Here is a 288358-nt window from a genome sequence, read left to right as displayed (position 1 = left end):
CCAAACGAAGAAAAGCTAAAAGCCATCTTGCAATTTCCCAAAAGCGAAAACATCAAAAGCCTCCAGCAATTTCAAGGTATGGTCGGTTTTTACCGGCATTTTATTCCAAATTGTGCTGATCTGACGAGGCCCCTTTACCAGGTTCTAAGGAAAAAAGCTACCTGGTCTTGGGCTGCCTCGGAAGAGCACGCCTTTCAGGCACTCTCCTGGGCCATCGCCGACACCGAACGCCTGGGGTTACCAGACCTAAACCGTCCGTGCTTTGTTCTAACAGACGCGAGCGAGTATTGAATAGGGCCAGTTTTGTTGGAGGAGCACATCGACGAGGTGTACCACATTACATTCACTAGTCGCACTCTCTCTCTCTCTTTCTGCAGTGGAAGAAAACTATACAACCACGGAGAAAGAGTGCATTGCCTTTGCCTTTGCTTTTAAACAATTCAACATGTACCTGGATGGAGCTGAGTTTAAAATACAGGCCGACCACCACACTCTCCTGGCGGTCACGATTGCAGAACCAGGCTGGTCGCCTCGCCCGGTGAGCACTGCAATTGCAGACGTACCATTACAGGGCAGAGTACAAAAAAAGGACCGCCAGCAAGGCCACGGACTCCTTGTCTCGTTCTCCCCTGCCGACACACAGTCACCCGACCCACCGATCCTCGCTGTTACAAACGTTGAGGAAACCTGGGGAACACTTATCAGTCGCCAGCATATGCTAGACGCACAGCTTGCAGACGAGTAGTGCAGTTGCGTCAGCGAATGCATAACGGCCGCACAGCAGAATGAGCCTGCGACAGCACCAGAACCCGTCTACGACTGCTACGTGAAAAGCCAGGATGACTTGCTCGTGCGGTACATTCCAAGCTCAGACGCCGAAAGTAGTGAGTACCCCTTGCGTGCCTTCATTCCTAAGGGCCTCAGGAGGGAGTTTCTCGAGTACCGCCAAGACACCGCCCTCGCGGGTCATTGTGACGGACACCTTTGTCAACCAGAAATACATGAAATCACCAACCAAACTCTTTACCACTACATTTTGCAAAAAAAGATACATAAACTACCTTTTTTTCTGTACAGAGGGTCTGAGTGGAAGTACCTTTCACAGCATGATTGCCTTGCATAACATGTATATTCGTCGCGTTGTATTCATTTCTCTATGTAGCTCTGTATTTATTTCCTCGTTGGACTCACATTGTTATTTATTGCATTAGTGATGAAGCGTAGTTCACCGGTTTGCTCATTGTGATTCGTGATTTCTCGTCCTGCTTGGACCACGTGTTGAGGTCTGCAGTATGTAATAAATAAATAAATAAAATGGTCTACCTGTTCACAATTTAATACGAAACGTAACTTTGTTTGAAATGAAGGTGAGTTAGCGCACGAAATATATGGTGAGAGTCGAATATTACCTGTAAAAATGAGTGCTATGCCGAAGTTCAATTTTATCACCGGAAATATAGATAGAAGGGATGGCGGAAATTTTCCTTTGAGGGGAACTAAAAAGCGGAAAGCAAGTTTTAAGTGTGTTAATATATATCTTGTTGATTAGACACCATTGTTCGAGGGAAAACATGACAGCTTCCAGCATATGGATTAAGCTACACATATTTTTATGCAAGGTAAATATGGTGCGTCTTGTGCATACAGTATGAAATGTGAAGATGTTAAAGAAAGAGGAAGATCATTACAGTAAATTAAAAAGAGGAATGAACCCAAGATCAAGCCTTGCGGAACGCCTCTGTTTCTTATGACCAGGGTTGGTGTTGCGGCAGAAACTGAAACTATTTGTGGCCTATTTTAAAGAAAGCTGCGTAACAAAGTAATAGCATGACCTTTAATGCCACGTCGCTCAACTTTTATGAAACGGATGTCATGGTCAATGGTGTCGAATGCTTTTGAGAAGCCTTTGAAACAGCGACAGCACCATCGCCGCGATCAATTAAAGAATAAATTGTGTCTGTTAGGCATGCAGTCGAAATTTTAGTAGACAGGAGAGCACGAAAAGAAAACTGAGAAGGGGGCGAATAAGTTGTATTTTTCGAGGTAGCGCGAAAGCCGTATCTCAATAAGCTTTTATAGAACGTTTTCTAATGCGGAAACAATAGATATGGGCCGATAAATATTCATTAGGTACGCGTCGCCTTTTTTTTAGTACAGGAATAATTTTTGCTATTTTCAACGCCCGTGGAAATGATCCAGATTTAAAAATTAGGTTGAACATACAATAAAGCAATGGTGCAAAAACCCGTGTACAAGTTTCATATGAAACCGATGAATACGTCTAAGCCAGGCCCGGTAGCCTTTAATGCTGCAAGTGTATCTTCGACTTCCCCACAACAAGCAGGATACAGAAAAAGATTGGGGAAACCGCAAAAGTTCAGAACGATATGGGCACGAGGGAATGTTGTGAGCAAATAGCCGGAAAATATTTCCTAAAAGCATTAGCAATATCTGTTGGTTCAGTCAATGATGAGCGGCCTTGAGCAATGGATTTAATGGGCTTAAGCTGGATACCGTTATTCAGGCATTCCTTAACTAATTTCCATTTTTGTTGGTTGTTACCACACCTATCGAATTCCTTATTGTAGTAGCGGCGCTTGGCTGCTTTAAGATGCGAATACAGAACTTGAGAGTAGCGTTTATAATGTGCTCCAAGATTACAATTTAAACGTTTACACTTCATCTTTTTATATAGCTGATCTTTTTTACGAAAGCTAAGAATAATGGAGTTTGTACGCTAAGGGCACCGAGGGGCGGTATAACCCATAATGGAAGTTATTACTGTTGTGCAGTCATGAACACACTTAATCATTGCATAGATTAATCGGTGCAAAGCGATATCAGGATTCGAGACTTTTAATATGCTGGACCAGTCTTTTTTGATACAAGGTTAAGGATTTTTTCACTATCAAAGACAGAATGCTTGTAGCTTTCTGTCTTGTTTTTTCCTGCTTGTGCAAGTAAAAACATAGAGTAAAGTGATCAGTAATATCCCAATCGGCAGTGCCTTCTTGCATTGAAGAAACGTGATTAGAAAAAAATATGGCCAACAAGGGAATGGGGGAATGATCTACAACACGTGTAGGCGTATGAACCAGTGACTCATAACCGTAGCTACAAAAGCCACTGGTATCGGTCGTAGTGATAGGACCGACATAATCAAAAAGATTCATGGTAAACTAACCCAAAATGAGCACATTTTGGTGTTCGAAAGACAGCTTATCAAGCACAAAAAAGCGCAATACATACATAAGCTGGAATAAATTAAGGTTACCGGTAAACGGCGCCAAACCCTGCCCATTTTACATCTGAAGAACAAATTGAATTGAGTTCAACCCACACTGCTTCGCACTCGATAAATTAGAGATACAGAGACAATGGTGTAAATACAGGATAAACAATAAGAGATAAAGCAATTAGCCCTGGCCTATCAGTCAGACACTGCAGTCCGGGCTACAGCCGCTGCATGAGGCTGGTCGTCTGCAGGTAATGGAGCCGAAAGACGAAGACTTTCCCGTGGGTTGCTGCAAACCCCTTCGTGAAAAGAAGGTTCTCCAGGCCGGCGCTGGAGCGCTCGGTAGAGCTCTGCTCTTTGCGCCGCGCTGGGGTACCGGGGGTGGCAGAAGCAGAGTTAATGCTGTAAAGTCTTCGGTTTTCAACAGTCCGCACATGCAGGGGAGTCCTTGCGCCCGTGTCGCTACAGGCGCTCCGCCACCTTGCAGCAGTCGAGCCGCATGCGGAGGAGCAGGCGTCGGGCGTCCCTGCTGATGCCTACCGGCAGCAGCCGCTGCGCCAGGCCACTCACAACCCGAGGGTCGGGGTGCATCCTCTGCACCATGCGGGCCAAGACGTCGCGGGCCTCGTCGAAGGCGGTGACGTCCCGGGAAACTGGGTGATCTAATGTGGGGCCTCCCTGTCTCGGGCTTCGGCGTCCTCGTTCACCCGGATGCCACCACCACCAACACGACATCAAATTACTAAGTCAAAATAAAAAACTTTAACTGCGACTCCGGTAATGCCGTCAACCTTCTCGAATGCACTATTTGAAGGCAGGAATGTATCGGCCAAACTGAAACGACCTTTCTAATGCGGTTAAATAGTTACCGCTCTCGTGTAAAAGTAGCCTCTATCAAGACATGTAAACGATCCCGGTCATGCATTAAAACCTCTTATTCAACAATTTCTGAATCTGCTTTTAAAGCTCCCCATGACCCCGAGGCTCAGAAATCTTATCGCATTTGTATGTTCAGGTAACCGACGGTTGGTACCAATAAAGGTTACGGAGAACTAACGTACTTATTCCTAAATAAAAATGGTAATCACCTTATTTAGATCGCGTTGTTCATTACTCCTACGACTGAGTTTCCCATCAGAACTCGCGTAAACTCTATTTCACCACAAAAAAGCTTCTGTCCTCAATTGACTTGCAGCTCATTCGGGTGTTGTCACGAAGTACAGCAGCGTTATTATTCTTATCCGGCTCGACAATGCAATTTCTCTATATTTCTCTAAGGGAAGGAGGACGCGTTCCAACCACTTTTTTGCAACCTTTACCCGTCCTAATTGGTCCACGCTGTCGTTTTTTCTCGCATACGTCAAGAAGGGTATGGAGAAAGGTGCGAACCGCCAAAACCCGTTTTGAAGAGCGCTTTATTAGAACATTCTTAGTATGATGGTTATAACGATTGGCACGAGGGAGACGAGGCGTCCTCTTTTTCAACATCCTCAGCCAACCTAAGATGGCTTTCAAATTTGACAGTGCACGAGCGCCCCTGGCCGTAAAGCACTCCAGTTGACAGCCATCAAGGATTTATGTCCGTGGAAGAAAGCAGAGTAGGGTACCTCCACGCTTCTCCTTCCACCGCTGAAAACGAAGCTTGTTAGAGTGCCGAAGTGTAGCCCTGTTTACTTGCTTAGAAGCCGCTGAACTGTGGAAAGAAGTCCGCGAACCGATTTTATCCCTACATCTTCTGAATAGAAACTTCGTTCGCCAGCCGGCAGTCATTTTGTCCACCATAGAAGCTCGCCTTACTGGTATCCCCTTGAAGGGCCTTGCAGGCTCGAATAAAATGATAGACACTATTTTCCTTCGTCTTTTCTAGCTTTATTTTCTCCGTCTTCCGCAGGCTATTCGCGACTCGGATTTCTCGCTTCCCCTTCCTATTCTGTGTCCAATGTTGCCGCGTGCATCTTGAACGTCTCACGTGTCGAAAGAAACCTGTCTCAAATTCCTTCCTTTTCAGGGTGGCTGTTTCTTCCCTGCCATTATCTTGACATTTCAGAGATTTGTTGTGTTCGGGTTATTCCGGGATTTTAAACATGTGCCGGAGATCCAGAAGCCTGCTTCTTTATCCCCGTATCTCTTCCGAAATCCAATTGATTTATTTATGTCTGTTAAAAATATTAGAAGAGGAAGAGGTGGCTATTAGCAGCTGCCCTTAACTATCACCATCATTGAAAAGTCCCATCCGCCATTAAAACGAATCACCCACGTCCCGCGGTCCCCGCCTCGGTTCTTCAACAAAATGGTGCCGTGACCAGGATTAATGAATAATACAGTTGAAGACCTGAGTGCGCACCGCCCCACAACGATGACGTGAGTGACTACAACGATGGGACTAGATTGTGACCGCTGACCACGGACCGCAGGCCGGCGCGACTACTCTAGGATCAGTTGAGGCCTCGCCAAGCGACCAACGATCAGACTGCCTCAACAACGCCACCGACTCTTAACGGACGCCTGCCGGGACCAACGAAAGAAACGGGTTAGGTTTCTCGCCTACCATGACTCGCCTACCGAGCATCGACATGGAGGCCTTTCGCGAACGAAGAAACCTAATCCGCAACGACGCCACTACCCTGATCAAGGACATAAAATCACGGATGAATGCCGAGACACCATCAATCGGTGAGCTTCTTTTGCTCAAGAAAAGCCTAATGACAAAACATAGGATACTAAAGAAACTGGACAGTGAAATTGAAGAGTATGTCGAACTGGATGATTTAGAAAAAGAATATGAAGCCGCCTTTGAATTCGAAGATCTCATCCTGTTGACAAAATTTAGAATGGACCGGTTGTTCCCGGAATTGGAAAAGTATTCTACAGATGACATTGTTGCAATAGCCCTAAAAAAGCAGGATGAAATTGTAAACATTAACGAAACGACTTTCGAAAACAGTCACCTCCTAAACAAAAACAGTGATTTTACGACGCCTCTGAAAGAACCTCATCATGAACCGGAACACAGTCAAGAAGTTGTTTCCTTCAAAAAAGAGATTAATTCATGGAATAAGGAAATGGAGTCACCCGTTCTTGTTGCTCGCTTAGATGACTGCAACCCCAACGACGGAAGTTTTCGATTACCGGCAACAAGAATGACGGATACTCATACTAATGATAACGCTGTGCAAGAACCTGCAGAGCCAACTTGTTTGCAAGGTTTTACTGGGAAGAAAACACGATCAATGCGCAATAAACGACGTAATGAAGGCCCACAAAAACCACAGATTAATGAAGCTCAGCAGAGTTATCGGAACCACTCACCCATGGAGACGCCGGAGAGATGGCGCCTTTGCTGCAGCAAAGGTTTGAAAAGAATTTTACTGGCCCAGGTGAAACGTACAAATGTGAAGACGCCGACGTTCAAACGAAGACCACAAAAACGGCGAAATGCAGGGGCCCCACTATGCGCACACGCAACTACCAGAAATAAGGTTGCCCCAAAGCACCAGACCAACTGGCGTCTGATTGAAAAAACGAGAAATGAAAGGTGTGCGATGAACATCCGTACGAAAGGACCCAACCGGCACAGTAATTCCTCCAACACACGACAGGCTGTCCGATGCGCATTCAGCAATATGCTTCCGCGGGAATCGCTACGTGGTTATCGAGGACGACCGACGCTCAAGACGCACCGCTTACGACGGTCTGATTCCACAGAACGGCTGTGCCACCGATGCTGGAAACACAGGTGGAAACAAAAGTATGGACTGCTCCGGTGCAGCTACCACGGAAACTACATCGATTTGAATTATGGACTGATTAACGAACTTTAATGAACTTTGCTGTTCGGTGCAACGAAGGGAGCGACGCTAAATAGCCACTGAAAACTTGTTTTAGCATCTTCCTATGCTAATCGCACGGCCGGAGGATGTCAAAAATATTAGAAGAGGAAGAGGTGGCTATTAGCAGCTGCCCTTAACTATCACCTTCATTGAAAAGTCCCATCCGCCATTAAAACGAATCACCCACGTCCCGCGGTCCCCGCCTCGGTTCTTCAACAATGTCAGTTGTCGCGGCCGGGCAACTTCAAGTGTCATTTTAACCGCGCAACTGAAGCCTGTAGTTGTTGCCTTCTATAGGCGAACACTCAAATTAAACTAGTCAACATCGTTTGCTGCTAATGCATGCCTAGTTATAGTCATGGTCACAGCAGCATCTTCTGAGCAGTCAATGTGCGTCCGACAGCACGTCCTGTCATCGACACAGACACCAAGACAGCTGTTTTTTTTAGGAATCTTGCCAATTCATTTGCATCTACACTGGTCTTTGTGTTGTTCGGTTTTTAGGTTATTCCTTTCCCATTATGAGTATGTATTTCCTATTATGTATTTCCTAAGTATTTTCCAATTGTATTTCCCAATTTCCCCATAAATATGTATTTCCCAATTTCCCCATTATGAGTATGTATATGATTTTTTCGGTGTTGCCCTGCCTCTGACCGAAGTCGGGCTTTGATGGACGCACTTTTGAGCTTGCCGGTTAGTTCTCGTCTCGTTAATTTTCAATTCGAGCTTCACTGGTGCAGATGCCACCGAGCATTCAAATTGAAATGAGTCGAACATCTCAGATTCTATATTCTCAATATTCCAAGCGTGGCTGACCCAAACTTATAAATGAGATAAGATTCCCGAACCTCGCGGTCGTGGTGCGTTTTGAAGGCGGATTCTAAAATCGTTGCTTTAAGGTGCTCAAATGCATGCCCGGGACTGTTCACATGTCTTGACAGGGGCAAATAAGGGCAGCTTTTTGCATGAGAGCGGTGATTATTGAACCGTATTCGGAAGGGCGTTTCAGTTTGGCCGATATATTGTTGCCTACAAACAGTGCACTCTAGAAGAAGAAGAACGTCTAGAAGAAGACGTTGACCCGTCATGGTGCAACCTTGAACGCTGCATTGTTAACACGACCCCTTTTTCTCTCTCTCGCTCCCCCCCCCCTTTTCATTTTTCTTGTTTGTTTGTTGATGTTGTAATATAGGCGTAGCCTGACTGTATACACACTCCCCATTTCCGAAACATTTTCCGCTCTTTCTCACAGTTTTATGCAAACCTATATAAGAAATGTGTTCAAAATGTTTGCGACAGCAAAATCATGTAACTTTACTCTGATGAAGGCAAGTCCCGTTGCCGCTACGTAAGTAAACATTGTTTGTTATTGTTCTTGCTGTGTATCCGACTTTTTACTTATACTATTTCTGCGCGCTTTGTGAGTTTATCTTTCTCTAGATTTATATATATATATATATATATATATATATATATATATACACACATATAGGAAGGACGCTGAGGAAATACAGAAAGATAGGTCGGCAGTCTACAACGCCAAAGGAGGCATAGGGGTGTGGTTAGGCACTTTTTTTTGTTTACTATGGTTAATGAAGCCAACTTTTTTTTTAATATACGGAAGAAAGAAAGAAAAACACGCGCCCAGAGGGGGGACCGAACCCACGCCTTTCGATTAGATCTCGAATGCCGTTCTAATTCGGTGTGCCTAACCACACCCCTATGCCTCCTTTGGCGTTGTAGACTGCCGATCTATCTTTCTGTATGTTTAAATATATATATATATATATATATACATATATATTGGAGGGGAAAATCACCAGTAATCTGGAGGTCGTGGGTTCGGATCCCACCTGGAGGGCATTTTTTCTACACTTTGTTTCGAAATTTTTTATCTATTTCAATGACCTACCACATCCTTTCCTTTGCTTTCCGAGGTTTTCTTGACCGCCAAATCTTATTTTTGTGTTAGCTTCAACGAGCCCCTCATTTCCTATTCTGATTTGCTACATGTATAGCGAGGGCCTCTGTTCTGGCAGTCTTGGTGCCATAGGAAGCTTAAGAGGGTTCAACGCTGGTCGACCACTCTCGACATGTCGCAGACACTCGAGTCATGGCCGGGGGGGGCTAAAAAAAAGGTCCCCTTCACCCCGAGTAGTCCTAGCGGTGCTCACTACCACCCCCAAACACAGGAAACAAACCACTCCAAAACACAAATACCCCACAAACTGGAGGGGAAAATCGCCCCACCGGTAGCGTAGTGGTTATCGCACAAGACCGGTAATCTGGAGCTCGTGGGTTCGAATCCCACCTGGCGGGCATTTTTTCTCCACTTTCTTTCTTTCCAAATTTTTTATCTATTTGAATGACCTACCACATCTTCCCCTTTGCTTTCCGAGGTTTTCTTGACTGCCAACTCTTATTTCTGTGTTATTTTCAACGAGCCCCTCATTTCCTATTCTGATTCTCTACATGCATAGCGAGGGCCTCTGTTGTGGCAGTCTTGGTGCCATAGGAAGCTGAAGAGGGTTCCCCTCTGGTCGACCACTCTCGACATATCGTAGACACTCCATTCATGGCCCGGGGCTAAAAAGAAGGTCCCCTTCACCCCTAGTAGTCCGAGTGGCGCGGGCTACCACCCCCAAGCACAGGAAACAAAAACCCCTAAAACACAAATACCCCAGAAAGTGGAGGGGAAAATCGCCCCGCTGGTAGCATAGTGGCTATCGCACCAGACCGGTATTGTGGAGGTCGTGGGTTCGGATCCCACCGGGCGGCATTTTTTCTCCACTTTCTTTCTTTCCTAATTCTTTATCTATTTCAATGACCTACCACATCCTCCCCTTTGCTTCCCGAGGTTTTCGTGACTGCCAGCTCTTATTTCTGTGTTTTTTAACGAGCCCCTCATTTCCTATTCTGATTCGCTACATTCATAGCGAGGGCCTCTGTTTTGGCAGTCTTGGTGCCATAGGAAGCTTAAGAGGATTCAGCGCTGGTCGACCACTCTCGACATGTCGTAGACACTCGAGTCACAGCCCGGGGGCTAAAAAGAAGGTCCCCTTCACCCCTAGTAGTCCGAGTGGCGCTGGCTACCACCCCCAAGCACAGGAAACAAAAACCCCTAAAACACAAATACCCCAGAAAGTTGAGGGGAAAATCGTCCCGCCGGTAGCGTAGTGGTTATCGCACCAGACCGGTATTCTGGAGGTCGTGGGTTCGGATCCCCCCTGGCGGGCATTTTTTCTTCACTTTCTTTCTCTCCGAATTCTTTACCTATTTCAATGACCTACCACATCCTCCCCTTGACTTTACGGGGTTTTCTTGACTGCCAACTCTTATTTCTGTGGTATTTTCAACGGGCCCCTTATTTCCTATTCTGATTTGCTACACACATACACACACACATATATATATATATTGTAAGGCGGACTGTCGCCAACGCCATACTCATTTAAATATTGTAGCAACGTGGACAGCACTTGTCATTCGCAATGAGTTGGTGTGTAACACAGAAGCTACACAGGAAGGGGCACCAACTCATGGATGTCGCATCGCCATCGCTGGGACGGAGAAGTATCGTCTCGTTGGCTCTCCGTCTCGACTTGTTGGACAGCGCGACTTGTTGCTTTGGCGCTACTGCTGCTGCTGGTGCTGCTGAAGAATAAAGCCCGAAAACCCTCTTATCTTTTTGGTGTTGGTGCAACGATCTTCGTTCTCTTACGCTAGAGCTCCGCAATCGGACACTCGACCCTCCCAGCATGTCTTGCAACAGTGACCCCCGACTTGCTCCAACACCCATCGTCTGCGCGGGTGCAGTTCGTGAGCGGGACCCTCCCTCATTCAACGGCACCGGCGAGCAAGACGCGGAGGACTGGCTTGTTACTTTTGAAATAGTGAGTACCCATAACCACTGGGACGACCGCCTCAAGCTGAATAACGTCGACTTTTCCTTGACTGGGCTCGCAGAGCAATGGTTCTGGAACAACGCGGCACGTCTTAAAACGTGGCCTGAGTTTAAAGACGACTTCAGAAAAGCATTTGGCCGCCCCGCTGCTCGAAAACTCCTCTCAGAGCAGCGTTTGCGTGAGTGGGCACAGAAAAGGGGTGAAAATTTCACTTCTTACATTGACGATGTTGTCGCCCTGTGCCGTAAGATTGACAGTGTCATGCCCGAACCAGAAAGGATAAAACACATTCTGAAAGGCATAGACGACGATGCCTTTCATATGCTGCTGGCGAAAAACCCCCAAACTGTTGCCGACGGCGTTACTATTTGCCAGAGTTACGACGAGTTGCGGAAGCAGAGGGCTCTCACTCGGCGACCCTCGCAGAAAACCAGTTTGTCTCCAGCTTAGCCCCTGATGACGGTGACGGTACCTTGTTGCAACGGATCCAGCAGTTTGTGCGCGAGGACGTGCCTCGGCAGTTGTACATCATGCACTTTGTGCCCGAGCAAAAATCTTCTCTCAGCCCTGAACTCAGGACCGTCATCCAGCAGCAAGTCGCTGACTCCCTCCAAGCTGCACTGCCATCAAACCCCGTTGTTGCCCCTGTGAGCTATACCGCCACCATACCCCAAGCTCCAGCGACTGCAACCCTGCCTTATGCAGACTCTATGCACCCCGAGACGATGTCCGATCCATTATACTTTGCTGACTCTATCCCTCAACGACCTTACGTTGAATTCGCTGCCAGGTACATACTTCGGAGCCCCGTCGTTTTCCACACCACCCGGCCTTTACGTTCACCGGTGTTGTCGGGTCCCACGCTCATCAACCTTTGGAGGACACTGGACAATCGCCTAATTTGCTTTGCCTCTAGGGCCCCTGGACACGTGGCACGCAATTGCCACCGCGCCACTGTGACAGGACGCATCCCTGTCGCAGCTTCTTCCTACGCCCATTCTCCACTCATGCAGGAGGCCACCGCGTATCCGATGATGACATCTATGCCGCCCGAGAGTCGTAACTGCGGAAGCCTACGGTCTTAATCTCCGCGCTGCCGTTCGCTATCTCCCATGCGTCGTCGTCCTGTTCCAACGGAAGCGGAAAACTAGGCACCGCCGTTCCGGAGGCAAGAACTGCGTCGTCGTCGATCTGCTCACGGCCTCCTCCCTCTCCTGCAAACGTCATTCGTGTTACCATAGATGGCGCTGAAATCTTAGCTCTTTTCGATACTGGAGCCGCCGATTCAGTCATGGACGCCAAACCTTGCCGCCGCATGAAGACGTTTAGGACGCCGCATCATGGATTCTCATTACGGACTGCTACGGCTCACCACATTGATCCAACTGGCGTGTGCTCTGCCCGTGTCGTTATTCTAAACATCATGTACGCTGTTCAGTTCGTTGTCCTGCCTTCATGTTCCCATGATGTCATACTGGGGTCGGACTTCCTTTCTGGACATGCAGCTGTCATCGACTGTGGCCGTGCCGAAGTAGAGCTCTTCCCGTTGATTGATCATACCGCTGATGAACCGCCCGCTCCTTCTGCCATAAAATTGGTCCTCACGGAAGAAGTTACCATTCCTCCTCATTCTGCCGTGCTAGCTTCTTTATCCTGCCCATTTCTGTCCAACGCGACACTACTATTTACGCCTTCTGGCCCGTTTCACCAGCGACGTTGTCTTCGTCTTCCTTTCTCCCTGCTTCCCATCCGTAACAGCCAAACTACACATCTTTTTTCCAACTACGGCTCGTGTCCGTGCACATTGCAACGCACAGAGTGCGTCGGCCATGTCGAGACCGTTGATTTAGTTGTCGCTGTGGCTGTGCCCGACGATTCAACGCCGCTTAAAATCAGTGGACTGTGTGCTCCTTCAGTCCGTCTGTCCGTCTCGGGTTGCTGGAAAGCGCGACTTCGTGCTTTTATATATATATATATATATATATATATATATTTAAATATATATATATATATATATATATATATATATATATATATATATATATATATATATATATATATATATATATATATATATATATATATATATATATATATATATATATATATATATATATATATATATATATATATATATACATATTATAAGATGGTTTTCAAGCTTTATTCTTCAGCAGCACCAGGAGCAGGATCGTCACTGTTTGTTCAAGAAGTAGAGCACAGTGGCTGCCGATTTCTCTCTGGTTTTGGGATCTTGTCCCTTTCAACTTTGTATGATAGTATCTTATATATATCTTCGTAGCATCTGCCTTATAGCTTTATATCTTTTAAATAAACCCCCCAAATTTCAGCAGGAAGGGATTCGGGGCCATCTATTTTGGGCACATAAAACATGCGCAGGCGCTTGAGCCAGCGATCGGAAACGCCGCACCTGGGAGATATTCTGAAGGGGTCACTGATGGGTCACTAAGCACGCAACACGAGTCTTTAAAAAAGCATGCTGCACCGGGCGTGTAAACCAGCCTTTTACGGGTACAAAAAGTTGGCAGTAAATAGTCCTGCTGTCAAGTGCTGTCAAGTGCGCTTATTCGCTCGAGAAATCACCAGTGGACTCCTCAGCTCATTACTACCCTTAACAGACGAGAAGCAATTCCTTGAAATATTGCAGGAACGTTTTGAGCTCCATTCCACATTGTTGCCTACATAAAGCCCAGAACTTCTTCATGGACACACGTCTCCTATGGAAGGACATGCTAATGCGTATTGATATTACAAATGCGCTGCAGACAACATGTAAAGTAACCCCGGTTTTTCCTGAACGCAGTCGGAAAAATCTCCCTCTTTATTCAGCATCGTTTTGAGGTCACGTCTACTATATACTTAAGGTGAGAGCGAATGAGGTCGACTCCTTCAATCCGCATATAATAGCGCATTTTTTCTGGAATGAATATAGTTGTGACATTGGTTGCACCATTGCTCTTAAAATACAATTACAATAGAGATTGGCAGGCAAATACGGAGCTTGTTTGCTAGACTCCTGTAGGCTGCCACCATCATCATGAAAGAAGCATTTAGAAATGTTCGCTAATATTGTATCTATTTGCTCGGTGCAAGCAAGATTTAAAATATTTACGATTTTTTGTGGCTTTTTTTCTCCAGTTCAACTAAACATAAGCGTTGACTCTAACAACGGCCACCGACGATATTCTTAATGGTTTTCCAATGTACCGGTTCAGAACAAATTGGGAAACTCCATACTTGCTGACTCTAAATTTTAGATTTACTAGCAGAAAAAAATTCTTGCCTTACCAGTTATGTTTACGAATAAGTAAACAACCTGTTTCAGTCTTTTTACTTGGAGGTAAACTTCAAAATATCTGGAAAAAAAAGCGTAGGAATAAAATATTTATTTTATTTTTAGGTACGCATAGGTTTTCGTAAAACGCAAAATATTTACTCTTACAATTTTTTCTGAAGCGGGCGCTTCCAAGAACAAGGAACATGTGACTTTCCAAGTGATCTTTGATTCGGTGTCATTACTTATGATAACGTATTGGCAAAAAAAAACCATTGCAACAATAACAATTTTTCCAGCTCTCAATTTCGTAATAATTTTCTTTGCTCATAAATATTTTGAAATGTTACTACCGTTAAAGCACACGATTGTAGAATAGTGACTCACCCCACTGTCCTAAGCATTTGAGCTGCATGACAATAACCAAAATTGCACCTAGTGTTCTCAGTCTTCCTTCAACATTGAATGCCATACTTTGTACGCTTCTTCTCCCGGCCAAATACCCTTACTCGGTAGAGACGTTTTACAACGAGAAGTTAGGCCCACATTAATCTGATGGCGCTACCGCTGCAGTCGCCACTACTGGCCTTATAGAGTTTCGGTTTCACAGTAGACCTCCATTTTCCCCTCGATGTGCGTCCTTAGCAGAATGGCTCACGTACAGAGAAAAGTCATCATAATTTATTATTGTGGGCCCAGTCGGAGATCATGCTGGATGACGCGAAATAGAATCGAATATTCGCGAAAGCGCTCCGATGTACGGAACCATGTGAAGTCTGCGGCGGGCACCTGCAGGCGTGATCTAGTCGTTCGCTTCCATCTGTTAAGTTTCCTCGCATGGGCGTCATGTGTCTCGTGCATTGCGATGCCACAGACATAACAGATGGAGTGTGGAAAAGCTGAGAAAAAATGTTATCGATTACAACTGTGACTCGGAACGCATGCTCACTCGGCGCCTCCAGGGGTCATCGCAAACCTTTCAAAATTCACTCTGGATGCAACCAGTAACTGAAATCTTAAGCGATACATTTTGCTGCGGAAGTCATTGAAGCAGAATATTCTAACGGTTCATTTTCAGCGTAGCAAACATGCAGAGCCACGAATAAGGTGGCAGAAAATGGAACTTCGCCACTTCAACTCTCTGTAAAGGAATCGTATTATTCGTTCCAATCGGCAGCACGCATTGTTATCCGTCTGAAGACATCTACCCTCAAATACATAGCATGTTGCGGCAGGTCTGAAAGACACCAATGAGTGAACTCATAATAAAAAATTAAAACCTGCGGACATATAGAAAAATTCTCATGTCGAATATGCCATCAAACCAAATATGTAATGCATAAATGAAAAATACAAAACATGCTCACATCCCCAGCCTCACGGACCAACTAGGCAAATATACGTCGTCATCATCATCCACATCAGCCTATCTACGTCCACTGCGGGGCAAAGGCATTTCCCATATATTTCCAAATATCTCTCTCCTTTGCTGACTGGGACCAATTTATTCCCACAAACTTCTTGATCTCCTCTACCTATGTAACTTCCTGCCTCAACCTCCCACGCTTGCCTTCTCTAGAGATACACTCTGTTACCCTTAATGGCCAACGGCTATCTTGCGTTCTTGTTACATGCCCTGCTCACACCCATTTGTTCTTCGTATTCTTTTTATTTACATAGTGTAAAATAGTACTCCGAGTGGCTCTCGCTACCACCCACTAGTGCAGGAAACAAAAAATACATTCCCATAAATACCGGAGAAAGTGGTGGGGAACCAGCCCCGCCGGTAGCGTAGTGGTCATCGCACCAGACCGGTATTCTGGAGGACGGGGGTACGGATCCCACCCGGCGGGCATTCTTTCACCATTTTCTTTCTGTTTCAAAAAAATTCTTCATTTGTTTCTATGAACTACCGCACCCTCCCCTTTGCTTTCTGAGGTTTTCTTGACTGCCAAGCCCTATTTCTGTCTTAATTCAACGAGCCCCTCATTTCCTATTCTGATTCGCTATATGCATAAAGAGGGCCTCTGTTCTGGCAGTCTTTGCGCCATAGGGAGCTTAAGAGCGTTCAGCGCTGGTCGACAACTCTCGACATGTCGTAGACACTCGCGTCACGTCCCGGGCATTAAAAAGAATGTCTCCTTCACCCTGATTAGTCCGAGTGGCGCTGGCTACCACCCCGAAGTGCAGGAAACAAAATATACCTTCACATAAATACCCGAGAAAGTGGGGGAGAAACAGCCCCGCCAGTAGCGTAGTGGTCATCGCACCAGACCGGTATTCTGGAAGTCGTGGGTTCAGATCCTACCGGACGGGCATTTTTTCACCACTTTCTGTCTCAAAAATTCTTCATCTGTTTCTATGACCTGCCGCATTCTCCCCTTTGCTTCCCAAGGTTTCCTTGACTGCCAACCCATATTTCTGTCTTAATTCAACGAGCCCCTCATTTCCAATTTTGATTCGCTACATGCATAGTGAGGGCCTCTGTTCTGGCAGTCTTGGTGTCATAGGATGCTTACGTGCGTTCAACGCTGATCCACCAATCTCGACATGTCGTGGACACTCGAGTCACGGCCTGGGTTTAAAAAGAAGGTCCCCTTCACCTCGTGTAGTGCGAGTGGCACTAGCTACAACACCCAAGTGCAGGAAAGAAAAAATACCTTTACATAAATACCCGAGAAAGTGGTTGAGAAACAGCCCCGCCGTTAGAGCAGTGTTCATCGCTTCAGACCGGTATTCTGGAGGACGTGGGTTTGGATCCCACCCGGTGGCCATTCTTTCACCACTTTTTTTCTGTCTCAAAAAGTTCTTCAGCTGTTTCGATGACCTACCGCATTGGCCTTTTCGCGTTTCGAGGCTTTCTTGACTGCACTGGCAACCCCTATATATATATATATATATATATATATATATATATATATATATATATATATATATATATATATATTGTAAGTCTAGAGAAAGATAAAACTCACAAAGCACGCAAAAATAGTATAAGTAAAGAGTCGGATACACAGCAAGAACAGTAACAAACAAGGTTTACTTACGTAGCGGCAACGGTACTTCCCTTCATCAGAGTACCGTTACATGATTTTGCGACTCTTTACTTATACTATATATATACATATATATATATATATATATATATATATATATATATATATATAGTCGTGAAGTGGAGTCCTTAGTTGCTGCAGGAATACGCACAAAGTAGAAGCACGCTCTTCGGAGACTTTATTTCCAACGTTTCGACCTGAGACAGGTCTTCCTCAGGAATGAAGGTAAAATCGTACGGACTCAGAGTGAGGGTGGCGCCCCGAAACACGAGCCACATGGGAAACAAACACACAAACGACCACACACAGCATACAGAGCTTATTCTGCCAAAGGCAGGCGAAAAAGAGCCTTCAAAAAAAGGCGAAAGGAAGAGGGAGGAACAAGGTGGCAAGGAGGAGGCAAGAAAGAGGCAAGGAGGAACACACTGCATGAACGCGGGTGGTGGGGATAACAGAAAATGCGACGAGTTCACGGGTGGCGAAAGGCCCAAAAACATCCGGTGTCTCCGGGAGGGAAAAACTACAAAGCACACGCCGCCACGAGCAGTGAGTTTACATGCGCGTCACCGGTAACAAGGATTAACTACTGACCGTCTTCAGCGGCATAGTCAAGAATGCAAGCGGGGCCAATTACTGCATCTGAAGCGCAGGCAGCCTCCACGACTTTGGGGGGTCCCACAAAAGCCAATGTGGGAGCCCATTTGAGGCGTCCCCTTCTCCGCCTAAGCCTCCATTTGTACGCGGCGTCGCGTCGTGTCGCGCCAGGTCAATGTACGGCCTGTTAACTGTTAGTACTCGGCTGTCGCCGGCACGCGTGGAGCCCTGGGCCCAATCCACGAAAATATGTCGGAGCGCGGCAATTAAAAGAAAAAACACATGAAAACAAGAAGAGAGAGGCGACCGTCGGTATGTGCCGTGCCTCTGGGGCAACCAAAGAGAAAAAAAAAGAAAAAGAAAAAGAGGGGAACAACGAAAAAGAGAAACGAAGCAAAACATAAGTGGAAAGACAGGAAGGACGCGTGCACTCCGTGAACACCAGCATTGGGGATAACAATGTGATTACAAAACACCCGAGGCGTAAGCCACAACAGGCACCAAAATAAAATACTTCTTACACGCTCGGTTGGAACTAAAAGCTTCAACATTCCGTTTCACATTTCTCAATAATAAAATGGGTATGACATATGGTGACATAAACAGGCAATGGGTACCATCTGGTTATTAATTAGGCATGTTGGTAGGGGGTCGGGAGCGGACGAGATAATTGTAGTGACTGCGGAACATAATGTTAGGTTGTTGGTGTTACAATGTACAACCTCACACCTGGAGCAACAGGCTCCCTGTAAACATCAGACCGTGCAATGCCCTGCGCGGGAAGGGCCGATAGCAAAAGGACAACAAAACTACAAGGTCTCGTATGTCCCGGCGTCACTATGCTTCAATGGTCATGCAGCGTACGAATTACAGTCATAGTCCCAGGACTCTCATTAAGACCCCCCTTCAGGGTATTAAATTTGTAGATTAAGTAAGACTCACATTGTTCTCGCTCCCTACAGCTAGAAAAACTGCTCTGTAGAAGCGTGACTTTAATGTCATCGAAAGAGTGATTTTGCATCGCTAGGTGTCTTGACAAGGGAAGGTTTGGGAGTGCCTTGGTGTGATAGCGGTGATTGTTAAACCGCATTCGAAAAGGTCCATCCGTCTGTCCTATGTACTGCATATTACATCCGCCACACTCCAATAGGTAAACCAAATTTGACGAGTCACAATCGAATGACCCACGTATAGAATATCGGAAGTCCGAATGTGTGCTAATTGCCACCCTCGCGGTCTGCACGTGTTTACACACCAAACATCTGTTTTTTCCACACGGTCGGCAGCCTAATTGCTGGGCGTCCCTGTCTTTGGCGTGGACAAGATAGTCCCCGATGCTTTTTGCGCGCCTGTATATTACACGCGGAGGATCACTGAAAATTTCGGAAAGTCGCTCGGTCTGCTTGAGAATGTTGAAGTGCTTTTTTAAAATTTTATTCACGTTTGGCGGGCTAGTAGTAAAAGTTAAGACTAAATTAGCGCGGGAATTATTCCCATCATTCACGTGCGACCCCTGTAGCAGTGTGTTACGATTTAAACTTGCCGCCCTAGAAATGGCATCGTGAACAATGGCCGGCGGGTAACGCTGTTTGACGAGGACGCCCCGCATTCGGCTGGCGTTCGAACGAAAGTCTTCATCCCTGGAGCAAATTCTTCTAACTCTATGTGGCTGGGAATAAGGGATAGCCGTTCTGCAATGGCATGGGTGGAAGCTGTTGAAGTGCAGGTACTGTTGGCGGTCTGTAGGTTTCCTGTACACACTCGTCTCCAGTGACCCCGCCCGCACATGAACCTGAACGTCCAAGAAACTAATTTCGGTGCGAGAGTACTCGTATGTGAATGAGATATTAGGATGAACTGGGTTGAATTCTTCTATAAAGGCAATAAGTCGTTGCTCAGTGTCTGTCCAGATCATGAAAATGTCGTCAAGGAATCGCTCGTACAGTGCAGGTGAACTGTCTGAAGTAGAGAGGAATTTGGTTTCAATATTGTGCATGAATATGGTGGCATTATTAAGGGCCATTTTTGATCCCATCGCAGTACCACTTGTTTGGAGAAAGTATTTGTTTTCAAATTCAAAACTTTTGAGTTCTAATACGAGACGCGTTAATACCTCAACAACCCTCGGGCTGGGAGAGTCTTCTTTGCGGTGTTCGTTGTACGACTGAATGAGGGCACTGATGCCATCGCTGTGCGGAATGTTGGTATAAAGGGAGGTCACGTCCAATGTTACGAGAAATGCACCGTCCGGCAGAACCATTCCCTCGATTTCTTGGAGAAAATGGTTTGTGTCCCGTAAGTATGATGGAAATTGAGGGGGTATATCGCGAATGAGGTAATCTATATAACCTGAAATTGGCTCTGTGATGGTGCCTATTTCCGATATAATTGGGCGGCCGGGATTTCTAATTTTGTGTAATTTTGGACGCATGCAAAAGCGGCCAACCACTGGGTGGGCCGATGTTAGTGCCCTGGCAAGTTTTCTATCAATTTCTCGGGCCCCCACTAGTTGCTCCAGCACGTTATTTACAATTTTTTGGTGTTCTTTAGTAGGGTCTGATAGAAGGGGCTTATAGAATTTCCGGTCGCCTAATTGCCGATCCCCTTCTTTGACGTAATTATTCCGGTCGAGAATAACAATCCCCCCTCCCTTGTCAGCTGGTTTTATTACAATGTCCTGTGGGTTACTCAATGCATTGAGAGCATCCTGTTCGTTTTTTGTGATGTTGTGATCACGGGTTCGGCGTGATTGGTATGCTTGGAAAACGTCTCTCTGGACGGCACGAATATACAAGTCGAGATTTTCCTTCTTTGTGCACTGGGGGTCCAGTGGTGCTTGGCGACGAAAGAAGGTTCGGCGTTCTCCCCATCACTTCTACCCAAGAAGTACTCTCGTAAACGCAGAGTACGGGCAAAATTATCTAAATCTTTCAGGAGTGTTAATTTTGAGTACTTCCCGTTGCTCGGGCAAAATGTGAGACCCCGGGACAGAACAGATATCTCAGTGGCGCTTAATTTAATCTTCGATAAATTAACGATTTGCCCGCCCCCGTCGCCGCATTCAACCCCCAGCGGCGGTTCCCCCGGCATGCTGTCAACACCCTCCTCGCGGTCAACCGCATCCACAAGAGGCAGACATGGTTGTTGTCTGACGCCCCTCGCATACGACCCGCCATGCCCCGGGACGTTATCCCTTTCGAGTTTTTTTAACTTTGTTTTTGAACCTCCAGGGTTTTTTTGGCCTCAAATAAATTCAGCTCCTCGAGTTCCCGTGCTGAAAGTAAGGCACTTTCCCGAACTCGACGTTCCTCTCCCAGAAGTGACGTTAACATTACTTCAGAGTGCTCTATTGTGACCTGGAGTAATTCTAGAGAAGCAGTATTTAGTATTCGATTCCATTTTTCTACATTCTCATTAGATAGGTTCTTCATTGATGGAGGCAGTGAAATACGGAGCCCTTTGGGTACAATACCTTCTAGCTTATATGTTTGAAGGGTACGAACATGAAGGTCATGGCGTACGCGCTTGTCTACAATTTTCCTGACTTTTAAGAATTCTTTGGATTTTAAGGTTACGGCACCTGAGGAAGAGGAAGTCGGCTTGGGCTCGGGGCCAACACGTCAATCACTCTGCACTCGGCGGGCCGATCCAGGGCATTTCCTAAGGTTGTACCTTGGAGCTGGAGTTTTGACAGCGTCCTCACTGTCCCCCGTGGAAAGTGTGTGCAGCGCTGCGCGATCTTGTGGTGCTATCCTTGACAGGGGTTGCTTCGGTGTTGTCTTTTCAATTTTAAAAAAGCACTTCAACATTCTTCAGCAGAGCGAACGACTTTCCCAAATTTTCAGTGATCCTCCGCGTGTAATATACAGGCTAGCAAAAAGCATAGGGGACTATCTTGTCCACGCCAAAGACAGGGACGCCCAGCAATTAGGCTGCCGACCATGTGGCAAAAACAGATGTTTGGTGTGTAAACACGTGCAGACCGCGAGGGTGGCAATTAGCACACATTCGGACTTCCGATATTCTATACGTGGGTCATTCGATTGTGACTCGTCAAATTTGGTTTACCTATTGAAGTGTGGCGGATGTAATATGCAGTACATAGGACAGACGGATGGACCTTTTCGAATGCGGTTTAACAATCACCGCTATCACACCAAGGCACTCCCAAACCTTCCCTTGTCCAGACACCTAGCGATGCAAAATCACTCTTTCGATGACATTAATGTCACGCTTCTACAGAGCAGTTTTTCTAGCTGTAGGGAGCGAGAACAATGTGAGTCTTACTTAATCTACAAATTTAATACCCTGAAGGGGGGTCTTAATGAGAGTCCTGGGACTATGACTGTAATTCGTACGCTGCATGACCATTGAAGCATAGTGACCCCGGGACATACGAGACCTTGTAGTTTTGTTGTCCTGTTGCTATCGGCCCTTCCCGCGCAGGGCATTGCACGGTCTGATGTTTACAGGCAGCCTGTTGCTCCAGGTGTGAGGTTGTACATTGTAACACCAACAACCTACCATTATGTTCCGCAGTCACTACAATTATCTCGTCCGCTCCCGACCCCCTACCAACACTTCCCTTCCCGTCCCCGCTATTTTTATTTTTTATATTTTTTCTCTCATTTCCTTGTCTCAACGCTCAGCAAGCATAACATGCCTCATTAATAACCAGATGGTACCCATTGCCTGTTTATGTCACCATATGTCATACCCATTTTATCCTTGAGAAATGTGAAACGGAATGTTGAAGTTTTTAGTTCCAACCGAGCGTGTAAGAAGTATTTTATTTTTGTGCGTGTTGTGGCTTATGCCTCGGGTGTTTTGTAATCACATTGGGGTTCCCAATGCTGGTGTTCACGGAGTGCACGCGTCCTTCCTGTCTTTCCACTGATGTGTTGCTTTGTTTCTCTTTTTCATTGTTTCCCTCTTTTTCTTTTTCTTTATTTTTCCTTTGCTTTGGTTGCCCCAGAGGCACGGCACATACCGACGGTCGCCTCGCTCTTCTTGTTTTCATGTTTTTTTTTTAATTGCCGCGCTCCGACATATTTTCGTGGATTGGGCCCAGGGCTCCACGCGTGCCGGCGACAGCCGAGTACTAACAGTTAACAGGCCGTACATTGACCTGGCGCGACACGACGCGACGCCGTGTACAAATGGAGGCTTAGGCGGAGAAGGGGACGCATCAAATGGGCTCCCCCATTGGCTTTTGTGGGACCCCCCAAAGTCGTGGAGGCTGCCTGCGCTTCAGATGCAGTAATTGGCCCCGCTTGCATTCTTGACCATGCCGCTGAAGACGGTCAGTAGATAATCCTTGTTACCGGTGACGCGCATGTAAACTCACTGCTCGTGGCGGCGTGTGCTTTGTAGTTTTTCCCTCCCGGAGACACCAAATGTTTTTGGGCCTTTCGCCACCCGTGAACTCGTCGCATTTTCTGTTATCCCCACCACCCGCGTTCATGCAGTGTGTTCCTCCTTGCCTCTTTCTTGCCTCCTCCTTGCCACCTTGTTCCTCCCTCTTCCTTTCGCCTTTTTTAAGGCTTTTTTTCGCCTGCCTTTGGCAGAATAAGCTCTGTATGCTGTGTGTGGTCGTTTGTGTGTTTGTTTCCCATGTGGCTTGTGTTTCGGGGCGCCGCCCCCACTCTGAGTCCGTACGATTTTACCTTCATTCCTGAGGAAGACCTGTCTCAGGTCGAAACGTAGGAAATAAAGTCTCGGAAGAGCGTACTTCTACTTTGTGCGTATTCCTGCAGCAACCAAGGGCTCCACTTCACGACTATATATATATATATATATATATATATATATATATATATATATATATCGCGCAAATGTCTGTCTTTACCCTCTGCTGTCATTGACGTCCAGTCCGGTTGCAGCTTAAACGTCATCTGAACCCACCTTCTTGCCCGACTACCTTGTTCCATGGGGAATGCATAGGGTGCGTGGAAGCCGTTGACCCTTCTCACGTGAACGCTGTGCCCGACGAACCATCGCTGCTCACTGTTGGCACACTTGGTCCAGTGCGTGCGTCAAGCTCGCATGCGTTCCTGCAGTCCGTCGACAATGGCCTTTGCCTTGAGCAACGCGACAAGCTCATCGCCCTCCTTCAGAGCTTTCGCGACTCCTTTGATTACGTACAAACCACCCTGGAACGCACGTCGGCAGTTTCACATGAAATAGACATCGGCTCCCACGCCCTGCTGCGGCAGAGACCATATCGCGTGTCTCCTACGGAGCGCCGAGTGATCGCCGAGCAAGTGTCCGATGTGCTTACCCGTAATGTCTTCCGACCCTGTACCAGCCCGTTGGCCTCTCCTGTTCTGGTCACACAAAAGGACGGGTCGATCCGGTTCTGCGTGTATTATCGCCGCCACAGTAAGATTACCCGCAAGGACGTTTATCCGCTGCCCCGTATCGACAACGCTCTTGACGGCCTCCAGGGTGCCGGGTTTCTCTCCTCCTTGGACCTGCGGTCTGGTTACTGGCAAGTGTCCATGGCTGATTCCGACCGCTCCAAAAACAGCGTTCGTTACACCTGACGGTCTTTACTAATTTAACGTGATGCCGTTCTGGCTTTTCAATGTGCAAGCCACTTTCGAACGAATGATGAACAACGTTTCACGGGGCCTTAAGTGGCAAACCTGTCTTTGTTATTTGGATGACATTGTTGTGTTTTCATTGGAGTTTGACACGCACCTTGAGCGCCTTAAGCAAGTGTTGACCTGCCTCAGGTCAGCCGCCTTGCAACTGAATCTGAAGAAGTGCCGCTTCGCAGCAACCAAGGTAACAATTTTGGGCCATGTTGTGCCCACATACTGCATCCTTCCAGATCCGGACAAGCTTCGTGCCGTGGCAGAGTTTCCCAAACCGGCCACTCTGAAAGACCTCCGAACCTTTGTCGGCTTATGCTCCTATTTTCGCCGATTCATCCGAAACTTTGCCAAAATCATCGCCCCTTTAACGCAGCTCTTCAGCGGACACAACCAATGGTTCCAGTGGTCGCCTGCTTGTGGCAACTTATTTGTGACCATGCGGCGCCTACTTACGACGACCTCATTACTGTGCCATGCTGACCCGCTTGCACCTACTAAAGTGCACACTGACGCGAGTGGTGGCGGTCTTGGCGCCGTGCTCGCTCAGCGCAAAGCTGGCTTCCATGAATACGACGTCGCATACGCCAGCCGCACTCTGACGAAGGCGGAACGGAATTATTCCATAACCGAGAAAGAATGCTTGGCGATCGTTTGGGCAATCAACAAGTTTCGCCCTTACCTCTGCGGTCGTCCATTCAACGTCGTCACGGACCACCACGCCCTCTGCTGGCTGTCTTCACTCAAAGACCATTCCGGCAGACTCGGTCGTTCGGCTCTTCGCCTGCAGGAGCACGACATTCGCGTCGTATACCGGTCCGGACGCAGACACACGGATGCTGATGCCCTGTTCAGATCACTTGTTGAGTGGGACGATCACAGTTCATATATGCCAGATAGTACCGTGGCGTCTCTAGACTCCGTTGACATGGCTGCAGAACAGCGTAAAGATTCGTGGATCACCACTGTTCGTCAATATTTGTCAAATCCGTCAACAGTTGCCGCCTCTCGGGCGCTGCGCCACCAGGCTTCGCACTGTGCCCTTCAGGACGACCTTCTTTACCGCCGCAACTATTGATCTGAGGGCCGGATGGCGTTACTCGTCGTCCCTGGCCATCTGCGCTCTGATTTTTGCTCCCATTACCACGCTGACGCAACGTGCGCGCACGCTGGTGTGCTCAAAACGTACCAGCGCTTGCGTTTGCGCTATTACTGGCGTGGAATATACACGTTAGCAACCAAGTACATTCCATTGTGTACAGATTGCCAGCGTCGCAAGTCTCCCCCTCAACACCAAACCGGCCCGCTGCAGCCGCTACCATGTCCGGCTCGCCCTTTCGACCGTGTCGCATTGACACATATGGTCCGCTCCCCACCACGACTGCAGGCAATTGATGGATAATCGTCGCGGTTGACCACCTCACGAGGTATGCAGAAACAGCCGCACTACACGCTGTTACTGCCCGCAACATCGCATCTTTCCTCCTTCAACGTTTTTTACTTCGCCATGGAGCGCCGAGCGAGTTATTGAGTGACAGGGGACGCGTCTTCTTGCCAGATGTTGTGGAGGCACTGCTGACCGAATGCCGAGTCGTTCATAGAAAGATCTCCTATCGCCCGCAAACTAACGGACTGACTGAGCGCTTCAACCGTACATTAGGTGACATGATTTCGATGTACGTTTCTCCCGACCATTCCAACTGGGGTTTAGTTCTGCCTTTCGTCACTCACGCCCACAATACGGCGACGCAGACAACTACGGGGTTCTCGCCGTTCTGTTTATTATACGGACGTGAGCCATCGTGTACATTGGGCACTATCCTTCCATACCACCCAGATGCGTCAGAGTCTGCACCAGTCTCGGAAATCACCAAGCATGCAGAAGAGTGCCGCCAACTGGCGAGATCATTCACAACCGCAGACCAAGGCCGTCAGAAGGCGTGCCACGACGCTTCCAGCGGAGCTCCTACATACGCTGCTGGTTTATTAGTTTGGCTTTGGACACCGTCCAATACCCCAGGCCTTTCGAGTAAACTCCAAGCTAAATACGAGGGACCCTACCGAGTCGTCGAGCGAACTTCACCCGTGAATTACGTCGTTGAGCCGATCACTCTTCCTACAGATCGTCGTGGCCGTGGCCGCGAGACTGTTCATATTCAGCGCCTTAAGCCGTATTACCACCCGCTCGTCCTCACCTCACCTTGAATCGCCAAGGATGGCTCTTTTTTTTCCCGGGGGGTAATTGTAACAGAGATAGTGGCCGTTAGAAGACGCGCCAGTGTGGCCAAAGGGGTGTTTGCTCAACTGAGACCGAGGCTGACTGTCAGGTGGCGTCAATCCCCAACTGGGTCTATGTGTAAGGCTCAGTCAACGGAGCAGCCCCATCGAGAACGATCTTGTTTAGAGACCTGCGCGTGGACTCCCGAGCTAGCTTCGCCCCTGGTACAACCAGCCCACGTTACCACGCTCTAGCCGTTGGCTTACAAATACATATACATATATATATATATTGATATATATGTAGATATATATATATATATATATATATATATATATATATATATATATATATATATATATATATATATATATATATATATATATATATATATATATATATATATATATATATATATGTATATATATATATATAAATATATATATATATATATATATATATATATATATATATATATATATATATATATATATATATATATATATATATATATATATATATATATTGTCACAGAGAAATGGTATAATGCGGGGGAAATTAAATAATTAAATATGCCACACGGTGTTGAACACAGCAGCACACAGTCTCAAGTGGGTGCAGCTAGAGATCAAGATGTTTCGTCCTCTTCCTCCTTGTCGGTCAACCGTCCACCACACCAGCTGGCCGGGCTGGGGCCGATCCCTCGGTGTCCATATTCCTTTCAACGGTGCATACCCATCCCGTGACATAACTCCCGCCCGTAGAAGCACCATCTCGGTGCTCATAAGCCTAGTGGGGAAGTTTGGCGATAGGGCTTGAGACGGGAGACTTGCACGATAAGGCTAAGCCGGGACGTGTCAGGTTTAACTGGAGCAATTTCGTATGTTACCAGGGTAACTTCACGGAGTATCCGATAACATCCAAAATACCGGAACAAGAGCTTTTCACAAATCCCACACGGCGTGAGGGCAAACAAATAAGTACTAGTGACCCCGGTGCAAAATGGCGATCTTGGTTCGGGCTGTCCTAATGTGTCTTCTGGGACTGTTGGGATGAGCAGAGGTGGATACGAGCAACTTGGCGGGCGTGATCAGCAAGAGCTATGGCGGTGCGGGCATAGTTGGACGTGTTTACAGTAGACGGCAAGACTGTGTCCAGGGGCAATGCTGGTTCGCGGCCGAAAACAGATAGAAGGGGGAGTAGCCAGGAGTGTCGTGACGCGGCGAATTGTAGGCAAAAGTAATGTAGGGCAAAGCCACGTCCCAGTCCTGGTGGTCTGCAGAGACAAACATGGACAGCATGTCGGTAGTTGTTCGGTTAAATATTTCGGTCAGGCCATTAGTTTGAGGATGGCAAGTAGTGCTTATCTTGTGGTGGGTAGAGCAGGAGCGAAGGAGGTCGGCAATCCCTTGCCGTAGAAAGGAGCGATCACGATCTGTAAGGAGCTGTCGAGAGGCCCCGTGAAGAAGGATAATGACACGAAGCAGAAAATGGGCAACGTCAGTAGCGCAGCGCGTAGGAAGGGCCCGTGTTACTCCATAACGCGTGGCATAGTCGGTGGCGACGGCTATCCATTTATTGCCGGATGCGCACTGGGGAAACGGACCGAGCATGTCTAACACAACGCGGAAGAATGATTCGCTTGGTATGTTAATGGTTGAAGAAGCCCAGCTGGAGGAGCATTGGGAGTTTTCCGCCGTTGGCAGAGGTCACAGGAGCGCACATACTGCCGGACAAATCGGTAAAAGACGGGCCAGGAGAAGAGGCGTCTGATGCGATCGTAGGTGCGGGAAACATCCAGTTGGCCAGCAGTTGAGAGGTCATGAAGCTGTTGGAGAACGTCCAGACGAAGGTTCTCAGGAATGGCAAGTAATAATTCGGAGCCGTCAGGAGGAAGGTTCCGATGATACAGAATTCTGTCTTTCAGTTCGAACATGTGAACTGAAGGCGTCGAAGGTGTAGAAATAAGGCTCTCGATAATGGAGCGCAGCCGAGGATCCCGTCCTTGTTCGTCGCCGATGTTGGTGAGGGTCGAAAGAGATATTGTGGTGGGCGCAGTAGCAGGAGCTGGGTCAGGTGGATCTACTGGATACCGCGATAAGCACTCAGCATCCTGATACAGGCGGCCAGACTTGAATATGACAGAATAGGAGAACTCCTGAAGGCGCAATGCCCAGCGACCCAGGCGCCTCGTTGGGTCTGAGCGAAGACAACCAGCACAGAACGTGGTGGTCCGTAATTACTGAGAAATTGCGGCCATACAAGTAGGGACGAAACTTAGCCACGGCCGAAACCAGAGCAAGGCATTTTCTCTCAGAGATGGAGTAATTGCGTACAGATGGTGAAAGAAGTTGACTCGCGTATGCAATGACGCGGACGCATCCGGCTTGTCTTTGGCTGAGAATGGCTCCAATGCCATGCCCACTGGCGTAAGTGCGAAACTCGGTGGGAACGGTCACAACGAAGTGGGCAAACACCAGGGCAGATGTAAGCCGGGAGATTAATGCATCAAATGCCTCAGCTTGCTCACGGGCCCACAAAAACATGGCGTCCTTCTTCAGTAGATCAGTGAGAGGTTGGCCGATATTAGCAAAGCATTTTATAAACCTACGGGTGTTGGAACAAATAAAAAAAAGCTGCGAACGTCGGCCGTAGAGCGAGGCACAAGAAACTGCTTCACGGCTTTGACTTTATCAGGGCCAGGCTGAACACCTAGAGCGTCAACAAGAGGTCCCAGAATGTTTATGCGGCGCTGGCTGAAGTGACATTTGGCAGAGTTTAACTGAAGGCTTGCTTTGCGGAAAAGCGCGAGTATATCAGACAGTGGGTAAGATGGGAAGGAAATGAGGGCAAAAGACAATAACGTCGTCCAAGTAGCACCATCACGTGTACCATCTTAATCATCGAAGAAGAGAGTCCATCATGCGCTCGAATGTTGCAGGCCCATTGCATAAACCGAAAGGCATTAGCTCGAACTGGTACATGCTATCGGGGGTGACAAAAGCGCTTTTTTTTGTCCAAGTCATCTACAGAAATCTGCAAATAACCGAAACGGAGGTCAATGGAAGACAAGTATTGGGAACAATGGAGACAGTCAATGGCATCGTCGAAACGGGGCAGGGGATATACATCCTTCTTCGTGATTTTGTTGAGGTGGCGGTAGTCGACGCAAAAGCGCCAAGTGCCGTCTTTTTTCTTCACTAACACCACTGGCGAGGCCCAGGGACTGCACGATGGTTCAATTAAGTCCTTTTTTAACATTTTATCGACTTCTCTTTGGATGATGGTGTGCTCGGCATGCGACACGCGGTATGATCGTCGGTGAATGGGACTAGAGTCACCAGTGTCTATACGGTGCTTTACAGCTGTTATCCGTCCCAAAGGACGATCGGGGAAGTAAAAAAAATGTCGGAGTAAGAAAGCAGCAGGCGGCGAAAGTCATGGGCTTGCTCTTGTGAAAGGTCCGGGCTCAGCATTGTCAGCATCTTGTCAGTGGACGCAGGGGCAGCCGGATGAGTGAAGTCAAAGTCAGGGAGAGTGGTGGCCAAAGTTTAGACTTTGTAGTCGTGTAAGGGGCACACTGACGCAAGCGAGATTCTTTTAAGTAATACTTGTGCGTGAAAACAGAAGTTTAGGATAGGTAGAGACAGTCTGCTGCCGGTTATGGAAGCGACTGAGTGAGGCAGCGTTGCATTTTGCGTCAGTAGAACGTGAATCATTGGAGTAATAACATACTCCCATCAGCCAGAGGGCCCGGGGCTGCCAACAAAACATACATGATGGCCTGAGGCTGGAGACGTATGTTCGTTGTTGAACAGAAGCGGGTGGGGTGAGTGTCATGGGCCACCGGCGCACTAGGTAGCTCCAGACTCAGGAATCCTGTGGCACAGTCTATGAGCGCCGAATGGTCGGCTAAGTCAAGGCCTAAGATCATGTCATTGGCGCAGTTTTCTAATACGGCAATCAAACCAGGTACAGTGCAGCCAGCAATCGTATCACGAGCAGTACACATTCCAGCTATTATGGGCGTTCCACCATCACCTACTTGGGACATGAGAGAGGGCAGGCGTCAGGACCTTATAAAGGCGAGAGCGTACGTAGAGAGCGTAGGCCCTGGGGCGACAATATCACCGATATTGTCGCCCCTGTGTCTACAAGTGCACGAACAGGAATGCATCAACTTCAATTTCTAGTAAATTGTCTGTGGTAGGGGGGTCAGAAAAATATTTGCGGGCCAAGTCGAGAATGCAGCTTGAGCTCAGGGAGCTGCACGCATTTTTTTCCGGTGAGTAGCGGTTGGAGGCAATCGGAGATTATGGTCTCCAAGACTGCAGCGAGTAAGACGGACGTCGGTGCGGTGTTGGCGAGCGGGCAGATCGGGATGTCGAAGGGGCTGTGGAGTCAGCTGGTTGCTGTTCGTTTCGAGATGCAAAGCGGCGGGACGTACTGTCGAAGTGGTCAGGGGAGACGTTTTCACGAGGAAACTGGAACCAGCGGCGCTGACAGTAGCGAGTAACATGTCCCACACGCCTAGTTGAAGCAAATGGCCGGTCTTCTGGTGTTCTGCACTCAGCTGGATTGTGATACCGGGAAGAAACATAGTCGCGGCGGAAAAACGGCTCGGGGAGATGCTTGTCGCAGCGGCTGGTGGCTCACTGAACAGACTGGATGCATGCCCATGTTTGCAAATTCCTTCCGAACAACCACTTGAATAAGGCAATGGTGGGAATGTTGCTCTCCGTCGTGCGTGGTGGAATGGTCGCTGGAGCCTAGGCTTCAAGTTCGCGGGGTAAAATCCTGGTCACAACATTTTCAGAAGGCCCAGTATCCATGCTGCACGTGACCGGGAGTGGAGGCGATGGCAGGAAAGATGACATAAACGATGTATTTACAGCCTATTTACAAGGCGGACAAGCTGGGCGCACGGCGATAGATTCTTTCCGTCGGAGGCTTGGATGACAAAGCCACGCTGCAGAGTCCTCTTCATCGTCTTCTGGTAACACGGCCCCTCGGTTGAAAGAGACTATCCAGGTCGACGCCGCGGTAGAATATTATGAGGTAAGGACGAAAGATGCGGTCACAATGTACAGTAAAGTCCTTGCCGCCACACAGGATGATGATGTCATCAGTGATGCCTGGTCCCGCGACACTATCTAGTCAAAGCACCGACGAAACGTCTGCGGTAGCCGGAACAACGTCAGACTTCTGGGCTGGGGACAAGGCATCTGGTGTTGGTCACGCCTCGTCTCGTCTGGTCCACGAGGTGGGGCACGTGGTCGAGTTGAGGTCGCGTAAGGGCTGGGGCTGTCCGGCGCAGCCCACTTACCCTCGACGAGTGCGCTTGTGCCAGGACGTTGCGAATGGATGAGCAGGATGGCGATGAATCGACCCGCACACTCCATCAAAAGACGTTGGGGGGAAAATGGTATATTGCAGGGGTAATTAAATATGCCATACGGTGTTGAACACAGCAGCACACAGTCTCAAGTGGGTGCAGCCACAGAGCGAGATGTTCCGTCCTCTTCCTAAGGAGAGCAGTAAAATACCTATAAGGAAGGGTGTCAGACAAGGAGACACAATCTCTCCAATGTTATTCACAGCATCCTTACAAGAAGCATTCAGAACATTGGATTGGGAACAGGTGGGAGTAAGGGTTAATGAAGAATACCTCAGCAACCTCAGATTTGCTGATGACGTTGCCTTGCTAAGTAACTCGGGGGACGAATTGCAAAGCATGGTTTCCGCACTGGGCGAACAGAGTACAACCGTGGGCCTGAAAATTAATATGCAGAAAGCTAAAGTAATGATCAAACACCTCGGGACAGCACAGCAGTTTGAGATAGGTGGCGAGGCAGTGGAAGTGGTAAGCGAATATATCTACTTAGGTCAAGTTGTGACCCCAGATCCCAACCATGAGGCAGAGATAATTAGAAGGATAAGAATGGGGTGGGGTGCATATGGCAGACATTCTCAGATAATGAATAGCAGCCTACCATTGTCGCTGAAGAAGAAAGTGTATGACAGCTGCATCTTATCAGTACTCACCTACGGGGCAGAAACTTGGAGGCTCACTAAGAGGGTTCAACTTAAATTGAGAACGACTCAGCGGGCAATGGAGCGGAAAATGATAGGTGTAACATTAAGGGACAAGAAGAGAGCGGATTGGGTCAGGGAGCAAACTGGTGTAAAAGACACATTAGTAGAGATTAAGAAAAAGAAATGGACGTGGGCAGGGCATGTATTGCGAAGGCAAGATAACCGCTGGTCATTAAGAGTAACAGAGTGGATCCCTAGAAAAGGCAAGCGTTGCAGGGGGCGGCAGAAAGGTACATGGGCAGATGAGATCAAGAAGTTTGCGGGGATAAATTGGTCACAGTTGGCACAGGACCGAGGTAATTGGAGAATAATGGGAGATGCCTTTGCCCTGCAGTGGGTGTAGATAGGCTGGTGATGATGATGATACTCAGCGCACTTCTCTATCACCTGATTGATCGTGTGAATATGGTTCATTGTCGAATAACCTATACGGAACCCTGCTTGTTCTTTAGGTTGACTGAAATCTAAGGTTGAAGAGATTCGGTTAGCGATTACCTTGGTAAATATCTTGTAGACGACTGACAGTAAGCTGATCGGCCTGTAGTTTTTCAAGTCCTTCATGTCGCCTTTCTTATGGATTAGGATGATGTTCGCGTTCTTCCAAGATCCCGGTACCATTGCGGTCATTAGGCATTGTGTATACAGGTTTGCCAGTTTTTCAAGTACAATTTCTCCACCATCCTTCAAGAGGTCTTCTGTTATCTGATCCTCACCAGGTGCTTTGCCCCCTTTCATTTCTTTCAAAGCCTTAATGACTTCTTCAGTCGTTACTGGTGGGATGTCTATCTCCGCTGAACTACTGTCTCATTTGGCATTATCATGTATGTCCCGGCTACTGTACAGATCCTTATTAAACTCCTCGGCCACTGTGACTATTTTATCCCTATTTGTGATGACATTGCCTTGCTTATCCTTAAGTGCATACATCTGATTTTTCCCCACGCCAAGACGTCTCTTTACTGCTTTCAGGCTACCTCTGTTCTTTATAGCGTATTCGATCCTCTCCCTATTATACTTCCGTATGTCAGATGTCTTGCGCTTATTGATTAACTTCGAGAGCTCTGTTAGTTCTATTCTGTCAGCTGCGGTAGAGATTCTCATGGTTTGCCGTTTTCTGATTAGATCTTTCGTCTCCTGTGAAAGTTTACCAGTATCCTGTCTAGCCATAGTGCCCCCTACTTCTACTGCACACTCCGTAAGAATGCGTGTAAGGTTGTCGCTGGCTTCCTGTGTCGTAAGCTCGGCTTCCTCGTTAAGGGCGGAATATCGGTTCTGCAGCGCGATCTTGAATTCTTCTACTTTACGTCTTACTGTTTGCTCATTTATCGGCTTCTTTCGTACTAGCTTGTTGCGGTCCCTCCTCAAATCTAGCCTAATTCGAGATCTTACCATACGGTGGTCACTACACCTTACCCTTCCACATCCTGCAGGACGCCAGGGTTATCGCATCATCATCATCATCATCACCAGCCTATCTACGCCCACTGCAGGGCAAAGGCCTCTCCCATTATTCCCGAATTACCTCGGTCCTGTGCCAACTGTGACCAATTTATCCCCGCAAACTTCTTGATCTCATCTGCCCATCTAACTTTCTGCCGCCCCCTGCAACGCTTGCCTTCTCTAGGGATCCACTCTGTTACCCTTAATGACCAGCGGTTATCTTGCCTTCGCATTACATGCCCTGCCCACGTCCATTTCTTCTTCTTAATTTCTACTAATATGTCTTTAACACCAGTTTGCTCTCTGACCGACTCCGCTATCTTCTTGTCCCTAATGTTACACTTATCATTTACGGCTCCATTGCCCGCTGAGTCGTTCTCAATTTAAGTTGAACCCTCTTAGTGAGCCTCCAAGTTTCTGACCCGTAGGTGAGTACCGGTAAGATGCAGCTGTCATACACTTTCTTCTTCAGCGACAATGGTAGGCTGCTATTCATTATCTGAGAATGTCTGCCATATGCACCCCACCCCATTCTGATCCTTCTAATTATCTCTGCCTCATGGTTGGGATCCGGGGTCACAACTTGGCTTAAGTAGATATATTCGCTTACCACTTCCACTGCCTCGCCACCTATCTCAAACTGCTTTACTGTCCCGAGGTTATTGATCATTACTTTAGTTTTCTGCATATATGAAGTCCGCATAATACATCGGTCCGCATAAGACTTGGTCCGCATATTACATCGCATAATATGAAGTCTATTTCAATTTTGTGCTCCCCATTCGGGCTCCTCCAGGTCCACTTCCGACTCTCCCGTTTACAGAAGAAGGTATTCATTATGCGTAGGTTATTCCCTTCTGCAAACTATATTCTAGGTCCCCCCTGCTATTTCTACAGCCCAGACCATAGTTCCCAACTGCCTTGTCTCCAGCCTGATTCTTGCCTACTTTAGCATTGAAGTCCCCATAACTACAGTATATATATATATATATATTTATACATATATATATATATGTATATACATATACATATACATATATGTATATATATATATATATATATATATATATATATATATATATATATATATATATATATATATATATATATATATATATATATATATATATATATATATATATATATATATATATATATATATATATATATATAAATATATATATTTATATTGTGAGCGATGTTTTCATACCGATAACTACAGTGGTCATTCTCCCCATTCATAGCGTCAAGAAACACTCCCATCATCAGCATCATCTTCATTCACGTGCCACCGGCTGCCACCCTGATATCCCGACCCTCGTGCGACCGTCATCTTCGTGGGAGTCTCTGCGAGTTATTCCTTTCGCCAAGCCGGAATAAACGGTCTGTGCTTCTCCGTGACTTTGCCTTTCAAGTGGTGGAGGTGGATCCGGACAAGCTCAACGCGGTTCTTAACTCCTCTCGGCCGCTCCGTAAAAAGGAACTTCGCAGTTTTCTTGGATTGGCTTCTTAATTCCGTCGGTTCATTCGCGATTTTGCAACAATAGCCTCGCCCCTGAACAAACTATTGACATCCGGAATACCATTCCTCTGTACCGAAGACTGCGAAACAGCTTTCAAACCCTCAAACAAGCTCTCACATCTGGACCTGCCCTCGGCCATTTCGATTAGTCGGCACCGACAATTCTCCACACTGATGCCAGTAAGCATGGTCTTGGTGCGGTCCTTCTGCAGCGCAATGATTCGTCATTTGAACGCGTCATCGCCTACGCCAGCCGCACTTTGACACCCGCTGAGCAGAACTACACAATAACTGAGAAAGAATGCCTCGCGGTTGTCTGGGCCGTGCAAAAATTTCGTAATTATTTGTACGGGCACCACTTCTCCGTAGTGGCAGACCACCATGCGTTTTGTTGGTTATCCTCGCTCAAACATGTATCGGGACGCCTTGGCCGCTGGGTTCTCCGTTTACAGGAGTACTATTTTACGGTGACTTACAAGTCGGGCAAGACTCACAATGATGCTGACGCCCTGTCCCATTGCCCACCGCCGTCCCCCGAGAATACCACGTTCCCTGCCATCTCTTCACCCACGCTGACAATGGCGCCTTTGCGCACAGCAGAACAAGATATTCCATCAAACCTTGCATCTCTTCAACGAACCAACTCGTACTGCCGACACATCATGGAACAACTTAATGGTTCTGAATCACCACCTATTGGCCGCTCCTGACCCCAACTAAACAAATTTCGCCTCTTAAATAGTGGAGCGCTTTACCGTCACAATTATCACCCTACCAGCTACAGGTGAGTTCCAGTCATCCCTCGCTGTCTTCGGAACCAAATCCTAGACGTCTTTAACGATGACGCCATGGCTGGGCATCTTGCGTTCAACAAAACTTACGACCGCACTAGGAGCCGGTTCTATTGGCCAGGCCTTTCCACCAGCGTCGTAAAATATGTTGCATCAAGTCCTGCCTGTCAGCGTCGTAAACATTCAACCTCAGCCCCTGCAGGGATGCTACAGCCCCTGCCTTGTCCTCTCTCCATTCGAAGTCATTGGCATCTACCTATGTAGACCTTTGCCTTCAACTTCGACTGGCTATTGCTGGATTCTGACTGCTGTACATCATTTGAGTCGATTTGCCGAAACTGCTCCTCTGCGTACTGGCCATGCTTCTGAAGTCGCAGATTTTTTTCTGCAAGCCATCTTTTTACTTCAGGGACCACCTCGCACTCGTTTAAGTGACCGCGGACGCACATTCCTCTCAGCAGTCCTTGCGGAAGTTCTTCGGGCTGCCGGCATCATTCACAAGACCACGTCAAGCTATCATCCTCAGACAAATGGCCTCACAGAACGCTTTCATCCTACTCTGTCTGATATGATTTCTGCTTATATCAACCCCGACCACAGAAACTGCGCCGCCATTCTTACCTTTGTAACATACGCCTACAACACTGCTGTTCAAAGTACCACTGGATTTTTACCGTTTTTCTTCGTGTATGGCCGGCATCCACCATCTGTTCTGGACGCATCTTTATTTTCCTGTTCGGTTTCTCCAACAGTTACCATGACAGATCAATTTGTTTCTCGTGTCGCGCATTGCCGGAACCTCGCCCGATTGAACACCGAGTCCTGCCAGAATGACCCGAAGTCTCGATACGATACTGATGCCGGGACGTCACCTTCGAGCCAGGGGACGAAGTGTTGCTTTCCACACCTCTACGTGCTCCAGGACTATGTGAAACGTTTATGCCACGATTCATTGGCCCGTACACAGTTCTTCTCTCCAGTGAACTTCTTAGTCACTCCTACGTGTGGTGTCACTGACCGTCGGTGCCGTGGCGTTGACACTGTGCATGTTTCGCTTCTAAAACGCTTTCTTCCCCGATCGCCATCCCTCTGACTTGCGGCCAGGTTGGCCGCTTCGAAAGCCGGGGAAGTTAGTATGAGCGATGTTTTCATACCGATCGTTACAGTGGTCATTCTCCCCATTGATAGCATCTAGAAACACTCCCATCACCAGCATCATCTTCATTCGCGCGCCACCGGCTGCCACCCTGATAGCCCGACCCTCGTGCGACCATCATCTTCGTCGAAGTCTCTGCGGGTTGTTCCTTTCGCGAAGCCGGAATAAACGGCCTGTGCTTCCCTGTGACTTTGCCTTTCCATATATATATCTATATCTATATCTATATATATATATATATATATATATATATATATATATATATATATATAGATATAGATATATATAAATATATATATACATTATATATATTTATATATTTAAATATATATATATATATATATGTGTGTGTATATAATTATATATATCCCAAAGTGGAGTGCGACGCACGTCTCAAAAAACAAAAACGAAAAGATTTACTATCGTTTCTACTGGAGGACCAGTTTTCATCGGAGTAACGTTTAGAGTACACTGCAGCACAGTTTTAAACATGTGTGTAGAGAGGAAGTTGCGCCATGGTGCAGCCTCTTTAAAAGAAATTATACATCATCATTCAGCCAAAGAAGAACAACAGATGACACACACATTAGAGGGAATCCACTGCCCCCCTCTTTTTTGGGAGAAAAGCTCTGCTACAATGCGCCCAGCTTAGAAGTAATTATCGGCACATGGTACAACACAAAGACAAAAAAAAATCAAAGAGACATCTACGAAGGACGTAAATTGGCCCCCTCCTCATGGGAGTTAATAGAAAAGGGTGGGGGAAGAAAGAAATGCGACAGAAAGAGATAAAGAACCTGGTACGCTCGTCAGCACAACCCTCCCTGGTTATGTCGGGGTGAGGCGGTGCCAGCACCCTCCTACAATTTCTATAATAATTGGTGATACCCTAAAAGGTATCGTACCTGTCTTTCGTCTCGGTCCACCACTCTGCAGACGATTCAACTGCTGCCGCGCGGCCACCTAATCCTCGCGCGACTGCGTTCGCCGTCTCGTTGTGGTTGGGGGCGAGTTCTGATACCTCGTTCCCCGCATGGGCGGGAAACCACTTGATTGTCACCTTGCGTTCATTGATGTTCACCCGCTCGAGCACCCGCACCACTTCATAGTACAGCCAAGCCTTGGCGAAATTGCGCACTGCACTCTTTTAGTCACTAAGCACCGTCGTCGTCTCAGGGTCCGCGATGGCCAGGGTAATGGCCAGCTCTTCTGCTCGCTGCGCGTCTCTCGTGACGATGCTCGCGGCGTTCACCGTGAGGGAGGAAGCGTACACGTTCAGGCAGCTGCAGACGAATTCACTGATGACCCCTGTCGTCATGAAGCACATACAGCCAGAACTCTATACGGACGACACGTGCGTGTTATGTAACGATGCTAGGGCCTCGACCGCCCACTTACTCTGGGACTGTGAAGGGCGACCTAACGAGGCGGCAACTAGGACGGACCTACCGCCGTGGATCCAAGAAGCAGTGCACAGTTGTAGCAAGGACACTCAGCTATCAGCCGTCCAGCAGGTCCTGGCGGCCCTCGAAAAGCAGCACCGGAGCGAAAGCTGCGGGGCGACGCCCTCCCTTATGGGGCAGCGCATCCAACCCCGTAGGGAGTAGCGAAGGTGTGGTCCGAGTAGGGGTCACGTCGGGATCGACGAGTGGCTACGTCCGGGCGCAGTGTACACACTGTGTCTGTTGCAGGCACTCAACAAGGTCTTTCTTGCTTCCTTCCTTCAGCACAACCCTGCTTTTGGTCTTACGAATGTGTCAAGCTTTGGTCGGCAAAAACGAATCGCCCCTTCACCAGCCGCCACATAGTGTCAACGCGGGTAGTGCGTCGTGCCAGCGGGAGACATCGCCAGTCTAGCATTCCCTGAAACCCTGACAGACAGACGGGCAGCCGAACAAGAGATGCGTGGAGGAGTGGGATTTTGATTACGTGTGTAAATGGTTATAGTTCTGAAGAAGTAAATGGAAAGTGTCTTTGCGGGTTAACCGGTGAGCACAAATATCCTTTCCCAGCCCGGAGGAAGCACTTTAGAAAAATGACGCGAAGTGCAATTCACTAACAACCCGGAAAGTGTTTCCGGAAAGACTGGATTCAAGTATTGTTATCTAGAAGGGGCTAACTGAATGAACCTGGAAGGATTAAGCCGACGCTGGTATGCTTAAAAAGAGAATTGGTCACGCAAGAAGCGAACGAAAGAAAGGGGAGTAGTTACTCTGTCCAAAATGTTAGCGCGCCATGCTTTCGTTCAAACCAGACGATGTGGTTTTGAACCTAAACATGAGATATGATTCACGGCCTTCGCGCACATGGTTCCTGTTGAAATTGGATTCAATTATTGTTACATTGAAATTACTAAATAGATTACCCGAGCTTCTGACGTGACTGGGCAAAGAAATGTTAAGAAGAGACTTAGCGTGTGCCCTATGATTGTTAAACCCACATCTAAAAGCGTACACCCTTTGACCAATACATTGCAGGTGTCAGGTATTGCACTCGATCCCGTTAACTACGTTGGCACTGTCGCAGTTAAAATTTCTCTTCAGTTCTACAGAGAAGTGCGAGGCGGTGCTAAAGGTAGTTTTTGTTCTCGTCATGCTGGGGCATACCTGACAACGAGGCTTGTTGCAGGGCCCACAACCGGTCACTGGTGAATGGCTGAGTCTCGAAGATGTCAGAATGTCCCGCAGGATTTTGTTTCGCCTGTAGACCACACGTGGTGGTTCGGAAATATAGATGCTAGTCGAGGACTTTGATTTAATATGTTGTGATGCTTTCGAAGTTTGCCAAAAACATTCGGCAAAGATGAGGAGTCAGTGAGAACTAGGTTACTTGAAGGGCGTCGGTCGGCTGGCTTCCTGGAGTTCAAGAGTTCATTGCGGCTCAGCGCTCCTGCTCAACGAATGGAATCGTCAAATAATTGGAGCCGGTACTTTTGTTTAAGCAGTTCATTTTTCGGTTCCTCGCAATTGGAAAGAAAATCTGTTTCCTTGGAGCATATCCGGCAGAAGCGATGCGCTTGACTATAGGGTATGCTCGTCTTCCAGTGCCTAATTGACGACATTGAAAATGCAAAAACTGATGGAAGTCTGCCGATTTGCTGTAAATCTTGGTCTCTAACCTGTTCTGCGAGACAGAAACCGTCACGTCGAGGAAGTTGATACTGGTAGCAGAAAATTGGTTTGAGAAAGAAATTTTAGGGTGGACCGCGTTAACTCGGCCATAAATCTTAGGAGACTAGATTCTCCGTGTGCCCGAATCAAAAAGACATCGTCGATCAAGCGCTTGTAAAAAATTGGCTTCAATTCGACGCTTGCAAGAAGCAGCCCCTTGAGAATTGCCATCAAATATTTGCACAATTTGGCCCTAACCTTGCACCCATGGATGTACCACTGAATTATTAAACAAGGTGTTTGCCATTGAATTCGAAATTATTTAGCTCAAGAAATAATCTTAGTAATGAGGCTAATGTAGAATTCTCGACTGACTTAGGCTACCGCGATTCACTCTAAGCGTGGATCACCGCTTGTATTTCAACAGAGTGTGGAATATTGTTATACAGTGAGGTAACGTCCATGGTGACCAGCAGACAGCCACTGGGAATCTCAAGGTCTAATATTTCAGAGAGGAAGTGGTTGGTATCTCGATATGTATGAACAAAAGGTAGGGGGAATTTTGTTGGTTAGGTTTTCGAAATAGAGGGAAATATTTTCAGTAACCGTGCTTAAGCGAGATACGATTGGGCGACCAGAGACGTGTGGCTTGTGAATCTCGGGCAAAAGGTAGAACCTGCCTGCTATTTGGTAGAGTGGTATTAGAGAATGCACCGTCGTTTTGTCTATTTCTTTGGCCTACAGTAGTAATTTAAGGTTTTCCTTGACAATTTCTTTATATCAAAAACTGGGACCAGATTGAAGAATTTTGTAAAAGGATGTATCGGATAATTGTCGGTCTTATTCTTTGATGTAATCCTCTCGATTCATTATCAGTATTGCTCCACGTTTATCAGCCCGCTTGATTTCAATTTCGTGGCGACATGCCAAGATCTCAACTGTTTCTTTCTCTTTGATTGAAAGGTTGGGTCGAAACGACGTGTGATTTTTATATGCTTCAAGCAAGTCATATTGAACTTCTTTTGTATATAGATCAAGATATTTATCTCGTTGACGCGTTGTCGTCCAGTGCTTGGAGCTGGGTAACAAGCCGCTATTGTCCGTATTAGGGCGCCCATGAAAGAATTCACGCAGTATCACGTTGCGAGCGAAATGATCTAAGTCTTTAGGAAGTTGGAATTCGCGGAAACCTCCCATTGCTGGACGAAAATTCAGGCCCCTGGATAGTGTGCGAACTTCAATGTCTGTCAGCTCAACACTTGACAAGTTCCCTAAGTTGCTAATGGGGAAATCACACTTCTAGGTCATTTTGGAGGAGAACATCATAAGAGCCGGTAATATAAATTGCTTCGGAGAAGGGACCAGGTCGCAAGACATTTTTTTTAGACTTTATCGGTGCTATTGAAGAGTTTTTCTTGAGTTCAAAGACTGCTGGAGAATCAGATTCATGTTTGGTGAGAACAGGTACAAAATTCGCTTCTTGCTGATGGACAGATCTAACTTTCGATTTGTAGTTATCTAAAACAATACTTTTTAATGCAAGGGATGCAGAAGCTCGGACATTTTTTTATCTGGCTTGGTTATGAGGAGACAATTCAGACGTACGGGTTCTAAATTTAACATAAGAACTTTCAGAACAGCCAATTCATTCAAGTAGTGGGTGAGTGAGGTGACGTGCAATTCAAAGCGAATGCGTTTTTCTCCCGTTTTTCGAGCTCTTCGGAACTTCCTAGACACGGTTGGGGGAGCTGCTCCTTCAAACGTGCCAGATTCCTAAGACGAAAAGCGGTGGCGTGCTGACACGCATTCCCCAGTTGTTTGTCTTTTGCTGTGGCCTTTATTTCTTTCTCCCCCCTCCTTCTGTTTATTCCCATGAGGAGGTGTGCCACATTAGTTCCTTCCTAGATGTCCCTTTGCATTATTCTTTTCTCTTTTTGTTGTACCACGTGCCAATAATTACTTCTAAGCAGGGCGCATTCTAGCGCCCCTTTTCTTCCAAAAAAGAGGCAGGGCAGTGCAATCCCTCTCATGTATATGTCTTCCGTTTTTCTGTTTTTGCTGAATGATTACGTATAATTTCTATAAAAAAGGGGCGAACTGTAGCGCAGCTTCCTCTCTCTACACGCACCTTACACAGTATGCTGCAGTGTACTGATAATCTCACTCCGATGAAGACTGGTCCTCCAGTCAAAACGTTATGAAGTATTCGGTTGGCCACCACGTTCCTCTGGCTCGGAGTCGCCAGATGCCCAGGCGGCTCGCAATCAGAGCACGAGAGGCAGCGTACCAACCGAATGGGTCGGCGATCTCGGAGCAGCGCCTCTGTAGCGCCACCGTGCAGCCAGCGCCTGAAGCCGCCGGGTAAACCGCGGCGTTTTGTGACACGTGACCCGTCCTCCCGGCCAGATCGCGCCATGCTCTCACTTCGAAGTTAGAGTTAAAGTTACAGTTAAAGAATTGGTTAAAGTTTAAGAACCAATCGAAGGTAGTTTGAGCGCTCTAATTCTACCAACCGAAGGCGGGGCCGCTTTTCAGAGCACTCCAGAGCGCTCGTAAACGCCATGCCGAATACGCCATTAGTAAACTTTTTTTTTGTTTTTTGAGGGGTGCATCGGACTCTACTTTTTGATATTTCTTCTGTACCATTGGAAACTTTTCTTCTTCTACCATATGTATGTATAGATATTGTTGGCTGTGACTAAGGCGGACATTAGCAGCCGTGTGAGGACATTTTCCTCAGTGGCTATGCGCCAGATGCTATATGCGACCAGCCTCGCTCCCCGCGCACATCGTCGTCCTCACTATCATCATCGGTGTGTTTTAGAATCTCCGCGCTCGACGTCAGATCGCTAGGCTGCCACACTCTGCGGGATTAGTTTAATAAACCGGTGCCCGACGACTCCTGGCCTGTGCCTCACATGTGGTGGAGGTAACGCGGTCTGATCCTTCGTACCGCGACCCCCGACTTGCCCCTGGGGCTCCCTTCAGGTAGTCGCCTACCCCAAAAAGCCACGCCGATGACAGCTGAACCAGCCAACGCGGCGGGTTCTCTTGTTCCACCGTGCTTCGTAACCAGCCGCGAGCGGGACCCTCCATTTTTCGCTGGGCTTCCCGGCGATGACGTCGAGGAATAGCTGGATGAATACAACCGAATCAGCTCCTTCAATTGGAGGGACGACGTCTGCAAGCCCTGTAACGTCTCCCTTTCTCTCAGAAAAGAAGCGAAGACGTGGTTCTACAACAACGAGTGCGACTTCACTGACTGGCAGCGATTTACTTTCGAGCTGCGCCTAGCCTTCGGCACGTCCTCTACGCGTACGGAACCCTCCAAAAAGAAATTGCACGAGCGCATACAAAGACCTGGTGAGTTGTACACATCCTACATTGAGGACGTTCTCGCATTATGCCACCATGCCAACACAGACATAACAAAGAACATCCGAGTTCGTCATGTCCTGAAAGGAATTTCTCCATTTGCATTTAACCCTCTCGTCGCACAGAACCCCACCAGCATTAACAAGGTCGTAACGATGTGTCAGCGCCTCGATGATCTGCAGTCCCTCCGTGTGCAGCCAACCCAGTGTGACATCCGCGTCTCTATGGACGAAGCGGACTTGCGCTGTATGTTAAGATCGATTATGCGGAAGTAACTGGGAGCGCAGACACCGCTCAGCTTTTCAGAATCACTACGCGAGACATCTCCTCCGGATCTGCGCGATATATTCAAGCAAGAGCTGGCCTACAATATGCCGGCCTCTCCGTCAGCAACAGATATTCATCCCGGCTCAACTCAAGCCGCATTGTCTTCGCTGCCTTATGCTTCCAATGCCCCGATTTTGACACCTCTACCCGACTCGGTATGTTCGACTTTGGCACCTGTGTCTGCCCCTGTCCCTCGACCACCCATGTGCACCCTCACCCAGTGCCGACTGCTGGTCCCGTTAAGTTTCTGCCAGGTCCTCCGCAGTTCGTGTATGGCTACCCTTCTTGGCGTCCGTCCCGCCCAACCTGCTTCTATTGTGGCATCCATGGAAATATCTCTCGTTCCTGTCGAAGACGCCAACAAGATGAAAGGCTCACGTACTCCCCCGTTCCACAAAGCGGGAGTCAACCATGTTATGACTACTATTCGGAAAGTTTCCCGTACGCACTACGTTAGCCGTCACCCACAGAATAACAGAACCAGCACCGCAGCTCCCGCCCGCCGAGACGATCTTCCCCAACGGCCTTCTGCCGCCGCTCTACGTCCCCGCTTCGCCCTCCCTCCCGGAACACGGAAAACTAGAGGCGGCTGTTTCTAGGGGCGAAACTGCGTCACTTCAAAATTCTGAAAATCCTCCTCATCGACCGTCGAACAAGTTATCAGTTTTAGTTGAAGGAATTAGTGTTGAAGCTCTTGTGGACACTGGTGCGAGCATTTTCATAACTCACGAAGGTTTACGTTCTCGACTGCGAAAGGTAAAAACTCCCTATTCTGGCCCGGCTCTACGAGGGGCGAACTCCGCTACTATAGGACCATCTGGACTGTGTACAGCTCGTGCTTTTATCGACGGCATTCGACACCACACTGAGTTCGCAGTACTGGCATCATGCGTTCGCCAAATGATATTAGGCTGGGATTTTCTAAAATTGGGGTCTGCTGCGTTTTCTTGTGGTGAACAGATGATTCCTATGAATGATACAGACCTGACCAGTGTTTCGGATACTGCAGACCTGCGATTTGTGGTGTCCTGCGGCTTCACTCTTCTCCTTCCTCAAAAAACTATACTCTCGGTTATTTCGGACAAAATTCTCGATGGTGATGCACTCATTGTTCCGACAGGAAAACTCCCCTTTCATGGCGCAGTTATATCCCCCTGCCTCATTCATTTTTCTGTGGAAACTGCTCTTCTGGCCGCACCGGATACTACAGCCGAAACGGTTTTCTTACCCCGAGGGACGACCGTTGCTTGTGCTCCGCGCAACGATTCCGTGAATGTCGTCTCATTGGGATCTGTTACGTCGGACGATTATTCGGTGAGCACTAAGCCTTGATCCTTTCCCATTAATGCAACAATCAGTTCAATTCTCACCCAGAGCAACCGGAAATGCTATAGGCTCTTCTGGGGAAACACTAAATTTTATTTCATTCTTCTTCTACCCTCTTACAGCAGACCTCCGCAGCCACCCACCGAATCGACACTGATGGCTCGTGTGTCTATCGACGTCGGCCGTATCGCGTCTCACTGAAGGAGCGTCAAATCATTCAGGAACGTGTCGACGACATGCTGCAGATAAACATGGTTCGCCATTCAACCAGCTCCTGATCATCGCCCGTTGTTCTAGTCCATAAGAAGGACGGATCTGTACGATTTTGTGTGGTTTACCGGGCGCTTAACAACATAACTCTCAAAGATGTCTATCCGATGCCTAGAATTGATGATGCTTTGGATACCTTGCAAGGAGCCGGATACTTCTCCAGTCTAGATTTGAGATCGGGATACTGGCAAATTTCTATGCACGAGCAAGACAAGGGAAAAACAGCTTTCACCAACCCCGATGGTCTTTACGAATCTAACGTAATGCCGTTCGGGTTGTGTAACGCTCCGGCCACATTTAAACGCATGATCGATATGGTTTTGCGCTCCTTAAAGTGGAAGACGTGCCTCTGTTACCTAGACGACATAGTCGTATTTTCTTGTACTTTTCCCGAACATCTCCGTCAGCCTAATGAAGTGTTAACTTGCCTTTCAAACGCCAGCCTGATCCTTAACACCAAGAAATGCCACTTTCCAAGCAAGTCAATGAAGGTATTGGGTCACCTGGTGAGCAAAGAAGGAATCCGGCCCGACCCTGACAAAATCAATGTCGTGCTAAATTTTTCTCGCCCAAAAAGTAAAAAAAAACTTCGCAGCTTCCTAGTATTGGCTTCCTACTCCCCCCTTCATTCGAAACTTCGTTTCAATCGCTTCCCCTCTACATAAACTGCTGCCTTCTCCCACACCATTTCTATGGTCCGACAACTGCGAAGCTGCCTTTCAGAAACTGAAGTGTGCCCTAACCTCTGATCCCCTACTCAGCCATTTTGATGAAACAGCACCCACTATAGTGCACACCGAGGCCAGTGGACACGGCATTCGGGCTCTTCTGTTACAGCGGAGGACATCTTCTGTTGAGCAGGTAACTGCCTGCCGAGAAAAAAATCACGCCATATCCACGGAATGAATGATGATAAGTGGGGCGAAGCTCGAGAGGGGGAGATATCGGTAACCGTAACTCTCCCGTGAAAGTTCGCCCATTACATCATTCAGAAAGACGCAAGACTATGTGCGTACATTGTACAAATCACGTTTTATTTTGTTCTTTTATTTTGTTCTTGTTCGTTTGTTGTTGTTGTTGTAGGGTTCGTGAGGCTGCAAGCAAGCGTTCGTATCGGCAGGAAAACCCCGATGCAGTGAGAGCTCGCGAGGCGGCTGCAAAACGCATCAAGCGAGCTCAGGCCGAAGCTGCCGACGCGCGGTTTAAGCGCGACTTTCTAATCGAGATGCTTCGGCATCTCTTTCGCGCACGGCGGGATCCTGTCGGCGAGCGCGCGCTGCCGCCGCCCTGCGCGCCCTCCGCTCCGCAGCCTTGTCAACAACCACCTCCTCCATCCGGTGACTCGTTGCGAAAGAGGAAACGCGTCAACAGCGATTGCATTTTATAATGTCAATCACGTGCGAGTGACGTCATCATGACGTCACTCACACCAGCGCCACCTGCGAGTGAGTCATCGAACTAGGCGGTCACGTACCACGAGACCCAAGGGATGGACATATCATGGCTTTAGGAGCTTCGCCCCTTAAATTACACAGTAACAGAGCAGGAGTGCCGCGATGTAGTTTGGCCAGTTGAAATGTTTTTTTCCATATCTGTACGGGCGTCACTTCCCTGTGGTCACGGACCATCACGCCCTTTGCTGAATATCTTCCCTAAACAACCCGACAAGGTGGCTAGGCCGTTGGGTACTCCGTTTACAAGAGTACAGCTTCACCGTCGTCTACAAGACTGGCAAAAAGCACGGGGATGCAGAAGCTCTTTGGGGATGCAGCCGCTCAAGATGACCTTCAAGCGTTTTCTGCATCGACAGCAGCCTTAGGATTGCCGCTGTGGACACTTGCACGGAAGCACTTCCTGAATTGTCCTCTCAACAAAGGTACGACACTTTCTTCCGTAACCTCATTGACCTGTTAGACGGTTCCGCTCAACCGCGCAATAGTCGTTCACGCTACCAGCTCCGCAAATTTCGACTCAATATTGGAGCCCTTTACCGGTACAACTACCACCGAACAGTCGACCTTCCCCGTGCCCTCCAACGCAAACTTTAGACACATTTCACGACGATGCTACCGCGGCCCACCTTGCCTTTCACAAAACTTATGATCGTATCAAGAGCCGTTTCTTCTGGCCCGGCCTATCCACTTGTTGCCAAACATGTTGCATCGTGCGTATTGTGTCAGCACCGCAAACGTCCGACTTCGGGAAGTGCACGCACACTCCAACCACTACCGTGCCCCTCCTCTCCTTTCGAAGTTATTGGCATCAAGACTGGGCATGGCGAGGCAGCGAGAACCATGTCGCTCATCCAGAAATATTTGTTCACCACACAGGTCTGCCTTTTCGTCGCAAGTATCGGCGCCAAACCGGTATTTGGAGCGGATGAATACGGCTGCGCAACTCAAGTAGGCGTGCGCACGGGTCCAACGTTTCGAGAGGATTACCACATCGGAGACATCGGCTATCAACCATTGCTGCTGCCCCAGCAACCACAGCTGCGCAGCCTCAGTGTTCTGCACTGGGGTCTTCCAGCGACTGTGACGTCATCGGTACAACCTATAAAGGATCGCCCGTGGCTGCAGTTCACCAGTGGGCACGGCGAGGCAGCGGGGACCATGTCGCTCATCCAGAAATATTTGTTCAGAACACAGGTTAGTGAAACCGTGTCGACACATCACTGCGATGATCCAATGCTGATTATTTTGCCGTGCCCAGGGTCCTGTGTCTTGTATGTTCACAACTGCTTGCGTATATGTGTGCTTCTTCTCTGTGGGGACGTGGAAGAGAACCCCGGTCCTACTGTTGAGGAAATGTTCGCGAAAATTCAGAGGGGCCAGGAAACCATTTTAAAGGAACTTACTGATATTCGAGAACGACTAACAACGACTGAAAATACTGTTGCGAATTTGGGCACTCGATGGAATGATCTCGGCAAACTGCTCCTTGAAATTCGGGACAAAACTTCACAAATTGACACACTACAGACAAAGGTATCAAATCTCGAACGGGTCATTGAGCAACAGTCTCAGAAACTTGTCGATTTGGAAGACCGAAGCCGCCGTTCCAACCTTGTAGTTTTTGGCGTTGAAGAAGACAGCGAAGAAAACGATTAAAGCTTAAGAAGAAAAGTTATAGACGGCTTTTTCGAACAGAAGCTTAAACAGAAGTGCAACTCAGTCGCTAGAATCCATCGCATTGGAAGGCCTGGTGCCACTAACAGAGCAGTTATTGTTTACTTTCAAGATTGTCTTGAGAAGGAGGCAATTTTGCGCCGTGCGAAGAACTTGAAGGCCACAGACATATTTGTACAAAGCTATTTTAGCAAAGCTACTTTGCGCAAGCGTAAGCTTTTGTGGGAAACAGCGAAGGACGATGAAGCTAACGGCAAGGAAGCGTATCTTATTCATGATAAGCTGAAACTTGATGGGACCCTTTATGCCTGGGATGATTCCAAGAACTGCCGCGTCGTCATTAATGCTCCTAGGTCAGCAAAAACAGATTGACAGCAGCGTGACTCCAGGCAGCTGCGTGTCCTAAATGCAAATTTCCGCAGTGTACTAAATAAAATTGATAAGCTGGAAGATCTGCTTTTAAAATACGACTCGCATGTAGCAATCATAACTGAAACTTGGCTTCACGAGGGGATCACGGATGATATGCTAATTGGTCCCTCGCACCAGATATTTCGCTGCGATCGCGTTTCCCGCGGAGGTGGGGTGGCGATAATATTGAAGAGCACGTTTTCTGCCACATTGTTGCCCCAAATTGCTGATCATGAAAGTTTATATTTGAAAATCAACTGCTGGGGCCACATTTTTACAGTGTGCGCAGCGTATCCATCGCCCTCATCGCCACCTCAGTACTTATCTTCTCTGTACAGATACATGTCTTCCCTGGTGCATGAAAAAATTATAATGGGAGGTGACTTTTTTTACCGTCAATCGACTGGTCACGCAAAAATGTTATTGATTTGCTCGATTGCCCATTGGTAGATATAATGTTAGCATGCGATGTGCAACAAGTAGTACGCACCATCACGCATGAACATGGTGACGGCGGCTCAATATTAGACCTTGTTTTCTTAAGCAACGCATTTACCGAATATGAATTAAGTTTGGAGACGGGAGTATCGGACCATGAAATAGTACTTCTTACATGCGATTTTGATAAGTGTGTAGCTAATAGGCCTGTACTTAAAATAATGAAAGACTTTACGCGTGGTGATGATCATTCCGTACTTGACAGACTGTGGGAGCTTGTTGACAATATTTCTGATACTGATATACGAACGCTTTTGGAAACATTCAAGAAAACTGTGAAGGACTGTATTAACAAGCACGTTCCCTTACGCCGCATTAAGTCAAAGCGCAAAAGTCCCTGGATGGATCGGAACGTAATATACCTAAAAAGAAGACTAAAACGCGCAAGAAACAAACAGGTCGTAAGTGTTCAGCTGATACAGACGCTGCAGACAGCTCTCCGCAGCGCTGGCGACTTCTAGAAATAAATATTTTGGAATAACCCTGCCAAACGTCATGAAAGAAAGCCCGGAAAGGTTTTGGCGTTATCTAGCCTCCAAGAGCGGTAAGCTAGAACAAATCCAGCAAAACGGTTCTCTTATCACTGACGCCCGTTCAGTGGCCGACAAGGCAAACGACTACTTCCATTCAGTATTTTCCGCACCGCACGATGAGTTATCCCTTGGTTCCTACAGCATGCCCTCCTGAAGATTTTATATGTCAGAATGGCGTGCTATCATTGCTGGTCAGTGTACGAGACAAGTCATTTAGTGGACCAGATGGCATACCCAACGCATTCTTGCGCCGATACGCCGAACCAATGTCTCACATTTTAACTGAAATTTTGCGCTTGTCCTTAGCGTCTGCCATTTTGCCTGATGACTGGCTAGTTGCTCGCATATTGGCAGCACACAAGAGAGGGTGATCGTTTACGGATAGAAAACTACCGCCCGATCTCATTAACGTCTACATGCTGTAAATTGATGGAGCACATTGTTGCCCACTACATAACAGACTTCCTCGAACGTAACGGCTTACTTTCCGAATTTCAGCACTGTTTTCGTAAAGGGCTATCGACGCACACACAGCTGATAGCTACGGTGCACGAAATTGCCTCTGCCCTTGATTCGGCCAGACAAATTGACTTGGTGTTCCTCGACTTCCGCAAAGCGTTCGATCGTGTTCCTCGTGGTAAACGTTTAGGCAAGCTACTAAACATTAGTATACCCGATTTTCTTGTTAACTGGATTAAATCTTACCTTTCCAACAGCACTCAATATGTGGAGATCTGTGGGTGTTCGTCAGGCGCATTACCTGTCTTATCAGGTGTTCCAGGGGGAAGCGTCTTGGGCCCAATTCTCTTTTTAATTTAGGTAAATGATATTACTTCAATTGTCTCGTCTGATGTTCAAATACGATTATTTGCAGATGATTGCATAATTTTCAAAAATATTACAAGTCCTGAGGATCAAATAATCTTAAATGACAGCCTGACACGTATTGGCTAATGGTGCGCGTCGTGGTCCATGAAGTTAAACTCGGATAAGACTGTTCTACTGCGAATCACAAATAAAAGAGAGCCGTTTAAATTTTCTTATTGTATTAATGGGGTGACTGTTAAAGAAAACCCGGAACACAAATATCTATGGGTGACATTTACTAATACGTAATCATGGTCTAAGCACATTGAAAATAACTGCGCAGCTGCCATGCGCAAGCTTGGGTTCATAAGGCACAAACTTAAAGCTGCCCCTACAGAAGCAAAACTGTTCGCTTATAAGACCTTAGTGTTACCTAAGCTTGAATACGCCAACATTGTATGGGACCCCTTTTCTAAGAAAGACAAGCAAACGCTAGAAATGGTGTAGCGCCGGGCAGTGCGTTTTATTTTCAGCAAGTACAGATCCACTGATTCCCCGTCTTCGTTAATGGTGCAAAATGGAATTTCAACTTTAGAGCAGCGACGTAAATTACCCCGCCTAAAATTTTTGTGTTCGCTTTTTCATGGCCACCGGAAGCTCAAAGAAAACCCCTACGTCAAGCCGTTCTTACCTCGAACGTCGAGACATCGCACCTCACACAATTTTCTTTCTTACAGAGCTCGCACAAATCTATTGAAATACTCTTTCTTCCCGCGGACAATTGCGGAGTGGAATGCATTACCGAGTTTGGGTTTCTGTGCGCGAACTGCAGCCGATTTTTCAGCGAAGGTGTTGCTGCCCTTGAATAAATATCATCTTTGTGTCAGAGGTTTGCCCACTGATTGCTGATGCTTTTCTAGTTTCTATGTAGCTCTTGAATGGTTGAGGATGTTTTATTAGTGAGTTTCATTGCTTGTTGGGAACACTGCGTATTTGTTTGATTCTTTTGTTTCTTTGACGTTGAAACTTTTAGGGTGGTCTCTTACTGTACGAGCTCTATTGTACAATGGTTTTGTTTTGCTTGACCTAGAGACATTGAGTGATCGTTGCAACTTTTTAGTTTACAAAGAGTTTTGCACTGAGCAACGGTTTTTGCTTAAAATGGTTTTGCCGTTACTTCCTACCTGAAAATGTGTGTATAAATGTATGTATGATTGTGTATTTGCTTATATATTTATACTTTTCGTGTGTGTGACCAAAGAATGGTAATTGATATGTATTCACCGCTACCATGCGATACATGTAACTTTCCCTTCTGCCTTCCTGCTTGGTCCTTAGAAGACGGCAGTATGTACTAAATTAAAAAAACAAACAATCTCTACGGTCCTCTACCCGTCACTTCGGCTGGACATCGGTGCATCATTACCCCAGTGGACCACTTGATACGATACGCGGAAACAGCTGTCTATTCGCACGCGCTGCGCTTTAGAGGTGGCTGAATTCTTTTTGAAGACGATATTCCTGCGACATGACCGCCCAAAGTGCTTCTTAGTGACCGAGGCCGGGTATTTCTTTCGGCCGTGCTTCCAGACGTTCTGCGCGTCACGAAAACTCTACAAAGAACCACGTCCAGCTATCACACTGAAACTAATGATTTGACCAACGTTTTCATCGCACGCTCTCGGATATGATTTCCTGTTACATTCAGCTAGACCTTAAAAACTGGGACTTTATTCTCCCTTCGTCACCTACGCTTATATTACAGCGGTTCAACGAACCACGGGATTTTCGCCATTTTTTCTTGTCCATGCGCACCCACCTTCAACTGTTCTCGATAAATCTTTCTTGACTGCACCTGTGGCCTCTGCATCCAACAGTATCGATGACTCTATTTATCTCCTGTCTTATAGCCCCCATTTCGCTCGTCTCAGGACGACAGCCTCACAGGAAGACCGCAAGTCAAACTACGATGCTTCTCACCGCGTTGTCTCGTTTAGAGCTGGCGACAGGTCTTACTTTCGACTCCGCTCTGGACACCAGGACTGTGCGAGAAGTTTCTTCCCCATTTCGTAGGCCCTTAAACTATCCAGGAGCAGACTTCATCAGTAAATTACCGCGTTAAGCCCGCCTCTACCGTCACCGACCGCCGTTGTCGCACCACTGAAGTTGTACACGTTTCACGGCTGAAGCATTTCAACTCCCGGAAACCGCCTTAAGCGCCCGAGTCGGCCGCTTCAGCCCCGAGGGAAATGTTGTATGCTATGACTAAGGCAGAGATTAGCAGCCGTATGCGGACATTCTCCTCATCAATGGCTATGCGCAAGATGCTATGTGCCACCAACCTCGCTCGCCGCGCACATCGTCGTCCTCGCTATCATCATCGGTGTGTTCTGGAATAGCTGCGCTCGACCTGACCTCGCTAGCCTATCGCTCTCTGCGGGATTAGTTTGAAAAATCGGTGCCCGACGACTCCTGGCTGTGCCTCACAATATATATATATATATATATATATATATATATATATATATATATATATATATATATATATATATATATATAAATCTAGAAAAAGATAAACTCACAAAGCGCGCAGAAATAGTATAAGTAAAGAGTCGGATACACAGCAAGAACAATAACAAACAATGTTTACTTACGTAGCGGCAACGGGACTTGCCTTCATCAGAGTAAAGTTAGTAAAGTTCATCAGAGTAAAGTTAAAGGACAGCAAAATCATGTAACTTTACTCTGATGAAGGCAAGTCCCGTTGCCGCTACGTAAGTAAACATTGTTTGTTATTGTTCTTGCTGTGTATCCGACTCTTTACTTATACTATATATATATATATATATATATATATATATATATATTTAGCGAATTAGAATAGTAAATGAGGGGCTCGTAGAAATAACACAGAAATAAGGGTTGGTAGCCAGCGCCACTATGACTTCTCGGGGTGAAGGGGACCTTCATCTTAATCCCCGCGCCGTGCTCGAGTGTCTACGACATGTCAAGAGTGGTCAACCAGCGTTGAACCCTCTTAAGCTCCCTTTGGCACCATGACTGTCAGAACAGAACCCTCGTTATGCATATAGCAAATTAGAATAGGAAATGAGGGGCTCGTAGAAATAACACAGAAATAAGGGTTGGCAGCCAAGAACACCTCGGAAAGCAAAGGGGAGGTTGTGGTAGGTCATTGAAACAGATCAAGAATTTGTAAAGAAAGAAAGTCCCTCCCACTAGAACTAATGCCGGCGCAAACATTGTGTCACATGACTAAAAGCAGAGACACACGGAATGCCTAGGTTAGGACCAGAAATTGACTAAAATGTCTCGTAATAATACATAACATGGCAATTACAGGGTGTACTTAGCAAATTTCAAAGTTGCTATTCAACGGCTGCAAGTTCTGCGCAGAAACCTCTGGATGGGGCCACGCGGAAATTTAAAAAATCACCCACAAAAGTGTCGATATGTCGCCAGAGAGGACGGTCACAAAGATATCCTCGGCATGGCCGTTGTTACGATTCAGCCTGCCGCTTCCCTGTTAGTGCCTTCGGTAAGTTTCGTGTTGTGCACCTGGGCCTTGCAGAAAGCCCGCGTTCCTCGAAACCTGTTGAGACAAGCCCCGCCAGCGATGTCTCGAGGCGCGCAGTTACAAAATGCAAGACAAACTTTTTGGCATCCAGAGGCATGCGTCTGCGAATTGGATGCCGCTCGCCGAGATCTAAGTTCCCTGTTCCTCAGGGTCAACGTGCGCCGCTAGTGCTGGTCCTCACCAACTCTAGAAAAAGTCTTTTTGTGTGTCTGTTCTGCACGTGTGCAAAAAGGATTGATTGATTGATTGATTGATTGATTGATTGATTGATTGATTGATTGATTGATTGATTGATTGATTGATTGATTGATTGATTGATTGATTGATTGATTGATTGATTGTAGGGTTTTAACGCGCCGATACAACGCAGTATATGAAGCGTCCTGCAGTGGAGGGCCCCAGATTACTTTTGACCACCTGGGGAACTTTACGTGCGCCAAAATCTCGTACACACAGGCGTTTTCTCTTTTCCCGTCTATAAGAAAAGCGTGCAATAAGGACTAAGAGAACTGTTTGACCTTTATAGATTATTTGATGAATACGCCATGGCTCCGAGAAAGAACGCAATCTTTTGACAGCATCGGACCTCGCTGTCGCTTTGTTCAAGCCGTGCTATAAACCTCGCCCAAACGTATGACGTTCCTATATACTGTCTGATCATATCTCGCTATGCAGTTACCCAGATAAGTCTACCCTTCGGCCTTCCTCGTCAGTACCAAGGCAGCTGCTTCTGCTCGCAACTCGTCACCACGCTATCACGACATTTATTTTTTTATTTATTTATTTATTTAGTTAGTAATTTTTATTTACTTGTTTATTTGAAAATATCCTCAAGGACCATACGGCATAACAGAAAGGATTGATGAGATACATACATTAGGCGCAGATGTTCTACAACGTCAGCATACCAACTGAAACCAATAACAAATAACAAAAGAGTGATACAGCAAGGAGCATTAGGAATTGCTGCTTTAATGAGAGTGGCATCAATGATGGCAGCGATGGTGGGACGGGGCTGTTCCGCTCTACGCTGGCTTTTGGGATAAAAAATTGATTGTACATATCAGTACTGTTGTGACTTCCTCTTTGTCATCCCCTGCAGCAGACGACGCTAATCATCATCATGTTATTAAGCCTGTCACCAGCTGCCACACGCTCTTGTGGCTGCGCTGGCTCACGCCCTCTTTCTAGAAGTTTCTATTTATCTCTCATCTTATCAAGAGGTGTCGCTTCGCTTTCTGAGCATCCCGCCGCAGCTGGAAGACCCAGCGGTTCAACAAATGGTACCTAGATTCCAGGACATTTAGACGACGCCAAGCCCATCGACACAAGGAGCCGCGAAAGCTGAGGAAAAGACGCGGAGTCGGCGATCTTGGCGAGTTCTCAGTTGCGTGCGACTGAATGGAGCGAAAGCGTCGACAGCGCTGCAGCCTACTGGCGCAACTGGATGGCCTTCTAGCGGAAGCGGAAGATCACATAAGGGGAAGTCGAGAGGCGACAGCATGTGCGGTTAGTGCACTGATAGAGCAAATCGGTTCACTTTATGGTTAGATAGAGAAGTTGGACGAGGCGAGCTTTCATGAGATGCCAGATGACCTAGTGCACAGCGAGGCGTTAGACGCTGGACAATACAGCGACATAGTTGTCAACAATACCGAGAATTTTCATCTGAAGCTACAAGAATTACTGTCTTGAGCACAACGACTGACGACCAATCACGGACTGGTAAGTGCTCGCGTCCCGAACTGGAGTCCCTCAACAAGAGCCCCTCAATTCCGCAACCGTCCACAACAAAGACCACTTCATCACGGCTGACAAGTTCAACTACTTCAGCAGCATCGTGACTGGAGCAGCTGCATCAGCTATATCCGGACTGGGCGCTACCGATGACTGCTAGAAGGATGCCATCCAGATACTGAACAATAACTTCGAGATGGCCGCTTCCTCGTGAAAGATAATCTGCGGGGCCTCCTCGACTTGAAGCCGTTGTAATCATCAGCCGATATCCGACAACTGATGCAACTTTATGATTGTGTGCAGTTCACATCCGAAGCTTCAGGGCGCTTCGAACGAGCTCTACGACCTACTGCCCCATGCTGCGCTAAATCCTGCTAAGGTTCCTACCAAGAGGCATGGTCCTGCGATTCCATGAGGTGCTGAAGGTGCTACTTTCCTCGGCTGGCTCTTCGTTAAACGCGCTCAGCAACACAACCGGTCACACGAGCCAGCCCGGCCAGGAGGTTCAAATGCTCTTGGAATTCTTCTAAAATCAGCTGATGTGTCTACAAGGTGTTGCTGAACCCACACAAGAGAAACTCCATCGCAACCACAGAAAAAACATGAAAACCCAATTACTCGTGTGATGTTCCGACGGCAGCATCTCTGCAAGTATCAGCGAGTAAGCCACAGCTATGATTTTTTTTTGACACTCCGTAGCACTCTGCCAAAGCCTGTGATACCAAAGAACTTAGCCATTTGCGCAAAAAGGAAATGATAGCCAAAGCTGGGGGATGTCTAGTTGCCTCAAGCAGGGCCACTTGGCAAAAGAATGCAGGAGCCAGTTAAAGTGCGGAAAATGCGCGACAAGGCAGCCAACATCACCTTGCGCCTCAGATAGCAGTGAAAACGACACGGAGCCCGTGACTTTTACACGGGCCAACGTAGACTCCAAAGAAGCAGGCTCCGTCATGCTGCTGCGGATTCAGAAAACAGCTACACACAGACAACCCCACTGCCGGAAGACTCCTAGATAATCCACTCATTGGAGCCGCATCCACTAGTGAAGAAGCGATCGAGATGTATAGTGACAGCTTTCGCGAAGCTGTCATTAATATTTGTAAACCTTTCAGCAGCAATCCTTTTGTAGTTTCAACTATCGAACGAGAATATACTTCGCTGGAAGAATGCCTCTACTTCCGTCCTGGAACCCTAAAAATGCTAGGCTTTCTTCCGACCCAGTGCTCGGACGCCTTTTCGTTCAAGCCCAGATCATGGTGCCCTCCATAGAGGAGACGTCGAAGCATACAGGAAATCTTCGCGAGCGGGCGTGTACAAAGTCGTCCGAGTCGAAAAGGCAAAGCAGAAAGAAAGCACGTACCAGCAGACGGGGAAAGCCGCTAGGAGGCGCGAGCATGCACATGCTTTCCATAACGGCTCCCAGTACTTTTGGCCACAAACTGGATTATCAATAACCACGACACCGTGGGTTGCACCCGGCAAACCAGCAAACCTTCTGGTTCAACAGGGTACTAGCTACAAGGCCGTCGGAGCATCCAGCAGCCAAATAACAACGGCTGAAGACTTTGCCACGTCCGCCCAGTAGCTAGGACTATCCAGGCCTGGCGCGCCACCGATGCATTCGCCATCGCACGCCGGCGGGCCAGCTGGGGATTGCCACAGCTTCTGCGCCAGTACTATGAAAAATATCGTGGACGGTGAAGACATCGACCCGGCGCACCATACCCAGCCTGGCTGGATAGCAGTACGGCGGAGGCAACAAGCCCACCAGACAGCTCAGCGGAGGGCCATGCAAGCAAGTGCAGAGCAAGGCACATCGCGCACACTGCGAAAAGGCAAGAAACGCCAGGCCCGGCACAGCCTCCGGGGGAACATCTTCCGGCTACTGACATCAAAATAATCCGGCGTCCGCGTGGCGGCCTGACACTTACATCGGTTGCTCTAGCCACGCAAGTAGATACAATTCAAGCGCAGGCAGAACAGGGCCCCAACGATGAAGACCAAGTCCGAATACAGCAGGTATCCAGCTTTATAATCATAAGCTCTCCAACCGAAGAACGCGCTATGAAGCTTCTCGGTAATTGTTCTACAGGAGGCAGGCCCAAACGTTACTCTTCTCGGATACCAATCGTTCAAATGTTGAAATAACCTATACACGGCTACCCTGGTCCAAAGAAACATCCCGGCAGACAGGTTTCAGTTCGTTAGCGTTGACATACCACATAATCTGCTGGTTCTTTACCCCCAAAAGCGCACTCCCTCTCGACTATACGTCCTCAATGTTTATAGCGGACCCGGGGCTCACACCTACACCTTTACGAATGTCTTTAGCTTGCCTGTACAAAGTGCTCAACAATGCGCACTACTAAGAGTAGGTGATTTTAATGCGCCCCACATAACGAGCAGCATAAAAGGCCAGGGACAGCATAATAACAGGGACACCATAAAAGGCCGTCTTCTCTGGGAACATGTGCAGTCCCTCCGGTTAACAGTTGAATCGGACCCCTCCATACCGACTCGAATTGGTAACAGCATGCAGAAAGATACTGCACCAGACCTCCCTCTCACTATCAGGGTAAGAAAGGCACAGTGGAGCTGCACGGACCACTCGTTAAAAAGTGACCAGTATCTCCCTTTCCTCCAACCTCAAACCGCGCTTGAGACACCAGCATCTAACAAAGTAGGATGAATTTAGGCAAGCCCGCACTCACTGAGACCCTCTAGAAATTAACGCGAATAGACTACACAGCTGGGGGGACCAACTATAGAGGATAAACATAAGCACGACGAACCACTAGAACCCGAGATACCCGCAGAAATAGTAGACACCCCCCCTGCACCATATGTGGGCTGCATACAAGAGTATACAGCGCAGATGGAAATGCAATAAACGTAACCGCCGCCTGAGACGAAAACTATCGGAACTTGAACAAGCAATCGAAACACAAGCCCCAGAGCTTTCCCAAGCCCATTGTGGACAACTCTCTGACCAAATGAAAGGGAACCTTAGTATGCGGCGAGCGTGGACCTTACTAAGACCCTTGCTGGACCCTGTAAAATCCGAAACTGGGCAAAAAAATCGTCTCACAAATATAATTCACAGCTACCAGGTAACGAACCAATAGCTCCTCGAGCGAACAAAATGCTTTCCATAGCGAATGGTACCACAGTCACTCAACCTCCTTAACAGGGAAAAGAAAACACAGGATTAAAGAATGATGTAACAGAAGCGGAGATTCGAGCTGCCCTTTTTCACCTGGGCTAACGGTCGGCACCCGGCATTGATGGCATAAATAACGAAATGCTTCGCAATTTAAATTGCCTATCGATTTAAACCCTCACTCAGTGTTTCAACTATTTTCGGACCAACGACACCTTACCCGCATCATGAAAGCACGCGACAATTTCTCTTATTCCAAAACAGGGCAAGCCTCTTTCTCTCGACCATCTCCGTCCAATTTTTCTTACGTGGTGTATGGGCAAAGTAATGGAGCATGTCATGCATGCACGATTGGTCAAGTACCTGGCCCACACAGACGCCCTCCCTCGTACCATGATAGGCTTCCGAGCGGGATTGTGTACTCAAGATGTTCACCTGCAGTTATTTTATGATATTATCACTGGGCGGCCTCTGTAGCATCCACCGTGGTCCCGCATAATTCGCAACAACAGCGCTAAATCCTCCCCTAGTGGTACGTGGCGTCTGCAAAATGTTGCACTTATCGTCATGGCAACGGGTGGCGTGGGTAGAAAGGAGGTTGGTGACGTCGCGGATGCTGCTGACGTCATTTTTCCCGGGACAGCAAAGCCGGGCCGCCGCGCGCCGGCCCCTGAAACCTACGCCGTGGCCTGCGCGATGGGCTGCCGGCGGCGCGGAGGCCATGCCTACGCTTGCCCAACTTTCGCGCCTACCGCCGGTCGCTGCCTCATGGGCCGCTCGGCAATGGCACCAGGCGCGAAAGTTGGACGAGCGGCGGCGATGACTCGAAATGGCCTCCGCCCGTCATTTGTTATGTGTGCAGTGATGTGTTTATTAATTGAACAAAAAACCTTTTGATAATAGTGTGTTTTTTGGTGTGGAATTGTTGTCTTTGTGGCGTTATTAATTGGAGTGTTACAGAAATATTATTTTTGCTTTGCGTTTATTCAAAATTCATATGAGGACGTCTTTGATTCGAAGTCATGAAAGCACATGTACTACACTCATATATTGCACATACATTTTATGTACACAGTATTGGACTAAGCAAAAATATTACATATGCAAATTTAGGCATACAATATTGTACAATAGGGAAAAAACGTGCTACATACACATTTACAATCACACGGCTAGGTGGGCTAGTTGGTATTTTGAATTCATGCCTGTAACTTTAGCGCAACTTTAGATGAAGACAGATAGAGGTCTTCGTGTCTCTTTTTGTATCTGCCTCCGTCTAAAGTTGCGCAAAAGTTTCAGCCATGAATATACATTTAGGTACACAATATTTGATGACGAAAGAAGAACTTCGAAAGTTCTAGTCCCTACACAGATTTTTTTCGCGCACACCTCGGCGGCAGAAGAAAAGAACTTAAAAGTTCTACTCAATTTATACTTACTTCTTCAGCTCACCTCGAAACAGGAACGTTCCTTAGACATTACAAAAATTCGTTTCAGTTCAGAGACACAATAATTAACAGTCTGCTTACCGGGGTTGGAGGGATGGCGAGGGGGAGAAGACACCCAGAAAAAAAAAGCTGTCCTGTATTGTAAGCCGCAGATATCGGCCAGGTTTTTACAAGCTACCCTCTAGCTCGTGTCTGGGCAGCGCCTCTTATCTCATCCTGTCCGATGCGGCATGACCATTCTACCTTCAGAACTATGGAACACCAAACCCACTCACGATAAGATGACAAGGCGCAGGCGCGCAATTTAGATTGAACAGACAAGCTGGCAATGCTACATGGTTTTATTTATTTTTTTTAATGAGCGAAACGCTTGCAATGCCGGCCGCAGACAACGTATGTACTTCGGTTCGGCCTTCCACTGCCTCATGTGAAAACGACTTTCATTTAACACCGGGGTGTTACGTCAGATTCTTCTGAGCACTGAAGCAACGCTTGGCAGTAGTTTCGCCGCAAATATACGTTTTGGAGCAAGGCAGCGGAGGAAAAAATGCTTAGGGCGCAGCACCTCCACGCCACCAATCGCTGTAGTAGTAGGTACGCCGTGAAAAGCAAAAAGCGCGTACAGTTCAGCTTGCCTTCTTTGTGAGCAGGTGTGTCGTGATGACATTGGATGGATTCAGGAGAGTCACAGGAGGAAACGTCCAAGGAATTCGCAAACCATCCTCGACTTTGGGCCCAAACCTAGACTGATACCTGCTGAGCGAAACAACAAAAAATACCGTGATAACTATACTTAATCGACGTTCCAGCAGTTACTAAAGCAATCAAAAAACGGCAATACCACCACAAACTGATCTTGCGAGCAAGAGTGTGCGTGCCAAAGACGCGTTTACTTCTACTAAAACTTTGCGTACCTGTACAGCTGGTATATATTTGCACATTAGTTTCCACTCCAAGACGAGTGACATGTCTCATTAACTTCACGTTACATGCGCGAATTATTTTGAAAACAGAAGAGTGCAATCGGTCGGCTTTTAAGGAATTCACTATAATTTGTACAAAGCTAATTTGCTTACCTGTCGTCTTTTGAGAAGAAGAGAAACTTGGCCGAACTGTACCGCCCTGTGTTGCTGCACCACAGAGCTGCGGAGGAGTGGTAACGCTCCTTCCTCCGCTGCCCCATATTTAGAATACATTTTAATGTATTTTATAATGCAGCGAAACTTTCAGCTCGTGGTGGCGTTTAGGCAACCCGCGCAACCCTTCGCCCGCCGGCTCGCTCACGCACGTACCGAACTGGCCCGCCGAAAGAAAAAAAAATGGTGCCGGTGAGTTGTTGCGCATGCGTGATGAGGCGCGGAAGCGTTGACGGTGTGGAAAGAAAGAAACGCTGAGGGAAAGGGAAGGGCCACGCCGCAGCACCATGCCGCTAGGATCGCCACAATTTCGGAAACCGAAACTAGCCAAAGTCGCCGACCAGTGATATTATTACGCGAGCCTCAAAGATAGACGCGGCAGCCATTATTACACTAGACCTTACCAAGTCATTCGATAGAGTGTCCGATACGGCCATACTGAATGGCTCGGAATCTATAGCTCCCTGCCAACGTTCATATAACTACATTTCAAGTTTGTTAAGGTCCCGTACGGCCATACTGCAGATAGGTGACATCACGTCGGACGTCATTGAGTTACGTTCAATAGGCAGCACACCCCAGTGAGCAGTCCTCTCCCTGCTGCTATTTATTCTCGCTATGCTTAATATCCCAAGCAAACTGGATAAGGTCGCAAACATGCGATATAGCCTCTACACCGATAACATAACCCTTTGTACGTCGAGAGGCAGTGACGCTCAAAAAAAAAGTACCCTGCAGAGCGGAGCCCAAGTTGTCATTGATGAGGCAACAATGGCAGGTTTAGAATGCTCCCCAGCTAAATCAGAACTTCTCGTGCTCCCAGCCCAGCGAGTCTCCCAGCCACCCTCAAACATTAAAATCCCTATTTGCGAAACCAATGTACCAAAGGTAACCAGCATAAAGATATTGGGGTTAATAATTCAGAGTAATCGCTCCAACACTCGCTCCATGGCGCAACTCACGACTCAAGTGAACCAAACAATTGGAATAATACAGCGTGTAGCAGCCTGGATTAAAGGACTCAAAGAATATGAAAGAATCCGACTAATCCAAACATTTTTATTCAGCAGTATTACATACCCGCTACCACAGCTTAACCCATTCCCGATCGAACTGAACCAAGTAAATTGCCTCATTGATAAAGTCTACAAGACACCTTACAAATACCCCACAGCACTTCCACTGCCTGGTTGGAACAGTAGGGCGTCTACAATACAGCCGAGGAACTTATAGAGGCCGACAGGGTCAATCAGCTATCGCGATAGTCGGCGTCCCCCACCGGCCAACAAATCATGCACAGTGAATCTGCGAGCCCCACTTACTGCCGATACCGGAGTCCCCATCCGCAATGAAATTCACGCACAACTTCTCAGTTGCCCTCTCACGCGAAGCAGACACCCGGTACACAATAAAATGCGCAGGAAACAACGTGCCCGAACTCTAACCGAGAAATACCTAGTAAACTCAAGACGGTATACGTGGATGCGGCCGAATACAGGCATCACGACGCTTATGCTTTGACGGCTCTGTATGACCCCAACACCCCACCCATCAATTCCCTTACTGTACGCACCCGAAATCCGGCATCGGCAGAATAGGCGGCTATTGCGCTGGCACTAGCTTACCGGCCGACCCCTGAAATCATAATTTCAGATTCTAAAACGGCCATCAAAACCTTCGAGAAAGGGACTATTTCCCCTCAGGCACTCAAAATTCTCGTACAAAATCCTCCTAACACCGGAGTGCAATTGATCTGGACTCCTGCCCATACAGGGTTGGGTGGTAACGAGGTGGTCAACCAAGCAGCTCCAGAGCTCACGACCCGAGCAAGGCCAAGCCTCATCCCCTTGCATGGAGCCCGATCAGCCCGAGACAGCCTACTAAGCTATCAAGAAATCACCGCACAGTACCGCTTCTTCCGCCGAATGTATTCGCCCACCCACCGGGATCTTACTAATGCCGATGAACGTCTGTGGCGCCTACTGCAGACGAACAAGCTGCCATGTCGCTCCATAATGCACGATATTCACCCGAATTTATATGTCACGTAATTGCCCTGCGTATGGTGCGAAGAACACAGTCGCCCATCTCATATGGGCATGCTCTGAAAACCCCTTTTTCTTGATCCCGTCAAAGAGCTTGGGGAGAAGGCGCTGTGCAGCTGGGACTTGCAGACCCAGAAGACTCTCGCGGAAAGAGCTGCCATGGTCACCGGCAGGCTGTGGCTGTCGGCCACTGAACGGAGTTAACGGGGCTTTTAAATAAAGTGTTCTCTCTCTTTCTCTCTCTCTCTTTCTCTCTCTCTCTCTCTCTCTCTCTCTCTCTCTCCCGGGAGACGCCATGCCAAGCACAAAGGGACGCGTCAATAGACAATTGACGTGTTGCAGACACAGAACAGATATCAAGACTCCAAGATGTCCAGGCAGGAAAACACGCAGAAAAGGCAGACAAAGCACGACATCTGCAAAGGTATGACACCTGCAAGAAACGTTTTCCGCTTACAGCAACTTTGTCTGGTTCAGATACCGTTCCTGCTCCTACCTTCGCAATATGACTCTCGCTTGCAAAACACCGTTGACAAGTTGTAAGAAGCAAGAGGTTAGGCGGTATCAACACTGATGGCGGATAAAGCAGACAAGGGTTTTAGAGCACCAATGCTCGAAAATTCACCTGGAATGAAAACACGTCCACGGACCTACTAAAGCACAGTTTGCTACTCCGAAAACGTAGCGTCCAAGACATATGTACACGTTAACAAGAATAGAATAATCGATCAGCGTACGGGAAGGAGCCGTTATATCCATCAGTCTACGTTTTCTTTTAGGCCCTACAGTCAAGTGTCCCATACTGCTTCTCAGCCCTTGGGAGGCCGCTTAGCGTCATCAGTCGGTGGTGGAGACTGTTGTGACTTCCTCTTTGAAATCCCTTGTAGCAGAAGACGCTAATCATCATCATTACGTTACGCTTGTCACGAGCTGCCACATACTCAAGAGGCTGCGCCGGCTCGCACCCACTCTCCAGTAGTTTCCATTACACCCTCATTCTATCAAGAGGTCTCGCTCCGCTTTGTTAGCATCGTGCCGCAGCTGGAGGACCCATAGGTTCAACACTATGACAATAATGTTCACCAACTTTGCTAAAATAGTTCATTCGAGATGACACATAAGGGGGGGATAAGTATCCTTTAAAGTAGGGTTGTCATGATAAACTTTGTGGAGCAAAGACGAGAGCATTTGTGACGGTGCGCAAGGCTGGTCAGATTAAGAGTATTTTTCATGGATGCGACACTGGCATGGCACAAATAGGATGATAATATGTTACGAGCGCCACCAGCGCACGGAGGAGATGGAGCAGGTTAGGAGATGTCGTCTCGTATGTTACACCCATTGAAGCGGAAGAGCAGCTCTCGCACTCAGCAAAAAATACAGTCTTTACCTGTTTTTTTCGCAATTTAATGCACCTATCTAGTAGAGGAGTTAGAGAGAGGTAAAAAGAAACGACGACGAGACATTGCAAGTATCCATCGATTAGCATATCGTGTACCCTCCTGTTCCAAAACTTTACCGTCGCTGAATAAAACAAAATAAACGTAATCATAATGGCAGTACATTACGCAGCGTTCTGTCATACAGTTGGCAAGATCACCAGACACGTTGGCGATCCGCCTGTACAAACTACCAATATCAGCTTAACCATAATTACTTACTCTAAACAGGCCATCAGACCTCTGCCTGCAAGAAGAATGTCTTAATGATAAAAAAGAGTATTCCATCTACAATGATGGCAGCTTATATAACGTTCCCACCAACACACGACCTTTTGAACAGCTAAGCCGTCTCGAACCAAAAACCACAAAAATTCGCATACCATTGCGTTTTGTTCCCGCGAGCACGGTGCTACGCTCCCAGAAAAATGTGAAGAACGTCTCCTTATCCTTTTCACAGGAACACCATCCTTCCCCTGCCAACTGCGAATCTCAGCGCCGATGAATACCAAACTTTGTGCAGGAAAGAAACCAACAAATATATGCACAAATTCATATGGGCGAAGATGTTTTGTAGGGAACGCCCGACATTACCATAAAACTTCAACATGAGGGAAGCGCTTCCCTCAAAGTGGTCATTTTTATTGATATGCTCATGCAATAACACTTGAAGTTTTACTTGTTCCACTTCCGTAAAACAGAGAAGGTATGCCTGTCAGCATCGTCACTGGTTCAGCGCGAGCTTATGGACGGCAAGGACAAGAGCTGATACATCTGCATCCCTCTAGTCCGGATTCCGCCTTTCATCTCCAGGCCTTCTGCACACGCCCTTTTCTGGAGCTCATACTAAACCTTCCGCAATAAATGTATACTCACTATCTCCCACTCTCCAGAAAACCGAAAAAGTTCAGGCTGGCCGCTTATGACCCTTCAGAAGGAAAATTTCAAATACTGCCACTGTGGCCTTGGCGATGAACACCCCGCAGCTGCAACCTTTTACACCGGCACCTTCGCCTACACAAGTGCAAAAGGCCTCTACCTATTCGATTGCCGCTAGTTTTTCTATCTTCACTGGTGTTCGCGTGAAAGTCGCGATTTGAACATCACTCCCTCCTACATTCCTTGCTTACGCCGGTGAGAGATGACTACAGGACTAGAGGAGACAGAAAGTTCATTCGTAAATTAAATCGTTAGTCACTGCATCGTGTTGCCCACGCCGGCATGCGCTCGTCTAATTCCCCCGCTGGTGGTGTACCAGCAGGTCCGGACACCACCCGCTGATGTTGCAGGCAGGAAGATCCGGGAGGAATCGCACCAGCCAGTCCAAGCAAGCGTTGCTCAAGAGGCGGTAAATCCGTGATGGCCAATGGCCGCAAAGCGACCAGAGACTGCCGACTCCGTCGGCCAGGCTGGCGGTGGCATACTGACCCACGCGGCTTCAGCAGGCTCACCAGCGGCAGACGAACTGTCGTGCGGAAGAGTACTCAGCAGCATAAACACGCCCCGTCTTGTAGTTCACGCAGCTTTAGTTTTAGCCGTTTTTAGGGAGCAGAGTGGCTTCAGTTTTCGCTTTACGCAGCAGAGTGGCTTCAGGCGGCATTACTGCACTGCTGACGCACTGGGGGACATCGCCTCAACACCTCCATCCTGTAATCCTTGGACCGCGTGAGCATGGTGGCGCGCCTGAGAAGCTATGCAGAGGCGTTTCTGGCTGGCCGGACCCTTCGGGTAAAGGTCGCCGGGCGACCAGTAGCCCTTGAGACGTCAGCTCTCGGGTGCCCCCGGGTTGCCTGCTGAGCCCGTTCCTGTTCAACTTGGTGCTGGCTCCCCTGCCAGACTGGATTCCCGCTGGGCTCTGGTATCTAGTGTGAGTTGCACGCTACGCGACCGACATCTCCATCTGGACGCACGGGCCAAAAAGAAGCGTTCGCATTAGGCAAACAAGCCCAATGTGAAGGCGTTCCTTCAGGAGGTGCTCGGAGCGGTCGCAGACTCCCTGAGAATACATGGCCTGCAGCTGTTCGAGGCCAAGACAATTGCCATGATGTACCACGCACGCGTCTACTACGCACGCAGGACAACACCGCCCCTCACACTAAGCGGCCAGCCTCTCCCATGGTGCCTCATGGTCAAATACCAAGGGCTCCCAATTGAATGCCGGCTGACCTGCATACCAGCGGTGAGGGCGCTCCAGCAACGCACTGTGGAAGTCCAGCGGAAGACGCGGAGGCTGCTGGCACAAGGCCAGGGCCCTCGCACTCTGTGGCCCTGTGAGTGTTTCATGGAACGGCTTCCTCGGTAGCTCTGTATACTCTGTCACTGGTACACCTCCAGCGACTGAGGTGGAAGGAGTTGGAGATGGACCAGCGCCGGACCTTACTCCTTTGTGTGGGCCTACCGATAATGTCTCCGGCTGCGGCGACATACAGAGGCCGGCAGCTGGACCATCCTGATGTGAGCCTGCAGAAGGGCTACACCACATCCACCAGCTCCATAGCACACCGGACGGGGCAGCCGTTCTGCAGCGCTACCGCAACCCCCCCCCCCTAGTCGCAGATGGGCATGCTGGCGTCCATCTACTTGAGTCACATTAAGTTGTCGCAGCGTTCCCCACACGAGACACCACCACCTGGCACCGGGCGAGCTCTTCGCATCAGCACCACGCTCCCGGGGATTTGCAGCAAGTGGTCAACAACAAACCGTGGCTATCCAGCTGGAGGTTGCTGCCCTGTGGCAGGACGAGATGGCCGGCATCCTGCAGCTTTACACCGACGGCTCCGTGCAACTGTCCAGGGGCAGAGCTGGAACCACCTGCACGGCCATAAAGCTTGGCACGAGTCGTGTGTGCTGCCTGCCCTTTCCGCCTCCTCCACCCATTCAGAGCTGCCCTGGTTGCACGTTGCTGCAGACGTGTTCCTGGAGAATGCCAACCAGATTGAGGGGGCCGTCATCTTCACCAACTCCCGGCCCGCTAATTTGCGACTCCGAGCGGCGGACCAGCCAACGAGCTCCAGCGGCCTCGCGGAGCGGTCGCTAGCGGCGAAGCTTCACTTGGTGGAGACACGCAGTTGGGACCTGCGGCTCCACTGGTTGCCACCTAATGTCGGAATAACGCCCTTGCCAGAGGTACTGCTCGCCAGGGTGGGACCCTCTCTCTACCGACCGCACGTCCTTGGACGCCGCACAACCCATCCTGGCGCGGGAGGTGGAGACGATGCACCCAGACCACAGAGTCATCAGCGGCCACGCGATATAGGACTTGCCTGGCCGCATCAGCAGGGAAGCCCGCTTTATACTCCTCCGCATGCGGCTCGATTGCTGCAACGTGGAAGCCCGCTGCCACCGACAAGGCCGCCAGTCGTCGCTCACATGTGCTGACTGTCCGGAACTCGAGACCCTGGAGCACCTGCTCTGCTCCTGCCGCCAGCACGATGTCCCACGAGCAGAGCTTCGGGCCACAATCCAGCGTCTCGGGCTGCCCAGCCACACCCTGATGGACCTACTTTCCTCTACGGGCACTAACTCTATACGGCGGGAAGCATTCCGACTTGTCCCGGCCTTCCTCCAAGAGACAAACTTTATACCACGGCTGTAGCAAAATGCCTGCTGGCCAGCCTTGCGCACTCGTTATATTTTTCTTGCTCTCCCTCTTCCTCTGTGCCCCTTTGTTCTCACCTATCCCCATTCATTCCCTCTCTTCCCTTCCCCCTGACTCGTGAACTCCCAACTGCGTTCAAAATATCCCCAGTCCAACTCTTTTCAACTGTGTGTATCGATAAAGCACTCGCTGAGGGGAATGGCGCTGAATTTTTTTGTCTTCATCCTCATGTGCCCCCATTTTTAAAGTTTACTTTCTTGCAGTGCGTTCTGGTTGCGACAGCGTTGTCTTGACGACACGATAAGTCCTCGCTAGAAAAGCACTGTTTAGGTGCTTGCTACAATAAACCTGTTTGGTGCAGCTGATACGTGTTCAGAAGGATCATGTGTAAAATAGCGGTGGATGGGCAAGCAGACGATGAGGATGTTAAAGTTAAGGTAGCGGTGTTATCGCAGGTCACTGTTGTGACGTACGACACCAATATGGTACGAAACTCTGTCGTACGAAACTCTGTACTACAACAATATGGTGGCAGTAGTATTTTGTTCTGGCGGGTATTGCGAACATTAGGCCAGGGCAGGACCGGTGAGTCCAACGGAAAGTGAAGCCGGCGATGACGTTCTGAGGGCGTATTCCGTGAGACCTCCAATGCCACGAGACGGCCACGACCCCGTTGACGACGTCGATCGGCCCGATGAATACCATCGCTAAATTTTTCGGAAGCAGGGACAAAATTTCAAAGTTCACGCCGGGATACGACAAACAGTTGATAAAACGAAGAAAAAACCAGACGTGTTGTAGCAGGAGTTTTAGGCGAAAGTGTGCAATGATAATTCCAGCTCCCAATCGCTGTGGCCAGCATGTGCATTAAAGAGAATATTTATGTGACCGTACTGTTCAGGAGTTCTTTAAGCACACACGTTTGTGCGTGATAGCTTATATTTCGTCCTGCAAGACGCAGAATGATTTCAGTAAATTTCGGTGAGAATATTACAAACTGTCGACAACTACTCCAAGTAAAACTTTTGCGGCCATTATGGAGCGAAGCTTTTTAGCACGCAGTAGTAGAATGTCACTGCACCGCTTTAGGAATGTGAAGAATGTGACTGTGTGTGAGCAGGCTTCTGACACACAGACGTTCTTGTTTTCGCCCTTTACTGGAATTATGGCCGTGGGAGTCTGCATTGACAGTGGCTGTTTTCACGTTTTAGTACTAGTGTGATGTCATCAGGTCATGGGGACTCATCGCGAGGTACTTCGAAGCACACGTCAGAAATTCCAACACTGAGTTTTTGTTATTTACGTGAAAATACATTTATACGAGACGATGGAGATTGAGAGAGGCACAACAAAAACGAACACAGTAGAGAGATGAAACGTTCGGTTCGTGGTAATGATGTGGACAGCTCGGAAATACGGGGGAATCCATCGTAAATTCAATTATGCGAATGAAAGCTGGTTCAGTCTTACGGATTCCAAGTATCGCTCTCTTCACAGAGGCACGGAAGGGAAGGCACGCTGAAGGCAAGTTGAAGGCCTGTTGGACGTATCAGCGTTCTCACGTCATGGCCATGGTTAGGCAAGTAGCGGACGCAAACAACGGTGGCTCGATGGTGTAATCTCGGCCCGTTGCAGAGAATGGAAATGTGGTGCCTGACCGTTCGGCCGACCGCCACAGGAAATTGTGCTTCTAGCCATTACATACGACAGGCTCCCAAAGTAAAAAGCACTCGCCAACTGCGAGTGCGCTTACCAGCCCTCTTGAGACCATCCTTATCCTCTAATGCCTTCCACGGCATCCTGATCCGCATGCGCGGTGGATTGACTTTTGATTTGATGTGAGTCTTGATTTTTCCATCCTACCACATAACAAATATATTACCCATTGGTCAACCGTGGTGATTCAGTACGAGGTGTTGAGTGCGACCGTATAACAAATCTGAAGCAGGCGGAGTTGTTGACGGTGCTCGATAACATGGCATCGGCGAAAATTTTTTTCAACAATCTATATGAAAGCAGGTGTCGGTTTCGGGGGGTTTGTATATATAAAACTAGGAGTATGTGCGGCACTGTAATTCGATTGAATGCATTTAATAATTGTACAAACATTCTCGTTGACTTTTCTGAATCACAAATGTTTTATTGTGTTTTGACATAGGCAAATAGGTAATCAAACTATGTGCCCATCAAGTAGCCACTCTAATTTGAACTTATTTCTCCGGCCGCTGGCAAACAGGTCGGTCGTACGCTCCTGAATTATAATTATAATACCCGCACTTCTCGTAGTATATAAAAAGGCAACACTTCGGTGGCTTGTCTTTGTGCATTTCTCTCACCCAAAGTCCGCAGCCTATAGAGGTGGTACCTAAAGATATGCACATGGGTAAAAGCGAGTAATAATTACGTGTAAATGGATAATAGGAGCACATACCACTACAACGATTGTATAAGCTTGGGGTATATATTTTTTAAATGGTTACAGTAGGCGACCGCTTTTTTGAACTACAAGAGTTCGGACTTGCTTGAGATTCCGGCATTTCCCGAGGAACCGGAAGTTGTCACATACGAGTAATGTATATCGACGATGGATATTTAGGACAAAATAAAGCTAAAAGTTGGATTTCCCAGATAAAATGATCCGCGACAGATTCGCGCGGCGACTCCAGAACGGCGCCATTTTTAATACTAAGCCACGTGGCTAGCTTCGAATTGGATGGGAACTGGCTAGAATCCCGCCGGGGCAACATACTGGGAATTTGAAGCCAATAATTTTGCAATTACAATATGCAGTGGACTCACCCTCGAAACATGGAAATGGTTCATGCGTGGCCACTAATTTTTTAAATGCAGAGCATTTCAGTAACTCACGATGCACCCGCGCTGACGTCCGTAAACCGCATCGCTCCCCCTACACTATATAAAAAATAATACTTACCGGCGCCAGGTTTCGATCCCACGACTCCGCGGGCGGAACGCAAGGTACATGGTGCTGTAACCACTGCGCCACAAAGCCGACACAGAATGGATCGTTACGAACGCGCCTTATATCCTTGACTCATTCAACCGTCGGCTACAGGTGCGCCCTCTCCCCCGCGTCCTCTTCGCCTCCTCTCCGCTCGCAACACCCTCTCTCGCCGCGTTCGGTTCGGGCGCACAACAGGTGGGGACGTGCGCAACACCCTCTCTCGCCGCGTTGGGTTCGCGCTTAAACCACATATGTCGTTCGCTCGCGCTCCGGTCGCTAACATCTGTGACGTGATCATGACGTCAACATCACGTGTTCGTGTGGGGGCGCGATTTCGGCGCTATAACACTCTCTCGCGAGGGGCATTGGATTGGATTCGATTGGATTGGCTTGGCTTGGCTTGGCTTGGCTTGGCTTGGATTGGATTGGTTTGGATTTGGATTGGAATAAAGTGGATTGTGTTGGATTGTGTTGCGTCATAGCCGCACCACGTTGCGTCATAGCCGCTCCACGTTGCGTCATAGCCGCGGCAGGGGGTTCACGGCACGTTTCACGTTTCACCATCGACTTCATCGACAATGTCTACGCTGGAAGACAACAATTACAACAACAACCAATACGTAATCCATACGACTTGCAGGCGCGCCCCCCGCGGAAATGCTCTGCATTTGATCGTGCCCCTCGCGAGGGGGATGTTTTCTTTGCGCCATAACAAGTGTGTTTGTAAAGGTTAATAACTGCCAAACATTCAAACAACGACAGACATAACTACTGCCGATCTCCTGGAGTACAGTGACTGCCGCGGCGGCACCTCTCGATGATGATGATGATGATGATTAAAGGCCCCCTCTTTGAATCGGGGTAACGGCGTACGCCGTTTAGCCTATCTTAGTAGTTTGAATTTAAATTTATTCCCTCAACTCGGATTTTTTTTTCGGATAATTTTTAGTTGATTCATTTCGCACCAGTTGCCAATATTATTTAGATAATTGTTTCAAGGTAAATTAGTTTGTTAATATTATTGCTTCACTTAAAGATAGATGTTTTGTTGACAGCACTTTTCTTTAGGCAACAGAGAACACTTACTAATAGCAACATCATCATCAGTCCGGTGTCGCGCGTTGCGCAAGGTCTTCGTTTTCGCGACTCCCAAAGTTGGTTTTTGCTACTCTCGGATTTCTCGGACTGCTCTTTTACTCTATTTTTCCTTCCCCTCCAAATTGAAAGAATCGATCGGCTACAGTATTTCCAAAAACGCTGTCTTTTCAGGAAACGACTACATTGCTCCTAAGTGACTGCTTTTTATAAAAAATACCTATGAGACTCATTTGCCAAACTAGGCAGAGTTACCAACTCTGCACATGTTAACACTTTCCTTAGATTAAAAACATCCCTTGTTTTGCTATAGTAAAGGAAGAAGGCAATGGTCGTTTAGGGTGTGGAGCACAGCCAGAAGATTTGCACTTGTCCTTGAAACAGTTTCACTTAAAGCTTTACAGGCGTGCAAAAGCACGCCTTCTAGTCCCTGTCAAGTGGTTTCTCCTCTGGCGTTTTCTAAGAAGTAGTAGTTTCGTCACATAAACATGTGGTATCACTTCCAGCAAAATTGCTTCATTTCTGTAAGGCAACAGTCCCATTGGCGCACTGCAGGCTGCGCCGTTCCACTTCACACGGAGGAGTGAAGAGGCACGCCGCACCCTGATGGAGCCTGTTGCATTTGCAGGAAAAAGTGAGGTACCGCCCTCCTGTTAACAGACCAGCTGCTTTAGCGTGGGCTTGGTCCAGCGGTGTGAGCAAAAAATACCGATAAAAATATTCCTTTAGCATGAGTTGGCCGGCAAGAACGCCGCGCTGATCCTCGCATAATTTCGCGCTGCTGAGTAGGCGGAGACAAGCCTTGCCTAGCTATGACACCACTGCACCGACGCGGAGCCATGGTGTCTCCGCCCCGGCGAGACACAGCGCCTCGTGACACCGCGCCGACAACATCTTTTAGGCTCCGGCAAAAAATGGGTCGGCCTAAAAAGTATGTAATTCCAGAGGAAGAAGAAGAGCAGCGCGAACGCCGTGTTGTTTCTGCTCTAGAAAATGTGAGGCGGCTTGGATCCAATCCCAAGTATCGCGGTGAAGCCGCCACTCCTAAAGTAACCCAAGTACCACGCTCGTGATGTTTTACTGATTTTGCGCTTTTCTTAAGTTTTGCGATGTACTTGCTAGGCTAGGCTAAGTGTTGAGGGGTGAGGCAAAGCTTAGGGGGATTTTACAAGGCTGTTCAAATCGGTACGCCACACTGAATGCGGTTCCCAGCGAGGGATGAAGCCAGGTGAACCCCCTGCTTCGCTTGTTTCTCGAGCATTGTACCACGAGTTCAAGCTGCCATAACTAGTTTCTCTCGTTTCTCCTGCTGAGACGTTTGGTGTTCCCCAGAAATTATATTGAAAATTTTTCGCAGTTTATTTTGATACCTTTCCAAGCAGGAAATGACGACAGACGAAATTTATTGCATTCTTGTTCAATTGGTGGGTTTGATCAAGGCCTCGGCCGGCGCTTTTTAGTGAGCTTCAAAAGTGAAAGCCACCGTGTGTCGTGAGTTCGCTGCACGTTAGATGTTACCAGTACGCCAAAACTAACACGGAGTACTGCACTACAGCGCGTACCATAGCTTCGTTGTGGCTTTGGCACCCGAAACGTTCATAATTTGTATCTCTGGGGAAAAACGCGCGGCTATCTAGATTTCGGAGCAGGGCCCATACGGAACTGGGCAAAATAAATGTGGAGCATTCCGCTGAGGGAGCCTGTTATCCCAGGTGAGCTTTTGACGCGTAGAGGACTATCCCCCCACCCCACTATTTGCAAACACATTTATCAAGTTTTATGATCCAGCTTTAGAAATCATAACGTCACTGCTGTCTTCGTCTTATGGACTATAAAACTGCCTGCGAAGTCACCACAGACCATGCGGTGCGACGAGCATAACTCCGAAAATACTGAATGTTTCTGGCTTTCCAGTGGCCATTTTTGTCTCAAATTCAAGAGTTATTTATTTATATTTATGTGGGAAGCGCTGTAGCTTAACCGCAAATATTTATAGTCTTTATTTATTCATTTATTATACTATGCGATTCTTGAATGACTTTAAAAGGTTGGTAAGCTGAATATTTTATCAAGTAGGGACTCGCCAAAAAATAAAAATATAAATTTCCACAATAACATAACTTCTTCCACTGCCGGCTTTGTGAAGATTACGTAAACGCAAAAGCGTACAACGCTCGTAATAAATCTGACGTTGAAAGCAAATTACGGCAAGCATTGCTTAGCGACTCCATTAAGGTCGGCATATCGGGCATATGAAATTTGTTGCACGTGCGCTTGAGGCCCGTGTACTGCCGACACAATCTGAGCACCAAATATTAAGCAAATGACTTGTGTAGAAGAAATATTTTCTATAGTGTGTTTGCTTCAGATGAGTTATTGTTAAGAAAGTAAACCGATATTTTCCCTAAGTAATACGTTCTCACACATGTTAATCCAGAGCTGTTTTAGTAAGCGAATGAGTTTTTGTATTGTAACACCTAACGCTAACTACGTCATAATTTCAGCATAATACTGCTTGACAGGAATAAATATCTTTATCTACGTAGGTGACAGAACTAAGTGTAAAGCCTAACGCCCTTTAGCGAAAGAATGGTGTCAAACTACATGCTATAACACAGTTTCACAGAAAAGCGGAGACACACTCTAAGCGCTTCAAAACTAGTTTAACGGTTTTTAACCAGTAAAAGAAAGGTGGCATCGTTCTTTTTGCTATCCACTACTCCAGATATCTTGGAAATTAGACTTTACATGCACAAATATTATCGGCGAAGTATAACGAACGGTGCACCATACAGTCGTAGCAGTTGTTTCCCAAAGTTCAGTTAGTATTTGTCAGCCTGTCTTTATAAAACAGCCATACCTAGCCAATTATTTGACTGAATGTAGGCCTTCGAGTATTTTAAAAAAAGGTAACACAATACGCTTAACCAATTTACACACTAAAATATCTCTCAGGCTTTTATTATCCCGGAACAAGTTGACGCAGCATACACTGGTGGTACAAGGCTGGATCTAGCAGCAGCGCTAGTGATCACCTACATTTTAAGTGGCTGGGCGAAGCTGTTTTAGGTTGTGCGAGATTTTCTAGGACCTGGCAAGCCCAGATTGTTTAGTCCGCAGGCTTTGACAACTCCGCCCAAGTGGACCGTGTTCGCACGCGCTAGAACCGGCGGCAACCGGCTTTGCGAAATCGGCGTCGGTACAACGAGCTTTTGTGTTCTTCCAACTTGTGGCACGAACGCCCGTGAACTCGGGAGAAGCAGATCACGCGACAGATCACGCCACCAACTGATTGATTGATTGATTCATTGATTGATCTACCGATTGACGCATCCATTGATCAATCGATTGTAGCGTATAACGCTCCGACGCAAGGGGCGTTGTAGTGAAGTGCTCGGGAATAATTTTGACTATCTGGGGATCTTTAACGTGCGCCGAAATCTCGTACACACAGGTGTTCTTGCTTGGCGCCTCCACCGGAAAAGCGGTCGCCGTGGCAGCGAATCGCACCCGCGTCGTCGTGCTTAGTAGCACGATGCCGTAGCAACTGAGGGGATACAAACGATGGCAACCCTCTTTGCGAACTCCGGGTCTGTAGGGCGAGCGATTCTGTGCTTGCCACTTGAAGCGCGAAAACACGCGAACTGGCGAGCAGCACAGCACGCGAGAGATCACGCCACGAGCGCTGGGAACAGTGTTCTAGACGACGAAGGGCTCCCCTCCCGACACGCACGCTCAATTGCGTTCGTTGTTTTTTGTTATTTCTTGGTGAGCTTGTCACGTGGTGAGCTGCTCGGGTGCTTGGTGAGCTATCACCCGCATTCTGAGCTGAGTTTTCTGGTAGGGCTGCAGGGCCCAAGCAAGCGCTTAAAAAGCTCAGCTTTTAAACATGCATTAAGAATAAGGTAACCCGGTCCGCTTTAAATAGAAGATAGTTTGATGGGTCACTATTGTGCCCAAATAAAATGCTGGAATTACGGATTTGCGCAACTAGTTCGACGCAAGGATAGGTATGACGTCTCGTCTGTAATATAACCCCAAATCTCCACAATTTTTATTGGACGCTTTAAACTAATCCCTCAAAGTTTTCTTCCGTGCTGCCCACGGAGGCGTTGTTAAAAACAATTTTTTTTCTGTTTGTTCAATACACATTGTCTGACTCAAGTCGCTTAGGTCTGCTGAGTTTTTTAAATAGATTGATAACCTAGAATCCTCTACCATAACTTTACTGCAAGCTGAACTAAATTGGGCTTGACTGCTACGCTCCTTATCGTTGCTGAAAGAGATTATTGAACTCTACTATTGGTAATGATATTAAACTATGTAGTTACAGGGACCTTAAACTTGGTATTGTTAAGCAGCGAAAGTGCGACACCTCTAGCGTAATTTTCAGACTTAGGCGCTTCAAAGTACCATCCACAAAGGAATGGTTATCAATTTATTATGTAGCATGGGACCTAGCCCCTAATCTGGGGTGCTATTCCTGAAGGCCCGAGTATCGCCTACTCCCGAGTTTCCAGCTGCTTGGGTTATGAATGTAGAGACAGTGGAGCATTCGATACACCTCGAACGAAACCGCCGGAATCGTGCACAGCACGCCTGGCATACTCAGCGCGCTGCATGGGGACAGCTTACGTTGATAAAGTACGGCGCCTGCTATCTTCCGCATGCAATACCGTCAGAAATCGCTCTGCAATGCTCATTCCCGAGCATAAACTCGATAACCCCACTGCTACTTTGAAATCCCCAGCTTGGCTGTTGGCCGCGCCCAGTAAGGGGCGGTCCGTTTTCCTCGGTGTTCTGTTCTTCCGCAGAATTATGTTTGCAACGGTGCCTGAGGCCAGTCCCATCGCAGCTGTACGCACGTGCAAACCAAGTAATCAAGCGGGTCCACTGTAGCGAATAGAATGCGCCCTGCTCCCGACCATCATATATGGCTTTTGTTTACGTCTTGCTTGAGTGTGCACGGCGGGCACTTATCAGAAATCGTCCCGGTCAATCGAAGAGCGTGTTTGAGAATTGGCGAGTGCGTTTTAGGCGTTGAAGTTGTGTCATTGTTCATCGACTATGTTTTCACGGTGTATGAAGAAGGCTGCCATGGGAAAATCGTGTCGTTTTTGCCTCTCCTGTCGGCTTGTACTCCAGTTCGGACCGAACACCCTCGCGACTGTGACACCGTTAGCTGACGGTAGCCTGGGGACTTCATTTTTGTTCTGTGCTAAGTTCTTGTCGCTGCTAGGGGGCATCAAGTGGCGACCTAGTGGCTACAACGCTACGCCCCCACAAACCGGACGTCATGGGTGGGTGTGGCTTCGATTGTTACGGCGCGCCCCCAAAGGGACTGGATGTGTTTGACTGACAGAACTCGGAGGAAACTCGGTTATGGTTTTGCACGACCGAGTTGAAGTCGGGACGCACGTGGTGGGCGCTGCTGTGGCGTGGTTTATATTTATGGTCTCCTTAGCACGCATATTTCTGGCCCGACAGGTCTTTTAAACGAAATAGTAATTTCGAGCCCGTTTCTTTTTCTCGAAAAGTGCTTTGCATTGGTTGTGCAGTTGTTTGGCGACCGACCCCCGTTTGCGATGACTTAGAGGCGGCTTTAGCTCCATGACCGTCGAGGAGCAAGTGTAGTGTGCGCTGCGGTTTTACGCGGCGGGCAGCTTTTACTGAAGCCTTGGTGGCGGCGGCAAAATCGACCGTCACCAGTCGACTGTCAGCGGGTGTGTGCGCAAAATAATCAGTGGAGACCTGTTTTGCAGACCTCGCCTTTCTTTTAGGTGGTTTGGCGGACATGGCTTCCGCAGGTTTCAACCGCACGTTTATCCGTCTACAGCCGGAGCGAGCGCTTCAGTTATCGTCTCCTCGCAAAGCAGTTTCGAACGAAGCGTTGCATGACCGTGTGTTTTGTTCATCATCAGCGCGGCGGACAGTCTACCTCGCGGGGTTGCGTAGCGCGCATTTCTTGTGAAAACGTTACTGACAGGATAGCTTATATGTATAACATATGCTGTCAAGGAGACAGTCTTCGCACCGATAGACGGTTGACGTGGTGTATTCGCAGAGGTGAAGCCGATAGGAACGCAGTTCTCAGCGTTGAGATAACCAAGCTCGTTTCTCGCGCATGAACATTCTGGGGATCATCTTCTTCCCCCGGGCACGTCTTTGGCGCATATCCCCGTGTCTCGATTTGATATATTCCTTCCTTCCTCTTCCACATGGTCGAGGCTGTGGCGGCGAATACCCCGATAGCTTGATGGCCTGTTGCATCTTTTCATTGTCCTCTCTACAATACAATTAACGGCGCCTGCCTATTGTGAGAGGCGATCTTAACACCTTTCAACGGGTTTTGTTCGGCGTCACCATCGTGTGGTAGGAAGCTGAACATGGAAAGCAAGTAAAAGGAAGAGCCAAAAATTGAAGGAACCAAGTGACGCCAGAGAGAGGGTAAGCGGGAGTGGGAAGGGCGCGGAGGAGGAATTGAACTCAACGACAATATAAAGACTGCGGAGAGCTTCTTCGAACAAGAGCGGTGAACAGCAAAATGAAAAAAAAAACAAAAATTCTAAATATTTTTTCCTTCTTGCTATTTCTTCCTTCGTAACATATGGCCACTTGGGTGATGGGCCCGAAATATGGACCTTTGAGGAAGAAACGTGCCCGGTTCGCAAAATTAGTAACACTGTGGATCCGAATCGTAACACGTGCAGTATAGTGCGTGCAGCGTGCACCTGAACGTGGTGTCACGGGAGTAGGACAGGTGCACACCCCCCTCGCAGAACCCCGATTCTTGGGAGGCTGTAGCGTGTTCCAGTCTGCCTGCACACTGAGACGAACAAATGAAAGAGAACAAACTGACGCAAACACGCAGCACCAGAAAAAAAAGCCGTTAAAAGTAATCCGTTGCAAACGAAAATTAGACTAATGCAAGGAAAAAGGCGCAAGTAAAATAAATTTAAAAAGTTGTTGCTAATACATCTCACCAGGGTATCACCTTAAAACCACGTAAGCAGACTGGACTGCGCCGCGGAAATTTTGTGTCGAAAATCGGAGGGTTTGGATAACGTAATACGAGCAGCAACTGTTTTAAATGTGGCGCGCTTTCATCGCCCGCTTTCTTTTTTTGCCAGTAGGCCATAGTCACGTGATTGCACTGTGTGCCACCAACGGCAGAAACTGCTTCTTAGGACGAAAAATTTCCAATCAAAAAGCTCATATGAACGTATGAAATAAAAAACAAAATGGACTTTGCAGTGAATTACAGAATAATAAAGGAAAAGTACAATAAAATGAAGTAATTGTATTTGCGTGTCCCAAGTAGCCACCAGTGCAGCAGGGGAGCGAGAGAAACCACTGAAAGATGCGCCACGCCGTAGTCGCACATCCTTGGTGCGCGCTGCCCTGGACCGATTACGTCACCTCAATAATCAGCAAATCACATCAGAATCACATTTTTTAAACCGCTTTAAGCCCACCTTGAAATATGTCCATTACGTGAGGCGGCTGGTACAGAGCTCGTTGATTCCCTAGTTTCGGCCAATCTCGCGCCTTCTGGAATAGCGCCCCTGGAACAGATCCGCGGCAACGGTATGCTAACAAAAAAAACTAAGGAAACACAGCATGCTTCCACGTTCGCCTAAGAAGGCTGATGCTCACCTTGCATGCTGTTCAAATCTTTCGGTAAAACGTTTTCAAAGGTGCATAGAAAGCTTCATGGATACTCGGTTTTTTATGTTTTTGAATAAAGGAATTTTTGAATAAAGGAATAAAGGAATTATTTTTTTGAATAAAGGAATTTGAATTTCAATATTGAGCAAGGTCATTGTGGAGAAGCCCTTCCTGAAATACGGTTGGTGCTAAGTTGCAGTTGGTTTGTGCGTATATTAAGAAAGAAGCTGTAGAGCAAAGAATTTGTGTATGTTGTCCGCAGTATTAAAAAGACAACGAAAATGCCGAGCACTCGTGGATGCGCGCCTCGAGCGCCCGTTTGTCAACCCAAGCATACCACATCGCGAGATTGGCCAACATTGGCCACAAAAAAATACAGCCTTCGCGGAAACGTGGCAACACTTGCTAAGAACAAGTAACACACATCACAACGTACGCCCCTCGTTGGTTTGTAATCGAGTCGTCATGCGGATGCACTATGTACGGAAGGAGAGCCGCGACTTGAATGTAAAAGCTGCCTAAGAAGATCAATGACTCCACGTGACTCGGCCCCGGAGAGTTAGCACGGCCTAAGAAGAAGCCACTCGTAGAGAGGCTCGTCGTGCGAACCATCCACTAGAGACAATACATCGCGCTTGATCTGTGGCGTACGAACACGTCGACCAATACGACGATTTCACTCTGTCCTAGCTCAACATCTGGTAATTGATATTCCATGCACGAAACCACAACCTTAACATGTGTCCGTCAGAACCCCCGGCAGCAGCTTCGCCGTACAATCCTTGGGCATGAATGGAAGTTTCGCTAAATATTGTTTTGACAGAGACATTGCTGCTAGTCAGTAGAAGCCTGCAAGAAGATTCGCGTTGTCAAACAGATGTTTGGTCGACCCTTCTTTCTTCATAACATATGTAATGACTCCGGTTTGTCTGTTCTAGGGCTGTTCAGTACCTAGCCTTGACTCAGATATTTTGCATAACATTCACAGACAATCTAAGCGTTTCCTTTCAGAGGGCTTCGGAAAGGCATTTTGAGCATACTAAAAGAAGAAGCGTTATCGTTAGGTTAAGTGCTTAACGTAATTTGTGGCAGGTATAACTTTTTACCTGCAGCGGAAAATGTCCATCTTCATTGCTATGTACCCGCTTATCCGTTGATTCTGCCTACGTGGCTAAAGTGAAGATACTTACAAGTGGTTTATATAGGCAGAACCATTTGAAATGCCTGGAACAGCTGGTAATGGTTATTCATGTGCCAATTCTTTACCGCAAAAATACTGCAGGTAATTTTAAGCAAAATAGATGCAATTAGGCAGCCGTACCCACGTTCATTTTGTTAGAACTGCTCATTGGTTTGGTTGTTGCGATAGTAAGCGAAAAACACTGGCCGCGGAACAAAAAATCAACGATTGCCTCCAAAGTGTCCCCTGCTTGGCCGCGCGCCTACTGCGGGCATGGTCGCTTTGGCGTACAAATTTTCTAACAGAGACTCTTTTACCAAGCATTTTTCACTAATTATTATCCGTAGCGGCGATGTGTGCGGTGCTAAAACGCATGCTTCTGAGGAAACGTTCATTGGATTCAATTACTCGCAGCTATGACGATTTCTTTGTGGAAGACGAAAAGGAGACGCCTGTATGAAATTTTGGCGGCATAACTACCCAATGTGGATTTACTCAATCCATACGCGTCCACTATGGCTCATCTGACAAGCCAGCCTAGTGTAGTTCCAGCATTCGGGAAAGGCTCTTCTATTATTCCATGGGTCCTTTGTACCAGAGCAACAAAGACCCAAAAATGTAATGCCGTTCTATTTTGTGAAGACGGATGACCTGCGAAGCTCAACACAGTCTACGGAGGGCACGAAACAGAACACGTTTGTTTGTAATTTGAAATTGAGCATACCTGCTGTTTAATTATCTGTATTTAACTTCGAGGGACTCGAGCTTCGATCTACCGGGAAAATAGGGGACCGTCTGTTTGCCTTTTGCGTCGTAAACATCTTACTGTTTATGTAAACCACCACCCTAACCTGCTTGACCAGCTAAGACACCAGACAAGTTGCATTCGGCCGTTTGATGTCCAGGCATAGCGAAAGAAACACGAATAAAAGAGGAATCTCCAATAGAACCCGGAGGCCTAATTGAGTGTACCACATCCAGCGGCTAGACAAAGAACTAACTACTCACTTTCGGCTTTGGTTTCGCGGATACATGTTTGGATGGCTGGAAATTGCTGCCCCTGGCGGCAAGTTCTGGTGGTTTCGTGCATTGGTTAGACCGTTTACTTGAGTATAACATTCCTAGCTTGATAAGTGCATTCTTTTAGAATGAAAAAAGACCTTTCAAAGGTGAATTGCGATTCCAAACTTCCGTTAGAGATGGTTATGTCTTTTAGTTCTGTTGTGAGTTCAACATCTTTTACGCCACATAAAAAGGGTACCTCTGAAATAAAGAAATATTTCTTGCAGCGTACTAAATGCATCAAAAAATTCGAAGTGTCGCCATTCTCTGCAATACAAGTTTCGTAATGAAGAGTGAGGAATAACACAACAGGGAATAGTACAGTGTAATAAGAGGAAAAACATGTCGCCAGGCATAAAAAACGAGCTATAACTAAGGTACCACAACCACACAAAAGATGCCTCCTTCAGGGTAATGGAAAACTCCGAGAATGCAAAAGAATTAGCCACATGTAGTTTTATACCTATACCGTCATAAGAATATATTAATTTGCAGACATGCAAATAACAGCCATAACAAAGTACAGATACGGGATACCCGGTATTGTTTACGACTACAATTTGGGCAGATAATGTTTACGGTGGTAGTTTCTCAAGTTACAATATAAAAGAAATGATACGCTTGCGCCCTGTTACAAAAACGCTTTGAAGGCCTTGCTCAAATCTTAAACTCAAGTGAGGTGTATTGCCCCTCGGTGACTACTAATCAGCAGTGGTAATTGAGAGAAAGAAGAAACATCTTTAACTTCGAGCCTAATGGTGCAGGATGCGGAGGGCACCGGTGGGGGCGTTTCTGGGGGACGCCCCAGCAAGGATCGGGCGGGATGCCCAGGTCCTTGCTGGCTGTTCGTGCCCGCTCTGTCAGCATGCGCTGGGTCGAGAGGTCCGAGCTGGAGAGCCGGTCCACCCACTGCTCGTACGTGGGACGGAGATTTGGCGAAGAAAAATCACATTTGCGTGAACAGGTAAACGCAAAACCCTTAAGAGAAAATCAATTTTTTGTTAGTTCCTGGGAAGTGTGCAATTTCCAAAGAAGCCAGGTTAGCTTCCCAAAGCGTTGCCTTCCAAGTAAATGCCAAGGGCATGGCGGGAACGATTTTATGTACGTACTGAACCAAGCCATTGCAGTCTCCACCAAGGCACACATATTCATTTTCGCAGATTGTGGTGCATATGTGTATACAACATAGCATTATAATTTTTATCTGCCTGATTGCAGCAACAATAATTAAAGTGCAATTTGTTTCAAGAGGGACATCATGGGAACACAGAGTGTATTTTTAAGGTGGGCTTCTCCTTAAAAGAAAGAGCACTGAAAAGGAGCACCACGCAGCCTAGCCGGCATACGCTGCATTTACAACAGATGCATCTAATTGCCATTTTGCAAGTACACATTTGTCCAGAAAAAGACACCCGTCTAACGTTTTGCCGTCTGAGGTGTTACACTAAGGACCGACGAGCTTCTAATGCCCAGCCACAGAGCCATCCTTGCTGAGGACGTTATGAGAGCTTTTGACATCGTACATCCCGACACGGTTCTCTTCCACCACAGTGCTGAAGAAAGACTTTCAACACCATATCAAATCAGTTCATTCCAGCACAAAGTGTTTAGTACCATGAACAAAAAGCTCCAGAAAACGCTTCACGTGGTTCACGGACCTTTGACGGAGTCCACGACAACATCATGACTTCTCACCCTAGCGACGTTCATACTGCAGAAACTTTTTTGGTGGTCATGCTTGTTTACGATTTTAGAACCAAGCTCAATACTGACTTTGCAAGTGAATTTTGGAGGCAGGACGCTGCTGTGAATGGTTTTACCTGGCTGAGTTTCGTCAGTGGCAAAAAAAATCCTCCCTTTTGCGATAAATGTAGGCTTTTGGAGTTGTTATGCCTTTGGGGTGCCGAGACCTGCACTCAATTTCCGGGTGCTTATGTCAATGTCCCAAATATTAGAGATATTTTCCATACACACCAGAAGCATCAGGCAGCAAGAAGCACTGCACGGAGTCATTGATACAAATTAATAAAACTCGGAGACAGTTGACATGGCCTTTCTTGAGTCGTGTATGGGCGGGATTAATGAACTCCGGTGCCGTGAAGTGCTTACACCTTATCTGGTATAAATATTGCAGTTGGCTGGTGTATTTTGTCTTGATATCATTTCCTCCAAAGAAGGCCACGCGTGCTGTAGCCCGGCATAGCTGATTAGGGAAACAGTACACAAACTGTTTTCTATGACAGATTACCTCTGAACAGTTTGTACATTAAACAACAGCATGTACCCAAGTACTCCATCCAGCACATGCCACCTATATACAACATATATTTCCCTCATTGCGTTGAACGATCGTGTGGTCACGCTATTACAAAACAGTGAAACTGTGCATGTCTTTGTAGTGGCGCTACATTCAGAAACATTCGTAAAGCAATGCAGGGATGGTTTGGTAAAATAAAAATTATGAGGCTGCTCATATATCCTGAATGGCTTTGCGTGTTTAAACAAAGTAGGACAAACAGCGAGCGAGAAATGAAGGTAATACCAAGCCCAAACGCACCTGTTGTTCCTTCGGATTTGACATGAACGCATCCCGAGACAGGGCTTTTCACCAGGATGTACTTGGCTGCTCTGAGGGCATTGTGAAATGCAGCAGTGAGCGTCATATCGATGTGCCCCAGATGCCATGGGTTAAAAAACATCACAATACCACACGGTAAAGCTACGTAATGGGTCCAATATACGAAAAACGTTCTTTATATTACCATCTAAAAAGTTACTTGGGGAAAACGATCAAAGATGCAACAAACTGGAAGTGTCCTACAGTTCCCTACAATGCCTCCGATACCACACTTCGTTTTAAATGTAGAACACAGACGCAAAGTTTGGATTTCGATTCACGGTTCCTCGAGCAAAGCTTTTTCCTGCCAACTAAAGATGCGTTTTCAGCGCACTTTAGGCGCCATTTTTGGTGGGTGAGCTTAGAGTACCTCGATTCCAGACCCGCCCTACTGGGTGGAGACACCTTTTGAACGGTCCCTTGCCGCCGCTATGGGGTCAAAGTGCACAGCGTGGTTTTTCTTTTCGTTCCCACAAGACCCAGCAGCGGTAAACAGCTAAGATGATTCAAACTTCGCCAGTACACTGCGTTGCGGAAATATTTTTAGCGCGGTTTCTATACAATGACTTGCTTCGGTGGCGAGCGAGTGACCCAAAATGGCGGCGCCTACGTATAGGTGTCTCCACCCTGTACGGCGGACGCGTGATTCACGGCCCCCTGGCTGAGATCTTTGAGCGGTGCCCCCTGGCTCTGATGTCAGTTGAGGGACTCGCGCCGCTGTCGTCTGCTACACGTGCGGCTGTGTCGTCCGCTTGTGAGGGGCAGCAGTGCCTGTTCTTGAAATCGTCCGCATCGATGCTTTGGTACATTTACATTAAAAACCGTTTTTTTCAGTAATTCAGTTATTTTGCCAGCTTCTGACACATCTGAATAATTTCAAGCTCTATCCCGCACTACTTTGCAACACACGAGGGTAAACAGAACAACTTTCTTAGAGCATCGATCAGAAAATCGTGTGCAACTCGTTCTGTATGGCTTATTGGCGAGGTTCAGTGCTCACCGCTCCTCTAATAAACATTCAAACTGCGAAGGCTTCCATAAAACATTTTTTAGATGCTCAACCGTCTAATGCTTCGCACCAAGCAGCGGGCTCTTACATGCGCATCGCACAGCAGGAAATAAAACGGCTGTCTTTTATTTCGTGCGTTGTTGATTACTTGTTTCAGATGAATGTGTTTTTTTTTTTGTGACGAACGCACTATTTTTCTGCAGTCACAAACGTCTTATTAGGAGGCTTGCGTATGTTCGGGAGGCTCACAAAGATGATGTGATTTTTTTTCGGGTTATAAGGCATGCAGTACCTTATTCAGAAATTGGCTTTGGTTATGGCTGATTACAAGAAGGTACCGTCGCCAGCAAAAGTTCGCGGGATGTGCAACGCCTGAACGAGCTGCGCAAAACTGCATCGCTGCGCCATCTGCAGCCAGCGGGCGCCGGGTCGAGGCTCAAGGAACTGGCATGCCAGTCGCCCTTTGCGCATTTCTGTCCTGTATTTGTTACCGCGCATCTCTGTCACTTGTTTTTCCCGGGCCATGCTTCGGATATTCGCGGCAGCCGTGGTGGCTCCGCGTGACCATCGCCGACGCCGATTTATCACTGGTGCTACCAAATACGTAGCCTGCAGCCGCCGTTTTCGAAGCGCGCAGCATTGAATAAATATTATCTTTCAAGAGACCCTTGTTTAGGCACGAAATATAGTTTTATTTTTAACCTAACCACCGATAAACTGTCAGAAGACCCGCAATTGCCGTTGTAGTCGTCTCAGCAGCTAATTATAATAAAATTTGTTTTCGAGTAGTTCCGACAAAACAAGAGTTACAGCCGTTTTTTGTGATCGTACCTCATCCTTAGACTGCCATGTATTGACAGTAAACGGGAATTGCATATTGTTTACTGCTTCCCTATAATCTATGGCAAGCAAATGTGATTCGGCGTAATACTGACGTCGTCCTCGTTTCCAATTTCGGTATGATATTTTTACATGATGCCTGCATTGCACTGAGCGCTAGATCAATCACCAGAAAGTTTGAGTTGCTGCAAGGTTCAATTTCGCGACGCTACATTGTTCTATGAACAACGTAGACGGACGCAGTTTCCAACAGGTAGCCTAAATATCTCCTGTAAAATAAATTTAGTCGTCGACCATTACACCACTTGGAAAACAATATTTATTTAACGTTGAGCGTCGCGCGAACGGCGGCCGCACCAGTGATAACAGAACGGCGACGATTTTCACGAGGCACCTCCGCGGCTGCCGCGAATATCGAAAGCATGTACCGGGAAAGCAAGTGATTGGAGGTTCCCGATAATACATAAAGGACAGGCATGCGAAAAGCGCGCCTTGCATGCCACTTCCTTAAGCCTCGACCCGGCGCTCGCTGGCTGCAGATGGCGCAGCGATGCAGTTTTGCGCAGCTCGGTCATGCGCTGCACATCCCGCGAACTTTTGCTGGCGACTGTACGTATTCGCTGCGTGCATTGTTTATTAATATGAAAATGCAGTGAAAATCTTTGTGCTACGCAACCGCGAAACGGTGTAAACAACGTTGTACAGAGTACTCAGGGACCCCTTTTCTGCACCGAATTTCTATCGTAACCGTGGTTCTCGTAACGAACTGAATCTAACCTCAAACACTTGAGATATGATTACGATGTTGAAGTCTTGATATACGCGCCAATGAACGCAATAGATACTATACGTGCGGGCTTTAGGTATACGAGAATCGCAATCGATGGTTATCTCTAAGCAGCTCTTAATGATTTCCAACCACTCCAGGCGTAAAGAACAAATCCCGGCCTACTCGGGATGACTTTGGAAGAATTGACGAAAATTGCTGTACTGTCTTGTCCTGTACTGAGAAGCCCGCCCGCTAACCAGGTGGATTTTAGTGTTAAATAAGGTGTTCACAACATTATCAACTTCCTCCTCATCAGTGCACTTTTACTAATACGCATATCAGAATATTTGGAAGATGTGGCTGTGGGAAATCTACCTAAGTATCCCTCCAGGTCTGAAAAAAAGTACTGTTACTGTATTTTTACCATACACATTACTCACTTTGCTTAATAAGCCCCCAGACTGGTTAGAAGCCCGGTATAAACCAGCGCGCGCCTATACACAGGGTAGGTTATTAGGAAGTCAACCTACATTTTTTGCGCCCCATTGCGCCCGTCGGCATATTTTCCTGCCGTGACAACGTAAAGTGGGTGCAATAATTTCGAGTGTTCGGTAAGATTGCTAAACCAGTTTTACCCTACATACGATCACCGGAAATAGTAAAGCCTTTTGCCAAAGCCAACAACCCCAAATTCCTGGCATTTGTTTTCGCAATGCATTTTCGCTGTTTTGAATTATTAGAACCTGGCTTTTCCGTTTGTTCGAAAGATTGCTGAATACAGAAGCTGGCACCTCGCTCCGACTTATCGCGCTGCGCACACGGCTGGGTTCGCAGGAAGGGTGCGACGCCAGTAATATTGTTTCTTCCGGGGCGGTATCAACAATTGTACTTTAAAGCACGCGTTGAGCCAGTGTACGAGACTTTAAGTTTTTTAATATGGTAAAAATTGGAGCTCACGCACTATCGGCTGCGCACAAACAGCACAGTCAATCGCGAGCAGAGAAACAGCAGGCAGAGCGAGCCAGAGTAAAGCAGATGACAAATGCGAAAATCCCTAAGACACGTAGTCGCGCTTCGCAACGCCACCCGTGGTCGCGTTCACCGCCAATAGCGAAGCGACGCGCGCGAATCTTTATGGTCGGCGAGTGGATTCGCCAAGTACGCAGGCTGCTCATTAGTCATGGCGCATTTACAAAAGTCTATATTGCGTGTGCGGACACCCTTTATGCTCACATCAGAAAAATAGTGCATATACGGTTACTTCGTCGCGTATTTTCGAACGGAACGATCAGCAGGGCATTACGGCACAATATAGAATAGCAGTAACAGCTAGCCAAGCTAGCCATAGCTAGTTAGTAGAATAATGGAACGCACCGTCCGGTCCACGTAATTTAAGTGCAGCCACAGCACACAGCAATATGCCTCGCCAACGGACGGGCGGCGAGTCGGCGCCCACTTCCGAACCTAACTCACCTCCGTTGTTCGCCGCATAGAAACGCTACTTGTGACGACGGGTGCGTACCGCTTACATCGTTCAGCACTTGAGCAAATGGAGCAACCCCCCTAAATACCTATGTTTGGCTATAAAACTTTTTCTTAAGCATTTCCTGTGCAGTTTTTATTCTCTTATGCTAAAGACGTAGAACTGGCTATGCCTGATTTCATTAAAGATAAGCAATGCTCGCAGCGTATTAGATACAAGAAAGCGTAAATACGATACCCCACACCAGCGCTTTAAAAGAAAAGTCTCACCTTTTGTTTGAGATGCAAAATCGATGCCCTGGAGAAAGCACTGAGGTATCTTTCTCAACAAGAGAGGTTACAACGAGGCTGCAAAAACGCACGTGCAAATGCTGCCGAAAAAGGCAAATGGTGGCTTCTGTTTCCGACTTGTCAAGGCTTGCCGTCATATCGTGCACAAATAAGCCACAAAAGCTTGTATTGACAACTGTTCAACTTGTTACGGAAACAAAAGTGTGGGCTACTAAGCAACATAATTTTAAATGTGAAATATTGTGTCTCAACCTAATATCAAATAGACTCTTTGACCACTCAGCCAATAGCCGAGAAGATTAACCGTTGGGAGTTCTCCTAATCATGATTCAACCAGCAGGGCAGTATTTGCGCGAGCGTGCTGTGAAAAGTTTTTTTTCTCTGCGGTTGAGCAATCGTCATCTTCAGCTTCTGCAAAAAGTAGCGCTTCACCGAGGAAACTGAGTTTTGCGCTTCTGGTCGCGTTTTTCTTCGACGCTGGCCCTAGTGCAGTGCTCCATAGCTTTCGTGAATTTGTCCTGAGCCCATCGAACCAATAATTTGGCTAACGGAATCTTCTATCGCCCAAAACCAATGCCCGACTACCCCAAGCAAAAATTTCGACACGACTTTCCGCCGGCTTCCACTGCGTCGCCACACTCGAACTGCAGATTTCGCGCGAGAAGGCTGCATGCATGGCTGATGCACCCTCTGAGGGCACCCGCACATCTGAGTTCGCAATTTGCTCCACGCTAGTTGTGTCGGCAATGGCAGGAGCATGTTTTTTCAAGAAATGCCTCCCAGTCAGACCCCTTTTACCCGACACGTTTCTTAAATGGACAACTAAAAAGAGGACGACATAAGCGATGCCCCAATGCAAGGAATTGAAGAGGACAACGTAACTACTCCCGCCATCTATTACCTTTCAGTCCTCCCGCCAACATTGTTATTAGGCAAAGCTTCGATACTTCAGAGGTCGATTTAGCTAATTGTAGGTGTGCTGCATGGGAAGTGGCAAGGAAGTTTGCTCCATAACAAATTACAACAGACGTGCATTATTTCATGCACTCCGTAGACTGCGTCCAGCTTTGCAGGTGATATTTCTTCACAGAGTGGAAGGTGACTAGATTTTTTTATTTTGCTGTGGCCTGCCAGCCGTCCGCTATTAGCCATGCACATTAAATTAGTAATAGTAATATAGTAATATTTTATTTTCATCTCTTGAAATATACAAATCAACATCGCGTCAGCCCAAGCCATGCAAGGCTTGTCGGGCCGTACCCTGCAGTCAGCACAGGCAATAAATGGCATTAGTTGAGATAGACAAAACAGAAAAATGTTTCCGCATATATGTTCTTAGGCCACGCAGAGAAGAAATAGAAAATATTTCATCGGGTAAGAAGTTGAAAAATTTTTATACATAGTAAGGTCTAACATAGTATTACGGTGACGCTGAGGCGTTGAGGGGTGAGCTGAAGGTTTATTTAAAAAACCTGGGTGAGGACCGTCGCTGAGCGTCGTGTCCGAGCCCTGGTTACGCGAAAAGCACCTCCTTCTTGTCTTCGTCGCCCCGCCGTTTTCGCCGGCGGGATTGGCCTGTGACATAGTCAATGCCATCTACTTTGCACAAAATTCAACAAGTTATGTAGCGTTACATCCCCCCCCCCACCCGCAGACGAAACCCGCCGGGTGAGTCACTCAGCAGCACGAGGGTGATAAGTCTTTAGCCGGGCGATGTGCACAAGTTGCGTCTTGATGGACCGGCGACCTTGTGTTGTGAGGCGCGAAATGACGTAGGTGACGTCGCTTACACGGTCGAGAATAACGAATGAGCCAGTGTAACAAGACAAAAACTTGCTACACAGTCCGCGTTTCCTAAAATGAGTCCATAACCACACCAAATCACTTTTACAGAATGATACACTGCGGTGGCGAACGTCGTATCTCTGTTTAGACCGGGACTGTGATACAAGGGTGTGCAGGCGAGCTAATTGGCGGGACTCTTCGGCCAGGCACAGAGTCTTGGCAACTGACTCCTCGTCGTGCAACGAGAATGGCAGGATAGTGTCAAGAAGAGTGCGAGGATTGCGTGCGTAGACGAGGTAGAAGGGACTGTAGCCAGTTATTTCGTGCTTGGCCGTGTTGTACGCGTAAGGTATGAAAGGCAATACTTCATCCCAGTTTTTGTGGTTTGATACCACGTACATTGAAATCATGTTGAGAAGTGTTCGATTTGTGCGTTCAACAAGTCCGTTGGTCTGCGGATGATATGGTGTAGCATGGCAAAACTGTGAGGTGCAAAGGCGAAGTAGCTCCTCTACAACATCCGCAATAAATTGGCGGCCAAGATCACTAATAAGCACGCGCGGAGCGCCATGCCTCAGAATCATAAAATTTAGCATGAACATAGAAACCGAGGCTGCTGAAGCTGTTGGTACAGCCGCAGTTTCTGCGTAACGCGTCAGGTGGTCCACGCAGACGATAACCCAGCGGTTTCCAGCTGGCGGCCGTGGAAGTGGGCCAACGGAATCAATCCCGACTTTCTCAAATGGCGCAGTGGGTGGATTCACAGGGTGGAGGAGGCCGGGCGGTGTGGTTGCAGGACGCTTGTAGCGCTGAAACTCCACACAACTGGCGACGTATTTTTTCAGTCGTCCGCCGCATGTTGGGCCAGTAAAAGCGTTCTTGTACGCGGTATAATGTGCGAGCGGAGCCAAGGTGCCCAGACGACATGTCATCATGCATAGCACGCAAGGGCGCAGCCTCTGGGGTACAACGAGAAGGAACCGCGCTCCAGTCGCATTGTAGTTTGCTTTGTAGAGAAGACTATACCGAAGAGAAAAGCGGTTGGTAGGAGTGGAGTCACGAGCAGTGGCGAAGAAGGACGCTAGCTTGGGGTCACCTTCCTGTTCTCGCCGGAAGGTTTCTATGTCAGGGAATGTCTCAAGGACTGCTGCAAGATAGTCGTCGAAATTGTCAGCGTCGCAGGCGGTAGATGAAACTGGGAACCGGGAAAGGCAGTCAGCGTCGGTGTGTCGGCGGCTGCTTTTGTAAGAAACAACGAAATCATATTCTTGGAGTCTGAGGGCCCAGCGGGCGAGCCGTCCAGATGGATCACGTAGTCCAGCGAGCCAACATAAGGAGTGGTGGTCCGTAACAATTGTAAAAGGCCGTCCATAGATGTAAGGGCGACACTTATGCACAGCACAAATGACAGCCAAACATTCTTGCTCAGTCACTGTATAATTTTTCTCAGGTTTACTGAGCGTGCGGCTGGCGTAGGCAATCACATGCTCAGTGCCGTGAAGTCTCTGCACAAGGACTGCTCCGATTCCGATGCCGCTGGCGTCCGTATGCATTTCTGTAGGAGCAGCTGGATCAAAATGGCGTAGTATTGGCCCCGACGTGAGAAGAAATTTCAGTTGAGAGCACCTCGTTCTTCTCCGTCGCCCCGGCGTTTTCGCCGGCGGGATTGGCCTGTGACATAGTCAATGCCATCTACTGTGCACAAAATTCAACAAGTTATGTAGCGTTACAATAGGATCCAAAACGTGTTTAGCAACGCGGTATAAGAAATCGAGGACTATGTCTGAAAGCTCGCACCGGCACATCAGGGGGCAAAAAAGAGCTGCACCAGAAGTTTTTCAAAATAATCGTTTGAAAAAACAGGACATCAAATGTAGGCGGACTGAAATAAGTGAAGCAATCAACGTTAACGGTGATATCTACATTGTAGGCAACGCTGAGGAGAATGTTTTAATATACAGTTTACTTTGGAACGCCAGGTGAAAAAGCAATGATAAAACAAACATATCCCATATCTGAGAATGCTGTAAGCGAGCGAGTGCGCAATAATTTTGCGCGTTGGGACTGGCATGAAGGAACCAACATTATATAAAACGCAAGATACCCCCCGAAGCTTGTTACAAACGTAGTTCATCTGGGTGTTTGACGTCATGTCGCTATAAAAATATACACCTAGGTACTTCACGCTTGTCGAGAAGGGAAGAGGAGTACAATGACAATCTTTACACCTTGAGTTAAGGAGTAGAATCGGCGTACAGTCACTTTTTTTGTGAGGATTGTGGAAACACACACATTTTGTTTTTTGTGTGTTAATACAAATACCGTTGTAGGAATACCAATCCTTAACCGCAATTGCATCTGTTTGAAGGGAGTGAATCGATCAACTGTAAAGAGAGTGAGTATACAGAAGAACAGTGTCGTCTGCATACTGATACAGGCGACTCCTTGTTGTGACAGAACCCAAATCATTGACGTACACGTTAAACAACAATGGCGATAAAAAATAGACCCCTGTGGCACTCCTGATTGCAACAAAAGTTTGGAACTCGAGAAACCGTTTATCCGCACAATTTGAGCCCGGTTGTGGAAGTAGTTTGTTAAAAGTTTCAGAAAAGGACCCCGAAAACCTACAAGTTCAAGCTTTGGAGCAATAATGAAGAGAAACCGAGTCAAATGCTTTGCTGGCATCCAGGAAAAGAACACAGGATACCTCATTATTATCGAAGGCGGAATAAATATGATCACAGAACTTTTCTAAAAGTGTTATAGTACTCTTTCCTGCCCTGAATCCAAACTGAGAATCTGAAAGAAGGTTATTATTTTCGAGAAAAGGACTCATCGTACGAAAAAGATGCCTTTCTAAGATTTGTGCGATACAAGGTAGGATAGACAGCGGTCTGCAATTCTCAATCGTTTTAAAGCTTCCTCTTTTATGGAGCGGCTTGACCAGGGCGATCTTAAGCTCACCAGAGATGAAACCATGTTCCATAAAAGAATTGCGCATAAATATTATTACGTCGCATAATACGCTGAAGTTTCGCTGAAGTTCAATCACAGAAACACCGTATATTCCTGGTGCATTTTTACGCTTGAAAGTAAATATTATGTGATGCAAGTCAGCGCTAGTTAAGGGAGGCAAGTATGCCGACGTGACATTGCTATTCAAGGAACGCAGCGCTGCACCGGGAGAAACCTGTGACCGATTTGAAGGTTTCGAAAAGTGGGTAATAAAGCCATGCACGGAGTGACCAAGATTACGGAAGTGTTTGAAATTGTTACATCGATCGACTGTTGTGTTTTCCGGTCAAGTAACGGGTTAATGGTTGTCCAAGTTTTCATGGGGCAGAATCTGTTCTCGTAGAAGGATTTGTTAAAGTACGAATGTTTCGCCGATCTCAACAGAGCTGTAACATTGTTTCGCTTAGACTTAAACAACATCCTCAACTCGGGATAAGAAGAGGGCTTACAGCGCGTCCAAAGCGCGTCCTTTTCTTTTATAGCTTGCAGAATTTCATTTGGTTTTCAGGGGCTGTTCATGCTGCGTTTCTTTATTAGCACTGCTTTTTGTGCCTTTTGTTTAAATTGTTTTCATATTTCTAAGAATTCCTGATACACGTCTTGAAAACTAACCCTCTGTAAAAAACTTCCCAATCAAAATCAGCTACGGCTTTATCAAATATTACTATGTCAAGGATAACCAGATTCCGCGTAGTAAGATGTGTCCGGTTCGACTCCGGAAAGAAAAGATGACAACCGATGAAATAATGGTCAGCCAGTTTCTGCTTGATAACAGCGGCAGTGACTTCAGATATGGGCGCTCTAATGTTCAGATGGTCAAGGCAAGACGTTACAAATTTGTCACCGAGGTACTCTTCTCTTGTGGATACAAATATGGTAGGTTGAAAACCCCATTTTGCCAAAGTATAGAGATATTCGCACACAATCGGCCTCGAGGGCGACAAAGTGTCGTGATTGAAATCTCCGACTAAACAAAGAACAGAATTCACAGAAACTGACTGGATAAAGCTTTAAAGTTCAGATAAAAAAACCTTGGCATTTTGTGCCGGAGGACTGTACACGGCTAAAAGCGTAATGTCGAGTGCAGCCGAAGCAATGTTTAAGCCAATGCATTCCGCTGCACTAAACACGGCCTGTCTTTGCGTACATGAACGAGTACCCCTCCACCCCTAGTTAGTGGACGTGTAACAGAATATGAAGAATAATTATTCATTTTGAAGAGGGAAAGTAGCTCTGAGCGTATATTTATTTCTGTTAGCACTATTACATTTAGGACACAACTTCAATTTTCCACAATGGTCAAAAATTCGTCCCAGTATTGCCTGATACTACGAATGTTTACACGCAAAACGGAAAATGGGTGTCCACCGGTTTTAGTTGACAAACTGCAAAACTCGTCAACGTTAGTGCACTGAAAGAAAGAGCTATTCACATTTAAATAAGGCGGTCTAGATCGAGGCTACTGTAGATACGAAAGGCGGAGGTTTTGGATTTCTTCACGAAAATGTTTCCTTGCTTCACCCAGACATACTTGTAGTTTTTATTCTTTCCTCTTTGCCAAACTTCCAAAAAAAAAGCTTCTTGTTCTGGGTGGTCAAGTCGTCGTTCAGAAAAATCAAGGGTATAACCTCTTGTTCGGCAGGTGATTGGGTCTTTTTGCGGCAAGACATCCATTTTTCCTTAATCGCTAACGGTGCAAAATGAACAAGAACAGTCGGAATGACGTCACGCTTCGCCGGAAGCCGGTGGATAGCTTCGACATCATCGTCACTGTGTTCAATTCCCAGCTTATCAGCCAAGTCACAAATGACCACAGATAGGTCCTCGGCAGGACGCATGGGCAAACCTTGAATCTCAAGATTGCACAGTCTGCTGTATTGCTCGTTGTCATTTAGCGTTGCATGAAGAAACTGAAGCTCTCCAGCTTGCTGCGAGACCGTGGTCTCCAGAATTTGTACTTTAAACTCTAGAAATTTAATTGTGGCCTGGCTGGCAGCTGCAGAAGTGATGACCTCGTCATAGCTTTTTGACAAGAAAGATATCGAGCCCTCCACAGCTTGCACCGTCTTCTGTAGGGCATCAACGGTCACTTCCAAACCTAACAGCTCGTCAACCTTAGCAGTAAGCGATATTGTCACGTAGCCAGATGTCACGTAGCCAAGGACGAAGCAGTTGTTTGGAAAAGAAACAAGTTTATTGGAGCGAACTTGTGCTCCCCTAACAACTGAAAAGAATACAGAGGCGGCGAAGCAGTGGTCAACAAAGTGACGTACGCGCGTCGGCGAGCGTCGCAGAATCGAATGCCCCGGCGTCTGCTCTGCAGGCTTTTTATCTTTCGGCGCGCGTGGTTCTGGAACCGTCGATTCGCATCGAGAACATTGTAGATGCAAGAAGATTATTCCGGGATGTTCACGTTAGATCGGAATGCTCTCCCTATCTGAACAGATAACACATGCGGCACAGAAAGAAAGAATGGAACACGCGCTTCCCTTGGCACGGAGATAACACAGACCGGCGCAGCCGGGCGGTAAAACCAAAACACAAATAAACAAACCCAATGCATGGTTCGCGGCATTACCCCCCTCTAAGAGTGCATCGACCCGATGCTAACATAAGCGACAGTCCGAAAATGAAAATAAAAGTTCGTCATCGTTCGTAGAAAGGTTTTAAGCGAACCACGTGGACGACTTCGGGCCGCGTACGTCGTCGTGATGTGCCGGAGTCACCATCGGGGATCACTTCGTAGGTAAGTTGGCCAACACGTCGCAGAATCTGGTAGGGTCCGAAATACCGTCGCAGAAGTTTCTCGCTCAGTCCGCGTCGTCGGATGGGAGTCCAAACCCACACACGATCCCCTGGTTGGTACTCGGCGTCTCGGCGTCGGAGGTTGTAGCGGCCGGCATCCACCAGCTGCTGGTCCCTTATACGAACTCGAGTGAGCTGGCGGGCCTCCTCCGCACGTTGAAGGTATCCTTGGACGTCGGCGTTGAGGTCGTCGTCTTCTACATGCGGAAGCATGGCGTCGAGCATCGTAATCGGTCGTCTTCCGTAGACAAGCTCGAACGGTGTCATCTGCGTAGTTTCCTGCGTCGCTGTATTGTACGCAAACGTGACATACGGGAGGACTTCGTCCCAAGTCTTATGTTCAACGTCGACGTACATGGACAGCATATCCGCAATTGTCTTGTTCAGACGTTCTGTTAGTCCGTTCGTTTGGGGGTGGTACGCCGTCGTTCTTCGGTGATCCGTGTTGCTGTAGCGTAAGATTCCTTGCATCAGCTCCGCGGTAAAGGCCGTTCCGCGGTCCGTGATTAGGACTTCAGGGGCTCCATGTCGCAGCACAACTTGGTTTATAAAGAACTTGGCGACTTCTTGTGCAGTCCCCCGCGGAAGAGCGGCGGTCTCTGCGAAGCGCGTCATGTAGTCTGTCGCTACGACAATCCACTTGTTCTCCGATCGTGACGTCGGGAACGGGCCTAGAAGGTCCATTCCGATTTGTTGAAAGGGCCTCCGCGGGATGGCGATCGGTTGTAGAAGTCCGGCGCGTCTTGTCGGCGGCGTTTTTCGTCGCTGGCAGTCCCGGCAACTCCGAACGTAGTGGGTGACGTCGGATGTAAGGCGGGGCCAGAAGTACTTCGCCTTAATTTTTGCAATAGTGCGAGCTGTGCCGAGATGTCCGGAAGACGGGTCGTCGTGGGACGCTTCCAAAATTTCGTCACGAAGGTCTGCGGGGATGACAAGTAGATAATTCGTTCTTGTTCCGGGGCTGAAATTCTTCTTCACGAGGACGGAGTTTCTGAGGCTGAATGCTGGTAAGTTACGCTTGAACGCTCTAGGCACGGCGACGTTACGTCCTTCGAGGTAGTCGATCATTACTCGCAAGTCGGGGTCGGCACGCTGCTGGGCGGCTAGGTCGCTCTCCGTAACAACCCCGAAGAACGCACTGTCTTCATCGGAGTCTTGTGGTGGTGGGTCGACAGGGGCGCGGGACAGGCAGTCGGCGTCGGAGTGTTTCCTGCCGGATTTGTAGACGATTGTAATGTCGAACTCTTGCAGGCGCAAACTCCACCGCCCAAGACGGCCAGAGGGGTCCTTCAAATTGGCGAGCCAACACAGCGCATGGTGGTCTGTTACAACCTTGAACGGTCTGCCATACACGTATGGGCGAAATTTTGAAATGGCCCATATAATAGCAAGGCACTCTTTTTCGGAGGCAGAGTAGTTTTTCTCCTCCTTCGACAGACCACGGCTGGCATTGGCGATTACGTTTTCGCACCCGCTTTGTTTTTGGACAAGGACGGCACCCAAGCCTATATCACTGGCGTCCGTGTGTATTTCCGTTTCGGCGTTGTCGTCGAAATGAGCGAGCACGGGCGGGCTTTGCAGGTGTTTTTGCAGCTCGCAGAATGCCTTTTCTTGGTCGTCTTCCCAGCTGAAAGCGGTGCTATCCTTCGTCAAGCGCGTAAGCGGCTCTGCAATGCGTGCGAAGTTTGCGACGAAGCGCCGGTAGTATGCGCACAGTCCAAGAAATCTGCGCACGCCCTTCTTATCTTTCGGCCTTGGGAAGTTCGCTATGGCTGAAGTTTTCGCCGGGTCAGGCAGGACTCCCGCGGCGTTGACGACATGGCCCAAAAACTTCAGTTCCTCGTACGCGAAGCGGCACTTTTCAGGCTTCAGCGTTAACCCCGACGTACGGATGGCCTCGAGTACTGACTGCAACCTTGCGAGGTGTTCGTCGAAAGTCCGGGAGAATACCACAACGTCGTCGAGGTATACGAGGCAGGTGTGCCACTTCAGGCCAGCTAGCACAGTGTCCATGACTCTTTGGAACGTTGCTGGTGCCGTGCATTACCTTGAACTCGTATGTTCACGTTACATCACGTCCGGGATGTTCACGTTAGATCGGAATGCTCTCCCTATCTGAACAGATAACACATGCGGCACAGAAAGAAAGAATGGAACACGCGCTTCCCTTGGCACGGAGATAACACAGACCGGCGCAGCCGGGCGGTAAAACCAAAACACAAATAAACAAACCCAATGCATGGTTCGCGGCAATATAATTGCGTCCTTCATGGGTAACAGCATCTCTACCTTCTTTAGCAACTCTGAAAACGACTCAGAAGTCGGCAAAGAATCGTCTCCGCTCGACTCCCTCAATTCCGACACGCACAGACTACAGCGCCAGCTAACCCGCTTTTCAGCTCCCTTACCGGACATTGCTTTCTCAGAAACACCAGCACAGTGTTTACCATAATGATAGTCGCGTTTACACTCTGAACAAGTCATAAACCTTCCATCAAGAGGCAACGCCTTCTGGCACTTCCTACAGCTTGTTTCAGAGGACATGGCAACAATTACGCAAGGTGGCAGTCGTTGACAAAAAAAATGCAGCATCAGAAGTAAAGCAAAAGAAGAAAGTGTGCGACTGGTACCTGTAGCAAAGAATTTGGCCATTCTTTCTTTCATTCCTTCTAACAGGAAACTATGGCTGAGGCAGCTAGATAGGAGGGCTGGCCTTGGCATGGAAAATGCCGAGCAGGGGCATTATATTGAAGGAAGATAAGAATGATATTGCAGCCGAGGAAAAAGAAAATGGACGCTGTTTGAGCCATTGCCGTGCCCCCGCATCGACATTCGTTCCACATGCCGTGTGTTGTCGCATGCCCGGCAGGAATGGTCGCTAGCACTGCTCGCCAATTAAGCCACCATCAAGGCGTATCTCCGAAGATCTTTAACAATGCCGGTGCCTGTATTGTGGCACCTAGCTTAAAACGGAGACCAAAGATAAATGTGAGGCCCTCAAAGACCAGAAAAAGCCTTCGCTGTAAACAGACACGGCACGGAATTCGCCCCACTGCGAACCAAAATGGACTATATAGCGTCTAATTAGAAGCATTTTAAAACAACTTCACAATTTCAGCGGTCGTGTCAGCACTGCAAGTTCTGTCCGCCAAACGAAGTTTGGGGGTAAGTGGCAAATTATAAACACACTGAAGACAGACCAGCATGTTAGCCCCGAAAAAATTTACGTATTGAATCCTCGGCATGGCCCTACAGCAAGCGGCAATGCCGACCGCAGAATCGCCCATGTAGAGGAAAATCTTTGTAAATCGCCTGTCCTTGCGAACTGCAGGAATGACAGCGTATCAGATCCTTTTGTTGCAAATACCGCGGCGCGTGCGTGTGTGTGTGTGTGTGTGTGTGTGCTTATGAGTGCGTGTGTGAGTGTGTGTGTCTGTGCGTATGCGCGGGCGTGTGCGTGTGCGAGTACGTGCGCGTGCGCATGTGCATGCGCGTTTGCGTGTGTACGTGTGCGCGTTGGCGTGCGTTCGTGAGTGTGTGCTTGTGCATGTGAGTGTGCGTGTGCGTGTGCGTGGGAGTGTGTGTGTGTGTGTGTGTGTGTGTGTGTGTGTGTGTGTGTGTGTGTGTGTGTGTGTGTGTGTGTGTGTGTGGGTGTGAGTGTGTGTCTGTGTGGGCGTGTGTGCGTGTGCGTGCGCGTGTGTGTGGGTGTATGGACAAAAATGCGCGCTCAATACTTTTTTTGTGCGGAAAACACGTGAAATAGCATGCGCGAAACACGTGATACGGTCAGTGGATGCCACCTTGATGCGTGTTTTTGACAACCTAGTTATGTAACATCATGTTACAAAAATAATACTTTAGCACACCATTAAGGCCACAAAGGTGTCAAGTTCTCCCAAGCTGAAGCGGCAAATACGGAGCTCAACGGAAATAGAAAAAGGGGAAACCAATATGAACAAAACCCCAACAAACGAGCACACATCAGATAAATGGGGATAAAATGAAGCGCAAACCATCGTCGGAAAGACCTGAAAAAATCCAGACAAGCGTTATCACATTCTGCATGCGAAATCTGCGAGCATGAGGAGGTCTTTATCTTGAAGCTGGCCGTGCCATAGCCACGCCATTCTCCTTGAATAAGACAGCAGCTAGAGCATCCGTGGTACACCTTATTCGCTGCTTCAATCATAGGTATTGCACGGGGACAATGTGTTTATAATTGGGCGCCAATGCTATTTGAAACATATTTTGCGGCGTACAGGACGGGCCGCAACATTCCCGACCAAGCCAATGCGTGACGAAAACCGTCACTGCACACGCTCGAGCCACGGCGCCTGCTGTCGAGACCGACATCGCGCGCTAGCGAGGCCTTGCTTACTCACAGACAAGCATGTTTCTCGCTTTCACCAGCCGCGCAACAATTGTCTTAATGGTAGCGCGGCACGACCCCTTTGTGGCATCTATTTGGCCGCATCTACCAGACTATGGCCGCAAAAGGAAATTCATCGTCTTTACGTATGTTGCTTTGTGTTCTAATTTCTCGGAATTTCTTTTTTCGTAGTTTTTTGCTCCCGTACAATCGTGTATAAAGCCGCAAACATCAATAGCTACATTCTGGGTATGGGTAGATCAGCACGCAAGGCACACATGCGCGAATGCCTTCATTGAAACTTCTAAATGAAGTAACCTACAGCTTAGAGGTTTCAATGGGGCCAATTCGATATTTTTTATCCCGGCCCAAACACGGGGTTACAGGCTTGATGCAAAAGCACTTTATATGTTACTGACATATAACATGTACGTTGTAAGCAATGAAATGCCTCGGTAACTTACACAACATGTGCTTGTCGCGCCATCTCTCCAGGCGGCCTATGATGTCTCCGTTTTATGACGGGATATTGAGAAATAGTGGCTTCGGAAGGTCAGGAGGCCGCGTTTTCGCGCGAATCAAGCCCTTTTATCGCTGTGATTGACCTATGATAAAGTGAGGATGGCTGTTACAAAGACTTGTTTTTCGACGTGAGTCCCTGATGCTAAGGGGAGCCCGTTTATGACTGTCAGCGCAACAAACCCGCTTCTTCTGCGACCATCAAGCCCGACGGTTGGTCACTCCACAGCGCCAGCTGGAGAAAGCACGGTATGTTCCCGCAAAGGTTTATGCGACTTCATTACCTGTATGTTTTGGCTGGGGACATTCATGGTGAAATATTCGAAATTACAGCATACTTGAGGGATTTGCGTTACCTGACTGACTGCTTTGTTGTAAGGTTTAGGCTTACCGCGCCGGCGAAATAATGGAATCACGGGCTTGCATTTGTTGCGTCTGATTGAAGCGTCAGATCGGGCAAGTACATTGTAACATTTAACAGCGCTCGTGTCCGGTGTTTGGGGACGTTATTTCTATGGCGTCTGCTTGGGCGCCTTCCTCGCTGGTTGAGGGTTTCGTTTACGCCGTTTGCAGTAACCGTATCGGCCAATCTTGAAGAGTGGTTACCAAGTATAATTGCCAGATTGCTCTGGTGATATAAGTGTCATTTTCCCGTCGATCACTTATATTGTCGCACTGTTTTGTGTGCATTCTTGTTTTCTTTCAGCTATCGCGGATCTCGTTGCATATCTTCGAAATTGTTGCATGTTTATTTTTCTTGTAGAAATCTGTGTGAAAAAACAAGAGATGTGCACCGCAGAAAACTTCGTCCACTAAACGTTCCCGAAATATACAAACTAACCCAGTTTCATTTAGCAAATGCCTTTATTTCTGTCACTTTTTTCCCCGTAAACGGGTAACTTCGGTGAGAATCGTTTTCAGACACTGGATCATTTTTATAAAGATAAGTAAGTTCATTTTTATGATATATGCAAATCAGTTGATGATACATTCCGGTTTTATTACTGGGACAATGGCTGTCTCGGGTTATCATGGTGTAAATTAGTAAAGCTCTTTGGGAATGATGGTATATATCAAGTGGCAATCGGGTTACTGGATTCTTTTTTTCTGATGGCATCGAAATTGTGAGAAATTTGGTTACACGCTGGGTTGGCCGAGTTTCATAAAGACAGCTGTAAACACGGGTGCTGCACTTTCATCGGTTCCTGGTTGCCTAAAAGCTGTGCTGGCTTATGGGTACCTATACTATGACTTATCAGCATTACTCTTTTTCTTCTAGACAGAGTTTCTTGAGCTGACAACCAAGACTACGCTGACTTTGGCACAAGTGGAAATGAAGCCTGATTTTGGTCGGCACAGCTGCATAAAAATTCAAAAATTAAAACATATCTGTTAAAATACCTTATGTAAAGATGGCAACCAGGCTTGCTCAGACAAAAAGTAGCTATAAATGAACCCCTTGTGAATACGCGAGGTCTCTCTTGAGCTAGTGTTACACCAACTACACTTACACCATAGCATTACCCGCGGGTGTTACTAGCGTGACACTAACCAGTGTTACACCCACTACTAGTGTCAACTTCTTAACTTATTTTACCTCATGGTTAGAGACACTGTTTGCCAGATCGTTACTACATGTATGTTATGTATGTATAATGGGAACAGAAAACATAATCCAATGGAACTACAGAGGCCTGCTTAAAAATCTTGACGATGTATACGAACTACTGCATGCTAATCAGCCAAGTGTAATGTGTGTTCAGGAAACACATTTAAATTCAAAGGATACAAATTTCTTGAATAGTTACATCTTGTTCAGAATGGACAGGGATGGCTGCCCACACTCTTTGGGCGGTGTGGCAATAATCGCCAGGAAATCCATAGCATGCAACGCTGTCACTTTGAACACTTTACTTGAGGCCATAGCAATCGGCGCAATAATATTTAATAGGTTGAAAATTGTATGCTCTATATACATTCCTCCCGATTTTGCACGTTCGAGCTCCGATTTCGAGGCACTGGCTGACCTGCTGCCCGAACCATACATCCTTACAGGCGACCTTGTTGCACACAATTTTCTTTGCGGCTCCTTTCGCACGGACGCCCGAGGCCGCCTGATAGAGAAGTTTTTAACATCCTCGGGAGCATGCCTTTTCAACAAGAAACAGCCTACACACCATAACATGGGACACATCACAGTCTCCTTTTTTGACTTGGCTATTGGTTCTGCAATTCTCTTTCCATGTCTTGAGTGGGGTGTGGGCACGGACACCTGTGGTAGTGACCGCTTCCCCACCTCACTAACATATATAGGTAAAGGCCCACGCAGTTCATCTTCCCAAAACAGGTTCAGTGAAGCCAGAGCTAACTGGAACACATTTACAGAGACATCCAATCTACACCCCACACCCATATTACACCTATACGTTAAAAACGCTACCCTACTCCTCACGGGGCACGTCCTCGACGCCACCGGAAAGTCCATTCTCCACACCTCTGGTGCCCTGCGCAACCAGAGGAGGCTGTGGTGGAACTAGGACTGTAGGCGGGCGCGAGATGACCAGAACAAGACGTGGGGTATCTTTCGTCGGTAGCCCGCGCCGGGAAACCTCCTTTTGTTCAAAAAGGCAAAGCCATTGGGAAAACGTGAGCGCCTTGAGTCAAAACGAGAGATTTGGCACACCTTCTTGACATACGTTATTTCTCACATGGACACACACAAAGTCTGGACATGTATACGTAAACTCAAAGGACAACAGGCACACAGCCTGCCCCTCATTAGCACAACAGGGGACGCAAACCAAGACCAGGTATAACACAATTGCACTTGCACAACACTTGGAACACGTGTCCAGTTCAGCACACTACACAAACACTTTCATAAAACACAAAACATCTGCGGAAACGAAATCCCTGCGTGATATAAACAAATCGCACACTTTCTACAATTGTCCTTTTCAGTTCAAGAGCTAATGGCAGCCCCGACAACATAAAAGCCTTCAGCTCCAGTTTCAGACAAAATCCCATACACAATGATACAACACCTACACTCAGACACCCTCGAAACACTTCTACATCTATACAATAAAATTCAGCTTTCGGCGCACATTGCACGCTCTTGGAGGGAGCTCATAGTAGTGGCAGGAGGCCTGAAAAAAAGGAAAGGACCCTTCTTCTCCTGTTAGTTACCAGCCCATTGCTTTGAAAAGGTGCCTGTTCAAGCTCTTCGAGAATATGATAAACAGGAGGCTCATGTATTTTCTTGAGTACAATAATCTTCCCCAGAGCTGCCAGGGAGGCTTCAGGGCAGGACGATCCACAAACGATCAACCCGTCGCGCTCGAGTCTTGAAAAAGGATGCCTTAATTCATAAGCAGTTTTGAGCAACGGTATTTTTTGACCTTGAGAAGGCCTATGACAGCCCCTGGCGCTACGGGATCCTCAGTGACGTGAAGTCATTTGGTGTCTCAGGCAACATGATAAATACTCCTGCTAGTTATTTGTCCGAAAGAACGTTTTGTGTGAGAGTTGGCAGCGCCCTTTCAAGGGTTCATGTGCAAGAAAACGGCGTTCCGCAAGGTGGAGTTCTAAGCTGCACTCTGTTCATAGTTAAAATGAACTCCCTTGGGAAGGCATTGCCACCTACAATTTCTTATTCATTGTATGTAGACGACGTCCAGGTATCTTATAAATCTTGCTATGTGTGCATCTGTGAGCGTCAAGTCTAGCTCGGTGTCAGTAAGCTTGCCAGCCTAGCAGACAGGAGCGGTTTTAAACTTAACCCAGAAAAAAGCACTCGTCTTGTATTCTCCAGGAAGCGTGGGATCCATCCGGACCAGAGATTACCCCTAAAAGCGTTTTGGTTCCTCTGAGAAAAGAACACAAGTTTTTGGGTGTGGTGTTGGATACAAACTTACGTTCACCCTCACATTAAACAACTGAAACATACATGACTGAAGGCTATCATCATTCTTAAAATCTTGTCACACCAGTCCCATGGAACTTGCAAGCAACTCCTCTTACGTATTTTTAGCAGCCTACTGGGGTCTCGATTTAACTATAGAAGTGCCGTTTATGGGTCTGCAACAAATACAACACACAGACATGCTGGAAGCAGTGCTGTATCTGGGGCTTCACCTTGCGTCTGGCGCTTTTAGCACTAGCGCAGTCTTGAGCCTCTAGGCCGAGTTTGATAAATGGTCCGTATATCAGCAGGGGATTCACATGGACCTTTTGTAGGCCTCGAAAATCATGGCTCTCACTAACCACCCTTTTAGTCTCACCACTAATAATACATACTCATACAACGGTTTTTTAATTCGTCCTTTCATCTATCTGCCTTTTTCTATAAGGGTAAGAGAAGAAGCTAGTAAGCTTAAGGTCCCCGTTTCAGACATTCACAAGACACCGATCATTCATTTTATACCACCATTCAATCGGCGCCCTCTGTTCTGTAACCTGTGTTTCACGCAGCTTGATAATAACAGGGCACCAAGAATTGCCATTCTGCAGCATTTCTTGTTTTTACAAGATAAATAGGGATTTGCAGAATTTTATGGTGATGATTCAGACTTCTGCCGCTGTGCCTTTTGCTGCGCACGGACAGAGCTTTCGTGTCTGTCAAACGATGAATGTCCAGAACAGTGTTTGTACGGCTGACGCATACGGAATCCTAATGGTTCTAGGTCACATTGTCCAACACAAAATTCCAAAATCAATCGTATACACGGGCTCCCTCAGCGTTGTACGTGCGCTGTCCTCTAACAAACGGTCTAAGAAATATGTAGTTATTGTTTTTAAGGCCATTCTATCCGCATGTACCGCAAACCTTGAAATAACTATATGCTGGGTTCGAGGCCACTGTGGGACCATCGGTGACGAGGTTGCTGATGAAATTACTGCCGTTACTGCACTACAAGGCACAGTAGATATAACAACAGTGCCGTACACTGAAATGAAGCCACACATTAGACCGCAAAAAACTTCGTAAATCATGGCAAGCTGACTGGAGTGAACAGATAGACAACAAGTTACACGTAATTCAACACACTTGAGGACATACACCAACGACGCACACAACAGGTACACAGAAGTCGCTTTGGCTAGGCTACGGATACGGCACACACGCAACTCGCTCGTATCTGCTCACGGGATGTTCATGACCCCTGTGCAGCAGGTGTGGAGAGGCTCTATCCGTTGTCCACATACTCATTCAATGCAAGGCACTAAATAACACGGCACAAACACTTTCCCAAACTCTACAGACAACACGTTCCGCTCCACCCGTTGAGGTTTTTGGGTGACGATGCCACGGTACATGGCACAGGCGTTTTTAAGCATTTGGCCGATATAAAGTTTTTAAACCTCATTTACTATCATGTGTAATCACATCTGGCCCTATGCACCAGCCATCACCATTATTTTTTTATTTGCTTTTGCTGTCAGGTTTACACGTTTCTATACCTAACTTGTTGTGGTAATCGCTTCTCTTCGACCATTAACTTCTCTGGCGTTCTTTGCCCTCGTTGGCCTTGCGCCAGTAAACGCCAATCATCATCATCATCATTCTTCGATCTCAGTAGGGCGCTGTGGGGGTAGCGGGCGGGGTGGGTCGATGGAGAACCCTTCAAACGGAGCCTCTTGTAGGAGAAGCGACGATAGATGTCGTCGGCCTCTCCGTAGTGGTAGTACAACAGACGATTTTCGCACATTCGCCACACGTCGGTCTTCCTTGGGGAGGTGGTCGTGCGGGTGACAGGGTATGATGGTACGGAACTTCGTCACGATATGATACAGGCGGGTGATGTCGATTAGAGATGCCGCGTAGGGCATCGCCCGAGGTCTGCAGGATGCGTCTGGCGTCGTAGAAGTTCCCTGCGCTTGCTGCCCTTCTTTGCTAATGAGGTCAGTAGGGGAAGCCACTTGGGGTCGCGATGGCATTGGTAGAAGTTTCCGCAGCTCCACCCTCACTACTGCGCTAATGGTCTCCCGTACGCTATCTTCCGGAATTCGAATGCTTTTGACATAGTTCGCATTGACCTTGCCAACAAAGTGTTGGTCACACTGCTTAGCTCTGCGCTTTCTTCGGCCGCGAATTTGGTGACGGTTTTAGGCGCATTCCGGACAATTCCAGGAAGCAGCTGTTCCTTCCAACGTGCCTTAAGAAGCGCAACTTGTTTTCTTCCGCCGTGCAAGGGTCAGCACGCCTGAAAAGCCCCTTCATCTCTTCGGCGAACGCCACAATGCTTTCATTGGGGTGGTGCGTAAGCGTCTGCAGCAAGATTTCGGCGCGCACTTTCTAAGCGTCGGCAGCAAGACTTTGGCACGCAAGTAATATTGACGCGTCGACTAATTACAGTACAAAAGTTGGGAAACAAGGCTTTCCAAATATAGTAATTGACTGCAGTTATTGGACCTCCACCAACGATATTTTTCAATTTTTCGTGTTCTGGCTCCTATATAAGGGTTCATATTCCATTTTTTAAAAACTGTACATGTATCTTGTGCACTGCATTTCTGCATTTGTCTGCTATATAATGTGATTTTCTATACGCGGTACTTCTTATATGATCGTGCTACTGGAATGCATTTTTTGGTATTGTTGCACACAAAATTTTACCTGAAGTTCAAAGTTCTATTATGTGCTCCTGTTCATTCAAGTATTGCGGCTCTCTGGCCCCGTCAAGCTCTTACATTTTTTTCAAAAAGGCCACATTAGTGTAACCAATGTTGCAATAAACTTTGAGTTGGCTTGATTTGATTTCATTCCAATATTCTAACCCACAATATTCAGTAGGTTATGTTGAATATACGCTGCAAAAACACTGCACACGTAATAATCTCTACCTTGCAAAAGGAATTTATCAGGACTCAAACTCGCAATGCACTGTAAACTACTAATTGGTTATGAGAGCCCATATTTCTTCATTTGTACTTTTTGATGAGGCCTGGGACAAATCATTGAAATCGTTTTCCTATTTTATGGGAATCACTATTGTACAGTTTTCTTAATATAGTGTGTAAACATTGATATATTTTAATGTCATAAAAGGGTGAACCCATATTTGCTTACGTGGGCTTTTTGCATACGCGAGTATTAAGCAGTTCTCGTCAGCGTACTCAACACGATATTCAATTTTGTTTCGCCGTACCGTTGGGATTGGGAGGTCCACACGTAGTATGTTTTTCCGCACCACGTCTAGTAAAAAAACAAGAATCGTATGTTCGTTGAAATCCGCTGAATTACATTTCGAATGTGGTCGTACATTGTGTTTAATTCGCCAAACCCGAAAGGTTTGTTTCACAAATGCAACTGCAAAATGCAAATTTTCGCAACAGGACAGGCTATGTCAAGTACGTTTTTTCGGACATCTGAAAAACATAAATACTGGCTTGTACCGTAGTCAATGGCCATGACGTATGATGCGCCTACCTACTAAGCACACTATATTACAACTTCGCTCGGAATGAGTCCGACATTTATTGCAATCCTTATACTTGCAACGACTTTAAAAGAGTTCAGACAATGAAATTGATATTGGGCTGTTTTCTAGGAAGTCAGAGAATCCAGCATAACTTGGTTTTAAAGTAGTAATGGCAGGACATTTTTCTGTTACGTTATTTTTCGCGGGTAGGGGTGCCTATTAGCCCACAAATCACAGAATGGCACATTAAATGGTCGATCGCAGTGTAAATTTACGGCGTTCTTTATACGTGTCACTTTCAGTTTCGACAAAACGAACGCCGAGCGGCGGCAATAACGGGAGGTAGCATGTGACGTCACCATTCTTGTCGCACCGCTGCCCGTCTAGACGCACGCGAGCGAGCGCACGCGCTCGCTCAGACCGCCCTAGGTATTCCCCGTCCTCGTGCGCCCGGGCAGCACTGCGAAAGTCCTAAAACCATGACGTGTACACACGGTTAGCAGGGCGCGCCAACCGCAGCCAGCGTGTCCGCTACATCACGGGAGCCCCGGCGTCGGCGGTTTGGGGCAAGTAGCAGATGACATCATCCTGGCCCGCTCATGCCTTTCTCGGGCTTGGAAAGTCTAAAATTTATTTAAAATACGTTGTGCTGAAAGGCATCTGTTGAACCTTGCTGGTAGATATCTGCTCATAAAAAGGAAGCGTTCTACATATTTATCTCAGCTTTGAAATTTCGTTTCACTGCTCCTTTAAGACAACTGACTATGCAGTCGGCTGCTGCGGATATTTTGCAGCCGCGTGCAATAATAAGATTTTCTGTGCAGCCGAAGTGGCAATCATGTGATGACTGATGTTTCCACGGGAAGGTGAGCTTGACATACTGATATGCCGCATTTCGGCAATATTTGGTTTCGCAATAACAATCCCTCTGGTTAGGTTACGACAGCACTGTTGTGAAATGTCTATCATGGTTTGAACGTTACTCCAATCTTCCTGAGTAAATATGTCCGCATATATAGGTTGTTATTAGAGTGGTGAAGGCTGAAACAATTAGAAGGCACATTTTTGGAGGCACCTTGGGTACCCATACAAAACAATACCTGAAAAAGGTTATGTGCAGAGACACATAACTTTACTAAAACGAACGTGCTCTTTTCCAAAGATACCAGTCGTTGCCTGCGTACGTGAATTGATAAAATTGGTGGCTCATAGGTTATTTAGAGAGCTGAGCACGCACGGCATGAGTCAGTGTTTTATTGGATTCAGAAATTCAGAAATTTGGATTTTATGCATTTCTGTCATTGGCGCATTTAGCAGAGTCATACGAAATGCCATGGATTAATGAGTTCTTTCCTGTGTTCCTAATCGATGAGTGAAGAATAAAAAAGTGAACAGATGGCCACTTTGTATCACAGCAATCAAAACAATAAAAAAATAACCGATCAATATTATTACGTAGCTAAAACTAAGAATCTGTATCATTGTAACTCACAAGGGGGAGTGGCGTTTTTCAGGTATTGTCAATTATTGTTTATCCACACAATAAATCCCTGTTACTGAAGCCGCCGAAAATGACCCACATTTTGGCTTTATTGTTTCACAGTAAGAAACACTGCACTTCCACCTAATAAACGGTTGGTACAAGCCTGTGCACACCGTGCCTTTCATTTCTACTCATATAAAGAGAGTCCTTTCTTTACTCTAACATAACCTTGAATTGCAAGGCTTACAGTACTTTTCAAAAAGAGCTGAAGACACTGACCATTTGCATTCTAGAAAGCATCGTCAAACACACCACACTAGTGATTCTGTTTTCCAAGAAGGCCAGCATTGTTACATTCATCAGACCCAAACTTGAATACGCTTTTTCCATTTGGAACTCTTCACAAGCCCACCTTACAAATTAGAAGCGATGTAGAATCGAGGTGCCTCCTTTATATATAATCTTTCTTCTAACCCCATTAGCGTGAGTGCATAAAACAATTTCTCTCCCTTCGCCAGTTTGGCGTCTTGCCGTTTCTCGTCTATGCTTACTTCATTGTTAATTTGATCACCGGGGACAAGGGCGCCTTTTTTTAATACCATCAGCAGTAGTGGTATCCCGCTTAAGCCACAGCCACCCAATAGCACGCGTCCGTGGTCACACTTGAGCTATGAATAACTCTGTTTTTTCACATTCTAGCACCCTTTGGAACACCTTGCTTAAATAAATCGCTACGTGTTTACGTTTACATTATTCTTTGCATGCAGTAGGTACTTTCTTATTTTATCACTCGCCAATCACCTTTACGATCCGCCCTCCAAAATTTTGTACACTGTAAATCATCACCCTGTTGCTCCATCTTAAAGAGAAACTCTGCCCTGCTGCTCCAAGGCCTCCTTTTTTGTGTATGCTCACCTTTGTGTATCTGATTTGCTTTCATCTCGTCGCTGTGTGCCCAGTGTGCAGTTTTATTTTTGTTGTTTTCCTTGCTAAGATTTAGTTTGGCATTTTTTCTCTGCCTTGTATTCTTCGGTGTTCACTGTGTGCTCTATTCCACCAGCTACTTGCGCAAACCTTCTGTACTGTCTTCGAGCTTTTAAGGTGGCAGCAAACGAAACGAAATCAAATGAATATCACCCTCTTTGAAGTTGCATGGAGGGAGACACCTCACAAGTCCAACCTGCTACCCTTCTTCACTTCAACACCATACTAATTGCGGTTAGAGATTACTGCGCAGATCATTCCTGTGACCTCCAATAGATCTCAGCTTCACATTGCGGCGTACTATATCAGACCCCCAGGAACCAGCACAATTTTGTACTGCAACACCTAAGTCATAGGACGGGTTTTAGCTTTCTACAGCAAGTGAGGTGAACCATAGTTCAGAATGACTGCTTGGCTTGACGGCTTGTTTCTTCTCCAGTTACGTTTTAAAGCAAGTGCAATCAAGCAAGAAAAGTAAAGTTACGTTTTAATAGTACCGCTGTTGTAATAGCATGACGCAAACTGTCAGGACTTTGCGCTCCGTAAATGAACCATTTCTACTTCCCAAGGCTATTTCTAATTCATGAGTGCGATGACTGCAGCCAAGGATTCAGTGGCGCTCTGTGGTTCCCCTTTTATGCTCTGTGTCGTTTGTATGCGCTGTATATTTTCGAAAGTAATTCCAGAGGAATCAGGAGATCAGAATACACAAGAAAACATTGGTAGCCTTACCATCTACCTTTACAAGTAGCTTAACGCCACCTTCATCTTTGACTTCTAGTTGAACTTGAAATGATCTAGATAAAGGAACAAGAGCATCAAAATGTCAAACAACATAGCTGTTTATAGTTGTTTATTGTATGTATTTTAACTTTCGGGTCCCCATGCACCAAAGTGAACGATGGATCAAAATAAATAATGCGTAAAAATATACAAATAACAAATACAAACAAATCACAACCTCCAAATACAGTGCACTGGTTTAAAAAGCAAAGAAACATGACAATACGAATGGCTAAAGCGCTTCCGTGTCTGACTTAGTTTTCGACGGAATGTTACACTTCAAGTTTTTAAATTGCATATTTTGTGAATGTCGCTTGAAGACCGACGCTTGGCTATTGGCGGTTATTGATTGTTCCGCCAACGCAGGTTACCGAGGTGAACGACCGCTGAAGATTCGAGAAGTATTGAAGAAAGGTTGTGCATATTTCGCTGTTCATTGGTTGTAAATTTGAATGATCAACCTTTTGTGGTTTTCTTTATATGCCAGCGCTATCATTTCTTTTTAACGGGCTAGCATAAATCATAGCCAACGTTTCCGGCTAGCCGACGCAATGTTGGTGCCGACATCGGTACCGCCAGGGCAGGCGCTTCGGTGTGATGAAGCCAGGAGCGGAAATGCTAGCAAACGTGTCTGCAGAGAAATCGTGCAAGCATTGATAGGCGAGAACGAGCTTATGGTCGAGGCTGCGGCACTTCCTGACGTCGCGTGTCTTTTTTTTTTGTTGTTGTTGTAGTCGTGTTGTAAATAAAGGTACTGGATAAACGCCTTCTTTCCACGCCTACTTTTTCGCTCCGCGCGGTTCCATCTAATGCCTCCCCATGTTATTTGTGTTTGGTGGTGATAGAACTTTGAGCAGACGATTTATGAGGTCGCCTATAGCGACGGCTGTACTGGCTCCTACTCGACCCTAGCACCAACGAAAAATTGTTAAGCAAGCCTACTAACGCTCTCGAGTTCATGATTCGTTCTGATTATGTAGTGTTATCTGAGGCCTGATAACACAAGTGATTATTACATAATCTACAAAGGTCGGTTGGACAAGGATAAATTATCCAGACGTCTGAGGCCTTATTAAATAAGAAAAGCGTATCCTTTTAAAGGATTCCACACCAACTTGGTTATGTTGAATTAGGTGTAAGACTCTCAAGAAAATATACAAATGGTTCATCCCGCACAATAGTATCGTAAGCTATTCCTTCATTATGCATGGGTAAAACAAATGACAAGCATATTTCCTTTTACATCATTAAACATCAATCTATTATATTCTACAGTGCGGTAAGCGACAACTGTTCGGCTATGGCAAACACTTCACATAAAATAGCGCAGTAATAGCCCAGGACAAGAACGGTCGCATTCTAATGATCATTATAAATATATAGATCATAACAATGACAGCTTGTGCAACGACGTTGTATGAAAATGGTTTATACGCTGTTTAAAGACTGGCCGTAAATAACAAATTTTATACAAAAAAGCCGAGCTATTCAATTGTCATCACAGACAAAATAAAGTAAGTTGACTTGCTCTAAAGAGGTTTGATTTGAGTGATAAATTATTCATGATAAGTATCCAATATATATGAGGCCTACTGTTGCTTTATTGCTTTATTTTTATTGTTTATTGCTTGAAATGTTTGCTTTGTTATTTTTACTTTATTCAGAGCTTTAAACACGGCAAGGCCGAATAGATTTCTGGGCGTTATAAGCGCAGAATGTGCTTGGTCTTCTTATGTTTTATTTGAAGTGTAGCACAGTCAAAAACCTGAAATAATAAACCCAGAATAAATTACGAACAAAAAAGGTGGCACGTTTTTAGGCTGTACCCGGGCGCCCTGCACGTGGTTCTGGATCTCCGCAATACAGCCTCTAATGATGTTTAGTCCATTACCACAATATTCTACCAGTTAAGTTCCAGTGTGATGATAATTATAAAAAGAGTCTTTTCGCAACTATTATTTTAAGGGAAAACTACACATTCATAGGCATACTAATGAGCATAGCAGCAGATAGGAAAAGAAGGTACTACTGCAAGAATAAAAGGTGAGACACCGAAGAAGATATCTCTGGTGACCTATTTTGTGACCACATTTTCTGGACCAGTCTGATTTATTGTAAAGGTCAGCGAAGGCCCTTCAGCATGAACGAATAAACGAAATCAAATCAAACAAAAGGTTACTTTTTAGCACATCAGGCGAAAAGTAGTTACCTACTACTTGAGGGTGTCTGACAGCCCTTACAGAAGGTAGCGTGTTAACAATAATACACATTCAAAAGTGGCGTGTTTGTAACTAACGTACCAACGTAAAAAGAAAGAAAATCGCTATATAAATAAACAGACAATGATCCTAGTATCAAAATTTGTTAACCACAGATTTGCCCCGAACGGGTTAGTTATCTTAAAAGCATACCACCAATTGGTTCCGGGCTACACTTTCAACCTTTTTATCTCCATGTTCACACATGGTAAGCAGAGCAAGTAATGTGTATGCTAGCAATTGCAGTAAATATTCCGTGCACCGGCGCACTTCCAGGTAGTTAAAACAACATCTAGCGCGTGAATCAAAGATATTTTTTGGAAAAGACAGACACTGTGTTCAAAAATAATTTGTAGCCTCAATTTCAAAACAAAAAACACTCAACACACAAACGTCGTATGTTCGAGGCAGGACTATCATCGACAGTAGGGAAATAGCAGTTTTGTTTTGTGCAAAAACTGAATATTTATTGTGCAAATAAAATAAATGAAATACAACACGGTCTTTTTTTCAAATAGTGAATTGCAGTTATATTTCTTTCTGTAGTCATGCACCAAAGAAATGTGCAGTGATTGCCATCAGAAGCGAACGGGGGATATATAATTTGTAGTTTGGCTTTTGTTGGAAAGAAATGACGACATCTGTAGATGATAGCGATTTCGTTACAGATTGCACATGACATGCCCAAGTCATTATCACAAGACGTTACTCCGAAAATCTTTTTCGCTAACAATTAATGTAAGAGCAGACACAAGTTTCAGTTGCCTATGTAACTTTCTCTATTTGTTCCTCTCTGAATATTAATGCCTTTGTTTTCTGGTCACTTATTATTATACCAAGGGAGTTTGACTCTGGTGGAAACTTAGTTTGCATCAACCCCTTAAATAAAGAGGCTGGTATCGTCTGCATAAACTATAAAGTTTATAATTGCGTCCAGTTTAACAATTTTGTCGACGTATAGAATAATAATAAACGGTCCTAAACAGCTCTCTTGTGGTACACCAAAAGTCATTTTGTTCAGCGACAATACAGAATTGTTAAAGCTAAAAAGCAAATTGTTAAAAACACACTGCATTCCATTACAAAGGTTTGACTGGAACTGAGCATTTCCAACACCGCAGACACCATACGCTTCCAACGTTTTGAGATTTAATAAATTAGATAGTCAAAGGCATTACCTTTTTCTATGAATAAACTAATCGTAACTTTGTTGCCTTCAATATTTCCTAAGAACAGTTTTTTTTAATCTTCAAGTTCTGTCCAAGAGGACATTCCCCGTGGTCATGTGGTCTGATTTCTGGCAGTAAGGAGTGTAATGCAAAAACAATAATGTGGATTAACGTGATCTAAAGTCCTTCGGAAAACACAAAGAAGGAAATTGGGCTGGCATTTATACGGTTTTTTCCAACAAATTATAGAAACATTCGCTATTTTCATAGCATCTGAAACACAATGCAACCCTAGAAGAAGGTTAAGTATATGTGTGAGGCAAGAAGCATTGAGAACAGTTGCATATTTAGTGGGCATTACATGGATACTACCAATCTGTGAAAGGCTATAGATTTTTTGCGCTATTTCTACATTCCCTACAGGTTGAGGGAAATAGAATTATTGGATTCATTAGGTTCATTAGATTAAAAAGATAGCTAAAATAGCTAAAAGGAACGTCGCAAGGTTTACCTAAAGGTGTCGCCCTTTCCGCAAACTATCCGTTAAATTATTCGGCTTACGAAAAACCAGAACTGCCTTTATTATCTAGTGGAAGTTCCAAATTGCCAGAATTCGCCTTTTTCTTCAAAGCTTGGTTAATTTTTTTTCAGACTTCCTTAGGGCATTCACTGTATGCATTAGAGAATTGTTTTTCAAAATACGATGCTTTTGCACTTTTTATTCGCTGAGTGTTCAGCTTATTTTTGAATTTCTTAAAAGCGGCATGTACAGTTTGGACCATTGTATGTAGGAATTTTCTAATCAGCATGTATTTGTTTTTTTTTTCAACTAATATTTATAGGCCCCTGTATAACCCATGGATTTCGAATATTGTTTCCTTTTCTTACGCGTTTTTCAGCAAATTAGGCATTATAGATATGAAGAAAATAAAGAGAAATGAATTGTAACCAGCAGTGGGTTTACTACGGCAATAGACAGAAGAGCACTCATTGTTCCAGGTGTGTGAACGTTACAAATCCAAGCCTGCACATGACTTCCGCCTACAGGTTGATCTGGTTTGTCGGTTTATGTTAGAGGTCAAGTACATGCCAAAACCTGGGAAATGGTCACTAAGATCGTACGATAACGTGTCAGCTGTTTTATTGTTAGTGTCTTTACTAACAATAAATAAATCCAGGATGGAATGGCTGCTTCGCGTTACGCAAGTGGGCGTGCCGATAACATTGCAGAAGCCACTGGCCTTGATTAGGTTATTTATTTTGAGAGAACTACTACAATTTACGGCCATCTTTATATACACGTCGCCCAAAAGTAAAATGCGACTGCCGAGAAGCGAAACAGGATCCAAACGGTTTTTTGTGAACTGGAGGCATGTGGGAATGTTTCCAGCTAGTGGGCAATAGATAACCACTAACTCATTACGCCGCTAAGGAGGCATTGATATTTGTAAACTGCAATGGGGTGTGTGAACAAAATTATCAGCTCACATTACCTGCGTCCTGTAATATGCATTGTGACACACCCTCTGCGTACCCCAATGCGATTTAAAAAATTGTGATTGTAATCATTTGGTTCCAGCATGTCGCTATCCCTATGGCAGCAGAATTTAGAGAACAATAACATCCTGAAATAAAAGTTCTATTCGTCTAAGATTTTCATTTGATCTCGTTTTGGAGAGAACGAGTGGGCGTTTATATGAAGGGTAGATAAAGTATATAGGGTACATTCGGCTGCGAAGACATGCGAAAGCAAGGAGTATTACTGATACTGAACGATACCGGTCAAGGGGATCTAAAGGAAATTTCAAGCCAAATTGTTCCATTTAGCAATTTTCGGCAGGTTATTTTTGCATTCATTGATTACAAGGTGGGCTGTTGGGATTTTTTTTTTTTTTTGCAAAGATTTTTCTGTTTTGTGTCCACCCAAAACGCCATTTGAAATCGCGTTTACTGCCACCGCCAAGACGAGGAGGGATTTCAGGGTTGGTCATAAGTGGCCGATAAGGTGAATTTGTTCGATACTTTAAATTTCGAGCTAGCTGTTTTTGATGGGCTTTTTTTGTGGCATCTCAAGTATAACATCCATTCCTTGCGTTTTTTTAAACGGCATGACAACCCTGCTTTTGCTGCCTTCTCGAGTAGGCACACCGTGACAGGCTTCTATCTCGTCGCATACAGTGAGTTCCCCCACCGCGTCGTTGATTTTGTCACCCAGTCAGCTAGGTTTCTGCCGTATGTTTCAACGAGCACTCTTATTTGAATGTTGAACCAACGCGAATACTTCTCGCACTGTAAAAGCCTCTGATGAAGCTCCCGCCTCAACTTCTTGTTTTTACTGCATTTGAGCCGTTCTTCGGAATTTTCTTTGTTCTTTGTCTCCCCTTTTTCTTCTCTAGCGGCTAAATTATTCTTCGCGTCTTCCAAAACTTCATTCAAGAAAGTTGTGCTATCATTTATATCTTTCAGTTCCGTTCGTAGCTCACGAATCCCATTTCCAGGCCATTGTCACTCACAGGCTGGTTTTTACACATCTAGTTTTAGAAATGTTGCCTTCCACTTCCCCGGTTTTTTTGTGAGGCGAGGTCACGTAATAAAGTGCAGAGGCCGAGACAGCCCGCTATTGCTGTTTGCTGTATGATGGCCATCTTCTTAAAGGGACACTGAAGTGTATTTGTCAAGCCCCCGTTTTTGCTTGCACTGCGTAGACTGGCTCAAATTAACACACTTTTCTTCGTCGATCCGGTCGATAAATCGGTAATTATATTCTAATGCCTGAAAGAAAACAGCTGCAATGCATGGTCGGCGGCTGCCCCGAAAACTAAGGGCTGTGATCTCCGGAGGAGGTACACCATGTATGGATGATGTCCAACATTAGAATTCAAACAAGTTTCGGTCTCGGTTCTGTAAAGCAACGTGCTTGACATCGGGCGTTATCGTTGGATAGGCATTCTCGAAATCTCAATAATCGCCACACCACGCTTCTGTAAGTATTTGGCGGTAAAATGCCTCGGATAACCCTACCTGGACGGCTTGGAATCGTAGCAATTACTAGCCGACGCACACGCAGTGGATGAACGCCCTCCGCGTCCCCGCAGACGCTCAAATGCAATGCGCTTTTTCCCCATCCTCGGAGCTTGCCTCAGTCATGCCTGTATCGTAAAAGGCGGGTTCGTACCAAACCAAGGGTATCCTGATTATGTCTTGTACCCACTCCCCGCAAGCAGTTGGTGCTTGTTGGTGCTTATGGCAACTGCACGCCAACGAGAACTTGCTAGCGCGTCACTGTCAGTCCGTGCGCCTACTGCGAACTCTCTAGTGGAGCACTGCCCATTACGGCCCAAGAAGGGTGAACTTAGCATAGAAAACATCAGCCGAAAATGAAAAAAACAACTTACAAAAAAAGTGTACCAGGGGGGATTCGAACATACGACTTGAAAAATAACATACCCGCCGATCGATACCACTCGACAACAAACCTGCGCCGGCTGTGTTGGAAATATAGGGTATATAATAGATAGAAAGTATACATTTTTTTAGCTTTCGCCTGTCAATCAGCTTAGATGACAATTTGCTTTACAGCGCTCGTCCGGTAAGCGTCCCCCAAATCTCCACAAAATCTCTGGTATAGCAATGGCATTTCTTTGAAGGAAAAGTGTTCGCGGATGGGAGGTCGGGCTTCTGACCGCTGTGTTGTTCATTCAGCGCAATGAAGTGCTTCCTACGGCCTAGGTTTACGCTGTACGGTGAAATTTTCAGTTGATTTTGGGTACGTGAGTATTTTTTTGAGTATTTAAGTATTCGATTTTTATTAGCAAAACCAAAGGGAAGCATAGAATAAAGGCGGACGTGGCCTGACAGGGGCCTCAGCCACCCGATTTACAGCGTACATATTAACACGTCTGTTCACAAATTTAAGCATAATGGCAAAATCGTAACAGAGAAATAGCACAAAGCAAAGTCATTACTTCGCTTCCTAAGTATTAAACACAGCATAGGTTTAAAATTCACCGAAAGATCACAGTGTACACATAAACGCAGTAATTGGTACGCATGAAGTTTCATCAGTTACACTACTATGTCACAGTTTCGTATGAATGTATTTTATTTGTAGTTGTTTTTAATTTCTACCTTTCAGGGAACATGTAGACATATAGTTCAAACCATTAATTATATAACAGAATTGCAAGCGTATTGCTTAAGTGACACTTCTTTGACCTGTTCTTAAACGTAAGTTCACTGGCGTCGAAGGTTTGTTTTTTTCCAAATTTATTTAATATTTCTGTTGACTGGTACCGGAAAGATTCCTCCCCATAGTCGTTCTTACTTTTGGAGTGTGCCGTAACTTCATTGTGGGTCTGTTTCTCATAAATGGTGTGCAGAACCTTCACGTAATAGATTTGGTGAGCTCGAACCATTGAATATTCAGTAAATAAAGGGCTTGTCCTGAAATCTGCCTAGCAGTCATGATAATCTAAATATATCAGGAAAATTCTTTTTTGCAATACAATGAGCCTGTTAAAATTAGTTTTAGTTGTGGTCCCCCACACAAAAATCCCGTAGCATAGTTTCGAATAGTTTCGCATAGTTTCGAGAGCATCATATAAGTTTCGTTTTAACCACAGTGGTATAAAATGGCCAATTATATATATGAAACCTATACTTTTAGAGTGTTCGCTGGATAGGTGAGCAATATGCGTATTCAACGAATGTTGTTCTTGAAATCAAACACCTAAGAACTTCTGCTCTCTAACTAGCTTTAACTTGGTTCCGTTGAATATAATCGGGTTTTCTTCCTCGACATTTTTATTGTATGGTCTGAATATCATGTATCTTGTCTTTGTAGCGTTACGTTGCAATTTATTATCTAATAACCAATTTGATAATTGTTCCATGAAAACATTTATCATTCTGTGAAGTTTAATTATATTATCAGATGTGAAGAATACATTACAGTCATCCGCATGCACTACAAGTTCTTGCGGACCTTCTATATATGATGTCATTTACATAAACTATAAACAGTAACGGCCCTAACTGGGAGCCTTGCGGGACACCTTTTTTTTTCTCTAATTTGTCTGATGCAATAGAGTTTAGTTGAAAAAACTGCTTTCTTTGATTCAAATAGCTTTTTAAAAGGTTACGTGCCACGCCACGTATTTCATATCTCTCCAATTTATTTATCAAAATATTGTGATGTATCGAATCCAATGCTTTTTTAAGGTATAAAAACAGTCCAATTGTGAACTGCCTGTTTTCAATGTTTGCAATTCTATCTCTAATGTACAGTAATGCTTGCTGTGTTGATTAAGATTTTTGTATTGTATTGTATCTGCTTGTTTTATGGCGCAAGGGCAACGATGGCCAAAGAGCGCCAACGCAATGGTTGATCATTTTGTATGATGTTTTAATAAAATGGTGCTGCAAATGTGACGATTTTGAAAGAGGTTAGTGTGGGGGTGTATACAGCCCCTCATTTAAAACAACAATAAAATTGGGGAAATGGGAATGGCAGGATAAGAATGTTAAAAAAAATAAATAGACACTCAGCGTCCTCCCACTCTGAGGGGCCCCGAGGTTACACGTGGTATGATATGCGGTTTAAAAAGCCAATGTCTCCCAGGTAAGCAAAAAGGCGTTTCCTTGGAATTAAGGGTTGATCAGCTAAAAATATCGAGGGATGAAGAGGAATCATGTGAGTGTACAGTTCCCGGAAGTGCTTTTTCCTTGCCTTGTGGAGGTACCCACACTCAACTAAGACATGGCTGACGGATAGGCGATGTCCCCACCTGTCGCATTGTGGCGGTGGTTTGCCTGCAGACGGTGCGAGTGAGTAGCGTATGTATGGCCTATTCGTAATGTGCACATGTATACTTCCGTTGTTTTGTTGTGTTTTTCTGTGTAGTCGCTGCCTAATTGGGGTTTTATAGTGTGGAGTTTGTTATCTGTCTGAGTGTCCCAGTGTTGCGGCCAGCGTTGTCCGTTTGCCTTTCGAATGAATGGTTTCCAGTCAAGATAGGGAAGCTGCTGAATGTCGACGCTGCAGCGAAGTGCTGCCGCAGCGGCGCTCTGGTCTGCGAGTTCATTACCAGGAATGCCACTCTCTCCAGGCACCCAACACACGACTATGACCTGTTTTAAAGCGTAGGCTGCCATTATCTCTTTAACTAACCTGTTCAGCACAATGTTCCTACTTGGTTTTCCATAATGCAGTGCTGTCACAACACTCAATGAGTCTGTGTATATAATGGATTGTTATGTCTTTGTTTGTATTATGTCTTCTACCGTAATTAATATAGCATGTGCCGCAGCCGTAAATATACTTGTGTTTCTGTTTAGTGTCTTTGTGCTGGCAAAGTTGGGACCGTGTGCAGCACATGCCACAGCAGTGGCAGTTTTGGAGGCATCTGTGTAAAAAGCAGTGTATGGGAATTTGTTTTGCAAGTGCAGGAAGTGTTGTCGGATGAGTTCTGCGGGTGAATGTTTTTTGTAAATTTCCTTGAACGACATCTCACAGGTGACAGGGCGCAGTTGCCAAGGCGGCATGAACTCAACGAAGTCAGCTTTGTAAGATTCTGATAAAATAACCCCAAGTTCCTCCGCATCCACCTTCACTCAGATAGAGAAAGGCAGAGGAAGCGACGGACGGCTCAAAAACAGCCTTTCGGACGCTTTGTTTTCAAGAATAGCATTTAGCGGATGACTATTTAGGAATGTTGCCCTTACGCAGTACAAAAGTGCCATGTATGTACGCTGGTGCTCTAACCACCACTGATCTGTTTCTGCATAGAGGCTTTCAATAGGACTCGTCCGGAAAGCCCCGGACGCCAGGCGGAGCCCCAAGTGCAGCACTGCGTCCAGCATTTTTAGAGCTGTTTTTGAGGCAGACCCATTCACTACACTTCCGTAGTCTATACCGGACCTGACAAGACTGTTAAAAACACGTAAAAGGCATGTTGTATCTGCACCGTATGACTGGCGGGAAAGGACTTTTAAGCTGTTCATAGTCTTCATGCATTTCATTTTAAGTTGTTTATTGTGTGGGATGAATGTAAGTTTGTCATCTAAAACTACTCCAAGACACTTGTGTTCTCTTTTTACGGGTATGTCGACTCCCTTAAGTTGTATGGTTGGTTGCAGATGAATCCCACGCTTCCTGGAAAAGAGAACACAAGTGCTTTTCTGCGGATTTAGGATAAAACCACTTTTGTCTGCCCACTTGGCTAGTCTGTTCACAGCAACTTGGATCTGCCGTTCACAGATAGAAGAGTTGCATGACATGAAGCTAATGTGAACGTCGTCTACATAGATTGAATAAAAAATGGTGGGTGGCAGTGCTCTCCCTAGCGTATTCATTTTTACAATGAAAAGTGTGCAACTAAGCACTCCACCCTGGGGAACGCTTTTTTCTTGTGTATACGCCCTGGATAACGCTGCACCAACTCGTACACAGAATTTTCTATCTGATAAGTAGCTTTCCGGTGTGTTTAACATGTTTCCACAAATTCCGAAAGATGTAAGGTCATGCAGGATGCCATACCGCCAAGTGGTGTCATAGGCCTTTTCCATGTCAAAAAATACAGATATACAGTGTTGTTTATGGGAAAAAGCTTCTTTAACATAAGATTCAACAGCTATAAGATTGTCAGTTGTTGACCTGCCCAAGCGAAAGCCTGCCTGGCAGCTATCAAGGACACCATGACATTCCAAGAAATAGATAAGCCGTCTATTGATCATCTTTTCAAAGAGCTTGTCAAAGCAATAGGGCGATAGCTTGTCACAGAAGAGGCATCTTTCCCCTCTTTCAATATAGCCAACACAATTGCCTCTTTCCAAGCATGAGGAAAGTACCCAGCACACCATATCTTGTTGTACAAGAAGAGAAGAGTATTGAGGGTATCTATGTGCAGGTGCTGAATCATTGTGTATGTTATTTTATCAGCTCCTGGCGCCGAAGCACGGCATGTGTTGAGGGCTGCCATAAGTTCCTGCAGCGAAAAAGGAGAGTTATACCCATGATTAGATTTGTTGTGGTCACGAATAGGCTTTATTTCAATAGATTTTTTGTATCGCAGGAATGTCTCAGTGTAGTGGGAGGAGCTGGAAATATGTTCAAAGTGCTGTCCCAGGGTGTTTGCTTGGTCTTCAAGTGTATCGCCAGTGGTGCTGACAAGAGGTGTGACATATGTTTTCTGCCCCTGCAGTTTCCGTATCCTGTTCCAAACTTTGCGCGCATCTGTGTAGGAATTTGTTGATGATAGAAAAGACCTCCAACTATCTGTTTTTCGTGACGTCGGATTCGCCGTCCCATGGCTTTTGCGCGCTTGAAGGAAATTAGGTTTTCTGTAGTAGGATACCTGCGGAGGACCCCCCAGGCCTTATTCTGAGCATTTCTGGCCTTCTTGCAATCGTCATTCCACCAGGGCCTCTGAAGATTACGTGTGGTACCGGAGGTCTAGGGAATAGAAACGCTAGCAGCATCAAGTATATGTGCTGTGATGAACAAGCACGCTTCATCAATACCTAAGTGTGTTATTGATGTGTAAGTAAGTTTCGACATCTCTTTAAATGTTGCCCAGTCGGCACCTGCTTCTTTAAACTTTTCATGTGAAGTGTAACTGTAGGGGCATTTTTCTAAATATCTGAGGGTGACTGGGAAGTGGTCGATCCCATAGGGATTCGTACCCACTTCCCATTCGATGGACGGAAAAAGAACGGGGGAGCCTATAGCAAGATCAATGTGTGAATATGTGTGGTGTGCTATATTGTAGTATGTCGGCTGCTTTTTGTTAAAGAGACAAGCTCCGGATGACAAGAGAAAGTTTTCTATCAACCGGCCCCGGGAATCTGTGCGTTACGATCCCCATAGTAGGCTGTGCGCATTATGGTCACCAACTAGTGAAAACGGTTCTGGCAGTTGATCTATAAGGGACTCAAGTTCGTAACTGTACAGACGATATGCAGGGGGAATGTACAGTGAGCAAATTGTTGTTAACCTTTTGAAGATAATTGCCCGAACAGCAACCGCTTCTAGGCCGGTGCGCAAATGAATAGATTGACAAGGGACAGCTTTTTGTATAACTATTGCCACGCCACCAGAGCAGTGCGAGCAGCTGTCTCTGTCTTTTCTAAATACTGAGTATTGGTTTAGGAAGTTGGTATGCTTTGAGTTCAAGTGAGTCTCTTGTAAACACAGGACAGTTGTTTGAGTTTTGTGTAGGATTTCATATATATCATCTAGGTTTTTAATTAATTTTCTACAGTTCCACTGCGTAACTATTTTTGCTACCATAAATGTGTAAAGAAAATTTTGGCTGGTGAAGACTAGGGATGTATGTATCACCTACCACACTCAGGTATGGTCTGGGCCAGTGACACGGGGTCTGCTGGCTTTTTTCCCCGCCCCGCCATGGAGCGCTGTTCTTTCACCGCCTTTGGTACTGGCCGAGACGGTCCCATGTCTATGTCCTCGTCTGAGTGCTGGGACAGCGACGAGATGGAGTCCTTGCTGCCTCCGACACGGAATATGTTCGAAGTGGAGGAAGGATTTCCTCCCACGATCGTTTGTTGCATGTTGGACGCAGAGGCGGTCGAAGGACCTGCCACATCTACATCCATTGCCACCTGAGGTCTAGTAGCCGGAAGGGGACCAACGGCAGAGCCGTCACTCCTGGCGTTCGTGGCCGACGCAACACTTGCGGGTGCCACAGGTGTTGTGTCAGCTGGTTGGGCTGCCTTAGGCTGCACCTTGGGGAGCTGGGGCGGCACCAAGTCTGCTTCGCAGTACTGGGTGGCCGCAGTGACAAGACGCCGCTCCGCCCCCCGGCGAGCTGCGTCGGCATACTTCGCAGAAGCAAAGGCGCTGAGCCTTTTACGCGCTTCTAGGTAAGAGATGTTCTCGCTGACTTTAAGATTGAGTATTTTCTTCTCAAGTTTGAATGTTTCACACGTCCTTGAGTACGCTGTGTGCGGGCCACTGCAGTTCGGACACTTAATCAAAGTGATGTTGCAATTCTCTTTCGGGTGGTCGTGCTCTGAGCACTTTGCACACGTTAAACGCCCGCGGCAGTTGTTAGAACTGTGCCCATAACGTTGGCACTTAAAGCACCGACGCGGGTTGGGGATATATGGTCGGACGGTACATCGACGAAAGCCTGCATTCACAAATTCGGGTAAGGTACTGCGGTCAAAGGTGAGGACAACATGTTCGGTTTTGATTTCCTGATTTTATCGACGCATAGTGATCCTCCTTACTGCAATGACGCCCTGGTCGCGCAGTCCCTCGAGGATGTCAGAGTCAGTTTCATTGCAGAGATCAGATTCGGATATCACACCTTGGGATGTATTTAGCGTTCGGTTGGGAGTGACTTTGACTTTCAGGTCGCCAATGAGGGTTTGTTCAAGAAGCTTTTTTGATTGTGCCGGGTTGTTTACTTCTACAAAGATCTCTCCAGAGGTCAGTTTCTTGGCTTTGTAGTGTTTTCCAACAACACGTTCAATGCACTTAGCTATTAAGAAAACGGATGTAGATGTCACTGGCTTTGTATTGTCTTCGGATGCAATGATCAAGAACCGGGGAAAGTTGTCAGGTATTTGGAACGATAGAGCAGGCAATGGGGGAAAGTTCGCTTCGGTGCGGCCCCTTTTGGGGGGCCGATCAGTGGATTTAGAAAATTTTGAAAGAACCATGCAGCATGGAAAAAAAGCAGGGAACGGGGGTACTTCCTTCGCTCGGTTTACCCTGATGCCGAGAGAGGTCCCGGAGCTCCCTGCCTAGTAAACCGACAGGGAGCCCATCCGCCGGAGCTTGACCACGGCTCCGACAGCCACCGTTTGTGGTTTCTACCCTTCACCTTAAAACTCCTAGCCACGGTAGGATACAGCGTGAGTATGGGGGCTCGGGGTCCGCGGTATCGCCAGTACCGTCACCAAGATTGCTCAAGGTGCCCCGTGCGGGGGATTTAGATTTTTGGAATCCATATTGATACTTCGAAATTACATTTTGTTTGAGAAAGAAAGTCGATGGTCTATTTTAGATTACTCCCTCAAATGCCTTGGAAAAAAAGTGTTAGGACCGATATTGGCCTGTAATTTGATACATTGTCGTGCGTTCCCTCTTTATGAATAGGCGCCACTCTAGCAACTTTAGGTTACTCAGAAAAAACGCAGATGGACAGACATAGATTATTAATGTACGCTAACACATCACTTTCTTCTTGTGCAACGCACTTAATCACACTCCATAAAATCCCGTCAAGTCCTGCCGCTGCATAGTTATTTATTTTTCCGATAAAATCCCGTACTTCGGTATCGCTCGTACGTTCGAGAAAGATTGGTCTGGACAATCGTGGAATGCTAGTCGCGTCGCGGCCACCGTTATCAGTGTGTGATGGGTGCACACCAGCAACAATAAAATGAGTATTCATGCAGTTGGCTAGATGAAGGCTATCTACCGGTTTTCCGTGAAGTGCGGCTGTGCTATTGTTTTTCAACTTGTTAATTTGTTAACAGTGTCCCATATCTTTTGTGGTTGGCCTCGTTAGTGAAAACTAGTCATAATATATTCTTTTCGCTCTCTTTAAATCGATCTGTAGCTTGTTTATAAACTTTTTCTGCGCCTTGCGTATTTTGGGATCCTTCGTTTTTATAAAATTGCTAACATAAAATTTTTATTTTTTATACCTTTATACAGATCTGGATCCACCCAGGGTTTCCGCACCTTTTCGGTTCTCTTACTTGAAGGATGTAGAGGAAAGGCTGCATCGGAGCATCCTCCATTGAATTGCAGGAAAACATTACAAGCGATATTTACATCGCTCTCCCGATAGGCGATTTCCCAATCTTACGATTCCACTAGTTCACGGAAATGTTCGATTGTGCGGTTGTTGACCTAACGGAAGAAGCGCAGTTGTGGGGATAGATCATCTATAATAGTATCAGTCTCGATAAAAAAGGAAACTGTAAAACGATCACTGATATCCACAGTCAGAACTCCTGTCCATATATCACAATCACAAGAATTTGACATACGAACATCCAAAAGTGCGGCACTGTTAGTGTCAATTCTAGTTGGTAGCATTATGTGATTAACACAACCATGACAAGGTGCCTTATCAACATGTTTTTGTGATGTTTTTCGATGAAATAAACTACTTTCTTCTTCTTCTTCTATAACAAGGTTTTTAGATCATGAGACGCTCCTTCTTCCAAACTCATATCGATGTTCAAATCACCCATTATGTGCACGATTCATTGCGCGAACAAGCATATGTCAATAATCGTTCCAAGAAGGTGTAAAATGTTCTTTTCTTACCCGTAGGAGGTTTATAGATTACACACATAGTCATTTTCCGTTATTGAAAAGCTAGCTTTCGAAATTATTGGTAATTTCCGGAAATTCTTCCTTAGTACCTAAATTCATCCTTTGTGCCTATATGATCTTCGCTGACTCTTCTCCCGCTTTGAAGTTGCCTTAGATTTTCCTACTATCGTACCAGTCAGCGAAGCGTTGCATGTGCGCTTGTGTGGAGCGACCTCGACTTGCAGCTAGATACAGTGTACAAACTAACAAACTAAATAAAGGCACATTCTTTCATTCACAAACGCGTCATTGCTTTGTTTAACTGGGCGAGCAAATTGCGACGACCCGTCGGCGGCAGCGGACTAAACGCTGGGCCTTCTGACTCCGTCGGTAGGTCGGCGAGCCGTGCAGTAGAGCAGTGAATCCAAGTTATTTCCTCCTGGCGTCCCACGAAAACGGCACCGAAAATGGGCGAGGGTGCAGAGACGAGGACCGCATTTCTGAATTGATTTTTCTACTAAATAAATTCGGGTAAACACACTCAGAGTGGTCGAAACATGGCCCATGGACTCAGACTACACTTTGCGCTAGTAATCCCAAATTGTTTACAAATGACTTCAGTGTCCGTTTAAGTGTCCATTTTTATTGCCTTTCTCTCTCGTCGCACTGAGTGGGAGCTAACAATGGCTTTTTATGACACTTGTTTATGCAGCGCCCAAGACACGATTGTCACCGACCCCACACAAATCTATGCCATCATGTGCGTATTTCACGCGTTACGAACGGCAGTTAGAAATACGATGAACTTACAAACATTTGCATGTTCGACCACACAGCTGCCGAACCGAATAGAAAAAACTGCCACATTACACCCCCTTGCTTAACCCACCGGTGTCGTGGGAAATGCCGACGTGGTGAACTTGAACAGCTGCTAGCTTCAGAATTATTATATCGCACGCTGCATCTCTGACCCCATCAACATCCCATTTAGGTCCACTGCAGGAAGAAGGCCTCTCCCATTGACCTACAGCCACTATTGTCGTGCGGTGTCTCAGTTTATTATTTCGCTGAGAATTCCTTTATTCCATCCTTCGATCAAGTTATTGACCCTCCCCTTCTTCTAGATCCGTCTCTCGGTATACAAATGTTGTGTTACCCTGGTGGCTCACCGGTTATCGTTGTCTATGACTGCACGGCCAGCCAAAGATCTATTCCGCTTGCTTTACTTGAACTAGTCTACTCGAGTTTCTTACCAGATCCAGGAAGCTCGTTTCCTTACCCTCAGTTTTCTCCAAATATTTCTTCGATGACCCGTTGAGCCGCCCTAAGTTTGCATTCGAATTGTTTAGTAAGGCGCCATATTTTGCTTCATAAGTCATCACCGGCAGGACTCATTGGTTTTATATCCTTGCTTTGAGTGGTAGACGTAGCATACTTTTCAGTAATTGGGAGTACTTGCCGTGTGTGCCCCAGGATAAACCTATTGTGCGCCAAATTTGTCTTTCGTGGTGGTGGTCCGCACTTGCATCCCGTCAAAGTAGTTATATTCTCGGATTTGTTCCAGAGTTTCGTTACATATGCTCTAGTTACTGAAGAATTTCGAATACGTGCACCGGAGGCGTCTACAAAGCAGCGGGAAGCACGCAGCAGCTTCTACCATCGCGGTTGCCCCAACGAAAGATATTTGAGCTTCGGCATTAGCGATTTGCACATATCTAAGAAGAGGCGATTGCAATCCTTCCCGTGAAAGATACGTGGCCGAGACTTGTAATGCCAGAACGGACGGCCACAATGTAACAATGAGCAGCGCTATCGAGTTTTCTCTTCGACATATGCGCGTATCCCTGTTGTCTGTCCAGCGCTTCTGCTAAGCAGACCCTTTTTTGTTTACTATTTTATTCGAGTAAGACAAGTGCGCTCGGAGTGTTCAAAGCAATCACCACCGCCACAGAAAGCACGCGTTCTTCTCGCTCTGTGCAATAAAAGATATTCGCGGAATTTTTTTAGTGGCGCTTTACTTTCTCTTACAAGACGGTGTTACACGTAGAGGGGAGATAAGAATGCAATGCTCGCGGAGTAGCTGAAACAAGCAACTGTGTATGTACATTTTTAAATGCGAATGCATTTCTTAGTCGGGGGTTGTCGTGCTCCGTCGGCGTGCGCCCGCAGGTGTTATCTCTCCGCGCTCAATGCCGAACGCATGCGCTTGAAGCGAGCTGCACTAGTTTGCTCGAAGCGGCAAGGACGGCGAGTACTGCGGTGTTGCTCTCGTGTCTAACGTGTATGGGAACTTGATATCGCACGCCGTTGCCACGTCTCCCGTTCGACACACGTCTTCGTACAAGGACTTGCACACCCTTGCCTACACCGGAGACGGAGTCTTTGTGGTGACCGTGTACCTCGCGCCCAACCTCGCTCGAGACACCGTTGCCGCGCAGCTGGACGCGGCTATGGAAAGTGTGCGCGTGCGCTCCAAACCCTCTGACCCCATAGTCTTTGTTGGCGACTTCAACGTTGACGTGCGCAAGAAGAGTGGCGAGTGGCTGGTCGAGTACATGCAGACCAGGCACTCTATGCATTGTCTCTCTGCCGGATTCGACACGTGCCCCACTACCATTCACGGGAGTTGCATTGATCTGGTCTTTACGCGAAACTGTGACGCGCGTATGCTTCTCAAAGACCCTTTGACCGTGCACTTTAGCGATCACAAGGCAGTGATTGTGGCCATCAGGTACAACGATAACACAAACAGGTGCTGATGAATAAATGATTACGTTCCCACTCTCGTCATTAATTACGTTATTACTCGCAACACACTCATCGGTGCACCCAATGCGTTCGCATTTCTGCACGATTCCCTTCGGGGAGGTGCGGGGGAATTTTTTTTACGGCAAGTTAGCCTTGAAGTAGAGGACTCATGCATTCTGAGTGCGCAAAGAATTTGCCACATAAATTATCCGTATAAAGAAACACCTGCAGAGCTTCTTCGGGTCATACTGCCTAGCTCCCCACATGAATACTCGGTCAGCATTTATAAGGTTTCCCTTACTGTGTTCCCGCTCTCAAGTCAGGCATGATCATAAAGCTACGCCGCCACACACATCCGCAATTTTCTGAGCTAACCGGAAACCTGCTCACGTACAAACGTGGCAAGCACCATCGCCGGTTTCAATGTTCCGATTAGTAACAGATTTAGTATAACAATGAATGCTCGACGTTTTGTGCTTGTACTCCCAAATCAAAACTGGTGAAGGCGCGGAGTGCTGCCTGCTGTGGAGTAATTATCATCACGAATACGTAAGAGGCTAAACTAGAAACGTTCAACCACGCTAGGAACGCTCTATAGTACACAAACACTACTCCCTCACCAGAGAATGATCTGGCCACGCTGGCATAATAGTTGCCTCCTCCTTCCATGAATGACAAAATCTTTGCTCCGCAGCATGCAAGTACAGGGTTCACGCATGTGAACACACAATCAATGATGTATGAATACAAATCTGTATCAAGTTTGCAAGAGGATGGATGAGAGTCAACAAATTTGGTACAAACAGTTACAGAATGTACAATTAAAAACTACGTTTCGGCTTCTTGAGAGGGTCAGGTTGATGAAGAGCTATTGAAGCTACTCTTCCGCGATTCTACAGCCCTAACACGCCAAAAGCGACAATTAGCTAACAAATAAATATCCCCCAGTTGTTGACAGAAGCAACACAACGCAACTGGACAACAAAGTAAATTGCCGTTTCATTTTATGTCAATTGTGCGTCTCTGACTTTTTACTGGCAGTTGGAGACATATGCGCAAGTTTTAGGTGCATACGGTAGGTTCCCGTGTATTCCGCGTAATACTGCGCTTCTACAGAAAGGGAAACGCCTCTACAATGTCAAAACTCAGAACGCAGCCTAACGCGTGTACTGGGGCATCCTACATTGTACTGTTTGCTAAATGAGCTGTGTTTGAAAAGGCACATCGGCATTAAACTATGAGAGATCTTTTGAAGAAAAGGGGTAAGGCGCGGTTTCATAGGTAAAAGGAAATTAAATCACATAGGCGTGAGGGCAGGTGGCCTGATTGTATTCAAAAGATAGAGGAAGTCGTGTTCTTACACAGTATGAGTTGAAATAATTCATCTAGCAAGTCTTTGGTCCGATATATGCGACTCATAATATTATTTCCGTTCGCATGATTCCGCATGCAAGAGATTCAACATCGGCGCAAAGCTCTTGTCTGATATGAAGCGGCTGTAGCGTGCGGCGTTCAGTCTGACAATCAAGCGTAAGCATTGGCAAACATGATAACAGTCCCCGCTTCCTGTATCGGCTGGCGAAGTCAAGATATAACAGCGCAACAGCCGTAACAGCCACGGCACATGTGGGAGAAGCTTTGAGCCGATCATAACTCTCTGGAATGTGTAATCACGCGAAGCACGACTAAAATTTGCAGCGTGATATCTTGTAGCACAGACACGCTAAAATAATTTCTTCCACTCAATACTGTTTAACAGCACGACTGCCTTTAACTTCTCAATACAAACATACGAACTTGCTGCGTCAACAAAAAGTTTGTAATTCAATTTTAATAAGTTGGGATGCTAATAGGGGTAATTATGCGTTTACTTTATGTCCCCCTGACCACATAAGTTATTCTCAAAGGTGGTCTTCGCGTACCTCCATTTGACTAATTTTAGGGAAATCACAAATTTTCTAAGAGAAAGGTAGGTCATCAATACTCCTTTTATTTATTTCGTAGAAATGCATATGCAATTCAGATAAATTGCCTTTATTTTTTGCAGTAAACATTCTCTTTCTCTGCAAAATATAAGTAATATATTACTGAAACAACGGTTTGGACGACCCATACTGAAGCGCTCGGACGGAAGAATAACCCAAACATTGATGGCAATTTCATACAGGTGATGATGATTACTGGGGACATCACACCTACCACTGATGACCAATGACATATCATGAAGAAGTTCTCGTACACGGTTAAAAAAAATGAAGCATCGTAAAAGGGGATAACAAGAATTTGCACTCTGCCAGTGCAAGCGGCCGCCTTACCGTGGGTCAGTCGCTACTCCGGCGCATGAACGCCTTCAACACACCGACATTAATGAAGTGGGTGCCATGGTGACGATGGTCTGTGGGTGGAGTTTCTGGCGTGACGTGATAAACCCGACATTTATATGTTTCAGTATGGCCCAGCTAAAGGGCAGAAAAACTCCTCGTAGAGACCGGTTACAGGAACAGGTGTTTACAACAGTAATTCATCTTCTCAGTGAAATTGAGCGGAGTGGCGTTTCTTGCCGGAACTTGGTATGTCTTCGAACTTGCTGTATTTTACAGCGAAGCTTTTGTTCAAGCCCTACACTCGCCATTGAGGAAAAATACTAAGATAATGCCACGCGCTCATGACCACATTACTCGAGGCAACCGCCGAACGTCCTCGGCACGCGAAGTCCCTTTAGCAAAAAAACTTTCTGCGGTCGTCAAGGGCTACTGAGCCTGAAATAAACCTTCAACGCTAATAATAAATATTACAGGACACAGCGGCCGCCCCATCCGCTAGAGGTCATTATGGGTGCTTGGAGACATGGCTACAAGTGTGCCACTCCTTCCCGAAACAACTTTGAGATCCCGCCGCAGCTCCTTCGAGTTGGCGACTAGGAGCTGGAGGAACTCTATAATGCTGAGGATGAGGTTGCATCGACTACTGGCGGCTTAAAAAGACGACAACATCTTCAATGCATATGACAAGGATCAGCAGCACCTGCAGCTATGCAAATAAAGAATCATATTGAACCGGAACTATCTGTCGGGAAATGCTCACCAACAGCCGCTTGGCCATCCAGGTCTTGCGGTGAGTGCCAGCTTCCCTGCATTTTTTTTCTGTGTGACAGTTCCCGAGCTACCGGCAGTCTGGAGGCGCCATATTTACCCTCCATGAGACGTGCGTCAGAAGAGATGTGTGCATGAAAAAACGCCAAATCAAAGGCTACAGAAGGTGAGCGGCCAAAAAAGAAGAGTGGCAAGTAGCCAGTTGTCTTTTTCGCTGTGATCGCATAAAAAACTAACAGATGGAAGGAGGATGTCCCAGTTGCAAAGATCATGGCTTATTTACATGAAAATCATGTCGGAAAGCGTACGATGTAAACGTTCACTCAGACCATTCGCCTGGGGATGTTAACTGCTTGTTGCTTTGTGCTCCCTGCTTGAGGCAAGCAGAGGCGATTGTAGTTGATAGACAAGTCCGCCCGCGGTCACTAAGGATGATTCGCGGTGCGCGAAAGCTAATGCTCCGCTTGATGATTTCTGTCACTTCGCAGCCGTGGCGTCCCAAATTGGTGCTGTTTTTGCGCATCTTCCGCATATGCCTGTAACAATGCTGTTTCAGTTTGCCTGGAAAAATGGTTTATGTCGCTAACAGTACAATGGCCTCCAAGTGGCGTGGAAGACAAAGGCCCGTGCAGGACAACACCGAAGGTTTCGAGGAGCGCCGACAGAGAGGGAAGGGGCTGGAGTAATGCGCTGTTGGCTGGATAATCCGGTGTGTTGCTGGCTGATAAACGCGCTGTCTATAACACAAAAAAGATTCATTTGGTCGCATTCGTCAGTATTGCAGCCTCTCCGTGGAATCTGTAAGCGCCTCCCACAGAACCGAGAAATGTGCGCCTTGATTGCGCTGTAGTAACGCACTGGTAGATTTGTTGGATGCTCGGGATGCTGCGTCAGTAATGTGTAGCAATACGACTGCGTGCAGGGGCAATGGAAGTCACTGCCACATAACTGTTAGCAGCCTGGGTGGTGATCGGGGCCATTCGCACTGGTGGATTTCCAGCCACTCTGCTTACGACCGCGCGGCCGAAGCGTCGCGAAAGATGGGGCGTCGCTCCACCCTGATTTATGTGGCGAGCTCCACTTTATATATTCCACGCAGGTGCGACGCAGAAGAGGAATGAGAGCTTGAGGCAGCACACAGAAGGGCGCGGTCCTCAAACTCTTCCGAAATAATTACCCGTACCAGAGGTCGTAGGTCCTCATCGCCGACGTGCCGGGCGGACGTATCCTGTTGAAGACGAAAGAGGTGAGACCGTCGAAGCGGTGACGTGTAGTCGTTACATCTGAAACGGTGGTCGGATTTTTGATGGGGGGGGGGGGGGTGCTGTAAAAGCGAAGTCGCCAATTTCTTGTCAGATGCAGCGTACGCGGTCAGCCTAGGAAATGCGTTTGCGGAACGCCCGGCAAAGAGCTGACACGTCTTCAAGGTATTTGGTGTAGGCTCTTTGAAGATGGGGTACCCGCCACTCGAGTTTTTTTTTTCACGATGTTCGAACGAGCTGCGGGCGTTCAGAAAATTTGGGGTAGCTGTGTGACGAAATCTGTCCAGTCGGTGATTGTGACCTCGTAACTAACCTTTCAAGGTTTGGCTACATCGGTGAGATAAAAGACAAACCTAGTAGGTTGTGGTGCCATCCCACCGCTTAAATGCACTCACTCCTGCTTAGGTATCCAGCCACTCGTTTACGTCATCCTCCAGAATCCTAGCGAAGGTAGGAGAATTATGCTGGCAGCTGTGTACGAAGCACTGGGGGGGGGGGGGGGGTCGTGGAGCCATACCTTTTGCATGTTCGACCGTCATAGGTGTATTGTCTGGAGGTATGCGGTGACCCTAGCGCAGCTCCAGGAGTGCAGTTGGATAGGTAGACCGCGTGACTGAAACCCGTTTGCAACACATGAGAGAATGGCGGGACACCAACCGATGTAAGACAACCACTGAAGCTACAAACCACCACTGAACTAACCTTAACTGGATCCGGAATACTTTGTTGATTGCGAACCCTTAATCCTAAGAAATCTTGTGGCCCCGAAGATATACCAAATGCATTTCGGTTGAGGTATGCGGAATAGGATTCAAAAAATTTGTTTTTAATTTACCAAGATTGCTAGATAGTCCAAAAGAATGGGAAAATAGCGAAAGTTAGACCGGTACCAAAGTCTGGTAATAGCTCTGTTCCCTAAACTACCGACCTATTACTTTACCTTTTACAGCTGATACAATCACAGACCACGTAATCCATAAGCCCATATTGGCTACTCTGAAGAAGATGGTCTAGTTAATCCAAGCCAACATGGCTTTCGAAAAGACCTTTCTACTGGACCTCCCAACAGAAACTTCCGTGATCTAGCTTTGACACTTGATAACTACGAACAAACCGATATCGTACTTCTTGGCTTATCGAAATCGTTAGATCACGTATCCCATCCTAAATCACAACTGTTTGGTAGACAATGCGGTTTTTAAATGGCTGGCTGCATACCTTTCAGGCTGTGAAAAGTTGGTTTTTTGTGCCGCTGAAGCATGAGGAATCTCGGAAGAAACCTCAGGTGTTCCCCAGGCCACGGGCCTACGTTCAGTTCTGTTTGCCTATATCGATTATATTGCTGACAATAATATTGTAACAGTCCGCGTGTCTATGCATCCTTTTCATCCCCCTCGCCGCTCTTTAGTTCCCTAAACCGCCAAAAAGTGGGCTGACCGGCAACATTTTGGGGTTCACCATTTCACGTATGGGCAGACTAAAAAAGAGTGTTTTCTGTAAAACCAGTACGAGAAAAATACTGGACACCTGTATCAAGACAGTTTTATCACCAATTTTAAGCCAGGTTGTCGTCAATGTATGACGCTACTAGGTTTTGTTTCAGTTCGTTTTATGGGAAAGCATTAATGAATACTAACGTAACAATTTGCTACTCACATTTGACTGCCTGACCTTGTAGAGTCCTCGGAGCTCCGCTTTGAGCATCTGAAACGTATTGTACAAAACAGCAACATTAAAAATCCATTTTAATTAACATGTTCAGCTACCGTAGGATAGCATCGGTTCTAGGTCTAGAAACTGTGAGGGATAAGGAAGAACAAACCTCATTTTCATACACAAATTACTGAAGCGTAGGACGCCCGCTCTCTGAATTGAACTGTTTTTCGTTGCCCTTTTCATTTATCACGTAGATATAGCATTACTTAAACACTTTCAACTTCTATGTCGTCACTTCAATTAGGTTTTCTTAATACTATCATTAGTAGTCGTTACGGGTTTGTCTCAGGTAACTCCAACTATGATATAAGGAGCTCAGTCATCCGATATAACTTAGGGTGGGAAACGTTATGCTCGCGAAGAAAAATGTGGTCGACTCAAGCTTGTCCATACCATTAGGATATGATCAACTGGAATAACAAAATACCTAGAAATGCCGAATTACGTGTTGGCACAAAGAAACAATTTCTAATAATTATACCTTCCCATTAACGATTGAAACATGCTCCCGACTGAAATTGCGCGCTTACCGAATGTTTCGGCTGCTATTTAAAGTGTTTCCTGCATGCCAACGTTTTTGTTGTGTTGACCATATATTGTTGCTATGTTGAATTACCCTCTGGTGCTATGTTCTGCTGTGTTCTCATTACCGAGACAAACCTCTAACCCTGTTCTCTATGTTGCATTTGCGTGAGTTTTTGTTGTTTTGATTACTAATTAACCCCCCTGCGAAAATTCCCAATGCATGGTGTAGGCATTTGGAATGAATAAATAAATAGTGCGAAGCAAAAGTAAGGTTGCCAAAAAAAGGAATCTCTTGGTAATATACAAAAGTAAGCGCAGAAAAGAAGCTCCCTGCCAGCCGAAACCTGTGAAAGCGTTGGCCATTTTTGTAACAGCTAAGATGCTTAGCCTTTCAGTCAAAAATTTTGCCTTCAAGATGTAGGAGTGGACGCTTAATTAAACATAGTAACCCTTAGAAATATATGTCCACTTTCGAAATGTATCGTCATAGTGTTTCAATGACTGTACAATGGGGCATTGCCCTTAAGGAAAAGATGCAACGCGGCAATTCCGAGAATCAAATAGAATATTTCAGAATTATTACTGGACGCGGATAAGTTTCAACATTATATTACAGTTTCTCGAAATACTCTTCCTAGCACTCCGTTGACGGAGTGGCTCATCAGCATAAACTTGTGTGAAAGTAACCGCAGGTACGACCCAGTACTCCTTTGGAGGGCTACTGAAAACTACACAGGTAATCGTAACCAAAGTAGCCTGCCCGCTGATTTTTTTATATTGTTACATGGTTAGCTCGTCCCGAAGCGGCGGCGGCACCGTGTTCTGCAGGCGGGTTTCCAAACGCTTCAATGAACACCACCCGGACAGGACAAAAGGGATGTCATTTCGTGACCTACTCAATTGAGCTCATGCTGAAACGATCCTGCGGCTCGGGTTCTGTGGCGTCGAGGCAGAGGTGTGGCTCCTGACGCTGACGAACTGGTTTGAAGCCTACCGGGTGCAATATTTAATTTTTATTGCTTTTTTATCCACCCAATTCTTCGTGTTCTTAGCTTATGGTTATTTGTCACCCTTAACATCATTTTCGCTTCTAGGCGCAGCCTATGACCACGTTTCAATACATTCTGCTTCGCACGAAGAGAGATGTCACGTGGCCGCTGTGAAGCGAGACATTCTCAAATACTCGTTGTGCAGGTAGGCGTAGCTGGTGCCGGCTTTACCGTAGGGGGCGGGGGTAATGACGCTAGAAGCTCTCTCGGAGCTCTCTGAGGTATAGGTGGGCGTGAGACGCGCTTTACTCAGCTCCTCTCTAGCGTCGTAGTGCAACAACTGATAAAATGAACGAAGGGCGGAGAGGAAATACGATGTGCTTAGGCGAAATTTGGTCCGATGCCTAGACACAGTCACGCGAAGGATACAGTGACCCGTTACCGTCCGCTACGTGGCCTCGGCGTGGATGACGAAATCAAAGTTTACATAAACAGTGCGTAATATCTTGTGGCCTCTCTGTGAAAGAAGCTGTAATAGCATCTTTACAAGGCCAGGGAGCTGTGGTACTTGAACAAACAATAGCACATGATGGCATGTTCAACTACTGGGCTAAGTGTTAAGCGCAACAATTCAGAAATCAAATTAAATTCCGAGAGCAAGGTATCTGAAGCAATAAACAGGCTCGTGCCATCAGCGTAGTGCATGCATTCCGTGCCCTAATCAATGCTCACAATGACGTTTAAATACAAATTAAAGAAAAACTGACCCAGCGCCCTTCTTTGAGCTACTCCGCAATATATCTCTTTGAAAAAAGATGCACACCCATTCACAACGATGGATAGGTTTGGTCGAGTGATGTATGATTTAAGCCGTACATAAGGAATACCATGGGTGTGGTACCTAATGAGTTTTTGAAGGCGAATATTTGTTAGGTTTAATATTCTTTAAACTCGTTTCTTTTTTTACTAGCAGTACTGATTCAGTTCAGCAGCCTTCACGAACATCACGGTGGCATTCCGTTAATAATACCGGGAGGACAGATATGTGCCTGAATCTTGGGACACCATTTCTATCACGGATCTTTCTGTTTAAAAACTTGAATTTTTTGTATGAAAACACCGGGGTGACATTGAGAGATTAGAGATATGCGCCATCTCGAGAGAAATATTATCAAGTACGTGTTTTATTTTCCTGATTTGAATGCTGTTGTGCCAAAGGATTTGTAGTTTGTTAAGGAAAGCAAATGTTTTTTAGACTTCGGCATCCACGCTGGGCTGCAGAAAAGCTGTTTCGGGAACATTAAAATTTAAATGGACAAATGTGCTGCAAAAGGTAGCCTTATATGCTAAGAGGTTTGTCGGATGTTTGTTGAAATGTTCTGACAGAGCTTGTTGAGTAAGCGTGTTACCTCCAATAGTGTTGGCGGATCTGTCGCATTCATTCACGTACCTAGACCTTCGTTTATAATCTTCCATGTGTGGTCAGGACAAAGTGACAACTCAGGGGAATAGCTGCTGATAATAGTTGGACTTGGCTTTGCTGGGTTTGGTAGTCCCTTTATTCCTAATAATTTTCAACGCCATGAATGCGAGCACGTGTCCAGTCTTCAAAAATGAGATGTAGAGGTTTTTTCATCAATTATTGTCTTCGGATCATGCCCAATGAATTTCTTACTTGTTACGGGGATTTGAAGGTTTTTTTCGAAAACAGCCAATCTAGTATTTTGTGTATATTTCAGAAACCTATCATACGTGCCATCAGCCTTCTGTTTACCAGGAACGCCGATGCATTCAGAATTTAGGGTTTTGTTCCTTAAATACTTACAGTTGTGGTCAGATAGTATCTGATAGTTGTGATCAGAAAATGAAGGCTTTAGCATTCCGGTGGAGCTCGAATAGTCAATAAATATAGGACACTGGTCACTGATATCGTAGTTTATGGTACCAGCGGCTGTAATGGGTGCCTCAGTGTTGGCTATGCGCGATTCTAAAATGGTTGAAGTGCTTGCCGTAACATGTGTTGGTGTTTTTATTGGATTACTAAAGCCACATGGTCATTCCATTTACAAGTTGTCTAGAATAGGCTTTATCCACAAGAACATCAATATTGCTATCGCCACCAACTGTTAAGCGCAAACGGTGAAAGGAGGCATATTCAAGAGGACCATCTAAAAAATTGGTAAATTTGTGGACAGCTCCGAAGGGCAGATGGTATACTGCAGAAGCCGTGCTCTGACCTTGTAGACTTAACACTTTCTAATTATCAATAATAACTGTAATTTGGATTACCTCCCCGCAACAGGAACAATTGGACCCATAAATTGCGAAGTTACCACACCGCTTGTCCGCTCGATTTATTTAAAATTCACTGTATCCCGTAAATATTGGGTACATGTTGGAAATACCCAAAGTTTCTGGTAACATACTTATACAAAACTGGAAGCTGAATTTGTCATAAATATATTTCACGGTTCCTATTTAGTTACTAGACAACGAACGTTTAGGCGCAGACAAGAAACGGCATTGTATTGTTCTGTGCATAATTCCAAAAAATTAGGTTCAACAACACCTTTGGTGGAGCATACTAGCAGAAGAGCACTCAGCTGGGAGATGTGAGAATGCCCATGTAATTAGGAATTTGCAGAACCGTCGTCATTACTTGTAATCTGATCGGAAGGACTCCCCCTTAGATTTCCGAGCAAAGACACACCCATTCCCGGTCCACACAAAGCGCCAGTTGACTTGACGCTTTGGGGCGGTTGTGAAAGTTAGCAGGCGTGGCTGACTTACCCCCAAGTGCCCATTCACGAACACAGGACTGTCAGTAGCAGATTCCGAGTCATTACCACCGCCCAAAGCAAGCAGGTTGTTGGTGATGTTTCGCTTTTTCATTACCTTTTGAAGGATCTTGTAGCGCTTCCGACGACTCCTGAACTACCCAAAAACGTCCTGATATACTTCCTTTCGCATGGGTCCTCTATGGCCAACTTCAATATCTGTCGCGACATTGGATAGTTTATTGACTGCGAAGTTTGCTCACGACCTCATTGGGTTTTCCCCTTCCGTATGAACGACGTGCTTTATTGGAGGGTTACACCTTCGAGAGTATTGTTCGCATAGTGTTAGGTTCCTCTCACAAACTTTAATGCTTTTTTTGGTGCTGCAACCCCTGGCGAGACGTTTTTCGTTTTTCATTTTTGAGTTCTAAGTTCTGTGATTTGACATCCGCAACGTCTTTCTTTATTTCTTCGAATATACTTCTTATACACGTCATGCTTCCTTTCATTTCGCACAGTTGAACACTCAAAGCATCACTTCGCAATTCTTCGTCAGCCATCCGGGCGTATTTCCGTCTCTTGTCTTCTCCTTCAAATAAGAAATTCAAGCAGCCATGCACCTGTTAGCAACAAACCCAAACTGTTCACATGGCAGCAGCAGCAGCCGTGATGTTATACATTGAGTGCAATACAATTCTTTTTGTCCCTAACCTGCACAAGTGGATGAGGAAATGTTAACAATGTTACAGCGCACGGAGACTAGGACAGGAAAGCTAGAACCGGCAGGACATCGAGCTGACTGTAACTCTGTTAATATGCATCACCAACTAGCCCACCAAGCGAACCTCGTGAGTAAATGTGATTGCGGTGTTTCCATGCACTGCTCCTTCTGCAAAGTGATGGATCTTGGATTGGCAATGCCTATAAGTACTGCAGCCAGATGACGTCATGGACCCTGGTGGCTTATACCTGCCTGTGGAGCTGCAGGCCTCTCGTGTCACTACGATCGCCGAAGGGTGTCTTCACTTGCTACGCCAGGGTACAGCGCCGAAGCGCAAACACAGGAGGCGCAAAAGATTGTTAAAAAATAAGCGTGCACAAGTGCATAGGCAAGTGCCAGAACAAGTGCATGCACAAGTGCATGTGCAACCCGTGCGTCCATGCACTGCTGCTGCTGCTCTACAAGTTCATGCTTGCGGTTCTTCATAAGTCTCGTAATGGCTAGCACAATGATAAGGTAGATATAGGGCTATGCAAGAACGGCGCAGAAACGCTTCGGACAATTGCCGCTGCCAAAAGAAAACGCAGTGTCAGCGCCGTTTCCACTCCGGCACAAATTACTCACGTAACACTATCTCTGTTTCTGAGGAACATTGTCCCTATGCTGACGATGATGAACGTTTACAGATTCCGAAAGCTAAATGGTCGTTAGTTCGCTTCATGCCTAAACGTATGGTTTCGGGCGGACAAGTTTAACCGTCTCCGGAGTACGTCTTCAATGGCGACTTCCCCTGGCAGTGTCGGATACGGCCTTGTGCGCTGGTTGGCTAAGTTTACGATGTTACATTGTACAATCTGAAATAATTGCGAAGAACTTTCGTATCTAGTCGGCAACGTCTGGCCTTCATCCAAAATAAAAGTGGTGAGCCGGGGTAAAGGCCGCGTGGCAGCGGCGAAGTCGTAGCCGGAGGTACCACGCGCTGATTCTCACTTATGTCGAGGCGTCCAGCTGCCTATTCCTTCTGCGCGCTGTTAGAATTTCAGGGGGGTGATGTAATATTCTACTTTAGCATTGAAGACTTCCGTAACTACAGTATAATGTGTTTATTTCACATATTTTACGTACTTTACTTATTACCTCATGACGCGGTTCTTGGTGTTAAACGTTCTGACTAGTCCGACAAGCATGGCTTTAATCTTACTCCGGAAAAGTGTACGTGTGTTGTATTTTCATGGAGGTGTGGTACCATACTGATCCCGGTGATTAACTTTAAGATGTTTCCATTCCTCTAAGAAAAAACATACTTTTTCGACGTGGTACGTGATTAAGTTTGATATTTACTCCACATAAAACACCTGAAGCAGAAATGCTTAGGAACAATGGGTATCCTAAAGGTCCTCTCGCATTGGTCCTACGGAGCAGACAAGGCAAGAGAGGGAGAAAGAGAGATAAAACATCTTTATTGTCTGGCAAAACTGACGCCGCATAACGTCGTGATAACACACATAACAGCATAACAGACAAATAACGCAGACACACGGAAGTAGCCTTAAGTAGGCAACATATGGGCCACAGGCACGTGACACACTAGTACTTGCTTGCCGCGTCTTCAAATCCTCTGTATACGTTCGTGGAGAGGGCCTATTCCTAGTTAACATCCTAATTACAGGTGAGGGTTTCGAGATAACACGACGCAAACATTTTTCTTAAATATAAAAATAACACTTGCCTTTGCACCTGTCCTATTTCTTAGCCGACAATGCACTGTTTTCTGTTAAGCGAGTTTTTCAGTTTCTAACAAAGGCCAAGTTTTACAACTCTGTTCACATCGCGCATAATCATCCTGGCCTGTGCACCTCAAATCTTTTGTATAAATGTTTAGATTACGTTTCCCTGATTTCACAGTTATAGATAACATCACTCTGCTATACTCATCTTGTTAGGCGCCCTTTGCGCTTCGATGGCTTTGTCCCATGAAACCAAAAACCATCACCATCAACATCGCCTTGAACACTGAAGTGTGAAAAATACCGGGTCACGTCGAAAAAGCCAAAGGTCTCGGGCCACGTCGCTAACCGCGGTATAGTGCTACCGGACCCGGCGAAAACTTCAACTAGCGGCAACTTCCCGACACCCAGAGATAAGAAACGCATGCGAACATTCCTCGCACTGTGCCCGTACTAGCGTCGCTTCATCGCAAACTCCTCATGACGAATCGAAATAGGCGGGCCCTACCCCACTCTGGTGATTTTCTCGTTCTCCACGAGTTTTAACGAACTGTTATTGCTTCGAGACTTACAAGCGACCATCTGGCACCTAAGCTTCACGTTCAGAGGGCGCTGCGGTGCCCCCCGGCCTCTCCGGTGAGCATCTTGCCAAGTGCATGGCGGTTAGGCTTCGGCCGCCGCGATCGCCTCCGTGCCCAACATCGGGCGAAGATGGAAGCTGGCGCAGCATCAACAGCAGCTACGTCGCTGCCAACAATTGATATGCCCACTGCAGTGCCTGCACAAGCACCTCTCCACTACTGGAAAGTGATCAGATGGACACTATGGCGCAGTCCTCCGAACAGCGGCTAACAGGCTACCAGACCCTCCATCTCAGGATAGCAAAAACATCGCCGTCTCACCGGGGGAGAAACGACCTCGTTCCAATCCTCGTCCGGCGGAGTCCATGTCATCCCACTCATCATAAAGATGACAATCAAGCCCAAGTGCAACTTCGACATGTCCAGGCTCTCTAATCGCATCATTCAGCGTACCTTGGACGCATACCTTCACGCAAGTGATTTCAAGGGCTTCGCCCTAAACCGCCCCACGAACACCATTTCCGTCTGGGTGCATAGTATGGAAGATGTCAGCCGTCTACAATCTCTACAAACAATGGAGGTCTCTAAAGATCTGACTGTACCGGTGCAGGCCTACCTCTCTTCAGGCACAGACCTTCGACGGTACGTTGTCTCTGGCGTGGATGCTGGAGGAGACCCGGCCACCCTTTTACAAGACCTCAAGTGCTCTACGCCCCACGTGGTTGCTGCCCGTTACCTTGGGAAAGGGCGCTCTTGTAACACTAAGTGGACCCTCCGATTCACCGCCTCGCATGTACTACTATGGATGCATCCTTCACGGTCACCAGTACCGTCCATCTGCAGTTTACTGTTACAAATGCCACCGCCCCAGACATATGAAGGCTCCATACCCATACACTGCTGTAGAAGTGGCAGAGACGACATCGCAGTTCACTTGTGGACTTTACAAGACAAACGATCATCAGATTATCTCGCCACTGTGCCCCACCAAGCGGAAGGCTGCACATCTTATGCGACAACGCCAGACCCTACAAGTAGCTACTTCACGTCACCAACAGAATGTCACCACAATTGAAGTATCAAATGGTTATGCAGCGCTGTCCACCGACATTACAGAAGAACAATCGTGTGAAATTGAGGAACATGACCCACAGTTCAAACCGACTTACAGTGAAGTCAGTCGTACTAAGACTCGCCATTTACGCACCCGTATGGACGCGACACTAACCGAAGAGACTGAAACACTGGACGCGTTAGATCAACGTCTAACAACACTGGAGGCCGAAATTCAGCGCATCCGGAGAAGACGTGCCATACTGACTCAGCGACACAACCAGCAGCACTTACCAACTCCACCTGCCCCACCAGAGCAGCTCCTGATGTTCGTGTCCAAGCAGCTACAGCATTAGGCTTCGGTGCTCGCGGCTCATATCTCGCGATGAGTAGCACCATAGGGCCTATAAACCTGTCTTGCGTTCTCTAGTGGAACTGCAGGAGCTTAACGGGTAAGCTCGGTGAACTGTAATACCGCATGCGCATTGGCCAATTATCTGCATGGGCCCTCCTGCTACAAGAAACAAACTGCGCTCCGCAAATATCGGAGTTCAGTGCACATACGTCTCCAAGCATTCGGGACCGCCGGGTGTGCGTCCGGACATCCCCCCTGGCGAAGCAATTGTATACGTACGTTCACAGTTGCCACAAGCCCAGGTCCCTCTACCCGCGTGGTGCACCGCTTGGCAAGAGGTGGTAGCTGTGCGAGTTCGCCTATCACACTCAGAGGTGATTCTCGTATCTTATTACGCTCGACCGAGCAGTGGTCATGCCATTCGAATTCGGTTAGGCTGGCTTTCACATCTCCGCCACAACTTCCCACGAGTTCCGATTGTGGTGTGTGGAGAGGAATGCTCCGCATGGATCCTGGGGCTGCCCGAGGAACAGCTGTAGAGGTCAGCTGGTTGAAGACACCTTTAGGGGGCGAACTTTCAACTCCTAAATGATGTTCTCAGCCCCACTCGTCGGCAAAAACACCCTCGCGCACCGTCTTAATCTCCGGACCCCACTTGGTGGCTTGGCCACGGTGCGCCCTCATGGCACTTAGAGCTCGACTGCTGGGTGAGTGATCACCATCCCATTTATATTTGGCTTGCTGCAGGACCGGTGCCGCGACTTCGTCGACGCTGCCGGGTCATCGACTGGGATGAGTTCAGATCACAGCTTTCCCCACTCGAACAAGAGACTGATGACCCGATTTCTATCCTTCAAAGCGCACTGCGCGCATCAACGCACATCTCTTCTGTAGATGCAGCCCGACCAACGCCTGACCTTCATCTGCTCCGATCGTGGGCCGCCCGCCATCGCGCAGAACTGACTGCTGCCCGCCAACCGTCAGCTGAGAGTGCCAAGATCCACCTTAATCAGCTGACAGCACAAGCGCGAAGACATGAACGACGTTTTTCCAGGGCTCGCTGGATGGAGTGGTGAGCTTCACTCGGTCCCTCAACTAACACAGCCTCAATATGGTGCACGTTTCAGGCAATGGAACAAGGCCGCAAGCCGAAGAACCCCTTGGACAATGCTTACCGTGCATCGGGTCTCTCCTTGCAAGAATTTGCGGAGGAGGCAATGAAGGCTTTTTTCCCCAATTATGACACGCCTCCTCTGTCTTATGGGGGACCTTCACCTATTCCCCCTGAGGTAGGCCAACCCCTTACCATGGAAGAGGCAGCTGGTCTTGTTTCCCCCTTCACCATGGCGGAACTGTTGGCAGCTATCAAATAAGCAGGAACACATAAGTTACTGGGCTCCAATGGCATACAGAATTAAGTGTATAAGAACTGCACAGAGAAGTATCTTCAGGTCATACTGACCACTATAAACGAAGCTTGGGCCTCTGGATTCGTACCCACTTTCTGGAAGCACGCAGAAATCATAGGCGTCCCGAAAGCAGGAAAACCACCGGATACGCTCAGCAGTCTACGGCGGATTGCTCTGACGTGTACCTTATGCAAGCTGGCTTATCGTATGCTAGCATCAGGCTCACATGGTGGCTTGAGGGCATCGGTTGGTACCATCCCTCTCAGATCGGCTTTCGGCCCCACATCGGTGCCAAGGACGGCATTGAAGTGTTCTCTACTTCCCTACTCATAAAAGGACGAACTTGTCGTACTCGTTCTATTTTTGCCCTAGATGAGAAGAAAGCGTACGACAATGTGAGCTATCAAGCAATCCTACAGATACTGCGCTGGCTTGGGTGCCCGGCGCGTGTGATGTCCTTTATAGAGTCGTTTTTAACACACGGCACATTTTCAATTAGAGTTTCAGGACAGGTGGTTGGCTCTTTTTGAACATGCCGCGGGGTACCACAAGGCTCGGTCCTGGCACCCATTCTGTTCAACCTTCCCCTCTTCCGCTCGCTTGGACAGTAGGGGCATTGAAAGATCTAAAATGCCTCATCTATGCGGATGATATCACGCTCTGGTCGACACTTCCAGACATTGCGGATGAAGAACACGCTCTTCAGAGTACTTTAAATACGGTTGACACGTAGTGAAAACGCGCGGGACTCATGCTATCCCAAGATAAGACCGTGTTACTTGCCGTCGACAAGTGACGTCATAACATAGCGGAACCACCTCGCGCCTAACAAAAAACAAGCACCCTTTTCTGCTTGAAACAAGCTCAAAAGGAAGTATTCCATGAGCCGGAATGTCTGGAAAGCTGGCTTGCGCTCGCTGACTCCCATGAAACCACCGATACAGAGGTGCACGCAGACGCAAGGGATGTAGACTTGGGTGCAGTCCTCGACGAAAGCACCGCGCGTGGGGAAATAGGTCGGTATGCCGTGTCTAGTCTATCGAAAGAATACGTACTCAGAATTGAGAGCTAGCGCCTCGCTACTATATGTACCATTTAAAAGTTTTTCTCGTTCAGTTTTTCCAAGAACTGCAAGATTGTGACAGAAAATAATACACTGTACCGGCTCGCCATTATGGAGGACCCCTCTACTGGTTTCGGGGAAAGGAACCTGTGGCGGCGAGGATTCGATGTTACGGTTGTCAGGAAATCCGACAGAAAACGTAAGGACGAAGTCTGCCTATATCACACACCGTCAACTGCCCGCCAGAGGACTCCTGGGAAGACAGCGCACTCGTTTTGGAATCATGACGCGGAGTGACCTAGCCGCATCAGGTGACATTTTGAAGTGACGTGCAGTGAAAATAGGCCCGTTACTGCGCCAAACAATACCCTGGTCATCCTCCACTCTTCCACATTTGGCTTGGGATATTCATTTAGGAAAACTTGCTTAAACCAGAGAATCGGCAGTGCACCCCTGTCTTGATATGGCATGCAGATTGACGGAAATGACTCTTTGATGTCTGAGGTTTAGCAACGGCGTCCAAGCAAAGTTTTATCAGCGTCGTCATCAAATACACCAGAATCAGTGGTCTTCTTTCAATGTGCTCATTTATATATATAGACCCCGGCCCACGCGACCAGCCATCAAAACGTTTCCGTACCTTTTGCTCAGGGGCTCACTGTGAATAAATGCATAAAGCGGCATGTAATACACTGACGAATGCGGCAATCCTAATTTCTTTACCTGCTCTGTGTGTAGAAAAGGTATGTAAGTTCGTACAATGCAGACGTAAGGCTGATCAGGTGAAAAATTTTGCCGAATTTTTGTCGAGAGAGCCAGAAGCGTCGCCATAGGATGGGCGTTATTAACCTTCCAGCGTCCACCTCTGTCTTTTCATGAGTATGAAATCTTCCAGTGGCTATCGCGCAACTTGATGGTACGTTTGAATTCACTGAGAATGCCGCTGACCTCACATGGTATTGGCCCGGTCCACCATAGCTTTGCTCCCAAGGTCCAAACGTCTTGCAAGAGGCGGTGTCCTGGTTTCATTGATGCTCTTACTCCTAGAACCCAGCCGTTTGGCGTAAAGTTAACGAAGATCCTCAATGCAAAATGGCCCCGTATCTGCTCAATTCATTGCAAATTCCCACGAAAGACGATTGTTGACTGGCACCCCTGTTAAATGCCTCCCTTATCTTTCCCGCTCACCTCTCATGCCGTTCTTCTCTCGTCTTCTTCCTCCAAAGATAAAGCGCCAGAGGTAGGGTCAAGTAAAGTTAAATTTACCACGTACAACTGCTGTAAGCCGGGTGCCTTGGTTCCAGCACTGCTGTACGGCGTAGACGCGCGTGAATATAGGTTCCATACTACAACGTTTATAAAATGACGTTGTTCTGCATCCACGAGCCTCTCGAACAGAACGTCGAACCTATCTAGTGGAACCGTTCGATGCTGTTGCCGTATTTGTTAGAGGCATCAAGGAGCGCATACGACATGCAAGCAACATTTTTCTGCAGCTGATGTAGTATTTCATTTGCTATCGTCAAAACAAAGCATCCATAACATTTTAATAAGGAAACACTGCGAATACCACTAATGTATTATTTTCTGCCTTGGGCTTGCGTTCAACAATGTTCAACAAATTCCAACAATGTTGACAAGTATGAACATTGACACCGGGGTTAGGGGTTTATATTTGTCTGTGGGTATATAAGACCATTGTGCAGCTTGTGTTTCACTTTGGCCGGAGGGCTGAATGAAGCAACAGACAGACAGACCGACAGACAGAACAAATTTCTGCGCTTAGTATCCCAACGAAGACTAACATTTTTAAAATTTTCTTGAAACAAACACCGAAAACCACCATCAGGAGCCAACATACCTGTATTCGCCGAACAGTGCCCTATGTCCAATTATCAGCTACCATCACAAGTAGACCGATGCCACCAACCGCTATGATGCCAGTTTCATGCTCCTCCTCTTCCAATTGCTTTACGAAATCGCTTTCAACCAGCCCTTGGATATATTTGCAATTCAAGGGCACTTCAATGGCTTGAATCATATTCTCCGTACCGTCGTACTAACTGCTAAGACGTACATCAACGATACGCCGGCGGGGTACGTTCGCAGCAGTTTTTTCCGTGGCATTTAAGTGTAAATTTGTAATTCGAAGCATTAATTAAGGCCCAGTGACTACAAAAGGTGCTCCCGCATACACGTTAACTGAATTCCTCCGCCTGCTAGGGCACAAATGTATGCGCAATGCTTACCTCTAGAACCCCAGGTGAGGATGTCTGCGGGAGTACATCCATTTTTATGTGTGACTACATGATTGGGTGAAGGTTGTTAGCTCCAGCATTCATTCCGCTTTTACTTTTCTGGCCTGCCGTATTAAGTCACACATACATAAAACGTGTCTACATTTGCACTTGCAGCCTTTAACTCGGGTGAGGCAATCATTGCAAGGAGAGTGCATCCAAACCAGCGATTATCGGCTCCGAGTTTCTTTAAACATTCTTCTTAGGGTATAGGGAAATCCAAATTGTCAGTAATATGCTTCGGAGAGCAACAACAGCATTTCTTTTTTCTCCGTCAAGGTTCCCAACAAAGCACACCAGTAGAGATCAAGCTTTCTTCATACAATCCTAACACGGCGAGGGGAGTTATGATATAAACAAATGAATCCAGCGAGCAGACGTTTCGCTGGCTACGATGAGAGCAGGTAAAATCCTGACATTACGTCACTTTGGACGCACTAACCGGGCAGTTGCCACAGTGGACTGGACACACCTACACTTTCCAAGGCTGTTAAACATTGTGTGGCCCTCATGAAAGTTTCGCCTTACAAGCACGATGATTTCTTTGCTTCTTTTGCCGCTCTCACGAGAACGGATGGGGAGGCTGTCTTTACCCCCTCAGGGAGATGGACGCGGGAAACCCGTTGACGGATTTAAAACCCATAACTCATTCGAAAAACCATAACGCAAGGCACTCAAGAAATCAATTTCACACAACCGATAAACAATCCAACTTCTAACAAACCATCCCGACACACGTAATCAAACAAACAACCAAAGTCGCTACAATAAAGATTATGTGCAGTTAAATCCAAGGACCCCTCTCCCCACTTCATCAATTAGTCATTGTCTCGTGAGTACTATCACGAACTAGTCCCTAGCTACGTCTTATATTACGTGTCCCTACTGGACACGTCGTCGGCGTTGTCGTGTCGCAGACTTGCGTGGCCGCGACTCATTGGTAGCCGTCGTCGACTATTGCGGATGCCGGCGTTCGATGCGCACGGTCGTTCTGAGGACAGCGTGGGCTCCGCGCGTAGCTATGTGTTTCCTCAGTGGCTACCCCCTGGCAGTGGCTTCTGCTGGAGGTCCCAGGTAGGCCTTAACACAAACGTATCCTGTCTGGGCCGTCGAAACGAAGGTCGACGGAGCGTGGAGGTTGGCTCCTGCGAAACGTTCTCTGATGGTCTGACCAGTGCGTTACAATACTTGACCATGATGCCTCGTTGTTTCGGCGCGGCGTTCGTTCATTGGTGCGTTACTGGCCCGCACTTCAAACGGCCAATTCTTTGTTCTTTTTTGTCTTTTTTCTGGAAGGTTTGGATACATCCCCACTCCGGAGGTGCCCTTTACCCATCACAATTTCCCCCCGCTTTCAAAGATTTTTCTCAAAAAACTGCTTTAGCATGGCCGCCGATGTCCACTTCTTGCACCACCACTGCTCACTTGCCTTGATTCCACTCATTATCACCACTGCTTACTAATCAGGGAGCAGTTCACTGAACTTCTCATTTCACTTTCACTTTTTATCTTTTGTTTGTAGTTCAGTCGTGACCAAAGAACACCCACACTTTGTTCACACCACGTTCCCGTTCACACCAATACATCGCTTTCTCAAACCGCGAGATACTCAAACTCTTCTCAACCGCATCACTGTACTCGAGCACTTCAATGATCTCTTATTCGACAACACTCTTTCTCAATCCACACAAAATACGGTTTTTTTCTCCTGGGGTTCCCCAATACACACTTTGCATCTACTCCTTTAATTTCTACAGTTCATACGCTTACAATAGCATTGTCTTTCCACTCGGCTACATCATTTATTCCCACACTTCATGCACTTGCGCCAAACTACTCGCAATCTTCTCTAACACCACCAAAATCACACTTCGATGATCTAATACTCAACACCACTATTTCTCAATCCAATCTTTGTCCCTAACTCATTCATATCCCCATTATATGCATTTACACCAAGGTTGCCTTTTCACTTCCCTACAATATTTATTCTCTTATCCAACCTTTTACCACAATACCCGACTTATTCGTAAGTGTTACTCGTCCTACTCCTTTCCCAGTCAATTCCGTCTTTTCCATCAGGTTTATTGGCCTATGGCTCCATCTTCAGTTTCTTCGTCCTCCTCCATAGAACCCTTCACTAGGCTGCCATCTCTGTTTGAATCACCACCATTGTTCCCTTGTCTCATGCACTTATGGCCCGAGCTCTGTCTCCAGTCCTTTTGGGCGACTTGCACGCTCTCTTAGTTTGTGTCTCAATTGCGCGTAAGTGCTTGCCCTCTCCTATGCAATCGGTAATATGGCTACTCCCGGAGAAAAACTCAATGCCTCTCTCGTGGCTCATGCAACCCTGGCAGGGGTGCTGTTTACGGAGCTATCTGTTCCTCGTCTTAGAGGCCTTAGCTGGTCATCTGCGCGTTATCTTTGTATCGCGCGCTAACTCTACAAACTTCCTAGCAACCCTATCACTTTTCGCACAGCTATTTTTATGCACTCTAACCTTGCTAAGACTCAAACTCTTGTTTTACTTCTGCTTCACACGATTTCGAAAACCTGGACACTTTAACTCGCGCCATGGTCTCTACAACCTTAAAGTGTGCTGGCTATTGCCTTTCGCTTGGTACCCACCGCCGTCCAGTGCCTTCCCGTAAAATCTCTTCTCGAACAAAACCATGCCCCAGAACATACAAAAGAAGAGGCTATATGGCAAGATCAAGTTCATTTAAGGGAAATAGTGATATCATAAGACCACGTACTTGAAAACAATGGCATTCTTTGTGACAGCAGGACCCTTCCACATACACGAGGGAGATAAGAAACGGAAGTTGGAGACATTCTGTCGGCAATCCCACAAGCGCATGAAGTATCGAATGAACGCGTAAATATCATTACAGATTCTCATGGGGCATTAGACTTTCTGCCAGAAGAACTAAATGCTTTGATAAGATACTCCCTTCCAAAATTTAAAAAGTGAATGACGTCACCAGGACACATGGGCCACGAAGAGAACGAGGCACTGACCAAGAGGCAAGCGAACTCACATAGGGTGCTCCTTGCGATCACGGCCACCTCACTCACATCGAAGAAAAACGCTAACGTGTCCTCTTCCTACCGCTAGGACCACAATTATTCCACTTGCTTCAAGTGAGTCGCAATGCCGAAGAATAGCAAACACCATGGAGGATAAACTAACACAAATATCTACGAATCTATGTGACCGAAGATTTTTGGTGTTAATCACACAATAACTTAAAACTCTGCTATAATCGAGGTAACATCCACCCTGTCCTCTGAAACCTTTAGCACAACTACAAACATTTGTCCAGGTGCACGAAACCTAGCCTTGTGCAAGAATACCTTCAACCGGGAACAAATCAAACGTTCTATATTCCACTTCTATCCAGACATGGGAGACGTCTTTGACCAGCTCGTTACTTTAATGTCAGTGTGATCTGATGAGAAGGGAAGAGAAGACACGCTGCATCTGCCTCCATAGACTTGAAGTTCCACCCTTGAGCTCCTGACCAAGCCTTTACCGTGAGAAAGATCTCCACTTTCTTTCTGTTCTCATTCCATCTTCACTTCAGGGAATGAACACTTTGACACAATGACACTTACACCTTCTCATTCAAACTGACCAACACCCCGGAGCTGCAACCTTCACGCTTACATATTAACCTGCAGAAGCGCACCGGGCCTTTGCATCTCCTGGACACGGCCATTAAAAAACCTCGTGTTAGTCTTTCTATCTTCGCAGACTTTCAGTGCTTGTAAATACAACAACGGCGTTTAAGAACGCTCCCTGATAGTCCAAGTAATGTTATCGCATCTTACATCTTTAAACCCAAATGTAGATGTTGCCTGCAACTTTCTTCCTTTTCAATTGGCTGCACCTGTTATTGTTCCCCACCGCTGCGAACCCGCATCCCTCGAGCCTTTCGGGTGGCCGAGTGGTTATATTGCCGGTGTAACGGCGTAAAGATACCTGGTTCGGTTCCTCGGGCCTCCCTATCCGCATCTTTTTTCTTCATGCTTCGATGTTTTTTGGTGTGACGGAAGGATCTGTGCCGGCCTAAACACATCTGTAATTATATCGGAATAACTGGAAGAGACGTAAATGATAAATAAAAGAAACATAGGTAGAACATGGAAAAGAGCATCAGCGGCCATCTAGGCACTCATTGCGGAGGCTGTGGATTCCAACTTATCTTGCATAACCATTCATTAGTGAATAAAAAAAACCAAAGCCCACAAAGAAGGAAATGCAATTTCATGCAATAGCAGATACAAACAGAACGTCTGTGTGGTTGCCTTTTGTCGCGCTATAGGCCAATTATTACAACCTATGCGGACAGTTTGTAAGCATATAGTGGAAATGTCGTCATTACACCGTTGTTGTTATGTTCTCAAGTGTTGTGCTTTCGTTTCCTTCTGGTCTTGTTATCTGATGTATTTCTATATGAGACTTCACAGCGGTAAACGTCAATTGACAATCCCCGCATTTTTGTCTTGTATTTCCGCCCTTGTTTGTCCCGATGTGAATTGATTGATTGATTGATTGATTGATTGATTGATTGATTGATTGATTGATTGATTGATTGATTGATTGATTGATTGATTGATTGATTGATTGATTGATTGATTGATTGATTGATTGATTGATTAATTGATTGATTGATTGATTGATTTTAGGGTTTAATGCGCTGCCGCAATGCAGGCGATGAGACGCACCATAGTCAGGGCACCGAATTAATTTTGACCACATGGGGATATTTAATTGCGCAGAAATCTCCTACACACAGGCGTTTTCGCTTTTCGCCTGTATCACAAAAGCGGCTGCCGCGTCCGGGAATCCTACCCCCGTGCTCAGCAACAACGCTGTGAATCGATGAGTGCTCGTGGAAGAATTTTTTTAGGTGAAATCATACACTATCCGTACTCAAAAGTGGTAGTGCACGTTTTCAGCGATTCAATGCAGGTGTACTAACTTCATCAATAAAAACCAAACGCTCGATTTTTTAGTTAACCCTCACAGTGGTATCCGCGCTGTATTTGCTCTAAACATTTTTGGAACTTAAACAAGTAACTTGCATTACTTGCTGGTCCCACTGAGTCGTCTAGGAACACCTGTCTATATTACTACGTTTACAGACTTGTCCGCTTGTTGCCGTGATACAAACTGGAAGTAATGTTTATCTGTTCGAAGCGTATTCAGAATTTTTCCCCGCACGGGACACCTTGAGCAATCTTGGTGACGGCACTGGCGATACCACGGACCCCGAGCCCCCAAACATAAGCTGGATCCAACCGTGGCGATGTGTTTATAGGTGGAGGGTTAAAAACCACGAACGGTGGCCGTCGGAGCCCAGGTCAAGCTCTGGAGGATGGGTTTCCTGTCTGTTTACCAGGCAGGGAGCTCCGGGACCTCTTTGACTAGCAGGGTAAGGCCAAAGGAGAAAGTACCCCCATCTCCCTGCTTTTCCCTATGCCGTATGGATAAATCAAAACCCCCCTCAAAACGTGATCGGTCCCTGAAAAGGGGCCGCACCGAAGTTTCCTTTCCATTCCTACCAACCATCAACAGTCCGAAACCTGACAACTACCCTCGTTTTTTGGTCCTTGAATCAAAAGATAAGTCCAAACCCCTCTCTTCCCAGTCTGAATTCCTCGTCTCAAGGTTTCCTGAAGGAATCATTGACAAATCTTTCGAGACAAAAAAACTACGAACAGGCGAAATGTTAGTTGAAGTCAAGACGCAGCAGAAAGCCACAAATCTCCTGACCCAAACCCGCATGGCAGATCTGGACATCACTGTCACACCCCACCGCAGCCTCGACAGCTCGCAGGGTGTGATATCTGAGCCAGATCTGCTAAGTGAAACAGAGGCCGACCTTCTGGAAGGCCTGAAGGATAAGGGCCTTACCACTGTCAGGAGAATCACCATCCGTCGTGACAATGTAGAAATAGCAACAAAGCATATAATGTTAACATTCAACAAATCAAAACTTCCTGAGCACCTCAATGCTGGCTTCATTAGGTGTGGTGTACGTCCGCACACAGCTAACCCGTGCCGCTGCTACAAGTGCCGGCGATTCGGGCACGCTACAACTTCTTGTCGCGGCAAAACGACCTGCGCGAAATGCGCCGCACATGACCACCATACTGAAAACTGTGAATTTACTACCTTCACCTGTGCAAACTGTCAGGGGCCGCACGCAGCATGGTCCCGCAGCTGTGAAAAGTTTCAATTAGAAAAGAAAATCATTAACATCAAGGTCACTGAAAACATCACCTTCCCAGAGGCGCGGAAGAGGTTCGCCTCTTTTCCTCTGGGGAGGTACGCCGGCGCAGCTCGCCGGGGGGCGGAGGGGCGTCTGGTTTCGGCGGGGACCCAGTACCGCGAGTCAGACTTGGTCCCGCCCTGCCCCCCCCCTGGTTTGCCTTTGGCAGCCCAACCCGCCTTCGCACCGCTCGCTGAGTCGGCAGCGGCTGTGGTGGCAACCAAGTCTGGTGGGGAACCTGCTGCACCTACTGTTTCCCCTTCTGCACAGGCCCGAAGCACACGCGAGGGCCCGGACGAGATGGAGACAGAGGCAGTCGCAGCGACCCCCTTCTTCGCCTCACTGCCTGTGCCAACTGTGGTGCTCCCCACGCCTTCGGCACTGGCACCGCAGGCAAAGAACACCCGAAAGGGTACCACGTCAAGGGGGCCCAGTCCGCTGGGCACCCCCTTGGCTTCAGATGATATGGACGTCGAGCCCTTCCGGCTTTCATCGCAACGGAAGGAATGGGCTGTGACGTCCAGGTCAGTACAGAAGGCCAGAAAACCCCTTCCAAGAGTGCAAGCCCCGAAAGACCCCACATAAATAGTAACACTCCAGTAGCTCTGAACACATAATAATGGGAAGAGAAAATATTGTGCAATGGAACTGCAGAGGCCTTCTGAATAATCTTGACGACGTGTATGAGATTCTGCATGCCAATCAGCCAAGTTTAATGTGTGTCCAGGAAACACATTTGAATTCGAAACACACAAATTTCTTGAATAGTTACCTGGTATACAGGAAAGACAGGGAAGGCTGCACACACTCCTTAGGCGGTATGGCCACAATCACCCGCAAATCCTTAGCATGCCACCCTATAACCTTCAACAGCGTCCTTGAGGCTGTAGCCGTTCGCACAATAATGTTTAATAGGTTGATAACGGTATGCTCCATATACGACTTCAGGGCACTAGTTGACCAGCTGCCCGAACCATACATCCTTACAGGCGACCTTAATGCTCACAACTCTCTTTGGGGCTCTTCCAGAACGGATGCCCGAGGTCGCCTGATAAAGAAATTCCTTACATCTTCTGGAGCATGCCTTTTCAACAACAAACAGCCTACATACCATAACATAGGTCACAACACATACACACATCTTGACCTGGCTATGGGTTCTGCAATTCTCTTTCCATGTCTTGGGTGGGGTGTGCGCACGGACCCATATGGTAGTGTCCATTTCCCCACTTCATTAACGTATATAGGTACAGGCCAGAGAAGTCCACCTTCCCATAAAAGGTTTATTGAAGCAAGAGCTAACTGGAATACATTTACAGAGACATCCCAACTACACCACACATCTATAGGACACCTACACGTTGAAGAAGCTACCCAACTGCTCACGGCGCAGATCCTCGACGCCGCCGAAAAGTCCATTCCCTACGCCTCTGGTGCCCCGCGCAACCAGCGGAGGCCGTGGTGGAATGAGGACTGCAGGCGGGCGCGAGACGCCCAAAACAAGACGTGTGGTGTCGTTCATCGGTACACCACGTTGGGTAACCTCATTTTGTTCAAATGGGCAAGGCATTAGGAAAACGTGTGCGCCGTGAGTCAAAACGAGAGAGTTGGCGTTCCTTCATAACATCCATAAACTCCTACACAGACACACGGAAAGTATGGATGAGAATACGCAAACTCGAAGGACAACAAACACACCGCCTGCCTCTGGTCAGCACAACACGGGACACACTCGAAGACCAGGCTGACACACTCACACAACACTTCCAACACGTGTTCAGTTCAGCACACTACACAAACACTTTCATGAAACACAAACAAACGGCCGAAAAGAAGTCTATACTAGATAACAGTAGGTCAACATCTTCTTATACCTCAGAGTTGTCACTGAATGAGCTGAGGGCTGCTCTGAGCACGTGTAAACCCTCAGCTCCAGGCCCAGACAACATCACATATACAATTATACAACACGTACACGCTGACACACCTATAACACTTCTACATCTATATAATAAAATATGGCTTTCGGGGCACATTCCACACTCTTGGAAGGAGGCCATAGTAGTGCCTTTCTTGAAGGAGGGAAACGACCCGTTGTCCCCCTCAAGCTACCGTTCAATAGCCCTGACGAGCTGCCTGTGCAAGCTTCTCGAGAAGATGATAAATCGCAGGCTCGTGTACTTCCTTGAATACAACGGTCTTCTCCAGAGCTGCCAGGCAGGCTTCAGGGCGGGGCGATCCACGAACGATCAACTCGTAGCTCTTGAATCGTATATAAAGGATGCCTTCGTTCATAAACAGTATTGTGTAACTGTGTTTTTCGAACTCGAGAAGGCCTACGACACCGCTTGGCGGTACGGGATCCTCAGTGACCTCAAGTCATTCGGTGTCTCGGGTAACATGTTAAACATTCTTGTCAGTTACTTGCCCGAAAGAACGTTTCGAGTGAGAGTCGGTGGTGCACTCTCAAAGGTTCACGTGCAAGAAAATGGCGTGCCACAAGGTGGTGCGTTAAGCTGCACTCTCTTCATAGTTAAATGAACTCTCTTGGGAAGACATTGCCCCCTACATTCTCCTATTCTATGTATGTAGATGGCGTCCAGAAATCCTATAAATCATGTATTATATCAATCTGCGAACGTCAAGTCCAGCTTGGTGTCAAGAAACTTGCCGGCTGGGAAGACAAGAATGGGTTTAAATTGAATCCTGCAAAAAGTTCCTGCGTTGTGTTCTTCAGGAAGCGTGGGGTCCATCCGGACCCAGACATTCATCTTAATGGCGTGTCGCTTCCTGAGAACAAGGAGCACATGTCCTTAGGTGTTGTGTTTGACCACAAACTCACATTCATTCACCACATCAAGGAACTTAAAAATAAATGTCTCAAAACAATGAATATTTTTAAGGTTCTCTCCCACCAATCCCATGGTTTCAACAAAGAACTCCTGCTTCGCTTGTATACTGCTTTGGTTGGGTCTCGCTTGGACTACGGCAGTGTGGTGTATGGGTCGGCGACTAAGACAGCCTTGCGAATTCTTCACCCAGTGCTACACTTGGGACTTCAACCTGCGTCGGGTGCTTTTCTCACTAGCCCTGCCGAGAGTCTTTATGTCGAGTGTAATAAGTGGAGCCTTGAGAACCAACGAACGTACATGGACTTGCTTTATTCTTTTAAAATTTCATCGCTGAATAATCATCCTTTTTATCCTGTCTTTAACGATACATCAACATCTCTGCTGTTTGTAAACGCTCATCCGTTCCTCTGCGCTTTTCACTTAGAGTGAAAGAGCGAGCCTCGGATCTCAGTGCTTCGTTTTTAGATGTGTACAGGTTATCCTTTTCAAACAGTTTACCGCCTTGGCATGTTCGCCCTGTGTCGTGCGGCCTTTCTTTTATGAGACTTGACAAAATCGGGTACCACGAGCTGCAATACTGCAGCACTTTCTGTCTGTGCAGTTTAAATACACATGCGCAGAATTTTATAGTGACGCTTCTAAAACCTCCACTATGGTGTCGTGCACTGCTCATGGTCCAAATTTCAATGCAGCCAGAACCATGAGCGTGCACACCACAATTTTTTCAGCAGAAGCGTATGGAATTTTACTGATTGTACGACACATTCTTGAAACTCAAATTCCCAATTCCATCATCTATACAGATTCCTTGAGTGTTGTTCGCGCACTGTCATCGCACAAGCCCCCCCAAAAACCACATAGTTAATGTTTTATTCAACACTATCATGTCCGTGTATGCACAAAAGCATAAGCTGGTCCTGTGCTGGGTCCCAGGACACGCAGGGATCGCTGAAAACGAGTTCGCACACGAGAGGGCCGCTGCTGCTGCACTAAGGAACACTGTAGACATTACAACAATACCCTACGCAGACCTCAAGCCACACACAAGGCAACACCAGCGCAGAACATGGCAAAAAAATTCACAGCATATCCACGGGGTGAATGATGATGAGTGGGCGAAGCTCCTGAGGGGAAATCATCGGTAAAACCGTGACTCTTCAGTGAAAGTTCGCCAACTACATCTGTGTCCGAACGTAACGTCTAGAAAGTCTCGCTTAAACCGCGCGTCGGCACCTTGGGGCTGAGCTCGCCTGATGCGTTTTGGAGACGCCTCACGAGCTCTCACTGCATCGGGGTCTGCCTGCCGATACGCGCGCTTTCTCGCCGCTTCCCGTTCTCTGACGTTTTGGAGATCCCCTTCGCGCCGCAGCCGTGCCGCTTCGCGTACGGCAGGGTCCTCGCGCCGTTGCCGTGACGCTTGGGCCTCTCGTTCTCGAACGCTGGGATCTTGGCGGCGTCGTCGCGCAGCCAGACGACACGCTTCGGCCTCCCGCTCTCGTACGGCAGGATCTTGGCGGCGGCGTCGCGCAGCTTCACGGAGCGCTTCTGCCTCGCGGGCTCGCACATCTCCAGCCTTATCCATCGGGCGACTCCGAGCGCGCGCCAACAGCGAACGGATTTTATTACAACGCTTCCCGCCATCTAGTAAACAATCCAAGAACTAAACTAGAGGTAGCCACGCCATCTAGTAAACAATCCAAGCGCATCTTTTCATCATATACAAGTACCGCCATCTAGTAAACAATCCAAGAACTAAACTAGAGGTAGCCACGCCATCTAGTAAACAATCCAAGAACTAAACTAGAGGTGGCTACATACATACGTCGAGGATGGACAGACCCACGCCCTAAGGAGCTTCGCCCCTTAATACTGGGGTGAACAGACAGACAACAAACTAAATGTTATAAAGCCACACTTGGGACGGTACACAGCTGACTCACACAACCGACACACGGAAGTCGCCTTGGGTAGGCTGCGGATAGGGCACACCCATGCAACGCACTCGTATCTGCTGACGGGATCTTCTAGACCCCAGTGCAGCAGGTGCGGAGAAGCCCTATCCGTAGTGCACATAAAAATCACATGTAAGGCACTTCACACAACATGACACAAACACTTCACAGAACTCTACAGACAACATATCCCGCTACATCCATCGCTGTTTCTAGGTGACGATGCCATTGTTTCCGTGAAACGTGTGTTTGAGTGATTGTCAGACGTTAAGTTTTAAAACCTCATTTCCTATCACGCATAATCAAATCTGGCCCTATACACCAGTCATCACCATTATCTTTAATTGATTTTACTATGTTCGGTGACACGTTTTTTTACCTACATTTTAAGTGCGAATGCACTCCTTAAGCGAGCCTGAATCATCCGCCGCCGTAGTCCGCATAGCAACAGCTGCGGGTGCGCGCTCTCCTCGTCTTCCCTAGCAACGGGGGGAGATGGGCGCGCGCTGCCTGGCCGCTAACATGGCACATACCCACGTGGGGGATTGGCCAGGAATCGGGCGTGAGAAGGGCTAATGCACCTGCTTAAAGGAGTACTGACACGAAATTCCAAAGCTGACATCCGCTCTAGCAACAAGTACAACGACAACACAAATAGGTGTCTGTGAATAAATGCATCTTCCTTTCTTTGTAGTTGTGTGTGTGTGTGTGATCTCTCTTTCGCGAACATTACCGAACCGCGCATATTCAACTCCTGCATTCGCACTTTCACATTCTTCCCTCGGGGAAATGCGGGGAATTTTTTGTGGTAACCAATTCACTTCATTATATAACCTTTTTTTCTGGCGCTCTTTGCCCTCGTTGGCCTTGGGCCATTTAACACTTACCATCATAATATTCAGAATTTTTAGGATAAAGCCGGAAGAACATTTTTTTAGACCACCCATGTTCTTAATCCGAACGAATGTGCCCACGCTCTCAGCTATTGCGCCTTTTCTATGTCCTATGTTATCCTTAAACTCTCCCAAGTTGCAGGGAAGGTGGTACTACAACAGTGTATACAATATTCAACACATTATGGCTGCCAGTCTGACACAGTTTAAATCACGCTTCCTGTAAACTTGTGTAGATATGTTTGAAACGACAGGAAATAGTATTGATTTTGAATAGTTTTTTTTTGGGGGGGGGGAGAGTTGGTTTGTTGCCCAAAAGGTTACTGGCCCCGTTTACTACGAAAAGCTCGGGGTCAGGTGAACCTACCCCTTCGGCTCTGTCAGATATTGTTCGGGACCCCAGTTTTTACTGATTGTTTTAGTATCTGCGCCCGTCCTGTCCCTTCCTTATTGTCGTGTCTCGCGCGCGCAGTTTTGCCACCATTGAAATGCAGTACCAACTTGCCCAACAACACCCGGTACTAATTCTGAGTACGTGCTGGGGATGACTTCGTGGTGGTCTCATGGGAGTAACGGCCTGAATACCGGAAGACTATGAACGTTGCCTATGAGCATGCCCTTTCGCCAAAGCTATTTTTTCTCTTCCAGGGAAGGACTGCCCTGTGTACCGATGGTTTCTAGCTTCTTCTGCTGACGTGGCGTAGACAAGATTTCGAAGAAGTTGATGCGTCAAGGTGAGGGTTTTTCAAACGGTGTTTGGGAGTTCAAGGTGACAAAGACCGATTCCTTGCCTTTGGTGGCTGCAAGGACAATGGTAGCTTCCATGGCAATGGCAGAAATGGCAACGGCAGTGCCGATGTTCGTTGCGAAAAGTGGGCACCGGGCATAGGCCCAGGTCCTAGTTAGACAGTCCGATTGGAATAAATTTCAGGATCTCGGTTCCTTACCTGAGCGCTTCTGAAGTCTGCAGATCCTAGAGCTTTAATTTGTCTCATGGTCTCTCTGTTGTGGATTTGGTGCACGTTTTAATAAATTCTGCCAGTGTAGCATGTTCGGTAACACATAGAGGAATGCGTTTAAGCATTGTTTTAATTAGTAATTTACAACACAGTTATCTGCTGTGCGTCTTCTCCACATGGTGAGCAATAACGTTCAAATTGGGCTGTTTAGAGTGCATCAGCTATTTCCTCCCAAATTTTGTTCACGCCCCGTTGCAATAAATATTTCTGTAAAGGCCATGCTGGGAAAACTAAATAGGTTGTTGGCCTTTCCTATTAAGAGCATTTAGATAATTAAGCATTTTAACACTAAAGTGTTTTATGCCGGGGTCCAAAAAGATCTAACTGACGTCATATCTGTCACGAAATGACATCGCCAGAAAACTTCGCTTGGCGCGGCGGCGCCGGGATTCGATCCACGAACCCTTCCGTCGCGACGGGAGATACGAAACGCGCTCTCGACTACGCTATGAGCCGACGCGTGAATGGGCCGATAGGCACTCCTTGTCTACGAGAGGGGCCGACGCGCCGACAGTTGGCGCCTCGATGCCAGCGCCTACGTGTACTAGGGACGCGCTGGACATGCACCTTGAGCTGCGGAGAAGCCGACTTGCTGATGTCGCACTCGTGTCGTGACGTGACGCGGTCCGCTGCAGCGTGTGTTCACCAAACTGTTCGCTGATAACTCCTTTGGTTTCGTTCGCACAGACGGTTTGCGAGCGCCTGTGGTTTCAGTCGGATTTACGCAATGCTCCGACGTGTGCAATCCAGTGTTTAACGTTGATGCGTCTAACTGTGCCATACCAACGAAATAAAACTGGCGACGTGCAAGTTCATACCGATGCACAATAAACATGCAACTGCTCCTGTGAAGGCACAATTCACTTTCGTGTTTTAACGGTTCCTATGGAAGAGGGAACAACCACATTTTTGTTTTGTTTTTTCAGGATCGTCCATGCTGATCCAAAAGTAATGTAACTTAAAACTACTAGAACGAGTGCAAGGGTGGAAAGTTTTTTTGCCGCTTCCTGGGTGGTTTTAAAAGGGGTATGATTATTAGTAGTCGTATAGTTTTATACTCCCTATAGAGCCCGCTGAAAGTAGACCGAAGCACAAGGACAGTCATTCACCACAAGAACGAGAAGGCTTACACTCAATGAAGTTACCAGGCTGCCAATGATGTAGACGGTACAACTTTCCGCTGGTGAAGCAGTCTCGTCTACGTCGCCGGCATAGTATACTGGAGACAGGGGGTGGATCAGTCGGACATCAGGGCATAGGGGGTGTGATGGTCTATGCGCGGTAATATGAGCGGTGCTCTTGTGCGCACGGAAATGTGGTGGCAACCGCGCCGGCGGGACAGGGATAAGAGATAGCAGGTCTCGGTTACTAGACTTCGAGTCGATCAGCGAAGGCCATCACCGCAGGTGCCTACTCGAACAGCCGAGAAACTTGAATGTTTCGAATAGAGAGTTTTATTATTCGGGAATACTTGAGTGGTTCTAGTAACAACCGTGCAGGCTGCTGCCATCACGTCTTTGGCACAACCCTCTGGCTGGCGTTTTTTTTTACCTTTTCGTGTTCTTTCTATGGTTAAGTGTGGCTGGTTTTGATTCCAACAGTACCTCGAGGATATGCCCATTGCCTTCTTAATGCTCATATCATTTTTATAGTTTTCAACCTGTTGCCATAATCGCTGTTCAGCCCCATCAACACGTATAGTAGCTAGTCAACTGTAAACTTGACAGAACGTGGCAATGAGGTGTTTTCACGGCTGCTATGAACATGCTGCATGTGCATTTGTATAGAGAGGGTGCAGTTTGATGACCCATTTCCCATCGAATGTTGTCACACAGCCAAGAATGATGCACGGCTCTTTCAGTAAGCAATGCTTTTTGGAGCAATTTTTTGTTCTGCAACTAACAAGAAATAACCACAGGCGTCGAAGGCGCAATGCTTGACCAATTAGCATGATGGCGTGTCATATTTTTGATGGTTTGCCATACACATACGGGCGGAATTTTTAAATGACCTATATAACAGTAGGGCCCGTTTTCTCAGTGGCTGAGTAGTTTTCTCTTGTTTCGACAAACGGAGGCTGACATACGCGATTACTTTTTTCAGCAGCTTCGCTATCGGGCGTGGACAGCAGCACTTAAGCTTATATCACTGGTGTCGGTGTTAATTTTGTTTCGCCGTTTTCATCAAAAAGACGTTATTTCTGCTAGCGGAGTACTACCACTTAGCATTCTTCCATCGGGAAAGCAAGGGTGTCTTACGCGAAACGCGTGAGCGGATCTGCAGCCCGTGCATAAGTTTGCGATGAAGCACCGGAATTACGCTCGAATTCCCAGAAATCTTTGCACGCCCTTCTTGTCCTTCGGCCTACGAAAGTTCGTCATGAATGACGCTTTCGCATAGTCAGGCAGCAATCGCTCGATCTTTGTGACGTGGACCAAATATTTCAGTTCCTTGTACACGAAGTGGCACTTTTCATGATTCAGCGTTACACCGAGAAGCGGATGACCTCGAGTACTAAATATAACTTCGCGAGGCCCTTCTAGATATCCTAGAGAGGTAGATAAGGGAGGTGTGCCACCGCAGGCCGGATATCGCTGTCCGCAACTCCTTGGAACGTTGCTGGTGCTGTGCACAGACTAACTACACCTGACACTCCTCAAGTCTGTCCGCCGTCATAAAGGCGGTCTTAGCGTCTCTCTTCTCCACTTCAATTTGAGAGTACCCGGGTTCCCGGTCCATCGATGAGAAGGACTTCGCATGGTAAAGATGGTCAAGGGTCATATTTATTCGTGAGCGGGAACAGTTATTTTTTTTCTGTTTTCTTCAGCCCTCGGTAGTCAACGCAGAACCTTAGTTCGGCGTCTTTTTTTCACGAGCACTACTGAATCAGCCAACAGTAGCGGAGCATATCTTGGACTATATGTTCGGTGATATTTCGGTGCTTCTCATGTAGTGTGTGGCGTATGTTCGAAGTCGAGCAAAAGCATTCAGTTTAACGGCTCAGCGACGCCCCTAGCTTCTTCTGTTGATCGCGTGGAAGCGCTGGGTTAATATCGTCGTAAATCTGAGGCTGGGAAGTTAGAAACAAGCTAGAAATACACATACGCGGCGAACAAGCAGTCATCAATGTGACGTGCACAGGCTATTGTGGCAGAATCAATTGTCGCGGCGTTTGTCCAGCCAGTGTTTATCTCTCGACGTTATTCTTTCTGGAACCATCAAACTGTACACTCTTAGTCGCGCCCCGGATGGCCTCCTGTTTATATGCGGTGGGCAGTCTCAATACCATGATATAAGAAACCCTGACAGAGTTATTTTCCGTGACAAAACCTCAGGTGGTTGCATCACGCTTATATGCTGCGCCAACAGCCAATGTCACGGCTATAAACTAGCAGAGAGCCTGGCGCCAGGAATAAAATAAAAAAGGGGGGCAATCGTGGTGCTCCGAGCGACATGTTGGCTTGCGGCGCATGCGCGTATTCCTCCTCACACAATCGCCCGCGAGCTGCTTTTGCGGTGGCCGACGATGCGCGCCCGACGACGCGTCGAAAGCCGAAAAACATTCACAAATATCTCGCGCGCACATGCGCAGTAGCAATGGAAAAAAGTTCGCGCGCGGTGAGTTGTGGTACTGTGATCCGTCTCCATCGCGCACGTGCGAGGAGTTTCATCGCGGAGCAAATTGGAGGCCCGCGCTTTGACTCTCGTTCTATGTAGTCCTTACTTAGTTCCAAGTGTTCACACGTTCTTGACCACATTCGCTTCCGCTGACATCAAATGTGTGCTTCCGCTGACATCAAATGTGTGCTTCTACGTCGGTGTAACAGTCGAAACAACTGCAATTGCGACGGGTTTATTAGGGCCACCGGTCACGCAAGCTAAGCAGCGGCGCCACGTCAAGCCGGCTGGTAGGTGTATTGCGGGCAGAGCCTGGTTGAACACGAAAGGATAGGTAAGTCCCTGGATTTCTTGTTTTTTTTTTTGAGGGGTGGGGGGCGCAGATTGTAAGAATTAGTGTTTGCATACTAGTAGTAATGGCCATGAAATTATGCCTTTTTCGTCGTTCTCCGATACCCGGGCCCGTACGGTAAACGTGACGTGCTATATAGACAGAATTCGGTTTCCCTGTGCGGCGGCCGTTTTGGGATCCAGGAGAAAAATGAACACGCTTGCACATGTGGGGTACTTCCGTTGCCATAATGAGTACCACGCTGTAATAAAGAAATTGCATTTTTCTATGTGTTTCATTGTCCAGGTCAAGGCACATAAAGCCCAGTTTGAATTCTGTATTTTTCAATTTTCCATGGCCACTGCATGTCATTTTCGGTACGCGTAGCGAAAATGTATGTTACGTTTTTTCGTAACTAGGTTTTCGCGTCGTCGTTTTGGCTAGTGAATTTTCTGGCGCGTTGAGTAGTCTTGATTCTGTGGCGATTTGTAAAATTCATTACGGTGCGTTTAAGTGGTGAGGTTTTCACATGATGCAACATTCATGAGTAGCACCAGCCCCCATCTTGTTGTCTTCACCACAGCTGTCGTCTGTCTAGAGTGTCAACTCGCGGTTTGCTGAAACATGATAGCATTGGCAGCGGAAACGCGGCGCGTCACCGGCGTGGAGGTCGCTCGAAGCGGTGGCTTCGAATGTTGTTAAAGATGCGCTGGTTGTTGCTCGGTGCACGCAGTTTACCTATGCCAAAAGATATTGCTAGCAATATTGTTCCATCTTTAAGAAAATGTTTTGCGCCCTACTATCGGTGAAAATTGTTTCATAAAAAGAAACTAGGGCACATTACCCTCCCCATGTAACAGAAAACAGAGTTTCTTTTCGACGTGCAATTGACGTGTCTCCGTCAAATAAAATTATGGCAACGTTTTCTCGCACGCCTTTTCACTGAAAAAGCGCTCGGCCTTCCTATGTATATGAAGAAAACGTTCTCTTGGAGCGCGTTTGAATCTACAAGAAAGTAAGAGAGAAATAATTGTCTGAACTACAGGGATGCACTTACCTGATTTATCATATTTTCACTTATCTGCTAACGCGTTGGTGATACTTCTGCTGCGCCCCTCCAGGCTATACTGTTTTACCGCCAACATAGGTGGGCGTACTCACTCGTGAGTACACTCATTTGTACTCATTTGTTCTGAAACTCACGAGTGAGTACGATGATGAGTGATCACACACTCAGAAAAAAACAGTGAGTACGATGACGAGTGAGTACAGGGGTAAGTCCACTACTCGTGAGGACAGTACTCATTAGTACACTACTCATGAGTATGAGTGCTCATGAGTACAGTATTCATGTGTATGAGTGCTCACGAGTTAGAGTACTCATGAGTATGAGTACTCATGAGTACACAGTACTCATGAGTACACAGCACTGATGAGTACAATACTCATGAATACTGTTTTTGCGATTGCTTGCACTCTTGAGTATATGCACTCCTGAGTACAGTAGTGCAAACAGTAGTGCAAGCAAGAAAACGGACGACAAAAGCTGCCACCCGAAGACACGCAGAAAAACGCAGTTTACGGCCACGGCTGCACCGTTAAGCCCCGAGCTCCCCTGAGCCCTACCCGGCCTGAGAACAAGAGGAGACGCGAGAAGCAACGCGAGTGCTTACGTTCCGTTTCGCTTTCTCACATGTACTTGCCTTCACGCAGTAAGTCGCCCAACGACAGTGCACCGCGTCAGACGTTTTCTTCCTCTGTCCTGATTTATATGTAACCTGTGTTTTTCTAATCAATTAAACAATTTATTTTTTCTACTCAGTTTTTCATTCGAGCTATGACCGAGCTAACAGTGCAGATGAGTTGATTATTCGTGAGTAATACAAACTGAGTACTCATGAGTAGAGATTGAGCACTCATGAGTGCAGAATGAGTAGTACTCATGAGTGCAGAATGAGTAGTACTCATGAGCTGCAGTACTTATTGAGTACTTATGAGTACAGATTGAGTACTCATGAGTACAGAGTGAGTACTCATGAGTACAGATTCAGTATTCATGAGTACAGATTGAGTACGAATACTCGTGAGGACAAATGAGTTTGAGTACAAGTGAGTACGATTACAAATGAGTATTTGATGAGTGAGTACGGGTGATTTTGTGAACAGACGAACTTTTTGAATCTGAGTTTGATTGAGTACAGAGTGAATTAAAAATATTGTGATTGAGTTTGAGTGAATCCTTTGTGTTTTGCCGACCTATGACCGCCAATAAATAACGCCACTCTTTTGTACATTGCAACTTTTTCACCTGCCGTTTCTTTTCTTTACGCAGGGCCAACACAACAGATTGCTACCCGTGACTCAAAGTTTTTAAAATTTTTACAACGCTGTTTCCATTCCATTGCGACGAAATTCCAGAAGCAGAAGCTCGCGGGCCAAAGATTGCTTGTGGCAATTCTACAAAGGCCATCTACATAATCGGAAGTGGTGTACAGGGGGGATTAAAAGAAATGCGAACAACGGAGCGCACAGCCTCCGATGCATGCTGCACCGTCTGGCTGCAAAATCAGTAAACTGCGCACATGCGCTCTCCTTCGAGAGCGTTTGAGAGTGTGGCCTACATTATTAGGAAATGCTTGATCAAGAAGCGACGCCGGTCTTTTATTTTGAGGCGCCTTTTCTCACTGCGTCGCCACTGAGCAGGATAATCGTTGAAAAGCGTCATGCTAGCTGCAATCTGCCTGCTGCACGCTTGGCTCCCGATTGTAGTAGATAACAGGTTGCTCAGTGGCGACAGAGCATAGCAAGACGCTTTAAAATAAATGACTGGCGTCACTTATTTATCAAGCATTCCCCCTAACAGTAGGCCACACTCTCAAACGCTCTGAAAGAACTACGCATGCGCGCAATTTACTGACCGTGCAGCCAGACGGTGCGGCATGCAGCAGAGGCTGTGCCCTCCCTTGTTCGTATTTCTTTTAATCCCCCCTGTACCTGGACTATAATTGAAGCCCGAAGAATGTACGTTTTCTTTGTTTCGAAATATATTACATTAAGGGCATGAGATACCCACCAGCTTTAGGCCAAACGTCGGTCGTTATACTAGCAGTAGCCTGCAGAAAAGACGAGTTTTCTCCCTGTTTTGTAAGCAGAAAGCTGCTGAAAATTCCATGAACGAAAACAATAATTTTATCTTGACAGGTCGTTATTTCATCATCGTCATCATCATCATCAGCCTATCTACGCCCACTGCAGAGCAAAGGCCTCTCCCATTATTCTCCAATTACCTCGGTCCTGTGCCAAAGGTGACCAATTTATCCCCGCAAACTTCTTGATCTCATCTGCCCATCTAATTTTCTGCCGCCCCCTGCATCGCTTGCCTTCTCTAGGGATCCACTCTGTTACCCTTAATGACCAGCGGTTATCTTGCCTTCGCATTACATGCCCTGCCCAAGTCCATTTCTTCTTATTAATTTCTCCTAATATGTCTTTAACACCAGTTTGCTCCCTGACCCACTCCGCTCTCTTCTTGTCCCTTAATGTTACACCTATCATTTTCCGCTCCATTGCCCGCTGAGTCGTTCTCAATTTAAGTTGAACCCTCTTAGTGAGCCTCCAAGTTTCTGCCCCGTAGGTGAGTACCGGTAAGATGCAGCTGTCATACACTTTCTTCTTCAGCGACAATGGTAGGCTGCTATTCATTATCTGAGAATGTCTGCCATATGCCCCCCCCCCCCCCATTCTGATCCTTTAATTATCTCTGCCTCATGGTTGGGATCGGGGGTGACAACTTGGCCTAAGTACATATATTCGCTTACCACTTCCACTGCCTCGCCATCTATCTCAAACTGCTGTGCTGTGCCGAGCTTATTGATCATTACTTTAGTTTTCTGCATATTAATTTTCAGGCCCACGGTTCTACTCTATTCGCCCAGCGCGGAAAGCATGCTATGCAATTCGTCCCCCGAGTTACTTAGCAAGGCAACGTCATCAGCAAATCTGAGGTTACTGAGGTATTCTTTTATTTGCTCTTCCACAAAAAAAAATAATTTGTGTTCCATAAGGGCAATCTGCTAATACATATTTGTATTTGTTATTTCAGTATAAGTCTTTTGTGTTCAGATTTGTATTTTGGTTATCAAATAAAAAGAAAACATCGTTCCTTGTACATGGTGCCATTAATGTAATTTTCATCTCACACTTGTGCATGCTCATGAATTCGAGAATGACAAAATACCTAAAATTTACATACCCAACTCAGTTCTCTGTTCGTGTCCCAAGCTTGTATGAGTAGACTATCACTTCAAGATCCGGATAGGTTTAAGGTATACAGTTACTTTCTTTACAGCTATGATTGTATCATAGCATTATGAATATAGGGAGTATTTTTATTTCGTGGTATGTGCATTGAGGCCTGATAAATAAGGGGGCAAAACACTGAGATTATAAAGGTAAAACCTCATTGCACAAGAACCGAGGTCATGAAGATGTTCCAGAAGGGCAGAAATTAAAAATGTTTTAGGGTAATTGCAGCCATTGCAACCCATTTATTTCTGGCATTACTTTATATGATCTAAACTTTCCATCCACAAGGGTGCGTTCATGCCCAGGTGAAAATGCTGAACCGCGACCTTGCGCTTCCGCGTACAATAATAACTCGCTAATAATAGAAGCGCGAATGAAACGAGGCCACTTAAAAAAATTGCATAACCTCAGAGAAATGTCTACTAATGCGCAGCATTCTTATGCCGCTCCTCTTGAGTGTGAGTCTTTTAGAGCCAATCTTCTTGGTTTTTCCAAGTCCTGTCTGTCCAATTATCTCCATTTACACTATTATAACAATCACAGGTGTTACTTGCGCCAAATCTGCATTTTTTGTAAATGAAGGGCGTTACAAAGCTCAGAATTTTTCGTAGTTTTTATACTTTCCTTGTTATTTAATTTTTCAACATTCTGTTCGACCAATTATCTCCATCTACGCTATGATAACGATTCAAAGCGGAATTTCCGCTAAATCTGCATTATTGTGGAAATGGAGGGTGTTACGGTTCGCCATTTTCCGACATTTTTTTATGTTTCTTAATCTTTGGTACCTCAAAATTTCGTTTGACCAATGGTCTTCAGTTACGATGTTATAATGATTAAAGGTAGAACATGCGCGAAATCTGCATTTTTCTGGAAATGCAGGACGTTACAAGTTACACGGCCGAGTGCTTGTCCGGTCTGCGCGCGAAAATGCTAAGATATTCTTTGTGTGCTGGCGATCCATAAAAGAAAACGCAGTATCTTGCCTTCCGACAGTTCTTTACCTGGGCATCAACGCAGCAATTCTGCAGGCGTCGCGACACAATGTTGTGTGGAGTGAGTGATTTAATATTGGTTCGTTACATCACCAGATGCGTAATTTACTACCGCCCCCTATTACAAAAACAAAGGTCGAGGCATGTAACCGCACCATCAGAAGAGCTACGACGAACAGAAAAAAATCAGTACACCATTTCATCCTTGGTATACTTGCCACTCGTGACGACACAGCTCTTATTTTCAGTACGACAGTGCGTCTTACGTGCTAGTTATTTGCAAGCATTGTCATTGGGGGCACTTTCCGCCAATGGCCAAGAGTACTTTTGTTAACCAGGCAGAATACCTGTTATCGATTCCGTTTGCATCGATGGAATAAATCCCCGCAAGGCGCATCATACTGTTGGAACGAGCACACAGCATGACAAAAGGTTTCCGCTCGTACCAAAGTGCTTAAATTCCCGCAAGCCGAAGTATTATGCTTCTTTGGTAGAGCGAATTAAAAACGGTGGTCTAAAGAAGAACACTCGCCACCGAATGTGTTATTTAACACTCCTGCTTTACGCGCAAGAGAATGCAGAATACTTATAAGCCCATGTTTGCACTCCCCAGCAGCCCGTGGGGTGTGGCACAGTGGTTATGATATCCGCCTCTTGATGCGTTGTAGTGGACCCAGGTTCGATTCCCCGTAGCGTTACGTCTATGTGCTTACATGTCTCGCATGATGTAACATGTGTTACAGCATTCGTCACGGGGTGCTGACGTTGGCCTGTCAATGTGAGCGAAAAAAAAAACGGATGAACTCGATTCGAGTGGCTTTTTTTTTCTTTTTTTTTTTGGTGAAAAGCAACAAGGCCGCTTATTTGAGGGGCCGTATGATTTGGGGTCCGCTTCGTAAGTGGGAATAGATTAGCATAACGGGCCGCGTAGTAAAATTACGGCCAGCGGCCCGCCGAATACACGGCCCGGGGTTTGGGTGGCCCTCTGGTTAGGCGGCCCTCGCGAGGGCCGCTTAAACGCCGGGCCGCGTGTTCGGTGGGCCGCGTGTTTGGCGGGCCACTTGCGCTCGAGGCCGTCTGAACCGCCGCTTTATAAGCGGCTTTAAATTGACGCAACGGCCCGCCTACATGCGGTTCGTATAACCAGGAATTGACTAAGAGTGTATCGAGAACACTATTGATCAAAGAGGGACTTTCGGTGTAGTGACAAAGGGGCGAAACGATCCCTATTAATAATAATAGCCCGTGCGGCATGCAAAATAAAGATGGGGAATCACGCACTTCACTTCAAAAAAAAACGACATAAGACAACCCGGCTCGGCCGGGCGTGTTGCGTCTTGTAGCGAGTTGTAGCGACCGCAGTCTGCTGGTAGCGGGGCCGGTCGCCGTCGCTCCGTCGAGCCAGGACTAGGGGAGAGCTTAGAGCCAACTCAACGGGTTTATTTACATTTTTACAGTGAGTTGTCGGGATGAAGACAGAAGACAGCTCTTGGCGGGCCGCAGCACGCCCTTTTTGTTGACCCCCGATCCCTAGTTCCCTAGGTTAGGGATCCCCATACAAAACAATGCGGACCAATGGTGATGTGTACGTTCCTCGCTGTGAAGCACCGCCCTCGGGTAGGGACACGCCTTTCAGGTATGTCGGCAGATGCACAGCACACGCACACACACACACCCTTGCCACTCGTCAGGAGCCTGTAGTAGGGGGGAAGAACGGAAGACGCGCGGGCGCCGCGTATCCTTTTGGTGTCTGCCGCGCGCTGCGTTCCCAGGGAGCCTAACAGCACAGATTAACAAGGTTCGTGGAATCACTCCGGGAAAAGTTAATGGCTTGACCATTGCCACTGCCTTCTTCGCTGTGCTGCCGCCGCCACTCGGTCCCATTGTCCGGTCGTCGCCGTCTGGGCTTTCACGCGCACACGCGTTCAGTTGCTTAGGCCGGGGGAAGACCCGCGGCTCCTTAATCCCTTTTGGGGCAACAACATTCAACGCCGCTCAAAAGCCGCTGTCAATCAGTGGACGCCGCGGCGTCGTGTCGGCCTCCTTTCGTTTCCGTCGACAAGCGGTGGGGTGGTCGACCGGCGGGCGACTGACCCGCGCAAACATGGCGCCAGTGAGTCATAACAGGCGCTGGCAATAAAACACTGGTGTAAACAAAACAGAAAGCATAGTTAGATGCAATACGTATTCTTCGTAATAAAAAAACACTCCTTTCCGCTGGTGGGTTTTGGCAATAAAAGACTACTTTACAATTGATCGAATCAAAACAGCCATATCGCAGGACACTTAAACTATTATTACCTTACCAACGTGTGAGTTCGAGCTAGTTGGTACTCCATTGTCTTGTTCGTCCCCTGTCTGAATTTTTGCGCTTTGAAATCGTACTATAGGTACCTTTTTACCAGAATTGAGCAATTAAAATTACTTATTTCACCAATGTTTTTCCTTACCTTCCTTCTTCAGGGGTGAAGTCAATACTTCTGGTAGCCCGTCGACCTTCTTGAGCACGAACCAGGGAAGAGCTTACGCAGAGGTACTTCTCCAAAAAGGCTTGAACTTTTCTATTGTTTTCCCCAGAGACTCCGATAAGAAAGAAATTTTCGGGGTTCTTTATAACCTGCAAATATGCATAGCCAATAGTTAAATGCACGGTATTTAACTGAACAACTTATTCGTTAAAGAACGGTCTAGAGTAACAACGGTGTATATTTTCCGTATTTAGAAAACGCTAGCATTAGTTCCTTGTTCTGCTTTTTTTCACTGTTCGGGTTGCTGTTCACATTTAAAATGCAATTTTCTTTGGTTCCTTAATTTTAGCCCACCTCCGATGTTTTGATTGCTTTGTGTGGTGCAGTTCTGGCGGGTTGTTTTACTCAACGTCAGGTACGCAAAAACCGTTCCGCGACACGCAAGAATAAGAGAGCACTTTTTGTCAACCGGAATCTGTCAAGCTTGGGAGCGGTCATTCCCCGTGGGGCTGTGGCGGCCCCTCTTCACTAGTTTAATTATCAGTCTGGGGTTGATACCGCAAGTAGTCAAGCGAGGATACAGCAAGCCCTGAAATGGCCACTGGAGTGAGTTTTCATTTATTGATTAATTTAGCCCTTGTACCAAATGAGCATAAGCGTTACTATTACTGTATTACAATTTACACAATTATTGCCTCAATTCAAGACTTCTTTTCGAATTTTTGTCCATTTATTTGCAGCCCCGCAACGGCAGCCGCTGTGCGAGCGGCGCAGCGCCAAGATTACCCCCAACTGTTTCAGTATGAGTATCGCGTGTCCTACGTGGCGCATTGGGACTCACATCGGCTTCGTATCGATCCCTGCCAGGGGAAACAGTAATCGTTTCGAATCCTCTGTTATTGTACATGACGCCCCGTTACTGTAGCGGTGGCCAGCTATTGTGCGCCCGATGAGGTAAGACGACAAGTGGGGCCCCCTTAGTGTCCGGCCTTAATGTGGCCCTGAAAGATGTTTTACCCATACATAGCGGTTCACATTTTCAGGAATCACCTCCTTTAAGAAGTTTATTTAGCCGCTGAGTATCAGTGGAGCTGTTGGAAATCGAAACATCCCATATTCGCCCGCGTCACGATTCTCCTTCGTTTCGTCTACCTCCACGCACCGCCCGAGCGTGAATGCTCATAATGCCTCGCTTCCCGGTGACGTTTGCTAGAGAATCCGTTGGCGCGCGTCGTCTGCTGCGATATTCTGCGCCGTATGCTAGATTTAAGATGGCGCCGTTATATTTGCGGCATTTTTTAGCCGCTTTTTTATCATTTTAGGAATTTTGCACTTCGCCCAATACTCGGAAAGCTGACGGAAGAAATGTGGCGGCCTTTTACGCCCGCCCCATTCCTCGCAAAAAGATTGCACGTAGCGTGGACGGCCCTGTAACCGCGCGTTCGCGGCAACGACGTGTCTTGGTACATCATGGAGTCTAAAGTATGTGAGCGAATGAGGAAAAAATCGCTTCAAAATTTTGCAGAGTCAGAGTGTACATGCCTTAAGCACCGACCTTGTTGTGTATATTACTGACCGTTGGTTCGCGTCAATCTCAAGCTTGGTCGCGTTGTGGTGACGCCATTCACGCATATACACAGACAGTTTTAAGGTCCCATTCCGTCATTTTATCGCCTTCAATCTATACCCGTAACAAAAAAGCACCCCCAAAGGTTGCACGGTACGGCACAGCGACATTTTTAGAGTGCGCCGTGCATTGCATCTCCCACTTCCCGCTTACTTTCCGGGAAACTTCTACGCGACCCTGTGTTTATGAACTAATCGACTAATACACAGTAACAGACATTGGGAGTGGTCTCCGAAGAGTAGTGTGGGATTCGGGCCGCGCATGCCTGCAAACATTTATTCCAATCTCGCTTTTTAACCTGATGGTCGGGAGCCGTTTTCTCTTTGTAAAGGCTGTTCGTCTATTTTTTACATGCTCAGTGCTGCTGAATGACATTGGTGGATGGTTTGGTTGCAGGGCGCAGCCATATATTCTCTTCGTGCCCTTCCTCCCCCAATTCCACATTGTGCCTGGTTTAAGTGCATGGGAAGAGACTATGCTTACTCTATGTAAAGGCATACCTGCTCTCCAAGATACACACATAAACCTTTCATCCTCAGAAAGAACAATTTGCTCACTGTGTATATAAAGCACAAGTTTAAAACAACTGAACAAATCGTGCCAATGATTTAACGGTGCATTAACGTTTGATATGGTTGTTCCACGATTCAGCCAGAAGACTCGTTTCGGATTCGCAGATACAATTTGCAAACCATGCCCCTTAGAAGGCAAAAAAAGAAAAAAAAACGCGCAACACGTCGGGCTTCGGAACCGCAACTTCAAAGGATCGTCTGCTGGGCGTTAGCCCACTAGGCCACGGAACTTCTTTTTTTAGTTTTATTGCCTCGTTTGGGTAAATACATACATGCATAACATCAATAAAATTGCACAACGTGAGCAGTCACCAGCACGTACCTTGTTAATGTGCCTGGCTTAAAAAGGCGGCAGCTTCGCCGCACTCTGTAGCATAGTCAGATACAGTCTGGTGGACGAGGGTGGGCTTTCAACACTTCGACTATGTAACGGACATTCTCATAAAAATATTCCCTCCCTGGCCTCGCTTCTACATCAATGTACCGACGTGCCATGCGAGCCTTCCGTATACCGTGTAGGGTAAGTAACATTATGAAGTCGTAATGTACAACGCCTTCATTTTATATGGCTAAAATGCTGATTCCAAGACTATTCGCAGGAAAATCGTTCTTTACGGTACTCTGTAACGCGTCCCATAGAAAGCCACCGTCCCAACAATCTATGAAAAATTGTTTGTTGGTCTGCTTTTTGCATGTCAAGCAATCAGTGCCCCAAGGCACAAAGAGCCTGTCTCAATCATCCGTGTTTTCACTGCCAGTACACGACATGCAATTGAAAGAAAAAAAAATGTTCAACATAGCCTGGAGCTGGCATTCTGTCCACGCGCCGAAGAATATATTGTCCGGCCCCATACGGTATAAGGATCTGTACAGTGCGATAGGTAAGACCGTATCTAGGAGATTGTTGTAAACGTTCTTCCTCGGCACATGAGATAAGTATTCCAATGTGAAGCGTGCACAAAGAAACCTTGTGGCATCTAGAAATTCACGCAGGTACCCATGGGCTCCGGCATCATAAACACAACAGGAAACAACCAATTCGGGCAGCTCTGCACTCAAACGAATCTAACACACTGTGCAAAAAAAAGGGTTGTGTATATCTCGCAGAAAAAGGAAACGGTTTACTACTTGTCGCAAGACTAAGTGTGCCAAAGAAGGTCCACCGGGGCGGACACAACTAAACATGTTTCTCCGACTCGTTCGCTCCCATGTGGAACCTCATAAAAACACGGCAAATACGCGGTGCAATCTTTATACACTGGCACGCCCGCGGTGTAATAGCTGCAGCGCCACAGAACCACGGTAGACGCGCGTACATAACCTATATATTGTACTTCATAGCTGATTTCCACAAGCGACAAATGTTTTGTTGCGACTGCGTTTTCACCCTGCAAGAATAGTGCCCAGCGGGCTTTCATTTTACGCTTTCAGCTGAAAACTTCGGTCGAAATTGATTCTTTATTACCTAATAAAATTCCGTAGCCCAGCTTGTGCAGTTCAGTGAGCTTATATTTTCTACAATATTTGCTGGTCGCACACAAATATGCAGTTTGCAACTCCGAGAACCGAATTGTTGTCAAAGCGAGCGGCCGACGCGTCTTAAGAGGAAATGCGGATTAGGTGAGCGCTAGTGGGAGTTTTATGAACTTCATGAACCTTACTATGTTTTTGCACTCTAGGAACCAGCAGAACAGAGTCGCATTCATTACAGAACGAATGTTGTTGGAGCGCATGCAGTTTCTTTTCTCAATCAATTCCCGACGATCGTTCGGCTGATCGGTATTGTAGTCGTCTTCGGTCAGCGAGCCAGTGACACGACGCCAACAAGTTATTCTACTAACAATGCACCGCGCGGACTTTCGAGCGGCCAACGTGTTAGTGGCGTCGTCGGGGTCGTGTGACAAGGTACTCTGCGAGCTCGGAAGTCGGCGTCGCCGTCGTGTCATCGTCGTGTCGGCCTAGCCAACGTGTTTTAACGAGAACCGTGGTAATAGAGTAAAAAATATAAATACGCATGAACAAGATATTGTCAAGCGTGGTGCAGGAAGCGCTAAATAACCCAAAATGCCGCTTCCACCCCTCGACCCTGAGGAGACGACGCTTCTCTTCCCTGGAAGTGCGAGAAAAAGGCGCACAATTGCAAGATTTCTGCCTCGTGACGCGCATGGGGGAATCGATGACATACAGTCGAAAAATGCCGGAGCCCAAAACCACGCCGGGAAGGGTGGAACGCGGCATCGAACTTTTCTACAAAATTGTGAGCTTTCCGCTGCAAGTAAAAAAGTTTTACTTGGTAACCATCTCCGGTCAACCCATACATCAAGTCAAGGCTCTCAGAATATTATGGGTCCGATTCCCACAGGATGGGTCCGGCGCGGCCCTCTTACCTCAACTGCAATAAACTATAGCCCGATTCGCCCACCTCATTCGTCGCATAAGCAACAAAAACTTTGGAATGAAAGAACAGGACACATGCCGCGTCGTACAAGCGCTACTCCTCAGCAGGCTCACGTATTGCACGCCGTTCGTGACCCTCAAGCCTCAAGAACAAGCCAAATTGGTTACTCTCATACGCAAAACGCATAAAGAGTCAGTGGGACAACCTCCGTACACCAGCAACGAGAAACTGCTACAACTCGTGATACATAACACACTCTCAGAACTTCTAGAAGCCCAGCACACGGTGCAACTTAACGTACTGTCCCTAAAACCAACAGGCAGGAGAGTACTCCAACTTATAGGGAGAGCACTCCCCGATTCCAACAGCGCCCCGCACCCGATCCCGCCGAACATATGGTGCATGATCCGGGTATTCGCCATACACCGCCACATGCACCCGACTTTCAACAAGTCCTGCAGAGAAGCTCGAGTTCGTCATCTGGCCAGAAAATACTCCGAAGACAATGAAATTCCGTACATGGACATTGTACAGCACCCCCGATCACGAAGAACTACAATTGTTGCCCTTTCTCCACAAGGTGAGGAGGCTACAGCAGAATCTTATTGTAATCTATCACCCACAGCGGCTGACGCCATTGCGATTCCACATGCTGCAACTGCCGGCCTCAACCAACTACAACTCAGAATTTTCTCCCATTCCCAACAGGCCTGCCGGCTGTATCAGTACGTTCGACAGGGAACCGGCAAGTGCCCTTCGTCTCCTCTGGACCTTGCCCGAAGATCTTGAAATCGCCATCGTATGGACCCGAGGCCATTCGGGCCTTGCAGGGAACGAGGCAGCTCACGCAGCCACTAGCCATCTGCACTTCCAGGCATTCCCATCCTTAAGGCAAGATGCCACGAGCGGCCCGGGCTCAAAAATCCCCTCTCTAACACCCCTGGATCCTACATACAATGCCATCCTACCCCACTACCTGCACTCCATAAGGATCTATCCCCCGTCCCACCGTACTCTCAGCTACAAACAGTCTCTTATCTGGCGCCGGCTACAGACCTGTACTTAATTTAACCACACGGTTCTCTTCCACATTTCTCTATCCCTCTTCCAACATGACTGCTGCAATTTCAATATCCCTCTCACTACCTACCAGTTGGTGCATTCGTGCACCGACAGCCCTAAACCTCTCCTCAACCCTTCACCTGAGCAGTGGGAGTATGCGCTGACCAGCTCGGCTGCGGAGCAACAAGGTCAACTCGGCCCTGGAATCAGCGCGGGCTCGTGGCCTCCTCTACTTGGGAGGCTGACTGCTTTCGCTCTTACTCCTTTCCCTTTAGATAAATAAACGTTTATCTTTCTCTTGGCACTGTTCGCGTTGGCCTCCCAAAGTAACTCTTGCGCTAGTTAATTTCGTGTGCTCAAAATGCCTTTCAGGACCCCTTTAACTCAAGATTGTCAGAACCGCGAAAATGTTTAAGGAAGATCCGCTTCGCCAGCATTGCAGCTTTGAGCGAGGCGGCGTTTTGAAAGATTTAGTGATTGACTTTGGGGCTTGTGGACGCGTTTCCTTGTCTGCGGAAACAAAATCGACGACAGAAAAAAAATGTAGGGACGACGAAATCAGCGATGCTGATGACTTCTGCGTAAGCACGATCTTGCCTATCAGGAATTAACAACAGTGCCTTATTAGGATTGCACATTCGCTGTTTTAAAAATGTATAGTATGGCATGTGTTGGTTGAGACTCGAAACCGCATAAGATGAAATGAAAACCCTTGCATTTGTGGGTTGTAGCCTATGACAGCCTTTACTTATAGGAGTCATTTTTTCAGCAATAAAATTGGTGCGCCTTGGTGTCGTGTGCGGTATTTTGTTCTCCAGTCTCTCTTTTGACCAGCGAACGCTAATTGTATAGCGCCAAACCTACAAAATGCGCAACACATGGTGTTTAAAATAAAGCGCCGATTATTAGGTTTAAAAAGAAACGCTGCGCGCTTAGCTACCACGGGTTCAGTAAAGTGAATAATTTGGACAGCACAACTTTAGTTCAATCTGGAAAGCAGGGAGAACTTCGGGCGTAATTGTTCGCTTCACCTGTATAATATTTTGTTCCGTGAGCCGTGAGCCTTCCGTGCATTCCGTGCATTCCGAGCATTCCGTGCATTCCGAGCATTCCGTGAGCCTTCGATAATCAGCTGTGGTTTTTCATTCACATTCCCGTAATCATTTCTTTATATGAGTTAGGATTATACCTAGCGGTCCCGTTTACTTATAAAGGTCTTTTAGGCGGCATTTTGTGATTGCTAAGCATAAATCAATATAATGCTACCACTTCGAATTTCGCCGAGCATTTTAAAGCAAAGCTTTATACCTCTACCAACCAAAGGTTCTTTCGTGGCGTGTGGAACAGCAAACTCCCAACGCGGCGGAGGCGGTGGCGGGGGGGGAAGGGGCAACGAAGGTTCCACTCAAAGAGCGCACTGTAGATGGCGCGGCGAATATACCCAGCGTTGCCCGCGCGGAAGTGCCTGCTCATCGGCGGCGGCGGCGGCGGTACGGCTTTGTCGTCTGCTTTAGCGAAGTCTGTTTTGGGCCTGTTTTGGCGGAGCTTCGCGTCCATCGCGCTGCCTTCACACGGCTTGATTAACTTGATCGACAGCATCTAAGGGGAAACCGCACTCAACGGAAGTAAGTGGTCTTACGGCGAACAAACGTCAAGATTTGGTATGCCGGGAAGCGACACAAAAGCTACAAACCACATACAGACATCTGGCCTCTAGAGAAACGCTACATTTTGCCCACTGCTTGCCACGAATGGGATTCGGTCTTCTAAATTGGTGAATACCCATTCGGTTGGGTTTTAAGAGGTATTACAAAAGGCGAAAGCACCCACTGATTATGATAAATAGCGATTATAGAAGTTCCCTCAGCTTTCTTGCAATTCTCAAACTTACTAAACCTACTAGTTAAAATCGGTATAAATGAGAATCACTAAGCTCACATGCTAAATTGTTTCGGTGTTTGCGCTTGTGTAGCGTGGTGGTCCAACCCCAAGCTCGCACATGAGGATGGCTAGGCTCACCTGTGTCACCCTTGAAAAGACACTCCTCTCTATTTTCTTTCTCCCAACTCACGGCCGGGCTACAGCGGCGGCGTAGGCCGCTCTAGCCCGGCCGTGGCCGACGCTGCTGCAGCGTTCAGGACGCCTCCCCCGCGAATTCCGGGTAATGGCTTGCAGAATCTCAGGTTTCCCTTCTTGTAAAACCACGCGTGTGAATTCAAGTGACGTCGCTTGGGCAATTGCTGTTTGTCGTTTAAAGCTTTGCTTTCCAACCACCTTCACAGTTTGGGTTTGGGCAGTTTTTTGCTTCTGAATGAAGAGGCACCTCAAATAGTGCGGTAAAGATTCCTATCAAATATTTTTATACCATTTGCCGCCAAATGTTATGCGGTTTCTTGTCCGCAATAAATAAAAAGAGAGTGCTGCTCATGTTAGTATAAAACAATTGCGGCAACAATGGGAGCGCCTAAATATTATTTTCGCCATCTTTTTTCATCCAAACTTCCAATTTAGGCTTTAACTTTTCTCAAAGTCAATGAACGGTTTGTATGAAGCGTGTTCAGACCTGGTCAAATTTAAGTGAAGTAATGGCTACACCTCAAATGACGTACTCACCTTTGTCGCGTCTTCTAAGTCATCAGCTGTATATAGCATACCTCTGCCGGCTGATACCTTAGCATTTGTGAGTGCACAGAAAACTACAATCTTCAAAAGCCCCATGTCGCCTCGGATGTTGCTTCAAGTGATTTTCACCGTGTGGCGTGAAACTTGCTTCTGTCACAATATAAACAAGAAGAGACGTGGGACTCTCCCATTGGATATTTGCTGCTCCAGCTGAAGTGTCATCAGGAGCTATTCTCGTAGCTAATACTCCTGCTGTGTTGTTCCACGACTTAATAAAAGTTTGTTTAGCACACGTGGACACTGACCTTTCTTTCATTTTCTATGGCGTCTTCAAAGACGGGAGCATCGTTGTCATAATTTATAGTCAAGTTGTTTTGGTTTCTTGAGGATTTGTATGGATCGTAGGAATATAATTGCAACACACTGCACGGCAGGTTTTGTTGTGTACAACAATAACACTCCAACTGTTTCGCAAAAACACCGATATATATATATATATATATATATATATATATATATATATATATATATATGTGTGTGTGTGTGTGTGTGTACAGTAATACCTCGTTAACTCGAAGTCGTAAAGACCAGGGAACATTTCGAGATAAATGGATTTTCGAGAGAAGCAAAGTTGCGCTTATCGCCGGGAAAAATGAGCCCTCTTCAGAAAAATCACTACTACTTAGCGGCTCTACAGCGGCAGTTTCTAATCTTTCTTCTCGTGCAGGTTTAAAAGAGAAAAAATAACATACAAGAGACTTTAACCGGCTGCATTTTGCCGCACTGCCATTTTATTTGGCAGAGAAAACCTGCCTAATGCACCTCTGCTTTGCGGTCGTACTCGGGCCTAGGAAGGCGTCCTTCAGCTGCTTGACGCATCGCATCAGTCGATCTTCCCCGCCGCTGCACTCGACCTTATTTCGAAGCAAGCGCAGCAAATTTCTCGTCTCAGAAGATGTCGGCACCTCTCGAGGTGCTTCGTCATCGCTGTCGGCTCCGCCGTCCCCTACGTTAGTGGCCGTTTCAACGATTTCGGCGTCCGTCATTGCTCCGGTCACCGCCATATCCTGCTCACACAGCGCGTACTCCATAAAATTTTTGTCCCTAAAGATGAGTCATTGTTGTTGGCCCTTGGCTCCAAGAAGAAACTGGTGCCGCATCTTTTCAAAGTGCTACGAGTTGTGCCACGCCTCCGGCAGATGGCGCCACGGGTCCCGCGACCGAGAGAAGACGCAGTGAAACATCCCCCTCGCGAATGGCACGATCAAATGCAGATCATTTCCGGGGGCGCACGACGTTAAGTAGTTTGCGTTACGTTAATTTTGTTGCACTTGTGGCAACTGCTGACGAGAGAGCGCTCGTCAGCAGTAATTTTAATGAGTCAACGATATAAGGCGCGTTCGTAGCGTCCCATTCTGTGCCGGCTTTGTGGCGCAGTGGGTAGAGCACCATGCGCATTGCGTTCCGCCCGCAGGGTCGAGGGATCGAAACCGGGCGCCGGATAGTATTTTTTTTATATAGTAGGGACAACGACGGTGCGGACTACGGACGTCAACGCGGGTGACAACGTGAGTTACTGAAATGCTCTGCGTTTAAAAGTCACGTCATTTTCGGTGGCAGCAGTACCTGTAAGCTTGATGACCTCTTGACAAAGTTCTTCACAGTCTGTGAAGTCATCTGTCTCTGCCGTCTCTGCTTCTGGCAAACTGGCGGCACGTGAAAAGCCAGCGTGCGCAAAGCAGTTGGCGATAACCGCTGCGCGAACTTGCTGCCAAGCGCTGCTGAGAAGGTGTACTGCTCCCAGCAGGTCAATTTCGTAGCCTTTGCCGTTTTCGTAAGGCAACAAAATTCTGTGGAGAAGGCTCTTTCGGCAGATTTTTCGGGCCACTTCGATGACACCTTGGTCTATCTGCTGCAGCACTCAAGCGGAAGCTCGCTGCTCTCCCTCTCCTTTTCTCTCATCTGTCCCTCTCTCTATTTCTCCCAAAACCCTCAAATTTCTCGGTTTTACCAACTAAACCCCGCCCACAAAAGGGACGTCCCAACTTGAGAGTGAGGATGGCTCATTCATTAGCCCCCACTGGCCCACTGATTGGCTACCGTGACAAAGAAAGCTAGGTGGGTTCAAAATAGTCACGTGTCTTACCTCTCTCCCTCTTATACAGAGACCCAAAGGTATTCCGCAATACAGAAATATAACAGAAATGAAAACCAACCAACTAAAAGCTGACCTAACGACGGGAATCTGCTCTCGGACGGCACGTCTTAAGGGGCACTGACACAAAATTTTGAAGGCGAGATAACTTCGGCGATAGATTGGTGTGAACACATATACATCATCTGCAAAATATCAGAGGCGAACACTACTAAGAACATATTTAAAATCAATTTTAAAGTGTGCGAAACGCAACCGAGCAGCCAGCAGAGGACCACGCGCAATCGACATCCCGCGGATATTGTGTAAATAAACAACATCCATACACGTCACGAGTTTGTGTTTGCCGCTTCCGCACTGCCAGCGTTTTTCGCCGGCTCGCCCGGCTCGCCGATCCAATCGGAGGGCCGGAGGGCGGAGCTTCTGCTCTCGAAAAACGAACAACCCGATCGTTGGCGGCGGAGGAATCGTAATTTCGTCAGCTCATCGGGCAGCTGGCCGCGACCAAATCTGTACAGCGATTCCAGGCACTCTGTTTGTATTAGTGTTTATATACATTGGACGCGAAAAAGCGTCGGTGACAGGAAAATCCCATTGAGCGAGCCGCACGGTCGCTGTGCAGGCGGCGGGCACAGCCGCGAAGTGGGCCAGGCCGGCGCAGGTAGCTCGAGTGATAGCTTGTTACAGCTGCACGAAATTTTACACTAGTCCCAACCATGGCAGCTTATATGAGAAAGGAGTTAATGATGCGATGGTGGGTTGCAAAAAAATTGTCATCTTCACCGCTTACGAGAGCGGCAATCGAATATCCGCCGCAGTGCTAAGCCGAACACATCTGTAGGCGGACTTGTAGACAGACCGGCCGGCTGCTCCCAGCGCGCGTCTTGCCACCCACTGTCTCGAGCGTCGCGCGTCGTTCTTCAGCCGCGGTAGCATTTGTACTCGCAGCGCCTGCGTCACGTCCACGGTCGCTTTTAAATTAAGCGGCTCACGAGATCAGTACGTGGGGGCATTCTCAGAAACTGCCGGTTGCGAATTCGACAGAGCTACGGCAGCTCTGCTCTGTGATATCCCTCCGACGGTCACGTGGTCAGCTTTGTTCACACAAAATCCATCGTTTCGCGGCACCCGCTGAAACCGAAACTGTGACTGACCGCATTGAAAATGCCTCTAACTAAACAACCGTTGCACGCTAAAGCAAATCAGGTTTCTACAAATGACAAGTAGGTCACTAGTTACTTATCGCAACAAAAAAAAAACAAGATGCGAACTTGTTGTGTCAGTGCTCCTTGAAAGTATTGTCATGCCCTGCAAGCCTATGTTTGGGCTCCGCGCCGCCAGAATTCCTTTCCATTGTTAACACGTGAACCGCCTAACGAAGCTTGGTCGCCTACCTATACTAGCCGCCGCGTAACCAGTTTCAGACGCCTGACGAACGGAAACTTTGGCCAATAAGTTTGAGCAGTGCCACTGTCACAGACAGAACGTCTGGTGATCTCTTCATATGTTCGACGCAAGGTTTGACTCCTTGACCAACCTTCAGCTCCCGTCCACTTCGGGGATTCTCGTGGCAGTAATCGCGGTGGTTAAAATGTCAACGGTCCCCCTCCACCGGCTTTGCAAACGAACGCAACGAAATCCTCCTTCCAAAGCTTACGTCGCTTTAAGCTATTATAGGGTGGCCGACGCTTTCGTATGCTCTACGTGTCGGCACGTCGGGTGGACACAAAAGCGCGGCGAATAACAAAGAAGCCTCCGCGGTTTCTCCTTACGCCCCTCACACTCAAGTCAGCTCACCCAGCGTGGAAACAAACACTATACAGGTAAACACGCTAAACCAGGAGAAAGATACCTAGTTGCCGGACGGTTGTAATTAATAATTGAGGGACCAAAGCTCAACATGGGTCCCTCAACTTGACAAACAGGGTCAACGTCGCTTACACCAATCGGCCAGTGTCGTGTAAGACAACTCCAAAGCGGCAGACAGCTGTTCAGATAAAACAAGAATAGTGCTCCCAGTGCCAGCAGCAGTGAGCATCAGTACTTTTATCATTTGTGCTCCCGCACAACATGGTTCCCGCAAAACTCACAGCAGAACGATTCGAACTGTTAGTACGCTCACTGACGTGTATCCGTATTCTTTTTTTGCGGATGTCATAGCAATACGAAATAAACTACCAAACGAGGTTGTGGAGTGCTCGGGTGTACAACAATTTGAATTTGCTAAAAATTTGTTTTTTTTAGAAATAGTGCGCCATCCCAAATATGTTCATGACTGTGCGCTATTACAGTATTTTTGGTCACCGTTTTGTTCCCTTGCCGTATTGTCTTCCCTTGTTTTGTTCCCTTGCAGTATTTTGCAGTTCTCTTCATGACTGCGCGGTATTGCAGTGTTTGTTCCCTCCCTGTAACGACCCTCAGTAGACGGTCAACAGTATTAGCAAACAAAAAAATCTCAACTTTCACTGTTTACTGCACGGTTTTTACTGCTGCAAAATGAATATGCATTACATTTAGGCGTACACAACTAGCTCTGCAAGCTTATAAGCCCTGCCTAATTTGCATTTGCTTTTGCTGGCCTTGGCCAACGCATAGTTGGGCATGTGTCATCATCTCTGTTGCGGGAAATGGGCTTGTGGGTCACATGGCCATTCCCTTTTTACCTAATTATACATCTTATTTGAGCCAAGAGTATGTTAAAAGTGGTGTCAGTATGACTCTAACGATGCAGTCTTTCGAAAGAGCCAAACTTGTGTTTGCTCTGTATGACCCCTTTAAGCACTGGAGGCTGGTGCTCCAAGAGTTCGACATACCGGTTGTTTGGAAATCTGGACGACAACACTCGGACGCGGACTGTCTCTCCCGAACTCTAACAGCACGTGGAAGAGACGAGGATAACGGCATTCTGTTGGTATCCGCTGTAAACACGTCCACCATTTCGAGAAGTAGCACGAAGACCCAAAACTGTGACCACTCATCGACTTTTTGTGGGGCATACGAATGCCGTTACAAAAAGCCTTTACAAGAGGGTTGTCATCCTTCTCGTTGAGGGACAATGTAATATTTCAAAAGAGCTTCATGCCCAATCGTAATAGCCATCGCCTAGCCATTCTTAATTCTGTTGTAGAGCAACTTTGTGCCAAATTCGAACCTCGTCGCACCAAGAGTTTTAGTGTGATAAGCGTTTTCCCCTTTTTCGGCGCAGCAGTGGCCGCGCTCGTTGCGGCACAGGCAAGCAAAACAGATCTAGCTAATGTATCCGTCAAGTGACTCTTAAAGGCCGTAGTCGCGCCATAGCGTTTGACAAGTGATATCCACTCGCTTGGCTATAATTTTGGCAAGGTTGTAGCCAAAACCCAAAACGTAAATAAACCACACAACGCCGTAGCCATAATCGAGATAGCTGTCGGTCCAAATCACCGAATAACAAGCCGTCAACCCGGTAGGATCTTTAACAACTGAAATAAGGTTTTAAAACACTTCTGCTGCATCATACAGGCACTTGGCAACAAGGACTGCAAAGTAAAAGTCATGAATATGCAAAGTAAAAGTTTGCCTTAGTCTGGTTCTGTCTTGCTTTCGCTTGGTTGACCTTTGATGTAACTGCATTTTTGACCATGGCTCAAAGCCGTTCGGTCCCGTGCAACGCTCACAGAAGGAGGCCCGGACTCGCTTTTATTCTCGGAGGAGGCGGCGTTCCTCTTACACAGAGAACTCGGCGCAAGATGACTATGCGTAGGAAGCTGCGATTTCGGTCGGCTGCTGATTAGCTGAGCGGCCGCTGCCGTCGCGGAAGCCGCCGCTACTTGAGCAGAACTATTCTAGCCACTGTAGCAGAACGACTTAATACTGGGACTTTCCAGCGGTGTCGATAGCGGTCCCGCCGAATCACCCGATCCGCTTTGAGCGGTGTGTCGCCGAGGGTGGGTCTCCGGTCAAAAGGTTAACTTGCGCATCATCCGCGAAGCCGCTGGAGGAAAGTAGTAAGGGTTTGCTATAAAACTCAAAACTTAAAGTTCAACGCAACGTCGCAACCGCTTTGCCATACTGAGCAAGGAGCACGGAAAGGGGTTTAGGGTGGCATAGGTTGCGTCCCTAACATTTCAATAACTCGACAACCCCAGGGTGGACAAACACGTACAACGACTTGCTGTGACCACCCGAGCAAGGGCTACCGATATATGCGATCGTATTTTATGTCAAAAATTAAGACAACATAGTTTTTTACCCCCGTTGCGGCCCCAGTGCTTACAGTCATGAATGAATGATAAGGTTAGGAGAGGCCCTGAAGTTACGTTTGTGAAGCCCCGCCCCCCCCCCCCCCCCCCCCGCTATATCGATGAGCCCAGTGTGCCGAGCACTCTTTTCCATTCGCCTCTGCTGTTTCCGGTTTCATGGCAGCTTCGCGGTGCGAGTGGCTCGCGAAAGCGAAATCAGACGACGGGAGCAGTGTTTGGGTGGTCTTTGTGCTCTACGTCTCAGCTGCGATGAACTTCACATCACGTGGATGTTGAGACAAGTGACAGAGGGGCTGTCGCAACACGCAGGTTTAATGGCGGAACAAAATGATACAGATAGCCCTTTCGCGCTGCATGAGCAGGTCTTTCTTTTTCGTCTTCTCCATCCTTGATGTGAATGTTTTACAGGTTCGCGCCCGCACAAACCATCAGGGAATTGGCGCGTCTATTTAAAGCAATCCTCGAGGGGGTATATGTGCCTTGCAGACCGACGTACTAGCTCGATGTTGCTATTGGGGAGTCGGCAGGCCCTAATAACGCCGTCACGTCCTGGATACACCTGCTCAATCCGACACAGCTCCCATAATGTTCTTGGTCCAGGACCTTCCAGGAGGACTACGTCCCGTACTGACAGGTCTCTGTTTGCGGTCTTGGTGCGAACAGTCGCTGCAATCTGCCCCAAATACTACTGGCGCCATCTGATCCACCAAGACCGAATTTTGCGACACCGGCTTTTCCAAGTTGTTTGGATATCCGGGCTTTGCGTCCGCTTTCCTCCCTCATGAAGTTTTATTCTTCCTCCAATCACGTCCGCTGGTGTTATAGGCAGGGGTACGTCAGGTTCGCAGTGCACGTAGGTTAGAGGACGGTTGTTTAGCGAGCAATCAACCTCGGTGACTATTCTGGGATGGTTGCTTCCCTTATTATTTTCCTCATTTTTGTTTTGAGGCTCCGTATGAGACGCTCGTAGAAGCCTACCCACCAAGGGGCGCACTCTGTGATGCTCTTCGACCGAATCTTGCGTGCGGAGCAGTAATCCTACGTTGTCTCGTCCTGGATAGGTTGAATAATTATATTGACGTCTTTCGCTACTTTCTTGAATGTCCTTGCATTATCCGAGTATATTACCGCTGGTATACTTATCGCAACAAACCGTCTCAACGCTAGCAAAAATTGGTTGGTCGACATGCTGGGTACGAACTCTAAATTTACGCCCCTTGTGATGGCACAGGTGAAAATGATGACATACACTTTTATCTGCCTGTCGTTTTCTCCTGCGTGCAGTATTTCCGCAAAGTCTACTCCGCTGATTTCAAATGGCAAAGCTTCATTTACTCGGTCTGCCGGTAACCGTGGTGTAGCTTGGGTCAGAGGTATCACGTTGTGCCTCTTGCAAACATTGCATTTAATCAAAACTTTCGTCACCACCTGACATCTTTGTAGTATCCAACATCTTGTGCGTAGTTGCGACAACGTGTCATGAACACCTCGATGCAGAACTAGGTGATGAACATGGCTCACCAAAATCTCCGTAAAATGACTTTCTTTAGGAAACACAATAAACTGCCGGTTGAGTAGCTTGCTGTAATTGAGTCGTCCTTTGTGCCGAAGCCCCTCTTCAACATCTAAATTCCATTCCATGCAGTGCAAACATGTTTCCCTTGTTCTTTGTCTTGCTTGGACTTAAGTCAGCAACATTTCCTTGTGTTTGCTTAATCCAGTAGGTTTCTGGATGGCTTATCTCTATTGGATTCAACGGCCCGTGTTCGCACTTTCTTTTGAGAAATGTATGAATAGGAAAGACCACGCAGTGACTCGTATTATGCGGTCACATGCACTATACCGGTCTATCTGCACGACGCACCGTGTAGGTGTACGTACTTCGCATTCATTGCATTGTGCACTTTCTTCAACTTGTGAAGCAGTGCTGACTTTAACGATTTCTTGGTTGTTCATGTGAGGTGCAGAAATGCAACCTGGACCTCTCCACCACCAGTCTGATTCTAACAAGGGCTTCGCGCTGATCCCGCGCGTCACAAGGTGTGCCGGGATATTTTCTCCCCGCAGAAACGATCAGCAGTCGTGGTTCGCCGTTCTTCGTATTTCCGACACCCGGTTCTTGGCGTATGGTTGTTTTTTAGTGTTTCCTTTTTTCCAATTTAGGAATACCATACCGTCAGTCCAATACAAAGTTTTCTCGAGTATTCCGATATAATCCTCGTTTATGTAGTCGCCCAAACTAGCCGCCACCATGGCGGCCATAAACTCTAGCCTTCCTAACCATTAGTTTTGCTTCCCTTGACCCATTTGTTGTTAGCGAGGACTATGTAAACCGCCGACCCATATACTTTAGGACTTGCATCGGAAAACACACATAGAGTTCTAGTCGCGAAGTTCTTTTCTTTATGGCCGTAGCATCGCCGAACTTTCAAGTGTTTCAGTTTCTGTATATCTTAAATGGGACGTTAACACTTTTCAATTTCTCCTGCAGGTAGAGGGTCGTCCCATTTCTCTCTTAACTTCCACAGCTTCTGAAATGCTACTTTCACTCTGATGGCTAGTGGAGATAAAAATCCAAGCGGGTCGAATATTCTCACCGTAGCTTGCAGGGCGGGCCTTTTTGTAAAAGAACTGTTGTCTGTTGGTGACACCCACCTTTCTACAGGGAAACATAGCATGTATTTTTATGGTGCCCCACCCTTCCGAGCAATGTACCTTTTCTTTTTGATCGGACCATCTTGTGTACGTCATCCTTTTCCTACTCGTTCAATATTTGGTTCAATTCGTGATAGTTTGATGTCCATTTCCTATTGTTCATTGACGCTCTCCTGAACAGTTGTTTGGCCTCCTTGTACAACGTTTTAGCTTCAACTGTCGTTCAGGCCCCCAGACGCACATCGTCAACGTCAATATAATTCTCCAGCTTGTTCACCGTGTCAGAAAATTCGGTTTTCATCGCATTGAGGAGCTGCTAGGAGGAACGGGCTTGATGTTCCGAAGGTTACTTTAGGGATTGGCAATGTCTTCGTTTCCTCCGCTATATTGCCTTCATCGTCGTGCTTCCACCACAGGAATCTAAGGTCGTATCCACCATCTTCATGAATTGCAATTTGCAAGGTGCCTCCACGACGTCTGCTGTCATCGCCACTTGGAAGTCTCTGATGTTTATGAGAAGTGATATTAAGTCCTAGTCGAAATCATTCCGCCCTTTTTCCGAGTTTGTCATTCACATAACTTTCTTTCGTTGAGCTAGAATGACGCGTCGAACAAGACTCGGACTTTTACGGTTTCTCGATCGTTTCGAATGACGGCTTGGTTGGGCACATAGTAGCTAAGCGTTGTCAGTTTCTCTGTTTCGCCTGGGACTCTTTCTGTGACATTCCATGAAGATATTCCGTTATTGCATTGTCGTACCCAATTAGCGTTTCCCCATTTTTCCTTTATCTTCGAGTTAGCTGCATCAGCCTCCTTTTCGCAATGTCCTAATTAGTATCCAGCATGACGTTTTCTTTCCACGGTAAACTTAGTAATATCAGTCTTCCGGCTTGGCTATTCTATACTCGAAACCACCAACTGCGCGGTCATTGTTCCTTGAGACATTCGTTTTGCTTTCAATGCCGAAGGATTTGAGGATGCAGAATCTTTGCAATTCTTCGTGAAGTCCGTGCGCGGCGGCTTCTACACGGACTACCATCACCGCCTGCGCTTGCATTAGCGGCAATCTAATCTGTTGGACTGGCCCTTGTATAACCCAACCAAGCTTCGTTCAACGGCCATAAGCTTGTCAAAAACTCGTTTTGATGCCCCGTACAGAATTCCCAGTAATAATCCGATCCTATTAGCATGCCAACGGCTTCAAATGCCGCGGGTTTGTTATTGTAATCTGCGATAAACATGTCCATTTCCTGCCAGTTTTGACATGTCTCTCTACTTTGGCTAGGGAGTGCGTTTCGAGATATCACCTCAACCTTCACCGCTTCGATGAAAATAGCATCACTTTCTTTTTCTGAGGCCCCGCCAGCTTGCACTATTTCCATCAGCATAATTTTTTGATATCCACCGAAGGATCCAATCGCCAGCCTTTCTTGTCTCACGACCTTTGAACCATTCTTTTCTGCCAACCGAGTTGATATAAACGATCTTTGACTTCTGCTTTTAAGCAACAGTATGGCATATACACCTCCTGTTCCTCCGCCGAACCAAGCCACTGCCGCCTGCAGGAGTACACCAGTGTTTTCATTTTGGTCTTCTCGATCTATGGCGCACACTGTACAAACCGTGTTGGTTTCCTCATTTGAGGTGTGGTCGAAGCGTCACGTCCTGTTTTGTCTCGGAGCTTAGTCCTGCATAGCCACGTTGCGAGCCTGCCTTCGCACTTTTTGCGCTTAACGTTGGATCTAAAGACACGAGCGGTGTGGTTAGGTCGTCCGTACCTAAAGCCTGCTCTGCTAGCGACCAACGCCGCTTTCCGTTCTTCCATCGCTAAGCTTCTGCCACTATCCTCGGTCATATGATATTCACGGGGAAACGTTAGCAACCTTTTGATTGTTTCAGCGTTATTTTTTTCCGCCAGAGTCACTTTTCTGTCGTTGAGCATCGCTACTATCCGGGCTCTTCATTGCCAATTTTTCATCTCAAACTCAACAGCTAGCTCCGGAGGCAGCACCCTCTTAAGCACAGGCATAAGCATCGGGGCATAGTCCTCTGTAGAACCATTCAATGACTCGAGGGCTAGTGTGTGCACTTGGACTGTTTGAACCAATTTTCAAAAGGGCGTCTGACCCGGCGTTGCGCTGCTGAGCACGAGGTCGCGGGTTCTATTCCCGGCCGCGGCGGCCGCTTTTCTGATGGAGGCGAAAAGCAAAAACGCCCATGTGTACGAGATTTCGGCGCACGTTAAAGATCCCCAGGTGGTCAGAATTAATCCGGAGCCCTCCACAACGGCACGCCTCATCGCCTGCGTTGCGTCGGCGCGTTAAACACTACAATCAATCAAAGGGCGTTTGTTTCTTTTGGAGGTTTGATGTTTCTCCCTCTAGTAACACGTACATGTGCAGGCCAACTGATTGCTCTTGATCGCCAAATGTCTCTTTAATATTGCGGCTGGTTGATCATAGTTATTTTCGGAGTACTGAAGAGCTTCGATAGGGATGGCTACCTTTTCCGTCATCGACGACATCAAGTAATTACACGTTTGTCCCCTGTTCATATTGGGCCTTAGGTGTCCCGCCGATTCATACTGCGGCCAAAACCGCTGCTAAGCAAGAGAATTCCCGTCAAACTTCATCAAGTCCGGCTTAGGTAACTTGACTAGCTCCGCCGCGTCGGTCGGGTGAGTCCGCTCGCCGTTATTTGCACCAGGTTGGCATGGCTGGACCGTTGGCCTGCGTTAGCTCGGCTATTCTGATCTCCAGTTGCGAAAGCATAGCGAATATCTTCATACCATATTCAATATGTCTTTCAAACTCGATATCTTCTGAGTCATCCGTCAAAAACTGCTCCATTTATTCATTTGTTGTCTTTAGAATGGCGGTTGTTGCTTTGATCTTCGATTAAAGTTTATCTTCGATCTTCGATTTACTTTTCCGTAGTAGGTTGTAACAAGGCTTGGAAATGTTATCCCAGTGTTCCTGTGTATTGGTGGTATGTACATTTCGTTGTATTTTCTCTTTCTCTTCTTGATCCTTGCTGTTCGCCAAGTTAGGGGTCAGCAGCTTCAGTCAAGCTGTTTTTTGGAGCGTTTACTGGAGCTTTCTTTTGAGCTTTTGCAGCTTTTACTGCGGGCCCCTGTCATCAAGTAATGATGATGAAATAAACGTATTGTATTGTATTGTTAGTACGTTCAATGTTCGCCTGTCCGCCCTGTTGCAATTTTTTCATTCACGAGGATAGTAAGCACCGTAACTGAGTTCTGAGCGCTTTCCTCTTCTGGATTAGCGTTTCCTTACTCATGCTGTTAGCGTTATGCACTTGCGCTTTGAACGTTGATCCCAGTACGTCTTCTTTTGTTCCGGCAGGCTCCGTCGCCGTCCCTTTTCTCTCCAGATTTCTCAGCTGCCCTTCGCCGTAGTGGTGTCTGCTGCTCCGAGGCAGGTAGGGTGCTTGTCGACACGGCTTGGAGGTATCCCTTTCACGCCACTATCGTTTTTTTTTAGATGAGAGGCAGAGCGGCTGTCGGAACACGCAGGTTAAATGGCGGAAAAAATTATAACATATCGGGCTCTCGCCCTGCATGAGGAGGTCTTTCTTCTCAGTCTTCATTTTTATCACGGATGTGAATATTTCCAGTGGATAAATGGCTGCATGGTTTTGGAAGATGCCCTACTTGCGTGCCGGGTTGCCGAATTTCAAAAACTTTCCGAAGATGTCAACGTGCAACTGCTCACCGGCAGACTGATAAGGATAGAAAACCAGTGCGCGGAATTCACTAGATATCGCCGCAAGAGAACGGCAGCTACACTCCCCCCCTACGCCAATTGTTAGCCATACAATGTAACCTTCAAGGAACAGTAAACCACAAATAAAACTGCAGTAGAAGATGCGCTGCGAAGTCAGCTGTAGTGCAGCGAGTGCAGAAGACGAGGACGCTGTAACGAATGAGCTGTGTTGCCAGCGTAGCGAGGCAGCCGCACAAAAACACCATAAAACATTGTCCATGGCATTTACCCACACTTAGCCGCGGCAGCTGTAAAAAAGTAGGCAACACTATCTATGGGCTCATTAAAAAAGACGTCACTTCCTCCACACTTTTTGCAATGCACTAGGGCTCTAGGGGCTTCTTTTCAATAATCTTTCCGCCAAACTCCCAGTCTCATGAGAGCACAGGGTGCCTAACCTTCGCGCAACCCTGGCAAAAAGCCACCGTTGTCCCGATAAAGTGTTTCGGCCTACAATAGTGTTGAAATGGCGAAAAATGACGCTTATGTACCTTAAGCGGCCTTTTTGACCCGCTGAGCTTCAAACTAGTCATTTATCCTAGCTATAAACTTGAGCTCAGAACTGGCTCGCTTTTCCAACGGCTAGATGTCAGTGGATCAACCATCAGTAAGCTAGCGCCCAAACTTATTCCTTAGAACCACGCGTAAAAAAGCCAAACAAGAAAAGATGGCTCAAAATAAGCGGCAACGTCTTCCTCGGGAAGCTTCCTTCTCTTCATTTTTCGTCTGGCTCTATGCCGTACCCATGTAGCTAGGGAGGGCGGCCGGCTCCCGAAGTAACCATCATCCCGGATACCTGTGAGGCTACATTAGAAACGTTTCACCATGCAAGGAAGGCACTTAGGGAAACAAACAGCACTCCCCACCAGAAAAGAACCTGGCCTCCCTGGTCTAGTAGATGGCCACCACCTCGGTTGAACGACCAACTCAACTCTCGGCCCTGAGTGTCCAGCAGCTGTAGTGCACCTGTCCACGGCTACTGTCAGAACAGCTATTCAGCAGGGGGTGCTAAGAATCTCTGGGTCCGGGCAGACCGCCAATGGAACTTGACCCTTCCATCATTCAACACACGCAATCTATATAGTGAGAGTAGCTTAGCTGTTCTACTACAGGAGCTCTCGGACACTAGGTGACACAACATAGGGTTAAGACTTGGGGGGTTTTTTTATGAGCGTTTTTTCTTAGGGGTAGAAGAGGAACACGGAATTTTTGAAAGCATTTCGAAGGGTTAAGTAAAGTTAAAAGGGTAAACGAAGGCTTCATGGAGCTCACTAGCAGGCATATTTTGTGCTACAGCGGACCCCGAGCGAAGAAATAACACTGGGGAGATTTTAATACACAGAGAATAGCAGGAAACATGGACGCGTTTTTCAGCATTAGCCGGAGATTCACGGCGGTCGTGTTCAGGATAAACATGTAATACAGGTTAAAAATAGTACAGGTCCATGTGCCAACAACCAGCTATGATGATGAAGCCGTGAACAGCTTCTACGAGGATGTCGAATCAACAATGCAGAAGGCCACTACACAGTTCACAATTGTGATAGGAGACTTTAATCCCAAGGTAGGTATGAAGCAAATGTGAGTAATGTCAGTGAGAAATTTCAGAATAGACAACCGCGAAAGTCCAGAAAATATACTGATTTAATTTGCAGAGAGAAATAACCTGAGGTTGAGGAACACATTCTTTTACAAACGATGGAATAAAAAGTTTGCATGAAAGAGTCACGATGGTGGAACAAAAAAACAAAACTCACTTTAGGTGACAACTAAAGCACTGCGCAACACGTAGAGGTGCTGAGTAAGAGTCGAAGCAGCGATAACAGGATGGTTAGCTGCAAGCTAGGGCTGACTGTCAAAAAAGAAACGACGAAACGTCCCAAAACCTAATGAACCCACATAGAGTCAGTCAGAGCCAAATGGCGGAAGTTTAACATAAATCTCTAAAATAAATTTGTGGTTCTAGACGAGCACAACGAAGTAAGTGTAGCCAGCGTGAATAAAATCCTGGCATGGGCAATCGGTGAATCAGCAGCATGTGTGGGAGAAGCATCATGTACGGAACAAACTGAAAAACAAACTAAAAACGAAGGAACTGATTGGGAAACGTAGGAACCCTGGAAGTGTCAAGTACGGCAGATCAGATTGAACTAGCCGAGCTGTGGAAACTAATGAGCAGAAGCAACGCAAACGACATTCGTGCATACAACCCGGCAGTAAACGAAAAAACGCAGAAAATAGGAGGATGCTTGTTAGCAACTAAGGGAAAGCTAGCCATCAGTAAGGAAAGGATATACAGAATTCGAGAGAAGTAGGGTAATCTAACGCACAACTTCGATGATATAATAAAGGTAGCAAAACGATTCTACACCTGGCTATATGCCACCGACGTTATAACTTGGGAAACTGCTGAGAGTACAAGGTTTACTTGCGATGTACCACAAGTAACTAAAGAGGAGGTAGGAAAGGCTTTTGAAGTGATAAACAGAGGAAAAGCTGCAGGTGACGACGGCATAACCGTACATCTTTTTTAAGGAAGGAGGAGGTACCATTCTGGAAAAATACGCTGTCTTATTTTCGTAATGCTTGAAGACTCAACAAATGCCCTTAGCCTGAAAAAACGCGCATACTACTCTCAATCATAAGGAAGATCACAAGGACATTAGGATTTATAGACCCATTAGCCTACTAACCTTTGTGTATTATCTTTTTACCTAACTTAAAGTTACCCGCATACGTGACAGGCTGGAGCTCCAACAACCGAGAGATCAGGCGGCGTTTAAAAAGGGGTAGTCCACCATGTATTATATTCACGTTGTAAATCAATTGATAAAAACTTGAGTAGAATACACTAAATTCTTTCTAAAGAACTCAGCAGGGAGGGTTTTAATGTGCGGTTTCAATGAATTCCATCCCATGTTGGCGTCAAGAGCAATGAGACCAATGGTCAGATGGCACGGAGTGCGCGGCAATTTGCCCCTACTAGTAAAGTTTCCCCTAATAACTGGAACGACTTCAGGCGAACAGTGGCCGAACATATCAAGTTGTTAGGAAATCCTTACCAGCAGCCTTGCTTCGGAAAGGGATTTACAAGATCGGAGACAACATGGCTGTATCGCATGCGAACGGGTTCAGCGAAGACCATAGCAAGGCTTTATTAAGATGGGCCTCGTGCGCTCGCCTCAGCGTTCGTCATGTGCAGTGACAGGGAATGTACATGACTCCGCAATGTGTTGCCCAGAGCATGATGTCGAGCGGACTGCGATGCTCTCAGCGATTCGAAAGCTGGCAGCTCCGCACAGTACTCTGGACCACATCGTCTTTCCAAGGGGACATTGGATGCTGCGCAGACACGTGTCGTGCCGTCTCCTAAGCTTCCCCCAGGAGACGGAACTGGCGAACTCGTGGTGAAATTAGACTACCATTGGCTAATTAGGAGGAGCTTGGGTGGAGAAATTGGCGGCATATCCAGCCAGGCTAACGCCGCCTGATCCCACACAACAACAATGGATTGTGCCAACGGTCTATTAAAGCTCAAGAGATAGAATCAGGGTCGTGGACAGCAGCTTGGGGGTGGGAGAGAGCAGTTTTCTCCGTTCGACGCGTGAGGCGCGCCCGTGCAACGGAGTCAGTGCTTTCCTCGCGCGCACACCACCGTTGTCGTCTTCTGGTGACATATCAATTTTTTCCCCAATAGTTTAAACAACTTGGGACGAAGTCTTCATAGAGGTCTGCAGACCACCCAGCCTCGGGTGGTCGCAGTTGCCGTGTGGTCCTTGCTTGAGACGTCAAGGTCTTTGTTGTGTCAGCGAAATCGTCTGCTGTTCTCCAGTCCGCCGGCGCCCTGCTCTGGCTCGCTTTCTTGGTGTGGTTAAGATTGCGACGAGCTTTTGACCAGCCAGGATCGTGGTCCAACGCGCCGCAGAACTTCTCCTTCAATCCAAACTGGTTTTCTGCCGGATAAGCACCCTTTCCTCTTCTGCGAAACGACGTTAGTGTTTAAGTGTTCGCTGTTTATCAGAGATTTGCATTTCCTTCTGTGGCTTCAGCAGATCGAGAGGACGTAGAAGTTATCGGCCAGACATCGCCCTCGCTGGAACCCGGAAAGTAGGCACTGTATAAAGCAGTTTTTATTCATTGAGAGTGTTATCTCCAGTTTGGCCACGTATCGTCCCGATTGCCCGTTTGTTGCTGGGTGATACGCCGGTTATGTCGTGGTGTTTATGCCATTCCACGCGTGGAACTGGCTTATTTGGCTTTACATAAAGACTTTCGTTCTACGAGGCGACTTTTGTGGAATGCCTTACGTAGCGAAGAGACTCCGGAGTACGTCAAGCAGAACTGCAGATGTCTGTGTGACGTGACGGACGTGCACCCATTTGGTGTACTGGTACACAAAAACCAAGAAGTTGCGCCCTAGTAGTGGCCCCACGAAGTCAAGACGCAGTGTGTGCCATCTTGCCTCGGGACGTTCTCGCGTCGGAATCCGAGCTTTTGGTGGTCCCTTATGCGTTTACTGGCATTCAGAGCCCTGTTGCACCGTTTCTTAAATCATCTTGTTGATTCCACACGCAATATGAAACGCGTTGCACACTTATTCATAGCTACCATGCCTTGATGACCAGCATGCCGAAGTCACAGAACGTAAGATTGATGTCCGAGCGCATCACTCGAGCTCAGCCGTGGCAGTTACCTCATGACTGGCCGGCTTTGAAAACAATTCATGAGATTAACCTCGCACCCACCCTGGTATGTTCATCATATGTCTTAAAGCAAACGCGTGTTTTACCGCTTAGGTAGGAACTCACGTTGGCCAACTGGTGATTAAATCCTCTATTGTAAGCCTTCACAACTGTAGAACTTATCAATCTTTGTAATTGATGAGGAAAACACCGAAACGTAGTCCGTTGCCACAGGCATTGGACGTGATGAAAAGCGGAGTCGCTGGGCCAACAAATGGTAGAACGATAAATACTGCCTCAACTTGGCAGATTCCTGAATAATTTTCCCGAAGCATTGGGAAGCGGAGAGAGAGAGAGAGAGAAAAAACTTTTATTTGAGCCATGGTTACTGAGGGTTGGTGGCGGCCAGGCGTTTCGGAAGCGGAACGCGACGGCGCAAGTGTGTGGACTGTTTTAAACTGTATCAAGATGTACGTTGTAAGCGTGAAAGTAAACGAATGTTCACAACGACTATTTACGAAGAAGAAATTTCTACAACATTACGAGGGACGTCTCCTATTTCGCCATGTTGTTTCTCCTAAATGTTTTAAGAGAACAGCTGTTCAAGCTTGTAGTTCATTGGTCGAGCGTTTCCAGAAAGAAATACCAAGAAAATGCTGAGCGCACGCCAGCTAGCAAATCGTGAGGAGCGTGCGGCGTCGGCCAGCTCGACCATCGAGAACGCTATGAAGCTTTAGTGGCGTGATCTCTTGCGTGCTTTTCGCGTTGCCTGCACATGTGTGGTTTGCGCCTGAAGTGAAAAGCACAGACGCCGAGTTCGCGATGCCGGTTGCTGTGGGATCTAGCGCGTGATAATGCGGTGCACTTTGGGAGAGATGTCAAGGCCAGCATACAAAATGATCCGGGTCTTCCAGTAATGGAGAACTTCTAGCGGCAAGCTCGCAATTCATGTGAGCTGCACCAGCGGGTTTCGGACGAAGGGAGAGGGAGTGCCAGCTCTGGTGGTTCTCTAGCCTTGCACCATTACTTCGAGCTGCGCTAATGTTTTAGCTTCCACACTGTAACGATAGTCATACAAGATGGACCGATATATACAAAGGCGTGTTGAGAATATTTATTAGCAGGCTAGTTATTACAAAAGGCACGGTGGACGAGAGCATCGCGCAAGACAGGGAACGAGCGCCACGCGTCTCCCCATCAGCGACCTCCATGTCCCTTCTTGATGATGAACCTTGTATTGCATAGCACATGTAGTGTCCCCTTTGCTGGGAATTTATTGCTGGTTTAAATCAAAAGCAGAAATGTCGGATTCACAGAAACGAGTAAGGGCAGCGATTGTGATTCCTTCGGGTAGGACTTGAGTCTAAAAGCCAAAGTTAAGGAGTGGCAAGCTCCCGCTAATTCGTTTGATGGTGACAACAGTGTGTGGAAGGGCCACACCGCGTGTCACAAGAACGTCTACGAAGGGAGGGACAAGGTACTAAATCAGGAGTCGCAAAGGACGATAGTGCGCAGAAGATACGTCGCGGCTTGGCACGGCCGGGGAACGCATTTCGAAGAGCATTAGCGCAGCGGGGTTGCGTAGCTGTCAGAAGTCGGTAACTAGAGATGAAGAATACCCGTTGAACAATGAATAGGTGCGGCAAGTTCGAAATGAAAATCGCGGAGAATAATGTCGTGAGGGCGTTTGTCCAAAACAAAGAATACAACAATGGTGTTGTGACCGGCGATATTGACAGTGTAGAGCGCCGATCAGGCGAGAGAGACGGCACCAGACATATTGCCGCAACCGCAACCTGATTTTTTAATCTGTGCGCATGGCTCGGACTGGTCACGCAAGCACCCGTCGTAGATGATGGTGATGATGGGTGCTGCGGTGGTGATGATGATGCCGCTACAGGGGTGCTCTACAATCAGGCGAGTGCAAGCGGAACGTGATTGTTTTTTTTTTTTGCGCTGTGGCCTCCTACATTTATTTAGGTGCTTAAGGCCCGGCCGGAACTTAGAGAGCGGAGTAGACATGGTACCGCCCCTGGAGCAGTCGTGTTCTAACCCCTGTGGCGCGTGGCACCGCTTACCTGTCCAGGCACCACTGATGATGTTCCTGGCGCTCATGATGACGATGGCGATGGTGCCGTATGGAAAATCGTGTTGCGACACCATCGTCATCGTCACCATCAGCGCACAATCCTCATCAGCGGACTGCCGCCGGAGGAGTCCCACGCGCGACAGCTGGAACGCGACTCAGTAGCTGGGCGGCCGCTCGTTCTGCCCGGGCCTATGCGACCTAAATAAATTAGGGAAGCCGCATCCGCTTCACGCCTGCTTCCTACAACACAATAGGTGCACATGCCAGCAATGATCGGCGTCTCGCCATCAGAAAATTAACCTAGACATGAGATAGAGCTGGTGTCAGTCGACCTTTCCTTAGGCGGCGTCGGAGGTTAGCACTCAAGACGTAGATATGCGCCTCTGTATCAATGAAAGCACGAACAGGCACGCGAACATTCAAGTCAAGTAAGTTGTCTTTGTGAGGTAACGTCAAAAGAGGATTTTCGGTCGAGGTCACGCTTGCAGATTCACCTCTGGGAGCTACAATCACTAGTTTTGCGATGCGGGACGGGACATCCGTAGCGGTTGGGCGAGTACAAGTGGCGGGACTGCGGAGACTAAGACTGGCGACGCTCGGGAGAGGGCGAGCGGGCAAATCGCAGAATTGACGAGGTGGAGTAACGGCAGTGCGCTGCTAATAGGAAGATGCAATACGACTGCCGCATGGTCAACGGAATGTCTTTGCAGTGTTTTGCGAGGAGGGAAACCACCGACTGCGGTAGACCGCACAACAGGGCCGATACGTCTGCATTTAACAAATAGGCGCCTGTCATCGGACTCGTCCACTCCTCCAGGTTTCTGGTACACTAGGGACGACGCTCGGTGCGGAAAGTTCAGGTACTGGACGCAATCATAGTTACTGCAAGAAAGCCGCATCACAAATGTTATGTTGTGCATATAACTGTTATGCCGTAAAGAAAACTCTCGCAATAAAAAGAAAAAACTCAACAGAAAATCAAATGACTTCGTGTAATTGCCATTCAGTAAAGCTTGTACTGATAACACTCAAGTAAAATTGAGCGTCGAGCTAGTTGGAGAACATTCATTGTTGAAAAGTATACCGGTGCCCTTCCTTCTTGTCGGTAGCTGGGAGGCGACGCCTGCAGTTCCTGTACCAGCGCAGTATAGAACCGCAGTCTTCGATCGGGGTGGGTGATTCTAGCCGTGTCTCCGAAGGTTCCAGCAGTTCCGACCCAGGGCCTGTTAGTGGCCTGGAGGAGCTCGCCCGAGGGGATGCCTGACTGGTTAGATCGCGGGCGGCCCGGTCCGCATCGACGTTGCGGTTGTGGGCTCTGTCGCTGGTCATGGCGTGGTCCACGTGGGCTGGGAACCAGATGACGTGCACAGGACTGCTGGAGGGGGTGGCGGTGATGGTGAGAAGTCTCGCTGTCGGCGACGTGATTGTATTGGCTCCAAAGTTGCGAATGGCCGTCTTAGAATCACTAAGGATCGCAGTGCAGTGCGGATCCGTGGCTGCAAGGGCGATCGCCATCTCCTCGGCCTGCGCCGGCGTGTCGGCACGGAAGCTAGCCGCTGTGGCAATTGTTCGCGAGGTCGCCGTCACGACCGCGGCCGCGAACCAACCCGGACGGGTTTGGTAGGCGGCGGCGTCTACGTAGCGGGCTCCTGTGTCGTTGGTGTAGAGCTTGTCCAGAGCTCATGCCCGAGCCTGGCGACGTGCGTCGTGAATTCCGGGGTGCACGTTCTTGGGCAGAGGTGCAACACTGAGGCGTCGGGGAAAGGGCGAGGGAAGGCCAAGACTCACCCGCAGTGAAGGAGTGTTATTGCGCCAGATACAAACGGACTGAGTGCTCACCCCTGTGTTGGGCCAACATGTGGCTCCGGAAGTGTGTCACAGTGCAGTGTGTGCTGTGTGTTTTGCCGCGCGTGGAACGCTAGCCCATATCCTTCAGTGCTTTCCCCAAGACCCCACACCCTCTAGCCTCCGGCAGCTACCAGCCTTCATGTGCAGAGCCATCACCTCGTCCGACTACAACACCCAGAAGTTAGTCGTCCAGTGCGTCCGGGAGGCCCTGGAGCGGCCCGCGGGCAGGCGCGGCGGGTCCCTCGGGGCCGCGCGCCGGCCGCCCGAACTGTGGCTCTTAGTGCCGTCCCGGGCGTCGCCATTAGGCGCCACCGGACCGTTTTCTGTTTTCACTAAAGTTTTCTCTCTCTCTCTCTCTCTCTCTCTCTCTCTCTCTCTCTCTCTCTGTCTCTCTCTCCGTCTCGTCCGTGTTTTACGGTTCGCGTTTTTACACATCGACAATTTACAGTTTTCAACAATGATAAAACTCCTTAGGGTAATCCAGTAGCCTTTTCCAGCAGCGTCCTTGCAATAATAATAATTATACCTGGCTCAGTGGGGAAATCAATTATGTTCGACAATTTTTTAATGAATTTCCTCAAATACTACTCTGCATGGCTTGCACAAAACAACTGAGGCAACAAACATTTACAAAACTCTAGTGGCTCATCTCTTCTGGCACGTGACTCCCGCAGAATCGTTCCCTTGCTGTAGCGCTGATTTTCTTCTTTATACCTTAGCACGCATTGACATAATGGGTGAGCAATCTGCACTGCTGCTAAGCTGTGCTTTGGCGTGATTTAGCGGACGCGAAGATATTCGAAGTAAGTCTTCCGGGAAAGTTGGAGCGGAAGCATGCAGATCTCGACCGGGAAAAAAAAACGGGAAGACTAGGTGAAGTGGGGAGGGGGCGGCTACGGATATCTCGGGGGCCAGTTTTGGTGGAAAAAAATTATCATTACCTCTACCTGTTTTTATGTTGTCTGTTTTTCAATGTTGAGGGGGCGACCAGTTCGCGGATATCACCACCCACCCGCCGCGGTGGCTCAGTGGCTAAGGCGTTGCGCTGCTGAGCACGGGGTCGCGCGTTTCATTACCCGACACCAGAGGTCGGCAAACTCACTCATGAGTCCACTCACTCAGACTCATTTGGACTCAAACTCACGCGTGAGTTTGAGTTTGAGTGAGCGCGAGGCTAGTGTGGCATGGTGAGTTTGAGCTTGAGTGAGTTTGAGCCGAGTGATCACGACTGAGTTTGATTCCGATTGAGTTTGAGTCCATTTTGAGTTCTGAGTACATTTTGAGTTTGAGTCCATTTTGAGTTCTGAGTACATTTTGAGTTTGAGTCCATTTTGAGTTCTGAGTACATTTTGAGTTTGAGTCCATTTTGAGTTCTGAGTACATTTTGAGTTTGAGTCCATTTTTAGTTCTGAGTACAATTTGAGTTTGAGTCCATTTTGAGTTCTGAGTACATTTTGAGTTTGAGTCCATTTTGAGTTCTGAGTACACTTTGAGTTTGAGTCCATTTTGAGTTCTGAGTACATTTTGAGTTCGAGTCCATTTTGAGTTTGAGTTCATTTTGAGTTCTGAGTACAATTTGAGTTTGAGCTCATTTTGAGTTCTGAGTACATTTTGAGTTTGAGTCCATTTTGAGTTTGAGTCCATTTTGAGTTCTGAGTACATTTTGAGTTTGAGCACATTTTGAGTTTGATTACATATTGAGTTTTGAGTACATTTTGAGTTCTGAGTAAATAGGAGTTTTAAGTCCATTTGGAGTTTGAGTACATATGAGTAGCCTAGCAGGCAGCTATGGTTGGCTGTTAAGTTTCATGCGTCACTGTGGGCTCGGAATTCAAGTTACCTGCGGGTATGGCACCAATCGCGATCTGCATGATCGGTTGGGAGGGAGGTGGTGTCTGATTTTTTTAGTTTTTTGTTGAATTTTTATTGCCATAAGCACTTGCTGTATACCTAATTTTCGCGGCTGGGCGCGAGAGTGATAATTGACTGGTGAGGTCATAAAAAAGGGTTGTGTTAACTTTTCCTCCAGACGGATCCACTAAGAGCGTGGGAAAGGGTGGTGGGAAAGCACACGGCGGCGCTGGCGTGCTGGTTGTTCGCCTGCTACTGTTAACGGCTTGATATACTAGGGGTCACAAAGGAAGAGGTGAGAGCCGGGGGGAAATGGGGGCGGGGGCTGTCCTTTCTACTGTTTCAAATGAATTAGCTGAATTGACTGGGCAGCGCCCCTTAAGACAGAATAATGACCACATTAGATTGGGTGAAAAGTGAAACTGATGAGGCTAAGGCGTGTAAGGTATCAAATGAAAGGTCCGGATTAACGGAATCACGCGGGGTAAATAAAAAAATGCTTCCTGATTGTAGTCATCAGGCAGTCATAATAAGTCATAGATTGGGTTAAAATTCAAAATGACGCTGCGAGGGCATGTGGGGAATCAAATTCAAGATCTCGATGTGGGGAATCATTCGGGACGAACATGAGATATGGATATATCATGACGTAGTCATGGTAAATCAAAGATTCGGTTAAAATTCAGGTTCATGACGCTAGGGCGTATCAAATTAAAGGTCTCGATGAGGGTAATCACGTGCTTCCTGATTATTATCATGACATAGTCAAAATGGGTCATAAATTAGGTTAAAATTCACAATAATGCCACTGGGTGTCCGGGGTATCAAATTGAAGGTTCCGATAAGGAAAATCACGTGGGACAAAAATGTGGTAGGGATATATCATGAGATAGTCATGGTTAGTCATTGATTGGTTTAACGTTCAAATTGATTCCGCTAGGATGTGATGGGTATCAAATCAATGGTCTTGATGAGCCGAATCACGTGGGAGAAATACAAAAATGCTTCCAGGTTATAACCATTAGATTGTCATGGCGAGTCTTATATTGGGGTAAAATTCGAAGTGACCCCGCTAGGGAGTGTAGGGTACCAAATTTACGGTCTTGAAGAGGGGAATCACGTGGTACAAATAAAAAAAAGGCTTCGTAGTTCGAATCATGAGATGGTCATTATGAGTCATAGATGGGGTTAAATTCAAGGTGAGGCCGCTGAAGCATGTGGGGCGTCAAATTGAAGGTTCCAGTTAGGGGAATCATGTCGGACACCTAAATAATGCGTCCTGGTTACAGTCATGAGTCATGGTTAGTTTGAATGGTATGAATTCCATATGACCCTGCTAGGGTGTGTGGGGTATCAAATTAAAGGTCTCGTCGAAGGGGTCACGTGGGACAAATATGAAAATGCTTTCTGGTTATAATTATGAGGATATCGCCAAAGGTATACAGCAAAAGGTACACACTCTCACTCACTCTCACTCTCACTAACACTCACACTCACACTCACACTCTCACTCTCACTCTCAATCTCACTCACACTCACACTCTCACTCTCACTCTCACTCACACTCACACTCTCACTCTCACTCTCACTCTCACTCTCACTCACAACACTCACACTCACACTCTCACTCTCACTCTCACACTCTCTCACTCACACTCACACTCACACTCTCACTCTCACTCACACTCACACTCACACTCTCACTCACACTCTCACTCTCACTCTCACTCTCACTCACACTCACACTCACACTCACTCACACTCTCACTCTCACTCACACTCACACTCTCACTCTCACTCTCACTCACTCCCACTCCCACTCCCACTCTCACTCTCACTCTCACTCACACTCACTCACACTCACACTCTCACTCTCACTCTCACTCTCACTCACACTCACTCACACTCACACTCTCACTCTCACTCAGTCACACTCACACTCACACTCTCACTCACACTCACACTCACACTCTCACTCTCACTCTCACACTCTCAATCTCACACTCTCAAACTCTCACTCTCACTCTCTGACTGTCTCAATCTCTGTGAGGCCATGTGAGTTCTGAATTCATTTTGAGTTCTCAGCCCATTTTGAGTTCTGAGTTAATTTTGAGTTTCGAGTACATTTTGAGATTTGAGTCCATTTTGAGTTTAGTTCATTTTGAGTTTCGAGTACATTTTGAGTTTTGAGTACATTTTGAGTTTGAGTACATTTTGACGTTTGAGTACATTTTGAGTATTGAGTTCACTTTGAGTTTGAGTACATTTTGTGTTTTGAGTCCATTTTGAGTTTTGAGTTCATTTTGAGTTTGAGTACATTTTGAGTTTTGAGTCCATTTTGAGTTTGAGTTCACTTTGAGTTTGAGTACATTTTGAGTTTTGAGTCCATTTTGAGTTTGAGTTCACTTTGAGTTTGAGTACATTTTGAGTTTTGAGTCCATTTTGAGTTTTGAGTTCATTTTGAGCTTGAGTACATTTTGAGTTTTGAGTCCATTTTGAGTTTGAGTACACTTTGAGTTTGAGTACATTTTGAGTTTTGAGTACATTTTGAGTTCTGAGTCCAAATTGAGTTTGAGTACATTTTGAGTTCTGAGTACATTTTGAGTTTTGAGTCCGAGTGAGTTCTGAGTTTTGAGCTCAATGTGAGTTTGAGTTTGAGTGAGCGCAGATGTGCTGCTCAGCATTGAGTCTGAGTTTGAGTGAGTGGTGATTCGAAAAAAAAAATTGTGAGTGAGTTTGAGTGAGCCGCGCCAACTTTGCGAGGTATGCCCGACACAGAGGCCGATTTTCGGACGGAGGAAAAAGCGAAAACGCCAATTCGTTCGAGATGTCTCTGCACGTTGAAGATACCGGGCTCGGGTGGTCAATCCGGAGCCCTTCCACTACTGCGCGCGTCCTCGCCTGTGTAGCGTCGGCGCCTTCAGCTTCGTAATCAAACAAATCAATAACCCTCGCACACATAACTCTCGTTGAGGATACCGTGAACTGTTTATGATAGCAACTGTGGAACTGCAGTGTGAAATACAGAGAATCCCGCAATGAGCATACGCGATTCTACGTTCTATCAAAAACAGCGGAAAACACTTCTTTCAGGGAAAAGAACTCCGTAGTCGTGAGCGGAACAGGCGCTCAGTCCAACGCGCCACCGCTCACACTACCTAAACGAACAAACGCAGAAAAAAAACAAGGAAGACAAACTGAAGCGATGAATAACAAGTCATCTTTACTGCACAGGCACACACAAAAAAGAACGAGCGTGACACTGCTTTATGTCACTACAAAAAAGAAAAAGGAGAGACACCTAACAAATTAGTCAGGTGTCGTGTCGCTAGTTACACTCCGAACCACTTTCTCTCTAGCAAAAGTATTTCTTTTGAATATGCCAACGCGATCGCGGGCCATGTTTCCCAAATGCAAGAGCTTCGCAAATATCCTGCGCCTTCAAGCAGATCACGAACTTTAAAGCTGCTTTGTAGAATCGGACTTTCCAAAATTCTGCCGTACTCTCTTCTGCTGCCGTTTGCGGAAGTGAGGAAGGGCGCGGGCGCGCCGACACAAAAGACATGTGCCATCCACCTGCACACCCAGCGATAACCAGCTTTTTTGGTACCGCGGGCACCCTCCCACGCTAAGCTAAAGTGACCGCGCTGTCGCGAATCCATAGTACGCTGCCTTGCCACTGTCGCCAGCGGTGCTAACAGCCGACCTCGCGACTTGGTCGGAGTTAGGCTACCTGTAATATAATACTACTCCTGCTGGAGGGGTTGGTAATATTTCTATATAAAAATGATCGCAAGTATTAACATAGGATTCACAAGCCCTCGTCAGTTTTTTTAATATATTCTATCAATATAATCATGCTCAGTTTTCTCAAGAATATATAGCCATCGCAAACCGACTTGAAACCAAGCCAATGTCGCCTGTTCTCAATCCCGGTCGCCGGATGTGCGAAGTACTGCTTGGTGCATGGTGCGGGCGTTCTCAGTGTTCTGTGCAAATTTATAGCTTTGTTCGTGTTCTTGAAGATTTATGTGCATTGTGCGAATAATTTCAACGAGCATCGAACGTCAGACATTTTAGTGCGGCTGGTGATACATCGAATTTATTGTAGCAAATGCCGTCGTATGCGCTCTTCTACCGTCTGTAAACATCCTTGGTGTGTCCCTGTTGTGTCTGTGCGCTGTGATCGTACGGCAAAGAAGCTTTCGAAGTGTGGTGTTACCATACCTTGGCGACATTTGTTAGCAATGCTTTGGAATTCGTCAAATTCACCATGCTTGGAGCCCCGCTGGAGCGACGTAATATATACATCAGGTAAGTTCATTCTTTTCGATCGCTCCTGTACATTTCATCATGACTGACGTTGTGCCGTGCTACCTGAATGGTTATACTCACGACTTGGTTATTTGTCGCGATATGAACTGTTTTTATGCCTGCCGTTGAATTGAAATTGAAGGAGGAGGCTATTGTACCGGCATATAACATTTTGACATCAATGAGTATTTTACTTTCTTCCGCGCTGCTGTATTGCTTTCGTGTCTGCTATATTTGTATGTATCTTAAGCTAAGGGTATAACAATGCCTGTGAAGGCAAGTGACGAATGAATAAAACCCCAGACGTGGTTCCGCTGCAGAACGTAGCAGGAGCCCCCTACTACCTAGTACGAAGTTTCATAAAACAATAAACACCATGATTCAGGTAAATGCTTGACGAACGAAGTTAACGAAAATGGAAAACAAAATGCAGGAGGTTGAATCGAACAAGTGCATGTCGGATCAATAACAGATGCACGAAAACTGCGCCATGCAAGCCCTCCTGACCGCGCTAGGCTGAGAGGCAGGATAGTGTGTTCAACCAGTTAGGAGACATGGTGGCAAAATATCCTTACAAGCTAATGTGCTGGCTGCTTTCTAATTCCAGCATTGCTTGGACAAAGAGCGTTTCCTGAGTGCAGAGCAGTGACTCAGGTGCCAAACGCGGTCTCAAATATACTCCTTCCAGCTACGAAAATTAATGCCAAAGAGTATCAGAAATTTATTGATTGCTTCTGGAAAATAGAGGCGACTATGGATCCGCAGGAGCTACGGGTTGACCTCAAGGCGTCTTTACGCTACTCTGATGCGTTACCTTGATACCCTGAAATCAAGCCGACACTTTGGCTTTAAACCCAGTGCAGAAGAAAACGTGCTACGTAAGTGTAGCAGTTGGAGACAGACTGCACACTGTTGTCATATATTAATCTTTAACCACAAAGTGCCAATCCTCTGCACGTATATTTCCGTGAATTTTTTATTTGCTAATTTTTATCTCAGCCACCAGGCAGCTTGTACTAGAATATCCAAATGTTTCAAACTTTGAAACTTATGTATAGCGATTTTGACTTAAGCACTTCCTCGACTTGCTAGCATAAATTGAACTCTGCCATTGCTTCTAATCACAACCTGATGACTGCCCTTCTCGGCGCAATTTTGAATACATCGGGCTTAATGTGGTGTGACCAATAGCAAAATCACTCAATAACATTTTGGCTTAGCGTAGCATCAGGCGTGCCACTGACTGGTGCTAGACCGTCATTGAGCGAGGGCTTAGTCAGTCTGTTGTGACAAATGTTCTGCCTGAAGGAAGTACCCAAACGATATGGTCGGCTGGTATCACTATACTGTTTTAGTGCTGCTACTGTATAGAAAATCTGGCCAAGCAAAAAAAAAAAAAAGCTTTAAAATTATTTCGCACAGACACCAACTCTGCTGTTTTTCCTTTCACCAAACGAGATTTTTTCGTGTTCTCCTTGTGTGTAAGCTAGAATCAGATGACGTTGTTATACTGGGGTATTCCTCTCACATCGTTACAATTAAGGCAAGAATGTGGATATACCCTTGTCTCATATGATCCCTTCAAGGTGCGCGCTCAGTGCTACTTGTTTGTTAAATGTACTGCAAGGGACACACCATACTTCAGTTTTACAAGTGTGTGAAATACTGCGAAAATAAAATTAAATATTTTTTCTGTCCCCTTCTTTCTGGCAGGTCTTTTTCTGTCATGGTAATATATTTTCTTCTACTAGTCGGCTACCCCAAAGCATTATGCGCTCACCCATTTATAAAGCCATTTGGAATGATTGCCTGTTGTAGTAACTTTAGTTTACTGTACCATCTGGCACTAGTTTTTTTATCGGGCTGCACTTTTGTAAACAGTTCATGCAAGTTGACAATTGTATAATTTTGTTTTATAAAATTTCACGCATTAAAACTTCACAAAACAAAATTCACAGGTCGACAGGTACTCTTTTGGACAGGTTTTGGGTTTCTCCTGTCAGGTAGTAGCTCAACGAGTCAAGATAGGCCTACGTGAGATTTCTTTTTGGCCTGAAAGATGTGAAAGACACAATAACTAACCCACGCGGGTGATTTTTCGGCTCCCTCCCGGCCTTTAAATGCAGTCGTTCCTCTATATTCCAAGTGCTTTATTGCGGAAAGCATTCAATTAAAGGCATTCCACTCCCTACCCATTGTAGAAATATTTGATGTGACTAGCTTGTCTTAAGGCAGTAAAACCTGAGAAAAGTTTATACATTTGTTGGACTGCTGTCTCCTTGCCTTGCTTTCCAAAAATACAAACCATATAACTTGTAAAATAGTAAGCTACTTAGACCAGCATGCTTAACGAAAAAGAGATGGAATCATCATTTCATACTGTACTGGTGCAAACAAACAAGCCTGTTTCTTGTTATATTTTGCAGGTCACACAGCCAAGTGGACCCTGTGAGGTTCCCAGCCCTCCCGTGATTCTTTCGTGAGCAATAAAGCAAGCTTTGCCATGAAACACCTCACTATTTCACCTGCTCAATGCACACCTTCAAGACAGTTTTTAGAATATTTTGCAGTATTAAAGCAGACTCAGTATATATTTAGTACATTCAACTGAACATTACTATGCAAATGTTGAAATAACTTGATAAAAAACTAAAACGAAATCAAACGGTCTGTCTTGAATATCCGCAATCGGTTTCCATTTGATATTTCTAAACAGAAGAATAAATAGAGAGTCAACACAGATTCAACTCGAACTCAACAGACTTTTCTCAATAAACTTTTAATTGAAGCGTCACAACAGGAACTCAACAGGAAAAAGGTACTGAGAGAAAACCGAAAGTCAATTGGAAGTCGACAGAATGTTGACTTTCATAAAGCACAACGTTGCGTTTCAATTGAACCACAGCGGCTAATTTTCAACGAGAACTCAATACAAAATTTCTGTTTAAGGCAATTGACTGTCAACACAATGTACTGAGTAAAGTCAATTGACTTTCAATTCAATCTCAGTAACGGTTTTCGTAAGCGACGGCGAACGAGAGCACTGCGCAAGCTATGGTTCTTGTTGTTCGGTTGTTTGTGGCCCATACCCACTTGGGGGATTGGTCCGGATCGGGAGCTCTATTTAGGCTAAAGTGCTCGATTTAGGAAACTAAGATTTGAAGAAAAAAATTATTGGAATAATCGCACAACAAGCATAGGAGTTTGTAGAAGAAAAGTACGCACTATGCAGGAATTTGCAGGAAAAGGGTATGCGGGAATTTGGAAGAAAAGGTTCTTGTTGCGTCTGTGTACAGCTAAAATAAACTCACGAGAAGTGGCTAACAAAATATTCGCCTTGTCTCTGAGTCGTAGGTGTAGACGGCTGTAACCAAATTCCTGTGAGTAAAGCCAAGAGAAATGGCACCAGGCGACAGTAATACCGGCATTGTAAGGTCAAGTCCAAGGTGGTGAATTGGCTCCGCGAGGTTTTTTTCTTCTCATTAAACTGAAACCGCGGGAACGTAAGAAAAAATTGCCTATGGTTTAAGGTTCATCACAAAGAGCACAACGACCAGAGGAGGTGAGACCAGCTCTAGAAGTTGAGCTGTGGAACTCTAAAGCGTAAGCTAGTTAAAGTAACCTCGCATTGGCGAAATTCGCAACATCGGGAGTTCCACGCATAGGCCAAATGGGTTTAATCATCAAAAGAGGTTATGAAACCTTCCTGCCAACCTCGCCAGACTTTGATGCCGATGTATCCGTGCTCCGGCCAGTGAAGAGGGAAATGGACAGACTTCGATCGGATGGCCGTCTAGTGATTACCGCGCTAAATAGTCGGCTTCTTTGTTCAGCCATGATCTCTTATATTTAGGCATCCATATCAGGCGGATTTCTCTTAAGTGGGAAGGAACTAAAAAACCAAATTTGTGAAGAAGAGCTGCATTTTCGGGGATATCAAAGCGGAGCACATGCCTAATCAATCGGACACAATTACGACATTTAATATCTGAGGAGGTAAGTTCTTCAAAGCTAGGACTATTGCCATAAACTGGGAACGGAAGATTGGGGTGAAGTCCGGCAGGAGAAACGAAAGCGACCATTTGAGTTGTCGACTGAAAATCCCCACACCCGCTCTCTCCTCAAGTTGAGACGCAGTTGATCGGCTCCCCGGAGCACGGCAACCAGCTCAGGGCCGTCCAGCGGCTCGAGGCAGCTCTGGCGCTGAAACGGCGAAAGGAAAGCCAGCGCCCCTCGCCTCCCGGCCCCCGCGGGGGTCGAGCGGACGGCGACGGCGCGGGCGATCCGAGTAACCCGCGCGGCCGGCCGGGCACGACGCCTCGGGCTCCGCCCGCTACCTAGCGCAGGTAGTTAGACGAGGTGCGGCGAAGCCCTGCGTGGCCTGACCCGCACCTTTCTCGCAGGACGAATTAATAAAGGTCATTTCTCTCTCTCTCTCGACACAACTACGTATAAATTCAAGCTGGTCGTTCAACAAACCCGTTGGTAAATCTAACACACACGGAAATTTTCGCTTTTCGCCTCCATCAGAAAAGCGGCCGCCGCGGCCGGGAATCGCACCCGCGACCTCGTGCTCAGCAGCGCAACGCCTTAGCCACTGAGCCACCACGGCAGGTGCGAATTTTAGGTCTAAGACTCACCGCATTTGATTCCGAAAAAAAGAAACAAATATCGCACTACTCCAGTTAAGACATACTAAATTATTTTCCTCTGGCCAGTCTAACAAACACCAACCAGAAGTGTATGTCTTGAAGCCCCAGCTCACATGGTATGAATTAAAATAGCCGGCAACTATGACGCTTTCATTGCAGGACGAAAGGGCCAGATCCTAGGGTTCTGTGGTGGATACTCAGTTGGGGAAATATGCATTCAGTAGTGAGAATGAAACACAACCTGGCAGACTTATAACTACCTCTATGAGTTGAAATTGGAAAGACAGCTTGGCTTTGTGGCAAAACTCTGTAGCTATTAAAATAAGTAGACAACCTCCTGGTGTGTTTTTGTCTAGGCAAAACACGGTAAAATTGGGTAAAGTAAATAGTTTGCTTCTAGACAACCAGGATTGTTGAGGGAGAATAATATCTGGGCAGTGATTATTTATAAGACATTTAAGATCTCTCAGTGTCGCAACTACACAACGGCAGTTTCACTGGAGTACTCGGCTCGACATTATGGAGAGTGAATGAAACCATGGGCCCCATACCTCGGAAAAGTTGGCGCGGCTCACTCAAACTCACTCACAATTTTTTTAAGTGCGAATGCACTTTATAAGCGACCCCAAACCATCCACCGCCGGCGTCGGCGTCCGCAGTGCTCCTCTATAGTTAAAGAAGAAACAGCATCCGGCGCCAGGTTTCGATCCGAGGACTTTGCGGGCCGCAGCCCGACGCTCTACCGAATAAGCCACGGACGCTTTTTTTTTTTTTTATTACCAGTCATCAACACACACTTACAACACAAAAATAACCACACTGCATTTGGTACAACAAACACCGGACGCGACGCTGATATTGTCAGTAACACGCCTTATATCTTTAACGCATTCAAACTACGTCGTCAGCGGCGTGCGTTGGCGACTCAGCGGCGTTATAGCGGCTTGATAACTTCGTGGTGTACACGTGATACTACAAACCCGATGGAGGAGATGGAAGAGAAGGCGGCGAGGCGGTGGGCTGCGGGGGCCGAGCGCAAGCGCCGCAAGCGGGCCGACAACCGTGCATTCGCACTTTCACATTCTCCCCCTCGGGGAAATGCGGGGGAATTTTTTTTCGAATCGCCACTCACTCAAACTCAGACTCAATGCTGAGCAGCACATCTGCGCTCACTCAAACTCAGACTCACATTGAGCGCCAAACTCAGAACTCACTCGGACTCAGAACTCAATATGGACTAAAAACTCAAAATGTACTCAAAACTCAACATGTACTCACTCAAAGTGTACTCAAACTCAAAATGGACTCAAAACTCAAAATGTACTCAAACTCAAAATGGACTCAAAACTCAAAATGGACTTAAAACTCAAAATGTACTCAAGCTCAAAGTGAACTCAAAACTCAAAATATACTCAAACTCAAAATGAATTCAGAACTCAAATGGCCTCACAGAGATTGAGACAGTAAGAGAGTGATAGTGAGAGTGTGAGAGTGTGAGAGTGAGAGTCAGTGTGAGTGTGAGATTGTGAGAGTGAGAGTGTAAGTGAGAGTGAGAGTGAGTGAGAGTGTGAGTGTGAGTGAGAGTGAGAGTGAGAGTGCGAGTGTGACTGAGAGTGAGAGTGAGGGAGAGTGAGAGTGTGAGTGTGACTGTGAGTGTGAGGGAGAGTGAGAGTGTGAGTGTGTGACTGAGAGTGAGAGTGAGAGTGTGAGTGGGTGAGAGTGAGAGTGTGAGTGTGAGTGTGGGTGTGAGTGAGAGTGAGAGTGTGAGTGTGAGTTGAGTGTGAGTTGAGTGTGAGTGTGAGTGTGAGTGGAGTGATAGTGAGAGTGAGAGTGTGAGTGAGAGTGAGAGTATGAGTGTGAGAGTGAGAGTGAGAGTGAGCGTGAGTGAGTGAGAGTGAGAGTGTGAGTGTGAGTGTAGTGAGAGTGAGAGTGAGAGTGAGAGTGTGAGTGAGAGTGAGAGTATGAGTGTGCCTGTGAGTGAGAGTTAGAGTGAGAGTGAGAGTGTGAGTGTGAGTGAGAGTGCGAGTGTGAGAGTGAGTGAGAGTGTGAGTGTGAGTGAGTGAGAGTGAGAGTGTGAGTGTGAGTGAGTGTGAGTGTGAGTGAGAGTGAGAGTGTGAGTGTGAGTGAGTGAGAGTGAGAGTGTGAGTGTGAGTGGAGTGAGAGTGAGAGTGAGAGTGAGAGTGAGTGAGAGTGAGAGTATGAGTGTGCCTGTGAGTGAGAGTAAGAGTGAGAGTGAGAGTGTGAGTGTGTGTGAGTGAGAGTGCGAGTGTGTGACTGAGAGTGAGAGTGAGAGTGAGAGTGTGAGTGTGAGTGTGGGTGTGAGTGAGAGTGAGAGTGTGAGTGTGAGTGAGTGAGAGTGTGAGTGTGAGTGGAGTGAGAGTGAGAGTGAGAGTGTGAGTGAGAGTGTGAGTATGAGTGTGCCTGTGAGTGAGAGTAAGAGTGAGAGTGAGAGTGCGAGTGTGAGAGTGAGAGTGAGAGTGAGCGTGAGTGAGAGTGAGAGTGTGAGTGAGAGTGTGAGTGTGAGTGTGGGTGTGACTGAGAGTGAGAGTGAGAGTGAGAGTGTGTGACTGAGAGTGAGAGTGAGAGTGTGAGTGTGGGTGAGTGAGAGTGAGAGTGTGAGTGTGAGTGGGGGTGTGAGTGAGAGTGAGAGTGTGAGTTGAGTGTTAGTGTGAGTGGAGTGAGAGTGAGAGTGAGAGTATGAGTGTGAGAGTGACAGTGAGAGTGAGCGTGAGTGAGTGAGAGTGAGAGTGTGAGTGTGTGTGTGTGTGTGAGTGTAATTGTAAGTGTAAGTGAGAGTGTGAGCGTGAGTGTGAGTGAGTGTGAGTGAGAGTGAGAGTGAGAGTGTGAGTGAGAGTGAGAGTGAGAGTGAGAGTATGAGAGTGAGAGTGTGAGTGAGATTGAGAGTGAGAGTGTGAGTGTGAGTGTGAGTGAGAGTGAGAGTGAGCGTGAGAGTGTGAGTGAGAGTGAGAGTGTGAGTGTGCGTGTGAGAGTGTGAGTGAGAGTGAGAGTGTGAGTGTGAGTGTGAGTTTGAGTTGAGTGTGAGTGAGAGTGAGAGTGTGAGTTTGAGTGTGAGTGGAGTGAGAGGGAGAGTGTGAGTGTGAGTGAGAGTGTGAGTGTGTGAAAGTGTGAGAGTGTTAGAGTGAGTGTGAGAGTGTGAGTGGGAGTGCGAGTGTGAGTGGGAGTGGGAGTGGGAGTGTGAGTGAGAGTGTGAGTGTGAGTGAGAGTGTGAGTGCGAGTGAGTGAGTGAGCATGTGAGTGTGAGTGTGAGTGTGTACCTTTTCCTATATTCCTTTTGCTATATCTTCATAATTATAACCAGAAAGCATTTTTATATTTGTCCCACGTGATCCCCCTCGACGAGACCTTTAATTTGATACCCCACACACCATAGAAGGGTCAGATGGAATGAATACCAGTCAAAATAACCATGACTCTCACGACTGTAACCAGGAAGCATTATTTAGGTGTCCGACGTGATTCCCCTAACTGGAACCTTCAATTTGACGCCCCACATGCTTCAGCGGCCTCACCTTGAATTTAACCCAATCATAATGAATATCTCATGATTCGAACTACGAAGCCTTTTTTTATTTGTACCGCGTGATTCCCCACGTCCAGACCGTAAATTTGATACCCTACACGCCCTAGCGGGGTCACTTCGAGTTTTACCCCAATATAAGACTCGCCATGACAATCTAATGGTTATACCCAGGAAGCATTTTTGTATTTCTCCCACGTGATTCCGCTCATCAACACCATTAATTTGATACCCATCACATCCTAGCGGAATCAACTTGAAATTAAACCAATCAATGACTAACCATGACTATCTCATGATATAGCCCTACCACATTTTTGTCCCACGTGATTTCCCTTATCGGAAGCTTCAATTTGATGCCCCGGACACCCAGTGACATCATTGTGAATTTTAACGTAATTTATGGCCCAGTTTGACTATGTCATGATAATAATCAGGAAGCACGTGATTAACCTCATCGATACCTTTAATTTGATACGCCACACGCCCTAGCGTCATGAACTTGAATTTTAACCGAATCTATGACTTACCATGACTACGTCATGATATATCCAAAATGCATTTTCGTCCCGAATGATTCCCCACATCGAGACCTTGAATTCGATTCCCTACATGCCCTCGCAGCGTCATTTTGAATTTTAACCCTTTCTATGACTCATTATGACTGCCTGATAACTACAATCAGGAAGCAATTTTTTATTTACCCCGCGTAATTTCGTTAATCCGGACCTTTCATTTGATACCTTACATGCCTTAGCCTCATCAGTTTCACTTTTCACCCAATGTAATATGGTCATTTTTCTGTCTTAAGGGGCGCTGTCCAGTCAATTCAACTAATTCATTTGAAACAGCAGAAAGGACAGCCCCCGCCCCCATTTCCCCCCGGCTCGCACCTCTTCCTTTGTGACCCCTAGTATATCAAGCCGTTAACAGTAGCAGGCGAACAACCAGCACGCCAGCGCCGCCGTGTGCTTTCCCACCACCCTTTCCCACGCTCTTAGTGGATCCGTCAGGAGGAAAAGTTAAGACAACCCTTTTTTATGACCTCACCAGTCAATTATCACTCACGCGCCCAGCCGCTAAAATTAGGTATACAGCAAGTGCTTATGGCCATTAAAATTCAGCAAGAAACTAAAAAAAATCAGACACCCCCTTCCGCCCACCCGATCATGCAGATCGCGATTGGGGGCGTACCCGCAGGTAACCTGAATTCCGAGCCTACATTGACGCATGAAACTTAACAGCCAACCATAGCTGACTGCTAGGCTACTCATATGTACTCAAACTCAAAACGGACTCAAAACTCCTATGTACTCAGAACTGATTGATTGATTGTAGGGTTTAACGCGCCGACGCAACGCAGGCGATGAGGCGCGCCGTAGTGGAGGGCTCCGGATTAATTTTGACCACCTGGGGATCTTTAACGGGCGCCGAAATCTCGTACACACGGGCGTTTTTGCTTTTCGCCTCCATCAGAAAAGCGGCCGCCACGGCCGGGAATCGAACCCGCGACCTCGTGCTCAGCAGCGCAACGCCTTAGCCACTGAGCCACCGCGGCGGGTTGTACTCAGAACTCAAAATGTACTCAAAACTCAACATGTAATCAAACTCAAAATGTACTCAGGACTCAAAATGGACTCAAACTCAAAATGTACTCAGAACTCAAAATGGTCTCAAACTCAAAATTTACTCAGAACTCAAGATGGACTCAAACTGAAAATGTACTGAGAACTCAAAATGGACTCAAAATTCGCTAGGTCTCAGGCGTACTCAAACTCAATCGGACTCAAACTCAGTCGGGATCACTCGGCTCAAACTCAATCAAGCTCAAACTCACCATGCCACACTAGCCTCGCGCTCACTCAAACTCAAACTCACGCGTGAGTTTGAGTCCAAATGAGTCTGAGTGAGTGGACTCATGAGTGAGTTCGCCGACCTCTGGCCATGGCTGCCTGCAAGACGCTTACTTTAAGTTTAAGTTCCCCTTGGCCCTTTTTAGGTTTCTTGGATCGCGATTATGGAGAAGAAGTGGTTTGTTGCGAAGTGGATGGAGTAGCTCGCTTAACGTCAGGGTGCCCCGTCGACGCAGTGGAAATGTCGAGTTCTATTTCGGACTCATTGTATGGGCATAGGTTGATATAGAAATGATGACCTTGGGAATTCACAGAAATAGAAGGTTCCGAAACCGGAAAAGTTGCCATCTGAGTAGAGGTTCGACCTACTGCCTCCTTGGAAGTCGCGCTCTGGAGTGCGCTCGCCGAGAAGGATTTCTTGCCAGATCTGCAGCTCGCACCGCTGAATCCTGGGGCCCTTGATCCATGGCAGGCGGGGATGAGCACTGCATGCAACCCTGCTGCTGGAAGGGAGACACGGACAAAGAGAGTGCCTGGGCGTTTAGCTGTGTTTGCACTGCCAAAATATTGTGACACTTGCTCAGGTACAAGCCCAACCGTACTCCGTAAAACCTCCGGTAGGTCTTCTTTGAGAGCAAGTACTATCGCTTTTGCAAGGGAAGACTCGTTGGATGGTGCCTTTCGGGCAGCCGCACCGGCATATTCATGCGTCCTCTCTTTAACTGTGGCCGCCGCCTCCTTGCGAGAGCAACGGAGCTTTTCAAGAATTTCAAGGATACTGATTTCAGATGAACGGGTTGGGCAGTTGGAATATTCAGCGGTGTGAGACGCTCCGCAAAGGCAACAGGAGAGGTCGTGTGCTGTAAATTGGCTAGCCTAATGCGCGCTCCCTCAATTGCAGCAGCGTGGTGCGGACTTATATGATCCTGTGGTGTGTCCAAAGCACAGCAGTTTTGGCATTGACGAGGTCCGGGGGACAACGATTCTACCCCGTAGATCAGAGGCCAGGCTTTCATTTCAGATGGGCACGATACACCCGCAAAGCTGGCGATCACGGATTCTGTTGGAATAGGGGTATATTTCACTACACGGGAGCAACAGTACACCGAGATTACCCCCGCATCCCGAAAAAGCTCAAGGGGCTCGCTGGATGACATCTCCGTGTGTGCTACTCGAACAATTCTTTTTGTGCAGGCAAGGTGGGAGGGAAGAAAAGGACTCATCGGGAACGACGCGAAAGTCGAACACTTCAGAAGATCGAGCAAGCAGGCCTTAACCGAAGATGTGCAGACGATTCCGTCTTTTCGGTATGGTCCCACCTCCTTCACGATCTTGAAGTGCTCATTCACAGCTTGCATATCCCTGTAAATAGTGTTGAAATTTTTAAGCCGGATCGCATTGCCGTTTGTAGGGAACAAAGCCACAAGAACAGCCGCCACACCATTCCTAAAGAGTTACTCCAGGGGTACGTCCGGCGCCAATACACTAGCGGACCAGGGAGAGGAACCCTGGCCGGGGAAAAAATAGACATGGCAAAAAGCTATGCGATCACGCAGGTGTACCTAAACATAAACCAATGAATCAAACACCCTGTACTTTCGCAAACCCCTACTCCGAACAAGCAGCGATTGTAGCCGACGTGTCATGCTCCCGAAGTTCTTTGAACGAACGTCAGGCGCTTCAACGTCAGCGTCCTCCATTCCCATTCTCGATGGTGAGTCTTGCGTTGCACAGCCCATGCATCATCCTCTTTGAGAGAATTTAATAATGCCCCGTAACAATATTGTCGGGCAGTGAAGAAGGAATCAAAGTTTTTGTAGAAATGAATATAATTGGAGGGAACCTGTTATCCGCAAAAAAAAACGTGACGAAAAGAAGGGTCGAAGAAAGAGTCAACAAGCTGACTTCGGCAGATGAACGTAAGCGAAGCGAATGCCGCGGCGTCTCTTTTGGACGCTGTTAGCTACAGTGCTATCGTTACTGAAAATATCGATTACGATAGGGAACATTTCAGAACAAACAAGAACATTCTAGGAAAGCGATCGCAACACAACACACTTCCTCTCTCACAACCAGATTGGCGATTGGGCGTACAAAAAGTAAAGGCGTTTCGCTTAGAACACGAGATAAAATAGGTGGACGTAGGTAGCCGCTCGTAATGAAACGCTGAAATAAATACGACGGAAATTAGGATACGCCGCATTATGGTTAAGGCACACTTTTAGAAAACAGAACGTGGTTCCTCGCAGCGACAGCGGTGCGCTGCGAGCGTGCAGCGCGATTCTGCGCCGGTGGTAGCTGCTCGGTGGTCCGCGCAGCCATTTTCCCGACATCGTCTGCTCGGGCGCTCTTCTTACGCGTGCCCTTCCGATGCGAAACAGACAATGTGCGTGTAAGGCCAGCTCACGCTTATCTGAATAAAACGAGCGTCTGCACGAAGGAACAGACAACTTTATTCCATGATGTAAATTAAAAAAATGGGAGAGCCGACGAAATACTAATGCGACACTGCACACACGCGAATGTACACACAAAACACAAGTTAGCCTGAATGAGAGTTTCTTGGCTGGAATACGTCTTTTAAACTCCTCATGGCAGGTGGCCTGGTCCCACGTGTGGTAGTACGATGGTGGAAAAACTGCCAGTTTACACAGGGGTCCACAAGCCGTCGTAAATAAGCGCATTTACCACGATTGTACCTCTTCACAAAACGCAGTATCTAGCTGTGATTACTGCGTTTGTACTAATGGGAGTATTAAAAACTCCCACGCCTCCTCTATTTCTTTCTCCTCTACGCCTCCTTACAAAATGGCTGCCAGTTGGTGTCGTGTGTCTTGTGAGCTCCAGCGTCCCCGAAAATTTATTGCCGGTGTGAACTTGCGGCCGCACGAACGGATGTGAAGTGCTTACCAACAACCGAAGCTCGTTGCGAACATTGTGGAACCAGCCTGGACTGACGTGCGACAGACTGCAACGTTGCCTCCGTGTCACCGACCTTCGAGCCGACGGAATACGCCAGTGAGCCGACTCGAGGCCTAAATGCAGTGATCGCCGAGAGTGGCTCGTTAAAAACAACGCGGTTGTGCCTCTGCGAGTTGGTTGAAGGTAAGATTTTCACGTTTTTTATTGTACGCAACATTTTGGGAGACTTGTGCCCCTTCTAGTGTCAAATAAACTCAACGTGTTTCCCGCGCCACTGCACGGACGATTCCCCGCCACTGGAGGTGAGCGTTCTGCGTGAAAGACGGCGGCATGCCCGGAACGTCTTTGGGGAGGCCGAACGGTGTGAAAGCAATGCGTATTTGCGCGGGTCCCGAGCAGAACACTCACTCATTCACACTCGCGAGCAGAATGAAAACTGTCCGAACTCTGAACGGCTGTTAAGTGTTTTTGTTAGGCTGTGTCTGTGGCTTACTGGCAGGCGAGGGTGAAATTGGCTGGTCAAACGTTACAGCGCGGCCGCTTTTCTTGAGAAGTACGTGTGGTGCCAGCCGCGCCTGCTACGAGGAGGGTGACTGCCGCGTGCCGCCGGCGATTAATTGTTTTCACTGGGAAAGGAGAAGGTCGGGGCCCCGTGGGAGCTCTCCGTACGCTAGGCGCGTGTAACTATAACCAGCAAACGCCATTCGAGGGAGTATTCTGTAGAGTCGACAGACGACTGTTTATTTTATTTTATTTTCTTTTTGAAGGGGGGCAGGGGCAGGCGTCACACCGACCGATATTTTTGCTTAACTTTCGGTGAGGGGAGAGAGGGGCAGTGAGGGGGTAAAACCTGAAGCTCGTTCCCAGAACACTACACGCAAGGAAAAGAGGGAAAGGAAGCATTTTGAGAAGTTGGTCCCCACAAGGGTCGCCCACCCTTTTCAACAGCAGAGCACTTCGTTTTGACGGACTAGTGAGCGCAGGTGTCTCGGACGGAAGTGCAACTTTGCGTAGCTTTAAATAAACATTCAGACATTACGGAAAGTTGGACACAAGAGTGACAAATTCAGCGTCTTTACAGTGCCGTTTCTTTTTTTTTCAGGTCAGATGCCCAATATACTTGTGTATTTGTTACCGCAGATTTAAACCGTTTTGCTATCCCTCTAATGAATGTGCTGCTGTGGCTTCCTGGGGAAAGTTCCAGGGGGTGCGGCAACGTCAGCGTTTGGGAGGCAGTTGCAAGCAAACAGCGCACCGACCACATGCTGGCCTCATTGTTTGCAAATGGCTTAATTTTTTTTGTTTGAGGAGTGTTGTAGTAGATAAAGTTCTTACCAAGATACTTTGTGTTCTCGATGTAGGTGTTTTGTTTATTCAGTGTTTTTATTGTCTTATTAACGTGTTCACACGTAATCGTATTTATGTAATTTTTATGCAATAAATTGACTTTGCAGAAAACAAATTTTTTCACGTTTCGCCATTCAACGTTTAAAGCGGAAAAAGACTAGAAATTACGTGAACCCCAACTAAAAACAAAAATGCGGCCTGTGCCCTCATTAACAACTCCCAAATACAGTAATAAATTCCACTGCAGGGCATATATATGAAGCGCACAGAAACACAGACAAAAAACCTCGAATGCAGGTCAACACTGCTCCCAACGCGCCCCCTGAAAACTCCCAGTTGGAGGAAACAATACACTCCCAATGGTACCCCTGGAAACTCCCATTGTAGTAGCAGTAAAATGAAACTCCTATATGCTACTGAAAAAAACTGCAGAAATAATGGGAGTAAGGCCAAACTCCCATTGGAAGGAGTTTTGAAAACTCCGAATTGGTACTGAGTTATGCAACAAGCCATTTACTCCCATTCCGGCTTATTTGTGTTCTATGTGTACTTGCAAAGGCGTCTTTCCTTTTGTTTTAGTTTACATCCTGGAATAAAGTTTGCTGTTCGTTTGTACACAAGTTTGTTTTATTCAGATGAGGATGACTGTGCACAACATGAACATTACTGAGCCGCATTCGAAGGGCAAGCGTAAGAAGAGCGCGCGCACACGATGTCGCAAAATCGGCTGCGCGCACAGCCGGGCTACTACTGTCGGCGCACAAACGCGTTCTAGCGCTCCAGGCTGGCAGCGCCCCGCTGTCGCTGCGGGGAACCACAGTCCCGCTCATTGGCAACCGGAAGCAGTGAGCCTAAGGTCAACACGCTCTCATGCTCGCGGTATACCACAATGCAACACCTAGCTTCCACGGGCAGCCACGCGCTCGCAGTGTCGCGTTTCAATCCGTGAGCACTTTACACAAAAACCGCATTCTCCGTTCCAAAGGAAAGCATTGATTCAAAAGGTTGCAGCCACGCTTTATGAAAGCAAATCAGTGCTTGTTGATGGCTTAGTGCCGTCAGAGATGAGATTGGAAGAGTCTGCAGCTAAGAGTGCATACAATCACCAAAGTAAATACGACGCTTTTAAGTGTTTACAAAGGAAATAAAGCTTCTGGAAGAGAGTTCTGTAAGCTTGGGGCCCAATGGGAGCCGAAACTTTGCGAAGAGGTAAAGACTGTGACATATGGCAGTCGTTCTGAATTCCATTCCTCGTCGGACCCCCGGTTCAAGGGACGAGTACACTGCGGCAGTTGAGCGGACTGCCATTGAACCAAGCCGACGCCACTACCAGTCGTCAAGTACAGCCCCTGCGCAAAGATAGTATCGGCGCAGTTGTCTGAGTCTGCGCGTAAGGTGCGGCTGAAGCATCTTCGCTGTGACCACCTGCAGCTGTTCCGCCGCTGTTGCGCACCCTGCTCAGTCACCGCTGCCATCACCGACCGAGTACATGCTCTTCCTCAAGAAAGTGTGATACAGTTGCTTTCAACAACTATCCTTCTATGTGATGAGATATATCACTCGTTCAACGCGTATCCCCTGTCATGCGTATCACTGGAAGATATCGCGATACCCTGAAGATTCAAAGATCCTAACTATACAATGACAACCTGCGTCCCGCCGTGGACCCCACTTTGTGGTGGTAGCAGGTTTTTGAGACTCAAGATAATTTACTGAGAGGCACAGGTCAGAGACTGCAACACGGGCTTTAAAATTATGAATGGAAAGAGTATTTATGCAAGGCGGTTAAAGGAAAAGCAGAACGCCTGTGGGAAAATAATTGTGGTCACTTAAATATTTTGCACTACAGTAAAGCTCAGATTCACAAAGTAAAACTGACGAAGGGGCATATAATTTAAAATAACATGAATGAACCTAAATTATGAAAGCAGAACCCCAATGACAGAATTAAAATTTTGGGGTTATTCTAAATTAGTTGGAATAACCTTGCTGACTGAGGGGGTGTTATTTTAAACTGTGCCTTTTGTATTCTTGTCCTAATGGGCCAGCATCACCGAGAACGTGCACCCGGCATGCTGTGGTGACATTTGTCGGTTGACATTAAAAGAAATTTCGTGTTCATCGCAGCTGCCAACCAACTGGTTTATTGCTATAATCGTAGTTCGACAAAAAGGAACTGATATTCAAAAGGCAAAGTTCATTTCTTTAGAATCTATTTGAAGCAAGGTAAACAGTTATAACAAAGGCTGATAATACCCATTAGCTTTCAACAAAATTACAATAGAATTTAAGCAAACATTACAAATGAATTAGGCTATGTTCAGACTGCCGATATTCCAGCCATATCATGCGCTGTGGACGCAGTTTGGTTGGCTGAGTCGTCAAATGACGTCATTCTTTAAAAATAATACGACCGCTGCGACAACAGTCTACACCCGGCCTTAGACCTGTGTAAGCTGTTCTGCGATCTACGTAAATAAATTTCTCTTAAGTTCAACGAACGCGCGATCTATTGCTTACAACTTTCGCCATGACAGAAGCTTTGACCTTAATTATCCGAGTATCCAACATTCTCTGCGAGCTCCTCTAAAGCTGCGACCTACAGCGATATCATACACTAATGAACAACACATGGCGATAATAACTGACCTGCTACCGCATGCCCCCGGTTTATGTCAAAAGAAGTATTCTTTGTCATATATATGCGCTTTTGACGTGTATTGTTCAACGCCGGCAAACGGAGATTTACCGCAAAAAATCGCTGCACCCGCAGAACACATATGAGACTACGCGAAAGCAGAATACAGGCAGCCTGAGAGCCTCAGAATTTGTTTTTATCCCACAGGGCGAAACGTGTAAAAGAATCAATGAATCCAGGCTGCTTGTACGCAGAAGTAAGACAGTTATTTTGCGCAAGCATTAATTTTTAACCACAAGTTAAAACCACGAAAAACATTTCGCCTAGGTTTTGGAATAATGTTTTTCCTCTGAAAAATACTTCCATGCTACGATTACTGCGTGACAATTTGCCAAATAATGCATGATATAAAAACAATAAAAACACTTATTTAGTGGATTGCATATAAGCAGGGTAGTAGAGACAATTCATCCTGAACATATTCATGCATGTGAAACCTAGCGGGCTGCTAGCGTTGCGACGAAGACGGCGTAATGTCTTAGCATGTCTCATGCAACCTCTCATGTTATGGGTCAACGAATGTTCAAGGACGTAATGTTTTGAACACCAGCTGCACTTACGCCCCACCGTGCGATAAATTACATGTGATAAGATAAGAGCAATGCCTCGTAAACGGGGGATTAATAGAATACATACGACACAGTGGGCCTCAGTGAACAACATATACAACATTACTCGCATTTCGCACCCTGCGCAATGCGACCAGTAGCGGATGCACGTCAAATGGTTGATGGAACGTACCCTACCGCCGTATTTTTATTTATATTTGCATATTTGCTCATTTCTGGCTCAATATCTGCATATATTCAGCCCAGAAACACGAACTCACACTCGCTAAGGTTTAAAAGATTTTAGGTCACAAAGCTTATACAGAAAATGGTACAGCCAATTTTAATACTAATGTGAGCAACCAAGCCGAATATTTCGGTGCTTACGTCAGGAATAATGGCTCGCAGATGCAGGTAACGTTGTAATAAACGTTGTAATAATAAAGAAAAGCAACATTGTAACGTTTCTGTTCATTCCTTTGTATCTGACCACCAACTGGCCCACATTTTACCTTGTTCGAATAAAGTCATTCCTTTTTACAAATAAAACCTTAGACCTCACAACAGAGGCTCTCTACTCCGGCACTATGAAGGTGTTCGTACCGGATTCCAACACATGGTCACCTCTAACAAAATATGTGACATGACAGTCGGCTCACCTAGTGAATGAACGACACTGGCGTCGGAGAAAAAAAATTGCCATTCGTTGCGAAAGCGGGTATACACCAAGCTCATTTCCCAAACAACTTCGAAGGTGGGTATAGGCCAGCCTAATTTGGCGAAGGCGCATCTGGCGTACACGTAATGCCCAGCGGTACGTGCAACGGTGTTTTTCTTATTCATATAATTCTTCACTTATTTCAGCACCTATATTCTGTCAAGGGCACTCTAAAAATTTTGGGCACAGAAAGTATGATTAGGACGCTATGGTCGTGAGAGAACTTTGAAGAAAGAAAATGTCAACAAAAGCAAGAAACACCAAAAAAGCAATAAAAACGTCCCGGAAAAGCGGCGGGGCCATCCAGGCGGCACAGATAAGGCCCCAGAACAGGGCTTAGAACAATATTGTTTAAAGTAAATAAAAAAACACGTTGTTCCTCACTTAACAAATTCTGGGCTCAGATTTTAATGAACTGTTTGTCGCAAGTCAATGCGATGACGTGATGCAGATATCACTCCAGCGCTGGATGGTACGTGGAATAGTATTCATACAAACAGATGTACCCCAAGCTATTGTTATTCTAAATTGGTTTTCATGGCAATTAGATACATAGGTAGGTGGTTGAAAGTATAGATCGATTGTTACGGCAGTGCATTTAAGATTCTCGCGATAAGCAAAACAAATGCGGAAATTCTCCCTTCTCAATTAGTGGTTCGGTGAGCAAAGCTACTTCTTTTATTCGAGTGTAGGCTCGACTAGAGGAGCGCTGGACCGGAACGTCTGGAGATCAGTGCGAGATACCTTCGTCCTGCACTTTACCTAAGTAGGCAGTTGATAACGATGATGACAGCACTACTTGAAAACTCCTGAACGTGTTCCGATGGGTCAGCAAGACTTTCAGCAACTGGAACCCTACAACGCATGCGCACACAATAATAGGCGGATTTTTTTATAAGTGTATGCATTAGTTAACAATCTGGTGTGCATTTCTAAATTTTCTGCGAAGGAAGCTCACCTAGAATTCTTCTGTTTGCCCCGGCATTGACTCATTCTATGACTACGTATCATAATTCAAACGCTTCGCTTTCATCTGAAATTCTAAATCGGCAAAATAGTCACGATTGATTTCGCAAATACTACTGGGTTGATTTGAAGTAATCTTGCATATTTTTTTTTTTCAGTTACTTATTTTTTCTCTGTAGGTGAATAAAGATTCAAAACATTTGCTGCCGAAAGGTTTCGGCTTTTGCCATTTTAAAAAAGTAGCAAACGCGTCTGAATTTACAAACTGGGGTAGCATAGATATATCATTTACCGGCCGCTATTTTCGCGGAGCTTCCTCATATAGAATTGTTGCATGAGTAGTCCTGACCTAAATTTCACATACCATACAAGCCATTGGTCCAAGGAGGCGCTTAAGATTTAAACATGTGAGCGTTTATTTTGGAACAGCAGACAGTTTGTGCGGATGTTTCTTTGGATTACATCAAAACCACAAGACAAGTTGTCTATTAAGCATCTATTAAGCATTAAGCTCAACTTGGTGTGCCAGCGCGCAAAAATCTACCCCTGTGATAACGGAACAGTATAAAATATATAAATAACTCAGGGACAATGCGAAAAGAAAAACAGTGCTCATTATATAGCTTTCGGAAGTAACAGAGCAGGCCTTTAAGACATCATGGTTGCGTTGAAAAATATAAATACTGAACAAACATAAGTAAAAAAATTGTCTAATAAAGGGTATTGATGCTTACATCATACATGAGCTCCATACCAGAGAGTTTTATATTCTGGTAGAGACATGACACTGGCATTCTGTCGGAAAAATGGTGGCTTCGACGGTAGGCCAGAACATAGGCGGGGAATACTGAGCTGATGTTTAAGCTCCAACTTGTTGACGTGAAAATTTTAGTCACTTGAGCGCAAGCAGTATCTCTGCGTTGCAAAAAGCTTCCGCCCGGTAGCCATGCCAGGTATGAGGTGGGAAAATGTCCAAGCTTGAAGGCACACGGGGTAGTCGACATGAGAGCTAAATTAACGGGTGGTGCATGGCTGGCTACGTTGTCATTGAACTCCAAATATTTTTGTGGACGTCACTCGTGTAGCAAACTTCGCTATTATACACCATTGCATAAAATCTGCCTTGCCTGAAGTTCTGTCTATAATCCTCCCCGTGTAATATGGACGAAGAAATGTTACAACAGCCACCTTTTAGAAATGCATACATTAGTTATGCTTAGCAGAGAATCCATTTACGGGCTAGGCTAAGCAACCACCGGGTGACTGGAGAAAGATTAACAGTTGATTGTCGCATTATTCTCGGAAACGTTTGTTCGACAATTTCCAGTTATATTGGAGCTGAAATAAAAGAACGCCAGTAAAGGTATCTTTCAAGTTGTAAATTCACCCATACAGGTTATATTTAAACATATATTAGACAATTTCATAAACTCAAGTAGTCGAGTTCGCGGTCTTTGTTAATTTATTTTCATCGAGCCGCATTTTTCAGTGCTCCCGAAAGCGGCCTAGAGAATATGTTTCCAGGTTATTCGAAAACCTATCACTGCTTTACACAGGAACAAATGATTTTCCTAAATGATTTTCCATAGGTGAATCTTACGCAAACATCTATACGGAAAGAGAGTTCGCCCATATTTATGAACCCGAATTCCACACCCTAGTGCCAGCGATGCGTAAACGTGCGTGTGTGTTGCATTGGACTCTAATGAAGGGTCAGTTATGCAATTTCAACACCTTCAGGTAGACCCGTTCTTGCAATATGGCTGTAAAAGGAATTATTGGGGACTTCTCGCTGCTTCGTCTGTCACCCTGTGCTTTCTCATAAAGCAATTACATTTGAAGGACGCCCTTCGAACGTAAAGGGTTCGCGAGCCCGAACCCGCCCGACGAAGTAACGCCAATCCACATGAGAACAAGTCACGCGTTTATTCCGGAGGAACAAAGGAAGGAAAAAACGAAGAAAGCAACTTTGGAGGCACTGTTACGGTAGTACAGCCAGCGTGCGCGCAGAGACATTGCGGCAGTTGAAGCACTGCTTGTTAAGAAAGGTGCGGCCTGGTGCTGTACACTTACGACGATGTCTCCAGTCACTTGTGCCGACGACGGGTAAAGAGCATCCGCCGCGGACGCTGATTGCTCCTCGCTGTCCGGGCGTCATTGGCCACCCGTCGGTCCCGTCAGCAGCCCGCGGAAGGAGCCGCTCCCGCGTGTGCCCCGGTGCGCACTGCCCCGCCCCCCCCCCCCCGGCGCTCCTGTGAGCTCCGTTTTTACGCCGCTCCGTTTGTTGTGGGCATGTTCCGGGTTGTACGCGCACTACACGTATTTGTCCCGTCTCACTGTTCATCACACACGCGCGCACGGGCTCATGACGCACTCACGCCACTATCGCTGTTCGACGCGCGCACTTCACCGTAATCACCCTGCGCCGGCGCTCGAAGGGGCTGCGTCCCTACACTCCTCCTCCACCGAGACCGGACAACTCCCGAGTTGTCCGAGAAGCGCTGGGGCTGCCGTAGAGGAAGACTTCTCCAGTGAGTTTGAGATGAATCAGGGTTTAGGAGGGTCTCCCCGCTCTAGCCATTTTGCTGTATCTTTCAGCGGGTAGGGCATCCTGGAAGAATGTGAACAATATTATATTTCTTCTTCCGAGTGCCGTTCGTAATATCTCTTAAGGTCGTCAATGTGTACAGCACCCGTATCCCGTCCTCCGTTTAGTTTGCGAGGGCGATACGGCAGCCGAGATTGGGGCTTTGTTACCTCATAAGGACCTTCCCATCGGTCAGCCAGGGAAGCCGCAAACCCTTTTGCTGCATTGCTCAACGAATGTTTGGGGCGCAGTACCAGGTCCCCGATAGAAAACTCAACCCGGCGCCGTCCCTTGTCGGACTGCCGGCTGTGTTCGAGTCGTGCCAAATCCAGGTGTTGCCTGGCCTCTTGGATGGTATAGTTCAGGCTGCTGCAAAGATCCTGCGCATACTTAACATAAGTGCGAGGGCGCAACTCGACCTGGTCACTGAATGAATGTTCAATAGGAAAACACAGGTCGCTGCCAAACAGCAGGGCTGCCGATGTAAAGCCGGTCGACCGATTGACCGTAGTCCTAGTTGCCAACGCCATTTCCAAGAGGCGAGCATCCCAGTCTTTCTGGCGTTCAGTGAAGGCCACCAGCATCATCTTCCAGTTCCTGTTGACATGTTCCATATTGTTAGCTTGTGGATTGTACGGAGTAGTCTTCTTATGTACTACGCCCAGAACCGAACAAGTGTCCACGAAGTTATTGCTGGTGAAGTACGTCGCATTGCCCGTTATGAGTTGTTCCAGAAATCTAAAGCGGGTGAACCTATCCAACAACTTGTCCCAGATCAACTTTGAATCAAGTTTACGTAACGCGTACAGCTCGACCCACTTGGAGAAATGATCTGTGACCACAAGGAGGTAGCGATTGCCTTTTACTGATCTTGGGTATAGACCCATCACGTCGCAAGCCGCGATCTGCCAATGGAAGCGGCTCACGACTGACTTCATGAGGCCAGGTGGTTTACCTCCTCTTGGCTCTACAGACTGGCAAACTGCTTATGTCTGGGCGTACTTCATTACGTCATTTCTCATGCGAGGCCATGTGACAAGCCGGCATAGCTTTTCCTATGTTTTCTGCCCGTCACTGTGAGCTGCGATGGCGGTGTCGTGCTAATATTCCAGAAAAGACCGCCTTAGGCGCTTTGGTACGAATACCCGAAAGGGATACTCACCATTGTCCGTATCTGCACTTGGGATGTACCACAGTAGCAAGCCATCCTGACTTTGGAGGTAGCAGTCGTAGTCCGCGGCCCATGCCGCCGTAGTACCGTCGTTCTCGGCGGCCGTAATGGACTCCCGAATGCGCTTGCACTGTTCGTCGGCCTGCTGCGCTTCAAGCATCTTCTGGCAGTATACCAGGGTTTCCCAGGCTTCTGCAGGCGTTGTAACCGCGAAGACGTGGGGTTCTGGTTGCTGTTGTGCTGTTAGGGTTGTGCGAGACAAGGCGTCCGCGGATTGGTTGCTGGTGCCCTCTTGTATTACACTTTGTAGGTTTAGCCCCAACGTGCGAGGCGACCCGCAGGATTCTGAAGCCGTGACAACCATGACAGTGCTTGGTGGTCAGTCTGTATCGTGAAATCTGTGCTATCCAAGTACACGTTAAACTTTCTGAGGGTGAACACTATGGCAAGACACTCTTGTTCGGTCACTGAGCAGTTCTGTTCGGCCGCCGAGAGAGTGCGGCTGGCGAATGCAAGAGGGTACAGTTCGCCGCTATGATCCTGTAACAAAACAATCCCTGTGCCGCACTCATTTGCATCGGTTTGGACAACAAAGGGGCGATTGAGATCTGGCAACCGCAGGCTTGTGGTGTCGGCAATGGCTGTTGATAGTGCCTGAAACGCCTGCTCCTCCGAAGCCGTCCATGACCATCTGACGCCCTTCCTTAGCAGCTGATGGAGGGGCCGTGCCAAGTCCGCACAGTTCGGAATTAAGTGCCTGTAGAAGCCGACCATGCCCAGGAAGCGCTGCAGACTTTTGACGTTCTCTGGTTTCGGGAACTGCAAGATCGTCTTGAGCTTCTCCTCGTTTGGCCGGACTGAACCTTGGTCCACAACGAAGCCCAGGAGCTCGATCCTGCTGGCAGCCAGTTGTACCTTACGGGTTTTTGCTGTTAGGCCTGCGTTTTGCATGTGCTCCAACACAGTCTGCCAATGACACAACATGATCGTCAAGGTTGTCTGAAAATACAACCACATCATCCATGCACGCCATCACGTAGTTGAACTTCGCGTCCCCCAGCCCGATGTCCATCTCGAGCTGGAAAGTTGCTGGGGAATTCGACAAACCGAAAGGCAGCCTCACGAATTCAAACAACCCTCTGGTACAAGTGAACGCTGTTTTCTCGATATCCTTTTCCGTTACAGGGATCTGTAGGAAACCTCTACTACAGTCAAGTGTGGTAAAAACCTTTGCTGATCCTAGTGCATACATAACCGCATCGATGGATGGAAAGGGATACGAAACTCTTGTGGTTATCGCGTTTAGGCGTCTGTAGTCTACGCACATGCGGACACTACCATCTTTATTATCCGCCAGCACAATCAGAAATGCCCGGGGGCTTTTTGATGGCCTCACCGCTCTTGTATTTACCATCTCCTGCAGGGCTCCGTTCAGCTGTGGTTGCTTGTGGACGCTCAAGGGCCCCGGGTTGAACCGTAGTGGACGCGCATCTCCCGTCTCGATGTGGTGCTCCAAAATGTTCACAGTACCCGGAGCTTCCGTGAACATCGCTGCGAAGGGTTGCAGTACTGCTGCGAGCCATGATTGTTCCTTTGGTGGTCCTGCGAACTACATCAAGACTGTTTGCAAACCATTTTCAACCTTTCCCAGGTGGTCTCCGCTGTCAGCAACCCTGACAGAGATTCTGATGATCTTGCTGCAAAGCTGTTCAGCGGCATTCCTGGGCGGTAGTGGTAGTTTCCAGCCTTTACGTCAAGCACTAGCCCTGTCGTGGACATAAAATCGCGGCCCAGAATGGCTTGACAGGAAAGACCGGGAAGGTACAAAAAACGTTGCCTGTGTTTGCGACCATCTGCGATTACCGTCAGCCTCGCTGCCGATGGTATCGGCACGACCTGGTCCGAAGCTGTCCTGATACTGGTGCTTACATGCCGTAATTTGGCCTTCCTCGGGGAGCAGCCTTCTCCGACAGCGTCTCCAAACACAGAAACCGTTGCTCCAGTGTCCAGTAGGGCAGGTATAATCAGGCCGCCTACCTTTACTCTAATGAAAGGTGCATTGTCCACACTTGCAGCCTGTCCGCCAAGGGCCAAGAGCCAACAGCTCAACATGCGCTGATTGCTGCTCGCTGGACGCCCTTGGTGTGCTTTTTGCACCACGTTCCTGCCTTCCATGTAGTCCATGTAGCGTGCGGCATGCTCGAAGACAGTTGGTGTGGAAGTTTGGCTCTGCTCCTGCACTCGCCGTCCGTCCCGAGCTTTCGACGGCCGTTTTGGCCGCTTTGGCGGCAGTGGGTCTTTGCACTGCTGCGTCTGTGGGTTTGTGCACTGCTGCCTGCGCGATGCAGCGAGTCTCGCCGCAGTTTCGAGTGGCGTATCTCGATTGGTTGCGCGAGGGGGTGTGCACAGCGTTCCGCTGGGTGGTAGGATGACCAGAATACCAGTGCATTGTCGCTTGCGCCTGTCGGCTGCACTGTGCCCGGGCGGCATGGCGCCTCCGAGCTCGCAGAGCTTAGGTACACGGTCTGGTGGAAAGCCGCTTGCCGCCTTTCCTTGTTGCTCGACTCGGGTAATTCGGGCCCGACTTCCTTGTTGGTGTCTGCACAGATGGATTTACGATGGTTAGGAAATGTCTCCCTAGTGTGAGGTACTTGCCTCTGGTCATTCTGGCCGAACGGGCGCGCCCACGACGGCGCCCAAAGCTGGGGTGAGTCGGTGCTTGAAAACCATCTCCCACGGTGGCGCCACACCGCTGGGGTGAGTTGGCGCTGCAACCACCTCCCACGGTGGCGCCGCACCGCTGGGGCGAGTTGACGCTGCAACCATCTCCCACGGTGGCGCCGCACCGCTGGGGTGAGTTGGCGCTGCAACCACCTTTGCCATGAATGATCGCTGCTCGTTTGTGGTATTTCTCCTGCGATTGCCGGTTGTCCGGCCCCGCGCCTATGAACAGCACCGCCTTCCTTCCTCGCTGCGTTGTTCGCTTCGCTCGGGGCCTCCTCTGGTCCAGCCCTGGTGGTGTGCGGTAGGTGTACGCACACGAAGCCACTAAGCATGCCTCTTTAGGCGGCGGCGGTTGGTAAGATTCCGTGGCCATCAGCGAAGCTTGTATGGCTCTGGCCTCCTTGGCGAGGTCTTCAAAGTCTGAGAACCGCCGGGACTGCAAGTACGGCTGGAACCTCGGGTGGCACTGCCGGATGACCCGGAAAACCTTTTCCGCCTCGGCTGCCGCCGGTTCAGCCCGCTCGTACAAGTCCTGCATAGAAAGCACATATCCCCGAAGGCTTTCACCTTCTCCCTGTGTCGGCGCGCAAAGTTCGTCTTTCATTCAGTACGCATACCCAGGTGGCAGAAACTCCAGCTTAAAGCGTTCCTAAAAGTCCGTCATGTCCTCAAATGGCTTCTGGTGACGTCTCCAAACGCCGGCTGCCGCCCGCAAAGCAACTGGCAAGATCCTGCTAATCAGCACGCTCTCTGAAATTGCCATGGCGTGTTGGTAGTCCGAAAATTCATAATGAACGTCGAAAACAGACTTCTTGTCGGTGGAACCTGTATAAGTTGGCACGGCCAAGTTTAACTGCAACGACGCGCTGCAGTGACAGTTGCATTGACGAGCATGCGGCGGCCGATCATCCAATAACGCCTACGTGTTAAGCTTGCTAGTCTGAAGCGCGAAGAGTGCTTTGCAAACTCGGCCTTCGATTCTATCAGTTGGGCCTTCAAGTAAAGAATTGGCTTTGTGTTGTCAGATAGCGGATCAGTCTGCGCAATACTATCGGAGAAACGTACGGAGGCATTTTCGCTTAACGTGGGAACAGCCTTCTCGGCCGTCGACATAGTTGTAGCTGAAGAATGCTGTCAACACTGCCTGGAATACAGCCGTTCTGACCGGCGCAGAAAGAAAAAAAACTGTCCTAAGTGGGCACGCACGGTAAATCAGCGGGTTACACTTCGTTAAGCGCAAATTCTGTGGCGAGTCACTCACAGGATTTGTTGCGCAGCTTTTGGCTGTTCCATTCCACGCCAGCGTCGTCGTTGAGCGGTGGCTAGTGGTAGACGGTTGGAAGCATTATCCGCTCTCGGAGTGATGCTCGCAAAGTAGGCACCGGCGTCTTTTGTGCCGCCGAATCCACCGGTGACTTCTGCGTAAAAAAGGTTAGCGACCCGAGCAAAGCATATACAGTTCTGAAGCGTTCTGCAAGCATTCCCACGTGCTGGCGGCAGTGTAGCTCGCGGGGCGCGTCAAGGCTCGAAGACAATCAGAAAAAAAGGAATAAAGAAAGAAACCACGTTGGGCGCCAGTGAAGGAACGCCCTTCGAACGTAAAGGGTTCGCGAGCCCGAACCCGCCCCACGAAGTAACGCCAATCCACATGAGAATAAGTCACCGGTTAATTCCGGGAGAACAAAGGAAAGAAAAAACAAAGAAAGAAACTTTGGAGGCACTGTAAGCGTAGTACAGCTAGCGTGCGCGCAGAGACATTGCGGCAGTTGAAGCACTGCTTGTTAAGAAAGGTGCGGCCTGGTGCTGTACACTTACGACGATGTCTCCAGTCACTTGTGCCGACGACGGGTAAAGAGCATCCGCCGCGGACGCTGATTGCTCCTCGCTGTCCGGGCGTCATTGGCCACTCGTCGGTCCCGTCAGCAGCCCGCGGAAGGAGCCGCTCCCGCGTGTGCCCCGGTGCGCACTGCCCCGCCCCCCCCCCCCCCCCCCCCGGCGCTCCTGTGAGCTCCGTTTTTACGCCGCTCCGTTTGTTGTGGGCATGATCCGGGTTGTATGCGCACTACACGTATTTTTCCCGTCTCACTGCTCATCACACACGCGCGCACGGGCTCATGACGCACTGACGCCACTATCGCTGTTCGACGCGCGCACTTCACAGTAATCACTCTGTGCGGGCGCTCGTAAGGGCTGCGTCCCTACACATTTCACCAGGTTTTTGTGCAATCAGCCAAAATGTAACGTCTTTAGGGGCCGTCATTTCAGCGAAGTTTTTATTGGCGGACTCGTGTCGCAGGCGCGTTGCTGTCGGCGTCGTACGCCCAAACGTCCTCCTCACCTGCAGTTGGCAGCCAGAAGCCTGCCGCCCCCACTAGTGGCACGCCGGATCACGCCATTCGCCCTGCCACTCACAGGCGCTCTCTTCCTACAGAGAAGGACAAGCGAGAATAGCTTTATCCGCATGCCCCGTTTCTCGCCAGTTCAAGGCCGCCTGAGCCATGGCTAGGCCGCGCTTGCTTCGCTCCTCCGAAGAGCAAGCGGGCAGGCATTATGGAACGACAACGGCAGCGAGCCCGGGAACGTAGGCATGCTCGGCGAGCTAACCGTGACTTGCAACACTAGGAAGGCCTGGCCAAACGAAAACGGCCAGCCGGTGAAAGGGATCCCCGTGCAGGGGTTGAGCGTTTGGTTTGACAGGGATTTCACATGGGATTGGTTTACGGTTTTACAGGGTTGGGGAAGCTTCGCTTACACCCCTGTTAGCGTTAGGGAAAGGGGGTTCGTTAGATATTTTCTGGCGCCTGTATTACTTCCTGGATACTATGCCGCAGAATGCGCTGCTTGTAGCATTTCAAACTCGTAAAAGAAAAAATAGCTGCTATGCTGGTCAGCCCATAGGATACGGGAAAACTACTCCACGTAGTTTTATTGCAATGATTGTCGTTTGAAAACAATCATCAGAGTTATTTGGAATTCCGTTTCTCTGTTTCATTATGCAAATTGGTATTTGTGAAACGTTATTACTTTATTATAAGCTCGCCGCATCTACCACTAACAAAAATTAGACTCACCAAATTACTTTATTTGTTTTGCACATCATGGCACGTCACTGCGATTGCGCAAAACTCATAAAAGCTATGCAGTCACGTTTGGGATGTATTAAAGGCATTTTAAAGCAATTTAAAGCATCAAATATTTGCGGTACATATTCTTGAAGGTTCGGACCTCACGATCACCTTGTACTACAACGTCAAGGCTACGTGCTCCAAACCGGAACCCTTTGTCATCATGCAACACGTACAGGGCAATAATTCCTACACGAAGAAGGAAACCTGGCCAAAAATGATACAAAAACTGTGACGTGTAACTAAAAAAGCCACAATCCAAATTTTTCTAACCAGTAGGACCTATGCAACAATTTTGGGGCTTCTAACAGCCAGAAGGTATCCTCCACCCAACACAGCCTAAAAATTGTTTCGTTGACTTTTGCTACAGGTGCTACAGACTTTGCTATAACTTCCAACAACCCATACAAGGTGGGCGTCAATGTAGTGACTACTAATGTAGGAAACATAACATGCAGGGAGTCAAGGTAAAACCTGCTGTTGTGCGTGTTTCCATCCCCCATCATCGCTATTCTATGCGTATTATTGCTTGCTAGTCTGCTGATCGGGCATACAGAGATTTTAACCACCTGAGAATTAAAGTTAGGGGACCGCTCAGCGGATCCATTTTGATAAGGTTTTATATTGAAGAGAACTTGTAACCTCACCGAGTGATCAGCGCTAATCAGCCGGTCAATAAAAAGAAGGCAATAGTGAAGCACGCGCCCGTACTCCAAATATTGTGCATCGAAGACAGCTATAGAAGCTCGCAATTTCACTGAACTATAGACACAATGTCGCTTGTCGCAGCACATCGAAGGAAAAGATGCGAATACGTTTGTTTGGGCTTGTGGGATTTGAATTTCCTCTCACGTAGCGAAAGATTGTGAAATTTTGCTTTAAAAATTCTAAAGCTATGAAAAAAAAGCCGCCCGCCCGCATCTTCCCACGGGGGGAACTCGAGTAAATGCGTCGCATAGGGGTGATTGTATTGCGTGAACGTTGCGTAATTGGGTAGTTTGTGGATACAGTTCGGATGTGGGGAGGTTTTCGTCTTTATTATTCTCATTTAATGTTTCGTGATTTTGGGACACAGGAAGGGCAGGTGAAGGTAATGTGGTCATTATTATTTCTTTTATTGGTTGGTGCTGTCGTTGTATTGAACGCAGAGAACGACTGCTTTATGGTCGCTAAAGTGGACTGTCAAGGGATCTTTGAGCAGCGGTCGTGCGTTGGAGTAGCTGGTGAAGACGAGGTCGATGCAACTGCCGTGGATGGTGGTGGGTTGCTTGTTGTTGTTGTTGGAGGTGGTGGAGACGCAGTGCAGGCCGTGGCGGGTCCCCATGTACTCAACCAACCACTCGTCCTTGCGTATGTCAACGACGGAGCTCCGTGGTGGGACACGAGTAGCGTGTATCGAGCATGAACCAAGGAACGCAGTAGACTGAATTCCGAGCGCGCGCTCCGCCACTTATATACACAGCGCGCGCAGTAGAGGGGGAGGAGTACGGGAGAGAGACTCGCATGCACACACTTCCGTACACAAGCGCGCGACCTTTCCACGCCCCCCCCTCCCCCACACCGTTATCACGCAGCTGGCACGCCGCTAGCACGCCGCTATCACGTGTACACCTGCCGCTGTTGCTGCTGAGCGCGACGGAGCGCACGGGGTAACTACTGCGGATGCGCGCACACACGCGCGCTCCCTGCCGCACCGCCGCAGCTGTTGTTGAGAGCGACGAGGCGCACGGGGTAGCTACGGCGCATGCACGCGCAGACGCGCTCCTCCCGCACCGCCGCAGCTGTTGCTGAGAGCGGGGAGGGTACGGGATAGCTACGGCGCATGCGCGCGCAGACGCGCTCCCCCGCGCCGCCGCAGCTGTTGCTGAGAGCTAGGAGGGTACGGGGGAGAGATGCGCACCTGCGGAGTGAGCGCGTGGACGGCGCCGCCATCAACGACGGAGGGCCAGGCGAGCCTAAGAAATGCTCCGCATTTAAAACTGTATACGGAAAGTGTTTTAGGTCGGTCTTCTAAGCTACTTATCGACTCCTTTGGAAGGTGGGCGTTCACAGAAAGAAGATTTACTTGGAAGACTGCTGAAGTCAACGCTGCCAGCTTTAACCGGCCAGCTAGCCATACAGTGCTGAAACATGCCAAGACGCACCTGTCAACACCCCTTTTCTCCCACTCGAAAGGGAATAACTGGTGCGAGTGAAAAAATATCCCAGGATTTAAAACCGCTGATTGTCCCAAGATGGATCCAACGCCCACAAGGTTGTTTTCGAACACAATATATTTCTGTGTAGGATAAAGCAACACCTGTCACCAGTCATTAAACATTTCCACTGAAGCAATTTAGTGGACAGCGCGGGCAGAACATATAACATGTAATCGAGAGTGGCACAGTCGTTCTGCCGGCCTTCCCACCACAACACAGCCCCAACAACTCCGCAAGATGCCACGCTTCAGTTGCGAGATTGGCTTGACAAAGGCGACCGCCACATCGTCTACAATATGATTTTAACGTAGCGAACTGCCCTATACTGTGGATGCCCCGCTAAGTTTACGAGCGCAGCGGTTGTAGGACGTAGTTCGTGCGTCACCCAAGGTTAGGAGCAGGTTCTCAGACCAACCGATAGAGGGCGCCGTGGTCAAGCCACCGGCGGCAGCGCGAAGACTGGTTTTCAAATCAAACTGTAGAAGGCGCAGTGGTCTCGCGCCAGCATCCTCGCATAAACTGGTTCCCTGATTCGCCAGCACAGAGCTTATAGGTGTCACAGGGGTGGTGTTAAGTTCGGGTCAATCACTTAATACTGAAATCCGCCAGGCAACTAGATATCTTTCGCTGGGGTTAGCTTGAATCTGTATTGTTGTTTTTACGCCGGCCGAGCTGACTTGCGCGTGAGGGGCATAAGGAGAAACCGCGGAGGCTCCTTTGTTATTCGCCGCGCTTTTTTGTCCCCCCGCCAAGCGGTCCAGGAGACGAACCATACAAACAGTCGGTCACACCATAATAGCTGAAAGCGATGTCAGATTTCGGAGGACGATTTTCTTGCGTTTGTTTGGGAAACTGGCAGAGGGGGGCTGTTGAAATTCGAGAATTCCCGAGCCGGACAGTGGCTGGACGTAATACAAGGGGTCAAACACAGGAAGAGGGCACCAGACGCTCTGTGTGTAACAGTTGCACTGCTCAAAGTTACTGGGCGAAGTTTCCGTTCATCACGCGTCTGAACCTGGCGACTCGGCGGCCATGGGATGCGTCAGTGGGTTGACGACCGGGCGTTGTTAGGCGGTCCGCGTGTCTACAAAAGAAACAAATTTTGCCGGCGTGGGGAAGAATATCGGCGGCATGGTAAGCACAATACTTTAAAACAAGCCTGCCGAAAACCAATGGCCGGCGAAAAGTTTGGTTTTAGTTGGTTGGTTTTTATATTTTATATCCTTGTTTTCCTGAACAACTCCGGGTTTCTGTATGAGAGTGAGAGAGGTTGGGCTCGTGACTATTTTGAACCCACCTAGCGTTGTTTGTCTCGGTGGCCAATCATTGGCCTAGTGTGGGGGTAATGAATGAGTCATCCTGACTATGAAATTGTGACGTCCCTGTTGTGGCCGGGGTTTTAAGGGTGAAACCGGGAAGTTTGAGAGTAGAGAGAGCGAAGACGGAAAGAGGAGAAGAGAGTGCGGCGAGCCACGCTCGACGCGGGCCTTGCACGTCCTTTTGTATGCGATCATGAGCCGTGAAAGTTGTAAGTACGTGATCTAAATAAAGTGTACATATTGCCACGGCCCATCAATTCAGCGACAGCCTAGAAAGGATCTCTACGCTGAAGAATATCAATGCCGCCAATCCCACCACAGAACGAAACCAGATGCGCGTGTTCTGGCGCATGGAAGTGAAAGAAGACGAAACTCGTTTGTGTGTGCCGCTCGGTACTGGCATCGCCATTAGCTCTGGGATTTAAGCCTAATTCTCGAATTAAACTAATTGCTTACGAGTAGCGAACCCCTACATTACGCTACAATATTGTATATCTTAAGTTTGCTTGGAGTAGACCGTCCTCGGCCAACGAGCCAGGAATCGTACTTTCACCGGATCGTATTTTCGATCATCGTTCATCGGCCGACCGATCCACTTGGAATTTTACTAGTAGGTTTTAGTCCCTTTCTTTAAAGGAGGCGTCGTGCCGGTGACGTTTTGCTGCTAATTCCTTTGCGTGAACTGCAAAGTTTGCGTGGCGATGGCACTCCCGTTCTCAGCAAGCACACTTTGACGTTCGAGCCGACACAAGAAAAACATGGCTCCGGTTTCTTTAGTAGATTTCGCTATGGGTGTAACTGGGTTTCATTTCTTTCTTTTAGGAGAAGGCTGTATTCGCATGGTAAGATCGCCATGAATGCGGCGGGTGATGTTAAGTGAGGAAGAAGCCGTGCCCTTTCCCTTTCCGCCCTTCCCTCAGGCCACGCTTTTAAGCTAATGCCAAATAAACCTACGTGGTATTGCTTTCCACAATGTCATCGAGTGAATGAATCGGCCATCGAGTGACGTTACAACACGTACAGACCGCGACAGCCTTGTCTATATTACTCGAAAGACGTGCCGCAGGCTGCACCGGCGACGTCTATGGTGCTACCGATGCGACACCGGGGTCAAGATATGATCTTGTGTCCATGTGCGCGAGCGCGGCCACCCTGATATGATCAGCTTGCCTTTCTCGGCGGTTTTGGCCATTGAATTTCTGACAATATACACCAGAGAGGAATCTGGCGCTAGCGTCGATGTTTCTCACGTCAAGGCCGTCTGTGTCGTCGTGGGCCGCCATTATATCATGTGCTCACCATAGAGTTTCATACTAATATACATGTAAGAAACTCTATGGTGCTCACCTTAGTTTCATCATTGGCTTGGATTGAAACGTTTTAGGCCCCGCGAATTTAAACAAATTGCCACAAAATGCAAATAATAGTGTGCAATTATAGAAGTGTAAAATAAAAAAGGCTGTTTTAAAACTCAGGAAAAAAGAAGCAAAGCGTTTTTGCAGGAACGGTTGTGCCTACTATTCTGCAGGCCAAGGTGGTAGTTACGAACAATGTAATATTTCGGGGGGAGGACTTATTAGAGACTGTAATATTATTTTGCCATTATTACAAAGATTAGGTTGTTTGAAGCGTTTAGAATGTTTTTTAAGCGTGCCTAAGAAAACCTCGCCTTCATGGTGAACGGGTGCGCCGACCGTCAGCTAGTTTAGCAAGGAAAAAGAAGCCGTGGCGCAGAGCAGTCGTGAACCATAACCGCGTTTACATGAATGCGACAGAATGCGATAGCAGCGCGTCAGATTTCCTAGCGCGTCACGAGTAATGCGATGCGCTAGCGTTTACATGTAGCGCATTATCCCTGGTGCGATGGTGGCGCCATACGGTGTCGCACATCGAAGGTAAAGCAGCGTTTCTGGCGCTTCCAAAGCTTCCGGCACGGCTGGTTCTGTTCTTTTTTCACGACTCGCATTTTCTGGCGTCTTACACTCCATTTAGACGTTTTTAAATGCAAAGCTGCGTTTGCAGGACTTACTTTTCTTGTCGACATAATTTCTAATGCGATGCGCTCGCGTTTACATGCACTTCGAAAGTCGACTTACGCGGCTCAATCCACCCCGGTCTGGCGCATTAATGCGACGCGCTTTCCTAGCGCATTAGCCCCGTTTACATGGATGCGATGCGATGCGATGCGCCACTTGTCGCATTCATGTAAACGCGGCTGATGACTAGATAGGACGGATACAGGTGTCCGTATCTGTCTTATCATATCTTCGTCAAAGTACGTTTTGCTTCTTTTTTTAGTCGACTACAAATTCCGCGGCGGCATATTAGAGAGTTTTAGCTGACCGTTTCTGACGGTCCGCTCCGCTCCGATAGCACGCGGGTGCGCCGTTGCGCATGCGTGGCGCGCTAGCGGGCTACCGTAGTTAACTGAGCGGCGCCCCGCTCCGCTAACCGGGGCCTCTTAGCAGACCGTCGCGACAGCTTACGCTGCCGTACGGAATTTTAACATGGCTGCCCCCGAGATGTGAGCGCGCTACGGCGAACTTCGTTTCTTCAGTTGAAACACGAGCGACGAAGCCGCGAAAGCGCTTCCGAATAGCCAATGGTGCCACACACCTCAATGATCTTTAGAACGGAAGCAAAAAACGTCGACTGAAGCGCGGGGCTGCTTCCATGCAGTGCCGAGAAAGGCAGCCTTGGCTTGGCTATTCCGAAGTTTATCGGCTTCTTTATTGTTATTTAGAAAAATTATACCATGTGAGCGACTACGTTATACAAAAAAAGGTTAAATGAGGCAAAAAAAAGCTCAGTATTTTGCTTTGTTTGCGCGACCAAATACAAATTCTTGTTTCCTTTAGGATGAAGTTATGGTTTTCACGCGCACCCGAAACGACCAGTCACGCGAATCATTCACCGTCGAGGGAGATACGGTTATCGCTTAGCTAAAATCCTTTCGGCTGCTGACGCTCCGGTTGTGCTGAGCGCGACGTCGGGAGCATAGCGGAGCGTCACAAAACGGTCAGCTAAAACTCTCTATTACCCGCTCAGTTATACGTCCTTCGACTGCGGCATGACTCAATGTTAGGTGGGATAACGCTCTGCCTGCTATTTCACCGGACACGGCTACCGCAGAACTGGGGGGATTTAGGCTTCCTCATAGCTCGTAGATGTGTCGATGCATAGTGAAGAAAGCAAATACCCCGCCCCCCCGAAACGGATTCCCAGGCGCAGTTTCCTCTCCAGTACACTTACAAAGAAACGCTGTGGTTTTGGCCGCCGCTGTTACAGAGGTTGCTTCGGCCATCGGGAGCGCTGGTCGCGGCACCGCTCGCGAGGCTCACGCAGAGCGGGCGCCGCTCGGCGCGCGTCGCTGCTGCGTCATCGCTCCTGTCGTGCGTCTGCGCTCGGAAAAAACTGCCGCATCATGGTTGTGTCAAACTGCTACGTGTAATGGCGCGTTGGGGGCTGCCAGTTTATGCACCGGTCTTGGTAGTTGGTGAAAGGCGGCGACAGTTGTATTTCCTAGAGCGGGTTCTATGGTTCAAGTGGCCATGCTTTTAGGTCAGTGAGCGCTATAACAGAGAGTGAGGATGATGCTTCGTATCTCGCATGGAGGGAAAAGAGCTGCTGGAACTCAACATTGTTATATTCATAATTTTATTATATTGTAGCGTGTGGATAAAACAAGGGGGCACTTTTAATTACTCAGCGCACGGAGAGTGAAAATGGCGACCCAGCTGGAGCAAGAGCACCGGCACGAGACCTTCGTCCTTCTCTTCGTTCCGTCCAGTCTCGCACTACCATTAGCGGGATTAACCGCGTCGCCACTGTAATAGACACCGCTACACTACCCCCCTCTTCTGCGAGCATCGTCCCGATGCCGTGGTATATTACGAGGCGAGGATGGCTTCGGATCCGGATGGCGACGATGCGGCGGCTCGCTGTCCAAGTACATAGAATCGTCATCGGAGAGTTCAGCTGCCACACTGTCCTTGACTTGGGGCGTGGACGGGGGGCCGTTATGAGCGGGAACAGTCTCTGTCGTAATACGGCTTCATTCGTACGACGTGCACGACCTCGGTAGTTGTCTTGCGCCGTGAGGAGTGCGCCCTACTATCCGCAGTGACTTTAGTTGACGTCACTAATCCGACGCACCACCTTGTAGGGCCCGAAGTACCGGCGAAGCAGTTTTTGGGATCGGCCCAGCTGACGTACTGGCATCCAGACCCACACCGCGTCTCCGGGGTTGTAGAACACAGTACGTCGGCGCTGATTGTAATGGGTTGCGTCGACACGCTGCTGATTTTCTATTCATTGTCGTGCCAGCTGTCGAGCTTCCTCCGCCTTCTGTACGAAGTCGTCGACATCACGATTGTACTCGTCCGCTTGAACGGGTAGCATAGAATCTAGTGTCGTGGTGACCGTGCGACCGTAAACCAAGTGGAAGGGGGTCAGCCCTGTAGTTTCTTGAACTGCCGTGTTGTAGGCGAATGTTACGTAAGCTAGAATGTCATCCCATGTTTTGTGTTCGACGTCGACATACATGGAAAGCATGTCGGCGACGGTTCTGTTCAATCTCTCGGTCAAGCCGTTGGTCTGTGGGTGGTATGCTGTCGTTCGCCTATGGGTGGTCTCAGTTAACCTCATGATAGACTGCATGAGATTGGCTGTAAAGGCTGTAGCTCTGTCTGTTATTACGACCTGTGGGGCCCCGTGCCGTAACACGACGCTGTTCATAAAGAAATCCGAAACCTCACCCGACGTTGCCCGCACTACAGACGCTGTGTCCGCATAGCGCGTAAGGTAGTCTGTCGCTACCACTATCCATCTGTTTCCCTTTGTTGACGTCGGAAACGGGCCAAGAATGTCCATACCGACTTGCTCGAATGGTGCTGTAGGCGGTTTTATCAGCTGAAGAAGCCCTGCCGGTTTTAAAGGTGGAGTCTTCCTTCTTTGGCACTCACGGCAGCTTCTGACGTACTGCTGGACCGTTTGCCAAAGTTTCGGCCAGAAGTACTTTTGCCAAATCCTCGATACTGCACGGCTGACACCCAAATGGCCGGCTGAAGGTTCGTCATGACAGGCATACAAGATTTCCGCACGCATGGCCGACGGCACAACGAGAAGAAACGCCTGCTTTGTGTTTCCAAAATTGCGTTTGTAAAGCACGCTGTTCCGGAGCCTGAAGGAGGCGATGTTGCGGATAAAAGCTGGCGGTATGCGAACTTCACGACCTTCCCGATGCTGGATAACGAGTAGCAGCTCTGGGTCAGCTCGTTGCAGTTGGGCCATTTCGGACGCGCTGACGCTTCCAAGAAACGGTATATCCTCCTCTATTTCTTGGCCTGGTGAGTCGACAGGCGCTCGGGACAAGCAGTCGGCATCGTTATGGATGCGTCCGGATTTGTAGACGACCTTCATGTCGTACTCCTGCAACCGAAGGCTCCATCTAGCAAGCCGCCCAGATGGGTCCTTTAAGTTTGCCAGCCAGCACAACGAGTGGTGGTCGCTGACGAGCTTAAACGGCCTACCGTAGAGGTATTGCCGGAACTTGCTGATGGCCCAGACTGCAGCGATGCACTCTTTCTCGGTTGCGGAGTAATTTGCCTCCGCTCTGGAGAGTGTGCGACTTGCGTACGCTAGGACTCTTTCAGCACAGTCCTGCCACTGCACGAGAACCGCGCCTAGACCGACATTACTGGCGTCTGTGTGTACTTCGGTATCCGCATGCTCGTCAAAATGAGCAAGAACCGGAGCTGTTTGTAGCCGGTTTCTCAGGTCGTTGAAAGCGACTTCTTGCTCTTCTTGCCACACAAATGGTTCGTCGTCTTTTGTCAGGCGTGTCAAGGGTTCGGCGATGTCCGAAAAATTCTCAACAAAGCGTCTGTAATAAGCCGACAGTCCCAGGAAACGCCGAACAGCTTTTTTGTCAGCTGGTTTCGGGAAGCCTGCTACAGCCGCCGTCTTCTCAGGGTCTGGGGCCACTCCTTCCGCGCTAATAACGTGGCCAAGAAAACGCAGCTGTTTGTACCCAAAGTGGCACTTTTCCGGCTTTATAGTTAAACCAGCCGAACGACTAGCCTCCAGGACCAGCCGCAGACTGTGTAGGTGTTCTTCGAAGAATGCGGAGAAAACAACGACATCGTCGAGGTACACCAGACATGACTGCCATTTTAACCGGCTAAGACAGTATCCATCACTCGCTGGAATGTCGCGGGTGCTGAGCAAAGGCCGAACGGGAGCACTTTAAATTCATACAGTCCGTCAGGTGTGAAGAACGCCGTTTTCTCCCGGTCTCGCTCATCGACCTCAATCTGCCAGTATCCGCTTTTGAGGCCTAATGATGAGAAATACCTTACGTTGCGCAGCCGATCCAGGGCGTCGTCTATGCGCGGAAGAGGGTACACGTCTCGTTTTGTCACGCTGTTTAGCTTCCTGTAATCCACACAGAAGCGCAGGGTCTTGTCCTTCTTTTCTACCAGCACCACAGGGGACGCCCACGGACTTTTGGACGGCTGAATTACGTCGTCTTGAAGCATTTCCTTCACTTGGCTCCGGATGGCTTCCCTTTCTTTGTAGGACACGCGATATGGGTGCTGGTGCACGGGCTTGGTGGTTTCGTCCACGATGATGCGATGTTTCGCAACGGGTGTTTGTCGGACCTTTGACGACGTGAAAAAACAATCGCAGAAGTTCGCCAGGAGGTCTGTTAGCTGCTGTTTGTGGGTCGGTGGCAAATCTGGACAGATGTGCACCAACTCCAGAACAGCCTTGGGATACGAAGCTTCATGTCCTTCTGTCCCCACGGTGCACAGATCTGTCAACTGATCGAATTCATGCAGGGAAGCAATAGCAGTTCCTTTTGCAACGTGTTGGACGTCGTTCCCGACGTTTGTCAGAAGGACGTGGGCGCAACCATCCTGCAGGTGTACAAGGCCTCTTGCTACGATTTTTTTTTTCAACAGCAAATTGGTGTTCCCTTCGGCTAGGCGCTCACAGCTTTCAGATGCGCCTTCCCTTACGAAGACCACGACACTGCTTGGTTAGTCTCGCGCTACCATTAGCGGGATTGACCGCGTCGCCACTGTAATAGACACCGCTACACTATGATAAAATGAATCAATGTAAGCAATGTAACTGAGATAGAGAAAAAATTTATATCTCTAATAATTCCGTCGACCTTCACAGCCCTTGAGCCAAAACGGGCAGTCATAAGGCGGCGTACAAAACGCCCCTGGGCGGCGATTACGCGAAGCAGACGAAGATATGGAATTAGGCGATTACACTGCGAATTAAGGAGGGTGAAAAAGCGAATTAGGAATAATACTATTGAATTAAGAGGCATAAAAGTTAAATAACCGGAAATCAAGTGAATTAAGAAGACCGGGGAAATAACAAGAATCAGTGATAGTTAAAAAGGGATTAAATTAGGTGAATTTCTTTGTGAATCTAGGTAACTTCAAATTAATAAAGACGAATCAAATTTAGCTTACAGATTTCAAGGTGCGCTAAGTAAAACCAAGCGTATTAAAAATGAATACGAAGCAAAATAAATTGTGGGGATGGAACGCAACTAACCTTGAATAAAGCAGTGAATTAAGTTAGATAAGATTCACATGACCGAAGTGAATTACAAATACAAAGGAGATGGAGAGGAATAAATAACAATCAAGCGGAATCACAGTCAAATCACATGAAACAAAGTAAATTAAGGTTGGTCACTGAATGAATTAACGTTTATCAAAGTACATTACGTTGAAATAAATTGAATCAACAGTAACCAAAGCGAATTGAGAGCGGCAGAAGTGAATCCGTAAGAAACACAAAGCAAATTAGGATGAAATAATCTGAATTAAGACGATTCAGAAAAACCAAATTGTCGGGCAAAGTAGTCCATGTTAGAGATAATTGAATGAACAGATAGCAATCCCGACCAAAAACGTCCGACTTAACTACAAAGTAGAGGTAGGAAATAAGGATCAATCAATTTATTTAATTTGTTTTATTTATAGCTCATTTTCTAACCGTCTTGAGTCATACCGGACATTGGTCGTTTTTAAATTACCAGGCTTTATGTAATTCACTTTTTTCATCTTAATTCGCTCATTCATTCCGTTTAGGTCCCTTTGTTCCCTCACAATTCACATTGATTCCTCTTAGTTTGCTATGTCTACTTTCTAATTAACCCGGACGTTTTTATTGGAACTGATATCTATTAATTCAATGATATCTAACAGGGACTACTTTGTTCTCCAATTTTTTTCTTCTGAATCGTTTTAATTCAGATTAATTCATCCTAATTCTATTCTGTTTGCGTTGATTGCATTTGACTGCCAAGGCTTTTTGTTTTGTTTTCCTTAGCTTTTAACTTGGACTGAGTTGTAACCAACGAAGCCCATACAAACTTGATGTTCTTCTCTAATGTTCTTTTCGAAGTACTTTTGTGCTTGTATAATTTCTTGATTTTTTATTGCCCCTCCCCTGTACAATGTATTTTCACCCTGAGGGTACAATAAATAAATAAATAAATAAATAAATAAATAAATAAATAAATAAATATGTAAATCAATAAATAAACAAAAAAATAAAATAAATGAATAAATTTGCTTTGTGTTTTTTAGGGATTCACTTCTGCCAATCTCAATTCGCTTTCGTTACGGTTGATTTAATTTATTTCAACATAATTCACTTTGATACACGTTAATTCATTCAGTGACCAACATAAATTTACTTTGTTTCATGTGATTTCGCTCTGATTCCGCTTGATTCGCATTTATTCCTCTCCATCTCCTTTGTATTTGTAATTCACTTTGGTTCATGTGAATTTAGTTGGGTTCATGTTAATTCATTTTATCAAACTTAATTCACCGCTTTATTCACGGTTAGTTGCGTTGAATCCCCACAATTTATTTTGCTTCGTATTCATTTTTTACACGCTTGGTTATATCTTAGCGCATCTTGACAACTGTAAGCTAAATTTGATTCATCTTTATTAACTTGAAGTTACCTAGATTCACAAAGAAATTCACCTAATTTAATTCCTTTTTATCTCGCCCTGATTCTTGTTATTTTCCCTGTCTTCTTAGTTCACTTTTGCTCCTGTCATTTACCTTTGATGTCTCTTCATTCAGTAGTATTATTCTTAATTGGATTTTCCACCCTCTTTAATTTGCCGTGTCATCGCCTAATTCTGAATCTTCCTCTGCTTCGCCCTAATTGTCTTTAATTCCCAGGAGGCGTCCAGGGTTTTTTTTTACGCCGCCTGGTGACTTCCGGTTTTTGATCAAGAGCTCTGAATGTCGACGGAATGATTAGACATCTAAATTTCTCTATATAGAGAGTTTTAGCTGCCCGTTTCTGACGGTCCCCTCCGCTCCAATAGCTAGCGGGAGCGCCATTGCACATGCGTGGCACTCAAACGCGCTAGCGGCGATACCGGAGCGGGTCCCCGCTCCGCTAACCGGGGCCTCTTAGCGGACCGTCGCGGCCACTACGTTACCGTGCGGAATATCAGCATGGCTGCCCCGCGATGTGAGCGCGCTCCCGCGAACTCTGTTTCTTTAGTTGAAACGCAAGCGACGAAATCGCGAAAGCTCTTCCGAAAAGGCAGAGGTGCCACACTCCTCAACAAGCTTTAGTACGGAAGCGAAAAACGTCGACCGAAGCGCGGGGTGCTCCTAGCCAGCGCCGAGAAAGACAGCCTTATCTTGGATACTTCAAAGTTTATTGGCTTCTTTAAAATAATTTAGAACCATTATGTAAGCGACAACATCGTTTTAAAAAGGTGGGCAGGTGGGCACTAAACACGCCACTTTACACTACTTGAGCGACCAAATTCTGAATCGTATCTTGCGATGACGTTTTGGTTTGCCCACGCGCAGGGCACGACCAGTGACGCCAATCATTCCCCGTCGAGGGAGATACGGTTATCGCTAAGCTAAAAGCCTTTCTGCCGCTGACGCTCCGGTTGTGCTTAGCGGGCCGTCGGGACCATAGCGGAGCGTCACAAAGGGTCAGCTAAAACTCTCTTATCTCCGTTACATTGCTTACATTGACTCATTTTTGCATATAATAATGTTATCCATATAACAATGTTGTGCTCCATCAGCTCTTTCCCCTCTATGCGAGATACGCAAAATGATCCTACACGGCCCTCCGCTCACTCTCCGTTCGCAGCGCTCATTGACCTCAAAGCATGACCACTTGAACCATAAAAGCCGCTCTAGGAAATTCGACAGTCACCGCCGTCGACCAACTACCAAAACCGCCGCATAAACAGGTAGCAGTTCGACACAACCATGACGCGGCAGTTTTTAGATGCGACGCTGAGAGGAGCATCTCTTGCCGGCGGCCCTGTCCTTCCTGCGTCGTCGTTGTCCGCCTCCGCACAGCTGCATCTCTCCTCGGCTCACCCCCTCTCCTCTCGCCGCGATAGCGCGCCCTCTCCCCCAACATCTGTGGCGCGCACAGTGCGGCGTGCTCTCTCACTCCGACGGTGGGCGGAGCTGCGCCCGGTGCAAGCGCGCGCGCAAGCGCGCTGTGCGCATGTGCAGCGCCGTCTCTCTCATTTTTTCACGCATTAATAACGATTGGTAGGTGAAAATGTAAGTATTTTTTTCTTGATGACCAAACAGTTCAGTGATGATTGCTATCCATAGGTCAGTGGTCGTCTGTTAGGGATCCGAACGTTCGTAGTAAATGACGTTCAGAATTTCATAACTACATTTGATGAGAAGCACCTCTTGCTCGGGGGTATGTCCGGCGTCCGTCCGTTGTCCGCACATCTCCCACTACACTATAAAAAAAAGAAATAGTTAGCGGCGCCCGGTTTTGATTCCACGACTCTCTGGCCGCAGGGGCGCTCTAGTCGCTCGACTTGACCAGACGTGCCCCGCATGAGCTCCGCAATTTTTCGAGTGTTGAGCCGAAATCCTCGTCTTGTACCCGAAGGCCAGCGCCAGCGGACGCCGGAAGGTGTAAGGAACGATTGGAAAACGTTTTTTCGGACATCCCTGCACTGTTGTGTTGGTAAACCCACCTCGTTTGTTCGTCACGCTGGAGCTAGGCTTAGCCGCTAGGCCTAGCTCCCCACAACCACCGTGGCTATGGAAGTCATCGTAGCCCGAGAGAACATCGATCCCACCGAGCTCAACCAATGCGGCTGGACGAACATTCGCCGCCGACAACGAACCTACCTCGACGCCAGAAATTGTTGTTTCCAAGCACCCACCTCGAACAACCAGCAATCAACCGCGACGCTCGCAACCGCTCTGCGCTGCTCAACCCACCGGCATCGCCACTTCCCGAGACGGACATCAAGATCGTTCTCCGACTGAAAGGGGGACTCGATCTCAGGTTAGTGGCTCAATCCTCTGTTGGGGATGCCATTTTTCAAAAAGCCAACCTCCCGCAGAACCCGGTAGACCAAATACGGGTCCAACACGTGGCCAACTACCTGCTGATAAGTACCCCCTCGGAAGAACGCGCACAAAAATACTCTGCCATCCAATCCCTCGCGTTCAAAGGACAGCAATACGAAGTCGTTGCACATGTTTCCGCTCATGCCAACACGGCAACTGGAGTGATTTTCAATATCCCCGATGACGACACACCCGAAGAAGTTTTCCGAAGCGAGAGCGACTACAATCCCGATCTGCAGATTCTCGCTGCGAAACGGCTCGGAACCTCCAATAACGCCCATATCCTGTTTAATGACACCCCGGTCCATTTCTGGATCCGTTACCGAGCCACGATGTACCGGTGTAAGCCCTTTCAACGGAAAACGGAGGCGTGCACCGCGTGCTGGCAGCTGGGGCACCGCCAACATGTATGCCCCAACGCAAAGCCACCCTCAAGGTGCCCCAAGTGTGGAACCCCTAACCCCGATGACAACCACCCATGTTTCGCCAAATGCATTGTTTGCGAAGGCCCACACATCACTGATGCTACGGACTTTCCCCGCCGCTTCCAACCCCGCAGACGCCCCCAAACCTACGCTCAAGCTTGTAACCCCGAGAAAGATCAGCAGGACGCCCAACCCTCCAAGCAAGAGCCATCCAAAGAACCCAGAGGAGGGAAATGCCCTGCCACCGTTCACCAACCCCCTTCCAGCCAAAACAAATCACCTGGAAGACCCCAAGTGCGCAAGAAATAGTCCACACAACCATCTCAAGACAGGCAGCCGAGCGGCGACAAAAAGGTGGGCGGCTCTGGTGCTTCCTCTCACTGCTCATCCTCCCTGCACCAACCCCCCTCCTCCTCTCTCTCCCCTGACATAATAGGAGAGCTCGCTAGCATCAGAGCGGAGATTAACCTGCTCAGACAGGAGAATTTGGCTTTGCATCAGGAAAACAAAGCCCCGAAATCGAAAATCGAAGCCCGCACTCTAGAAGAACCGAACACAAACCCCCCCGCAAACAAACGCAGGGCCGTAGGTGAGACCTCCCAAGCCGCAGCTGAGAACGCCATGCATGACGAGCAGCATGATAAGAGAATCACTGCCCTTGAGGCAAGCGTCTCGTCAACCTGGAAACTCTTACACGAGCAGAAAAATGAATTTGCCGAGCTTCAACAACACCACCAAACTCAGCAGGCTAATATGTTAGCTATTCAATCTAATCTCCAAGGTAGCATAGAAAACCTCTGCGCTGAACTGCTCTCGTACATATGAGAGGTTCTCACAAGCGTCAACAACCTGTAGGCACGTTCCCCAAATTGGCACCCAATATGAACCTGTCCTCGAATAGTGGCTCCGCGACCGTCCGAGTCTGGCAGTGGAACTGTAGGGGGTTTAGCAGAAAACGAAGCAACTTTAAGTTGCACATCCAGTCCGTTGAAACCCTTCCAGACATTATAGCCCTCCAGGAGCCGGGCAAGGCAGTTAAGCTGACCGGTTACAAAGCATTCCAAAACGAAGCGAATCCGAAAACCGGCGTACTAATCAAAAGAAACATTTCGGCGCATGGAACACAATTCGATAGTGTAGAAATCCCCCACGATCTGACCACGGTGCTTCCCACAAAAAGGTGAGGATACAAACTTTTCATCCTGAATGTATATAGTAACCCTCGGGTGCAGAATCACAGATACAATCTTCTGTTTTCCCTGGCCAGGAGAGGAGCCGGCCCCAATGCCTTAATTGTACTGGGTGACTTTAATGCACCGCACACGGCGTGGGGTTATTCCACATGCACAAAAAAGGGAAGAGATCTTTGGGACCAGGCGCAGATCTATCATTTTACATTAGAATCAGACCCCAATGCTCCAACCCGGATTGGCAACGGTGCTCAAAAAGATTCCACTCCAGATCTCACCTTTACACTCCATGTCAAAAATGCCAGATGGAGCATCACTGATAGCACACTTGCAAGTGATCATTTCATCATATAAACTTATCTCACCCTTGTCCACATCATTAGAACTCACCCCCGCCAGCAGCTCCTCACAAATTGGGTCGAGTTCAGGAGTTGTCGAGCAGCCTTCAAAGAAACAGCGGTAGCATATAACCCATTATATCTGCAAAAGTGGGTAAAGCAACTCGTTACGGACACGCGAGCCGTAACCAAAGCAGTCGACCCAGACATACCATCTGAGACCATAGATCCTCATCTGCAACACCTGTGGCACGCGTATAAGAGCATACAAAAACGTTGGAGACGAAACAAACATAACCACAGGTTGCACCGTAAACTCGCGGAAGTAGAAGCGAACACTTAAAAATACACACTGCAGCTTTCTCAGGATCAGTGGGGCGAAATCTGCGACCAGATGCGTGGCAATCTGGGGATGAAACGGACATGGCACCTTCTCAGACATCTCCTGAACCCGACCCAGTCAAAAACAGATCAAGCCCATCGTCTCACTAGCATCATCCAGGGATTCCCAGGCACGGATTCAAAACTAGTTAATAAGATAAAGGACATGTATTCGCCCAAAGGCCCTAGCAACCCTCTCCCCCCATACACCGGTCTTCCAAATTCGTATATGGACAGGGAAATATCTGAGGCAGTAGTACGAGGAGCGATACTCAAGTTGCGATCGGGCTCGGCACCGGGTCCTGATCAGGTAACCAACAAAATGCTGAAGAATCTCGAGGACCACTCCATCACAACTATTACAGGCTACTTCAACCATTATTGGCAACAGGGCACGCCGCCACAATCCTGGTAACATGCTAAAATCACATTTATTCCCAAACAAGGAAAACCGCTTGCTTTGGTACACCTCCGCCCTATTTCCCTCACCTCGTGCCTGGGAAAGCTGTTTGAGCATATCATTCATGCACGCTTGGTATCCAACATTCAAAATTTCTGCCCCTTCCCCCACTCCATGATCGGTTTCCGTTCGGGCCTCTCCACGCAGGACATCCTCCTTCAATTCTCCCGCGAAGTAATATTCCCCAAAAACAACTTGGGCACGGCGGCTATCCTTGCCTTAGATTTGACCAAGACCTTTGATAAAGTGTCCCACGACGCCATAATGACTGGACTGGAATCCACCAACCCGGGGCTTTGCACGTACAACTATATAGTTTCATGTCCAACCGAAGTGCCATCCTCCAGATCGGTGGCAATACCTCCGACACGGTCTATCTCCCCTCCAAAGGAACGCCTTAAGAAGCGGTAATATCTCTCTTGTTGTTTAATTTGGCCATACTTAACATCCCCCGCCGCCTTGAGCAAATTCCTAGTCTTAAATTCAGCCTTTACGCCGACGACATCACACTGTCGGTCTATGGCGGAAGCGACTCCCATATAGAGGAGACCCTACAGGAGGGAGTTCAGACAGTAGTAGAAAAAGCCGCCAAAGCGGGACTCGCTTGCTCCCCCAGTAAGTCCGAACTCCTCCTGCTACAACCAAAAAGGAGATGTAAAGTATCACCCGAGATTAGAGGTCAAATAGAAAAGAACCCGATTCCGGGGGTCTCTACCATTAAAATCCTGGGGATGCTTATCGAACATAATCGGACTAACACACAATTTCTCCGAAAATTAGAACAACACGTTATTCAAACTATAGGACTGTCACCCGTTTCCTTAAATTAGGGTGCACTGTCAGAAGATATGGGGAGTCGACTCACGAGAGCCAACAAACCCCACCGAATCTACAGGGCACAGGTGACAAAGGGGGTGGCCGTCTGATGTGCGGCTTTCGCCGACCAGAGCGGCAAGAATGAGCAAGAGCCCTGAACGAAAAACCACACAAAGACTTATATTTAGACAGGCAAGTCACAAATACAAGCACGAGGTAACGGATCGATAATTACAGGCAACTTAGATAAAATTCAAATACAAGAAACAGTCCAATTAGACAAAATGATACAAACAGGAGCGTTAACAAAGGAATATTACTAATCGGAGCAGTTACCTAAAAGAAAATGAACAGTTCGATGCATATGAGAGACAGAGTCCCAGCATATTCACCGACCGGGCCGGACGATGCACCGCTGTCGGAGGCGATTCGGCTACCTGGGAAGCGTGGCTTCGCTGTAGGCCAGGCCGTCCGAGACGATCACGGTCATTCAAGGCCCGGGAGCACGTTGGAGTCCTCCAGGGCGCGGGTCGCCGATGGTGTGATGTACAAACTGGCAGGTGCAAATGTCAATCACGACGTCCAAACGTAGGTGATTTGCTTAGGCGCGGCTTCTCTTTTTATAGGCACGCCGGCGCGCCGGCGCGGAGAGGGAGAGCACAACACACCACGCGCCCGCCGCCGTGAGCGAATAACTTCCCTCTTCTCCATTCTAGAATAATCGACGCTCTTTAGAACTGGCAAGGCCACCCGTGCCTCCTCGAAAGTACTGGAAGCTTCGACGAAACGGGAGCGGCGGGGGTTTTATTTTCGTTGTTTTCTGGCCGGCCAGCCGGCGTAAGATCGTGTTACCACCTCTTCGTTCGAGAAACTTCCAGCGTTGTCTCGGGAGAATAGAACCGAGTGTAAGAAGAATTAGGCGCTGTATAATAAAATGAAAACTTTATAAGGCACTTTTAGACGTCGGACGCTCGAGTTTGTGACACAGCCCCCCAGTTTCAGAATATTATGCAATAATATTCTCAAAACTCACAAAGTCGTGCGTACGCGTCGTTCACAGTTAGTGAACAAAAGAAGCTGTGCCTACTAACACAAAATCAAGAACAGCCTAATGTTCTTGATAACAATAATGACAGGTACAGAATTCGCGTACAGAACAGCGGTTTGGCGCAGATTTCTCAACAAATACACATCCTAGGGACAATTCATAAGTTTGAGAACAATACAGTTCTAGCAGTCGACAGCTGCAACGTTCACGAATGCCACCACTAGTAACGCCAATAATACACAGCTAATGTACTGTATAACAGAGAAAGTAAAGTTTACGCAGAACGCAACTAGTACGTGAATATACACTGTACAGCCAAGTGACAAAATAAGTACAAGTTTCGCGTACAGTGCGACAGAGAAACAATGAATACAAGGTTCAAGTATACAGTACTCGACGTGAAAATACAACTCTGTCTTACACAATTCCACTGCATATCCCACGTGCATACCTAAATTGGCATTCTTCGTGTTTAGCCCGTGTCTACCGGGCGCTTGCGCAACTGCGCCTGCGGAATTCTTCTCTTCGGAGAAGTTTCTTTCCAAATGTCGCGCGAAGCGACAAACTCTTTCGTGACCGCCGTGATAGCGGATTGGCGCTTCTTCCCACCTGTCCGTCGGGACAAATGGCAGTAGAGATGTTTTCTCTTACTCTTGAGCCCAAAACTGCACTCTTTGTTTCGGCAGCTCAGCTGCTTGCACAATTTTGGGAGGCCGGTTTTTATTGACTTGCTTTTTACAGGCCCTTCGGCACTCCTTTCTCTTCTAAGCGGCACCGTCACAGGGGCTGCAGATTTTGAGAGCCGGAACCGTGCTGGCTTCGCTTTGGCCGGTGTTCGAGTTGCGACGGACACGGCTTCGCCTCGATCCGAGGCATCGAATCGGGGTTCTTCTTTCAAAACAGCGGGTGGTTTCTCTTCCACCGCTGAAGTTACAGGATCGTCGCCGACGCCTATGTACGGCGCGTTCCCTCCGCGGAGTGCGGCTCCGCTTCGCACGGGGGTTTTAAACTTGACCTTAGAGTCAGTCTCTTTGCTCCTCGAGCTGTCAGTTACGCACGCGGCGCTAGTCTGCTCAGAGAGTTCATTATCTCGAACTGGGTCTTCCTGCTCAATGAGCATGCTTGTACCCGTGTTTTTCAGAAAGCCAACGTTTTCCTCGGGCACTCTCCCCGCAATATCGGGTACCCCTTCGTCTAGAGGGTTCGGTCCCGACGTCGTGATGGCATCCACAACCGGGATGTTATCTCCATCCTCAAGCTCCGCATCACCTGTAGGATCATCGTCCTTCCAGGTCTGAAGTGGTGCGCTTTCGCACAATTCTTTAGGTATTTCCTCCTTGTTGATTGGGGATACTTCCGCCTCTTCACCTCCGGAGCTATCCTGGCATTCTTTTGCCTTCTCACGGTTAGTACTTTGGCTACTATTCTCATCTCGCGAATTTTCATCATTGAGTTCATCTTTCCGATCGAACTCATTTCGCACAATCTCTGTGCTCCCATTCGTATCTTGAGAGGCCGCAGCCACAGCTGCCTCTCCAGCCGACTCATCGGGGTGTGGCTCCTCGATAAGTGGCTCTTTCACCTCCACGGGTGGCGGTTCTTCTGGGGCAGTTAAAGTTATCGGGGCGTCGGCATCTCTGACTCCGTCGATGTTGCCGAGGATGAGGTCATAATTAGACCTCTCCATGCAAAGGGCGGTTACGCTTCCCGTGTAGTAGGCAGTCTCCACCTCGATCTGAGCTACCGGCAACTCTCGCATTGAGCCATCCATAAAGAACACTGGGTTTGTTTCCCCAGTGAACTCCTGCTCTCGGACTAAGTCCGTTCGTACAACAACTGTGCTGGTGCCGGTGGAGCGCAAAACGGTAATGGTTTTGCCTGACAATTTTCCCTCAGCCACCGGCACTGTCTTCGACCCGAATGCCGTAATGGCACCGACGACGTGAATTTTCGTGCCCCTTTTACGCTCCTCAGAGCTATCAGTAGCATCGTACTGTCTCGATGCCCTGGGAGGTGCGCATTCGCGCAACTCCTGGCGCCTTTCATCGTTGCTGCTCCTGCATGTCGCAGCCTTGTGTCCAGCCCGCCCGCACTTAAAACATCTGGAAGCACTATTTATCTTAACGCTGCTCCAGCAGTACTTGGCAATGTGCCCAAACTTGTTACAATAGTAACATTTCAGCGGGGGTTTTTGGCTGGCCCTACTTCGGTCCGCTACCGCGTTTCCGAAATTTACCTTAACCTTTTCAAGGTTTGTACTGAGACACAGGCGCCTATTCTCTCCTCTCATGCTCCGATCCACTGATGAGCAGTCGAGCTTCAAACATTGAGCATCAACATTTGCTCCTGTTAGCTGCTCTTTGCTTGCTTTCTCCTCTCGCTCCAACCGAAGTTGTCTCCGAAATTATTTCTCTCCTTTCCTCTCAGCTTCTGTTCGTGCTGCCTGTCTTGCTCTCTTAACTTTCTCGTTTTCTTCTTTTTCTTTCTCAGCTACCCACTTTCGTAGTTCGGTCCCTGACAGGCCCAGTTGGCAGCCCAACGCTACAATTTTCTCTAAATCCATGATTGCAAATGTATCGCAATCGAGCCACAATACTCTAGCCTCTAGCTAGGTATATCAACACAGAGAAAGTTTACAAGAGCACCAACTTATGAAGGCAGTAGCAACCTATGCCAAAAAAGTTCCAGGCTCTTTCTCCTCCCTACCGCTCACATCAGACGTCCTGTCGCGGACGCCAGAAATTGTCACCCGTTTCCTTAAATTAGGGTGCACTGTCAGAAGATATGGGGAGTCGACTCACGAGAGCCAACAACCCCCACCGAATCTACAGGGCACAGGTGACAAAGGGGGTGGCCGTCTGATGTGCGGCTTTCGCCGACCAGAGCGGCAAGAATGAGCAAGAGCCCTGACCGAAAAACCACACAAAGACTTATATTTAGACAGGCAAGTCACAAATACAAGCACGAGGTAACGGATCGATAATTACAGGCAACTTAGATAAAATTCAAATACAAGAAACAGTCCAATTAGACAAAATGATACAAACAGGAGCGTTAACAAAGGAATATTACTAATCGGAGCAGTTAACTAAAAGAAAATGAACAGTTCGATGCATATGAGAGACAGAGTCCCAGCATATTCACCGACCGGGCCGGACGATGCACCGCTGTCGGAGGCGATTCGGCTACCTGGGAAGCGTGGCTTCGCTGTAGGCCAGGCCGTCCGAGACGATCACGGTCATTCAAGGCCCGGGAGCACGTTGGAGTCCCCCAGGGCGCGGGTCGCCGATGGTGTGATGTACAAACTGGCAGGTGCAGTTGTCAATCACGACGTCCAAACGTAGCTGGTTTGCTTAGGCGCGGCTTCTCTTTTTATAGGCACGCCGGCGCGCCGGCGCGGAGAGGGAGAGCACAACACACCACGCGCCCGCCGCCGTGAGCGAATAACTTCCCTCTTCTCCATTCTAGAATAATCGACGCTCTTTAGAACTGGCAAGGCCACCCGTGCCTCCTCGAAAGTACAGGAAGCTTCGACGAAACCGGAGCGGCGGGGGTTTTATTTTCGTTGTTTTCTGGCCGGCCAGCCGGCGTAAGATCGTGTTACCGCCTCTTCGTTCGAGAAACTTCCAGCGTTGTCTCGGGCGAATAGAACCGAGTGTAAGAAGAATTAGGCGCTGTATAATAAAATGAAAACTTTATAAGGCACTTTTAGACGTCGGACGCTCGAGTTTGTGACAAGGACTCATCAGACGAATCTCCAACCGCCGCAGGTGTCTCAAGGAAGAGGAGAGGATCAGGCTGATCCAAGCTTTTATTATTAGCAGGATCACGTACTCACTGCCCTACCTGACCCCGACAGCCACTGAATTAGACAAGGTCAATCGGCTCATCAGAAGGGCATACAAATCTGCCCTCCACCTCCCCCTTAACACACCCACTGCCAGATTTGAAGGTCTTGGTGTGCACAATACGGCAGAGGAGCTTATTGAAGCCCACCTTTCCAATCAGGTCGTCCGCTTGTCTAAAACTCCCACTTGAACCCATATTCTCAAGCGGCTAGATATAGGTTGTATTGACTGCCCTGAGGCTAAAATTCCTCTCCCTTCTGAAACCCATGCAAAGCTTATCATTAAACCAATACCCCGCAACATGCATCCCATATACCACGCGAGCCGCAGGGAAGAGAGAGCACGTGCTCTCCAAAAACGACTCCCCGCTCGAGCCGACGTGGTCTATGTGGATGCTGCAGAATATAGACACCGCGCCGCATTCGCCATTGCAGTTATAAACGACACGGATAATCCCCCTCTAGACTCTCTAACCTTAAGTACTCCCCATCCCGCCACGGCGGAAGAGGCGGCAATAGCTTTAGCCCTCTCGCAAAGGCCGACCCCCTCGATAATAATCTCCGATTCTAAAGCGGCCATTCAAAATTTTGCCAGCGGCCATGTTACGCCACAGGCATCCAACATTCTCCGACGCCACCCACCCGACTTCCCGGTAGAAACTGTCTAGACTTCGGCGCACGCTGGCCTCGCGGGTAATGAGGCTGCCCACAATACGGCTCGAGGGGTCACAATCCGAGCCGGGGCAAGCCTCGAACCCTATCACGGAGCCAGATCCGCCACAGACAGACTTCTTACGTACAAAAAAATAACCGTTCATTACCGCCTTGACCGCCGTAGGTACCCCCCGGCTCACGTCAACCTAATTCCGAAGAACACACGTGGCGTCTCCTTCAGACGAACACGTTCCCTAATCCCGCTATACTCCACCGAATCCACCCTTCACTATACCCTTCCACTGAATGCCCTGCATGTGGAGCCCTCGCCACCCTTCCCCACATTTTCTGGGGGTGCCCTAAAGATCCCTTTCCACTAATTTTCTCTTATGAGCAGTGATAGGAGGCGCTGGGGAGCTCAGACCTAGAGGTACAAACCTCCTTGGTCACCACAGCTGCCGATGTCGCCGCCCGGCACAAGCCAGCGGCCACAACCGCCCCTTGAGCCACATAAATCTCAATAAAAATGTTTTCTCGCTCTCTCTGGCCGCAACGGGAGGTACGGGACGCTCTTCCCACTGCGCTACAAAACCTGGACACGAGTAAGTGCTAGGAACGCGCCTCATGTCCTTGACTCATTCAAACTACGTCAAGAAGCTACTGATACAACGAAGTGACGCGAAGCTGACCGTCAATAGAAACGACGAACTGAAACTATAGAGGAGGATGTTAGCGCCTCTTGCTCGGGGGGATGTCTTGCGTCTGTGCCCCGTCCGCAGCGCCTCTGATGATGATTGTGGTAGGATGCCCCTAGGGACTGGCCAACCAAAGAATCCATCACGAGATAGCTTCGCGTTCAACCACCGTCGCAATCTTCCCGTAGAGGAACCACTGAAGACGAACAAGCAGAAGAAGACAAAGCTGCGAAGAGGAGGGCGTGTACGTTGCTCTCGCCCCGTCCGCAGCGCTTCTGATGATGATTTTGGCAGGATGCCCCTAGGGATTGGCCAACCAAAGAATCCATCACGAGATAGCTTCGCGTTCAACCACCGTCGTCATCTTCGCGTACGAGAACCGCTGAAGAAGAAGAAGGAGAAGAAGACAATGCTGCGAAGACGAGTTTTTTTCCCCCTCAAAATTGCCAACATCACTTCCCTCACACTCCACAGCCCTATTTTACCCTTAGTTTGTCTTCTTGACCAGTTTCCACAATTTGACTTGGCCAATCCCCCAGAGTGGGTACGCGCCACTGATTTTTGGTTCCAACCAACCAACCAAGACGAGGGCATGTACGTTGCTCTCAGCCGGTGCACCAACGTCAACAACCTTTATCTCACCAACGCTGACGGAGACTACCGATTCTACCACACAGACGACAAAATCGACAAGAACATGATGGCCGAGTTTCGGCGCCTCGAGCACCACCGCCTACTCACCGTAACGCAACAGTACTTGCGTGCCTTTGCCACGCGCGCGGACGTAGAATTCCCTCTGGTGCTACTAAACACCAGATCACTCAACATAACGGCAACACGCCAGCTGCGCGATAAGCTCACATGCGCGTCTCCTCTCTCATATCCTCCTCTCTACTCCATCTGCTCTATATAATAAAACCCGGTCCGCGCGCCGCTTCCTAAGGTGCTGCTTCGGGTGAGACACGCTGCACATTTCGATGAGCTGAATGGACGCCAACAATTCTGCTTTTCATCACCACATAGTTTCCTTCGGGGAGATGGTGTAATTTTATTTCATTCAGAAGTTTTGCATCTGTCGTAATAAACGAAGTAATCAATCAGAGATTATTTGATTGATTGATTGATTGATTGATTGATTGATTGATTGATTGATTGATTGATTGATTGATTGATTGATTGATTGATTGATTGATTGATTGAGTGTAGGGTTTAATGCGCCGACGCAACGCAGGCGATGAGGCGCGCTGTAGTGGAGGGCTCCGGATTAATTTTGACCACCTGGGGATCTTTAACTTGCGCCGAAATCTCGTACACACGGGCGTTGTTGCGTTTCGCCTCCATCAGAAAAGCGGCTGCCGTGAACGGGAATCGAACCCGCGACCTCGTGCTCAGCAGCGCAACGCCTTAGCCACTGAGCCACCGCGGCGGGTAATCAGAGATTATTTCGTCCAATTTCAATTTTATCTCTATGATGGTTGCGGTATATTATTCTCCGCGTCGCATTCCTTTGGTAGGATGGCCGACTATAATGACGTCTTCAACTTCCTCATCTACAGCTCTCAGGCACGTTTAATGGTCGGTTAGCATTTCATTGTAAATAACCACGTTGTTACGAGAAGGGGATTGTACTTAAAGATGAGCTCTTTTTATTTGTAAGAGAGAGATCTTTAGGTGGCGGATATCTTTTCGTAGTACATTTATCTCCTCCATATTGTCGCTGGGCCTGCCGGCGTTTTCGGCATATCGCTTAATACCTGTCAGGTGAAGAAATAAAATATCGGCAAAGACCCGCTCATTAGTAGCGTCTTCTCACTGGGGGCAGTCAATCGCTAGACAAGCTTGAGCACTCACTGTATGATTGTTGCAATCAGATGCAGAGGGCCCTCAATTGGTATAGGTAACGTCCCTCTTGTTGCGACATTGGTCATTGCTTTAAGCTAGCCGCTAGTCGCTTGTAGCTGGAACCTAGAATCTGTGCCATGCACCTCCAGTCGTCGTTTCTTGCTAGTCCTTTTTCAGCACTTTTCCGCTGAAACCTCACTTCCACGTGGGGGTAACAAAACATAAACTAACAAATCCGAAGAATTGGCTCGCGGCGTTGCTCTTGTCCCTCCTTGTAAGGGTATATCTACGCTATTACAAAATAATGCTATTCACCAGGCAAATAGAGATCGGTCTTTAAGAGTTGACCCGTGCCACATCGTCGACCTTAGGCACCTGGAGTTGCCTTGGTATGCTGTAGTAACCGTGGCTGACCACCTTGTAGCCGACTTGGACAATACGTAGTAGGCAAGTCGGCCAACACTTTGGCTGAAATACCAAAGCAGAAGCTTCTCACACGGAGGCTAGGTTGTGGGATTGGGGTACGCACCTACAGCCGATGCCTGTGATCATACCTGCCCCTTGGACGTCGAAGGTTGTACGGTATGGCTGCCACAAGTTGCTGTGTAGTTTTGCTGAAGCGGACAGGTTAGCGGGAATCCGCCGCTTTTGTTGGTGTCCTTATATGTCCGTATAACGGTTGTCGTCTTCTACGTGCAGTGGTGATGTGTCGAGCGACTTATTCGGCGCTCTTCTAAGGAAAATTTGAATTCAGCAAGAATATGCGTTGTTTTCTCCAAACCTATTAAGTACGCCAACATGAAACAGCCCAAGATGTCTTCTCACGTCTTATTTGCAACGCCGAAGGACGTAGAAACCACGCCCTCGAAGGAGTTCTGGACGCCTTTCCTTATACGCCCTTCGTCTGGAGTTTTGCGCCATTGTATTTTGTGTCCTATTTGCTTCAGTGAAATAGTTCTTGGATCAGATATGCTGGAAACGCCGTTGCCTGTTGCGATATTACGACGCCAAGGGACTATGCTGTCTCGATATTTGGAGTATCAAGAATTACGCGGCTCATTGGACAGTCTTCTACAGAAGCGCGGCCAGCTCTGCGTACCATGTCAAGATGGGAGCAGCTACAATTATCTGCTTTTTTGCCAGATTGTGGCGTAAAAAACAGGCGATAGAAGTCCCTTCCAATCTGTTCAGATGCTCTTGGTGATGCGCTAATGCCCTGTAGGAATCTAGACGGTTTTATTGGCGACGTTTCGAGCCGCTAGTAATTGTGGCATGTCCGGCCGCAGTGGGTGTTACGGGGTATGTAAGTAGAGGCAGGAAGAATTTTGTTCCTCTTATTTGTTGTGAAAAGGCTAAGCATTCTCTTTTCTTGTGCACAATTTCTCGGCGACCGAGAGGGAGGAAACGTTTTATTGAGCTAAGTTTAAGTGGGGTGGTAGCGTGTGACTTCACAGTCACACCTTGAGGAGTTAACATCGCCTTCCGCCATCCTTACCGGCACCCGTGCTTCGAGAATTGGTTTCGGCGTCGAAGGTGTGTCGGCTATGGAACTTGTCTAGCTTGCTTGCAAACGAATAAGAGCGTGGGTGATGCTCAAAACATATATCCGCAGAATCGTACCATCCGAGTGGTTAACTAGCATGACGAAGACAGCATGGAGTCAGGGTGGTTTATTAAAGACGGTTGTCTTTCTTGAGCTAGTTAAACCCAGAACTTTTGGTCTGTCCCTATGTCTGTTTGTGTTTGTATCTGTCTCTCTTTCTGTGACTCGATTCAGCAGCGCGGTCAAAGTAATATGCATATTGCGCATTAGTCTTATATACTGACAGGCAAAAGTAAACGTCTAAGCCCGGTTTATATCTTCATACTTGTCACCTTTGTTGAACAAAAACAAGACATTACGCAAATATAAGAAAAGAAATTAGTACACAAGGGATATGTACAGTGTTTCTTTATTAAATATTTATGGATGCTGGGGTTTTTGATAGAAAATGATATTCTACATCTACTGCGGAAAACCACCGCCTGCTGTTGCCCGCGCCACCTCCTGGCGGCATATGAGAAATCACGCGACAACAGCAACAAAAGGTTCCACTACCTAGGTTCCACGTTATGCTTTGAACGCACCTGGAGCACGGCAACGCGGTTCTATAAACCTTGAAGTCAGCCGCCCCGATTCACGCGCGTCTACGCCGTATTGCAGCGCTGGCATCGAGGAACCCGGCCTGTAGCAGTGGAACGCGGTAAATTCAAATCGCCTTGACCAAACCTTTAGTGTGTTTTCCTTGGGGTGAGCGCGACGGAACAGGAACGGCATGAGAGGTAAGTGGGAAAGCAAAGGGGGGCATTTCCTTGGCAAATATCTACAAAGACTATCGTCTTTTTACGACAGTTGCAACGAAAGGAGCAGATACGCGGCGAATTTTTATGGTTCGCGACATTGAATTTGCACTTAGCGTGAAGATATTGCCTACTACTCTGTCTATGAGCCTACTGTCTATACCGGTACTTTGTCCGGAATCATTAGCTGCAGAAGGCTGTACGGAATGGGCTTGCCGAAACTAAAGGCGGGCGGCTCACGCGGCAAATATCAGCGCCGTAAGTGTAGCGGTTATCGCCAAGGAGATGGCAGCTGAGAAATTCTCAGTACTTGCTGTTTATCCTCCCGCATAATGGCCCTGCCACATGGAAACGAAATCACGTGTCGCGCGAGCGTCGGTGTCGTTCGGCGGAACCTCGCGGACACGAAGGAGGGGACGAGTAACCGCATTATACAGGTGAAGTGCCGCCTTAGCCTATGTGTCGACCTCGTTTCTGTACACGTTTGTATTAAGTCTGTGGTCCTGGTCAAGTTATTTGTCATCGTTTAAGAGTAGTTATGTTTTCCTGTTTATCTGCAGCTATCAGGTCTCTAGCATTACCATAAAAAAACACTTGTTCTAGCCTTAGCACAAACACCACATTACTATAAAATCCACATTAAAGGCTGATTAGGGTATCAAGGGAAGAAGTTCCACGAAGTGCGTTTGTGTTTTTAATTGCTGTAATTTGGTTGATATTTGAGACAATGACTTCAAATAAATTTCCCAGAATATCGAAATTGGCCGGCAAACATACATAGCAATGCATCTTTATCCATTGCTAAGTATGTTTTGTCAGCCAATTTTTGAAATGCTGCGAAATGTATTCGAAGTAATCGCCGTCGAATCTCAACAAAAAAACCAGCATTAAAGACAATCACTTCTCCAGTCATCTTTAGAGGAACCATGCATATTGTTGGAGCAACAATGATAGGTGGAGGGAGAGAGATTGTTCAATATCCTGAAATATTTATCAAAAGGATTTGCACGAAGCGCGTTTTTGTTCATAATGCTGTAATTGTTTTGTTGAGATTCGACGGCGATTACTTCGAATACATTTCGCAGAATTTCAAAATTGGCCGGCAAGCATACATAGCAATGCATCCTTATGAATTGCTAACTACGTTTTGCCAGCCTATTTTTTAAATGCTCCAAAATGTATTCGAATCCATGACTGGTCCTGGCCTAGAGAAAATTTGTGGGAAGCTTATAAAACTATTTGTCTATCCATCCTTCCGGTTTTAAGCCTCGTTTTTGTCTTTAGAACCTTTTCTTCCCGAGGGTGCTTACAATGGCTAAAATTTTTCAGGCCTTGCAAAAGTACGATCTGACGCCAAACAGAAAATTATCCACCGCCTTTTGTGACTCCGTTAATGGACAAAGTGTCGGAAATGTCCATGGAAAGAAGTTAGCTGAACTACTATGTGAAGTTTATTGTGCGAACTCCGAGGGAATTTGCCTTTCAACCTGACCTTTTAACAGATAAAGCTTTGTCATGTTGTGTAATAACAATAAATTATTCAATGCCAAAAAACATTATGCTGATTAGGGATTCGTTGACTTATGTAAAGGTTTCGATAGCATTGATCACAACATCCTTTTCACTAAACTTGAGTTTTATGGAATAACCAGACCAGAACTTCCGCTGTTAAAAACTTCTTTTCTGAGAGACAACAATTTTTTTTCGCCAACAGCAGTTTGTTAACAATGCTCATACTAACAAAATTGTATTCCGTTTCACGGCCAATTTCAATTGATAGATAGATTAATGACTTACCGCAGAGCCTTCAGCACTCAAAATGCATTCTACACGCCGATGATACCGTAATTTGTTAACGCAATAGTGATGAAGAAATATCAATTGCTGATTTGCAAAGTGGAACATTTTCTTTTGAAAATTGGTGTGCTAATAGACGGCAATTTATGAGCTCGACGAAATCGTCTGTAGTGGTTTTTCAGTCTCGAATAATAAACTTCACATAAATCCCTGTCGGCGTAGTGGTCACAATCCAATCCTACTGCATGCGCTACCAAATACCTTCTTAGGTGTAGTACAGACCCTGCATTAAGATTTTAATGTCATACCGTCAAACTTGAATGTAACAAATTTGACAAAAGTTCGCTATTTCTTGTTACATCCAGGTTTTTGTTATATGCAGGTTTTGAGTTGGGGCTAGTGGGAATTAAGCAGAAACGAAGAAAAATTTTGTACATCAGTGAAGGTGAACTCACACTTATTGGATTTATTTCCCAGAGAAAAACTGCGTGTGCTGCGCTTCTTGCTTTAGCACGAGCTTACGCACTACACGGCTCTACAAAGAAGCAAGGTCATTAATGATTGATTGATTGCAGGGTTTAACGCGCCGACTCAACGCAGGTGATCAGGCGCGCCGTAGTGGAGGGCTCCGGATTAATTTTGACTAAAGAAGCAAGGTCACTTAACCCGTCGTAATAAACGTAACTTAAGTATGCTTTTTGCCTTTTGACACTTTTCGGCGCCTTAACGTGTTTAGAGAACTATACTAATGCTGCAAGGGCATCTTTTTGCGAACTTGATGCTCCTTACCACACTCAAGATTGTTGAAGGGGGCCACGTGGGATACTATACCAGACAGCAACATTCTTCTTTCTCGCCAGTGGATACGGCATTTTGTGGCTTTTCTTGAAATGATAACTTTTCGTTTTCTAGCAGAAGCACTCATCACCGACGAACCGATACAACAAATAGAAATAAAGACGCGCGACTACACGCCGACAGGACTACCTGGCGCCTCAAGACTTGCCTGGAACCGGAACTGCGCTTACACCTGGAAACGCACGGTTGTACACTATCAGGCTCGAGATCTTACCCTCTCAGTTGGAGTGGCGCCCGACCCATCCGACGGGGCAACGTCATCCAGAGACAGTCTTCTTAACGATACCGATATTACGGAACATTACCGCCTCTGCCTCCGAAAGCTAGCACCCCCGCACCCGGAACTCAAAACAGCCCAAGAGCAAGACTGGAGGCTCATACAGTCAAACCCGGCTATAACGAACCCGGATAGAGCGAATTATGCTATATATCGAACAAAAATAATTAAGTTACGGACATACATGGGAAACATATTCCTTATAACGAAGTTCACATCCGATATATCGAACTCCGCGTGCGTAGAATGGCCGCGCCGAAATGCATGGTCTCGGAGCGGCGATTGAGATGTGGATTGGCAGCGACCACGGAGAAAGCCGTGACTGAGACGTTCCGCCTCGAAGGGAGCGACGTGATGCCCGACACTTTCCGTAACGGTTTCGGACGCGTGGGACTCACGACGGAATCCTCCCAGTCACCGAGTCCGGTTCAAAACAGCAGCATTGGTGAACTGTGGAAAGAGCTCGCCAATGTTCACGATGATGTCGGGAGTGAAAGCCGTCCGACGCTTATAATGAAGCGCTTTCGGCAGTCAATGTTCTCCGCCAATGCTTCTTCGATTTTGAAGGACGCGGACTAGAACAGGTGCAAACAATGTTTCGTGTAGAGAATGCTATGCTAGTTGAAGCCACCAAAACGAAATTGAAAACAAAAATCACCGCTTTTTTTGCAAAGTAGGCAATTGGGGCAGGAAGTAGCTTTATTACTTGCAATAGATGGATTATTTTGGGTATGGTAATGGCTACTTTACTCTGCTCGTTTCGGCATGCGGGAATGGTGGAGTTGGGGATTGGGGGGGAGGTGGCGCTCCCGCGAGTTTTGAACTCGTAACAATAAGCTCGTTATAGGCGGGTTTGGCTATATCGAACTACTGGTTACATCGAACAATTCGCGGTGCATATTGCAGTTCGCTATGAACGGGTTTGACTGTACAAACAAACACATACCCACACCCAACCCGCCTGCACCTAATCCACCCAACACAAGTCCCATCCCCGAACTGCACCCTCTGCACAGCCCTAGCCACCCTACCCCACATTCTGTGGGCCTGCTCCCGAAACCCCTATCCCCGAATAACCACAGCTGAGCACTGGAGAGAAGCACTGGCATCACACGACAGGAAGGTACAGATCTCCCTGATCGCAAGGGCCGCCTCTGTCGTCGTTGGACTTATAACAACGACCACTAACTTCTCACACTAAAGACAAGCTCAGTTTAATAAAGTTTTCTCTCTCTCTCTCTCTCTCTCTCTCTTTCTCTCTGCGGTGCAGGCGAAAAAAAACGTTGAGGTGGTTACTCCTGCTAGCTGGTGTGCTGTCACGGTCAGAGGTCGGCGGACTCAGACATGAGTCAACTCACTCAGACTCATTTGAACTGAAACTCGCGCGTGAGTTTCAGTTTGAGTGAGCGCGAGGCTAGGTGGCGTGGTGAGTTTGAGTTGGGTGAGTTTGAGACTTGGGAGCCCTTGTGATTTTAAGCCCGACTGTGTTTGTGTAAGCCTGAGTCCGAGTGAGTTCTGAATTTATTTTAACTTTGAGTACATTTTGAGTCTTGAGTACATTTTGAGTTTCGAGTTCATTTTGAGTTTTGAGTCCATTTTGAGTTTGAGTCAATTTTCAGTTTGAGTCTATTCTCAGTTTAAGTACATTTTGGGGCCTGAGTACATTTAAAATTTTGAGCCCATTTTGAGTTGTGAGTACATATTAGTGCTGACTTCATTTCGGGTCTCGAGTATATTTTGAGTTTTGAGTCTATTTTGAGTTCTGTGTACATATGAGCATCTTAAGAGGTAGCTATGGTTGGCTGAGTTTCATGTGTCTTTCTGGGCTCGCAAGTCAGGTTACCTGCGTGTACGGCAGCATTCGCGATCTGCATGATCGGTTGGTGGAGAAATGGTGGGGTAGGAGGGGGGGTCTTAGGGTGGGGTAGGGGGTGCCCTGCCGGCGTCGCAGTCTGGATCTTCAAACACCTGAGGAGAAGAATCCCGCTGTTTGACCCGCCTACGAAAACTAAAATATCATTGTTTACCTCAGGACTAGATCCATCACTTGCGGCCTCGTGGCATTCCTCACAAACGGGAAGGAACGCTGCGGTGGCTCACGAGGGGCGCACCCTGTTTTTCCTTCTGTGTTATGCTGACATAAAAAGGGGAATATTGTCGTAAACAGAATTTTCGTACCTTTGTTAATTTACTTGTAGAATATTTTGTACCCTCTTTCAACTGTGTGTTAATTAAACGAACGCATCATTTACTGACCGTTTTGCAAAAGCAAGCAATACTACAGTACGACCACATGCATCAAATTTGAATAGAGGGGACATGTACAGTTGCTTTATCGGGTCGTTTTTGCACAAAGAGGAGCCCCGGACAATGTCTTTTTACTTTGTAGCTAGGCCCATTTAGAAAGTGACCTTTGGTCTAACCTACAGCGAGGACCATTTGTTCTTGGAACATAAGTTCTGGCGCCCTTCGTTCTGGGACAATTTGTTCCAGAACCGTTTTGCTAGTAGGGTTTGGCCGCTGACGCGCCTGTTTAAGTGCAGAGCACTTTAAGCGCCCGACTTGTCTTCGTAGCTCGCTAGCTGGACCCTACTGGAGCGACATGGCGTTCCGTTGTCGCGGCATATAACCCAGAGGCTTCGAAAACCAAGGGGTTTATATAGTCATAAGCATTCGAAAATCGTGAACCGCTGGCGCTTGTCATACATCTCCCCGTTGTTTAGCGCGTTGTTTAGAGCGCATATTTTTTTTTCCTTTGCGTAATTTTGTTACCGCAGTATAATTGCGATACTTTTATTGCTTTTGGAGCTTTAAAGCATGCATATTGCTGTCTGCTGCTTAGCGTTAGAATTTGGCTGACGGACTTGCCAAGCTGCTTCTATGCAGCTTTTATGGTCGGCCATGCGATATACAAACGGCAAAATAAAATAAAAGGTACCTAACCCCCCTCCCCCCAAAACTAAAGAAAACTGTAGGTACAGCCGGTAAAACGCTTGTTTATAACAGCGATTTCAATTTGAACTAGCTACATCCAAAAACTGCCGAAACATACTCGTTCCAAACATGTCGGAGGCAAAAGCGAAGGGCCAAGACTTCAGAATTCCGCAGTAGTTTTATTCAAATCCCGCTCCAGTAGGGCACGATAGGGCTGAGAGTACGAACGCTGTGTTATAGACAAGCCTTTTACCGGCTGTACATTTGAGGCAAAATATGCGTAATTTAGCGGCATCGCCTGCGTCCATTTAGTTAGGAACGCTCACTGGGTTGGTTGTTAAGATAGTAAGCGAAAAAAAGTGGCAGGCCCAAGCCGGCACGTGCGGGAGGAAAAGTAAGCCCAAAAAGAACACAACTCCCGCTGGCGCAGATTCAGGCAGCGGGCGCGAGAGGGAAATTTTAATTGCATTGGCTGGTAGCAGTGAGTGGATAACGGCTCTGGAGCCCATTATAGCGAATCACTTCTCTGCACTTCCGACAGCTTTTGCATTGAGTGAAACGTGTTTAATTTTTTTGATAAGCCCGTCGGCGCGATGCTCGCGGAGGCCGTGCAGCAGGTGACGGATGTTTGCAGCCGCTCACTTCATCATAAGGCCGACCAGGGAGCGCAATTTTTATGTTGAAAATAAATCGGCGGCGGGTGGGGGCAGCGAACATGGTTATTATTTGCGTTCCAGAGCTCAAAGAATTCCTCAATACCGAATTCCTGCCACGAGCTAAGCATAGATCAAACCGGGAGAGAAATTAATAAAGCCTACAGAATTAGCGACTATGGGGAGGATGGCGTCAGCACGACCTCGGTAAGCCTGCTACCCACAGAGTTAACCGTCTTAGGGGGTCATTTTTAAAAAAACTTCGGTTTTCTTTTGGGGATTTCGTTAAATGTTGCCAACGCACCGTCTGTGTTGTTCCCCACTTCCATACTCCCACCCCTATTATTCTATTAAATGCAGAGCATTTCTTTAACTCACGATGTCACCCGTTCTAGTTGTACATTGTCGTCCGCACCCCTCCCCCTACACTATATAAAAAAATAATACTTACCGGCGCCTTGTTTCGATCCCACGACCCTGCGGGCGGAACGCAAGGTACATGGTGCTCTACCCACTGCGCCACAAAGCCGACACAGAATGGAGGGCTACGAACGCGCCTTATTTCCTTGACTCATTCAACTACGTCAAGAAGCTGCTGATACAACGCATTCACTACATGTGGGCGGAACGCGAGGTACATGGTGCTCTTCCCACTGCGCCACAATAATCATACCCACCAGCTAATAAATGATGTCATACCCACCTGCTAATAAATGATGTCACGTGACCACGTATTACGTCTCCTCAATTAATCACAATACAACAACCAACAGCAACAAGTGCAACAACATTAACGTAAGGGAAAATACTTAACGTCGTGCGCCCCCGGAAATGCTCTGCATTTGATCGTGCCCTTCGCGAGGGGGATGTTGTTTATTGTTTATTGTTTATTGACAAAAACGATGTTCAATAGCGGTCTGTCTTGGTGCCAAGGCAAGAGGCGGCATTGAAAGCCACCTGACTGGGCCTTCGACACCAGACAGTACACGCAGCAGACAACATGAGCGCGACATACTTCAAACCAGTGTTTAGTTTCCTGCCGCAGCAAGAACCAGGCGGCCTCCTGCGCAGTTTGTGGCTCATATCCACTAGGGGGATTGGCCAGGATCGTTTCACTTACTACATGCCGGCTACGGCAGGGTTTGACTCGAACTTTTTTTAGTGGTTTTATTCTTTTGGGGTCTGCATTAATGCTTTTATTTTTTTACCTCTGGTTTTAGCTTTGACAAGTGTTCATTTTAAAAGATGTGTGTAGTATCTAGGTCAGATATGTTTTAGGTATCTGTAAAATCTTCAAAAACGCACTCTCTCTATTGTTCATTACTTCGCGATCGATTCTCCCACCCCTGTTATTAATGTGGTTTTATGACCTTTTGGCTCTGATTTTATTCTTTAACCTTTGATTGTAATTTCGACAGGTGTTGATTTTAGAAGACGAGCATACTCTCTAAGTTGGATCTATTATCTGGTGTGTACTTTTTCCTTACCTCGTTTTATCGAATTGTTTAATTTGTTGTATTTGGCGTGTGCGTCCTGTTACGTCGAATTCGTTCGTGCGGATGTTGATGGCAGTACGTATTATACAGGTGGGAGGTATATATGTCTGTTTTGTTTCATGCAACATAAAGTTCGAAGTTGCGCTCTTCGTGTCCCCTCTGTCTTCATTCGCGTCTTTTGCGCAAACTTATTCCTTCGTTTAGTATTAAACAGTTTGTCGTGTGCTCATCCCAAATATATATTTCTTCTTCCAGCACTAATTTGGTAGCATGTTCGTAAAATCTAAGCCACATTGTCTTGGCCGCGCTAGTGATCAATTTCCTGGGTAAGATATCGACAAGCGTGACTGGTGTGCTGTCAGGTATGAGTGCTCAGCTAAATTGTGTAAGTATATTTACATTACACTGCATTGCCATGCGAAGGTCATCTGATGAAACGGTGCTTGCGGAGACAAAGTACATTTCAGGGCAGTGGAATTACAATCAGCGTCACGCATATGCCGGTTTCCTGACGGTAGTGCGTTACACCCTGGCACTTCTACAGATGGAGGATACCCCGCCAAGATAACAGTCGGAACAATTACTCTCGCACGTACACCTCATTTGCAATCACGGTAATTTCTGCACACAAATATTCATTTCCAGCACATATAGGCGAAAAATATCAGCCGTAAACGTGGCCAAAAGATAGCGGAGGCAGTGAGAAGTGGGCCGGAGTGTCCCGAGGATGCGATCTTTCAGTGGCGCCCCTACAGGCCGCGCTCATGGTCGCAGAAACGTAATTACAAGAAGGTGTCTACGGTACCGTACTCACAGGGCAGGGCTACGTCACAGTTTGTTCCGACCGGTCGTCTCAGAAGGAGGTATCCCATTCCTTCTGCCTCCGGATCAAAAATTTGTCTACGTTCCGGGCCAATGAGATGTTGGGTGGGTTTTATTAAAAATGTGGAATGCCTCTTTCATAGGAATCGGTAAAACATGAAAGTTAATTGTGAGTTCACAGGATAATTTTAATGTTTATTGTGCATCGATATGAACTTGCACATCACTATTCATATTTCGTCGATGTGGCACCGTTAGACGCATCAACATTAGACACTAGATTACACAGCCCGTGGCGTTGCGTAGATTTGATTGAAACCCCAGGCGCTCGCAAACTGTGCGAACGAGACCGACGGGTTGTCAGCGAATGTTTTGGTGAAGTCCGCTGCAGCGAAACGTCCGCTATTCGGTGAAGTCTGATGCACGGTCCGCTAAGCAAAAGGAGCATGATTTGCGGGTCGGCAGCAGTCTTGCGGGCGTGCTCGGCGAACGACGTCCTGCTGGCGGGTCGTTTCGGCAAAGGTGTGAGCACATTGGTCCTCCTCCGAGCATGTACGCCACATAGAGTTTCTTACAATATACACTAGAGAGGAATCTGTCGCTAGCGTCTATGCGGCTCACGTCAAGCCCGTCTCTGTCGTCATGTGCCGCCATTATACATCGCGCTCGCCTTAGTTTCATCATTGGTTCGGATTGAAACGTTTTAGTGACCGAAAATTTAAACAAAGTGCCACAAAAACGAGAAGACTAGCGTGCAATTATGTATGTGTAAATTAAAAACAGGCTGTTTTAAACTAAGGAAAAAAGAAGTTAAAGTATATTTTCCAGGACGGTTGTGCCTGCTATTCCACAGGCCAATGTTGTAGTTACGAACAATGTTAATATTTTGGGTGGGGACACATTAGAGACTCTGATTTTATTACTTGTTACCATTATTTCAAATATTAAGTTGTTTGAAGAGTTTGGAAAGTTTTTTTTGAGCGTGCCTATGAAAAATTTGCCTTCGTGGTGAAGCGGTGCACCGACCGCCAGCTAGTTTAACAAGAAAAAGGAAAACGTGGCGTTCAACAGTCGTGCATGATGACAAGATAGGACGCATACAAGCGCCCGTATCTGTCGTATCCCCGTGGTCGTATCTTGTCTTCGTCGAAGTGCGGTTTGTTTCTTCTTTTCGTCGGCTACAAATTTCGCGGCGGCATATTAGCCGCTCAGTCATGCGTCCTTCCACTGCGGCATGAGCGACGTCAGGTGCGATCACGCATTGCCTGCTGTTTCATTGAACACGGCTGCCACAGAAACGGGAGGATTTCGGCTTCCTTGTAGCTCGTAAACGTATTAATGCATAGTGAAGAACGCAAATCCCCAAAACCGCTTAAGAATCTCATTGTCATGCCAAACCCAAGCAAAAAAGGAGGTCTTCCCATGAACCCCCACGACAACATGGCTTACCAGGTGCAGGTTCCTCTCTAGTATACTTACAAAGAAACTCTATGGTACGCCAGACGCTTGCTGAGCGGCGTTCTACATGGGCGGCGGACGGATGACCACAGCAGCTTCCGCTGCTATACGCTGCCCTATCGAGGCGCAAACTATCGGCGCTCATTAGCGTCATGATGCACTACTTCTCTTCACCTCTCCTAGACGCTAGCACCATCTGAATAGTGAGAGAGAGAAGGGCAACTATGGTACAACTATTCGGGCGTGACTTCATGGCTCAGTTTTATAGCGTTTCACACCTCGCGCTGCGGCCAGACTGATCGCGGGCTCGAATCCTAGCGCCGCCGCGCCAATGAAACATTTTGTGGTGCTGTCATTTCCGTGACCGATATGACGTCGGTAAGGTATGTGGACCCTGGCATCAAACACTTTCTTCTAAAACTTTATAAGTACGGAATTATATCGTTGTGATCGTTTATTACCGCATTCCGTCCTCATGCACTAATGCGTTTTTTTCTTCTTATCCTTAAATAGCTACTCACGATCAGTTATCTGTAAGAACCCCGACATAACCATTCTGCATTTATTCTTTAAATTATCTCGCACTCCATGATAATCTCGCACTCCATGATACTTGGGCTCAAAAGCAAATATCTGTAGCGAACGGATTGCTGTTATTTTATTTTTACAGCTATCACAGATAGCCTGAGGAAACACAAAATAACTGTTCTTCTACACTGGGTATTTCCAATCCCGAATATACATGAAAATCGCTTGCACTGTGAAATAGTCTGCCCAATTTCTCATTAGGACGCAGTAGTTGTTTCCCTGCCATTGTCAATTTCTAAACGTAATTTCGTTATCTCTCCTTCACTGAGCTTGCCCGGGGAAAGGATGATAACTTTATTATAGACACAATAGCTGACGCCTTTGAACTGTTAAATTGTTATCAATAATAACGATATTGTGGCATCACGTAACCCCTCTGAAAAACCGCTTAGACTAGTTGCAATGTTTTTCTCTCTAAAAATTGGCGCAGCTGTCACCAGTGGTAGAACGCTGGAGAATCAGCAGAGCTAGCGGCCCCTCTCCCTTCGTCGAAGACCCGGCTGTTGCATGACTGGCAGGCCCGGATCGTTCGGTACACAGTCTTCCACATCTGTACCAAAGAGGGCCGCGTTAGCACACGCTAGAACACGCAGCCAAGTCCCCAATGGAAACAATGCCGTGCGTCCGCAATGCGATGATATTTCAATCGGATAGACTACGCTTCCATTCCACGACGGACCCAAGTTTGATTCACACCAAGAGAAGAGTATTATTATTTACAATTGGAGGTATTCTCTTTGCGTTAGACAACTTACGGCGGGGTTAAACAGCTCCTTCTTTAAGAAAGACAAGTGTGAATGCCCCCTTATTGAACCGTGGCATTCTTCATTTATTATACGGCGTGCATACACAAAGGCGTTCAATAACCGCCAGAAGCCCACCAAGCATCACAAAAATCTATCAGACCAAATAGAACTTCAGAGAAAAGTAAAGGGCGGAAAACACTTCCTTCTCGGAGTACACCATAGTCGCTTACGGTGTAGTAATGATGGGAAATTTTGGGGGTCAACATTGCCCAAAGACATAGTATCATGCTTGTTTAAAATGCGCAATGAAACTATTACTGAATTAGTAAGACTTTCATGCGCGTTGAATACCTGTTTTTTAGATGCGAAGCATCTCTTGTTTGCGCGGACTGTCCCGCGTCCGTGCCCCGTCCGCAGCGCCTGTGATGATGATCGTGGCACGATGCCCTAGGGATTGGGCAACCAAAGGATCCATCACGGGATAGCTTCGTGTTTAACCACCGTCGTCATCTTCCCGTAGGGAAACCGCTGAAGAAGACGAAGGAGAAGAAGACTATGCTGCGAAGAGGACCGCGTGTACGTTGCTCTCAGGCGGTGCACCAACGCCAACAACCTTTACCTCACTAACGCTGATGGAGACTAGTGATTCTACCACAGAGACAACAACATTGACAAGAACATGATGGACGATTTTCGGCGCCTCGAGAACCACCGCTAACTCACCGTAACACAACAGTATTTGCGTGTCTTTGCAACCGGTGTGGACCCGGACGCGGAATTCCCTCTGGCACTACTAAACACCGGCTCACTCAACATAACGGCAACACAATGGATCCACACGGAACCACCATGATGCTTCGCATCCTCATCAGGGTTCCCAATGGAAGATGGTCTAATTTTTTTCTTGTTTACCTAGGCAACAGCCGATGTCCTCTGTCTTTTAATGGTAACCTTTCTTTAGCTATTGAGGATGTGCTTAATAAGGAAGGTCGCAAAGATCTAATTATAGACATTACCACAGGCAAACACAAAGAAAACATGCAACGGGTAACATTATTTACAGCGTAGTTTTGACCGCGAGTAGCCCCAGACTGTGCTTTCCGCATTAAAATCGCATATTGACTGATTCCCATGACGTCACGCAAGAGCTCCGGAAACCATATTCAGACCACCCTATAGCCAACATCATTACACTCTCTTTTCAAGATCTTTCGCGAAATGGTGTTACAATACGCGTGGCGTGGGCACAAGGTCACACGGATTTCCATTCGGGGAACCAAGCAGCACACGATACTTGCCAGGGAGAGTGCGTCATTACCTCCCTCCCCTTCTGCCGCCGTGCCTTGCATGAACCCACGCCTGGAACTGGATGCTAGGCGTGTTCAACGCAAGAATACCCTATTACGTCAAACTCCTAAAGGATATCTGCCACAGAGCCTTCAAATACCCAGGGTTGCCGAGATATTTATCAATAAAAACATCGCCAACAGTGCCTACACGCCCTCTGTTACCAGGAAATGGTACCATCCGAATGGGCACCCACCCCCGTATTGTCCTTATTGCCAAGTGAACGTAACCTCTGACCTTCGCCACCTCACGTTTGCTGTGCAGCCATTTCGCGCTCCAAAGACAGTACTTGTTCCGTCACGTCCCTCCAGACACGGCCACTCTGCACCCTCCAAATCACGACATCAATTTTCTGCAAGCACTAGGCAATTATGGTATACAGAGTGGCCTTGCGAGATTATTGTAGCCTGGGGGTGACTACCCATCCTGAGAAGAGCCTTATTAACATCATAGACGCGAAATGAGTGCTCAAAGAAGGTACATTCAATTGTGCGACGAAGACCTTTTGCTACACCCCATCCCTTCACTTCCCAGTCCCCCATGCACGGCCTCCGGGCCTCCCCTTTCCTCCAATAAAGGTTTGAATCAATCAATCGACAGCGTAGATTGTTGTATTACCTGTAAGTTCGGCCTTGCTGGAAAACCTACCAACAAAATGCCGAGCGCTCGTGAGCGCGCGCCGAGCGGCGACCGCGGAGCGTCCTCGCCACGCGCAGGTGCTCTAAGAAAAAAAATTCTGGGCATGTCCTTAGGCGACTCCTCAGAGCAGCAAAATTAGCAGTAATGAGCAGTGGGAGACCGTACTGCTCAGCTCAAACTCGGCGGATCAAGTCCCGGCCATCCAGTTAGCCGAATACGCTGCTAGGACCCAAGGGCTCCTGGCCGACGCCTAGGGTGGAGGTCTAGCTCTCCTCCACAAACTGGACAAATAAAAGTTATTTCTCTCTCTCTCTCTCTGTGCAGCGCTGTCGTCAAGCGCTACCGGGCAAGTTAAAAACCTCCAGCGCTAATGCTGCAGATAAACTGCTGCAGACCCCACTTGCGAGAGGTCACCACGGCCGTTGCATTCTCTTGAAACCTCTATTGATTAGTGGAGACATGGTTACGAATGTGCCAATTCTTTGCGAGGCGGCTTCCATATTCCTGGCACCGCTGCCTCGAGCCGATGACGAAAATATGGTGGAATCTGCAATGCTGAAGATGATTTTGTATCCACCCCTCACCGCGAAGAAGACGGCGACCTCTTCTATGCATATGACGACGATTACTAGCACCGCAAATATGCAAATAATCACTTATACTGAAACTTAACTATGTGTCTGGCAAGTCTCACATACAACAGCGTCGCTATTCAAGTCTCCCGCATGAATACAAGCTTCCGTGAATATTTTATAGCTTCCGTGTTTTTAGGAGCGCGCCCCTAAATACGTAACCATACTGCTGAAGGCATTACTCGAAACTAGTACAACCCCTCAGTAAAGGAAAGTAGCCATACTGTTGGCATTATACGCGCCCAACGACCGGCGAGTGGTTTCTTAGAGACCAATACCACTTAGCCCCAACCCGTATAAAATGCTTGACCACATCTTCTACATACACATTCGAGAATATCTGCCGACGACTGCGTCGAGGGAAAAGTCAACGGATGGTACCACCCTGCAGCGCGATTTCGAGGTCATTTCTTTATGATGTGATAACGCGCAGAGGCCCCATAACATTAAAAATGTAAAGTCATGCCATTTTTTTCGTAAACACAACCTAACCCAGCATCCGTATAACACTACACAAACTTCTATAGAGTGGATTAAAATACACAAATACGTAGGTGTGCATTTCATGTCATCCTTATCTCTGGTTGCACGTAATAACTCAGACGCTTCACATACCCATGGTGTTGCACGCCCAATTATTGAATCAGTATCTCCCGACATTAAAAACTATCGTAACTAACGTGCGTACTGCCGAAACTTTCGTATGCATCGCATTTTAGAGCGAAAGCTTCCATAGTGGGACCGATGGCGTCCTGTCAAGAAAATAATACATTTACCCATATGCCGATTGGCCGACCAAAAAGCTTTGACGAAGTCTCTGGACACACGGCACGTTCGTGAAAAGGGGCTTCAAATGTGTGAAAAGGTTACTTAGAAAATGCGAAAAAAAAACAGTTCTACATAAAATAATACACGCTGAGGGAGTGAATAACCAAATCGATTAGAACGTAAAAATAAGCACAGATTTCAATGTTTTACAACTGAAAAACTATGTGGTCATGATGCCCTTCAGACTTCCGTCTTGCACCGGTACGCGGAAAGTATTTCTGAGTATCTCAGCACCATTTTTAATGACTCTCTTAATGAAGCCTGCCTACAAATGCACTGGGTATTGGCAATGATTGTACCTGTATTCAAGATAGGAGATAAGTTGTTCCCTCCGCATTACAGGCCAATCTCTTTGATCAGCACATGCCGCAAATTAAGAACGCGTTATCGCTAGTCATATGTCTAGCTATTTGAAGCCAAGAATGTTTTGGCGAATATTAGCACGATTTCGAAAAAAAAATGTTTTCGTGGCCACACAACGACTATCTGTTATTCACAATTTTCCTTCCGCAATAAATGAGCAACAGCAAGTTGACACAATCTCCTTGGATTTATCGAAAGCTTTCCGTCAGATACCCAGTGGGCTTTTGGTGAAGCTCACAAAAGAAGCGGCCATCCCAAAAAGAGATGCTGGGATGGAGCTTACCTATCTATACTAATGCAGCTTGTAGAATGTACTGTGTCTAGGTTTAACGTGTTACTACTTCTGTCGGAGTCCCAGAAGGATCCGTACTAGGACCAGTATTTTTCCTGATATTCGTAAATGATAATGATAAGCACATTGATTAAAGTGTATATGTAAAATTGTTTTCTGATGACTGTGGTCTTTATGCAGTTATTGATAACTGCGATTCTCAAGTTCGCTTGAATAACAACCTCTGTAAACTCGCGGAATGGTGCGGACGCAATGGAATAACTACTCTAAAGCAGTTTCTATGATAATATGAACCACGAAAAATCCGCTGACTCATCGCTACAAGATTGAACGCAGTACGTTAAAACTGTATCCTTTGTTAAATAATTAACCTAACTGTTACAAATACACCTAACTGAGACATGCATCACGATGACATTTGCAACAGATCATTTAAAAAGCTCTCCTTAGGCGGAGACAGCTGAGGCGGTCACCCAAAAAAGTTAAAATAGAGGCTTACGGTACATTATTCCGACCAGTTCTCGAGTATGGATCAAATTCTGGTGTCCACACTACCAAAAATCTATTTTAAAAATAGAGCTTAGACAACGGCTCGCTGCACCGTATATTTTTTCTCATTACAGACTCCGGTCGTCCGTTACTAATATGATAAAAGCGCTAGAGTTAGAGCCACTGAAGAAGCGTCGGCATAGTGCCAACCTGTGGGTTCTGTATCTGCTTTATCACAAAATAAATCGCTTGAACAGTAATTCATATGTACATCCTGCCCCTAACACTTCAGCCAGACTGGACCACTCAAAAACAATACGACCATTCTTCTCGCGCACAAAAAAATTTCGGAAATATTTTTTCCTTGTGCAATTGTACACTGGAATGCTTTGCATCTGAATTTGGAGAGTACTGTGATGCACATTCTCTGCAACGCTTGTTATAATCTTTTCTATCCCACTTCCTGCATAACCCGCCGCGGTGGCTCAGTGGCTAAGGCGTTGCGCTGCTGAGCACGAGGTCGCGTGTTCGATTCCCGGCCGCGGCGGCCGCTTTTCTGATGGAGGCGAAAAGCAGAAACGCCCGTGTGTTCGAGATTTCGGCGCACGTTAAAGATCCCCAGGTGGTCAAAATTAATCCGGAGCCCTCCACTACGGCGCGCCTCATCGCCTGCGTTGCGTCGGCGCGTTAAACCCTACAATCAATCAAATCAATCACTGCCTGCATGGGCTGTTCATAGTATCAAGAAATAAGCTATACTTATAAAGAGAAGCGCCCCACCGACTGCCTCTCTGATTCACAACACCCCGTACAAACTGCTACACCTAAAGACTTGAAATTTCAGGAATAGTACATTCGTGTCATGACGTATGGGCTCACTAAGGTGTTACGAATATTCCCGCGAACTATGCATTGCGTTTGTTTACTTATGTTTTGTTTTTACCACGCGGCTGCGCCAGTCTGTGTTATCTGTGTGCCAATTGAAGCACTTGTTTCATTCTTTATTTTTATGCCGCACGTGTTATCTCTTTTGATAGGGAGAGCGTTTTGACCTAACGTGAACAGTGTAGAATATTATTCTTTGATATACTTTTGTTCTGGATGTAATTCGATGGTTCGACAAACACTCGCGCCGAAAGATAAACACCCGCAGAGCGGATGCCACGCTATTCGATTCGCCGACATCCGCATGCGCATGTCACTTTGTTGACTTCTGCTTCGCCGCCACTGTATAATTAGATGCAACGCATCTCTTTCACCCGCCTTGTCCTTTCGGAGTAGTCCGGCGGCGTCCGCATACCTCCCCCATTCTCCTCGCCCCGCCAGCTCCGCGCTAGCGCCGCTCTCACCGCAGCGCCATATGCGTGTTAGCGCTCGGCTGCGCTCGCTCCATCGCCGTGCCAGCTGTGCGTGGGTGCGGGTTAACACATGCGCATGCGCTGCTCTGCGCTGCTCTCTCTCTCATTCCCCTCACCGTACATATAAACGCGCTAACTGCGCCACTCCGCTCAGTCGTTCCGCCGGCGCTCCTCCGATGACATCCTCCGCTGACCGCCGATGATTTGAAATGGAGACTAACAGGCCTGATATCGCGATGGTCGGCGCATCCCTAAAATTTACACCATCTTCCCGCGAGGGGAACCATGGGGTAGATGCGACGCATCGGGGTGAACATGCTGCGCAAATAGGAAACACAACAACATCAATCCACACGCTAACATAACGGAAACTCAACGGCAACCACCGATGCATCGCATCTACCCCATGGTTCCTCTCGCGGGAAGATGGTGTAAATTTTTCAGCTGTTAGTGCCTCGCAATTACATGGGCCATTTCAAAAT

General features: G+C 47.2%; 1 long non-coding RNA gene across 1 annotated transcript; it reads right to left on the bottom strand.

Annotated features, from left to right (window-relative positions):
- Positions 1 to 71928: 71928 nt before the first annotated feature.
- Positions 71929 to 184987, bottom strand: LOC144164053 (uncharacterized). Its single transcript, XR_013321024.1, has 6 exons — positions 184855 to 184987; positions 176565 to 176731; positions 138312 to 138359; positions 113778 to 113842; positions 110227 to 110352; positions 71929 to 72045 (listed from the first exon to the last, which is right to left on the bottom strand). It is a non-coding gene; the product is annotated as an uncharacterized LOC144164053 (long non-coding RNA).
- Between the last annotated feature and the right edge of the window lie 103371 nt (positions 184988 to 288358).

The sequence above is a fragment of the Haemaphysalis longicornis genome, unplaced genomic scaffold, assembly GCF_048455015.1.
Source record: "Haemaphysalis longicornis isolate Haplotype H1 unplaced genomic scaffold, Haemaphysalis longicornis Haplotype H1 scaffold_13, whole genome shotgun sequence".
Taxonomy (NCBI): Eukaryota; Metazoa; Arthropoda; class Arachnida; order Ixodida; family Ixodidae; genus Haemaphysalis; species Haemaphysalis longicornis.
The sequence above is the reverse complement of the archived record's forward strand: the minus strand, read 5'-3'. Positions and strand labels throughout refer to the sequence as shown.